This window comes from Amblyomma maculatum, chromosome 1, assembly GCF_055883805.1.
Source record: "Amblyomma maculatum isolate TAMU_Amacu chromosome 1, ASM5588380v1, whole genome shotgun sequence".
Lineage (NCBI taxonomy): Eukaryota > Metazoa > Arthropoda > Arachnida > Ixodida > Ixodidae > Amblyomma > Amblyomma maculatum.
In genome coordinates, this window is record NC_139344.1 from 154,712,767 (window position 1) to 155,001,124 (window position 288,358).

Sequence of the window (288,358 nt, forward strand, 5' to 3'; positions counted from 1 at the left end):
ATACCACACTTCGACTGATTGTGCACTCAGTCACAAGACATCGCCGCTATCGAAGCGATACGAGACATACATTTTCTTTATTTGGAACTCAAGTGATTCCGTTTGGCATATGTGTGGTAATGCTGCCTCCGCTGCAACATTAGACAGCCTTAGCATACGCCCTATACAGAAGAAAAACGTTTGGTGAAAAGATGTATGATGTCTTCATCAGCCGGTCACAGACGCCCCCACTTCCGCAATGTTGGTTTCTTCGTGCTAGAGCGACATATTAGTGACGGGCCATGTAGCCATTCAGGGTGCAGTTTGCACACCGATATTAGTACATGAGAACGGAAGGAAGGGTTTACTTTTTATTGCGTTTGAAAATGGCAGGATAACCGAGCAGTCTTTTGTCATCGTCGTGGTTGAATCCATACTCCGAGGGAACCTGTGTGAGAGAAATACGAGAGAAAAATGAGATGTGGAGGGAATAGACACATTGACAATGTATACACATGCAAGCGATGGAAACACCTCGGCGACTAAACTGCGGCGGCGCGGCAAAAAAAAAAAAAAAAAAAAAAAATTGAAGCGTGTTGGAACCGCGTCGCGGCTGCAGATACAGCAAGCGCTTTCTCTTGAATGGAGAACTTTTTTTCCAGCACCGCACCCTTCTTGTGGCCGCCAAGCGAGGAACATCTGACGGGGCGGCTTACCGAGGATCGCTCCTATTTTTTCTGCACAAATTATTTCGCAGTAGTGGTGTCGGCCTGTTTTCCAAGCAGTATATATAAGTGCTGGACTACTTTCAGCTAGCATGTGTAGTGATATGCTTGAGGCATCTGTGGACACACCCTGATATACCTTCCCCCTGCACTTGACCTGCTTCATACATGACAGCCCTGCATTCAACTACAGCTCAGAAAATAAGCCCACTCAACTATTGTGAAAAAATGTTTGCTGGAAATATGCGAGGGAACCTCAGTAAGCCGTCCCATCAAGGGTACTTCACCTAGCGGTCACAAGAGGGGTGCGCAGCTGAGAAAAGGTCCATTATTGTGCAGCAGGCCAGGGCGTCGATAACTGAGGGGACGGTCGTGAAAAATCACGCTCTGAAAACTCCTCCATTTTCGCAAGCATGGTCATCAAAAATGGTAGATGAGGGGGCTTCGTGCAATCGCAGGAAGCTACTGCAAAAATGTCCATTATGAGACATGAAATTAAGCTGCGCGAACTGGCCTGAAGTTCAGAGCTGTGTGCATGATTCTGTTAAGCGGTTTTACTGTAGGAGAAAGGATATGAGACAGTAATCAACAACACAAGCTCTCAACGCCAGATAACTCTGAAGGACATGTCCCAAAACTAGACCAAACTTAGGTATGCTTAAATAAGAGTGCAAGGAACAACAAGGAAACACACAGAAGAATGGACGGACACAGGCGCTCCATAACAACTGAAATTTTATTTCGGAGCACAACATATATAAACATGCATAAAGGTGTGAAGCCAAGGTGATGCTGTGAGATCACCGAAAACAGTCTATAGTAATCGCCCTGGCTCCACCTCTTTATGCATGTTTATATATGTTTTGCTCGGTAATAAAATTTCAGTTGTTGTTCTTCGTCTCACAAGTTATCTGTAGCACTTCAAAAGGCAGAGGAGTCCTTGCAATTGTGCTCCGAAGTGCCTCTCGCCCCTGCACACTATAACAGAGAATTGTGCTTTTATACTGTTACCCCCGCCAATTTGGTGGCAAGAGCCGCGTAGGAGCACAATTGCCTATTGCAGTGCGCGCGCGTGTGTGTGTAAAACCTTTATTCGGAGGAAGCTTGAGGTAGCCGGAGCAACCTCACGCAAACACTAGGTGGGCTCCTCATTACAGGAGCCCATTGGCGACCGCTGCGGCTCGGGCTCGGTGAACCAGGGCCTTCTGGCTTGCCAGATCGGAGCAGCCGAGCAGGGCTGCCTCCCAGTCCTCCCGGGTGGGGTTGGGTTTGGGGTGAGGTTCGGGGTTGACTGACATGCCCACACCATATGGAAGATGTCCGAAGACTTCTCCGCACAGTGCGGGCACTTTCCTGTACAGGCAGGATCAAAGTGTTTTAAAACTGCCGGACACAGCAGCGTGTTGGTGTAAAGGCGGAGGAGTGTGCGTTCCTCCACCTTTGTAAGATCCTTACAAGGCTTAGGATAAATTGCATGGCCGGATTGGGTTCGAGATCCGTATCATAAGGGTCTGAAGGCGTTGCCCGGAGAGTGAGCGCGCGGGCGGCGGCGTCGGCCGTTTCATTGCCTTCGAGGCCCATGTGAGCTGGAGCCCATACAATCGTTCGAGACGCGGGGGCCCCGAGGTAGTCACTGTTTTGAAGGATGTGCATACTGTCGCCCTGCCTATTTAACCTATATGCAGAGTGCATCATGAGGAAGGCCGGTCTGGACGAGTCTTCAGCTGGAGTGAAGATTGCTGGAAAACGTATCAACAACCTTAGATATGCGGATGATACCACTTTAATGGCAGAAAGTGAAGTGGAACTCGAGAGACTTCTGATGCGCGTACAAGAAGAGAGTGAGAAGTTTGGGCTTAAACTGAACATTAAAAAGACGAAGATCATGGCGTCTTGCCCTATCAAGTCCTGGAGCATCAATGGACAAGAAGTGGAAGCTGTGACAGATTTTCTGTTCTTGGGCGCCAAGATTACCTCGGAAGGAGACTGCAGCCATGAAATTAGGAGACGCCTGCTTCTGGGAAAGAGAGCAATGGTTAGCCTTGACCGCCTAGTAAAGAGCAGAGACATTAGTCTGCCAACCAAGATCCGTATAACCCGTGCTATGGTCTTTCCAGTTGTGATGTATGGATGCGAGAGTTGGACTGTGAAAAAGGCTGACCGCCGAAGAATTGACGCGTTTGAATTGTGGTGCTGGCGAAGACTCTTAAGAGTTCCTTGGACTGCCAGAAGATCAAATCAGTCGATATTGTCGACCATAAACCCTGACTGGTCATTGGAGGGTCAAATTCTAAAGTTAAAGCTCAGCTACTTTGGTCATCTGATGAGAAGAGAGGAGTCGCTGGAGAAAGATTTGATGTTGGGAAAGGTTGAGGGTCGCCGGAGAAGGGGTAGGCAGCGAACGCGATGGTTAGATGGCATTCTCGAGGCATTGCAGATGAAGCTATGTGATGTTAAGAAGATAGTGAGAGACCGGAAAGCGTGGCGTGACATGGTCCATAGGGTCACGAAGAGTCGGACACGACTGAACGCCTGAACTGAACTGGTGCGCAAAGAGAGGAATGTACCCCTGTTTAATATTTCTGCAGGCCCCTCTCGAGTCGGTGATGATGACTCGTGAGTCCTTGTCTGCGGCGGCTAACGCGATGGCAACTTCTTCCGCATGTGTTATGTCTTGAGCTCGGAACGTTAGGCCATTCACCGTGATTTTTTGATGGACGACTGCGGCTGTGTACCACCCCCCATGGTGAGGGCCGGAGGCGTCCACGTAGAAAATTCCGTGTTTGTTCCCACAGTGACGGGCCAGTGCCTCCGCCCGCGCAAGGCGCCTGCCACTGTGGTCGTCACGTGTCATGTTGGCCGGAAGAGGGCGTACGTGCAGGGCGTATCTCCAGATTTCAGGAATGCGTACGCGCTCTTCCGTAAATGTTGGGTGGTGGATGTGTAGTCGGGCTAATAGGCGGCGTCCCGACGGCGTTTTTGAAAGTCTTGTGTATTGATTAGTCAAGTGCGCCTCTCGGAGCTCCGCGAATGTGTTTATCATCCCCAGACCCATAAGACGCTGGTTGGATGTGTTGATCGGGAGATCGAGGGCACGCTTGTACATCTTTCTGAGAATCACTTCGAGAGCGTTCTCATCAAATCTGCGCAGGTGGAGGTAAGGAGTCGAGTAGAGTACTCGACTGGTCACGAATGCATGCGCCAGCCGCAAAGCGTCTGTGCACCGTAACCCCCCGCGTTTGTTGGAAACCCGGCGCACCATCCGGCCCACCTGGTCCCCCACCTTGCGCAGTTTTGCTAGTGTTGTATCAGCCCGTCGATGTTTGTGGATAAGGAGACCAAGTACTCTAATCTCATCGTGTTCGGGTATTGGACCGCTGGCCAGGGATAGTTCCATTTTTGTGGTGCACTTAGGCGACGGGCGAATGTGCACAAATTCGGATTTGGACGGTGAGCATTGAAGGCCGCAGCGGCGGGCGTAAGCGTCTACGATCTGCGCCGCATGCTGCAGGCTAGCCTCAATGTCTCCAACCGATCCGTGTTTGGCCCAGATGGTTATGTCGTCGGCGTACAGCGCGTGCTGGATGCCTTCGACCGTCGCCAACTGAGCCGGGAGTTTCATCATGGCCAGATTGAAAAGTAATGGCGAGAGGACCGCGCCCTGTGGGGTGCCTCTCGTTCCCAGTTTATATGGGCCGTGTTCTTCGTCTTGCATTCGGATGAAAGATTGCCGATCTGAGAGAAATTGCTTGATGCACTGAAATGTGTTATGTCCACAGTTCGTCTGGGAGAGATGTTGCAGTATGATTTCGTGTGTGACATTGTCGAAAGCCCCCTTCAAGTCAAGGGCGAGTACTGCCTTATCGTTGAAGGGATATTCGACAGGGTTGAGAATTTCTCGGTCGAGTTGAAGCAGAACATCCTGAGCGGACCTTTGCGGGCGGAAACCGAACATGGTGTCTGCGAATGTATTTTTATTTTCCAGAAACCCAGACAGCCTGTCCCGCACCATGGTCTCCATCAGCTTTCCCACACAAGACGTGAGGGAGATGGGGCGGAGGTTGTCTGTGTTTATGGCTTTGCCGGCTTTCGGAATGAAAGTTACCAGGGCGGTCTTCCATTCAATTGGTAGAGGTGCCTCACCAAGCCAGATCGAGTTGATGAAAGCGAGGAGGGTTTCGTAGGCGGGGTCGGGAAGATTGGCAAGCAGTTTCACAGTTATCTTGTCCCGGCCCGGTGCCGTTCCTCGTTTCATTTTAGCCAGGGCCGCCTTCAGATCATGCAACTGGAACGGTTGATCCAGATCCGCGTTCTCTGAACCTGCATACGAGTACGCGGGTCCTCCGGGGTCCTGCTTAGTGCAAAGATACTAAGCATCGAAGATTTCCATCGAAGCTATGAATAGCTCGTTGGAGATGTTTTTGTGTCTCGGCGCGGGTTTGAGTCGGGTCAATTAGGGCACTGAAAAGGCGCCACGTGCTCCGGCTCGACATTTGTCTGGCCGCCGTGTTGCAGCGGTCTACCCAGTTTGAATCGGCGAGTTGGGCCGCGTACTCTGCCGCTCGCTGAGTGAGCTCGGCGATACGAATTTTGTGCTTTCTGTTATGTTTTTGGCGGCGCCATCTGCGGACGAGGCTGTGCCGCGCTTCCCAAAGGTGCAGAAGGTGGTTGTCCACCTCTGGAGTGGCCTCCGAGAGCTGAATTTGTGTTTCCACCGAACGAAGATGTGTAACCAATCCTTGTGCCCACGCGTGGTATCCTTGTTCGTGGATAGAGGCCGAATTGATGTAGCTTTGCCGAAACTTATTCCAGTCGGGTAGCCGAGCTTGTGCGTGGGGTCTTGCCAATGGTTTAGTTCTTACAATGGTATTGATAAGGCAGTGGTCACTACCGAGGGTTTCCTCGGTGTTGATCCATTCTGCGTGGACAATGTTTTTGGTAAAGGTGAGATCCGGGCATGTATCCCGGGTCACTGAATTACCCATCCGCGTTGGATATGCAGGGTCAGTGTGAAGAGTCAGGCCCAGCGTGGACGCGAGTTCCGCTAGCTTGCGTCCCCGCTTCTCTTCCCGCACGTATCCCCAGAGTGTACTGTGGGCGTTGAAATCACCCACAATCACCAAGGAGTCCCTGCCCGCAGCCTTTAGAGCGCGGCTAAAGAGTGCTGCGAACGTTACATTTTTGAGTCTGGGGGAGCAGTAGATGTTGAGTACGTGGAGTGGCGCATCTTGTTTCTTGAGCGGAAGAAGTGTCACCATCACGTAGGAATATTCAGTGTCAAGTTCTAAGTCAACTAGAGTAGCCGTATAATTTTTATGCACGCAGACGCAGGAAGAGGGGTCCTGCTGAAAGGTGATGTAATTTGTGAGGGTGACGCCACTCCCTGGCTCCTGGAGGGCAACCACCGCGGGAAGAGAGTTGAAAGTTGAAAGGTAAAGTCGGAGATCCGCCCTCTTTGCGCGGGAACGGATGCCCCGACAGTTCCATTGGACAATTTGGACGGGGGTGGCCGAATTGGTTCTTGGGGAGCGCCTGATCTTAGGGCTGCTCGCCATGGTCATTTAGGCTGAGGGGGGTTGTATTGACGCTGCTCCGGAGCCAACACTCGCGGGAAGGGGGGCATCCTCCATACCGGAGAGCGAGCAGTTGTCGTCATCGTCTACCTCAGGGGTGCGTCTAGAAGTTTTGTTAGGACGGCCGGGTAAGGGACCGCCGGGCCTGCGCGAGGAGCGTAAGGAATGCGCAATTTGTTTGGCAATCATCGCGGGGATTGTCTCTTGCAACTTGGAGATGGCGTTGACCATCATTGAAATTTGATTTTCTATGGCAATGAATCGTGCCTCCGTGGCCCCGAATCGGGCCTCGAATGCTGCCTCCAAGCTTGTTACCGCCTTTGGCACCACGAGCTCACTCTCCATTACCTCAGCCGCGGGAGGCGAGGGCGGAGAAGACTGGTTAATTTTGGATTCCAATTCGTTAATTTTCTTAAGCAGCATCTCGTTTTGGGCCCTGAGTGCTGCTATTTGATCTTGCTCGGCGCTACGCGCCCTTGGGAAGGGAGTGGAAAGGGGGGACAGAGAAGCAGCCCCACCCGAACCGCTCACCTGGTGTCCGTTTTTGACTGCGTTGACCCAGGTCCTGGTATCACCGCGCGTTTCCGTCGTTTGTTTCGCCAGTCCGCCGTGTGGTGGCGACACCTTCGATGGTCGTTTTTCAGCACCTCCTGTAGGTGGGTTCTCGATGTTGGTGATTTCCTGGCGAGGCTGATCGCCGGGAGGCCCAACATGGCGGCGTTTCTTCTTGGGCGCCATTTTTTTCTTTTTTTATCTTGGGTGTGCGGAATTTTGCCGCACAGTCGCGAGAGTTGGTGACATGGGAGCCACCGCACACAGAACACCGCGGAACACAGTTGTGAGGAGCCCGCACCCCCTCCACTAGCGGAGCTTGGAATCCGCAGAGTCCACAGGTGTCAGACTGCAAGTTTGGACATGCGTCCGCGCGATGCCCGACGGCCCCACACTGGCCGCACGCAGAAATAGTTTTGTAATAGTTTCGCACAGAGACGACCATGTTGTCATAGTACACGTAACGGGGCTTCTCTTTATCCGCGAAAGCGATGCGTGCCTTGTTGGATGTTCCGAATTTCCAGGATGGTGCCGGCGCGCCAGCACACTCGGTCTTGGAGAGTTTCTGTGGTGTCCGAGTTACGGACCACGATCACGCCGTGGCATATGTTGCCGCCGTCTTGTCTCAGGTAACCCCGAAGCGGGATCGACCCCTTCTCGGTGTTTACTGCGAAGTCCCCGATGAGCAGGTCGGCCGCCTCGATGTCCGGGGTATGCACAATGATGATGTTTTGTTCTCGTGAGGGTAGAACGGAGACGGCGCTGGCCCGTTTCAGCCCGAGGTACGCCGAAATGGCAGTGCCGTAGCCAGTTTCCGTGAACGCCTCGTGAAGAGAAACACTTTCTCTGGGCTTTATGACTATAACGTAGTCTTCGGGAGCCGGTTTGGGCATTGGACGCGGCTTCCACTTCGAGAACGCCTTGTCCTTGCTTCCCGTGGCGCGCGTCGCGGGAGCGTTCATGTTTCCGACCGACGAAATGGCGGCCGGGGCGGTGCCGAACGCCGCCATCTGGGCTTTGTCTTGGGAGCGGCGTGCAGCCGCTTGAAGTAAAGCTTGACTCCGAATTTTCGGAATAGTCGTCGAATTTGTATCTCCGGTGGCGGGTACCGAGGTCCACAACATTGCCTCAGGGTCGTAACCGCGTATTTGATCCGCGGAAGTCGCCATTTTTTCCTCGGAGGGCCGATTCCGCCAGGCCAGGCGTCGGCGACGCCGTTAGGCTTAACGACGGCGCCAACGTGGTCGGTCGAAAAATGGCCGTAGATTTGAAGAAAATCGGCCTACCTGGACGACTTTTGTATCCAGTTGTTCCGCTTGATTTTTCGGATCGATCGATGCCAGTTTTGCCGGGGTAGGATGATTTGGGACGCGGCTCCAGCCGCAAATTGGCGGAGCCGAAACACACGCGTCTGCTCTCGTCCCGCGCTCGCAGCGCCCCCCACAACTGGCATGAGACAGTCCTGCAGTGCGCGTGATCCTGATTACACTGGGGTGCCTCTGCCTTTCGCAGTGCTGCAAGCATCTTGTGAGACGAAGTATAGTCAGCGGCAGTGTCCATCCATTCTTTGTGTTTCCGTGTTGTTCCTTGCGCTATTCTTTAAGAATGCAGTACCCACTAGCCCGGCATCTCGCACTTGCAAACTTGGGTAACCACGAATATTGATTACGTAAGTGCCATAAGAAGTCAATTGTTACGAGTTTAGTTCACCACCAAATTAGCTTGATTAAACTGTATCCTGATGCAAACAATTGCAATTTGAAACCACCTCAATATCACAAAAAGCAGTTTTAAAACTTCTGGTTCACCTTCAATGAAACACGTGCTATACGTATGGGTGGTCACTCAAATGCAGTCACGTCTGCTGATCATAGATACTGGGACCACTCGAACCTCGGACTCAACACTGTGCTCACTATTGCGACGCATGCTGATTAAACGAGTACCGGCTTAAACCCACAATAAGGGCAGCAAAAAGTTTGAAAAATGGAACTTACAAGCACCATGCGCCGATTTACGTTGACCGCTGCCGCCGCACCTGCTGCTGTCGCCCATCATTGACATGCGTAATGGAGTCCGAAGCTGGTACACGGCGCCACCGCAGCAGCAGCAGCCTTTCAAGTCCATACTTGTTCTCAACGCTGGCCCAGCGAATCTGCTAACGTGATCTCTCCTCCGCTGCTGCTTTTGAGCAGCCCAAGACTGTTGCAGCACTAGAAGTTGCGTACCTCTTGCTTTATCCAAGCTCCACGTCGTCGCTGATTGCTGAGTCGTCGTGAATTCTGCCGCGTCAGTTAATTTAAGATTACGTCTTTACAGGGGGTAGTTCCCTGCAGTGACAACGAAGGACTTTGCTTGCACATATCTATTTGCATGTTGAGTATGATACAAACATTTACAACTCAAGGGCAGTGTATGCAGCCCATAGGCGTAAGACTGAGACCGCTCGATGCTTCCGCGTCCGAACAGGACATCGCTTCTGCTGGAATGATTCGTGACCCCACGGAGCCTTGAGAAGAGTATGTGTTCAGAGCCACCATGTGCTCGCCGTTGAAAAGAGGCACGCATTTTGGGCTCTCTGGGACCTGTCATATTGTTCACAATGAAGTCTTGTGTACCCCGCCTAGGCACTGTGGAAGCTACAGCCAAAATGACTTCATGCAGTGAAGAAAAGAGTTCCGGGGAGCAGCAGGTTCTTCTGATTGTTCCTTACCCCACCTCCTTTATTGGCGCTTGAGATTCAGTGTCCAAAATTCTGATGTTCGCTGGAGGGGCAAGCTTATCAGGACAAAAGAGCGTGCGTCACCTTTGCGCTGTGTCATACGGCGAGCGAAGGAGTCAATGCCCAGTTTCCTGAATTCTCGGAACTAGAAAGGATAAGTGACCACGTGCAAGTATCACAGGCTGTACGTAGCTCCGCAGACAGCTAGCTGGTCTTTTGTAAGTTTTCCACTCAACTTATGCTCGAAGGCAACCTGTCGCACAATGCTGCTGCAAACACTTGTGTGCTGCATTGAAAAACGCGAAGTGCCTGGTGTGCGGCGTGGCGCAAAACATGCATGCGTCGTGTTTCATCACAAAAGCGCTCGAGAAGCGGCGATTGGAACCAGCCGACAGCCTGGTGCAGCAAGTGCGAAACACGCCGAAGCACTGCGAAAAAAAGGAGCCCTGGTAAACTAAGAACAATAGAGCTAGCTCTTGGGGCAGTTTGTACACCTTAAAATTAAAAGAACCTGCTGAATCCGGAACGAATAAAAAAATTATGAATGATGACATGCCAAAATAACGTCTCCTGCAATATTAATACAGAGCACGTCGATACGGTGTACGCAATCTGTTTTCTTCACTTTCCAAACTGATTAGCCTATTTTTGAAAATTAAAAAAAAAAGGAATGAAGAAGGGAGTATGTGTGTAGAACAGTAAGATCAAGCAAATGAAAACCTTGGTCAAGGCAAGACGAGTTATTTACCGCATTCCGACGGCCCGTGGAAAAGTGCATTTATAGGACAGACAGGCAGGTAGGTCGTTTGCAGAAACATAAAAAACTCTCTAAAAGAGGAGGCCCAGGAATATACGTACAGGGCGTTGCACAATTACCAGCGCGCTGTAGAATGCTCCTCCAATCTAAACTACAAAATCGTCGCAGCTCAAATTTCGCACAGAAATGGCATTTTGCCGTTAGTATTTTTAATATTAAAGTTGTTTGGCGTACTTGCCTTATTCGATCAGAAGTCGAATGTTCCCATAATGTGCGGCGGCGGCGATGCAAGGCAAGCACCGGCATCGCCGCAGCGTATGCGATGGGAACATCCGACTTCTGATCGAATCAGGCAAGAACCATACCATCGACAAAATGCCATTTCTGCCCAAAATTTGAGCTATATATATATATATATATATATATATATATATATATATATATATATATATATATATCGACCATATTACGCCACGCTTTCCGGTCTCCCATTATCTTCCTAACATCACATAACTTCATCTGCAGCGCCTCGAGGATGCCATCCAACCATCGCGTTCACTGCCTACCCCTTCTCCGGTGACCCTCAACCTTTCCCAACATCAAATTATTCTCTAGCAACTTCTCTCTTCTCATCAGATGACCAAAGTAGCTGAGCTTTAACTTTAGAATTTGACCCTCCAATGAGCAGTCAGGGTTTATGGTCGACAATATCGACTGATTTGCTCTTCTGGCCGTCCAAGGAACTCTCAAGAGTCTCCACCAGCACCACAATCAAACGCGTCAATTCTTCGGCGGTCAGCCTTCTTCACAGTCCAACTCTCGCATCCATACATCCCAACTGGAAAGACCATAGCACGAGTTATACGGATCTTGGTTGGCAGTGTAATGTCTCTGCTCTTTACTAGGCGGTCAAGGCTATAGTCGTGGCTCTCTTGCCCAGAAGCAGACGTCTCCTAATTTCATGGCTGCAGTCTCCTTCAGGGGTAATCTTGGAGCCCAAGAAGAGAAAATCTGTCACAGCTTCCACTTCTTGTCCCTTGATGCTCCAGGACTTGATAGGGGAAGACGCCATGATCTTTGTATTTTTAATGTTCAGGTTAAGCCTATATATATATATATATATATATATATATATATATATATATATATATATATATATATATATATATTAATACATACGTGTGTGTGTGTCCATTTGTAAACTAAGAATGTCCGACTGACATACTTTCCGCGGTACAGTAAATGAGGGTGAAGAAATCCTTATTTTCAGTGTAGCTGGTCGCATTCAACAAAAAACGAGTAGAAAGAAACAATTTTTGATGAAATTTGTCCTCAAGTGTCACAGCTTTCAGCTGCCCACCAGCCTGCCTCTAGTTAACGCTATAAAATTAATTAATTTCAAGCCAGCATGACACCACAGCTGTATCGACGCGATAGCGCCTTTAACACGGTGTTTTCATTCCGCGAATTCTTGCCGTTAAGAGACGCAGAGTTTGGCAATGTGATTAACGCCTTTAGTTTGCTTTGTTTAGAGGAACGGAAGGTGCTGTATCTGCCTCACTTCTTGGTGAACGGCGAAATTTAAAATGAAAGGCATAAATCCGGAGGTAGAGCCGCCCAAATCTTTAACTGGCGTGCGCATAACGACCTCCTTTTCTATGCTCCTGCGCCTTAATAAGGACAATACTTGCCAGATGATCAAGATTACGCAAGAGCTTGGTGGGCCATTTCTCATACTTGACTTTTCGCAGGTTAGCTGCTCTGTAACGCTCAGAATCACAGAAAGTACTGCCGTCACGAACGTCAGTTAAGATTTCGGCAGCTGTACATATGTCGTTGGTTCCAATCTCTGTCGCAAACTAACCTTCAACATGACTAGCAGATGGATGCTAAATGTGACGCGAAAAGGGTATGACACCACCCTGAAAGCTGTATAAGGAATCGATTTTATCAAGATTTTAATATAAATCAGAGCATATATTTTTCCACGAGTTGCGAGTTTCGGCGACGACCATGGCAATGGCGATGCCTTTTCGGCGGAACGAGCTGTATGCGCTTCAGGTAAAATCAAATATGTGCATAATTTTGTGGCTGAACACAACCAGCACCTCTTTCTCTCATTTCTTTTAATCCACCTTCCTTCCAAGCTTCCCTTTACGGTGTGGTTCAGGATTCTACCAAGAAGTGTGACAGATACTGTGCCTTTTCTTTCCTTTAAGCAGCTTAAGAAATACGTTTGCAGAATGGCCCGTGACAGTTCGCAATGCAGTCGGAGTGGCTCCACTATAAGCCTGAAACAGGCTGTGCACTGCCACAAGCAAAACAAAAGTATCTGCTGTTTCCTTACAATTTAGAAGCAGTACTGCAGTCTGACGTCACCCCATAGAAACCACGACACACCTGCAGCTTGCAGTTCCTGACTGGGGAGAGTAAACATGGAGAGGGACCCAAACGCCACCAGAGAAAAACAGTGGCGAAGGTGGCACAAAAGGCGTCCCCTCTCTGAAAGCGACGGTGCAGGAACGAGACATGATGGGACAGAATGCTGCACGAGCGCCCCATCGTGTCATGTGCCCAAACTAATCACACCGCTGTCTAAGGGGCACGAACACACACACAAACACACAAACGCTGGTAGAGAGGGTAAGTAGGGTTACAGTAGGGTGCAAGTTTTCTAAGAGGGGGTAAGCGAATAGGGACCTGTTTTTTAGCGGGTGCAAAGTTACCCCCAAGGCCTTCTAAAGGGGGTAAATGACCATGCTATGCCCTTTTTACCCCTTTCGCACACCCTTTTTTCTTAGAGTGTAGAGTGGAGACGCGGGATTTTTCTCCCCGGTCACCGTGGAACGCCTGATATCCCGATAATTTTGGTAGACCTTTTCCTGTTTCCTGAAGGGCTATAGCTAAAGGTTTTTCTGCGCTCTGCTCTAAGTGCTGTTGCAAGAGCGCTCGCTTTCGTTGGAAGCCGCGGCAGTTCCACTGCCACACCAGAGAGTCTTCATTTTTACTGCGCCTGTCCATTTTGTTGAATTGGGGTCACAGTCTTTTCTAATGTAGTTAGCCTCTCGGTGAAGGCGTTCTGCATCGCGGTGAATTGCGTCTGCATTTGATTTACCGCACCCATTAATTGGGTGAGGAGGGTCTCGATTCTTTCAAATCTTGCTTCGTATTTAGCGTCCAGTCTCCTTTCTAATGCCACCAGCGGATCCGTCTCGTCCCCTTTACGTTTTTGCGGGGGTGGCCTGATTGTTTCAGTAATCATTTTCTCCTCTTCATTATCCCTCTGCTCAGGGCGCGCGACTACGACCTTTGTAGGCGGGGAAGAGGGCATCTGTTTCTGTACCTGTTTTTGGGGTACCAGTTGGTTCCTCGGTGGAGGAGGGGGGGTACTCTTTTCCATTCTTAAATTTTGAATCTCTGTAGTGAGCGTGCTGAGCATGCTCTTGAGCTCTCGATTCTCTTTTTCTAGTTTTTTAGTTCTCTCGTCTGCCTCCCTATTTACCTGGGAACTGCTAACCGTGAAGCTTACCGTTTTTCGATCTTCGCTCGGACTGCGTCTGCGTGCAGGTGGTCCCCACGACGTCTTGGGGTCCCGTGTAAAGCACCCGGAGCTGCTGGCAGTGGATGAGTCGGCCAAGGTCCTCGAACTGGAGCGCCTTCGTCCAGAGCTGGAACGGTCCCTGGTACCGGAGCTCGAGCGGCGTCGCGTAGAGTTGGCGGTGGCTCCTTCCTCCAGCCTTGGGAAGTCCCCCTTTTTGGCTGTGAAGTGGTGGCAGTCCTTGCTGTTTGATCTCGATCTCCTTCTTAGTAGCCGGGGGTCCTCTTCACCATTTCTGGTTCTTGAGCGTCCCTCTCGCTCGCAGTTTTGCGTTGCATCAGCCATTTTCAGTTATTCCTGCTGACCCAGTTTTTTCTCCCAACGTCTTTTTTTGGTGATGTATGGGGTTCTATATATCTCCCGGCATCGCTTGTCGCCGAGGAGGTGATTCTTTCCGCATAGCTGGCACCTCGGTTCGCACAGATGACCTTCTTTCGGGTTTTCCATGCCGCATCCGCGGCACTTTTTATTCGTCGGATCCGGACAGACGTCGTCTCGGTGTCCCATGCGCCCGCACGCGTGGCAAACTTCATATTTCTTCTTGTACAAGACGCATCTTTGCGCGAAAGGAGATAGGTACACCCAGCGCGGTACCTTCTGATCTTCGAAGAGGATTAGTATTGTCTTGGAGGTTGCGCTCCCAGTCTGCGAACACCGAGCACTGAAGGGTTCTCCTTTCTCCTGCGTATTCGCTCCAATAGCTCTTCGTTGGAATAGCATAGGGGGACGTCGTGCACGACTCCCTTGCCGCAATCTTCAGGCATAGCGGGATAGGCCTTTACTTCTATATTTTCGCTGCCGCAAAGAACTGCGCGCAAAGCCGCGTACCTTCTTCCACGCTCTTCGCTAGTAGTGGCGATTAGTATGGACTGTTGCTTTATATTTGCCGAGAAGATGTCGTTCTCGGCGTCCTTGAGCTCGATGCCGGCGGCGCGGGCGATCGATTCAGCCAGTTCAATCATTCCACCTTATTAGACGGCTGACTCCGCCCCGGGGGCGTATTATTATTTTTTCGGCGTCCTTCGGTATCCGCACAGACTGCTTCTCTACCGATTTTGCCGCTAGCTTTCTTCCGATGGCGGCCTTGTGACCTCCCGCCGCCGAGAGTGTCTTTCTTCTGCTAGGCCTACGGGTAGGCCTAGCGGTCCCGCGTGGGCCGCCGAAAAATAGGCAAATTAGTGTGCCTACCTCCGAACTTGCGGTCTCCTCGGACTCCACTTCACGTGTGTAGTCGAATCCAGCGGAATAATGCACGCCGTAGGTCGAGACCGGCCGTTGCGGGAGGTATCTACTTCCAGTCGCCACCGCCGCGGCACGTTCGGGGACAGCCGCGCGCGGAGAGCTGCGCCATGGTTGCGCTTTGAGAGAGGCGTCGGCGTGGTAGAAGCCTTTTATTTTAAGGATATAAGAGCTCCGCTTCACGCAATTTGGCAACACGAATTAGTATATACTGTCATGTCTAGTGTGACCATGTCAGCACTTCGCTTGCTCGGCAAGTATGTATACTGGAGTGTACCCCGAAAAGCAGTGAAGGTGGTTCAAGGCCAATCGATTAGAGAGCTCGCATTATCGTGATGTTGCATTCGGATCCAATTGTTTGTCACATGAAAATGTGACCCGACTGTGAACAATTCGAAACTGTTCAGCTGCCATGGTAGCCTAATGCATAACCACTTAATTAACTATGTCGCGAATTACGTGTGTCATTTTCATACCGTTTACTAATTCCTGCATACAGCTTTTATACACAAATTGATGTCGACCTGTTCTAAGCTGTCAGCGCTATCCAATAAAAAAAATGACCTACTATGAGCAACCTCTGTGAAAATACGACATCTAACCAACCTTTCATTCTCATTATGACAAATGTTACGGTGGAAATATGAAGATATTTATTAGGTTAAATCTAGATGATAACCTGGGATCTTCGACTCAGTTGGAGACCTTAAAATTTGTACGCCAGAACGCTATCCGTCATGGCTTCCCGTATTTTGCATGACAGGACAAAGTAAGCGCGCTTGATAGAGCCAGTATGCCTCAAGGTGCTACGTACCTCAAGGTGCATCGAGTGTTCCTGTTGTGAAACTCTTAGCTGCGATCACAACAATGTTCACGCTTCAGAGCGCAACTGCAGCTGAGATTTAGCCAACAGCCGAGTACGCTTATTTAATGGCCACAAAAAAAAAAATGAAGAAAATTACCAATCGCAGACGGAAAACCTTTCCTGAGAGAGGTTTATGCCAGAGCCATAAACGTCGTTCCACTGTTGAGTTGATTTTTTCCAGCCCAGCTCGCTATCAGTGGGTGCAGCAACTTATAACGATATCTTGCATAGCGCCTTAGCATGGGCACGATCATTGCTTTTATAGATTAGCTGCAGGTACTGTGTACAGTGAGAAAACAATGATGAAATCAAAAGTTTACACGGCTTGCTACTTCGCCGGACCTCTTTAGACTTCATCATCCTGTTAATGAAGGTGCTCGTAAGCTGACAAAGCTTGATTACTTCCTTTGCGGGGTACATCAAGCCTCCATTGTCCTTGGTTTTCATTAACCTGTAACTGGTCCAGTTGACTTACATTTCCTGCAACAGGCTCTTGCACGACTGACATGTCGCCTCAAAACCATTACCAAATATCGCATAAATTAAGCAACAACCTGGTAGTGATAAACAAAACTTGGGTTTCTTAAGTCTCCTTGAGGAGCCTCGTTAGAGTGCCCGCGCTTTGTTACCTGCCGTATCCCGTAATTGCTGACTCTGTCGAATATCATTAGAATGCAGCCTTAAGGCACCACATTTTATGAAATAGCACCCTACACATAGCTACATAAAGCTCCTCTTTACCGAAACCGTACGAACGTGCCCTATAGGAGTATAGTGTGCTTGACTTGGGATCGGAGGGTCCCGCTTTAAATAATTCCCATTTCACCCTTACAGCTTATTGACTCTCTCTGGTTTGGCAGCTCCTGCCACATTGAACATGTCATGTGTTCTCATTGCGCCAAAGGTATCTGGCCACATCACCAACTAAAGTGCCTCTTATCAGAGAGGTTTTTTTCCGACTTTCCGCCGACAGAGCGGGCGCCGGAGTTTCTGTGGAACGTGGCTGGCTTTTCATTTTATCGCATCGGCTCAAACAGACTCGAGTATAAACAAATATTGTATGCACAGGCTCCTTTACTTGCAAGGTCAGTCATACTAGCGCGGCAAAATTTAGAACAAATTGCATGCTTATATAAAAAAAACAACAACCTTCGTAGCTTTTTCTGATATGTCCTCGCAACATAACCATGCGAGAAAAGCTTCTGGTGCTACCTCATCGTGTTCATCTGCTTCACAACACATCATTAAAAATCCTAGTTCACTGGCCAGCTCCCTGGTAACTAAATAGGTTAAACAACGTGACGGGAAGACAGGAAAAGAGACCGACACAACTAGCGCTGTTGTGCCGTCTTCTTCTCCTGTGTTCCCGTCACGTTGTTTGCATGGTTAACCTGTAATTAATCACCAACAAGTCCAATCTGCTGTCCCTTGTAGCAAATTCAATGGCAGCTGATAGGGTATTAGGCTTCAGCATCTGGACTTTTAACCTCAGCGCCGCTTTCATTTCAGAGGAAGCGAGTGCATTTCCACTCCTCGCTGCTGTCTTTGCCTGAAGCGAGCTCAGCAGATAAAATTACAGGGTCTCTTAGATGTCTCTTAAGCGGAGGACGGCGAAAGCCTACCCTTCTCCTATCATTTGCCTCTCATCGTTTGACACAGTTCGTCGTTTCAAGTCGTTGTTTGATATATTGGTCGTTTCCCAGTCATGATGAGTCTGCCTGCGTAGTCATTGTAGCCCTTATCGCTCATAACTAAGCAGGTTACTCATTTAGAATCAGCAGTGGTCATTACATGTCGTCGTTTCACATATTGGTCATTTCGTAGTCATTAACAGTAATGATGAGTCATGCCTAGCTATTATAGTCATTACCACACATCGCTAAGCACTTTTACTCATTTCTAATCAATTGCGGTCATTACATGTCGTAGTTTGAGATACTGGTCATTACAAATCATTTTAGTCACTATTAACCATTATTAGTCATTAGCATTAATCATTACCTCTATCAGTGTCTATTTATAACTTTTATTGATTACCTATCACCATCCATCATCCTCCTTGCACGTCCGCTTTTGTGATTAACACACCAGTGCACAGATGCGACGCACAGATTACAGGCACAGCTTTTGCGCACATATTTTAGCTCCATGAGCCTAGAACGGCTTTCGTCTTAAAAAACAAACACATCCCGTCTCAATATTAACGTGCTTGCACACGCGCACATAAAAAAGTTTGCTTTTACCACGCAGACGCGAGGCGAACGCGCCCAGAAAGGAAGCAAACCGCGCGCTCAGAGCCGGCTCAGAACCTCTCTGGTAAGAGGCACTTTAGTTGGTGATGTGGCCAGATACCTTTGGCGCAATGAGAACACATGACATGTTCAATGTGGCAGGAGCTGCCAAACCAGAGAGAGTCAATAAGATGTAAGGGTGAAATGGGAATTATTTAAAGCGGGACCCTCCGATCCCAAGTCAAGCACACTATACTCCTATAGGGCGGCGACGGATGGATGGATAGAATATAGGAGCGTCCCCTTTGAAACGGGGTGGTAGCAGTAGCTATCATGCTCATTTTTCTCCCTATATCTTAATTATTGTTTTATATTGGTTAACTATACCATCATTCTATTTAATAAATTTTGTTCCTACATTACTAACATTATGTCACTTCTCTGCTTTTACTCGGTCTCCAAAAGAAGGCAATTAGACTGATCGCTGGTGCATGCTACACTGCCCATACAGAAACATTATTTCCGAAATATAGGATTCATCGTGTGCATGCCATGTTTGAGTATCGTCTACTTCACTGCCTTAAATTGTCACCTCAATGCTTAACTGACTTCTTGAAGAATATATCTGGACTTAAGCCTTATGAGAAACCCTTTCACACCAGAAGTAAACAGGACGTTATACGGTAACCAGAGCCTTTGTTTTACTTTACCATGCATATTAAATCATTATAGCATACACAACCCAAACATCTTTACCGCATCAATTAAGGACTTTAAGCTATATTTTATCAATTCCGCACTGTCTCTCTGTACTTTCCGTTCCTTGCCTTAAACATTATTATAAGAATAGTAACTTCATTTTCATTATGTTTTGTCATATTTCGTGCATACTATTACACTATTGTGCGTCGTTAATTTACTGTGCTGTTTTTTAACTTGCTGTTTTATTTGTATATATGTGCTCTTTCTGTGCTTCATAATTTTCATGTTATATATGTATGTCTTCGCCTTAACGTCACACGTCCTGTTGCTCTGCCATTACTGGGCCTCGGGCATCTCTCAAGCTATTACTGTAGCTTTTTGCCCGAGGCCCATTTCCTGTATATTACTGGAAATAATTTTTTTTAAATGTTTTTCAATGTTTTAAGCCACCAACCTTCCAGTCGTTTTTTGCTAGTTTCCACCGCCGGTTTATTCACCCGGCCACTGTTATCTCTAAACCCCAGAGCTTCAGGAACAGTGATTGCGCCTGCACCAACTTCCGGATGGATACCATTACATTCGAGTATAATATGGGCAATTGTTTCACTGGAGTTTCCACATACAGCACATGCGTCATCTCCATTGTTAAATTTCTTTTTGTAGCTGCGTGTTCTAAGGCACCCTGATCTAGCTTCAAAAAGTAGGGCACTGCCTCTTGAGTTATCAAATAAATCTTCCTTCCTGATCTGCATTTTCCACTTTCGGTATAATTCCCCACTCTGCTTCCTTTCCATCGAATTTATCCGATTTTTACCTTCCGTGTTTTTCACCTGTTGCCTAATGCTCTTTATTTCTCCGTCCTTGTTACTAGCATACTTACTAGTTAGTTTCGTAGTTCTTTTCCTCCATTGTGAGTCAACGCTTTTTAGGTACAGGTATTTAAATACTTTAGCTGCCCATCTGTTACTGTCCAATTTCCTCAGGCGTTCCTCATATAATATTTTACTCTGAGCTTCCCGCACTTTGAAAGATGCCCAGCCCATATCTCCCTGTACCGCCTCATTTGTAGTTTTGCCGTGGGCACCTAGTGCTAATCGTCCAACTGATCTCTGTCCCCGAACAGTGGCGCCCTCAGCAGAAATAGCGGGCGCAACTGTAAACTCCCCAAGGACGCGCTTGCCCATTGACGGCGGGGCGGCGCAGCAGGCCGCACCCAGTGCGCTTTCATCAAGCGGCCGTGGTGTAGGCCAGACGGTACTCAAAAGGGTAGCAAACAAACACGTGGGAATGAAGGCGACGAACCTCTTGAGACTAATCAGTGTCTTGCTTAGTGTCTTCCAGTGGTGGCAGTAGTTTTCTGTTTAATCTATAATTCTTAACGATTTCACAATATGTTCGCACGTTCATCTGGGTTCTGGCAATCCGGCGGTTCTACGGTTACCCAGTAGTAGATAGATAGCTCGGGCTAACTCGTGTGCATTGCTAGTAACCGAAGCTTGCGCTGGGGTCCGACTTTGCGGGTCAACTGTTTGCCGGCCAGGATCCTCGCAGCTTCCGGCGAGATTCTGCCTTTTTGCTTCCGTTCCAACGCAAGCGAGCGCTATACAGCAACTTCTTCGGCCGTCTCTATATTGTGGCTGCGAATAGTGGCTGCCGACTGAGGCAACCGCCGCGCCATACCTCCCACTAGCTGCGTATACGTAGGCAACCTCTTCGGGATCCATTTTTCCGAAGCGTTTTCTTAGAGCTTCGGCTCTCTTATTCCTCCTCTAGGTATTATGCCAGATTATGCTCCGGGTGCATATTCCTAGGGAGTGGGGGTATCACTCCCCAGGAAATTGCATATGCAATATTCACTTACTCTTTCATCTTCGGTCTAATTTCCTCTTTTCATCCGCTCTAAGATTTAGGGATGGTGTAGCGTAGCACAGTCGGCTAAAGAGCTTGTAGACTAGCCCCTAAGAACCAGTCCTTTTTTATTGGAATGCTCCGTCGCTTCTGCGCATGCGCCAGTTGAAAGAGGAGAAATAACCTGCCGGACGTGACGTAATACTTGTTTTATGTTTTGTTTGTAGAATATCTGCCGCTTCATGTCGCTAAAGTGAGCTAGAATGGGGTAGTGGGCTCATGGGGGCTCCTTCCCTGACGCAGTGTATGTTACATGCACTAGGTGGCGCCACCGGAGACTTCTGGTTGAGGGGTTGCGTTCGTGTGACCGCGGCCTTCTCGCTTTAGAAAAATGCACCGTCTTCATCCACACTTTTTAGACTTGCATGTGACAGCTATGCAGAGGTTGGATATATTAGCAAGTTGTGCTACTACTAGTTCTATACGATGAACTAAGAGGTTCTAACTGCAAAGGCGTGTCCGATTTCTCTCCGGCGTCCTTGGCGAAAAGTGAATTAAGGCGCTTGTATAAAAATGACTGCGGCGTTCGATAGCCCCATTTTCTGAGGTTCGTGATTCACGGCCACGATGATAAAGAGTACAGAGACACGTAGGTTTGCGCGGGTAAAGTGTAAAGCTGTATCCGTATTCCTAATAGCCCGCAGCTGTCAGTACCTTTTTGTCGCGTCTGCCTTCTGGATCGTGAATTTACTATCGATGCTGTTTATGGAAGAAAGGTGTATAAAAATTGCCACAATGCCACAAGTCATTATTGAACACATCTTAAAAGCTTGCAGTTGCGCATCCTCCGTCCATTATCAGCAGTTTAATCTGAAAATTTTCAGATAACTGCACAATTGCGAATTAGCTGTATTCGTGTAGACAGTTTTCTGATCGATAGGGATAGGACCTGACAGGAGCTCTAGGAGTGTGAAAACAAGCATTTAGTAGGCATCTCGGCTTGATGAACGGCGGCTCCACTGCTTCCTTGACAAAAAGTACGCACCCGTGTTAATCTTAGAGGCGAGGCGTATATGTTGCAAGCATCCGATTTCTCGCTGGCGCGTGTCTTTTACGACTCCAAGTGCATCAATTAATTTGCTGCCCGAATGCAGTTCATGGCACGAAAAAAAAAATCTCAGTGAACATGTAAACCACTGTATACGGTGCAAATTACGACACAATAAAGAAAAGGACAGCACATGCTCACATGGTGTCTTTTTTATTTCTCAATTGTGTTGTCTTAATTCTTTGCGCCGTATACAGTGTTCGTCGAAAATGTGCTCACGGAGTGTTTTTCTTTCGTGCCATATAAATGCATTACGAACGCAAAAAAGAAAAGGACGCAACATGTATCGTGCCCCCTTTTTTTTTTTCTTGTTGTTGTCTTTGCGCCGTGTACAGTGGTTTTCAAGTCATGAATGATCGCCCCACAGGCCGTCATATTTTCGAGCTTGCTCAAGAAGCAGTAAAGCTGAGCTGAGTCCCCATTGTCGCGGAAGTTTGTGCCGAGTAATTAGGTGTTTGTTCCCGGCGACGCCGCGGTTAGCAGGCTTTACAAGATTCGCAATTTAATTTCATTAGACTCTATTTAGCAAGATACCCAGTACTGTGAAATATTAATCTATAATCACTTCAGCTATAATATGCTGGCTGTGATAAACAGATATACCAGCGCGTTCTTGACGCTATAGTAATGCGTTGAATAGTTATTTAAACTGGTCCTCCTTTTTGTTCACATTCGTGTCTGGCTTCGTGCTTACTTGATGCAGCATGTCGACAATCCGGCTAGATGGCCTTGCTTGCACTTCCCCCGGCTTATTGTTTCCACAAGACCATATAATGAAATACAACTAAAAAACTAGGCTGGTGTACGTGTCATTGATGTAATCAGGTCATCGCGTATTTATATCCATTAGGGAGGATTTATATTCGCTCCCATTATTTTCCAAGAGCCGCATATATCTTTCGATTCGTGGCGCCTTTCCCGTAAGCGTGTCCGGCAGCCTAGCACAATGGTTTTGTCATCGGGGTGGCATCTTCGTATCAGAAGTCACAATTCGTTGGGTCACATCGCCCACCGCAAAACAAAACCTCCGCAATGGCGAGAATACAGCAGCGAAGGGAAGGCAGGCAAAGGCAAACGGCGCGCAGCGCGCGCTGCCGCGCGCTGCTACATTGAAGGCGGTGGTTGCGGCCCCCTGCGGAGGCGCGCAGAACTAGAATCTGCTGACCATGGCCTCCGAGATTACCTCCGCGCGCGTGTGCGCGCGAGGTGATCTCGGAGGAATTTTACCTTTTACCTTTTATTATTCCTCTCCAAGAGGAAAATATACAACAGTTGCATCTTGCCTGTACTCACCTATGGGGCTGAAACGTGGAGGCTAACCAAGAGAGTTCTACTTAAGTTGAGGACAACCCAGAGTTCTATGGAACGAAAAATGGTAGGGGTAACATTAAGAGATAGAAAGCGTGCAGAGTGGGTCAGAGAAATAACTCAAGTTACCGACATTCTAGTAGAAATTAAGAAGAAGAAATGAACATGGGCAGGACATGTAGTGCGAAGAGAGGATAACCGATGGTCGCTGAGGGTAACAAACTGGATTCCAAGGGAAGGAAAGCATAGCAGGGGGCGGCAGAAAGTTAGGTGGGCGGATGAGATTAAGAAGTTCGCAGGGGTCAAGTGGATGCAGCTAGCACAGAACTGGGTTAAGTGGAGAAATATGGGAGAGGCCTTTGCCCTGCAATGGGTATAATCAGGCTGATGATGATGATGATTCCTCTCAGAATATGACGAAAAAAATGTAAAAGAAAGAGAGAGGGAGCCCGGACCAGCAAAGCTTTGCCAGGCTTAATCCAATTTAAGATAAAAGAAAAGGAGCTAAACGCCCAAAATAAAAAAAAATAATTTAGATGAAAAAAAAACATGGACATAAAAATGTAAAAAAAATGTACATTAAAGATGCAAAAGGAAGCAAAGATCACAACCGCCTAGTTACAATAGATAGATATATGAAATGGAAAAAGGATAAAGAAAGAAAGAAAAAGCGAAAGAAAAGCACAAAAAGATAAAGAAGTTCAGGAAAGAAGGAAGCAGAGAAAAAAATGTCCGTGGGTAGCCAGAAACTGCAAAAGAAGAGAGAACAGAAATATAAAAATTGTGCATTAAGGATTAGCCAATTCGCAAAAAATATAACTTTAAAGTGAATATGCGAAACACACTTCAGCCTAGAAAAAATAAATATATGTATATAAAGCGGTTACCAAAGTCTGCAATGAAATGAGAAAAAATAGTATTGAAAAACGTTGCGAATACGAAACTGATGGAGGCACAAAGAAACACAAAACATGACGCATAAAATCCTTGACAGCTTGAGAAGACGTCCATTACTATGAAATTATAGAATAAAATTCTGTCCGAATCGGTTGGGAGAAAGCTGTACATTACATACACACAAAAAAAGAAAAAACTGAATTCTGAAATCTGAAAATATAATATACCGGTCTATGGAAAATAATTAAGGAAACATGAAAATGGAAAATGCGGGTAAATGTATACATAAAAATTGGCCACAAAGAGGTGAACAGAGAAAAGAAAAGTAATAGTAATTACATTAGTAAATACCAAATGACAGATTTAAAGGATTTAAAAAGGATCTCGGAGGCCACATGCTGACATGATAGGCGGCGTCATCACAATGTATGGCGCAGGCTGAGGAGTGAGCCTACTATCCAATTCTAGCTCACTTTACTGTCGCCAATAAGACAATCAAAGATATCAAAGGAAGCTTCTGTGCTAAGCTGGGCGTGATAAAGGACAAACGTGGCAAGGACCTCATGAAGCCTCAGAGATAAAGAAGAGGTGGCAGGAATACACAGAAGAACTGTACAAGAAGGACCCGGATGTGCAAAGCCAACATAAGACTGTTGTGATTACCGGGCATCCTGAAGAGTGAAGTTGAATGGGCCTTAGCCAGCCTTGCTAAACACAAAGCTAGCGGAATTGATGGTATTCTAGCTGAATTGCTTCAAAACCTCAACCATGACGCTGTTAACATTCTGCATACATTATGTAAGAAGATTTGGACAACCCTGCAGTGGCCACAGGATTGGAGGAGGTCAGTTTACATCCCCATTCCAAAGAAACGCAGTGCCAAAGATTGTTCCAACTACCGCACGATCGCGCTTATATATATTTCGCATGCTAGCAAGGTGATGTTGAAAATCCTCCAAGGTAGGCTGCAGCAGTATGTGGATCGGGAACTTCCGGACGTGCAAGCTGGGTTTCGCAAGGGCAGAGGAACTAGAGACCAAATTGCCAACCTTCGCTGGATCATGGAAAAAGCAAGAGAGTTCCAAATCCATCTACTTCTGCTTTATTGATTATGCGGAAGCGTTTGACTGCGTAGATCACAGCAGATTGTGGCAAGCTCTCCAAGAGATGGGAGTTCCAATTCACCTCATCTGTCTCCTCAGGAACCTGTATGAAGGGCAAGAGGCCACAGTCAGAACTGGGCATGGTCTTACTGATTGGTTTCCGATTGAGAAAGGAGTGAGGCAAGGCTGCATACTGTCGCCCTGCCTATTTAACCTATATGCAGAGTGCATCATGAGGAAGGCCGGTCTGGACGAGTATTCAGCTGGAGTGAAGATTGCTGGAAAACGTATCAACAACCTTAGATATGCGGACTTTAATGGCAGAAAGTGAAGTGGAACTCAAGAAACTTCTGATGCGCGTACAAGAAGAGAGTGAGAAGTTTGGGCTTAAACTGAACATTAAAAAGACAAAGATCATGGCGTCTTGCCCTATCAAGTCCTGGAGCATCAAGGGACAAGAGTGGAAGCTGTGACAGATTTTCTCTTCTTGGGCTCCAAGATTACGTCAGAAGGAGACTGCAGCCATGAAATTAGGAGACGCCTGCTTCTGGGAAAGAGAGTAATGGTTAGCCTTGACCGCCTAGTATAAGAGCAGAGACATTAGTCTGCCAACTAAGATCCGTATAACTCGTGCTATGGTCTTTCCAGTTGTGATGTATGGATGCGAGAGTTGAACTGTGAAAAAGGCTGACCGCCGAAGAATTGACGCGTTTGAATTGGGGTGCTGGCGAAGACTCTTGAGAGTTCCTTGGACTGCCAGAAGATCAAATCAGTCGATATTTTGGACCATAAACCCTGAATGCTCATTGGAGGGTCAAATTCTAAAGTTAAAGCTCAGCTACTTTGGTCATCTGATGAGAAGAGAGGAGTCGCTGGAGAAAGATTTGATGTTGGGAAAGGTTGAAGGTCGCCGGAGAAGGGGTAGGCGGCGAACGCGATGGTTAGATGGCATCCTCGATGCACTGCAGATGAAGTTATGTGATGTTAGGAAGATAGTGAGAGACCAGAAAGCGTGGCGTGACATGGTCCATAGGGTCACGAAGAGTCGGACACGACTGAACGACTGAACTGATTACTGTCGCCGTTTATAGCACGGTGGAATAAAGAGAAAGGTGCTCCGACGGCGCCGCGAGGAGCGGCCGCTTAGTGTGACTGTTACGCATGACGCTGCCGCCAGGGGCAGCACCGGTACTGGGGGCCTACTTCGTCGCTCGTTTTGCTGGCGCTCCTATATGGGCGCGCCTGACACAGGCGCTTGATTTAACCGCATATATAATGTTCATCTGCTTGAAATTATTCTTATTGCTTGGAGGGATGTTCTTACATATTTATGCCCGCATTCCGGGTTCGACTAGAAGCCTTATGAACGACCACTTTATTGATATGCAGCTTTGCGATTTACCACAAACACGAGTAATACAATATTTCCTTAAAACACTCCTCTAAGCGGTGCGTAAAAAGCATCCAAAGGACTGCGAGATGACTGTGTGAGCTTTCACAGCTGCAAACATGTAAAATTTTAGGTACTGTCGAGCTGAAAAAAAAAAAGAAAAGAAAACGCAGTCACGTTCGTGCACTCCGCTGTTTGAATTTCTTCTCGCGTTCTTTTTTTCGATTGATAACAAAAACATGCTAATCTTCTAATTTATTGCACCACGGAGAATTGTAGAAGGCTTTTGCTGCAACCCAAATGTAAGCATGACGCAAGAAATTTAAGGAGCGGAACCCGTAGACGCGCCTTTGCTCGCATTTCTTTTTATTACCATGTACACGCGCGTGTAGTGCATTACAGCACAATTTGAAGGTAGGATGCTAAAAGGCGATTCCGTTTATTTTATTTTTAATCGTTTATTACAGTCATTCGACGACGAACATCCCTTTCATTCCTGTACAGTTTCTTTGTTTATTTAATACTGTCCAGGCTATGCGTGCCGGCATGAAGTGCGAACCGCAGATCGAACGCGCAGCAAAAGACCCAGTCTGGCCATGTGACTGCCGTCATCTGAGATAGGCACGCGCAGCCGGCTACAGATAGCTTTCCTTTTTTTTTTTTCTTTTTTGGCCTTCGATACTTCGCTTTGCCACTGTAGCGCCACGTTCATTCTGATACCGTCTGGCGTAGCGCAGTTTCTCATGTGGCAGGCAAGGCTGTCGCGCCCGCGAGGATTCAGCGGGCGCTCAAACCTCGCCGACAGAGCTTTGATCTAGCTTCTTTCACCGCCGTGTTATCGGCGTCTGGTTGCGGTGTGAACAAGGGGCGGATAGAATAGCGAAGCTCACACACGTCGAACAACTACCCAAGAGGATCCGAGGACGCGAAAACGAGATCTCACGTCTGCGGTGCGCATGCCGCCCGCGCTCATGGTCGCTCAGGTGACCACATCGTCTCGAATTTAACGTCCTAAGTCCAGCCGACATCATTTCTGTACTTCTTAGTTGTTTTTTTTTTTAAGCACCTGAAATCCAACCCTGCGTGCATTTAATACATTAGCGGGTAAGAAGTCGGATCGACAAGAATTGCCAATCCTTGCGTAAGGGCCTTAATCGGCTGGCTATAACTACTAGTGCATCAATATTGTGAAATATGTTTTAATAATTTTGTAAGCTTATGTAGAGGAAAATAGATGGACAAAGTTTAAGGCATAACAATAATATATTTTTCTTTGCCTTCAGAAATTTTCATTGCTCGTTGTTATCTTGAAATTAACGCGATCAAATCTCTGCATTGAAACGTTATATATAAATAACAGTTATATCAGTTTAATTGACAGACAAGTATGCTGAGAACATAGTGTGGAATTATTGCCGCTCTACCAGAAACTTTCTTTGAGATAAAGGCCTGCAAAGAAGGTAACATTGTTTCATGGGAGGATTTTGAGAAGTTTTATAAGATCTACCAGAAAAGTCAAAATGACAATACAAATAAAGACACGCATATATTCAGTGAGACAATTTTCAGCTAACTAACTTTACTATATTTTGTTTAATTCATAACCAAAGTTAGCCAAGACAGCTGAAAAGATAAGCGTGGCACTCCAGATTTTTGTCATTATTAATTCTATCTACCTCGAAAAAAACATTTCGGCAGCAAAACCAATCGTAGATATCGTCTTTCCAGTCATCATGCAACAATACATAAAATTTGGAAATAAATATAGAAGGTCGACTGACCATTCTTTGTTTGATCTTACGGGGAAACACCCTGCAATCGATTGTTTTACTTGTATAGGTGATTTACCAGAGAAAGATTTGTGGTCCTTTTCGTAATTTTTCTTGTAAAACTGAAAGAAACAACAAGCAGTATAAAGCATGTCTCTGATATCAATTAATGCAAGTGGCATCATTGTACTTGAACGCTTAAACAAAACTGAAAATACACAGAAAAACAATTATCAAAACAGAAAAACGAGCAGCACCACACGCCAATTTTCACTTCGGTAGACGCACGTACACTGTCATACAAGTTATCACCTCGCACACTCCGTCGATTCCGTCAAGTTGCTCCACAGATGTTTGGCATCGCGTTACCGCGCACCGCTGGACACATGGACCCTTGTAGAAGACACAGGAGATGTGCTCGAAGACCAGGTGTTTGTACCAGGCTCTCGATCCCTAGCTGCCAGATCCGCGTACGCGGCTTACCCGGCTTACACAAGCTTCCTCAAGTTGCGCGACTTGCTGTTGTCCGATTTTTTCTGTCGGTTGAACTGCCGCATCCCCATTGCAACGTAGTAATTTAGAAGCTGTGCTGCCATATCTACTTTGTGCTCAGCACATGGAAATGCAAAGTGATGCTTATCAAGCATTTCGTCGATGGTGAGTTTATAAGCATCGGGTTTCGCAGCGTATTTTCGGAAAACTGTTTCCGCTCTCTCCAGCATTTGAAAAATATGAGATGCCGCGTGCAGCAGTCGTCCTTTTGGCTTGAGATTTACAAGAGCAGCCTCCGGCTGTTCAGAAATTTAGACCGGCTTTACCAGCCCACTTCGACATTCTTCACATGATGTCGATTTGAGAAGTTTGCGGCAGAGGTATCCTGTCACATAATAAATTTTCAGTCTGCTTCATCTGGCTTTGTGTAGTCGTGGTCGAGCACATTTTCGCGCTCAATTTCACTTTCTACAAATCCGTCAAGCTTCTTTTTAAGCTCATCCAGCTTGTTCTCTTTAATCTGATTAGAGCTGAAAAAGGACTTCAGGTCAGAAAGCGAAAAAACTCGTTGCTCCTTGCCATCATCTCCAACTTTACAGTTTCCGAATTTTGGGGGCTTTACGAGACTATAGATTGTCAACATGTTGTACAGCTGTATGAATGTCGGCATGGACGGGTGATCGTTCTGTCCACATACCTGCCGGATGGTACCAAAGAAACGCTCTAATACGTCCTGACTGAATTTTGATGTCAGCACGTATTTGTACCCACACTTTTCTAACAAATATGTTGTGAGTTCCAGCGTTGACTGCACTGTGACACGGAGGCCTTCAGATGTTGACTCCGTAAGAAAAGCGCTTTTCGAAATTCGCCCGCCGGATACTTCCTTCTCCCATGCGTCTAACCACGTCAATGTCACGGCTGCCTGATTTTATCCCTTCGGCAGGGAAACTTCGGTTGAGTGCGTCAAAGAGGTCGTTGAAGATGAGTGTGAACTTTATTGTCCCTTTCACATTCTGTAGTCCATGGACGCCGCGCTTGGAATAATATTCAAGTCCATCTGCGACACTGCTGCTGAAGAGCTGCGTTGCGAGCTTTACTCTCATCTTCTAGGAAGTAGTCGGATTCAGGTGAGAGAACGAAAGCTTGGGGCATACTCTTAGGCACGCTGGGTCCTTGGTGCCTGCCATATAAAGCCTATCGTAGTGGGCCCAGAGGATTAGCTCACCGTTGATCTTGAGTGCTTTTTGGGCTAAAAGTCGATTTCGAACGCATTTTATTAAATGCGGAGCGTCCGAGAAAACGAACACTTTCCTACTGTTGTCAAGGGGGTGTACGAATGAGTTGCAGGCGTTTTCAAGGCTGCCGCTAATCCCGAACTCTTTCCACATACGGCGGTTCGTCGCAGCGCCGTCGCATACAACAGCATCCACAAACACGCCTGAATCCTCCAGACAGACTATTGCCTTCGCTACAAGCTGGGCAAGGACTGTTCCTCGTGTTGGGCCTTTACTTGCGAAAACGGCGATTGGTTGTGAGTTTTTTTCTCCGAACAAGCGGAACATAAGCACAAGCCCATGGTCAGCCAATTATTCTCTTGGTTGTGCTTCCTCACCAAAGTCAGCAAAACCTGCATATGTCATCGTTTTCGACTGAACCGCCATCTCTTTTCGTACCTGTATCTCGTCAAATACAAGTATTCCGTGTCACTGAAAAGCATCCTTTGTGGCCATCTTTTTTTTTAATGCAGCAAAGAAATTTTGATCAAATCCACATTTTGTCCTTACCATGCTCAAGTACCTTCTCACAGTCGACAAGCATGGAAGCGGGAGAATTTCATTATCCCTCAGGAACTTGTACGATGAAGGGCTACGAATATGGAGCAGAAGGCATAAGGGCAACCACGACTCTGTGTAACGCCGGTTTTTCTTAGTTTTGGCTTTCGCAGCTGACAGGCACTCTGTAATGAGAGTTCGTTGAGCTTCTGGCAAGTTGAGGTGGTCCAGCCTCTCACTTATACCCCCCTCAGTGAGGGCTCCGAACTCTTGCTGTTCCTTTTTTACTTGTTTTTCTAGCTTCTGTACGCGTTTAATCAGACGGTTCCTCGATTTTCTGAGGGCGGCCCTTGCACTCCTCATGGCGGCTATTTTTTCTGGGCTTGCTGAAACCCGGACTCGCTGGTAAGGTCTGCGCTCTTGTTTCCTTACAAGGAGCTTTTTACGTGAATTTGAAGCCGCAAACGTACCCACCGGCTACATGTCACTTCGTTGCCTTCAACACGTACAAGACATTCTTTGTGACGCCACTCCGCATCAGCATCAACGAATGCGTTATGCGGGCGCACGTGAGGGTACGCCTTCACTTCAGGGCCTCCAGCACAGACACTTAAGTTGTCAATAAAACCCTTGATACTTTGAAAGTTACGCCAACGATTGAACTTTGCCGCCACCGCGCTACCTCCTCGCCTCCTCCTCGCCCCTTGCGCGCCACTTCGCTGAAGGCCGGCTCTCCGCCCGATTTCCTGAGTGACGATTGGTCTCCCTGCCGTTGCCCTTAGAAACCAACGCGCGTCCTGCATTTTCCTTGTGTTTTTCTATTTCCTTGGCGCCATTTTTCTCCTAGACTCGGCGAGCGCGCTGTGCTTTTATTGCAGCGTGGAAGCTCTATGCCGTGCTGTTGCGCGTACAACTGCAGCAAGCGGCCAGAAGATGGTTATGCGTATTCATGATACCCCAAGGCAAGCTTGACGGCTTGCGCAAGAGTCAATGGATTCACAAGATTAGTCGAAAGAAGTTTATTCCTAGAAAGAACAGAGTTGTTTACGACGTAAGGCGCCTTTCTCACTCCCCGTAATAACGCGTCGCCTGACGCTGCGTTTTCTATTCCTGCTTGCTCCTCAATATTTTTGCGGCGGCAACATGTTCATTGTATAAAAATAAGGTTGTCCTCTGCAACATGCTGAATATTCTGCGAGGCTCCAAGGCTCCATCATTTCACACGCTGTCGACTTCTGTGCAGTCAGAAATACGACACTATAATCAGCTTTTTGCTGTCAGTGGTAACTGGAAAAGTACAGTCTCTCGATTGCATTTGTCGCGATTATGCTAGGATCCGTGGCCTCCTTCACTAAAAATCAAAATCGGGGCTTGTAGAGGAGCTAGTCTTTCCAGCTTGTACTTGTAGTGTGCGTCGGTTACTCAGGAGCAATGAATGCTGGCCCTGAAAAACTCTTTGGCGAGTAAACCCGAGGTATTGTGGGTAATCTGCACTAGTTAGGTCGTACAGCATTTTTTTTTTAAATTCTTAAATGTCTCTTGCCATGCTTCGACGCACGTGTTTGTTAAAAAGTATGCCTTCGTTTTATCAGGGATACCACCAATGTGCAGGGGGTGTTCACATGATCACACACGCTTCACTTTGACCATGACTACTAGGCGTTGGCAGGTTACCTTCGCTTTCAAAGCTGGAGCTCTAAAACCGCGATTCCGCGTATCCATTTACTGTGAGAAACGTTTTCCCATCGATGTCAAATGAGCCAGAATCATTGCATCAATTTTCTGTATTTACTAAACTTAAACAATCAATAATGATTATAGTTATGATGTAAACATAGGGGAACATTTTGCGAGCAACAATTCGTAACACTGTAACATATTACTAATTTCAATTGTATGCAAGAAGATTTTTTTTTCACCTAGCCTGAGTGATTAACTCATCGCTCTACGTTCTAGCTACATTTCACTGAAGACCCGTTTGAGCCGCCAATATTACACGAACTCGAAAAAAAAAAAGCTCAGGCCCAATGCAGTTTCATTAATTTTCTCTCACCGACCTGTCCTGAAGCAAAGGAAGCCTCCTCGACAGAGACATGAACCTCGCGCTGATAGTAGTCAGTTATTTCTGTGGCTTGCTCTTTTCCCACCTCTATTTATGAGAAAACAAGAAAGTATAAGAATTAAAAGTCAATGTATAGTTGTCTCGTCAGATATTATGAGATAATAAAAATATGACTGACAAAGTAAGTCAATGAAAATTGAGGTATATCAATAGGTCATGGGACGGCATCAGATTAAATAATGATGGATATGAATAGTGATAGCTAATGATGGTGACTGTTACGGATATTAATAGTAAATGATAGTAATAGGCCCGGATAGTGAGGTGATATTGTTCGGCGGATAGTGACATAGGTCACTTGACGGCATTAGTAGATATTGTCACGTAGTGGTGACGAAGTCGACGACACAAATGAAGGGGGTCGATGATTGCACTAAAGAAACTCTTTATTTGGGCTGACTTGCGCCCGCAAAAGAACTAAGCAACTCGGCGGCGGCGATAGAAACAAACGTGCTCATCGATCGTCGAACAAAGAATGCCCGTCAAACTCTGATACGCGGTCCAGAATCAGAGTGATAAGCCTGTATGCCGGCGGCTGTTAAAAAACAACAAATACTGTTTTGAACGTTTCGCGGCATTACTCCCCCCCCCTTAAAAAAACATCGCCTCGATGTTCCAAAACAAAGAAACCCAAACATAAACACCACAAAGTTTAAACACCACAGATTCTTTAACGCGCGTAATATGGCTCCAGTCGTAAAACATGTACAATTTCTGGGCGTGCGCGTCGCAGTTGTGATGCTGACGTTCCGTCGGGAATGACTTCATAGTCCAGTGGTCCGACGCGGCGAAGGATTTTGTATGGCCCAAAGTATCGACGCAACAACTTTTCACTTAATCCGCGACGGCGAATTGGTGTCCAAACCCACACTTGGTCTCCTGGATTGTACTCTGCGTGGCGTAATCGTAAATTGTATCGTCGGCTGTCGGTGCGCTGTTGGTATTTAATACGCAGTCGTGCGAGTCGTCGGCTTCCTCTGCACGCTGCAGGTAGGCGGCGACGTCAAGGTTGTCTTCGCTGGTTACGTGCGGCAGCACTGCGTCGGCGTCGTCGTGGGCTCCCTGCCGTACACAAGCTGAAACGGGGTCGCACTGGTCGTCTCCTGGACTGCCGTGTTATACGCGAAGATCACGTACGGTAAGATGGCGTCCCACGTCTTGTGTTCAGCGTCGACGCGTACATAGCGATCATGTCCGCGATCGTTTTGTTCAGGCGCTCCGTAAGGCCATTGGTCTGGGGATGGTACGCAGTTGTTCGTCGACGGCTTGTGTGACTGTATTCCGGGATGGTTTGCGTCAACTCTGCCGTAAATGCCGTTCCCCTGTCCGTGATGAGCACTTCTGGGGCGCCGTGTCGCAAGAGAATTTGTTTGACAAAAAATTTGGCGACTTCCGCCGCGGTACCATTTGGTAGTGCTCTTGCTTCGGCGTAACGGGTAAGGTAGTCAGTGGCCACGATGATTCATTTGTTACCCATAGACGAAGATGGAAAGGGGCCAAGGAGATCCATCCCAATTTGTTGAAAGGGCAGGATTGGGGGCGGAATCGGGTTTAGTAGTCCTGCTGGTCTGATCGGCGGCGTCTTGCATCGTTGGCATTCACGACACGTCTTCACGTAGTGGGCAACGTCGCGGCCAGTAATACTTCTCCTGGATTCGACGCAACGTACGTTCGCGCAAATCCGAGGTGGCCTGCTGTGGGCTCATCGTGCAACGCCTGCCGAATTTCTTGCTGAAGGGTTTTAGGCACTACGAGAAGCTGCGCGGTCTTGTTGGGTGCAAAGTTCTTCTTCACGAGGAGGCCATTGCTTAACGTGAAGGATGATAAATGTCGCCTGAACACACCGGGAGGGGAAGCGGTCTTTCCTTCCAGTAATCGGCGAGCGCTTTCAGCTCAGCGTCTGATCGCTGTTCTATCTGCGAAACTGCTGGCGCTTACCGGTCCCAAAAAGGCGTCGTCGTCATCGTCCTTCGGGGGAGCATCGACGGGACCGCGGGATAAGCAGTCTGCATCGGAATGCTTCCGGCCCGACTTATAGACTACAGTCATGTCAAATTCTTGAAGTCGTAGGCTCCATCTGGCAAGGCGGCCGGAAGGATCTTTCAAATTAGCCAGCCAGCAGAGCGCGTGATGGTCGCTTACCACCTTGAATGGTCGGCCGTATAGGTATGGACGAAACTTAGAAGTGGCCCAGATGATTGCAAGGCACTCCTCGGTCGTCGAGTAATTTCGAGTAATTGACTTCGGCTTTTGTGAGGGACCTGCTAGCGTAGGCGATTACTTTCTCATGTCCGGCACTCTTCTGGACGAGAACGGCTCCTATAGGCACACACTGCTCGCGTCGGTGTGAATTTCGGTCTCGGCGTTGCCATCAAAGTGGCCAAGTACAGGAGGGCATTGCAGGCGGCGCTTAAGTTCGTCGAAGGCTTCTCCTTGCGGCGCTTCCCAATTAAAAGGTACGTCAGCCTTTGTAAGCTGCGTCAACGGTTCGGCGATCCGCGAAAAGTTTCCGACAAATCGTCGATAATAAGCGCACAGCCCAAGGAATCGGCGCACAGCTTTCTTGTCGGCAGGCGGTGGGAATTGTGCGATTGCAGCTGTTTTCTCCGGGTCTGGGCGAATACCGTCCTTGCTAACGATGTGAGTTAGGAACCGGAGTTCTTCGTAGGCGAAGTGACACTTCTCTGCTTTTAGCGTTAGTCCCGATGACTTGATGGCTTCCAGCACTGTCTGTAGTCGTTTTAGGCGGTCTTCAAAGTTTGACGAGAAGACAACAACGTCGTCCAAATATACCAAACAAATTTGCCACTTCAAGCCTGCCAGGACTGTGTCCATTACTCGTTGAAACGTGGCTGGTGCGGAGCAGAGGCCAAATGGCACCACCTTGAACTCATAAAGGCCGTCCGGTGTGATGAATGCGGTCTTCTCGCGATCTCTTTCGTCGACCTCAATTTGCCAATATCCGCTCTTCAGGTCCATCGATGAGAAGTACCTTGCATTGCAGAGCCGGTCGAGAGTGTCGTCGATGCGGGGAAGCGGGTAGACATCCTTCTTCGTTATGCTATTCAAGCGGCGGTAATCAACGCAGAAGCGAAGTGTGCTGTCTTTCTTCTTGACCAAAACGACTGGTGCCGCCCAGGGGCTGTTCGATGGCTGGATTACGTCATCACGCAGCATTTTCTCAACTTGATCGCGAATGGCCTGCCGTTCTCGCGGCGATACACGATAAGGGCTTTGGCGTAGAGGTCGGTCGTGTTCGTCCGTTATAATGCGGTGCTTGGCCAGTGGTGTTTGTCGTACCTTCGATGATGACGAGAAGCACTCCCTGTAGTTTCGAAGAAGACTGCGAATGTGGTTTTTCCTGCTGTGGGTAAATACTGGGTTGATGTCAAATGTGGGCTGACGGAATTGGTCCGGTGCGTCTTCCAGTGGTTGGTCGTGGAGGGCGAATACGCCTTTGAGGTCCGCTAATTCGTCGAGAAAAGCGATGGTCGTGCCCGTGTTGAGATACCGGTATTCTTCAGTGAAGTTTGTTACCAGCATCTGAGCTTGTCCTCTCCGGAATTTCGCGATGCCTCTTGCGATGCCGATACCTCGTTCCAAGAGCAATTGGATATTTCCTTAGACGATGCCTTCAGCGGTTTCGATGTCTGTGCTACCTACGCTGACGGCGACGCTTGATCGGGGCGGCACGGTCAATTCTCCGTCGAGGACGTTTAGAGCGACGTGTTGCGTCGAAGTCGTCGTAGCAGGTATGACTTTGTCTGCAGAGAGCTTGATGAGCTTGGATCGGAGGTCGATGATAGCCCTATTTTCATTTATGAAGTCCATGCCTAAAATCACGTCGTGGGAGCACTGCTGCAAGACCACAAAGCTGGTGGGGTAAGTACGCCCATTTACGGTCATTCTTGCAGTACATCGTCCCTATGGAGTAATCAGGTTGCCACCTGCGGTGCGAATCAGCGGGCCATCCCAAGCGGTTGTAACTTTCCTGAGATGGGAGGTTAACGGTCCACTGATGACTGAATAGTCAGCTTCGGTGTCTACAAGGGCAGTGACTCTGCGACCGTCGATATCAACTTCAAGGTCACTTGTTCGCGTCCTCGCATTGCACGTGGGCCTTAGTGTCCGATCTCGGCTCCGTCGTTTCTTCTGGTCATGGTCGGGGCATACCGTTGTTACTTCGCTGGGCGGCGGTGTCTGCTTGCACTCTGGTCGTGTTGTCGTCGATGTCGTCGTGTGCAGCGGCGATGAAATGGTTGCGTCGTCGTTAGTGGTCGTCGGCGGCGGAGGATCTTCGTCTTTTCGCCGTTGAGCAACCTCACCTCCAAAGGTTGCTGCCTTTAGTTTCCCCTACGGGGGCTAGGAGACCGTCCTTGGACGTAACCGCGGCCCGGCGACGCAAATTGGGCATTGTACGGTGATGGGGAGCGTGACAGACGCCTTGGCGACGAGTGCTCTCCGCTGCGCAGGAAGTCGTTGATTTCCTGTGGTCGATCGCCAGGACGGGGTCGTGGGGCGTCGACAGCGAAACCACGGAGGCCGATCCGCCTGTACGGGCAGTGACGGAGGATGTGTCCTGCCTCACCACAATGGAAGCAGAGCGGTCGGTTGTTTGCTGTCCTCCAGGCGTCGCACTTTCTGGGGCTTGGGGGTCGTTGGTAGGCTTGGCGGATGGGGACCAAGGGGCGGCTTTCGGAAGCAGGATGGTAGCGACGAGGGCTTGGGAGGTCGCGTCGGCTTGGGAGGTCGCGTCGGGGTGCAGGACGACATAATGCAGCTGCATAGTCCATCACTGCTGATTCATGCTCTGGAGCCGTCGAAGTCGTCGCTTTAGGAACGCCCAGCGCCTGCTGAACTTCTTCGCGGACGACGTCCGTGAGCGTCGCCACCTTGGGTTGTTGCGATGATGGTAACATTCGGCGGAGCTCGCACGATCTCCCGGATGAGGTCCCGAAGGTTCTCTCCGCTTGCAGATGCGTTGGGGTAGTGGGTTGTGCAGTCCGGCTGAAGTGGTCGCTCGTAGTGGCGCATCCGGGTGGCCAACGTCTTCTCGATAGTAGACGCCTCCGTTTCAAATTCCTCCACGGTTTTTGGCGGATTTCGGACAAGACTTGCAAAAAGCGATTCTTTGACGCCTCGCATTAAAAATTTGACTCTCTCACCTTCGCTCATGTTAGGGTCGGCGCGGCGAAAGAGGCGCTTCATCTCCAAAACGTATGCCAGGACAGGCTCGTCAGTAAGTTGAAGTCCTGACTGAAGGAGGGCCTGGGCTCTTTCCTTTCGGACGATGCTTGAAAAGGCAGTCAAAAACGCTTACTTGAAAATTTCCCAATCCTTCATAGCTACCTCATGATTTTCGAACCAAACTCTGGCATGTCCTTGAAGAGCAAAGTAGACCTGCCTGAGTTTCGCAGCGTCGTTCCAGCCGTTGAATTCTGCCACACGGTCGAAAAGGTCCATCCAGTCTCCAGCATCTTCATCCGGTCGTCCGTGGAAGCAGGGGGGCTCACGGGGTTGGACGAAAACAACTGGTGCTGTAGGCTGGGCCATTGTCAGCGTCGATGCCTTCCGAGATCGAATGGGATCAGACAGCAGACCGTGTTCGGGTTGTAGGCCTTGAAGTCGACGGCTGGCTCGGTGACCTGTAGGCTGGTCTTCCAGGGCGCTTAGGTCTTCGCTTGAAGGATCAAAGGCAGCACCTCCACCAGATGTCACGTAGTGGTGACGAGGTCGACGACACAAATGAAGCGGGTCGATGATTGCACTAAAGAAACTTTATTTGTGCTGACTTGCGCCCGCAAAAGAACTAAGCAACTCGGCGGCGGCGATAGAAACAAACGTGCTCGTCGATCGTCGAACAAAGAATGCCCGTCACACTCGGCAACACTCAATTTAAAGGCTGCACAGAACAATCTAGATAACGTCGCAAACAGCTACCAGCACGGGCTGGAACATTGTGGAAAGACACCCGAGTGGCCGGAACCTTCGAGACAGATCTCGGTGCATCTTGCGCTACAACAAAACTGATAAAGGTGTGACTCGCGACATCGAGCATTAGCAAACGAAGATTACGGAACTGATACGCGGTCCAGAATCAGAGTGATAAGCCTGTATGCCGGCGGCTGTTAAAAAACAACAAATACTGTTTTGAACGTTTCGCGGCAATATAGTGATAGATAGGATAGCGATAGTTAATGAATGTGCAGTTATATGCTTTCTCATTTCCGCACGTTGAAGACTTATGTACACTCTGTAATTTTTTTTTATTTGATTGTTGCGTTCAATGAAATCAAGCTCTTGTACATAGCGCATGAGACCACAGCATGCTTGCCCCAGAACTTCAGTGTGTCGGCAATAGGGCCCACCACTTCTCCCAGTGTACCCTGCTGTCTTTTAACCACACGCGAAGTCTGAGTGGCCGCGTACTCGTAAAATTAGCTAATTCCTCCATCAGCATCATATCAAGATTGCCGTGGCAAACCTGTTCCTTGCCCAGAAGCGGCAAGGAACCGCTCAAAGTTTGGTTTTATACAAAATTAACTAATTAACGCAAATCATTGCGGATCGCTAACTAGCACAGTGTCATTACACTTGGCCTAAGCTTTCCAACGGTATACGGTTTGATACTGCAGATAAAATGTAGATTTTAATTGCAATTTACTAAATATAAAATAATTTAGCCCACTAATTGATCAAAATACATGTACAATTAACCAATAATCCAATATCATGGTTGATCACGTGACATATACTATGCTTAGACAGAGAGCTTGACAGTAGCGAAATAGACTAAGCCCTGCTTTGACCTTCCCTGATCTTGAAGTTCAAAGCACCAGCCTGGATCGTTTTCTTAAGTTTTACCGCGGTGACAGATTTCACGCTCTAAAAAACAAACAGTACTAGATTAGGTGCACAAAGTAAAACACCTTATCATGTGACTGCAGCACAGAACTCGCCAGAAAGCCTTGTTTATCAGTATTCCCCATTCAAACAGTTCTAAGAAGAAACCAATCAATTCATGAACGTTACTTTCGGCATTCTGAATGCTTTTCTCGCAATTTTTCAAAAATTTTGTGCACTCCTGGAGCGCAGACCTGGTCCAAAAGCTCGCGCTTCACTCACTGCTGCGTTCGGCCGGTGGGCGCCAAGGAGAAAAAGCGTGTCGTGCGCAGCGCTCGCCGCCGCCGCGCGAGGAGAATTGAGGAGGAAAGCGCGGCGCGAAGGAGAGTGTCGCTACTTTCAAATTATCAAGGGATTTTAGCTGTCAAGTGTCTGCAGTGCCTCCTGCAAATCTTTTAGCGAGCTGACGCGCGATGCCAAGGTTTTCCAAGCAAATCATTTTTCCCATTACAACCGCTTTTGAATTAAAGTTCTCGTCTATTTCAAGGCTTTTCTTGATGAACAAATCTATAGGCTGGTCAGGCGGAGTTGATTTCGCTTTCATGTGATGAAAAACAAGTGTCCTATTTCCTTCAAGGTCAACTCTGCACCAAGACCAATATATGGACGATAGCCGGGCACGGCACGGATTTTGGAAAAGGCGCGCAAAACGTTCGCATGCACTGTCGCTTGGAATGGATACAGCGTCCTCAGTGTCGTGAACACTGGCATGCATCGAGCCCGTGTCCCCGTGCTCACCATGGCTACGGCTGCACGAAGGGCCGGGTATGGCGAGCCAGGAGTTTCAATGTCCTTATCACAAACGATAGCAGGCGCTGAGTCCGTTTCCATGCGTTCCTCACACGTTGTCGTCTGGAAGCCTTCACCATCAGACACCACCTTTTTCGCAGAGGTACGCTTTGATTCCCTGCTGGCGGGGCTTTTCCTCCTCTTCACAGATTTTGATAGGTAGGTGGGACAGTTGGGAAAGATGGTTGGAACTGCTTCTGATGAAAGAACCGCTCGACGAGTTATGGTGGCCAACACAACACCACCGTGCTCTGCAGACCGCGTCTTGCAAACGTAACTACTGTCAAATTGCTTTTCGCACACGTGATCAGTGCACTGGAGAGGACGGTCGCTGCGGGGGATGACTTTCCGCCACGCTTCCAGACGAACCTCATCTTTTGGAGCGCTGAAGAGGGATACCTGCTCCTTGCACGATACGTAGCCGCTATTGCAGCCTGGCACAAAGCACTTCTTGCCCATATTAGCGCAAAGTTATGGATTTCATGCTGCAGCAAAATGCACGAGAGATAGACATCGGATAAGAGCGCGTACGTCTCTGCAATCGCAGTCGGAGCACGGTCGGAGAGAATGCGCAAGACGGTTCTGCACGCCGTCGCCGTCGTACACTCAACTGAGGTGTTCATCACCCATCAGGCATTGCTCCGGCGGAATGATGTCATGAAGCTGCTCTTTAATTGGCCAGACGAGGCAACAATGCGGTAGAAGCGCGCCCGGTGCGCGCTCCGGAGCGGCGAGCGCAGCGTGTCGTCTGCTCGAGCAGACGACGCATCTCTGGTTGCTCGGAAATTGAGTTATTTGGCTAGTCAGCGCTACGAAAGTTTTTACCCGCTCAGAAGTCGGGGTGTAAATATCTAAAAATTGGGGCCTTTTAATGCTGATTTAAGTGGGAAATTATCACCGCGCGTGGCGGTGCTCCATAGCATAGAGTGAACTCTATGGAGCGAAGCGTGCGAAACCGCAACCGAAACCAGCTACCGAAATCCGCTTGCCGTATCACGTGATGGCTAATTTCCCATGATTCTTTCCATTATATTTTTTATGACTAGGCTTCACTTTTCCGCCGGTGCGCTCCCTCCTAGTTTTTTTCTTCCTACATGCAAAAACATTCTCCCCAAAAATATACCTGCAAAAATAGCCACTGCCAAAACAAAAAAAAATCGAATTTTTTCGATTAGTGTTGCGAGATGGCGCTAGTGAACTTTGAAGCCACCAGCGTTCGCAAATATGGAGGACGAGCAACTTGTGCGTTGGAGAGAAATTAGAAGAAAGAAGATATTGGAAAACTCTGACGCTCGGTGGATGAAAATTATAGGCCAAGAGAAGCGCCGTAGTGAAGGTTATTATCTAATTTGTAGTGCTCTTTGACGCGTTGCAATTTGATGGATTGATTCTGTCTGGGCGTTCATGTAAGCCTAAGAGGGGTTGCAATGAATTGTCGACAGCTAAGCGGAACATGCAAGTCTTGTCTTTGTGGTCCTGATCTCATTCAGCCCTGTTAATGCGTACATTTCGGTTGGTGCGGATGTTTGCACGCGTGCTGTAACTGTTGTCTTTGCGCAGAAGCTGTTTTGATATATGAACGATTACTGGACATGAACATTGCCTGATCGTTAATAATTGGTTCACAGTAAGGAAAAGGCGCAGTATCTGTCACACTTGTGTCTGTGGACACCTGAACCGCGCCGTAAGGAAAGGGAAGTGGGAGTTAAAGTGGAAAGAGAGAGTGGAGCCGTAGTGCGAGGGCTGCGGAGTAATTTCGACCACCTGGGGATCTTTGCGCTGACATCGTACAGCACACGGACGCCTCTTCGTTTCGCCTCCATCGAAACGCAGCCGCTGAGGTCGGGCTCGAACCCGGGAATTCCGGACAGTAGTCGGGCGTCTTACCACTGTACCACCCCTGCGGGGCTTGCCTGATCGTTTACCGCATTTATTTTGACGTTGTGAGCCTTTCATTTCAGCGCCATCGTACAGTCAAAGTGTATTGCGAGGCTTGCTTCCTTTTCACCTGTACTCTTCCAGTAGTTCTGAAGTATGTATGTTTTCGTTGATCATTTTTCATGCAAAAAATAACGCGATGTGCAGTGTATATCATAGCAATATTATGTTACGTTACCTTACGAGGACACATAGTATTTGGCTTGTCTAGTGCGCTTGTATTGCAATGTATAGTATTGGAGATATTGGTAAATGCTTTGTTTTTATTATTTTTACATTTTCATGCCAGGCTGCTCTCAAAGGCACTTGAAATTTCACTAATCCACTCATCATTTGCGAACTTACCAATTAATTGGACTTGTTGAGTTTAGCAGTCATTGAAAACTGCTGAGTGGCATTTGCTTAGTTCGATGTCCGTTGACTTAAGTTCCCATTGAGTTCCATGAACAAATGTGTAGAGTTTTGCTCTAATGTGGCTGCATACCGAGGGCTCTGAAGAAGGCCACCGCTACAGTGGCGCTGGGCAAGACAACTCGATGCAGGAACAGTGTTTTTCCAGTTTCATTATGATGACTTATTGTGGACTGGGCACATTTGTAATGAATGTTGAATTTCTTGCAATTTTGGTTCTAATTTTTGTCACGACATTTGTTTTGTTGTTTTATCAGACCATTCTGCAGTTGTACTCACTCTGACAGCTTTTTGTAAGGTTCAAACTATGATCGAGTGAACTTCTATTCGAAAGTTGATGTTATGACTCTCTGAACAGTCAGTGGCGTTCAGCTGCTGAGCATTGCAACCATTTTTCAATTCAGCCAGAATGCATAGCACATCTGTCTAATGTGCAATTTTAGTGAATGTTAAATGACTACAGGAGTCAGACTACAGTGGTGGAGGTGAAAATGTTTCACAGTTTGGGAGGGGAATGATGTGTGGAAGGCGTCCCATGCTCCACTAGCTGTCCCTGTTGCCCGGGTTTTTCAAGGAGTTTCTTGAGCTGGATAGAGCTCCCTACCTCTTACCCCTCTATCGTTGGCGGAGTTTAATATTAGTCTGATTTCCGAATTTGTTTGGCAAGCATATGTTAGAGGTATACCTTTTTCCCCCAGAACTGGCACTCTTTATAGTAAGGTATGTGAGTGGTGCAGGAGAGGTCTTTAGACCTCGCTCTATATTCTGTAAGATGCTGGGTTTATGGTGCGTAATTTTAATATAGATTGGTAATTAAATGCCTGTGATTTCACTTGCCTAAGGTGAACTTCCTTTTTTCTTCTTTTCTTTTTTTTTTTTTTGCTGAGCCTCTTAGCCAGAGGGGGGAGGGGGGGCCCTCCCATGTGATGAATTTTCATGGTATTGTATGCGTGCATATGCAAGGAACATGTTTGAGTTTTTTAGCTCACTGAGAGGAAAATGAATAAGTGAAAATGCTTAGTCAGCAATGTGCACAAGCTCATTCTCCACCTCCCTGTGATCAAATGGGTGTTTGATTTCTGGTATGTGTTTGGCATTTTTGAGGATGTACATTTTGAAGTGCTTCTAAATCAGAGCCCAGCTCTTATTGGTCGACACTGTATAGGAGGGCTTTGAGCAGAAATGGGCAATCTCATGAGGTTGCACACCTCTGTTCACTGCTATATTGTGGTTCCTGATACTGCATACCTATAAATGTTACTAAGAATCCTGTCTTTATTTCATTGAAGGCTACTTTTGCACAGCAGATTGGACTAACGTCCAATGTCGTTCTGTTACTGCAGGGATGAAATGGCTGGTTTGATTTGTGGCCAACCACGTGAGGTTAGGTTGAAACTGCATGAGTTTGCCCATGTCTGGCTTTGAGACTGTTTTGAGATTGCAAGCATTCTGTAATCTGGCCCCATAGAAAATTATTTCAGGCACCTCCACTCCAATGTTTCTTTTTTCTCATTCCCTCCTTCAAGGCATACTGGAGTTATTCAGCAAGGGAGAGACAGTTGCTGCGCTTCTCTTTTCCTTGTAACTAGATTTTATTTTTCAAGTTGCAGATAGCTGAACTGACTAGTTTTAATATAGGATGTGGCAGCTTGCTTTCCTGTGTGTACTGCGGGAGTGGTAGTGGTGCTCATACAACTTATTAGCCTTCCTGAGAGAAGTTTTGTGAGATGATTTATTGATCATATAGCCTAAACTACGATGATCACCTTCACATCAATTCAGTCTGCACAGCATTGTTCAACACACTATTTAGTTTTGCATTTTGTAATCCTCTTGCACACTGTTATTTGCTTGAGCCCCACTGTGACGGCGCAGTGACTAGGGTGCTCGGCTGCTGATCCCAAGAATGTGGGTTCGATCCTGGCTTAAGCTGCCAAGTTGCGATGAAGGTGAAACGCATGGTACTCATGTACTGTACAGCATCAGCGCATATTAATAAACCCTGGGTTGTCAAAATTTCTGGAGTTCTCCACTGCAGTGTCCCTCACTGTTCTTTGAATGGATAAGCATTGGAACTCATTGCTTTGGTGCTACTTAATTACATGTGAAGTTAGGGAAGCTTTACTTGGTGGGCTTTCATTTGTCATTGAGTTTACCATGCAGCATAAATGTTTTGGCATGAAGCTGCTTCTTGAGCATTGAACTGACCTGCATCCTATTAGTGCTTGGTTCTCAAAATCTAGCATTTTATGTCAGCATACAACAAAGAAACTGGGTGTTCTAAATTGAGCTGGAGCCCTCGACTATGTTGTCCTTTTTAACTGCTGTGTCTCTTTAGGGGATTTTGCTCAATTTTGACTATTTAGAAGTAACCTGTATTGAGTAATGAACCTGCTTTGTTTCTAGGGCAGTATGCACAGGTGTACCATGATCTTTTAAACTGATTTGCTTGCCGCTCATTGCAGCCCCTATGGATTCCTTTGTAGACTGTCATTGAAAATCCAACTTGTTACCAAATTTTGGCTTCACATTTCCGGTGTAGTGGTTAGCTGTGGTAGTCATGTTTAAAGAATGTAAATTTTATGCTTATTTGCCATTGTACTGTTTTCATTTCATGTTGAAAGACCTGGAATGAGTGAAATAACCTATAGTCATCTATTGTCCAGTCTCTCTCAGTCCGTGTATGCAAAATTTGAATTCATTTTACTTCCTGGTTAAAAATTTTAACATGTGGATATATATGAGCGTATAGTGTTTAAGAGTTTGGGTTCAGCACATTTGGTTTATTCACATGTATTTGTTGGGTAGAGGAGCTTGAACTGTCGCAGGACCAGAATGTTTAAACTTGCAGCGTAATTTGAATGTAGTTTATAATGTCTAAATGCTACTTACCTGCTTACTATAGCAGTCATGGAATACTTACTGCAGAAAATAAGACAGTCATGCCCCATTAATGCAACCCCCATTAATATGAATGACTTGTAATAAGGACAGTTCTTCCGCAATCCGAACTTTCAGAGTTTATGCTGAGTTAATATGAAAACTAGCTATCTGGTCAGCGGACATTGTTGAAATGCATGTAGCCCTTTCGTGTTCATGTATTCCTGTTGTTTTAACATGAACAGAGGGGGAAAAAAAGCTTTTATTGTGCGTGCCAGATGTTTCCTTTCCTGTATTTTGATATCTTGAGCACAGGATGCCAGCGAAATGCACCATACACAAACACCTCAGTAATGACCTTTCTTTGTGTGTATGTGTGTGTGTGGTTTTATGTTTTACCGTGCCTGGTTAAAGGGCCACTGTCCAGGGTATGACCTTCTAAGCAAAGGAGCCCAGTGCTTCGATCAGGTACCAGATATAGTCTGTGCAAAATGCTTCAGCAATATGTGCGCCGTAGAGCAGCAAAAATGCAGATCAAAGCTCTCATCCTTTCCTTCGGGAAACCAGCTTCTCCATTCTCTACGCTGGCCCGTCGAGCCGCTAAGCTGACGTCGGACTAGCAACGACATCTATTGGTCTGTCTCGCTGACTTACGGGTGAAGGATGGGCGTACAACCACTAATTGTGTCCACCGCTCGCTGCGCACTTTTTTCTTGCCTCGCCTCAGCCGGACTGACTGCAGCGGCGCGCGCTCCCTCGCCCATTTTTCTCGCGCACGCAGAGTATCACGCCAAACCTCCCGCCAAACGCAAAGGAGGAAGGGGAATTTGGCTTGCGGAGGCTAGATGACTGGGCAGGAGAGTGAAAAACCATTTCGAGGGAACGGGAGGAGAGAAACATGACAGAATCGGGTGATTGCGCTGGCTGTAACTGCGCTATCAATTACTCTTTTCAAAAACATTTTGTGGCCTTGAGTTCTGGGGGCGAAGTCTCACAGTCACCGGGGAAGAAAATATTTTCGACCGGAGGGTGGACAGTGGCTCTTTAACACTTCCTACTATTTGTCATTTTGCATGAATGGCTATGAAAAATTCTTTCCCTGCAGCACTTAATGCATAGAAAACTGTATTGAGCAGCTGTCAGCCAACTGAGTCGAGATATATAGTAGTGGTTGGTAGTACGTGAAAAGTTGCTGTAGAAGTTGTGTCATGTCATGAGGCCTCCTTATTTGACTGGGAGCTTAAAGGCCCACTGTCCACCCTCCGGTCGAAAATATTTTTTTCCCCGGTGACTGTGAGACTTCGCCCCTAGAACGCAAGGCCGCAAAATGTTTTTGAAAAGAGTAACTAATAACGCAGTTACAGCCACCGCAATCACCCGATTCTGTCATGCCTCTCTCCTTCCGTTCCCTCGCAAAGGTTTTTCACCCTCCTGCCCGAGGTCGTCTAGCCTCCGCAATACAAATTCCCCTTCCTCCTCCGCGTTTGGCGGGAGGTGGGGCGTGGCTCTCTGCGAGCGCGAAAAAAAAAAACGGTCGAGGGAGCGCGCGCCGCTGGATTCAGTCTGGCCGTGGCGAGGGAAAAGCGCGCTGCGAGCGGTAGACATCCATCCTTCTCCCGTCAGTCAGCGAGACGGACCAATGGACGTCGTTCGCAGTATGTACGTCATTACTGTAGCCCGTCGGGCCAGCGCAGGAAACAGGGAAGCTGGCTTCCCAAAGGAGAGCATGAGAGAGCCTTGAATTGTATTTTCGATGCTTTGCGGCGCGCGTGTCACTGTAGCATTTTGCACAGACTATCTCCGTCGAAACACTGGGCTCCTTTGCTTAAAAGGGCCTTCCCTGGACAGTGGCCCTTTAAACAGCGACGTTCAGAATACTGCACCAGGAGCTCCCAAAGTTTCATTTAATTTTGGGGGCTCCTTCCCCTTCATTCCACTTCAAATTTTCTCAATTCGATCTTTGTACAAACATTTCAATAGCAGCTTTTTTTTTTCCTGAGTAATTTTTCTTGGGAATTTTTTACTATGTGTCTAAACTGAAGTTTAGGTTTTTAAAACTGGTTAGCCATGATATGCTATGAACTGTATTTACAACTTCAAGGATTTTTAAAAACCCTCTTGGCTGATTCAGGATAACACTTCAGCAGCAGTTTCATTGGAACATTGGCTTTGATAAAGGAGTTAGATTAGAGGTGTAGAGTTAGATGACCTATATCAGGACAATTTATTGTGTTGTCATTTTACTTGTAAAATCATATTCACTAGGCTTTGGATGTGAAAAATTTATATACTATGAGAAAAGCTTGTCTAATGAGGCAATTAGCATTTGTAGCACTTTCAGTGTGGGCATTGACTTCATTTGTGGTATTGTTGTAAACGACTTGTGCAAATTTTGTGTAGTATTGATTATGGTAGAAATTGTCTGCTTGGCTTGGCATGACATGATGGATTAACCATCTTCTCATATTTATGATTAAATCTCTGCTGCTACGGCCGTTTTTGATGGAGGCTGAAAGAATGGCGCCCATGTGCTGTGCGATGTCCGTTCATGAACCCCAACTGGTCGAAATTTGTGAAGCTCTCTCCACTACGGCATCCCTCATAGCCTAAGTCGCTTCGGGACTATAAACTAGAAATCTATAAGTGTATTAGGATAAATCAAATTCATCGTTTAAAACATTTATAACAGGCACGGAATTTACCATTTAAGATGGTTACTGAAATCTACTTTTCGAATGGTGCTTTTCCTCCAGCCTTTAGTAGATGTGTGCCACTTGTGGGACCAATTTTAGGTTCAGCAGTGTTTTGACTGATAGTACAAGTAAACATAAATTGATAGTTTTCTTTACTGTTCTCGTGAGTACAATGCAGACTTCCGCTTCATTTACCGTGTGTATCAGTGCGGGGGGAGGAGGGGGGGGGGGGGAAACATCCTGAAAGTCACAGCTGAAGATATTTGCTTGCAGACATGAATTTTATCTTCTAAATCTGGCAGCTTTTAGCTGAATTTTAAACTTCTGTTAGGTCTAGCACTTGATTGACTCAGCTTATTTCAGTGCTATGAGGCTTCAATAATGCATGGATTGAATCAACTTTATTAGCTTTGGGCAGCATCATGAAGCCTGTGAGAAAACTGAGCAGTGTTGCATTCAAAGCTCTTATTTCATTCAAAGTATTCAAAGCTCTTTCTGCTTGCAGCTTATAATATTGGTCCTATTGCAGAGTGAGTCTGCATTCATGTAAAATTTGATCAAGCTACATACTGTCTGCTGCAAGCAGAGTAACAGTGATATCTCTCCCCCCCCCCCCCCCCCCTTCTTTATTTTTGTCAGTGTCTGCAGTTGTTGCTGAATGTGTCATATCATGTTTTATTGTTTGTTGTTTGTAGATGGGTCAAAAGAGGTTTGCAACTGCACACAGCCACTAACTACTACAAAGCAAGAACTGCCACTGACTGCGGTGACACCTGAAACTAGGTGCCCAAGTCTTGGAGTGTCCTACTCCTTGGGGGATGTAAGTGTTGTCATATGAAATGGCAAACTTTTGTGCAGATATTTTATTATGCTATAATAAGGGCTATGGATAACCATGATAACATTACAGCGATATCATCATCAACCTGACTAGACCCACTGCAGGGCGAAGGCCTCTCCCATATTTCTCCAATTAACCCGGTTCTGTGCTAGCTGCATCCACTTGACCCCTGCGAACTTCTTAACCTCATTCGCCCACCTAACCTTCTGCCGTTACAGCCCTGCTACGCTTTCCTTCCCTTGGAATCCAGTTTGTTACCCTAAGCGACCATCGGTTATCCTTTCTTCTCACTACATGTCCTGCCCATGCCCATTTCTTCTTCTTGATTTCCACTAGAATGTCAGTAACTTGAGTTATTTCTCTGACCCACTCTGCACGCTTCCTATCTCTTAATGCTACCCCTACCATCTTTCGTTCCATAGCCCTCTGAGTTGTCCTCAACTTAAGTAGAACCATCCTCTTGGTTAACCTCCACGTTTCAGCCCCATAGGTGAGTACGGGTAAGATGCAACTGTTGTATACTTTCCTCTTGAGTGATACTGGTAAGCTGCTAGTCATATATATACAGCGATATATATGCATTCAAACCTTTATGCAACAAATTATGACTTGACAAAAATTTCATTGTAGAACTTTTTGTGTGTCCTTTATCCCATCACTTGCTTCTCACTGCCAGTTATTTTGGCTTTTAAAACCCTGTATTGCTTTGTACCTTCTGCCAAATGCAGTATAGTTGGCTGTCCTTAAGACACTTGAAGGGATTGTGTAAATTCATTCATCTTGTCAGAAGTTCACTGCTCCTACCGTGTTTAGCACAATGTAGTTACATGAAAACAGCAAATGAAATGGCTCTACAGTGAGAGAGGATAATTTCAAATTTAGCACATTTATTGTACTGTGTATGAAGTGAGCTCATGAACAGTGAAGGCATAAACTTAAGAAGGGTCATGCAAAGCGTGAATTGCAGGTTTCCCATGGTCTATACAATCAAACCCGGATATATCGAACTCGAAGGGGATTGCGAAATAGTTCGATATATCGATAATTCGATATACAGAAATCGGCTTGTGACGGCACTTACGATGCGAAAAAACGATACCGTATTTGTCGCGTAATCAACCCACTCGCATAATGAACCCACCCTCCACTTTTGCACTTAAAATTTGAAAAAAAAAAAAAAAAAAAAAATGCGTTAAGGTCAGCTCGCTCACATGCTAGCGATTGAGCGATCTCAGCGATGAGCGGCAGCGACAGAGCGAAAAATTTCAAACTTGTTTGAACTGCGTCCCTCTCGCTGCTCGAGCCACCACGGCAGCTCAAAACAAGGTTTGTGTCACTGTGGCAGAAATCGCGAGCGTTTTTGCTTGCATATCGATGGCGCGCGTCACTCCGTTTCGGTTGTCTCATCCGCAGCTCATTTCTTGGCAGCGATAACGCCAGGGTGCGTTAATCTTTTGATAGCTCTTGCGGTGGCGGGGAGCGAACTTGGCAGCGTGCCCGTGATGACTTGATTGCACAAGCCTGGTTCGATTTATCATGCCGCGCTTGAGACAGGCGTCATGATCGCAGCAGCTGACCGCATGCTTTCGTTGATTCGTACATGCAAGGATAAACGACTCCCGCCAAAAAAAAAAAAAAAAAATCCTGCCGCTTCTTAACGTCTGAACAGCACAACGATAAGAAAGGATTACTCGCAAAAAAAAAGAGAGAGAGCGAGAGCTACCGCTTCTTAACGTCCGTCAGCCGCCGCCCGCGCGCAGAGGGTTCGCAACACACGCTGGAGAAAGCGTCCTACGTCTGTCTGAAAACTGGCTGAGCTGGCTTGGCACATGCGTAGCGCGTGCTGAAGAAGAGAGATAGCTCGGCAAAAGGATGGGCACACCCACGCACATGGCTTGCAAACGTCATGTGTTGACGCGCGGGAAACGATAACTGCAGATGCGCGCCTTTGGGGGAGTGGGCGCGGCGCTGCCCAGACCAACCGTCGCCGAACTGTCCCCTCTCATTCCTTCCGCGTGTGGCTTGAAAACGTCACGCGGCAAACGGCCGAGGGTGATGCGATCGTCTTTGGGGAAGGCACACTTTCCAGTGCGAGGTGCGGAGTTCGATATATCGAACGACCGGGGAAATTAAGTTCGACATATGATGCGGCTTTCCTATACTTTTACATGGGATTTTTAAGGGGATATTCCGTGAGTTCGATATATCCAAAATTCGATATATCCGGGTTCGATATAACCGGGTTCAACTGTAGTTGATGTACTATTTTCCGAAAGCCATCTTCTCGCTGATTCTCAGCTTTACCTAACCCGAGCAATTCTCTGTGTATTTAAGCTAACCGGTCACAAAATTGCATTGGTGTAGTTTTCGTTTTTGAGTGTCACCTTTTCTTGCCGTCTTCTGCAGAGAATAAAATTTGCATTTTCTTTTCTTAGTTCTGCTTTCACTTCTTGCTTCAAGCACTCTGAAGGTACAGTTAGGTAGTCATCTGTTTACTCTTATCTCGCTTCTTCTATGGCAGCTGGTAGTTATTCGTCAAGCAGGTTGTACTGTTTGCCTTGCCATCTGCCGCAAGCGATGCACTAGCTGCACTGATATGTGGCCATCTTTGCGCCGTGACAGCGGGTGTTGTGATTCTATGTCAGTAGAGAATTCAGATTCCGACCTTAGCCAAATTCAATGGCCAGATGCACTCTGCGTCTAAGTACCTTTTAATTTGCAGGAGTCATGCACACAGTGATGAGTTTCAGCCGTTTTTGATCAGTGCACTGCGTGCACGCAGGAGCGAAGGTGTCCTGCCTTACCTACATAAATTAGAAAACTTTCCACTTAGAATGCGTTTTTTCTTTTCTTGGCAGTGCCGTGCAGGGGTTTTATGAGTTCCATTGCACGTGGCCACCGTTCATGGGTACTGAAAATGTTCTGAATGGAAGGTTCACATGAAAGAATTTGTCAAGTTAACGCCTTTTGCATAGAATTTAATGGGAAACCATTAAAATTTTCTAACATTGTTCATTTTATTAGGGTTCATCACAACGCAAGTTAGCTGTGTTCTGGCATTATTCACACACACATCAAGGCCACAGCTTGTACAGTCGTGAGCAAAAGTGATATACAACACTCAGCCGGTGGCGGTGCTCGAGAAAACTGCATCCCAACTTTATCTAGCACCAGCTATCTAAGATGAGACAATAGTTGTGGTGCCCCAATTTGTCGACGTGCATATGTTGATGTCGCTGTCCCTTACGCTGTAGCTAGATGGCATTTCTGTGCAATTTTACCGAGCTCTGTCAATGGCTAAGTGTTGTATACCACTTTTGCTCACGACTGTGCTTGCTGTATATGCCTTTTTTTACTCATGCTTGTTTATGTCCAGTCTCTTGTATGCTGCAAAGTCCTATCGTAGCTATTGCTAAGTCCCTGGGCTTATTCATTTACACTCGGTACTGAAGGAAGCAAGACATTGAAATGTCAAGCTTAATGCATTGTTACACCACCTCTGCCTGGCACTTTTTTCAGGGGTGGGACAACTGTATCAGTTGCATCATATTGATACAAATGCAATTTTCTATGCTCTGCTATGACAAAGGTCATGCAAGCAGTACACAGTTTTTCATCACTCAGTACACTGTACTGCAGCTTTCTGGCTTTTGTAGGAGTGAGCAAACATTTGGGATTTAATACAATTTGTGAATAATGCTTGCTATTCGATTTGCACTGTTCAAAGTATTCGCCTCTTCTGGAATTTTTTAATTTGAACTTGCGTCCAGGGATCTGGAATTCCGGATAGTCTTCTTCAGTTGCATCTTCTCATTTGTCACATCAGTTGACTTGCTGTTCCCTGTGGAATGCACAGTCAGCACATGCAGTAATGCTAGGCCTTGCATGGAAGCAACATGCTTATAGCAATGTAGATCCAGTGTGGCTGGTGTAGCTTATAGGCATAGCGGTCCTGAAAATGAGGTGCAGCACCACAGGCACGTCATAGCATCAGGCCGCTGTTTAGTCAATGAGCGGCGATGAATGCGCCGCTGAAGAAGGCACACGGCTGCCAATGCTGCAATAATTTTCAGTTAGTGAACCTTTGGAAATGTGGCTCACGTCTGTCATAGTTCTCAAGAACATATTTTGAAGATTTTGGAACAAGCAAGGCTGCGACATGTGTGTGCTGTTGTGGTTGGTTTGCGTCAACTGCTTTCATCGTGCATAGTTATCGTATGTTTGAACTTAAGGGGAGACGTGGGTCTTGAAATGGTCGAAAATGGTCAAAAAATAGATTTTGAGAAAAACTCATTTCTGGAACGTTTACCCTTTTGAGCACCTAAACTCTAGTTTTCAATGCTGAATTTGGTCAGGAAATGTAATAATATTGGCTTTCAAGACATCATGGCAGCCACAAAATTCCCCATGAAAAGTGGACATTTGTTTGATATTCCCACTGGCATTGCAGCCGGCTGATCAGCGTCTTCTGTTTTGAAGCTGTTTTCTTTGTGCACAATCTGCCTTTTTCACAAGGCAGGGGTGGAAGCGCTGCTTCAATTGCTCCATTCTGTTCCAAACTGCTTTTCCTGCTCCATCCTGCTCCAAAATGCAATATTGCTCCAAAACTGCTCCAAACTGACTGACTTGATATTCTGCCATCAAATTTAGCAGAACATGGGAACAATGTTGCAGCACCGGGGGCAAAAATATAACGCACCTTGCACTGCACTTAATACAAATGAAATTTTTGTAAGGGAAGGGAGCATGGAGCATAATAAATATTGTTTGCAAATAAATTTATTGTGAGCCACGGGTAATTAGAGATAGTTAATTGCAAAAAAAAATGTACTGTGCATGTGGCGTAGCGCTTCCTCCCAGCTTTTTGAATCGCTAGTGGAGAGAGTAGTGAGAGCTGCAAATGAAGCAGATAGCGTAAACTACCGCAAACTGTTAGGAAACTTGTCTGGCTGCAAAAAAATACACGTCTTTGTAATGCTTTTACTACGAAAACAAGCCAGTACTTCAACATCGAGCCCGTTTGTCCATGACAAGCACGTCAGGCCTACTTCAGACAAAACTATACTTGAAGTGTTATGGGTTGTATATGCCAAAGCTGTTAATTACTAAGAAGCTTCTCAAGAGTGTTGGAAAAAGGCATATGGCCAGTCGCAATGCTAATAAAAATGAGCCCAAGTATTGCTCAAGCAAAGAATGATGAACTATTGGCAGGAGGCAGTGAAGTAAAGCTGAATGATGGTGTACCCTTCAATGCCAGCTCTCTGTATCCCAAAGATTCTCCAAAATTCTCGAGCCAGCTTCCACCCCTGTTGACCTCCTCAATGTTTACAAACAAACAAGGCAATCGAGGTTGCGCTACAGTCATCTACGATCCCACAGTAGGCAAAAAGCACGGGAGCGGCACTGGCGCCAAGCTTGTCAAGGCGCGTTATTGTGGTCTGAAGGAGCTTTTTTGGCAGACAAAATAACCAGTGTTCAGAAATTCATCAGCCCAGGCATAGGATCATGTAATACCTCATATCAGGGGGTTTTGAGGTGTATTCTAAATAAATAAATAGATATGCAAAAGATACGGAGCTGAAATATCGTGCCCATTATCCTGAACTACAAATTAGTATCGCTGCTTGAAGGCATCGAAGTGGTAGACTCGACATTTGAATTTATCAAGTCAAAATAGAAAAACGCAGATTAAGTGTTCAGTTATGCAGTGCACCAGCAAGCGTTTGTTTGCTGCTAGTCTGTTCTTTACATGCTTTGGCCATTTGTCTTGTCAGAGATGAGTGCGAAGTTGGAAAGGCATTGAACTTGCATAAAAAGGAATCAGATTGGATCAGATTGGAGATTTGTATTTCATAAAAAGGAAACGGCAATTATCAAAGGCGTTTGACTTTAGAAACGGGCTCCAAAACATAATTCAAATGCTTCAAAACTTTCGTTTCGTTGCTCCAAAGCTGCTCTAAAATTCTCGAGCCTGCTTCCACCCCTGACAAGGTCGCTATGCGCATGCGCAGGCGCGCCTCTTGGGGGGCCATGCACAGTTCATATTGTTGAAAGGTGTATGCAACAGATGGTGGTAGCTCTGAAGTGTAGCGTTATCTCGAAATGACGTCGCTCAAGCGGAGTGGCTGCCTGCGCTGGTTTTCCGAAGGCCATTTATGGTCTCTGATTAGCTATTGCGCAGCGCCGTTCTGCGCCTCCCATTGGCTGGTGCGATCGGCGCGTCGTCCTTTTTTTTTTTTTTTTTCTGTTTGCATTCATCACCGTGGCTGCCACTTCGTGTGGATCTGCGCTTGCGCTCGTGTTTCTGGACGCACCGCTTTGTGCCGAGTTTTTCCTTGCGATCGAGATGTCGGAAAAGATTAGATTGCAACGCACACAACGAACCTTTGAAAGCCATAAGAAACTGGCATGGAACAAAAGCCAGAAGGTGTCGGCCACAACAAGCGTGCCGTTGGGACCTGTGTTACAGCCAGTAACAGACTTGTTGGAGGTGCGGGGAACATAAACCACGCTGCCTGATGACGTTAACGCGGGTTCAAATTTCAGCACGAATAGCATTCTGGATCGCGGTACACTTTGTGTTGATGCTGCCGCCGCATAATGCTCTACGGCGGAGCCGGCGCATTGAGCTTAGCGATCGGCGCAAAGTCCATTCTGTTGGGAAAGTCAGCGACCCAATGCGAGTTTCACCTGCTTGGCGTTAGTGCGGAATGCGATGCTGGCCGTTAGTGCGGAATGCGATGCTGGCACCAAGTTCGTGATTGTGGACATGAAACTGTTAACTATCAGGCATGCAAAGCGCGGAATCTGTGGCGAGATTGCAAAGACGTGAGCACAACCGCACGAGCGTCACACCCAATGGACTTTTTCAGGGCCCCCAAACTGCCATTGTGGGACACGGCCTTCCTTGACCCCGGAGCGCTAGTTCCCCAAAAAAACTGTTTTAGGGCTCAAAATACTGTCCTTAGAGCTGGACATGCTAGCTCTGCACTCTCGTCATCTTAAAAAAAAAAAAAAAAAATGTCATCCCATAGCTTCATGAATATATTTTTTACGATTTCATCATGCACACATCTTCAACATCTTTTTTTGTAATGTTTCCTTGGATGGAATAAGACTGTTTTGCAGCGGGACAGATAGGGAACATTAAAATAAAATTTGTTGTTGAAGATTCCTTCCAAAATTTTCTGCAGTCAGTGTCAAAACTTCAAATGTGATTTTCTCAACTTCATATTTTTTTGCCAACATGACTAGCCTTACGGAACTTTTCAGTATGTTTTCTCGGTAAAATTTTAATGTCTTATACCGTTAAATTTAGGAAGAATTGAACTGTGGAGCTATGCTATTTCTTTTTTTTATACTGTTAGGTTGAACATGTCAAATTTTGGGGACAATAATGTCAGCTAATTATATATTAACATTATGGGGCATCGTCATCATTTTTATATGATGATGTACCTCAATGACAATAAAAATAGCATAGCTCCACATGGCAGGTCTTTGGCTACGGCTACATTTCAATCGGAACCAAATAATATTTAGAGAAAGTGTCTTAACGACCCGTAGGAAATCACCTAATTAGGCTTCAGGTATTTCTCCACAGCATGAGAACTGAAATATAGTGAAAAAAATTATATTTTTGAAAACAGCAGGAAGAAATACATATACACACTGAATTTTGTTACAATATCTATAATAATAAAAATTCTTGTTTTAAGACCAGTGTCTCCCCTTAAGGAGGTAATGCTGTCTGTATTTGAATGTGTCACCTGTGAAGGCATCCTAACAGTATGCCATGTATGCAGGCAGCATCCCAGTTTTTATCTGAAGACATCTCTGGCACTGTAGCTGGCAGCACTGTGAGTGGCTCCCGGCTGTCAGAGGCACGTACACGGTCGTTGGATGAGACTGCAGCTGCAAATGGAGCACCCCGGTTAGCGTGCTCACAACGTTCAGCCTCCTACTCATTCCCCAAGAAAGTGTCGGATGCTGAGTCACGGTCCTATGCCCGTTGCCGTTCGGATACACGTGGTACAGATGAAGGGACACTGAGTTGGTTGCTAGATCTGCTGGGCCCCTGTGGCCCCAGTCTGGTGCGGGCTTGGCTGCTTGGCCTGGTGGCCACATGCACACGGATTTGGCTGGCTGTAGGTGCTGCTGCCTTGGGTGGCTTGCAGGTGAGCCTTTTGAGGGCTACTGTACTTCCTATTTGAATGTGGGTTCAAAACTAGCTTTGTCTTGCTTGTGGGGTGAGGTGTAGTTTCACTGATGTGCTGGGATAAATCATTTTACTTGCAAAGCAAAATAACGGGCCAAATTACAGACTGCTCTATAACCTCTCTACAATTGAAAGCGCTCTAAAAAGCCGCTCCTATTCGTTGCCACTGCCATCATGAGAAGTTGTGTCGCGGGAAGCTGTTATTGTGTCAAGGAGGCGAACAATATGGATGGTGTTGCACACCTAATTATGTTTGCGGTTTCAGACTGCTTTATAGAACATTATGAGTTGCTCTTCAACGTTTTTGAGTGAAAATGGTGGCGAAGAATGATGTATGAGAGTGCATTCTACTCGTCTGGCGAGCTGTTCCAATGCTTAGTGCGACTTGACAAGGAGAAAGCGGAATGGTAGTGCAACAAACTCGCCGATGAACTGTGAGGCGTTCGAATGCGTGCTTTGTCAGTGTGGTAGAAAGGGCTGTACGCACTCCGATATAAAGGGTGTCCGAGCTAACTTTAGCTAAGGGTTACAAAATAAAATATTTGAGGTAGGACAAGGAAACCAGTTGCATAGATCTTCCAGCCATCTTGCGCACCACAGGCAATTTTTTTGTTTTCCAGTTAATGAGTAATTAAGACGATTTTTCTAAATGAGTAAATATTGACTTTAGAAAATAAATGGGATTTGCAAAGTTGGAGAGCACCTTCAGAAACCCCATTCCATTTATTTGCGGTAAAGAAAGCACGCCACGGCGCGCCACGATTGTGCTGCCTCAGCTGTGGTTTGAATGAACGAAATCGGCTCTGGCGTGGCTTCATGGCACCGTTGAAGCGGCAGGCCGATATCCGTTATGTCTGCGATGGCTACTTTGCCCACATCAGCCAGTCGGTGCACATGATGGTGCAAGTTGCAGCAAGCTCGCCGCACTGGCTGCAACCATCGCCAACATAGTTGCCTACCACAGGAACTGGGCTGTTAAGTAACGGCTGTACCTATATTCGTTCACTCAAACCACGATTGGGAGCATCACAAACGAGGCGTGTGGATGCGTTAGTCACGTGATAGTTCTTGTATGCCGCGGGCTTTCTTTGCAGCTTGGAAAAAAGATACTTTTGAGGGTATCTTTATAGAGAATAAATGGAATGGGGATTTCAGAAAGTACTTTTCAATTTTTCTAATCACATATATAGCCTAAAAGCAATATTTATTAAATTAGAAAAATTATCATAATTACTAATTACTTAATTGCAAAATAAAAAATTGCCTGTGGTGTGCCAGACAACTGGCAGCTGTATTCAAGTGGTTTTTCTGGCTTACCTCAAATTTATTATTTGAAAGTTAGCTTGGACACCCTGTGTGTGTGTGTGTGGGAGAGAGAGAGAGAAATAGATAGAATATATATATACCGAGTGTCCTAGCTAACTTGTACCAAGGTTTTAAAAAGTAGAGTTTGCCCTAGCACAGTGAAACGAATTCATAGATATTCAGAGTTGCCTATGCTAACCTCCAGTATTTTTTTGTTCATTACAGTTGAATAATTAGTAAAGACGAATTCATAGATATTCAGAGTTGCCTATGCTAACCTCCAGTATTTTTTTGTTCATTACAGTTGAATAATTAGTAAAGACTAATTAGCTATTTTTTTTTTAAATTATTGGCTTAAGAGAAAAAGTGTAAATGCAAAAGTTGTTGAGCTGCTCGAAAAACAGATAGCGACATTGTTTCCATTACGCTACGACTTACGCCGCCCTATCTATAGGCCTTCAAAAACATGCTCTCACGTGACCAGCTGTTACTTTAAATCATTCGTCAAGTGCATACAACCAGCTTCATTGTAGAGAGCATGGCCCAGAAAAGCAGGTCTTGTTATCTCGAACGCGTCTCGAGGCTTGAAAGTGACGCCGCAGTCACAAGGAAGTTTCTTTTATTGTGCCATACGTCGTTTTCGGCTGGTAAAATATTACTTTACGTAAATGCTAGTTTGATGAAACAACATAGCTAGCTGCTTTTCGAGAAGATCTACAACTTTTGCAGTGACACTTTTTCTCTCAAGCCAATAAAAAAAATGAGCTAATTAGTCTTTACTTATTAATCAACTGTAGTGAACGAAAAAATACCAAAGATTTTCATAGGCGACTCTGAACATCTCTGAATTTATTTAACTGTGCTAAGGCATACCGTATCTTGTTAATATATATATATATATATAGAGAGAGAGAGAGAGAGGCTCACACCCACCTCACACCTACGAAGGATTTCAAGATGTGTAGGCAACGAGCAGATCGGCGGCCTAGTGTGCTAGGCTGAGGCCATCTGCAAAGTTGGTGTACTGAAGGGGTGGGTGTACTTCGCAGTGTACTCAAAGGAAAAGGCAGCAGCGAAGGCGACTCGCATAAAACATACCAGCGAGGTTGGTTATGTACACTCAACCGCCTTGCTTGCCCCTTTTTGTCTTTCTAATTGAACCACTTGTGTGTCAAGTTCATGTGCCCACAAAAGTTACTGTGCTTCGTGGTTGTCTAGTATTTCATTAAGAAGAAACAGAACCACAGTTACAATGGCTTTGATTGGATTTCCCTGCATGTTAACACTTTCCTGTCCATGCCTGTTCCCATCGATAGCCCGCCATCTATGGCTTCACAATTCGATTTTTCCCACTTTTGAAGGGTTCCTTGACAAGTGGCATCATCCAGTGGGAAGTATAGGAACCTTTCTTTCAATTTTGTGTTTGGTTTTATTTTTTTTTCGTCGTATTGGCGCCCGTCCAGATGGTCTCCGGAGTCAGGCGATCGGCGCTTCTTATTTACATCATGGCGTTGATGTTGCGCGCTCCTGCTGCACGGAAATGGCGCATTTCCGCAGAGGTTGATGCATCGGAGAGTTCGTTGGATGCGAACAGCAGCAGTGATGATTTGGAAGACGGATTCAGTGCTTCAGACTTAGCACTGGCAGCGAAACTATGTCAAACCGACCTGGAACGTCGACAGCCATGCCCCGATAAGTTTCGCTTTCGCCCCTGAAAAGTTCCGCTTTTGCTGAGCGCTGATCGGAAGAGATCACTGTTCCGAAGGTCGCAACTGTAATCTGCTGGATGACAAAGTTTTTTGGTCAGTGTTACTTGCCGCCGGCAGCGCAGGAAGTCGTGTTTTCCGCTAGAGGACAGCCAGGGGTCAACCTCGACTGCTGTTTTCTTTCTTTACTTAGCGAATACTGTACACAGAAAGCTAGATTTTGCTGAAGTGTTGCACTGGTCCCTGTTGTAAAATACATATATTTTGAAAAAAAAAATATTTTTTTTGTGTCAAGATATTTTGATGCTTTTGTGTGTTTGCTTTGTTCTTTGACTACAATTTTGTGCTGATAGTTTTTTTTCATCACTTGCTCAATAAATATGTTGATTGTGAGGAGGCGTTCCTCCTCTACTAGACACTCCTGTACCAAGCAAGTTTTGTTAGAGGAAAAAAATATTAATGACGCCACCCAAAAACCACCCCTTTTCCCATGGACAGGAAAGGGTTAACGACCACCACGTGTACCTTGATTTCAGATGGTGCATTAAAAGCCAGAACTAGCTGTGGAATCAATTCATTTTACTGTAGGCCACCATGTTTGCTGTTTTTTTGCCTCTGCTAGCGTGCCCTCGTGGCGACAAAAGTTACACGTGAGACAATTCAATTGCAAAACTAGCTGCTTCTTGTAGTACTTGAAACTTGAAGTAGAGTTTCTTGAAAAATTAATGCATTATTTATTTTATTCACTGCATATACCTATAAAAAGTTAGCAAACAGCTTCTTGACATGCGAATAAACCTCTTGCCGGGCAAATAAAATGGTCCAGGGCAGCACCCTGCTGGTCACTGGTTGATTCTGCGTTGTGGATGGCTCACCTAGCTATTATGTTGCTGTTATTTTGATGTCACATCTATAATTTTAGACCAAGTCCCGTAATTTGGCCCCAGATATATATTTTGTCTGTATGCACGGATATTCATAATTTTGTTTTTCTCCTTTTAAAGGCAGCTTGTCATGAAAGGTTCATGCATGGTGCACTTACCAATTTGCCTTCCTTCTCCTGTATCTGTATAAGCCTCTAATTTTATTGATTTTGTCATTCTTTATGTTTGCAGACGATACTGCTTCCTTTCTGCCTTTTGGAAACAGCGATGTATAGCTATCACAAATTCAGCTCAAAAGTAAGTCTATCCCTTCTAATTATTGGGAAATTGTTAATGCATGAGAATCTCTGAAAGTGCAGTTGAGGCAGCATACACGTACGGGTCAGTTATAGTAAGCACTCATTTTCTTTCGGTGCTCTCATGACCATGGCCGCACAATATGCAGTTGTGGACAGAATATGAAACATGCTTCAGCAGTCAAACTTTTCTGATGCTTTACCTAATGGAAATGAATGGTTTTGGAATACTTGTGCAAATAAATGCCACTTGTGTGCGTAGGCATAAAGGTAGTACAGTCGAACCCGGATATATCAAACAAGGATAATTCGAATTTTGGTTATATCGAACTCACGGGATATCCCCTTGAAAATCCTATGTAAATATATAGGAAAGCTGCGTCGTATATCGGACTCTAATTTCACCTGTTGTTCGATATATCGAACTTTGCACCAGACAATGGAAGGTGCGCCTTCTCCAAAGATTATTCCATCACCTAAAGCCATGTGCGCAGAAGGGATGAGAGAGAACAGTTCAGCGATGGCTGGTCTCGCGCCCCTTCTCCAAAGGCATCTGCGGTGATCGTTTGCCGCGTGTGAGCACGTGACGTTTGCAAGCCATGTGCATGTAGGAATGGGAAATAACCGGTTTGGCAACGGCCGGTGCGGAGCAGATGGAGCCACAGAAGCTGTCGTGCTCGAGAGAGGGGAAACAATGCAATAAGGCGAAGTGCAAGGATGTGCCCATTCTTATGCCGAGCTTTGCCTCTCTGCCCTTCTTCTCTCTTTTCCGGTCTTTGTTTGCAGCAGCACACACTACGCATCCGCCAAGCCAGCTTAGCCCACGGTAGACAGACCGCATGCTTTCTTTTGTTGTTGTGCTGAACATGCGGCATAGCGCAAGCTATGGTGGCTGCAGACGTTAAGAAGCAGCAGATTTGTTTCTTTTTTGGGGGGACAGAGTCATCCATCCTTGTCGTCGGGCTGAACATACGGCGTAGCGTGAGCTATAGCTGTTGCAGACGTTAAGAATCGGCAGATTTTTTTTTTTCTTTTTTTGCGAGAGTTGTTCATCCTTGCATCTATGATCAACAAAAGCTGCGATATTAGGCCTTTAGCATTGCTTGCTTCAGATGGCATTTGCAGCTATCATGCTTTCCAATGATTTCGGGGCAGGGGTTTCCGCCCGCCCCAAGCTTGGTGTGATAAATCGAACCAGGCTTGTGCAGTCAAGCCATCACGTGCACGGGCACTTTGCCAAGTTAACTCCCCGCCACCGCAGAAGCTAACATCAAAAGTATAGTAAAAAAATAAACACGGTATGACGGTATCGCTGCGGAGCATCTTGGCGCGCTGCCAATAAATGAGCTGTGGATGCAACGGCCGAAACGGAGGGACGTGCCACCGACTTTTTTTTTTTTTTTTTAATTCTCAGCGGCAGAAGTGGAAGATGGGTTCATTATGCGAGTGGGTTGATTACCTAACAAATACGGTATCATTATTCGCGATCGCAAGCGGCGTCTCAAGCCGGTTTTTGTATATCGAATTACCGATATGTCGAACTATTTCGCGATCCCCTTTGAGTTCGATATATCCGGATTCAACTGTAGTACCTTTCTAGTTATGCAGTGTGTGGGAAGAGCTTGAACAGCAAAGTATGGTCCATAGTATTCTGTCCACAACTGTAAATAAGACTGGCACTGAGGTTCACATGTGCTTTTCTTACGGCAAGCACTCAAGGACATGAGTGTGCTTGCATAGTTGTGGGTGAGCAACCCTACGAGGCCTTTTTCACTTATCATAGCTCAGACCGTTGCAGCTTATATCTTCTATGCAAGAAGTGGGAGGAGGGGGTGGCTGGCATAAACACGTGGAAGGGACAAAGTAATGCAGTAGAATATGGGTGATATGAACGGTCTTCAATTGGTGGCAAGGCAGTAGCACGTTCAAGTACCGGTACATTGGTGTGATGATTTGTTGTGATGAGCCCAGTGATGATTTGTTGTGTAGACCTATGAAGCTGTTTGAGATTCTTGCATGTCGGTGAATGAGAACGTATATATGGGAGCGCTATATAAGATTTTTTTTCATGGCAACAACCATAGCTAGGGCTCGACAAGCATGTTGTCTTGCTCCTCCAAACTTGTCAGAGAGGCCACATACTTTGTGTAGCATGGGTCCATGTCTGTTGTAATTTGCACACTCACTTTTGGAGGCTGTTGCGGATGGCGATAGGCAAACCGAATACTGTAATCTGTCCATTCTGGGATATTTTGGTGTGTGGCTTCCTCAATACAAAGCGAGATGCGCATGTTTAGGTATGGTCCAATACTTACTATCTATGCAGATAAGATTCGTTTTCTGAGGGGAAAATTGCAAGTCTATTTCAGTAAGGGTAGTATCCAGACCTAAAGAAGCTGCCTGAAATTCAACCTGCATGTTTTTTTTACCAGTGTAGTCTGCTGCTTCGGTCCAGATGCTGATGTCATCAGCATAGATCGTGAATCGAGCTGCTGTTACATAGGAGGTTCTTTAGTACTCTGCACAAGGCCAGATTTAGCAGTGTGGGTGGAAAAGAAATAAAAAATAAGGCATCCCGGCTTGGACATAGGTGTATGGTGGGCTCCTCGTTGACGAGTGGAATTGCTTGAGTCACTTCTTTGTTTAACACAACCATTGTCTGCTTTATGGTGGCTGCAGCTGGACCATTTGGGTACTGCCTCCAGAGGAAGTGCAGAGTTTTCCTAAACATTCCCAGAACTGGGCTGGCCTGTGTAACATCTGCTCGTTTTTTGAAATGGTGTTGTGCAGAGGATGACATATTAGACATCCCTGGAGCGAATAGCGAAGTGCAGCAGCCATGAGGATCACAGTGGTGGAAGTGCTGCTCTATTTGCTCCATTCTGCTCCAAACTGCTTTCTTTGCTCCACCCTGCTCCAAAATGCAATATTTCTCCAAAACTGCTCCAAACAGGCTGCCTCGATGTTCTGCCATCAAATGTAGCAGAACACAGGAACAATGTCACAGCACCAGAGGTACAGATATAATGCATCTTGCACTGGACCTAATACAAATAAAACTTTGTAAGGGAAGGAAGCATGGAGCATAATAAATATTTGTTCGCAAGTAAGTTTAGCATGAGCCACAGGTGTTTGGAGGGAATTATTTGCAAAGAAGAAATGCTCTGTGCATGTGATATAGCACACCCTCCCAGCCTTTTGAATCTTTGGTGGAGAGAGAAGCTAGAGCAACAAACGAAGCGGGTAGCGCAAACTACTGTGAGCCATTAGAAAACTTGTCTGACTGCAAAAGCTCTAGGAGTTAATCTAATCGTTCTGCTGTGAAAAGACTTCACCATCAAGCCTATTTTTTTCAGGGACAGGCTTGTCAGGCCTACGGCAGACAAAATCATATTTGAAGCATTATGGGGTGGTACGCCAAAGGTGTCAATCGCTAGGAAACTTCTCAAGAGTGTTGGGAAGCCATACAGGCCCTATGCCAAGAGGTGAAAAATGAGCCCCAGCATTGCTGATGCAAAGAATGATTAATTCTTGGCCGGCATCAGTGAAGTAAGAAACCTAAAGGTTGAAAAGGCTAGTCCTAAGTGCCATCTATCTTTCTTGAAGGCACTACTGACCAGCGCTTAGGAATTTATTAGCACAGACATAAAATCGAAAAGGATATGCACAAAATAGAGAGTGCAAATGTTGCGCCGATTAATCTGAACTCTAAATTAGGGGCACCGCTTGAGCGCATTGAAGTTGTAGACTTGACATTTTAATCTATCCAGTGAAAATAAGCAAACGCTTTAGGTCCGATGAGGTGCCAGCAAGCGTTCTGTTTGCTGCTAGTCTATTTCAAGTTGTTGCTAAAGTCAGTCTGTGTTATATCTTTACATGCTTTGGCTGTTTGTCTTGTCAGTGATAAGTGCAAAGTTGCAAGGGCATTAAACTTGCATAAAAGGGTATTAGGTTGGAGATTTTGTATTTCGGAAAAAGAAAACTGCAATTGTCAAAGGCGTTTGATCTTAGAAACTTGCTCCAAAACATAATTAAAATGCTCCAAAATTCTAATTACGCTTCTTCAAAGCTGCTCCAAAATGGCTTTATTATTGCTTCCAAAGCTGCTTCAAATGCTCGAGCTTGCTTACACTCCTGGGATCAGGTCCTGTAGTGCAGGTGGATCACACAGTCTTGCTGCATATTATTACCGAGCAGCATTCGCTGACTGAATGCTGACTGCTGAGAGCAATGGCGTGTGGAGAAAAAAAAAAAAAAAAAAAACGTCTTCCTTTTTAAACTTTTGTGTAAATTCTAACCAGAAACCAATGAAGTACAGCAGAACCTCGATGATACGAATCTCTTGGAGTCGCAAAAATATTCGTATCATTCGAATTTTCGTATCGTCAAAACGAACTGAAATAAGTATGCAGAAGCATAGGAAAGGTAGTCGCACAGATCTGTTTACATCCGAGAAGGTTTATTATGGTCGTGCGGTCACAGCTCGCCACTCGCAACGCACACAGCAAGACAGGCGATCGCGACTTGTGGGCCACATGCCTCCGCTGACTTCTCGCGGTGCTTACAGCGCAACAAGAGATGGTGACGTGCCGGCTGTGCTGTGCTGTAGACTGTTCGCGATGCGTTCAGCGCGACTAGTGGTTGCGAAGCCTACGATATAAGCCCTGGGCGCGCCCGCTGCTGACTGCTACTCATGGCCGCACGCCGCTGCAGACTTTTCGCAGCGTTGAAAAGGATCGCGATGCTTGTGATGTGCGTCCGCCCACCTCTGCGTACTTCTCTTGGCGCATACAGTACGACAGGAGATGGCAACATGCGGGCTGCGCGGCGCTGCAAACTGCTTACGGAGCCAGCGGTGTGCATTCCGTACGCACCTGCCACACCCAGCTGCTGCGATTGCGACTCTGCGGTTTGTGGGCCATGCGCTGCTGAAAGCTTTTCTTGGCGTGAGCCTGACAGACAATCGCTTAGTCGACGCTGTGCTGACCATGCGCCACAACAAACTGCTCATGAAGCATAGGTACATACAATGTGGCTGGTGATCGCAGAGTCAACGATGTGCAGGCAATGCGTAATGCTCAAGGTTGCGGTCGCAGTTTGCGCGTTCGTATCATCCGTAGTGGCACTGGAGGTTGTTCGGAACATTAGAATTTTCCACGTTGTACACAATTTACTCCAGCTGGGGAATTTCGCTAATTTGTATCAACCGGATTCATGTCACCGAGGTTTTACTGTAGTACAGTAAATGCTCATTAATTCAATTCATTCAAAATTCACGGGACCAGGAAAAAAGTTTGAATTATCCAATGTTCAAATTATCAATCCACCTCGAAAAAACTGACAAGAACTATTTGCATTACAGTAATTTAACCGCCTTTACTCATGTAACGAACTGACTCTATTATGAACCCACCCACCCCTGATTTTTGCCTAGGAATTTGAAAAAGAAAAAAAGCAAGTGTCAGTTAATAGTGCGTCCCTACGTTTCACTCCGTCACGTTCCACAACGCATTTTGGCAGTGCGCCAAGATGCTGTGCAGCAATAACATCACCATGCGTTTACCTTGTGACATTAGCTCTAGCAAGAGGGGGAAGCGAACTTAGCTGATTGCCAGCGCTTGTCCGGTTGTTCAAGCCTCCTTTTCAGTATGTTCGCTCTATCATGCCATGGGCGATTGGGGCGGGTGCCGTCTACTGCCACTCAATTATTTGAACGCTTGACAGCAGCAAAAGCCTTTGGAAGCGAACGATGCTAATAGTCGACGTTATGATCACGGCTGACCGCGTACTGTCATTGACGACTGGTAGGTGGAAGAAGGGACTACTCGGGAAAAAAAAAATTTTTTCCGTGGTACCCATAGCGTCCGTTCGAAGTCATAGCCTTTCATGGACGTTGGCTGGGACCACACCGACAGTGCTTATCCATATTTCAGAATTAACAGCGCTGGAATTAATGAGTATTTAGTTTCACGTTTCGGAGTTCGCGCGGGAGAGGGGGCCGCCAACCACCCTCCGGCGCCACCGTGTCAGTCATGGCGCCATTTAGGCCTTCCCTACTTGTCTATGGTTTTACCTGGTTGCATCTTCTGTCCCCGTTTTGTATGTGTGCAGCCTCTAACTATGCGCCTCTTTCGCAGGTTTTTTTTTTTTTTTTTTGGCCACTTGCTCTGCGCCAAGCTGCCCAGATGCGGCGGCAGCGTGTAGTTCGAATTATCCGTAGCAGAACCGACTCACGTTCGAATTGACGTTTTTTTTTTTTTTTGACACAGCCAGGGCTGGGCAAGATACTTCAAAAAAGTATATTTGATACTGATACTCGGTACCCTGACAAATTGTATTTCTGATACCGATAGAAGGTACAGAATAGAATTCGATTTTCGATGCAGATACTCGGTACTGTATCGACGATACTTCTATACATCACTGAAATCTCAACATAATAAAAGTGGTAACATGATAGTGAAGTTAGGAAATTTTACCATGCTTTCTGCAATCTTTAGTGCATTCCTATAACATAGTTTTTCAGAAAGGGTTGAAAAGAATCTTACAGCATGACGTTGTTGAAGCTCCTCTGTCTGGGCAGCTGGCCTTGTAAGAACTTCACATTGGATTGAAGCCATTGTTGCAATGAAGTGACCGCTTACGCAAAGCCTAGCGAAAAATTCTTTAAAAATGCGCTTCATACGAACGAATCTCTGGGTACCTGGCTGTATACAAAAATACATGTGAAACTTTTTCTGTTGCTTTTAATTTCATAAGACACGTTACTTACCTGGTGGCTCCTGCGTTAATTCCCTGTGCTAAAGTTGCAAACATGTGCGTTTGGAGAACTCAACAGTTATTTTGTCATTAGTGCGGTGACAAATTTTTCAAGCTTGTACATATTGTTCAAAGGTAAAAGGAAAAAAACAAAAATAAAATGGCTGAACGTTTTTATTAGCCTGGAAAGAGTCCGACGTCGGCATGTTAAAATGGGGCAAATAAGAAAGCCCCTCTACATACGCACATGAGCACGCCGCATTGTTATATTGGATGAGGATGCCTTTTATCAGCCGGTAAGAGTCTAAGCGTGGCCTTGTGGTAGAGCATCCGCCTCATGTTCGGGAGGTACCAGGTCCGATCCCTGGTGCCGCCGGGTACCCACTGGTTTTTCAATGGGTGCGAGCTTTCCCCCGGCCTGGTGCTTGGCTCTTTGGGGTGAAATGTTTGGGAAAGGGGTCGTAGGTCTCAAATAGTTGCTCTGATGTGGTAGTGATCAGTTCCGCCATCGGACAACAATAAGTCTGCCTTGTGCGGTAGAAGCCCATTATGTGGCCCTTTTTTTTCTGTCAACCCGACCTTTGCAGGTCATTAGTTTGTTCGAAACTTTAAGCCCTCGAAGAAGCACAGCAGGGTTAGCAGAGCCTCTTCCAAACGCACACCCCTGAGAGATCCGGGCGCTGGGCCGAGGGACGCTTGTACCCATTTTACCGCTGGGGGTTCGGTGGCGGGTTTCGAACTGACCACCTCCCGCAGCCGAGACGAGTGCATGGTGGGCTCGGTAGCTGTGCGACAGCGCAGTCTACTAATCCTCTGCTTTTCACAATGCAGCTATTTACCCTTGCACTTTACCTGCTTCTCGCCGCTGTGCCGTCTGCCGCCTGCACATCCGTCCCTCCCGTGACCCTGAAGCGCCATGAAGATGAAGTTTTTTTGTCAACCTGCGCAATCACCATTGTTGCACCTGCCTTCACCTCCGTTAAAGTACGTCATCGAGGATCTTCATTGGCCAGTCCCATCACCAGGAACATCAACACATCTGATCTTTATAAAGAGCATGCTGTAATCACCGCCGCTCTGTGGGCTCGGTAGCTGTGCGACAGCGCAGACTACTAATCCTCTGCTTTTCACAATGCAGGTATTTACCCTCGCACTTCACCTGCTTCTCGCCGCTGTCCCGTCTGCTGCCTGCACATCTGTCCCTCCCATGACCATGAGGCGCCATGAAGATGAAATGTTTTGTCAACCTGCGCGATCACCATTGTTGCACCTGCCTTCACCGCCGTCAGAGTATGTCATCGAGGATCTTCATTGGCCAGTCCCATCACCAGGAACATCAACACATCTGATCTTTATAAAGAGCATGCTGTCATCGCCGCCGCTCTGTGGGCTCGGTAGCTGTGCGACAGCGCAGTCTACTAATCTTCTGCTTTTCACAATGCCCCCGCAGGGGGCGCCTGTTAAAGGTGTTTGTGTGTTTTGTGCGACACCACGGACCCCGAGCATGCACGCTTAGCCGTGCGTGCCATTGTCATGTCTGGGGAAAAGGGGATCCTGGTGGTTAAGCTGATGTTGAGGTTTTGGACCTTTAAGGCCCCTCGGCGGAGGCAACACACCACTTTGGCCCACGCTTCCCATAGACGGCACCTCCGGCCTGACTCGACCGGGGGAAATCGGCAGTCGCCTTTTCCTGTCCTCCCCTCAATCTTTCACTTTTCTATCTTCTATCTGAAACCTGTCCTGTCCTCTCTTCTCTTCGGTTTTTCTGCTCTCCTGGCGGCTAGGGTTAACCTTGTGTGGTGCAGCTACCCTGAGTTGCCCCATATTTGGTTATAGTGGCGATGTACAGCTGGCACGGGCAGGACGTCTTGGATGTTCCTGTCCCGTCCCTTTGTTGGGCTCGGTGGTGGGTGGCTGGCACCGCTGCCGAAAAACAAACATTTTTCATGGCTTCTTTGACCGAATGCACTGCCCAGTTCTTCCCGAAAACGAAAGAAATATTTCCCAAATATCATGTCCTACATAGTGATGAAACAGAGAACACTGCCCGAACAATCTCTCCATTTCTTGTGTCAAAGTGCCTAACTGATGCCTTGGGGCCTCACTACAAGGTATTGAAAATGCCCTGTGGTGACCTGCTAGAAGTCAAAGACAATGTCCAGTATTCAAAACTGTCCAACATAGTGTCGATCAGAGAGATCCCTATTTCAATCATAGCTCATAGATCCCTAAACACCGTCTGTGGTGTGATCTCTGAAAATGATTGCTTAAATCTGACTGAAGAAGAAATGCTTGAAGGCCTTGCCGGTCAGAATGTCATTTCAGTACACAGAATAAAATCAGAAAGGACAACAAAGAAATTCCTACAAAGCACTTAGTCCTCACTTTTGCATCCAGTGCCCTCCCTGAATCTATTGAAGTGGGCTACCTGAAAATAGATGTGAGACATTATATACCCAACCGCGGACGCTGCTTCAATTGCCAAAAATTCGGCCATGGCTCACAGAGTTGTCGTGGCTGTCAAACTTGTGCCAAGTGTGCATCTCAAGGACATCAATCAGACAACTGCAGTGCTGTACCACGCTGTGCAAACTGCCAAGGGGAACATGCAGCATACTCACGGTCGTGTCCTTCATGGAAAAGAGAAAAAGAAATCATAACTGTCAAAACAAAAGGGAACTTAACATATCCAGAGGCACGAAAATGAGTCATAAAGACTGCTTTTTTATTCACAGCGAGAACAGACTTTTCCTACTTCTCCGATGTGGTGCGCAGGGGCGGCACACCACATGATGATGAGGCTACTATTCAGGCAGGGCCATCACCGCCTCAGGCAGACGCAGCGCGAGCTGTCCTGCCATCTATGAAAAAGGGCTCGCAGGCCTTTGAATCAGCACACCGCAAGGCTTCCCCACACTGGGAGAGGCCTCAAACACACACACCCGTGGCTTCGCGGACCTCCAGCGCCTCTAGCCAGGCGATGGACACCAGTCCACCTCCGCTGGAGGGGCAGCAAGCTTCCCTTGAACAAAAAAAAAAGAAAAAAGAAAACCCCAATAACGTGTCCAAGAGACCCACTGCACTAGGCTTTTACCTTACTCCTTGAAGCTTATAATCATGGCGTTTTTAGTTCATTGGAACTGCCGAGGACTTTTAAAAAATTACACAGACGTAAAAGACATTTTAAATTCAATTGCTCCTGTAGCACTGTGCCTACAGAAGACAAACTTAGGACCACAACAAACAAACATTCTAAAAAACTATGAAGTCTTCCAGTGTGACAGGGAACATTCTAGTAAGCTCTCTGGCGGGGCTGCTATCGTGGTTCAGAGTAATATTGCAACACAAAAGATTGAATTAAAAACCACGTACGAAACTGTTGCAGTCACTGTAATTGACTTTAAAACAATAACATTATGTTCCATATACCTTGCGCCACAACTAACGGTCACACTATATGATTTAGAAGAACTTTTAGAACAATTACCAGAACCATATATTTTAGTGGGGGATTTTAATGCTCATTCCACTTTATGGGGAAGCGAGCAGACAGATACCAAAGGCAAAATTTTAGAAGATTTTATTTTATGCAATAATATCTGCCTGCTAAACACAGGCAAGTTTGCATACTGCTCCCCAAGCACGGGAAAAATGATCTGCTTGGATTTGTCATTTAGCTCACCATCAGTTTTTACGGATTTTACATGGGACGTCCTGGACTACACCCACGGAAGTGATCATCTGCCTGTTTTAATTAGCCTAACATCTTCACCATCTGTGACCCTAAACAAGCCAGGCAGGTGGAAAATTCACCTTGCTGACTGGGAACTAACTATTGAAATCGAAAGCCAACCTTGAAAAAGTTTTTTTCAATGACCTCACCATAGATGATCTGAATGAAAGGTTTACGGCTTGCATTATTACAGCAGCACGCATAGCTGTCCCACAGTCCTCGGGAGTTATTAAAAAAAAAATCAGAAGGTTTGGTATTCGCGCAAATGCAAGGTAGCTTAAAGAAAACAAAACAAAGCCTAGGGGGTTTTCTGCAGATACCCAACAAATGAAAACCTTAAAAAGTTCAAACAGGCTAGAGCCAAGCTCGATATGTCCGCTGAACAGCAGAGAAGAGTTCCTGGCAAGCCTATGTTTCGTCTATAAACAGTTCAATCACATCGAAAAAAATGTGGGAACAAGTTCGAAAACTAAATGGCAGCTTCTCCCCTTTCACAATTCCATTTCTAACAGACCCTAGCACAAAAACAAGCATAGAGGAGCAAGCAAATATGAGCAAGCAAATATTTTAGATGAACGTTTTTCCACAATTTCAAGCTCCTCGCATTATACAGAATCCTTTAAAAAGTTCAAATGCATGGCCGAAAAACTAAAACTTCCAACAAGTGGAAGCATAGATGAACCATATAATGCTCTATTTACAGTCCAAGAAATAAATAGGGTGCTGTCTTCTGGGAAAAGGACAGCACCTGGGCCAGACGAAATACATTATGAAATGCTTGCTTTTCTGTCCACACCTGCAATAGAAGCACTTATGAAATTTTTTAATGAATAATGGGTAACCGGAAATATCCCTGATGCCTGGAAGAAAGCTATTATCGTGTTGTTCCTGAAACCGGGGAAGCCACCAACCTACCCTGGTAGCTATAGACCCATAGCTCTCACAAGCTGCCTTGCAAAGTCCTTCCAAAGTGTTTTAAACATCAGGCTAGCATTTGTCCTTCAGTCCCGGGAACTTCTAGACATTCACCAATGTGGCTTTAGGAAAGCATGTTCTACAACTGACCATTTAGTCCGCCTTGAAAATACTGTCCGTGAAGCATTTATACACAAACAACACTGCTTTGCTGTCTTCTTTGATGTGGAAAAGGCATATGACACAGCCTGGAGGTTCGGTATTCTCCGTGACTTATCAGATTTGGGCATCCGAGGCAGGATGTTAAACTGCCTAAAAAACTTCCTGTCGAACCATTTATACCATGTGCGACTAGGCTCAACGTTTTCGAGAAGCTTTGTCCAAGAGAATGGAGTACCTCAAGGGTGCATCCTAAGTACAACTCTTTTCATTGTGAAAATGAACTCTATAAGCAAAATAATACCAAAATGTGTAATGTATTCAGTTTATGTGGATGACCTGCAGATAGCATACACATCCTCGAATATATCATCATGTGAAAGGCAACTGCAGTTGACTATAAATAGGCTTGCATCATGGGCAGAAAAAAATTTCAGTTTTCTCCACAAAAAACTGGCCGTTTTATTCTCGCTCAAACGAGGCTTACAAACTGAACCAAACTTACGCCTAAATGACACCATATTACCTTTAAAGAATGAGTGCAAATTTCTGGGAGTAACCTTTGACAGGAAATTGACATTCCTAGAACGCATCAATAATCTAAAGAAGGAGGCTTCTCAAGCTCTAAACATACTGGAGCTCTGACAGAACCTGCCTTATGCGCATCTATCACTCTGTAGTATGCTCTTCTTTAAATTACGGGTGCGTGGTGTACGGGTCAGCAAGACTGTCCTACCTAAAACGTCTTGACCCAGTGCAAAACCTTGGCCTGTGACTCTCGACAGGGGTATACAGAACATCTCCTATAAATAGCCTCCATGTCAAAACCAATAAAACACCTCTCGAAGACAGAAGGACAATGCTTATGTGAACTTACGTGCTAAAAATTAGATCCCTACCAGAACATCTGCGTTACCCGATTGTCACAAAATGCCCATCTAGAACACTGTTTAACAACAAGCTCCATGCAATAAAGCCACTAATCCTCCGTTACGAACAGAAATGCCAAGAAATGAATATATTTAATGTACTTCCAAATATTGCCTGCAGCCCGGAACCATTACCCCCTTGGTACAGTTTGCCTTCTGTATGTGACCTTGCACTAACAACAATTTCTTAAAAAGCAGACTCCACCTGAGCACATAATACAAGAGTCCCTGGCCTTGGATGAAAGTATGAAAACTATAAAACATTCTATACAGACAGATCTAATACAGCTTTCTATGTCGGTAGTAATGTAGCAGAAGACAAACACGAAAAAACAGGTTACCTCAGTGTGCATCAATTTTTACCGCCGAAAGTTACACAGTTTTGCTAGCTGTGGAAAAAATAGTAAGGTGCAAATTCAAAAAGAGCATAATCTACACTGACTCACTAAGCTTAATACAGCACTACACTCCAGAAATGCAACGCAACCCTTGATAGGAAAAATAATACATTGCATAAAAACAGTAACAACACAAGGACGTGAAGTGAAGATCTGCTAGGTGCCCAGTCATGTAGGGATCAGTGGTAATGAGCGAGCTGATGTATGCACCTCAGCTGCTCGGAACGCTAACATAGAAAAAGTAAGTATACCGCATAAAAATGTTCTAAAACTCGTACAACGAAAACTGAAAGAGAAATGGCAGGATTCATGGGACAAGGAAGTAAGCAACAAATTACACTTAGTGGAGCCAGTGATAGAGGAATGGAAACCATGTACTCACCAAGAGCGGTTCATCGAAGTAGTTTTATGTCGCCTCCGAATCGGTCACACTCATTTAACACACAACTTGATATTCACAAAACGAGATGTACCTACATGCGAACTCTGCGGAGAAGTTGTCACCACTAACCACATTTTAATTACATGTACAAAACTTGGAACAACTAAGGCAGGAACACTTCCCACTAATTTATGAAGAACACAGCTCACTGCACCCAAGCTTACTAATAGGAGAAAAGTCACTCATTGATATTTCCCACGTTTTTTCATTCCTTAAAGAAGCAAAGCTTTTAAACCAACTGTAAAATCTCTGTTTAATTTCAAACCTTGCTCTTGGCGCATGATGGCCTGAGTCGCCTGTGTGCCATAAAACTCAACACAACGTAATGCTTTTCACAATGCAGGTTATTAATTTTTTTCCTATTTCCTAAAAAAAAACTAACTACTACTTAATGCAGCTGCCGAGCCTTCAGTGCTGCTGTGGTATTGTTGCCGAATGTTTGCGTGTTATCTGTCTTCTCTTGCTATTGTCAGGGGATGTTGAAACTAACCCCGGCTCCGACCATACTGACAGCGTACTTTCCCAGCTCCAGAAACTAACTGCTGGCCAAGCTACAGTAATCTCCAATCTACAGGACATTAAAATACAACTGAAGACTACTGAAACAACCTTAACAGACCTAAACAAACGCATGGACGCTGTGGAATCCACACTTCGCTTCACTTACCACTCTCCATTCCGATATAGACACCCTGAAAACTCCTGCAAGGTTGACAAGCTGGAAGCACGTATGGACGATGCTGAAAATTGCTGTCGTCGCAACAACCTCATATTTTACAATATTCCCGACACTAACCCCACTGAAACGTATGCAGACTCTGAAGAAACAGTCATTCGCCACTGCTCCATCCAGCTAGATTTTGCCATCGAACCTAATCTAATCGAGCATGCTCACCGCCTTGGACGCCACTCAACTGATCGTAAAAGGCCGATTATTGTGAAGTTCACCTCATCCAAAACCAAAGAAAGCATGCTTTGCTTAGGCACCAAACTAAAAGGCACTAACTACAGTATTGGTGAAGATTTTTCCCTTCCTGTACGTAACGCTCGCAACCATCTTGTAGTCTTTGCCAGATCGGTAACCGATAAGTTCTCCTTGCGCTTCAAAACTTCACACATTGGTCCCAAACCATTCACATTCGATGAATCCTCACACACCGTAAAAGAAGTGAAATAGCAACCACCTCATCACCAATCGACAGGCTGTTCTAAACATGCACAACAAGCACTTTCATTGTCAACAATATTTACTAACATCCACAGTTTTATTTCAAAGCACGATATTCTTTCCAATATTGTCACATCATCCTCCAGCAACCTACTAATCTTGACGGAAACGTAGCTAAGTAGTGACGTTTCCAATAGTGAAGTCCTTGCCGACCTGCCCTAATTCCGTGCTTTGCGTAAAGATCATCCAGATAGAAGGGGAGGGGGGGTACTCATTGCAAATGCACTGGAGCTATCGTGCACGGCCATTCACCTTTCATCGGATATTGAAATATTATGGGTCTTGTGCCATGCCTCACCAAAGTCAGTTGTGATAGGCGTTTGCTACAGGCCTCCTAGCAGCCCAGATTTTCCTCAAAAACTTAACGCATTAAATGAAATTAAAACCAAGCACCCTAACACGTGCACTATCCTATTCGGAGATTTTAATTTTCCCAGTATCGACTGGCATAATCTAACCACTACAGGTAACACGGATGCTAATGATTTTCTTGACATTTGCCTTAATTTTAATTTCGTTCAACTAATATCCAAACCAACCCGTGTAACGGATGACTGCGCTAACATTCTCGACCTAGTATTAACGGATAGCCCTGAATACGTTCATTCTATCACCTATCTACCAGGTACCAGTGATCACCAAGTCATACATGCTGGCTTCACGATTAAACCATCTTCACGCGCAACATGTAAGCGAACGATCCGACTTTACGATAAAGGGAACTATATTGCTATAAATAATGAACTTTATGCATTTTTACCCAGTTTTCAATTTAACTTTCATCAAAGATTCGTCCTCGAAAATTGGTTCATGTTTAAGAGGAAAATTGAAGATTTGGTCGACAGGTTTATTCCTAACAAATATATGAACTAACCCTGTACAAGGGTTTTCCCTTGGTACACAAACACACTCAAACGTCTTGAAAATAAAAAGAAGCGTCTTTTCCGCACGGCTAAGCTACGCCTTAATCAAAGCGCTTGGAACAAATATTACGCAGCTGAAAAAACGTGCTTACTAAATATTCGAGAAGCCAGATGCACTTTTTTCCATACCGATTTGCCTAAAATGTTGACTACTAACACCCGCAGGTTCTGGAAAGTCATTAACCCCCAGCACACGCGCACTATTTCCCTCACCGACGCATCGGGTGCTACCATCTGTGAAACTGAATGCGCCAACATGTTTAACACAGCCTTTTCATTCGTATTTACCAATGAAACAGATCCGATATTTCCTCCAAGCCTGGCTATTATCCAGGATACCATGCCTGCTCTTACATTTTCTTCAACAAAAATTTTTTCCCTAATAGAAAACATTAAACTTTCATCCTCGGCTGGAATTGACAGTATTAGTGCCAAAATACTGTTTACATCAAAGATATATGTTCATCCCTGTTGTGCTTGTTATTCACTCAGTCGCGCCTCACAGGTCAACTGCCCAAAGAATGGAAACATGGGAAGGTTGTTCCTGTCTACAAACCAGGTAACAAGAACTCACCACTAAATTACCGTCCCATCTCGCTAACTAGTATCCCCTGCAAAATCATGGAACATGTCATCTATACCCACATCATGGCATTTCTTGATTTCAACAATTTTTTTTCATCCTGCTCAGCACGGGATTAGCCAAGGTTACTCCTACGAGACCCGTTCATGACCTGCATGCTAACCTTGATGATAGCCTACAGACTGATGTCAATAATAATAATAATAATAATAATAATAATAATAATAATAATAATAATAATAATAATAATAATAGTTGGTTCACAGGAAGGGAAAGGTGCAGTATCTGTCACACTTGTTTCTGTGGACACCTGAACCGCACCGTAAGGGTAGGGAGGAAGGTGGGAGTGAAAGTGAAAAGAGAGAAATAGGAGCCGTAGTGGAGGGCTACGGAGTAATTTCGACCACCTGGGGTTCTTTAACGTGCGCTGACATCGCACAGCGCACGGACGCATCTTCGTTTCGCCTTCATCGAAACGCAGCCGCCGAGGTCGGGAGGCGAAACGAAGAGGCGTCCGTGTGCTGATTTTTAAATTTCGCTAAAGCTTTTGATAAAGTACCTCATAAATGTCTGCTGATAAAACTTTCTCGATTTTAATTTACACCCCGATATATTGAAGTAGATTGAAGAGTTCTTGATTAATCGCTCTCAGTTTGTCTCCAATAACAATGTGAACTCTAACTCACTCTTAGTAACGTCAGGCGTCCCCCAGGGGTCTGTGCTTGGCCCGCTATTCTTTCTCATATACATTAATGATTTGCCCTCAAACTTAACATCTAACATACATATGTTTGCTGACGACTGTGTACTGTATCGTGCTGTTCTCACCACCGCTGACCAATCTTCTTTTTAAAATGATCTTAATGCTGTTCAGCACTAGTGTAACCAGTGGCTAATGGAACTTAACCCACGTAAGTGTAATCTTTTGTCCCTTAACCGTCTCCGTAATCCTCTTGTTTTTTCTTGCGTAATCTCTGAAATTCCCGTACAACTAGTTCCATCATATAAGTATTTAGGCATAACAATTTGTAGCAATCTTTCTTGGAGTATGCATGTTACTAATATAATATTGTCAGCAAACAGGACGTTGGGTTTCTTAAAGCGCCATCTTCATCATGCTCCTGAACACGTAAAGTTGCTAGCCTACAAATCATTCGTCAGGTCCAAACTAGAATTTGCATCGCCCATTTGGAATCCTCATCAAGCTTGCCTCATTAGTGCCCTCGAATCTATTCAAAATTGCGGCGCTCGTTTTATTCATTCATCGTGTTCTTATGACATCAGTGTTTCCTCCTTAAAAACAGCATCCAGATTATTCACCTTATCGCTTCGTCGTCACATTGCCAGCCTATCTTTATTTCACAAACTTTTTCACAGCCATATGCGCATCGCACCTTATATTCTTCCCCCCGCACTCATATCTCAGCGCAACAGTCATCAGCTACAAGTTGCTCGTCCACGTTCACGTACCGTCAAGTTATTAAATTCCTTTTTTCCTCAACTGCTGCAGACGGGAACGGCCTTCCGGACAACATTGCTATCATCACTTGCACACCGCAGTTCATCGAAAATGTCAAAACTTTCCTGTTACTGTGATTATGTATTTTTACTCTTGCCACCCCTTATGTAACACCCCTTTTTAGGGGCCTTTAAGGTAATAAAATAAAATGAAATGAATAGTCGCGTCGACTCAGAATACTGAAGGTAGTTAACTCATGTTTCAATAGCGTCGTTTGAACTATGGCTGTTTGTAGATAAAAGAGAGAAGTCTTCTTATTTTTTTTACAAACAAATAGATCCTTACATGTTTTGTTTGCTAAAAAGGTTTTGGCAAAAAGAAATTTTTGACAACGCATACTTTTTATTCTCAAGTTATTCTCAACTGATGTGCTGGAAAATTGCTTTCATAACTTTCATGTTGGGTATTGTGTAAAATTTTAGACATAATAGTTATTCAAGAAACAAAGTTTATAGTGGAAGTCTAGTGTGCAGTTACAAAGAATGGATTTGTTTTCAATCAAACGCTGTAAACCTACAAGAACAGTGGTTAACAGACTGCATCGTGGCCGACTGAGGTCTTAGAAGTTCGTGTTCTTGCCGCCAAGCAGAGTCGATGTGCAGAGCCCAGGGGTTTTGAGAAGGGTCGGGCATAATTTACTGCATTCAACAGTACACTGACCACGCTGCTTGATGAGAATCGGATGCTGCAGAGATGGACGGAGTTGGGGGGGGGGGGGGGGGGGGAATGGCAAAGGGTGGGAGAGCGGCTAGGGTTACAGCAGTGTGCACAGTCCTTACTCTCTGTACTACCGCCTGAGCTAGCGTCGTCAACCCAAAGACTCACTGCGGCTTCAATATTTGCAGTTAGTTTTTTTTTTTAGTATCGAGTATCGTTACAATACACAATACAATAAAAACATATTTTCGATACCGATACTCCGATACTTTCATTTTCAGCATACGATACCTAATACAGATACACAAAATATATCTAAAGATAGTATCGACGATACATGTATCTTTGATACTGCCCATGACTGTACACAGTCCTCTATGGAGCTGGGCCGGACCAAGTAGTGTAGTTTAAATTATCCGAAAATTCGAAATATCAAAGTTTCAATTATGACCTTTCAGTGTATATTTTCAGAATCAGGATTGAAGTAAAAAATGCTTACTACATAAAAAAAAAGGCATTTTTGGTACTTATTCAGGAATTAATTTGGAAATTAAGGAGTTAATTCACGGATGCCATACACATATGTTACAACTACCATAGCAGATTTTTCACTACTTCATTCTTTGATCAATCAATGAGCGCTTTGAGTACCTCGAGGGACTAGTAGAATATGGTTGCTGATGTCTGTGTTTAGCACTTTCATTTTATTTTCTTTCTCCTAGCATCTTGTATGGCCAAGGGAATATTACTTGTTGAAGTAATGTTTTTGATAAATGGGTAGAAATGGCTTAGTATTTTCTGGCGCAGTATTTTCTGTGTGAAGTAATTGTAGATTTCTTCAGTTGATTCAGTGGTGGAACAATTGTCGAACCTGGATATACCGTATTTACTCGCACTTTTTTTCGCGGAAAATTGATGCTAAGTTGGAGGGTGTGATAATTATGCGAGGAAAATTTTTGAACCATACAGTTCTAATCTTGATCAGAGACTTGATCCGAGTCCGTGTCGACACTGCAATCGCTGTCTCCGTACTACGCAGAACTCTATGCCGAAGTGCCTGCTGGCTGCACGGTTGCCATGCTGTAGCCTGTACTCGAAAGCCTTTCAGCTTAAAAGTAGCTGTATTACTTGCGTACTGCTCCACCGCAATGCGGCATCAAGAACATGGTATACGGTGCAATAAAGCAGGCAACACGGATGGAACGAAGGAACAATGACAACGAGACGCGGAGACAACTCACAAAATGGCGACAACTACAAGTATCATGGAGGTAAACAAAAATGACAAAATACGAGCATAACCGATGATGATGATGATGATCTACCTGAGCATGCTATCCGCCTTTTGCGCGAGGATGTGGTGCCATCGTGCGGGAGCGGGCGGGAAACACATTGCGCGGCAGTGTAGCAGACGACGCGAAAGCGCACCATACGAAATGGCCACGCCAACGCTGGTAAAAAGCGAAAGCTTCCCCCCTTTTTTGGCCTCGGAGCGGAACGTAGTGACAGTGATTGCAGCATATCATGTTCACGCAGTATGGGGGAAGGTAGAGCATTTTCACAATCCACTCATAACGCACGTACGCATATACTATCTTCGTATTGTAAGAGCGTGTAGCACGGGCCGTGTTCGACGTGACAGAATGAGACGCTCTCAGCGTGCAGGTTTTCGGCAGACAGGAGAGCGTGGGGGCAGAGAGAGAGAGAGGGATCTCAAAGGGCAAAGCAGCCAGGGGTTTGTTGATGCTGCAGAGCTAGGTGGAATCGTCTCCTGTGACTTTGAGCGGCGCATATGCGCGGGGTGTCTTGAGTTACCGAGCACAATGCGGTCACCGCGGCGCCGGCATGGTGCAATGGGCGTCGCTTCCTCCTCGCGTTATCTACAACCGTGCAGCTATAGGATTTCATCCACGAAGATCGGCAGAGAGTCACATATACACACCCCGTGAAAAGGGCATTGTCCCGGCCGGAATGCACACCTGCAGGAAACGCGCTGCATTTTTCTGGCAATGGATGATTCAGAGCTGTAGCCGGTTTCTGGCCTCAGGAGTCAGAACGGATGTGGTCGCAGTGGTGAAAAGGCTCTCGGTGCGCAGAGAATGGTCATTCTGTTGTGAAAGGATCTCCAACGTTCATTTCTGCCTCCGCCACGATTTCTGCGGAATCAACAACTTGGTGACACATGTGAATCTCCTACATATCGGATGCGCATCTCGGTCAGGAACCAACCCTGTTCTACGTCCAGAGCGATCCACTCTGCAAGTGAACGAGCATGAACCCTCCAGGAGACTCATTTATTGTGCCGGGCGGTTTCCTTGCCGTTGCAAACGGTTGGATGAAGACGATTATCAAGCTCCCTAACGAAGTGCATCTGATTGCGTACATTAAAGGAACAAAGTCCGGATGCTTTGGCGTGCACGAAGGCGAGCCTTTAATTAAAAAAAAATACTGTGCGTCGTGCAAGTGTCAAGTGCGTCATATGCTCCGAGCGGCAAAAACACAGATACTACAGGTATGTATGCATCTAAGCGAAATAGGCATGATGAAAAGTACCTACTGGAGTTTTCACCCAGGCTGTAGCGCACCAGTGATAGCTGCAATGAGGATTTCTTCGGTGCGTGATTGCTTCAGTTGCACCGGGGCCTGAAGGCGATGTATTTTGTCCCTTCTTATCTTTATGTGCGAAAGGGCTAGGTAGCTTAGATATCACAGGCGGCTGTGTGCGCTAGGCCGTAATATTTAGCATGTTTTATCGTGACTGCCACCTTACTAACAAGAAAAAAAAAAATACGGCGTTTTAATGCACTGCCGTTCGCGAGCCTCATGACCAGCTCAACCACTCGGCTTGCTAACGGCGGTGCATCACAACAAACACCCTTTTTTTCTTCTTTTTAGTCAGGCGGCAGTCGCGATAAAACATGCTAAATATTACGGTCTAGCGCACACAGCCACCTGTGATATTTGCGCTACCCGGCCCCTTCGCACATAAATAAAACAAACGACAAAATACATCGCCATCAGACGCGCCGAACAAATGCTCATTGCGGCTATCACTGGTGGGTTATAGGCTTGGTGCAAACTCTGGTAGATACTTTTCATCATGCACATTTCCTTTAGATGCATACATACCTGTAACGAAGTGTTTTTCGCACAGTCGAGAGCACGCAGTCGGCTGCCAAGGTCGCCCATTCACGTCTTGACGCTTGGTTGCCCTAATCCAAGCTTCACGCCGTTGCAGGTCGCGGCTCGCCGAAGGAAACCTAACAAAACGCGTCTTGCATCCCGGCACGCCTCGAGAGTGGCAGCCGTAAGCGGTACAGGTGGTTGGCATCGTTTTACCGAGGCTGTGAACGTACCGCGCCTCCAGCCCCTGTGCGTTGGCTATGAGTGCGGCGACGAGAAGCGCCGTTGACGCCGCTCAGTGTGTTTTCATCAGTCGCCGCTGGGGCTTCGCGCATGCGCAGAAAACTCGCGCAAAAGGCGGATTGCCACCTGGTAGCGCGTGCACACAACAATGCTAGCTAGGTTCAGTAGCGCTCCAAAGATGGCGCTTGTTACTGCTAGCAGATGACTCTTGCGGCGATAAAATTGGTGGTGCGATGATTATGCGAGGAAAAAAAAAATCCAATTTTTGACGCCCAATGCGGGGGGTGCGAGCTTTATGCGAGTAAATACGATATCGAACTCGAAGGGGATCATGAAATAGTTCGTGAGGCAGCATAGCGTCAAGCATGGTGGTGACTTGCCTTCCATGCACCAGCTGAAAGGCGACATACGGGTGGACTCCTGGACTGCGGTATTATAGGAGAACGTGACATAGGGCAGTACCTCGTCCCAGTTCCGATAGTCGACGTCCACGTACATGGTGATCATATCGGCTATAGTTCTGTTGAGCCTCTCCGTCAGTCCATTAGATTGCGGATGATAAGCTGTGGTTCGGCGGTGGCTGGTGCAGCTTAGGCGAAAGATCTCCTGAGTGAGTTGCGCCACAAACGCAGCGCCACGGTTAGTAATCAGTACTGCTGGGGCACCGTGCCGGAGGACAATGCTCTCGATGAAAAATTTGACTGCCTCAGCAGCCGTTCCTGACGGAAGTGCACGGGACTCCGTGTAGCATGTTAGATAGTCTGTTGCTATGATAATGTACTTGTTGCCTGATTGCGACATCGGAAATGGGCCCAAAAAACCCATTCCGATCGTATGAACGGAGCGCTCGGTGACTCGATTGGCTGGAGAAGACCCGCCAGTCGCGTAGGAGGTGTTTTTCGTCTTTGGCACTCGCGACAGGTTCTTGTATATTGATGCACATACTTTGCGAGTTTTGGCCAGTAATATTTTTCTCGAATACGTGAAAGCGTTCGGGTGTATCCTAGATGACCAGCGGTAGGAACGTCGTGGCACGCTTCAGTGACCTCACTGCGCAGCTCTTCCGGCGCGACAAGGAGCCACGATCTTTGGCTGTTGTCGAAATTCTTCTTGTACAAGATACCATTCCGTATCTTAAATGCAGGAAGAATACGCAGGAAATTTCGAGGTACTGCATCTTCGTCTCCTGCGAGATGCGCCATCAGTTGACGAAGCTGTGGATCATGTCGTTGCCGATCTGCCATATCGTCAGGATTCAAGGCCCCAAGGAAGCTGTCTTCCTCATCATCTGCGCCTCCTGGAGATGGTCCCACGGGTGCCCGAGACAAGCAGTCTGTGCCATAATGTTTTCTTCCGGATTTATGCACGATCGTGACTTCCTACTCCTGTAGCCGAAGGCTCCACCTTGCAAGCCGGCCCGCGGAACCCTTAAGATTGGCCAGCCAGCAGAGCGAATGGTGGTCGGTGACCACACGAAACGGGCGGCCGTACAGATAAGGCCGAAACTTGGTTATGGCCCAGATGATGGCGAGGCACTCTTTTTCTATTGTCGAGTAATTGCCTTTCGCCTTGGAAAGAGTTCGGCTTGCGTACGCAATAACCCGCTCAGTGCCATCCTGGAATTGTACAAGCACTGCCCCTAGTCCTTTGTTGCTGGCGTCCGTGTGGAGTTCAGTGTCGGCATTTTGATCAAAGTGGCCTAATATAGGGGGTGACAAAAGGGCTTGCTTTAGTTCAGCCTCATCATCATCAGAAATGTCGCAGGTGCTGTACATAAGCAAAACAGCATTACCTTGAACTCATAAAGGCCATCTGGTGTTATAAACGCGCTCTTCTCTCGGTCTCACTCATCCACTTCGATCTGCCAGTATCCACTTTTTGAATCAATAGACGAAAAATAGTGGGTGTGACGGAGCCGAACGAGTGTGTCTTCAATTCGGGGCAGTGGATATACATCTTTCTTTGTCACCTTGTTGAGCCGCCTGTAGTCCACACAGAACTGAAGCGTCCCATCTTTTTTCTTTACCAACACAACAGGTGTGGCCCACGGACTGTTTGAAGGCTGGATGACATCGACATTTAGCATTTCCCGCACTTGTTCCTGTATTGCTTCTCTTTCCTTCTGGGAAACTTGATACGGTGGTTGGCGAATTGGGTGGGCGCCATCGACAATAATTATGTTTCGCGACGGTGTCTGGAGAACTCTGGATGTCGTTGAAAAACACCCCAGGTAACAATACAAAAGTTCGAGTAATTCGCTTGCCTGGGACGACTCAAGGTTTTTCTTGATGTCCAGTTGCAAGGGTTTTTCCTCGTGCTGTACGGGGGAAATATCCCTCTCAGGCAACACAACAGTCTCACGAGCATTGCTTAACTCTTCTATATGGGCTATAACTGCTCCTTTTGTCACGTGCTGCGGCTCGTTCCTGAAGTTCGTCACGAAGATGCTGGCACGTCCTCCCTGAACATCGGCTATTCCTCTCGCAACACCAATTCCCATCGATAGCAACATTTGTACATTTCTTTCCAGGAGGCCTTCGCCACATGCGGAGGTCTCGGCTCGAACAGGTAGAAATACTGTCGAGAGCGGTGGCAGGTTCACATGCTTGGCATCAACTTTAAGCGCAACTGGTGTGGCTCTCCGAAGTCTCGGCGATGGAGAATGTGCTCGGAGGGTCAACTTATTCTGCCCTACATCAATGACTGCACCATAATCACGGAGAAGGTCCATTCCGAGAATAACATTCTTGGAGCAATTCTCTAAGATCAAAAATTTGGCAGGGGACGTCTCGCCGTGAATTTCGATGCGGGCGGTGCATTTTCCATTAGGCATTATGAGGTGACCTCCTGCAGTTTGTATCGGAGGCAGGTGGTCACCTTGCGAAGTCGGCGACATAACTTTCTGCTGAATACCGAGTAATCGGCGCTAGTGTCAACGAGTGCAGTGACCGCGTGACCGTCGATTATAACGCTTACATTACTAGAGGCCGCAAAACCATTTTCGTTTCCGTGTGTGCCGTTGTCCGTGGTGTCAGACGTTAATATACGTGGAGGCTCTTTCTTTCGGCCGAATTCGGCAGTGCCACTTCCAGGCGTCGTCATACTGAGTTTTCCCGACGAGGAAGAGGAGACAAGCTCTCACGACGAGACCCATGAGGAGGCGTGGGAGGGCGGCGGGGCGAGTGCGAGCGGGATACACAGTTATGAGTGTGCATCGGCAATGAAGAGCGTGGCAGATATTCACTGTCACCAGTTAACATCGGCGATGAAGTGCATCGAAGATACTCCTGGATGTCTCAAGGTTGTTCACCGTAACGAGGTAGCCGGTTGCTCCGGCTGAATCGTCGCAGGCCGAGATCTCGGTATGGGCAGCGGCGGTACATGTGGTCACCACAGTGGAAACACAACGGTCGACTGTCCGCAGTTTTCCAGATGTCAGCTTTTCGTTGTCTCCGCGGCTCCGAGTATGTATCATGCTGCGCCAGGAATTCACGGCGTCGAGGCTCAGAATCCGTAACCCATTGGTGCTGGTGAGGTACGGGCGGAGGCCGACAGAGAAGGCCGCATAACTTTCAGTCGGCTGTTGTTCTGCAGCAGCAATCATTGGGCCAGTAGAGATGGCTTTTGGTGTGAGCGCCTGTTGCACTTCCTCACGAACGGCCGTAGCGATGAATGCTGGGGAAGGCTGCTCAGGAGCTGGGAAAAACCTCCTGAGCTCTTCGCGCACTACTTCGCGAATGTCGGTGAGGCCAGTACCACTAGGTCCAGACGAGGCAAAGCTCGAGATGTTGGGGTAGGTTCCCAGTCGCTAGTAGTGGTTCGTTCGCATGGCCAATGCGCGCTCAACATTAGTCACTTTGGGCACAAAACTGGCTACTGTAATAGGCGGATCGTATATAAGTCCGCCAAAGATCTCATTTCAGACGCCCCGCATCAAGGCACGCACTTTTTTTCCCTCCGTAGCCTGTGGGCCTGCGCGAGCACTGAAGGCACTGATCAACAGTCCACCCGTTGTGGCGCGCAACCCGCTTGTAATGTTGAACCCAATCTTCAACATCGTCCAGGCCATCGCCACGAAATGGGGTGACAGTCCTTGGGGTCACCGGCACGTAGATGATCTGCGCAGCAGCTGCACTGTCGGTTTGCTACGGCTGGAAGGCCATGGTGACGTTAGTCCTGGCAGTCTTCCCCTCGGGCAAGAGTCCGAATTCTGGAGCTTGGCCTTGTTGACATTGACTGGCGCGGCTTTCAGGTGCTGTAGCAGACTAAGAAAATTCGGCGGCCTGGACTTAAGACCGGGCTTGAATTACAAGCAGAGCTACGCTGCATGGGATTCGTACCCAGCACCTCCACCAAATGTCACGTCCTAGCCAAAGGACGGGACGATGACAGCGACCGCAGGTCAGCAGGGCGGCAGTAGGAACCAGTTCGACGGCGGGGATACCCAGAACACTGAAAAGATTGCCCGCATCAGCGTCTTCTTTTTTCACGGAATGCTCGCACCTCCTCTTCTTCGGCTACAATATATCGATAATTCAATATACAGAAATCTGCTTAAGACACCACTTGTGATTGTGAAAAATGATAGCATATTTGTCGCGTAATCAACCCACTTGCATAATATACAGAAATCTGCTTAAGACACCACTTGTGATTGTGAAAAATGATAGCATATTTGTCGCGTAATCAACCCACTTGCATAATAAATCCACCCTCCACTTTTGCCAGCAAGAATCCGAAAAAAAAAGAAAGTGTTATTCGGTACTGCGTCCCTCCGTTTAGGCCGCCGCATCCACAGCTCATTTATAGCAGCGCGCCATGATGCTGCTGCACAGCAATAACATCACAACGTGTTTATCTTTTGACTATACTTTTGATGATAACTCCTGCAGTGGCAGGGGGCGAACATGGTAGAGTGCCCGTGATGGCTTGATAGCAGAAGTGTAGTTCGATTTATCACACTGCACTTGGGTCAGGCGTAGTCCACTGCCACAAAATCATTGGAAAGCGTGATAGCTGCAAATGCAGTTTGAAGTGAACAATGCTACAAATCGGTGCCATGATCTCAGCTGATCGCATACTTTCGCTGATTCATAGATGCAAGGATGGACGACTCTTGCAAAAAAAAAATCTGCCGCTTAAAAAACAGATCGGCCATTTCGTAATGTCCGCAGCCGCCATAGCTTATGCACATTCAGCACGACAACACGAGACACGCATTGCCCGTCAGCCGCTGCTCGCAGAGGGTTCGCAGCACATGCTGGCGAGACCGTCCGACATTCTGTCTGCCACAGGCTGAGCTGGCTTGGTGCATGCGTAGCGCGTGCTGCTGCGAACGAAGACCGGGAAAGAGAGAAAGCTCGGCATAAGAATGGGTACACCCTTGCGCTTCACTCTATTGCGTTTTTTGCCTCTCCCAAACACTGCGGCTGCATTAGCTGCGTCCCCTCCATACCGGCCGTTGCCAAGCCAGTTCCCTCTCGTTCCTTCATGGCTTGCAAACTTCACGTGCTGGCGCTCGGCAAATCATCACCGCAGATGCGCGCGCCTTTGGGGAAAGGGCGCGGCGCTGCCCTAGACCAGCCGTCACCAACCTGTTTCCTCTCATTCCTTCCGCGCGACAAACGGCCACGAAAACGTCACGCGACAAACGGCCGAGGGTGATGCGATCTTGTTTGGGGTAAGTGCACTTCCAGTGCGTGGTGCAGAGTTCTAGATATCGAACGACCGTTGAAATTGAGTTCAATATACGAGGCAGCTTTTCTTTACTTTTACATGGGATTTTCAAGGGGATATTCCATAAGTTTGATATAGACAACCAGGTTCAATATATCCGGGTTCGACTGTAGCTGACCGGCATGTCAAAATGCATTGGTGCTTGAATAGCGTTGCCTATTCGTCCCAGGCTGTAGCCGTGTTGGTGTCACAGTCCGATGACGTAACGCTTAAATGAAACTTTACTTCTCTTCAAAGTCTTCCGGAAGCCTTTGACAATCGAAGTCTGGCGGCGGAGCGACAATCCCGCACGGTTCATAAAACGCTTCATCCAGCCTTTGCTTGCTTTGAAAATTGTGACTTATCCCACGCTGATGGGCCAGTTCCCTGACTCATTTGTATCATCTCGATGGTGACGGGGACACATCAGTTCCTGAGCTCATTCACATACTAAGCCAAGTCTTCTTTGAGCCCTGCTTGGTGCCCGCATTGTGGTCCCTAAAGGCTTTCTGCGAACTTGAACATGCTGCCAAACTGCTGGTGTTTCGCAGCCACCTGCGCATGTTCACCTCTGAAACACCGATGCGCCTGGCTGCTTCTAAGTTGTTCCCAATCTCTTTCGCAACAGCTATAACTTTTCCCTTGAACTGTGCTATATAATGGCGCCTAGTTTCACTCATTACGAAGCACGCAGAAACCGCACCGCTCATATCCGCAAAGAAGGCGCAAACGAAGCAATGGATTTGCCACGGAGTCTCCCGAATAGAGAAAGAGATGGATCACACGCTAGCGCCGATTTCGCGGCGACATCATTTTGGACCAATCACTTCGGGCCGCTCCGCTTCTTTCCTCGCCTCTTTGTTCTCTCTCCTTTCTTTACAACCTGAGCTGAGGGAGCACATGGGCAGAAGAAAAGTACAAGAGAACGGCAGAACAGCAGACGCTACCCAGTCGGGCCCTAGGCTAGGGGCGGCTAGGAGCATGGTGGCTAGGGTATGCGGGCGACCCGGTTTTCAGATGGTCCCAAACCTAGGACGACCCCCCCCGGACCGTGCACCATATTTCTGAAAAAACGTTTCGACTTAAGTTCGAGCGAATGCCGTACTTGCTGATAGGTCCTACTTCCACTTTGACAGCAAGTATCGTTATGATCACATGGCCATGCAAGCTCTGTTTGCGTTCAGCAGACAGTGCCAACCATCATTCACTGTGATGCAGTTTTTTCGCAGTGACGCCACTTGCACTTTTATCTTTGGCATGCATCTAATACCATATAAACGCGGGTAAGGGCCGCACATTTTTTTTCCCAAAATCTAGGGCTAATTTTCAGGCTGTGACCCATACATGTGACATACGATTTTTTTTTTTCATGTAAATGTGGATTAATCAGTGAATGTGCGGCATTTATTTACCATTCAATTGTCACTCATGGAGCCCATTTCACTTCACTTCACTTTATTCACCTTAAAGGCCCCCTTCCGGGGGTATTACATAAGGGGTGGGTTAATATATACAACAATAATAAATACATGTCATTGCCTTACGATAAAAGTAGTTATAGCATGTAAAAAAGAAGATGGGCACATGATAGTGGCGACGTTGGTGGGGAGGGCATTCCAGTCCACAGCAGTGCGGGGGAAAAAGGAACCTGAAAAAGTTGCAGTACGAGATAGGGGCCGGGCAATCTGAAACGGATGTGCAGTGCGGTGAGATATGCGGGTCGGATGAGTAATGTAAGGTGTTTGATTCAGAGTGCTGTGGTACAACTTATGGAGTAAACAAAGGCTCGCGATGCGGCGGCGAGCTTCGAGGCTTTCGAGACCGGAAGTATTCTTCAGAGATGAAACGCTGATGGTATACGAATATGCAGAATGAACGAAGCGGATGGCGCGGTTTTGGACTGATTCAAGTGCATTTGTTAGGTACATTTGGTGGGGTTCCAGATGGGACTAGCGTACTCAAGTTTAGGTCTGATAAGTGTTTTATAAGCCAGAAGTTTAACGTGCTGCGGTGCATGACGAAGATGACGTTTTAGGAAACCTAGAGATCTGTTGGCAGAGGATATGATTATGGTGATGTGTGTTCGCCAAGAAAGATCGCTAGACAGGGTTACACCGAGGTACTTGAAGGATTGAATGCTTTCTATGGGTGAATTAGCAACTGTATAGGAAAACATAAGGGGGTTGTGATGACGTTGGAATGAGACGAGTTTGCATTTTTTGGCATTTAGCGTCATTAACCAGTTGTTACACCATTCATGGACACAGGTAAGGTCATTCTGAAGGGCCATTTGATCACAAATGTTAGTAACGGTACGATAAATTACACAGTCATCGGCGAAAATGCGAATATTACATGATACTTGTAGTGCCAAATCATTAATGTAAATTAAAAACAAAAGCGGGCCGAGCACAGATCCCTGCGGAACGCCGGATGTTACAGGCAGGGTGCCTGAGCTGTGATTGTTAATAGAAACGAACTGAGATCGGTTAGCAAGGAATTCTTTAATCCACTCTAGAACATTGGGGTTTAAATTTAAAAGGGCAAGCTTTAGTAATAGGCATTGGTGTGGTACCTTGTCAAATGCCTTTGCGAAATCTAAGAATAATGCATCGGTCTGCAGGTTGCGGTCAAGGTTACTATGCAAGTCAAAAGTGAAAATTGCCAATTGGGTTTCGCAGGAGAGACCCTTGCGAAACCCATGTTGAGCCGGATGAAGGAAGTTGTGGCAATCTAGAAAATTTATTACATGAGAATAGATGACATGTTCCATGATTTTACAAGGTACGCTTGTTAAGGAGATGGGGCGATAATTTAGTGGAGAGTTCTTTGTACCTGACTTGTAGGCCGGAATGACCCTCCCCACCTTCCAGTCGGCCGGTAGGGTTCCTGTTGAAAGCGATTGAGAAAACAACAATGAAAGATAAATGGCTGAGGTGTGTTTCGTGTTTTTAAGCACTTTAGAGTTTATTGCGTCCACTCCTGCGGCTGATGAAAGTTTAATTCTGTCAATATGGTTTATGATGCCTTGCACAGTAATTTCGATGGGTGACATTGCTGGTAATGATACGCTAGGCGGGGTAGGCAATGAGGAATCAGTTTCATCTGTGAAGACGGAAACAAACGCACGGTTAAATATGTCAGCACATTCGTCATCAGTGGCTTCCTCGCCCGCGGCACTTGTAAGAGCGGTGGGGCACGTTGCTTGCGGGTTTATTATTTCCCAAAACCTCCTGGGGTTGTTTTTTAGGATATTTGGTAGGTCATTGTGAAAAAAAGCACGTTTGGCAGAGCAAACTGCAGCATAATAAGAGTCCTCAGCTGCGTGGTACCGTTCCCATGCTTCAGCACTTGAGTTCCGTTTTGCTGTACTATAAAGTCGTTTTTTTCTTCTTTCTAATCTTTTCAGATTGTGTGAGAACCACGGCTTCTGGCGGTTTGCGCGAAAGCTGATAACACACACTGTTTGAAAACTGTTTGAAATCCCGGTCACCTTGAAACTGTGGGATACAATACCTGTAGACACGGAGTTCCACGCAGACAAAATCCTTCCAAGCACAGTCGCTAGCATTGCTCTCTTCAGCCGCGCGGTCGGTGTCTTGTCGTGATTGCTGTTTGCCATCCATTCTGAGTACTGCCTTCAGAATTCAACTTTAAAAGACCGATTGATGCTGATGGGGTTGTAGCATGCCGGTGAGGCTGCCTGGAATGACACTCATGTCTGTGCGGATACAGCGCAGGTGTTCTTTAACCCTATCCCTCAAATGACTGCGGAAGCTGTCCATGTCGAGGAGCGATCGTTTCGCCAATATGGCACCTGGGATATTCTGCCAAATGCTTTTTATCCAGTCGAGCACTAGCTTATCATCTGTCCAGCCCACTTCTTGGGGTTGAACTACAACTCCCTCTGGGAAAACGTTGTCAAGAATCCTTTACCTTTTTCAGGATGACATGGTTTGTGATGACGGACAGCATAACGATGCAGCGTTGGCGCTGCATGGAAACACTTCTTCCCTTTTGTTTTGACTGTGCAGTTCTCAGGGCATTCGAACCACACAGGGGTTTGGTCAGCGCCCGCTATCTGAAACAGTATATTGTTGTGCTCATGGCGCAGACCGATGACGTACTTTTGAAAGCTGAGTGCCTTGTCGGTGTAGTCAGGGGGTAGTCGTTGGCACAGCATGGTCCTTCGCCAAAATAACCCCTTTTGTTTTAGAAATCTTCTTAACCAGCCGACACTAGCTTTGAAGTCCTTGTGTGGTATGCTTCTTGCATGCGCTAAGGCTTGTGTCTTCATTCGCAGCATGTCCATTGTCAACCGCCGAGCCATTGTTCCGCACTTCCATTGCATAGCGGAACAGCTCTTCTTCCAGCTCTGGATACTTGCACGGCTTGTCTTGAAAAGCAGGCCTTTTGTAGCTGGTGTCTTCAACTCATCCTTGTGGTTGCACCATCTTTGGGCGCACTTCTCATGCACGCCAAATTTTCTGCTCGCCACACGCTTGCCATGTTCAAGGGCAAACTCCACTATTTTCAATTTACAGCCCGCAATGTAGCTACCAATATTGCCCATCGTGCTAGAATGGCAACCCTCGATGGCAATTCATGAAAAATAAAGCAGAGAGCACACAAGAGCCGCAACTATGGCGTGTGACCACACCAACCACAGTACCACTACTTACGTGCCTTTGACAGTCGCAAAACAAAGCCGGGGTGGCCGGGACTACCGATACTGACGCCGGTATGGATTGCACAAGCTCGCAGCTGAGGGAGAATATGATGATGATGATGAGCCGCGACTTCGGGTGTCATTCGTGGGCGGCATCTGGAAGCTCCTGTGCGCATGTATTTTGAAGGCTATTCTCACATGGGTCGTGGAATGTTTGGGTGCAGCCCTTAATTGGATTTAAGAAAAATATTGTGAGCCTTCTGTGGACCTTCTTACATTTGTACATGCCATCATCATCTTCTTTCATTTGTACAAACCATCATCATCGTCCCGCGGCGCCGGCTCCGGCGCGTGCCTGGGTTCGTGATCGGATTAAAACGCTAGACAAGGCTTCGCTGTCCTTGCCGTCACAACCTCACCATCTCGACCTAGCCTTCTTTTACAAGTGGTGGAGGTGAAATTTGATCCCCTTGCTGCCTTGGGCCCTGCCTCTCGCTGGAGCTACGTTTCGGTCGCCGTTTGGCAACTGCCACCATCGCTATGTCTACTGACAGTACCCACGAACAGGCCGGACCCTCTACCTCGGCTGCACCACCCCCTCCGACTGTGCCCACACAACAGCGCGACCCGCCGCTGTTCACTGGTCGTCGCGATGAAGACGTCGATGACTGGCTTGACACCTATGAACGCTGCAGTGCCTACAACCGATGGGACGATGCTCTGAAATTTCTCAACGTCTCTTTCTACCTTATTGAGGTCGCCAGGAATTGGTTCATCAACCGCGAGCCCCACACAACTAACTGGCCCACCTTCAAACAGCAATTCCGACAGTACTTCGCCGCCCCGCTGTTCGGACTGAGATCGCGAAGACCAAACTCGCTTCACGCCTTCAAGGTCCTGATGAGTCATATGTGTCTTACATAGAGGCCATACTTGTACTCTGCCGGCGTATTAGTCCCACCATGGCGGAACCTGAACGAGTACACCACGTCCTGAAAGGAATCAATTCTATGGCGTATAACATCCTAGTTGCTCAGAATCCTTCAACTATTGATTCCATTATTACGACCTGCCAACGCATCGACCAAGTCCTCCCGATTGCAGCCTGCCAACGCTACTGGCCCAACCTATGCTGATCTCTCGGGCACTTATTCGAGCCATCATCCGCGAGGAGCTCCAGGCTCAAGCCTGTCTGTCGACACGGGTGCGATCATTCTTTCGTAACTTCTAATGACGCCGGTCTCCGCAGCATCATCAAAGAAGAGCTGGCAACAATCACCCAACCTATGGCATCTGACCCTCCGGCACCCCGCCCAATACCGACTTACGCGCACGTCGCAGCATCCCCCCCTCCTTTGGTTCCCCCGCCCCGACCGGCTCCAACCTACAATCACGTCAATGCAATAGCGCCGACTCAACCTGCACAACCCTATTACGCACCTTGGCGCCCCTCCCGACCAATTTGCTATTACTGTGGCATTAGAGGACATATATCCCGCTTCTGTCGTCGTCGCCTCCAGAACGAGCGCCGTGGTTACGATACCTTCGAAAGTGACATGCCTTCAAAGTCATATTATCAACGCGGGTTTATTCCAAGCCCACCTAGAAGATCATCCTCACCTCCAGAATCCTCGTCTGAGCCTCGTGGAACCCATGCATCCCGACGTTGGTCCCTATCCCCATACCGCGGCTCAATTTCCCCTCTCCGACCCTGAACAACTCTCCCTGTCCGCCATCCGGAAAACTAAGCGTTGCAGTTTCTGGAGGTCAAACTAAACTCCTCCAGATCGCCCGTATAATGTGATTTCTGTTTTCGCTGAAGGATTACCGGTCGAAGCATTGATTGATACAGGGGCTGCAATTTCTGTCATTCACGCTGATTTGTGCTACCGTTTGCGAAAAGTGACGACACCATATGATGGGCCTGAACTCCGTCGAGCCACCTTTGCGCCCTTTAGCAAAGTGCACCGTACGAGTTGTTATTGACGGTGTCCACCATCATGTGTAGTTTGCTGTGCTCTCACCATGTGCGCATCTGATGATTTTTGGATGGGATTTTTTGTCAACCGCTTCGGCGTTAATTTCTTGTGGCGACCGTGTTATCCATATGACAGACAGCGATTTTTTATCTGAAGTTTCTGAACGACATCATCCCCTCGTTGCCGCCGCTGATACTGTTCTGCCTCCTCAGTGCGAAAAACTGCTTACCGTTGTTTCTGACCACATCACTGATGGGGACGTACTCATCGCACCATCTTATCGTCATCTTGCACGCGGTATCGCCTTCCCGTCTAGTGTTGTGAGGTTCTGCAATGGCTCAGCGACAGTAGCGGCCACTAACACTTCACGTGAATCCCTCGTGCTCCGAAAAGGAACTTCTCTCCCCTGCATGGTGGATGTTCAACCTTTGTCCTTGATGGTGCTCACCGCCCCTCTGCCTCAGCACTGTGTTTCGCCAGACGTCTCTCTTTCTGTTCTCACAAAGACTATTAATCCTAACCTCACGCCAAACCAACGCCAAGAACTGCTGACATTGCTTCGACAACACCAAGCCATTTTTGATGCCACTTCCCCACCACTGGGACGGACTAGTGTTGTGCACCAGCGCATCATTACTGAAGGTAACTCTATCGTTCGCCGACGGCCTTATCGGGTTTCCCTCTCTGAACGAAAAGTAATTGAAGAAAATGTAAATGACAATGCTCCATCGCAATATTATTCGTCCCTCGACAAGCCCATGGTCCTCCCCAGTAGTGTTAGTTAAAAAAAAAAGGACGGCTCGGTACGCTTTTGTGTTGATTACCGCGCACTCAACAAAATTACCTGCAAAGATGTATACCCAATGCCAAGAATTGATGACGCCCTTGACTCTCTCCAAGGCGCCGAATATTTCTCGACTTTGGACCTCCGCTCAGGTTATTGGCAAATACCTATGCACGAGGACGATAAAGAAAAAACCACTTTCGCAACCCCGATGGCCTTTACGAATTTAATGTTATGCCTTTCGGACTTTGTAATGCACCAGCGACATTTGAAAGGCTGATCAATACTGTGCTTCGTGGCCTAAAATGGAGAACCTGTTTATGTTACTTGGATGACATTGTCATCTTTTCGTCAACTTTTAACGACCATCTCACGCGCCTGAATGAGGTCCTCACATGTCTCGCTTCAGCGGGCCTTCAGCTCAACACCAAGAAGTGTCACTTTGCACAGAAGGAAATTAAAATATTGGGACATCTAGTCGGCCATGACGGCATTCGTCCAGACCCTGAAAAAATCATCGCGGTCTTGAACTTTGCTCGTCCACAACGGACTACAGAATTGCGCAGTTTTCTTGGCCTGGCGTCTTATTTCTGGCGTTTTATAAAGCATTTTGCAAGTATTGCTGCTCCACTTCATCAACTACTTAAAGCACGCAGCCCGTTCGTGTGGACTGAACAGTGCGAAGCTGCTTTTAATAATGTGAAGCACGCCCTCACATCAGACCCTGTTCTTGGCCACTTCAGTGACAGCGCTCGAACCATCCTGCACACTGATGCCAGTGGTCTCGGTCTTGGCGCTGTACTTCTGCAGCGCGATGCAACTTCGCGTGAGAAAGTGATTGCCTTCGCTAGTCGGACTATGACTCCAGCTGAGAAAAACTACACCATTACCGAGCAGGAGTGCCTTGCCGTCGTCTGGTCTGTCCAAAAGTTTTGCCTTTACCTGTACGGTCGGCACTTCACAGTTGTGACCGATCACCATGCTCTTTGCTGGTTGTCTTTGCTCAAAAATTTGACAGGCCGACTTGGCCGTTGGATTCTACGCCTGCAAGAATACAATTTCGACGTCATTTATAAATCGGGTCGCCAACACCAAGACGCCGACGCTCTTTCTCGCTGTCCACTTTCGGAATCGGCTTGCTGTTTTTCTTCCCAATGCATTTCCACCTATGACCACAGCTGACCACCTCTTTCCCCGACGTATATATCAACAGTTTCATTTGACGACTCTGAGAACAAACACGCTCTCCGCTCACAGCAATTAGCTGACGCCTACTGCCGTCCCATCATCGACCGCCTTATTGGCGCTTCGGACCCACCCAATGCTCGGCTTTGCCGACAACTTCGCAATTTCAAGCTCGAAGATGGCATCCTACTCCACTTCGTGTATTGCCCTGATAAAACTCGCTGGATCCCAGTCGTGCCGCGTGTGCTTCGCCCACGTATACTGGCGGCTCTCCACGATGACGCTACCGCAGGTCACCTTGGTGTTGACAAAACCTACGACCGCGTGAAAAAACGATTCTTTTGGCCTGGCCTATCTTTTAGCGTTGCCAAATACGTCACATCCTGCCCTCTGTGCCAACGTCGCAAACGGCCGACTTCTTCACCCGCTGGCCTTCTACAACCTGTTCCCTGTCCCGCCACGCCATTCGACGTAGTCGGCATCGACTTATATGTTCCCCTACCTCTCTCTGATGCGGGTAACCATTGGATTATCACAGCTGTCGACCACCTTACACGCTACGCTGAGACAGCACCACACGCTACGCTGAGACAGCACCTGTACCGACCGGTTCTGCTCAAGAAGTAGCAAATTTCTTTTTGCGATCAATTGTGATATATATATCTATATATATATATCAATATATATATGTATATCTGCTTCGGGAAATAAAGGGTGCGGCCCATACACGGGTGTTGTTCTTACACATGTTTATACGGTAATAAAGAAAGGTAGCACAGGTGCGAATCAGTTGGGTGTTTTTCATGGACAGAGTGCAACATGCCTAAATGCGAAGCGTTTTACAGAACTCATTTTTGCAGCGTTTGCTTGCAGTTGCTGCTCGCAAAGTACTTCCAAGGGCCCATGTCACTGCGCTCGAAAAAGCAGACGAAATCGTTTGCAAGAGCACTTAGGACATAACTTTAGCTGCTCTAGCATACGGTGGTTCGCTTGCAACGCTTTCAGCCCTACGTGCTGAAAAGATCACGAAACGGGTGAAGAACTTCTGGACAGCATGAACATAAAATCCATACTCAGTGCTGTGTACACTTCTATGTGTAGTGGAATTAAAGACTAGAAAGTGAAGATGCAAGATTCAAACGTCTTGCAGCAGCTTAGAGAGATTCTGTTATTAGCACACGATATCATCTGCAGGAACACGAAAAGTACTCAGAACATGCACGAAGTCTAACTCAATATGGCCGTTGGCACGCTACTTTCCCGGGAGCTGTACTGGTGGGTGGAGCTTCTGGGCTGCCCGAAGAAAATGGAATGTTGGACTCCTGTCGGCAAGCAGTTCAGTACTGCCCAGGGCTGAGAATTAAACATGCCTACTGTAAACTGGTACCTTGTGAGCACAACACTGCAGCACTTTTATTGTTTATTGTTTATATCCTTACACGTGGTGGCATGCCAAGCGTTGAAACACGGTGACACAACAGAAACAGAATGACGTGATGACATGATGAGATATGCTTTAATGGCCAGTGGGCTTGGCACGAGCGCCCCGCCCCGCACCACTGCATGCTTCGTCGGATTCATGGCAATATGTACAGTTATTAGAGGCATTTAGTTTACTGTGGCTGCCTACCAATATCGTGCACTGCCAGCATAGCACGTGCTGATTGGTCCCTGCGTGCCGAGTTCGCCGGCATTTGACGGGAACGTGGTGCCATCTGTCATCATCGGGGTGATCGGCGCATGTGTACTGACACTCACGTGGTAGTGGTAAGCGGTAGCGGTAAGGGGTAGCACTAAACTAAGTGTCTCTATTGCTCACCAAGCTTTTCCATGGACCAAGTTTTTTCTTCACATCACGGCTTGGGTAAGCTTTGTAAGACTAAAACACTTGCCTGTCAGCGGATGCAGCAGTGAGATCCTCTTTTATTGCCTTTGTGCACTCCAGGAACCTTTAATGCACCCGTCACACAAGATTCTTATGCAGATTGTGCAGTTAAAAACTGGTAAAAGAAAAGCAAACAGAAGTTATGCTTTAACTTGCACATCACATGGTTGGCTAGGATGCTTGTGTGCCTGTGTAACACTGTATGTATCGTATGTTTAAATCAAATGGGTTCACATTTTGCGATGTACTTATTTTGTGACGACTTGTTCTTTTTATGTATGCAGCCCAGCCTTTCCCAGCGGCCTCTGCGGTCCACATCTGCTCCTTTAGCTTTCCTGGCCACAGCTTTGGTGCTCTGTGGTATCTCCCCCAAAGTTTCATCTAGAACCACAGCTTGCCTACAACTTGTCACTGATGTGATGGTGGACTTGGCTGTGTATACATTTTCCTTTGTTGTTTTTCATGTAATTTGGGACGATTGGGTTGGCTGAGCTACTGCAGCTGGGAGGTGCCAAGAAATCAAGAACTGCATGTAAACTGTACAGCTCATTGGGGAGGCCAAGGAACAAACTGCAGCAATGTGATTGCCGGAGATCTGCTAGGTGGTTATCTGCCACAGGCCGTAGGGAAAGACCCTTAAAATGTCACTGGGGCAGCCATGAGTGTTTGTGCATGTCTCAGTGTGTGTTATGATTGCCAGTCTCTATGCACCTGCCGGAAGGAATAGAAACTGGTCATTTATACTGCTGTTCTATGAGGAATGCTCTTCAGTGGAGTGTCGAAAAAAAAACCTACATTGTGCATCTGGACAAAGGCAGTGGCTACTGGTGATTGCTCTTGTGTATGCATATATGTGTGTTATAGTGTCCAGTGTGATCTAAAAATTTCCTTGCTTTCTTCTGTTTGTTCTTCCTGCATTGTCCAAAGATTTGTAGCTTGAGTGTTGGGTTGCTTGGAGGAAATCGCAAAACATTTCTCACGGCTTTAGCAGCTCACTCATGCGGTCAGATTTCACACAGAGATGGCATCTGCTGGCAGTTTTGTTTTATACTACATTTGGATTGCATACTCGCCTGCATTGCTGAGAATTGAAAGTATGACCCATATGAGGCGATGCTGGACCGAAACCAGCTGCGCTGCAACACCATCTCTTGCCAGCTAAAGGCTGAGGAGCTCTCTTTGTTTTGAGTTGTCCATTCATCAACTTTTGTCATTCTGCCACCAACAGCAGCTGGTGTTGCCAGTACAGTTTTTATGTAACTGTTTTTTTGTTTTTTGTCATGCAGATTTCAGATAAATTTAAAGAGCGTTAGCTCTTACTTTTTATGCTTCTTAATTGGTGTCCGTGCGCATAGCAAGTCGATCTGCGTGAAAATCTCTAAGTTCAAGAAATTAAAGGTGGCGGCCCAATTCGAGTGCCGATGATGATATCATAGTCTAATATGGCGATTGGGAAAGGAACCACGTGGCTATGACGTCATGGACTGCAATGGCAGCATAGTTTTGGAATCCCAAATCCAAGATGGCAGCCTCTAAAATGAGTTGTGCCTATACACCCCACCTTACCCCCCTTACAGATTTCGTAATGGGGCAATAAAACCGTCCTGTTAAGAAGCCACTACATATATACAGGGTGTTTCACGTAACTTGAACTGAGGATTTTACAAAAGTAGAAATCCGCAGCCCGTTGAAACCAACGATACATTGTTTGCCATCAAGTGGTGCTCCTCAGAATATTTTTATATCCCACTTAATTAGTTATTGAACTAAGATGAATTGTGCAACCAATGTAGTTTATTGGGGCATTGTACCTCCTACCGTGCTCTGTAATCTGGAAGACCAGTCGATCACCAAAATTATGGCATACTTTAACCAGTGCTAGGTGGAGGGTGTCCTCCCGCAGTCCTGGCGTCGTGCGAAGGTTATATTTATACCCACCTTCGCCTGATTTTGCTAACCTCTTGCCTCGGGAAGCTCTTTGAACATGTTGTGTTAGCGAGACTTACAACACATATGGCAGACAGCAATCTATATCTGCACAGCATGGTGGGATTCTGACCCCATCTATCTGCACAAGACGCCATGTTGCAACTCACTCGCGACATTTTTGACCCACTTTTTCTTGCCACACCAAGGCTGTCTTAGCTTTGGATCTTTCCAAAACTTTTGATCGCATCGACCATCAGATTATCATGACTGTCCTATCCACATTAAATGTAGGTGCACGAACGTACACTTATATTCGAGCATTCCTCACTGATCGCACAGCTGAGGTACACTTCTGCCCTCTTTCTTCGTCCTCCTATACGCTTCAGAGTGTTGGCACCTCGCAAGGGTCCGTCCTCTCCCCCTTTTTTGTTTAACATCAACCTAATCCCACTCGCCAGAAAACTGTCGGACATCCCCCATCTGAAACGCATCCTCTATACCGACAACATCACGCAGTGGACCACTCACGGCAGTGATGGCGGTATAGAAGACACCTTACAGAAAGCAGCCACCCATACCGAAAATTACACAAGGAGCATCGGACTGTCCTGCTCCCCAGATAAGTCTGAACTGTTGCTCATCCGCCCCAAAACTGCCATTACCCCCGCTCCCCTATTACTATTGAACTGAATGGGAGCCCAGTACTGGAGGTTGAAACCCTCCGCATATTGGGCCTACACATCCGGAACAATGGTAAAAACACCGCTACCCTAAAGAAACTCGGACAGGTTGCAGGTGCAATATCGCACCTCATCCGCAGAGTTTTGGGCCACCATAGGGGCATGAAGGAGAGAGTTGTTGTTTTTGTGGCTGTAGGAAGAAAGAAACGAAAATGCATGGGCCTGCTACTTGCTCTGTAGCTGAGCCACAAGAAAAAAGAAGAGGGAGAGAAAGACGCACGACGCAACAACAGCCCACATCCACCATCACCGAAGCGGGGGCAGGTGCAGTGACGGCCTACAACAGATAAAAATTCAGTGGCAGGCTAGCCCGTGCCGCAAGCGGGGTTGACCTACCTGTCCTAGCCCCATCAGGACCAGGATCAGCCGCGCTTCACCACCTTTTCTCTCCTCCTCCCGAGCGAGACCTTTGTCGCCTCATCCATGCCTTCGTCCTCAGCCGTGTGCGTTACACTACTCCGTACCTACAACTGTCCAAACGTCACATAAACGCCTTGGATGCCTTGATCTGCAAGGCATACAAGGTCACACTTCACCTTCCCCTCAACACACCCACAGACAGATTGCTAGGCCTGGGTCTACACAACACGATTGGAGAGCTCGTGGAGGCCCACCGGCTAGCCCAATACATCTGACTCACGCAAACATTCAGTGGACGGTATATCCTAGACTCCCTTGGAATCAGGATACTGGCTAAAAATCCAACCCGTCTCTCCATCCCTCGATACATCATCATCATCAGCCTGACTATACCCACTGCAGAGCGAAGGCCTCTCCTATATTTCTCCAATTATCCCGGTTCTGTGCTAGCTGCATCCACTTGACCTCTGCGAACTTCTCAGCCTCGTCCACCCACCTTACTTTCTGCCGCCCCCTGCTACGCTTTCCTTCCCTTGGAATCCAGTTTGTTACCCTAAGCGATCATCGGTTATCCTCTCTTCACACTACACGTCCTGCCCATGCCCATTTCTTCTTCTTTATTTCCACTAGAATGTCGGTAACTTGAGTTACTTCTCTGACCCACTCTGCATGCTTCCTATCTTTTAATGTTACCCCTACCATTTTTTGTTCCATAGTCCTCTGCGTTGTCCTCAACTTTAGTAGAACCCTCTTGGTTAGCTTCCATGTTTCAGCCCCATAGGTGAGCACAGGTAGGATGCAACTGTTATATGCTTTCCGCTTGAGCGATACCGGTAAGCTGCTAGTCATAATCTGCGAGTGCTTGCCAAGTGCGCTTCATCCCAATCTTGTTCTTTTTTCCTTTTCATGGTCCGAATCTGCGGTTACTACCTGTCCTAAGTAGACATATTCTCCTACTGCTTCGCTAACTGACGTAAACTGCTGTTCCTTCCCGAGGCTGTTGAATATTACCTTAGTCTTCTGCATATTGATTTTCAATCCTACTTTTCTACTTTTCCTGTTTAGGTCACCAATCATTCTTTGCAGTTCATCCTCTGAGCTACTTAGCAAGGCAGTGTCAGCAAATCGCAGATTACTGAGGTATTCTCTATCTACCCTTATCCCTAACTGCTCCCATTCCAAATCTCTGAATACTCCCTCTATGCAAGCTGTCTCCTTGCCTAATACCTTTCTTTATGGGAATTTTGTTACTTTCTTTATGCAGAACTATAGTTGCTACTTATCAAGCCACTTCTGAAAAATATGCATCCATCCTACCATGATCAACGCTGCAGAGCCCGTGCAAAGGCGCTCCACCGATATTATGGTGGTGAGTCGGACGCCGTATAGGTGGACGCTGCATGCACAAGTGATGAAGCGACCGCAGCCGTGGTGGATTACCTCTCCCCACAAGCACCTCCCCAGAAGCTGCAGAGGAAGCTGCCATTGCATTAGGCATAACCCGCACGGAAGCCCGGTACATTTTAACAAATTCAAAAACAGCAATTCTAAATTTTGCATGAGGCTGAGTTCATGTCCCTGATTTTACCATACTGGGCTCGCCTGATGTACCTCCGCCCTGCCATGTGGAGCTGATATGGGTGCCTTTGCACTCTGGGAGTCCCGGAAATGAGGCTGCCAACCTTTTAGCTCGAGGTTCTTCAACCGAGCTCAGGTGGCCTCTAATCTGATATTTACGAAGGAGCGCATGCACTTAATCAGCGAGCTGACGCAGGTCTACAAAGCCTCGCGCCACTCTACCCCCCACCCCACCCCTCCCTGGAAAATAAACACGCAACACTATGGCACAGACTGCAAACACACATTCTTCCTTCACCCCTTACCCTTTCCCACTACCATCCCTCCTTCCACACTCCTGCTTGTACCCTTTGCCTCTTTCCTCCACATCCTCTCCCTCTGCCCAGCAGACCCTTCCCCGCAAGGCCTAGAGCACTTGAAAACTTGGGAGGACTGGGAGATCCTGCTGCGTTCGGAGGACCCGGCCGTGCAGGCCATCGCCACCGGCCGGGCTGCCAGTGTTATGATCCTGAGGAACATAAACACTTGAATTTCAGTGGGGTCGTGCGGGGACCCAGGAGCCTGCGCGTCCTGAATTCCTATGTCTAATGGTTTTTTTTTCTCTTTCTCTCTGGGTTCCATCATAAATTCTATGCCACATGTTAAACGACCACTGGTACTGGTTGTCGGACCCAGTAAGCCATTGGGGGTTTGCATCGCTCCAATAGTGCGCATTTTGAAGGCTTACCTGCGCATTCCTGGAGAAAGTTTCCTTGTCAGTCCAAATAACCTTATTCAGAAAATTCGTTAAGTCTCCCTTAATGAGCATCCAGTTTAAAAAGTCCAGACGGTTTTGCAATTCTTGGCTTTCAAACCGTTGATGCAGATGGACGTTGTACGGCCGGAGGCCTGCGGTGTTCAGTGTCCTCTATGTCGTCGATGCTGACACTCCAGTCTCTGCTCTTAAATTGCGCACGCTTGCGTGAGGACGGGAAGCAGTGATAGAAAGGATATCCGCGTGGACAGCTTGACTTCTAGAGCTCTAGCTATGGTGCTTCATGGTGAATTTTTCAGTCTACCCGATGGTCTCGTAGTATGGTTAATAAGCTTGGTTTTGTTCCGAGATACCAGCTGTGAAATATCTGAGCTGCAAGTCTCCGGTTGCCGCCCGCTGGCTCCAAGGTTAACACCATGTCTGCTTTTTCTTCATTCGAGAAACGCATTCTCGCTCCGAGCTGTGAGAATACTCTCTTGGCACTCGAGAACTTGGATGAAGACTACATTTTCTACTTGGCCCCAATTTGATTGAAGGAAAATAATGCGGAGGCTGCCTTAAAGAACCACACAAACTCTTTCCTTTTCTTGGAGGCTTATGAAACTACCGAGTTACGGTGCCATTGCGGTTGCCTGTCCATGGCTTGTCTGTCGCTTATCAGAGGTGACGGCGCGTCCTTTCTGCACGTCCCCGTGGGAAGTGCTGATACACTGTCAAACCGGTGCTCAGAGTGGTGGCTGTTCACTTCGTCACAGTAGCACATTTCGTGTGTTCGAGGCATTGTTGAGAGAACTGAAATAGGTAGCGCACGTACGCAAGTCACGTGGTAGTTTTTCATGTTTCACGGGCTTTCTTTAGATACTGGAAAAAAGTACACCATAGGAGATACGATGCCACAGTAAACTAGATAGGTTGTTTCTAAACCTCCTGTGCAACAAAATGTAAAAGCTCTTGGCACTAGAATGAATATTTAAAAATTTGCATAATTCGTCTTAAATAATTATCAAATTAAGTGGGATATAAAGATATTCTGAGGAGCACCACATGATGGCACACAATATATTGTTGGTTTGAGCGGGCTGCGGATTACCGCTTTTTAAATATCCTCAGTTCACATTATGTGAAACACCCTTTATACATTCATTCCGCTATGTATCCCCACACCACATAAGCTACATTACTTGTGACAGTTGTAGACCAAACATGGTTTGAAAATATAACTGTATGGGTGGTGGTATATAAATAAAACCACATTTAAATAAAAGGTAAACATTGAATACTTTGAATTACTTGTTCAAACGTAAATATATCTGATTAGTGACCCAGAATCCTGGACCATCATTCCGATTTGGGATGTTTCTTTTGGGGAAGGGGGGGTGTGGCATAACTCGTGTAACGGGTACTCATAGACAAATGGGAATGGTGCCAAACGATTTTTCATGATGCGATCTATCGGAAATGATGTCATGTATATCAGTCACGTGATCGTAATTTCTCCCCTAGACGGCGTATGCGTGAGTATATAGAGCCGTGTCCTCTTAATTTAATTCGCTTAAATTCTTATGAAACCAATGAACTAACTCTCGTTACTTCATCCTCCAGACGGTTGTGGCATTTCCTTTTAAAAATTCTCAGTATTCTATAACGAAACTTGCCACCAATGCCACCTCTGCAAAACAAGTGCAAACAAGTCAGTGGTTCGGCCGGGATAGTTTCTCGATTTTCTCCAAGTCACACAGTGCTCAATATATGGATTTTTCAAGGAGTGGCCTTGCATCCCGGAGCATTGTTATTAATGTGACATTGTGAACAGGGTTGTTGCCATACTTTTTGCTGACTATTGAAATCGGCTTGTTGAAATGAGAGTTGGCAGTGGTCAATGTTGTGGTTCAGTACTTGATCATTTTTATTTGCTGTGCAGTGCAGATATGATCATTGTTCACTGGAAGAGGAGCTCAAAGCAGTCTTACCTTGCCTCTGTTGCTTTACTGCTAATTGATTGTTGCAATTCCCTAAATCAACTCGGAAGCTTGCTTTTCTTTATGGGCAGCTCGCCATGTGCTTTTCTGTTTGGGCAGCAGTCAAAGCAGGCATGTCATTCACCTTTCTCCACAGGCATCCTTTTTTATATATATATATGTTGTAAGGAAGATGGCTGACCTGTGAAAAAGCAGAAAGAAGAGGTAAAGACGTCGCGCACCGAAGAGGATGAAATTGTAAACACGACAAAGCGGACGACGCTCCAGCTGTCGCTATGAACGCCCGCCTTCGTAGCAGCTACAAATATATTGCTGTGCGAACCATCTAAACCGCTTCATTACACTTGGTGGAGGTGTCGCCTGTTCCCAACCTGGAGCTTCGGTGTTGCACCTTACCTGGCTCTAGCATCATGACAGATGCCACAACCCAGTCTGGCCCACTTGTTCCCAGCGCTATCATCTGTTCGGGGCCAGTGCGGCAGCTGGACTCACCTATATTCACCGGCACGGACGACACCGACATAGAGGACTGGCCAACTTCATACGAGCGTGTGAGTGCTTACAATAAGTGGGATGACCACGTTAAGCTCACCAACATCATCACCAGCTTGTAGAAACCATGAAGCTCATATTTTAACCTGGGCAGCACTCAAAACTAGTCTCACGGAGGTGTTCGGCCGCCCCGTTGTTCGGAAACTTCACGCCGAACAATGGTTGAGTTCTCGTGTCCAGCAGAAAGGTGAAAATTTCACAAGCTACGTTGAGGATATTGTTGACCTGTGTAAACGTCTTGATCCATCTATGACTGAAGCACAGAAGATCAAGCACGTCCTCAAAGGAATTGATGCGGACGCATTCCACATGCTCGTTGCCAAAACCCTGCAAACTGTTTCTGACGTCATTTCTTTGTGCCAGGGTTATGACGGGCTCAGCAAACAGCGTCTCATGACGCATCGTACCATTTCATTGGATGAAGCACTATCGACACTGAATCTTCCCAGTGCCCCTCAGGATCACCCAGCGCTTCTCCAGCAAATAAAACAGTATGCGGGAAGAGGTGGCTTGACAGTTGTCCTCGGTTACCTGCCGGCCCAATTCTTCATCTCTGTTGCCTCCTCTACAGCGTGTTATTCTGGAGCAGGTTGCTGAGATCCTGCCAAGTACCAATCCACCCCCTATGATGGCCGCTCCGCTGACGTATGCCGAAATCGCAAGCCACCCACCGCTTTCACCTAAAACGCCAATGTACGCGCCCCCAAACCACGTCTTCAATCGCCCGCTGCCCGGGCGTCCAGTGCCACCTACGCAACCTGCTCGGCCTAGCACCGGTCCCCGCAATCCAAATCCGTGGCGCACCTAAGATAACCGGCCGATATGCTATGTCTGCGATGTAGCTGGCCATGTGGCACGGTGGTACCGCCCACGTGGGTGCTGCACACGTGGGTCTTGTTTTTACCACTGCGGGCGCGCTCCAGCCTACGACGTACCTTTTTCCGAACCTGAGTCCGATCTTCCGCCTTTGCATCACTCTCTGAAACGTTCCGCTTCATATACCCACCGGTCGCCATCTCCCCGCCGTCGGTCTTGTTCTCCTATGACCCGCTGATCGCCACCCCTTCAGCTGGAAAACTAGGCACCGCAGTTCCGGGGGCAAGAACTGCGCCCTCAGTAACTGTGTCAAGCCCTGTAAACATTATTGAGGTTTTCGTCAAAGGCGTTGCTGTTGATGCGCTTGTTGACACTGGTGCTGTGGTGTCCATGATTAGTTGCAACCTGTGCTGCAAACTTAAAAAAGTGACGACGCCGATCCCTGATATTTTATTGCAAACCACGAGCGCCGAAAAGATTCTACTAGTTGCTGCATGCACCGCATGGCTCATCATACAAGGCCTCTCCTACGTTATTGAATTCATCGTTCTCGTTCACTCTTCTCATGAAATCATCCTCGGATGGGACTTTTTGTCCAAGCATCATGCCATCATCGACTGCGCACGTGTTCATATTGATTTCTTGCCGCTTTGTGACACTCTCGTAGACACAACCCCTGCTCCAGCTGCGCCCATCTTTGCTGCCGACGACATCGCTGTTCCTGCTTCCTCTTCTGTTCTTGTGCCTGTGAAATGTGACTCCATCAGTGGCGCTACGGTGATGTACACACCGTACGTCAGTTGTGCTCATCGCAAATATGTGCTGCTCTCGCATGCCGTGCTAAACATTTCTGGTGGTATTAGCGTTCTGTATGTCGACAACCCGTTGCCTTTTCCAACGACGCTACTTTGAGAAGAATTGCTTGGCACTGTCAATATCATCGATCCCGCCCACGCCTCTAGTGTTATTGCAGACCCTACAGTGCATCACATTACTGCCCTCACTCCTTCCACTGGAGTCACCGACTCGACCATATCTGACATTTTCGAGCATTCTGTTGACGCATCTTTGCCGCCTACCCAGATCGACGAGCTCGTTGCCTTGCTTCAACGATTCAGCACCTCTTTCGACTCTCACCAAACTTGTTGGGACGTACAACCGTGGTTCGCCATCATATCTACACCGGCCTCTACGCACCACCCACTGCGTCAGCGCCCCTACCGAGTCTCAGCCGCTGAACGCCGCGTCATTGATGACCAAGTGAGTGACATGCTCGAGTGTGGAGTGATCCAGCCTTCTTACAGCCCGTGGGCTTCACCCGTCGTGCTAGTAAAGAAAAAGGATAGCTCCATTTGGTTCTGCGTCTACTACCGTCGGCTCAACAAGATTACTCGGAAGAATGTTTATCCCCTCCCACGTATCGATGACGTCCTGGGAGCTGAATACTTTTCTTCGCAGGACCTCCACTCTGGCTAATGGCAGGTGCCAATGGCTGAAGCTGACCGCCAGAAAACAGCGTTCATAATACCAGACGGTCTGTATGAATTTTATGTCATGCCTTATGGTTTGTGCAACGCTCCAGCCACATTTGAGCACATGATATGTCTCAGATATGTCTCCGCTACCTAGATGATGTCATCTTCTCGAAGGACTTTCTATATCATCTTCTTCGCCTCGAGAGTGTTCTTCGATGTCTGAGGGATGCAGGCTTGCATCTAAAGAAGTGTCGATTTGGTGCTCGACAGCTGGTGATACTCGGGCACGTCGTGTCCAAGGATGGAGTCCTGCCGGACCCTGCCAAACTTCGTGCAGTGGCAGAATTTCCCAGGCCCACCTCACTGAAAGAACTGCGCAGCTTTATAGGGCTTTGCTCATATTTCCGCCACTTTGTCAGAAATTTTGCCCAAATTATTGCCCCTTGAACAAGCTTCTTGCTGGAAGCCCCTGTCGGCCTGGTCACCTGAATGTGATGAAGTTTTTACTACGCTCCGCCGACATCTGACACCCTCACCGATACTACATCACTTTGACCCGTGCGCTCCTGCCGAGCTCCACATGGATGCCAGCGGCATCGGTGCCATTCTTGCTCATTGCAAACCTGGTTTCCCTGAGTACGTCGTAGCCTACGCCAGTCATTCCCTGACCAAAGCAGAGACCAGCTATACAGTAACAGAAAACGAATGTCTGGCGATTGTTTGGGCCATCACGAAGTTTCATCCTTACTTATATGGTCGGCCATTCAATGTCATTACCGATCACCATGCTCTATGCTGGCTGTCGTCCCTCAAAGATCCTTCCAGCTGCCTCGCCCGCTGGGCTCTCCGTTTACAAGACTATGGCATTCGTGTCATTTATCGCTTTGGTCGCAAGCACTTTGATGCATACATCCTTTCACGCTCCCCTGTGACCTCTGACCCTGAACCACACGCTGTCGCCGGTCTCATTCCTTTCTCCCTTGAAACCATGGATATGGCATCTGAGAAGCGCAAAGATATTGTTTCACTCATGAACGTTCTGGCCAACCAATCACAGTGCCACCCTTCTCGAGCTCTTCGACGTCAAGCCCATCACTTTACTATTCCTGACAACCTCCTTTACCGCAGAAACTACCTCCCTGATGGCTGAAAATGGCTGCTCGTTATTCCCCGACATCTCCGATCAGTCATTTGCGCGAGCTATCGCGATGATCCACAGTGAGCCCATGCTGGATTCCTGAAAACATGCCTACGTCATCACTACTACTGGCAGGGCATGTATCGTTTCGTTCGCCAGTATGTCTGCTCTTGTATCGACTGTCAGTGTCGCAAGAACCCACCACGCCCTCTAGCTTCCCTGCAGCCTCTACCGTGTCCACTTCGGCCATTTTCACGTGTTGGAATCTACATTTACGGGCCTTTTCCCTGCTCTTCTGCTGGCAACAGATGGATCATTGTTGCCATCGACCACCTCACCAGATATGCTGAAACTGCCGCTTTACCAGCTGCAACTGCTCGTGATGTCGCTGGTTTCATCCTTGAGAACCTTATCCTACGTCACAGTGCTCTGCAGGAATTACTTAGTGACAGTGGTTGCGTATTTTTGTCTGATGTCGTAGAAGCTCTTCTTTAGGCCTGCAGTGTTGTTCAACGTCTTCCTACCATCCCCAGACTAATGGAATGGTCGAGCGATTTAATCGGACCCTTGGAGACATAATGGCTATGTATGTTTCATCCACCCACTCAATTGGGACCGTGTGTTACCATTCATAACCTATGCCTACAATTCTGCTACGCAAGCGACTACCGGTTTCTCGCCTTATTTTCTTCTATACGGCTGCGAACCTTCTTGCACAATGGACACGATCCTACCCTACCGTCCCGACATCTCCGTATTGAAACCCATTTTTCAAGCCGCTGCCTATGCCGAAGAGTGCCGTCAGATCGCACATCAAATCACAGCTCGAAACCAGTACCACCAGAAAAACAACCGCGCCGGATCCTCATGTCTGCCGCCTGCTTATCGTCTAGACTAGTTGGTGTGGCTATGGGTGCCCTCTTCTACTTCAGGCCAGTCGCCCAAGTTTCTGAGTGGATACCAGGGACCCTCAACACATCAACACGCCATCAACAGATCACCGCCGACGAGGATGTGAAATTGTCCACCTTGACTGCCTCAAACCGTACCATGACCCTGCCATCGTGACTTCCGCTTAATCTGCCATGATGGCGTCTTTTCATAGAGGGAGTATTGTAAGAGAGATGCCTAACCTGTGAAAAAGCAGAAAGAAGAGGAAGATAGAGACGTCGCGCGCCGAACAGGATGAAATTGTGAAGACGACAAAGCGAACGACGTTCGAGCTGTCGCTATGAACGCTGGCCTTCGCAGCAGCTACGATAAGATAAATATATTGCTGTGCGAACTATCTAAACCGCTTCATTACAATATATATGTATATATATATGTGTGTATGTGACATCTTTAGTGAGCGGACAAACCATTATGACTAGGCTTGGCAGAATTAATTTATGAGTGGATCCAATTGCTTACTCATGCTCACAACTCTGCTGTGATCTCAATCTGGAGTGAATTCATGAGTGGGTGCAAATGCTTGTCAATGAGTATGATTGTAGGCAGGCAAGCTTGTGGGCATAAATAACTCATTAATTAGGCTTTGGCAAAAGTAGACATAGCAAATAAATGGGTCCTTAGCTTTGCTCTTTTGAAAGCCAGTGATCTTCTGGCATGCTTCAGTGTTACCTTTGTTGTATCCAAGATTGCTCTGTTACTTGTGGTCCGACATCAAGCAAAGCTAACTAGAGTCTTGTGGTGTATAGCTTTGTGCCACTAACATTACCATGTGCCAATTGGCACCATGGTCAACATTGACATGGGACCAAATGTAGTGAGGGATGCCAGGCTAAAATTGTGTTGTGACAGAAACTTGAACATGAATTCAGAGGTAATTTTACTTTGTGTTGGAAAATACACAATAGAATGCATGGGTGCGTGCATGGAACACACACCTATGAGAGTTTAAGCTAATGCTAAACTTTTGGGCTGGGTGAGGACTTTGTGACTGAGTGACCTATAAGTACACAGGAGATGAAACACGTGTGAACGAGCTACTGTAATCTTTGCCTATCTGCAAATGATTATTGAGTGCACCGATAATAACCTGGCCAGTCAGTTGCCTTGAAAGTTCATGGAATAATTGCAGTAGAAGAAATTCCATCAATTTTTACTTCAGCACATGACCAGCGTGTACAGCAGATGAAAATTCTAAAGCTGTGGACATGCCGATGTGGGTTCAAAATGGCTATGCTTCTCGACAGATAAGATGCTTTTCATAACCTCAAAGCAAACACTCGTGTTTGGAATTTCTAGTTCATTTCGGGGTACAAATTACGTTTGCTCATAAGGAAGTTTTTTCAGTTTTCTTTTACATGTTTAGCTAGCTTTGTGCACTAAATAAAGAAATGACCCATTCTTTTTGAGCTCAAGAAGGTAGCTATTTGAGTCTGCAAAAACATTTCTAACAAGCCGTACGGGCATGCACCTTGCTCCAGGCAGAAAGCATAATTTGAGCCATTGTCACATCAGTCTGAAATTTGCCTTGGCAGGCTGAATGTTGTGGGAAGATATTTGCAGTTGGTGTAAGTAGCATAGCATGTAAACCTATATGTGAATGCACATGTTGCTGCATTTCTGTCCTTTGTCCCTTTTCTGTTGCCAGTTACAGTGCATTTTGTTTTTAAATGAATAGTTTCCCCAAATGTTTACCTGGATTTTAAAAAAAGGTTTGTAATTTTTAGCACTGAATTTTGCCTTGTCACATACTGTGAGGTAAAAGTCGGGAACAATGATTCTGAGTGTTGGACATTTTCTGCATATCACTGACAGAGAGGAAAGTTGTAATGAATGGTGTTGATATTTATTGCAGTACTGAACCTAAATATGTTGCTTTGACTGCACATTTTTTCTTTTTGTTTTTTTGTTTTTTAAATATGCCAGGCATACCGTCTGTGGAGGTGAGGCAAAATGTGACCGGTGTTTATTTTTCAGCACAGTGGAGAAAAAAGTGCTCTGTTTTGGATACTGTGGGCCATGTGTAGGCATAAGATTAATGTATTTCATAGGTTTTTCGTGTAAGCCTCAGTTTAGTGATGTTTTTCCTGTACACCTATAATTGAAATACTGAGTTGCATACATCTTTGTAAGAAGTTGAGTTCTGGTTATTAGTTTAACATCAGTTTTCTTGTCAGCCTGTGCACTTGTGTTATGTTGCAGTGATTTTTTATGGACTGATATCTAATTGTGGTGTAATAAAGTCAATTTCGTTTGCATGTGCTCCAGACGACAGGAAACAACACACAGAAGTCTTCTCCTTTGCTTCATATTGCCCCCACAGTAGTGTTGCAGTTTGCATATATTACTTAGGATACAAGTGCATTACAAAATGGATTATGATTGCAGTGTTGATGACCGTAGCATCAATTTTTAATCCTAAAGCATTAGAAGTGCTGTTAAAGCAAAAACTGCCCAGCATGTGTCTGAAGCCGCCTGCCAGAGTTGGCACACAGAAAAGTTGTCATGATTGACGGGTGATAAAATGAAGAGGGGGAAATCCCCCTTTTTACTTTTAGGGGAGAATTAGGAGAGATAATTAAAGTCTGTATAACATGTTGCTAATTACTAGATATGTGGAGTGAAACAAGCATATGTGTTTGCATTTTGGGTGCATCAATCAAAGTGATGGTTCAATTTTTTTTATTTTTTTTGTCACGCTGAAGGTGGAGAAGTCCAGCCTTCTTTAGACTTGCTGGAATCTTGTATTGAGCTTATAGTACTTGGATCTTCATAAAATTCTGATAAATGCAACATGTTAGCACCATTTTATTGATGCTTTTTTTCCCCGTAGATTGCTCTTTATGTAAAAAAAATGGCTTGAAATTGGCACAGAAACTTCTGTCGAGTTATTTTGCAATACCAAACGAGCAACTACACCTCTCCACTGTTTATGTAATAATGCTTACAATTTTGTACTGTTTCAAATGGCCAAAATTAATCTTCTTGTCTCTCCCTGCCTTCCGGTACCCAAGCACAATAGTATGCAACAAGTTTTTTGCACAATTTAAATGTTTGTTTATTGATTGTACTCGTGTGCTCGTAACTTGATGCAGAGGTGCAGTGAAGCAATCTACTCTCCGAAAACATCAACTGAAAATTGTGGAGGTTTATCCCAGCTAAACCTAGTTATCGGAGTGTAAGCTCAGTTAAGCATAGCTACACATCAGCTCGCACCAAAGCGTTCACGCACTCAGACCAGTACGCACCTTATCCTTGGAGAGCAACCAAGCGCCAACAAAAAAGTTGTTAAACCTCCTGCTCAGTCACGTGGTCAGTGCATGCTAAAGAATGCGGGGTGATTGAAATTTCAAGAGCTGTCCACTATGGAGTCTCTCGGCTTAAAGTTGGACATGCAAATGAATGACCTTAGGAGTTGCAGTGCGAACAGGTTGGAAATTTTGAGAGCCCTCCATATGAGAGTAAGCTCAAGGTCAAATTTGCAGCATCACGACTTTGGGAGTTGCAGTGCGTAGAACTCATGCTCGAAAAAGCTATTACTGCTCCAGTAGTGGTTGAAGTGCTGCATTTTCATGCATCACTTTGTTTTAATACGAAGTATTTCTTACCTCATGAGTGGCATCATGATAGCATGTCACCAAAGCGAGTCCTCCTTAATCAGAAGAAAAAAAAAAACTGCATCCACGCCGCGGCTTGAACCAGCATCCTTCTGTGCCCCAAACGAGCACGCTAACCACTACACAAATTTCCTGTGAAAGTGTACATAATTCTCCTTGTCTAGTGGAAGTATGCTGGAGGGCATTGCAATAAAAACAAATCAAAAATAAAACGAAAAAGTTTTGTTACAAGTCTAGTGTCTTAGCAGCGGCAGCAACGCTCGGTTTTCATATTTATAGGTTTTTTTTTTTCTTTTTTGCTTGCTCATATGACTTCACTGGCGTAGAGTGGTGGAAACTGAAAGGGTTGAACTTTTCTTCTCATGAAGGAATGTGACTAGCTTCAAAGTGCTGTTTAATAAAAATGCAACTGTTTGCACAAAAGTAACTTATTCATATATAAGAAGCAAACTTGAAGCAATAACAAATATTTTGGATTAATAAGCCATGAATTAGCTATTTTTGTAAAGGACACATTTTATTAATCAATGGCTCTAGTCTGACGAAGAATGGAAAGAATTTAAAGTTGTGAGCCCATCCTTAGCATAAAGTTTAGCAGTCAACTTGCCAAGACAGGGTGAGAAAATTTAAGCCAGTGAGTTGCCAGCACTAAAACAGTAAATTGCAGAGTCAATAGCAGATCACTTTATATTTACTTAATGCATTGGTCCCATGTACAGCTTCCCACCTAGCACTCTGTAGGCAGTGACCTTTTGGTTTAGTTCATTTTGTAGGGCTTGATGTCTCAAAGCAAGGAGAAGAAAGAAACTTCATAAGTCCCAAAGTGGCGTTGGCTCCATCGAAACATAGCTTCTGCAGCTAGGATTGAATGCGCATACTTGGGATGGACGTTTCAGCGTCTTGACCACTGAGCCATGGAGCAGAATAGGTGAACTAATTCTAATTGCTTTTATGCACCATAACACCCGACACTGTTTCAACCATGTCAGGTGCAGAAAGTTACCCGGAGTATAAATAAAACTTTGCAGAACTGGCCCATGTGGAATTTATTGATTTTTATGGTCAGTTTTCATGTCGCCCAGATTAGGCTGCCAAGTGCAAAAGCCAGCATATTTAAATTGGCTAACTACGCAGTTCTGCCTCCTTTATCAAAATGGCTCGTTGAGTATGCAGCCACAGCATGCTAGTTGCATGATGTGCGACAGCCTGGCCACTAGAAAGGTAGTTGTAAATACAGTGTGTTTTACAGGGTGTCTGGCAGAAAAAAATTTAGGGGTGGGCAAATGCTAACATTATCCAACAAGATGAACTGTTCTTTATTAGACATTTTCTTCAACTCAAGTTCAAGCATTCGACCGTATCAAATTATTTGACATGCCTGAACCCTGCAAGGCCTCGGGTCGAGTGATGCAGAGCTGTTTCTTGGGCCAGTTGGGGGAGTTCGTTCATTTTGGCGAAGACGGATGTGAGAGTTGTCGAGAGTTGTCCAGTATCTCTCTTGCATCTCTGTCTTTTGTATACTTCAGGCTTCGTCAAAATGAGAAAGTCATGCAAAGGCAATGCAAGTCTGTATTCACCCATCCACAATAACCTTAAAACGCAGTTGCCATTACTGCCATTGAATTCAATGGATGTTTTTGTCAAATTCAATGATAGCACAAAGTGGGAAGAGCTGTACACAAGCTTTGTGCACGACCAAAGCAGCAGAGCTTGAACAAACACTCAAAGACCAGGACCAAGCACAGTTCACTAGTACATGTCCAGAGCAGAATGCAGCTGGTACGGTGTAGGACCTTTTCTCTAATCTTAATCTATTGGATGCCTTGAGATCGTGCATCAAGATGCTGTCAGACCATGTGGTCAGTTCCACGTTTTCTATCGAATCATTCAAAGAACAAACAGGTTGATGGAAGCTCAGTGGTTGCTACCTGCATCCTGCGTTAGTAGTCTACAAACAGGTTGATGGAAGCTCAGTGGTTGCCACCTGCATCCTGCATCAGTAGTCTTCATGAGTGTTGTTACGCTCACTGGGAGACTGAGACCTGTTCCACACTTCCAATCTTGTGCCAGTTGCAGGCACCTTTTTCCTACACGCTTTTCAATCGTGTCCACCTGCTGCACTTGCCTGCTCTTGGAATCCAGTCCTATACAATTAATAACAAATAGTTATGTTACCTTTGTATTACACAAAACCGATGCCCATTTGTCCTTGATTTTAAGTAGAATGTCATTAGGTCATATTTGCTACTAGCTCCACTCTCTTCCATTCTCATTAAATCTATCAGTTTTCTTTCCACTATTAGCTGCAATATCCTAAATTTAAGTTCTACCCTTTTAGTTTGCCTTCACAATTCACACAGCATTTCTTTGCATAGCAATTGTTATAGCACTTTCAATCCCGAATTAATTTTTTTTTTAATTTCCTACCATTATACTTACCTACCATTCCTGCATTCAATGCGTCCACCTCAAGAATGACATTAAAATGCTTGGCTATGTGAAAATTTATTTCATTGATTTTGCTTCTTCACCTAAGGTATTGGCCACTTTGCCAGTTTCATAGCATGCTTATCACATACTGTAAAACAATAAAGGCTTGCAGACATTTGCTTTCCGCCCTAATACTGTGAAAGTGAATGCAAATGCAGTTTGAAAAAGCAGGATATTGAGATGTGATTTAACCCCTCGACAACTAGTACTTAATTGTTACCAAAAATGGTGCCAGAACAGTCCTAAATGTTTAGCCCCCAAAGCTCACTGCTTCCTCTGGACAGCGTGAAGTTGGAACCTCCACTGCCACTGCTGCACCCAGTTGTAACTACGAAATTGTTCTATGTGCTCATTTGTAAAAATACTGCTCAACACCTCCACAATACACTCAAGAAGGCATGGTAAGCAGAAAGCCAGAGCAATGTTGACCTGTAATGGTAATGGCTCATTGGGCCAAAAATCGCGAAAAAAAGTGAGTTTTGAAAATGACATTTTTGAAGCCTACAGCCCTTCTTGTACATACCAACTAATTTATTCACATCCTGGGCTATTAATTCAACTTTATAAGGTGCCAACAAGCTAAATCTCTTCTCTGTTCATTTTTGCTCAACATACATTTTTCACGGTCTGCTAGTTTACAAGAAGGATATCTTCGTACATAGGGCGAAAAGGAATAATTTTTATTTCAGCATGCTCCCAAGTAGTTAAACTGTACAATGTTGGAAACCACAGTACATTTTATACCGATGGTTCTAAAACGACCTCATATGTTGGTAGTGGTGTTGTAGAAAACAATCGCCAGAAAACAGTTAGGTTGCCCAATTGTGCATCAGTGTTCACTGCAGAAAGTTAAGCCATATCCATAGCTGTGGAATAAATAATAAAATGCAATATTGAAAAGAGTATAATCTACACTGACTCCCTCAGCTTAATCACAGCATTACACTCTAAAAATGCAACAGAACCTTTAGTGGGAAAAATAATACATTGTATATCATCAGCCGAAACACGAGGTTACAAAATTAAATTCTGCTGGGTACCTAGCCATGTCGGAATCGTAGGTAACGAGACAGCTGACGAATGTGCAGCAGCTGCCCGAAAAGCAAAAATAGAAAAAGTAAATGTACCACGCAAAGATGTTTTGAAATTCATACAAAAAAAGCTCAGGGAAAAATGGCAAGCCTCATGGAAAAATGAAATAAACAACAAACTACACGTCCTGAAACCAGTTGTCGAAAAATGGAAGTCATGCAGTCACCAGAAACGCTTCATGGAGGTAATATTATGTCGCCTTCGAATAGGACACATGCATCTTACTCATAGTTTCATTCTCAAAAAAGATGAACCCATATGTGAAGACTGTGGACACGGACTGACGATAAACCACATTTCAATTTCATGTAAAAAACTCGAAAAGCTACGGAAAAAGCATTTCACTCAATTTTACACCGAACAGATACCATTCCATCCATCACTTCTCCTAGGAGAGAATGCAATTGTAGACATTTCATGTGTTTTTAGTTTCTTAGAAGAAACATCTTTCCTGAACAAGCTATGATATCTTAACACTTCATTCCTTCTAAAAAAAAAACAAAAACATAATATACCTTGTGCTTGGCGCATGATAGCCTGAGTTGCTTATGCGCCATAAAACACAACACAATACAATTCTCAAATGGCTCATTTTTTACAACATCAAAATTCCACAAGTTGTAAAATGACAAATATTAATTAATCCAAAAATTAGCTGCTACATTGCATTCCTTATATTGTACCATGGCCTCCGAGTTCACCTCCGCACGCACGTTTCTCTCCGGGGAGAGAGCGTAAGTTGAAAAGTTGGAAAAGGGGCATGGCAGAGTCTTTCGCCGCACCGCGGCGCTCGCCATCTATGCATCAAGTGTTCCGCCGCAGCTTGGCGCAAACTATAAAACATGAGTTTCCTCAGCTTGCGCTCGCATCACAATCGAGCTGCCAGCTTTAAAATGCCACGGGCAAGATGGTAGCAAACAATTTCGCGATTGTTAAAGTCCTAATAATATGAGGCCCACATGCGTAAAGTTAGGCAGCGACTACCCGAAGTTACATGCCTGGCCGAAGCATGAATGCCTGCTCTAGCGCTGTCTGCTGCGGTTGAGCGTTTTTTTTTTGTCTGTGTGTGTGTCAATGTGTATATACATGCCATGCATTTGCCAGTTCATTCACTCGCTAAACATAGTATTTAAGAGTGTGGAGACTTACATAAACATCCATCGCCTGAATGCAATTCTATAAATGGTTCCGCCACTAGCTACAAGATTATTGATGACTTGGATGCATGTCACGATAGCTTTTTTTTTCTCGCACGGTTTTAAAGCAGCCTTGGAAGATCGTAAGTACGCAAGTTCGATAGAGGTGAAGGGTAATCGTGGCAAATTTCAGGCACCTCTGCTGTCATATGAGTATATGCGAGCTTGTACGATAGAAAGTGAGGAGAAAATTCTCATTTGTAAACTATGTGGTCCGCCATAGCATAAATGTGCGCAAATATCATGCGAGTTGCAGCTTACTTTTTGTTTTCACTTGTTTGTATATGCTACAGACTGGGTGCAGTGTTTTTATTTTTACTCCTATGCCTATATACACGCAGAGGGCCAAGCCGAGCAAGTGGGTTAATTCAAACGAATTATGATTAGACTATAGAATAATGGCACTATCATACATGCCTGCCACACTAGTTAGCAATTTTTCATTAACTTTCAATGATACGCGAAACTTATCAGAACATTTTTGGCACTAAACCTCCGCCGGTTGTAATACTAGCCACTTTCTGAACAAAATTACGAAACAAACACTGTGAGCAATTTAAAAAAGTCATGTTTCTTTATTTACAAAACTCATGAGGTGGACAAAGAGAAAAAATATGGGCAAGCACAATCAGGAAGTACACACAAACATTTCGTTATTTACAAAGTTCAATCACCACATGATGACGACTTGCATAGTTTTCCATTCGCAAAGATAAAACTCGCAAGACTAAACAAGCAGCTACTATCTTGCTCAGCAGTTTTTTTTTCGGTAAGCTGCTTGATCAATTACTATTTTTCCTGCGTTGATAAGCTGTGGCCTAAGCAACTTTTTTATGATTATCTTCGTTGTTTCAGTGGCGTGGTCCTTCCTTGCTGCACAAAGCTGGAAGAGAGCACCTCTTGAAGTAAGCAACATAGGCTAGCGATATGTACGCTACACATGGAATGTAGCGATGTACGCTCCACTGGAATTTGTTATATTTGCAAGCAAGCGCAAAAGTCTTAGGATTAAAAATGGGGAGGAAAACAAATGTCTCATCAGTTCACCAAACTGCAACAAGACCTTGCAGCTGAGAAACATGCATACCTTTGACCACCTGAGCATACGCTCGTAACGTTGACTGACTGCTAGCTTCACGAGTGACCGTTAGGCACTCAAAGACTACCACCTTCACGAGGTAGTCTTGACGAGTAACTGTTTCACAAGCAAAGAAAACTACACGAGCACAATGCGGAAATTCTAAGTAGAGCGGAACGCATTATGTGAACGCAGCAAGAACATCAACACTCCGCTTCGGTAGTAAACACAACACCTAAATTGTGAAACATTTCGGACACACCTTGAGGTCAGTCCTTGCTGGAAAACCAGCTAAAAATGAAATGCTACGTTACACGCTCGTAACAAATTTTTCGTCAATGTACACGCGCAAAAAACGAGAGAACCGCCAGCGGAGATGCGCCGCGAGCGGTCTGGACGATGCATCTACGCCTAGGCGCGCACTGCCGCCTGGAGGAACTGACAAACTTGCAACGTTGGGCTGGGGCGCGCGCCGATTGGAACGGCCGGAGAGAAACGCGCGCGATGGTGATCTCGGAGGCCATGATTATACACAATCTAGCCACATGTTAATAATAGTTTTCTGATTAGTGATTTTTCTCTACTGTTTTTGTAAACAAAGGAGTGAAAATGCCAAATATTATTTTTAAAACTAATTGAAATATTGGAAAAGTGATTACATATTTGAAATTAGCATAAAAAACTGACTGCATTTTCATTGCATTTAGTCTAAAAGTAAACAAAAATGTTATAAATTGAATCTGACCAGTATTGAGAAGGTACCACATTATAATCCCCCCAAAAAAAAGAACCATCGCCAAAAATGACCCCTTTATAAGCTATAAATGACCAAAAAAAGGAAATACAGGTGTCATGACTACTGGTCAATTTTGCATGTAAATGCATATCAATAAAAATTTAGATGCATGTCCCAGAGCCATGCTACGCCATCAGTCACTTCAACATGGTGGCAACCGATCCGTCTTGGCATAGACATTGCAAGTTGGAATCAAGTGGCAGTAAAATTTAAGTAAACTTTCTGAACCATAAATGCATCTTTTAGTGCTGAAAAAAACGTTCAACATACCCGAAAAGAGGCAAAGATCAACTTTTGCAAAAAATAATAGTTGCATTGGAGTTGTTCTCAGTGTCTCTATAGCTGGTGCAACACTGTGGTAAACTGACAGAGCTGGGAGAAGCCGATCGTTAGCAGTGGACTAAACTGGTATCTCTGCAAGCTCATTAGAGTGCTTGAAATTTTTAACACGTAAGTGTTAGTACCCCCTTGTTGAAAAAGATTGTTCAGTGGCATTGGTAACCAACTGGTCAGCAGGTTCTGTGACATCACAAGATTAAACGGCATGGGTAAGTTGAGTTGAAAAGAGCTGCCAAGTTGGGAAGTTGGGAGACTCCTTTCGTATGGAAGGGAGAGATGGAAATTAACTCCACCTGGATCCTTGGATCCTGAGTCACACATGCTACTCCTAGGCCACACAGGCACGTTCCAAGACTTTGTTAAAAGGGGCCTTTCACATAAAGTAGCAGGAGGCACAGGACGCTGTGGCCATGTTGGTGCACTGATCAGCAATAGTGCCATAGCACAATAAAAGGCTCAGAAATGAGCATTCGTATCTCCGTCACTTCTTTACAAAGGTGATAACATAATCGTGTAGCATAGCACAGAAACTAATGCGTACACGCTGCTTGAATCTCGCTGATTGTCTGCAAATATTTTTAATTGTGTTCTATATAACCACTTGGAATCAAGGAAAACCGTCCCCTTTCATTACCACGTTGTCCCCCTACCCAGTTTTGTAATGCAGTGTGATTAATGTCCTCTTGAACAGATAAATTCATGTTCCACATAGCAGAAGACTAGAAGCTCAAGTGTACCAGTATGATGGTGCACTGGCTACAGCTTTCCGTTGCACAACATAAGCCAGTACTCGCACCTGCTGCAGATGTGAAAGCATTCATGTACCAAGCTCGCTCTAAATCTGCGTTGATAGTGCGGCTATGCTAAGTTATTGACAAACTACTCAATTACTGGTCACGTCTATAGGACTTACCATCCCAAAGTGACATTGGCTACGACGGACACCATAGTGGAAAGCTTTGGAAATTTTACCACCTGGGGTTCCTCAACGTGCATTCACACTGCATAGTACTCAGGTTCGTGTTTCACCACCTCTATAAAAATGCTGCAACCATAGGCAGGATTGAAACAGTGTCCTCGGAACCAGCAGGTGTGTGCCATAACCACCGAGCCTTTGCGGTGTTGCTCTATCACTGAACATTCTCTTACCACATGGCATCTTCCTTGAAAGCATAGATGATTGCTTACAAGGCATAAAGTTGTCATGTTAATGCGGCAACTATTCAAAGCAGGCATTATAGCCTTAATCGCAAACGCTGTCAATGCACAGCAAAAGGTTCTATAGCTGATACTACATCCTGCCATACAATGTTTTTTTGTATATCCTCTTAGTTTTCCTATAGAACGCTTTGCAAGCATTCCATTTTTCCAAAGGTTGAATGTAATGCAGCATATGTAAAAGCACCTTCATCACGCTGCCTTTACCATAACCTTTCTGTGATCACTTACTAAAATTTGACAAGCCAACTGTTTCCACAGAAATGGCATTAATTTGATTTGGTTTGTGGGGCTTAACGTCCATTAATTTGTTGGCATTAATTTGTTCATTGGTTAAAAAAAGGGGTGAAATACAAAGTCAGCCATGAAGATTGCAAAAGGTTATTACTATTTTTCCTCATAAAGCCATTTTTCCAGGTTTTACTGATCAAATCAAATTCAGTTATGTCAATTCACTGGTACTAAAATTTAAATACAAACCATAAGGTTTAATATCCCAGAGAGACTAATGGTCTATCTAGTATGCCATAGATTAATTTAGACCGCCCGGGGATCTTGCACTCTGGAACATGCATAGACATCACACAGCACACAGGCAGTTTTTCAGTTTCACGTCCACCAAAACGCAGTTGCCATGGCTGGGAGTGAACCTAAATCTTCCAGATCACTAGTCAATCACCCTAACCACTGAACCACCACAGCATTTATACACTGCTACTTGTAGCAGCGTGTGCACCACATGCATTTGATGAAAAGATGTATGGTGTAAAGATTAATGAAGCGAAATAGTTATAAACCTGCAGCTGTATTTACTTTTTATTGCCAGTTATACAGTGAATATCTTCAGTACAAATTCCTAAAAGCTACTCTTTTACCCTCCCAAGCACTCTTCACACTTCGTCAGTTGCTTGGCCAGGTTCTTTTTTGTTACATCAACATTGCTGTTTTCAAAATATTCCTGGAGGATTTCCGAATTCCCCGAATGTTGCATGCACATTTCCCAGTTGATCATGGCATCATGGTAGCGCCTCTTATCCTCTTCAGCTCTCTGCTTATACACCTAAGAGACAGGCAGAGAATTTACAGTGCTGACCTTGCACATAAAGGTATAGAGCAAAATTCCATGAAGTAATACCAGGGCAACAGTTTATAACTTGCACTATAATTTCCAAACTACCACCAAAATATTATTATCTTTACAGCAGTGAGCAAGATGGTCGCACGAGGGCTGAAAAAATAACTGGACTTTATGGCTCAGTAGTACTCGTACAGAAGCACTTTCTAAAACAGTGCCACTCAAATTTCTGAAATGGTAGAAGAATTTTACATGGGTAAATCATGCCGAACCACAGTTCACTGAAGCAAAAAAAGCGAGAGAAAAATTTAGGATGATGCTTAAGCTTCGTCTTCAGAGTAGATGCAATAGCACCTTTTCAGTTCATGAATTTTTGGCACTGTGAGACTGGCAATGAGTTTGGCAGTCATTAACGGCATAAAAACAGCATACATGTCATTTCAAATTCCTACCACAATCTAGTCTCCAACTTGACTAGCAGGTGGATGCTAAATGCAAAGAGAAATGGTATGAAGCCACCCTGAATGCTGCATAAAGGATGGTGGCATCACAATTTTGACACAAATCAAATGCCAATTTCTTCTGGCACTGCAAAAACTTTTTTAACTGAAGGAGTTGCTACGTAATATGTGGTTCAAATGGGAATGCCCCCTCCGAAACTGTCCCATAAATCCACCCCTGTTGGTACACGCTAAGAAATGGCTTGCAGTGCTGATGGGACATGGATATAGAAAGGAAGTGCACAGTGATGTCTTTACCTTTCTTGTGTCATTGTCTCATCATTAGTGTAAGTTATTTTTATATTTTTGTATACGTGTGGGTTGAGTTGGTTATTTAAAAGAAACAGAGTTTTACTAGTCTTCTACTCTCTTCCTAGATGTTTTTACACTCTCCTTCTAAAAAGGGGGACACGAATCGACTTTTGTAGAGTACATCTAAACATAATGTGGCAGTTGCCCCTATTACAGCGGCAGAAAAATAAAATCTACATGTAAAAGCAAAACTGCAATTCGTTTTCATCCAGCGCAAATGTCAAGAAACAAGTTATGTGCACTACATTCACACACTAGAATATTGCATTTTGGACAACCAAGGGGATTTGCCTGTAACATAACACCATGCCATCTATGATGCAATGCAGCCAAGCAAAACATATATTCGCTACAGCACTTGTAACACTGCCATACCTGCCTCTCAGAGTCCGACAGCGCTCTCCACTTATCGGCAAGCACTTTGGCCTCGTCCTGCAGTAGGAGGGCAGAAGGTTAAATGAAGCTGCCTGGAGTACATTTTTTGCTCATCAAGACAGCTCACTTACAGTCACTTTTATGTTGGGCTTTCTTGCTTCGATGCAGAAAAATGCATATGCTGACCGCGGAGACCGTGGCTTCTTTAGTCGACGTAACTTCTATGTCATGGAGAAATGAGGTCATTATATGTCATTACTTGCTGTGAAATTCAAAGTGCGAATGGTTAGGCAAATTTAAACAGGTTTCTTTAAACAATTTTAAGCGATGAGAAGCGTGTTGTAGTAGCGATTACCATTCGGTTGCATGCATGCGAGTTTGCAAACGACCTCACCGTTTCCAGGCGAGTGCTCTTGGTCTTCAGGTGCGCTTTAGTCGTTCCATCAGTGGCCACAATATGTTCCAAATCCAGACTGGACATGTATTCAGTGTACTCCTTTTCGTATCGTGCTGAAATATCCCGCGCTTCGTCTTCGTAAAACTGAAAGCAAGAATGGTTTAAGTGTAAGGTGTGCACTGCTAAATGCTGCTGAATTAACTGCTGAATGCGTGCATAACGTAGGTGCTGCTTTTGCCTGTCTTGTCTTGGCGCCTGCTGCCTTCCACTTTTTAGCCGCAATGAAGGCCAGTTGTGTAAAATTTTCTCCTGCAATGACAAACCGCACCACAGCGGCGTCACACCTTGCCCGGGTTACGAATAACATAACGAGCTATCGTCAGGAAGCAACATGAACATGATTATCTCGGTTATCAAAACTTGCCTGGATGTTGTTGACTCAGTGAAGGCCAGATGGTCTTAATAAATAGGTTATAACCGGACAGCCGTTTCGGAGGAGGATCGGGAAAACTGCGGGGACAAACTTTGGAGGAGAGCTTACGAAAGGAAAACCACACCCTGAACATTAGCAGTGAAAATGCTCGGAGGCTCGGTCAACTAAAGCGAACGTGCGGCCTACGTGCTGGCACGATCAAAGCGGCTGACAGCTGATTCATGGAGGAAGCAAATTTTTCTTCCCCCTCAACCAAGGCGCCTCAACTCGAACGACTGTAGCTCGAGCCAGAGCCGCTAGAACCTCGGGGCCACGGTTACAGTGGCTAGAACCACGGTACTCGAGCAGCCCGACTCGGGGCAATGAAGAAAAAAAAAAAAAAAAGGGATATGGCGGGCATTGGATATGGCTTGGACTGATGCTGACGGGCTGACGGCGCGCCCGGCAAGTGGTCGCGTAACTTGGAAGAAAACGCGTGCAGCTGCCTATTGCCAGCAGCATCAACTCGATGATGAGGGCCCCTGCGAACTGTGAGGCAAATTACTAAAGCACAGAGGTGGTGCAGTGGTAAGACGCCCGACTACTGTGCCGAGCTCCCGTGTTCGAACCCGACCGCGGCGGCTGCGTTTCTATGGAGGCGAAACGAAGTGGCGTCCGTGTGCTGTGCCATATGTCAGCGCACGTTAAAAATCCCCAGGTGGTCGAAATTACTCCGTAGCCCTCCACTACGGCTCCCCTTTCTCTCTTTCTACTTTCATTCCCACCTTTCTCCCTTCCCCTACGGCCCTGTTAGGTGTCCACAGAGCAAGTGTGACAGATACTGCGCCTTTCTCTTCCCGTGAACCAATTATTATTGCCAGCAGCATCAACTCGATGATGAGGGCCCCTGCGAACTGTGAGGCAAATCACTAAAGCACAGAAATTAAGATCTGCCAGAACGCCAAAGAACTAGACAGTAAGCATAAAAATTGTTTCATGCGTAAGAAAAAGCGTGTCACATTTATAATAATATTTTAACTTCTTTCTAACGGCCTCTCTCGACCATTTGGTATCCGCTGCATAGTAGAGGCGCCTGTACACATGGACTTCACCGGACGGTCTGTACAGGAATCAGATCGATTATATTCTTTGAGAAGTGCTATACAAGCAGTAAAAACAAAGCCTGGGGCCGATTGTGGCACGGATCATCAGCTTCTTGTTGCCAAAATTAAGCTTCGATTGAGGAAAACGCAGAAAGCTAGAAGGCCTTTCAGGTATGATCTGGATCAAATTCCATTAGAATATGCTGTGGAAGTGAGGAATCGATTTCAAGAATTAGATCTAGAAGACAGAGAGCCCGAAGAGCTGTGGACTGATGTTCATGATATAATACAAGAAGTTGCTACTAAGCTTGTAGTTCCAAAGCAAAAGAAATGCAAGAAAGTAAACATGGTTATCTTAAGAGGCTTTGCAAATAGCTGAGGAAAGGAGGATATGGCAAAAGTTATGGGGGAAAGAGAAAGATACAAGGTTCAATGTGGATTTTCAGAAAATAACAAAGGGAGATAAGAATGTATTTCTGAACATACAGTGCCAAGCAGTTGAGGACAACAGCCAATTAAGGAACACAAGAGCTCTGTATAAGACAATCAGATATCAAAGGAAGCCTCTGTGCTAAGCTGGGCGTGATAAAGGACAAACGAGGCAAGGACCTCACTGAAGCCTCAGAGATAAAGAAGAGGTGGCAGGAATACACAGAAGAACTGTACAAGAAGGACCCGGATGTGCAAAGCCAACATAAGACTGTTGTGATTACCGGGCATCCTGAAGAGTGAAGTTGAATGGGCCTTAGCCAGCCTTGCTAAACACAAAGCTAGCGGAATTGATGGTATTCTAGCTGAGTTGCTTCAAAACCTCAACCATGACGCTGTTAACATTCTGCATACATTATGTCAGAAGATTTGGACAACCCTGCAGTGGCCACAGGATTGGAGGAGGTCAGTTTACATCCCCATTCCAAAGAAAGGCAGTGCCAAAGATTGTTCCAACTACCGCACGATCGCGCTTATATATATTTCGCATGCTAGCAAGGTGATGTTGAAAATCCTCCAAGGTAGGCTGTAGGCTGCAGCAGTATGTGGATCGGGAGCTTCCGGACGTGCAAGCTGGGTTTCGCAAGGGTAGATGAACTAGAGATCAAATTGCCAACCTTCGCTAGATCATGGAAAAAGCAAGTTCCAGAAACCCATCTACTTCTGCTTTATTGATTATGCGAAAGCGTTTGACTGCGTAGATCACAGCAGATTGTGGCAAGCTCTCCAAGAGATGGGAGTTCCAATTCACCTCATCTGTCTCCTCAGGAACCTGTATGAAGGGCAAGAGGCCACAGTGAGAACTGGGCATGGTCTTACTGATTGGTTTCCGATTGAGAAAGGAGTGAGGCAAGGCTGCATACTGTCGCCCTGCCTATTTAACCTATAGACAAGCGTCATGTTTGTAAACAAAGGTGGCGCTGCGATCGGCAGCGACATGGTGTGTAGGCAAAAGCGCAGCGTGCCTACCTACACTGCGCAAAGCGACGCTGCCTTCGAAACCAGTCCGCGCGTGCGAATATAATGAGATGTAAGCTTATGCGTAGAAATAGCTTGGTTTATGCCTGTAGAGTATTTCCGCACATTATCAGCCGATTACAGCTAGAATTACTTGGCGACGAGCGCTACATTGGCTTCCTTCTCCGTGGCCTCGTAGGTACGTAGGCGACGGCCGTGAGTGATTAAGTTAAATAAAAACGAGAAAGCGCAATGTATAAGAAAGACTAATAGTCAACCCTGTTCAACTCCCAGGCCTATTCCTAGCTCATGCAAGGAGGACGACAATATGAATGACTGGAAGTGTGTTTTTCATATGACGAATCTATTGAGCTGCCTTTCTGTTGCTTCAAGCACTCACTCTAAAGAACAATATTATCGGCAATCACATTCCTAGCTCACTTTACCGGCAACTTAAGTCATAGAATTTCGTATCTAATAAGAAGAACTCAATCTTTTAGATCTTTTTAACATGTTGGCAAAGTGCACTGCCAACTTGTTTTCGCCTGCCCGATAAAAAAGACGTTGACGTCTAATCTTACAGATGTAGCAAGGTCATTCACAGGTTATTATGTTCATGACGGCCAGTACGAAAGCGCTCATTTTGTTCTCTATGATCTATGAGAGACGCATGAGTGCAGATGAAACGTTCTCCACGATCGCTTGCAGCGAAATGTGCGTGATCTGCTGAGCTTTTTTAATTATACTTGGAAATTGTTTTTCAAATGCGCATCATCTTATTCTGCTTATTTTGCACCCCTCATAGTTGATTCCTCTTTGGGACATTGAACTCCATGTACCATATATATACTTAAATATATCCTGCTCGATCAGAGCTAGATTGTACGTGGATATTTAATTCGTTCGTCAGGATCTTATAATGACCTCCAAAAATAAAATTTAGAAATGAGAAATAATAATGCGGGACTGACCGGATCATAGCTATAGAACCGGTGATGAAGAGACTCGTTGAAACTCGTGAAAGTACAGAGAAAAGCTATACTTTACAGGTCCGGGCTTGTTATAGCCAGCAATATCGCACTGGAGTGACCGCGCTCAAAGTAATTGCAATTACCTTCACAGCAGTGTTTTTGTCCTTTCTGTGTGAACATATGCACGGGCAGCACTGCAAGTGAATAGAACTCACAGTGCAGCTTCCCTGCGGGCTGAACTTCTTACAACTTAATAGTAATATATCAAAATGGGCACGAGCTGCAGGCGTTTGTTCTTGCGCTATTCGTCGTACCGCCGAAAAGCAGTCATGATAATAAAGGGTTGCAGACGAACTGATCTAGTTTCGGTGAAGAACTGCAACGCATATATATGTTAGCCGCGAAGGTAATCCGTCACCGAGGAGTCTACTTGTCGCGCTCAATGCCGCTGCCCTTCGCTCTCATCTTTATTCTACCGCAAGAAACATGTTAAAACAAGCGCCATTTTGCTTTTTGTGCCTCGTGGCGCAATCAACCGCACCACAGTTCGTAGAAATATTGGGAATTATTCCCGAAAACACAGCAATCTCCGCGCATCCAATGCAGACGGCCCGTGCTTTTGCCTACACCACGAAAGTCACTGCTGTCGCCAGCGCCACCGCATCTCCGCTGACGTCACGGGCGGACGTGCAATCGATGGGCTTCATCGACCACGAACGCTTGCGCTCTATTTCGGCCACTGGATTTCGGAAATTTTCTGGGATTCGACTCTATTCAGGAAGCGCTCACCACGGATTATCAAGACTCCAAGGTGGGCCGATTCTTTCGCACATTTTTGAGGCTTTGAAGAACTTCGCAAGCCACGGGGGACGCTAGGCCTAGTTAGGCCTAGGCAAACAAAGGCACCCCCGTCCGTTTAGAATTTCGACGAAAATGATGGAAACCGTGGAGGGAACGAGCATAGACCCTGCGGAGCTGAAAGAACCTGGCCAGTGGTTCATTGCCAAGAAAAGAGGAAAAGCGGTGCCACTTGAGAACGAGGGACGCAGCGTCACCGATGATCAAGGGAGAGAGCGAGCCGCGTCCAAGCTCGCCGGAAAGAGATTGGCAGCAAAGTCGGTTGAACGGCAATCGATCAAGATACCCGACGGAACTGACAAAATAATTCTCCACCCACGGGGAGGAGTCAGCCGCCTACTTAAGTATGGCAACATTGAACTTGCGGAGTTCATCGCTCGCACCGCGAATATAAACATCAGAGAGGCCGCGGAAGACACCTTCTCGGTCAACACAAAACAGCAGTCTATCCTCATCGCAACAGACAGCGAAGAACGGAAAAGAAAATACGTCGCACTACGCGTCCTCGAATTCGAGGGCCAGAAAATTGAAATCACGGCGTACGTCGCTATGCCCGAAGACTGCGGCAAGGGGTGGTACACGACATTCCCCTTCGCATCACCGAGTAAGAAATAGTGCAACGGCTACGCACGATCAAAGGCAACCCCCCCGTGCTAGGAGCCAGGCGCCTGGGCAGGAGCTCAACCACCGTGCTCATATTGTTTGAAAAATCAGAGGTGCCGAGGTGGGTGAAACTCTCACTTACATGGCAAAGATGTGTCTTATATAGAAAGAAATACGAGGTTTGCAACGCATGCGGTCGCCTAGGGCACCGCGAAGATGTCTGCCCAGATCCGAATAACGCTAAGTGCAGAGGATGCGGAGAAGAGCGCCCAGATCAGGGACACACCTGCGAAATAAAATGTCAGCTGTACAGTAAAGACCATCCGGCCGCTTGGCGACAAGAAGTGCAGAGAACTCTACAGGACTCCCTACCAGACCAAAAAACGTCAATGGGAGCAGAAAACTGCCAAACAGCAGCAGCAACAGCAGCAGCAGCAGCAGCAGCAGCAGCAGCAGCAGCAGCAGCAGCAGCAGCAGCAGCAGCACAACGAGCAGCACCAATATCCCAACACCACACCTGAGAGCGGCCGCAGAGGACGCTCGAAATTCAGAAGAGACCACCGTGACCAACGCGGATATTCTCAAGACCGGGACGGAGGCTTCCGGGCGCAGAGCGGGGACTTCCCGCAGTTGGAGGACGCCAACCGACGTCACCGTTCAAGCTCCCGCAGCAGCAGGGACCGGTCCGGATCCAAGTCCAGGTCGGGGTCCAAATCCAGAGTCACGGCTAACTCCAGGGACCCAAGGAACCCGTCGGCCACCCAAAAGCGAAGCCCGAGCGGGGACAGTAAAACCGTGAGTTTCAGCAGTGGGGTTCCCCAGGCTAAAGATGAGGAAAACAAAGAAAAAGATAAAGAAATAGAAAAGTTAAAAAAGGAAGTTGAGGAACTGAGGGAGATAATTAAGAAACTCACCCAGGACCAATACCAATCTAAATCACAGCCAAATTCCGGGGCTCCCCCGCCTCCACAGGCTCTCCCCGCAAAACAAGTAGCCAAACCGCCACCTCCACCTGCGACGCCAAAGGTGCTAACACCACCCGCGGCGTCAGACACGGAGGAGGACGCAATGATCACTGAACAGTGCAGGCCACCTCCCCCGCAGAAACGAAGAGGCGGGTGAACGGATCCGCTGGCGGCAATAGAGCGTAGACTAGACGCCAAATACGGGGCGAGACTCGAGCGGCTCGAGACAGGCAAGACCAATATCATAGGCGCCCTTAACCGAATTCAGGAACAATCTAAACAAACAAACGCGGCTCTTGCTGCTATGGCAGAAAGGCAAACAGTGAGAGAAGGGATACTTGACCAATTCCAACATGGGCAAAACGCAACCAAAGGTTAATTCGACGGTATGGCAGTGGAACTGCCGAGGATTCCCGCGCAAGCGAGCGTTAGTGCAACAACATCTCGAGCAAATAGTTGAAAAACCTCTAGCCGTAGCCCTACAGGAAACTGGCAAAGGAGTAATTAAATTATCAGGATATCAAGCGTTTGCTAGTGGCCGGGGAGAAAAATCCCGGGTCACTACATTCGTCAAAAGGAACGTAGCGGTAATCGAACATGAAATTAGTTCTCGCGACATTGAGGCGGTTTTCGTTGAAATCATCACGGGCAGGAAGAAGGAACCCAGTATTTTCGTCCTAAACATATATAGCTCTCCTCAGCAGCGCAAGGTTAGGTTCAAGACATTATTTCGCAAAGCAATGAAGGCAGCCGGAGCTAACCCCCTGCTAATTGTAGGAGACTTCAACGCCTGCCACCAAGAGTGGGGATAATAGGCAAGATCCGAAGGGCAGGCAGTTATGGGAAGATTTTCACGAATTAAACCTCACCCTGCAGACAGACTCTGGCTGCCCGACGAGGGTGGGAAACAGTGTGAGCAAAGACACAACCCCAGACTTAACATTTACCAAAAACATAGAGGAGCTTAGGTGGGAGAACACAGAGCTCAACTTTGGAAGCGATCATTACGTCCTCGAAATAACGCTTAAACGGAGAGTCAAAGTAAGACGAGAAAAGATCATCAGCGCAATCGAATGGGAGAAATTCAGACAAATTAGGGAATCTGCAAACATAGACGAAAATATTGAAAATATCGACGATTGGGCAGAAACCCTCATGCACCACGTTAAATCCGCTACCATTACCCTAGAGGGGGACGATGCACCGAAAACAGTCGACTGGAAACTCCTACACATGTGGGAAGCAAAAAAAGGTATGGAAAGACGCCTCCGGTGTCAGAGATGGAACCGAAACCTAAGGCGAATAATAGCCAGGCACAATAAGGAAATTGAGGATTATGCAATTAAACTCTGCGAGCAAAACTGGTGTAACAGGTGCGATGAAATGGAGGGCAACATGAGCCTTTCAAAGACGTGGAGCATGCTACGATATCTTCTTAATCCCGACAGTTCGAAAACACAGTCAAACACAACAATAGCAAAGGCAAGACACGCGTTCGAGGGGACTGACGCGGAACTAATAACTAAACTCGTAGACACATATGTCGGCGATACAACATCCCTCCCTCTTAGGCAATACGCGGGCCCACCGAACGAGGCCCTCGACGCGCCCATCTCAGAAGCGGTAGTTAGAGCCGAAATCCTTACCTTAAAGACGCGATCAGCTCCCGGCCCCGATGGAATAACAAATAAAATGCTACGAAACCTAGACGACGCTTCCATAACGGCACTCACCAACTACATGCAAGAAGTATGGAGTAGCGGTCGTCTTCCCCAGCAGTGGAAAACTGCAAACGTTGTGCTAATTCCAAAACCTGGCAAGCTCCCGAAATTGGAAAACCTCAGACCTATTTCTCTAACCTCATGCATTGGAAAGCTTATGGAACGCGTAATCCAAACAAGGCTAAATAATTTCATGGAGAAAAACGACCTGTGGCCGCATGAGATGGTCGGGTTCCGACCGGGCCTGTGCACACAGGATGTAATGCTCCGATTACTACATGATATAATTGACTCGAAATCCAGAGACGCGAAGGTAATTCTAGCGCTAGATCTAACAAAAGCATTTGACAACGTAAAACACCAGGCAATTCTCGCGGGACTACAGGAATTAGGAGTCGGCGAGAGGACATATAATTACGTAATGGATTTCCTGACAAACAGGACGTTGAAACTAAAGTTTCGGGACCTAGAATCCCCCACTGTCCCCCTGGGAAGTAAAGGAACTCCGCAAGGCTCGGTGCTCTCCCCCTTCCTTTTTAACGTGGTGATGAGAGGCCTTCCTGCCGCTCTTAAAGTCATAAAAGACCTGAAGTTCAGCATTTACGCGGACGGCGTTAATCTCTGGATGAACAACGGCAGCGATGGCAGCATAGGGGAACGCCTACAGGCGGCGGCGGACACCATTGTGTCCTACGCGGCCGAAAAGGGTCTTTCGTGCTCTCCGCAAAAATCCGAACTTTTCATATATAATCCAAAATCAATGAGGTGCAAGGGCGACTTTAAAGTAGAAATAAAGGTCGACGGCAAAACCGTACCAAGAGTCCAGCAAATCAGAATCCTCGGACTTTTTATTCAAGAGGACGGGTATAATGACGGAACGATAAAAAAACTCACTACCTACGCGACGCAAGTAACAGGAATATTTAGGAGGATTGCATTCAAAGGCAGAGGCCTCAAAGAGAGAAGCCTCTTGAGACTGATGCAGGCGTACATAATAAGTCGAATATGCTATGCCACACCATTCCTCAACATCAGGACCAATGAAAAAGATAAGATAGACGCACTCATCCGGCGTTGCGTCAAAAGGGCGCTGGGTCTACCCATCTCCTCTTCTACGGAACGCCTGATAGAAATGGGAGTGCATAATAGCTGGACGGAACTTGCTGAAGCGGTGAGAATCGCCCAACATGAAAGAAAGTAGGTCGAGCACGGGTCGAGCCATCTTAGAATGGGTGGGTCGAAAAATAAATAGGGGCACAGCCGACAAGGTTGCCCTACCACCACAATGTCGCGAGAACATCATTGTCCGTCCTCTCCCTCGCAACATGCACCCAGAATACCACAAGGAGAGACGGGAGAAGAGAGCAGAAGCACTGGTTAAAAGTGCAAAAGAATTCAGAGTAAAATAAGTTGCCTACGTAGACGCTGCAAGCGGCCTATCAGGGGCGGCAGTCGCCGCGGTAGTCGATGGTAGCGGCGCACCAGTCGTCTCCGCCACCATCCGAAGTAGAAACATAGACACGGCTGAAGAGGTCGCAATAGCGCTCGCTTGCGTCGGAACGAAGGCTAGATTGATCTTTAGTGACAGTAAAATCTGGAATATCGGAAAAGGCAGGGTCTCACAAGAAGCCACCCGAATTCTAAAAGCTGCAACTAAAATCGATCGCAAAATCACCCTAATTTGGGTCCCAGCACACACGTCCGTCCCCGGCAACGAGGCGGCCCATGATTTAGCCCGAGATCTCTACTTGCGGGCAAACGCGGAGCCGCCCGACTGCCAGGCGATGAACGAACGTTTGCAAACCTATAAAGAAATAATCGAAAATTATAGATTAGGAAGACGTCTGATGCCGCCACCGGATCCTAGCTTAAATAATAAAGAGGCCATAGCCTGGCGGCGATTACAAGCCGGAAATTTCCCGAACCCTGTCTGGTTGTTTCACACCCAGATAGAGGAGAGAAAAAACGATAAATGTAAAGCCTGCGAAGCGAGGGGGACCCTCGACCATATAATTTGGGAATGCCCTAAGTCTCCGGGCGCTAGGGACAACATTAAAAGTAGAGAAGCCTGGGTAACCCTGCTGCGAAGCGACGTCCCCGCTGACCAGCGGAAAGCCGTCCGCCTGGCGGCTGAGGCCGCGAATAACCAATGTATATTCGCCAGTCCTTAGTCGCGGAGGTTCCAGCCCCCGTTCCTCAGGCCTGCGTGCCAGGAGCGGGGAGTAGGGGGCCTCCTAAATCGGTGGAAATTAAAGTTTTGATCATCATCATCTTGTCTATAGGAGGTATGCACGTGACGTCATCCGCTAGGGGCGCTAGCGGCCAGCGCAGAATTCACCATACGCGTTATACGCGTGGTCGTGTGTGTGGGCACCGCACCCAGCCGCAGTATTCAGAGGGGGTCCCTAGAAATATTGCTAGTCTGTCGTCCGCCGGCCGCGGCGGGGGCTGCCGCTGAATGATCGCTGCGGTGAAGCGGAGTGCCACTGCAGGCGGAGCAGACGACGCGCGCGCCCGTGCGCTTCGAAATGCATTCGCTGCATATGCTCATTGTCAGGTGCCTTGTACATGCGATGCCGCTCTTTAGTCTTTGATTTCAGTTTAGTCGTAATATTGAATTCGCAGCCGAGTTGTTGGCATAACCAAGGATACGATTTTTTTTTTTTTCGTGAGCGAAGTTTTGCGCGCATGCCCCTGAGCCGATGTAGAAACGAAGCTGCTTTTTATACCCTATTATCCTGCTGAAGCTACCTGTATTGTAATGAAGACTTCTGAGGATTTTGTGCAAACGATTGCGCTTGCATGGAGGACTGTACTAGACGCACATTCTAGGCTCCAAGGACCATGTGTGCAAGCAATAGAGCGCTGTCGCCGGCGTTTTCATTCACGCTATAGTTTCATCTTAACTTCTTCGGACGTTTAGCTAAGTTATAACACGTATGTAAAACTAGAAACTTTCGGATGCATGCACAATTAAAGCACGCAAGATGGGAACCCGAGCCCTTCAAATCGCACCGCGCTTCAGGCAAACTGCTGATAGGCATTCTTTGGTGCTTAGGAAGCCTAGTAGCCACTCATCAGAGTATGCCATCCCTTTTGTTGACTTGTGTTTTGCAACCTCTGAAACATATTTTAACAGTCAGCTGTTAGTTGAGAGGAAGGGCACAAACATTTCTTTCAAACTCTGTCCTTGAAAGGTGTTCCTTTTCATTTTTCATTTCACCTAGAGCTTTTACCAGCTTTGCCACCTTGTCCTTCGTACGACAAACTGCTCGAGACTTAGAAGTCTGTTTCTTAATTTTTTTCTTCTTCTTGACAGGGCGTTCTGAGTTAACTTTCGCAAGTATTTGCAGGCTATATGCAAGCTGCATTAAAAATATTGGTACAGTTCGTCGCAAATTAAGTAACGCCCATTGTAGGAGGGAAAGGTCTTGGTAATAGGCTTCAATCCGCTGCCAAGACACAAGCTGAGTTTCGCAATGTCCTGCAGAAAATTAATTACCTCTTCTGTCGACTTTACAGCTATCTCCATGACTTTGTTTCCTCGAATGCACACAGCAACATTCATGGCAGCTTCACCTGTATCACTGCGATGGAACAGAACTCGCCGATTTGCGTAGATTGCCTCCGGAGATTCGTCCTCGCTTGAGTGGCACTATGCGAATGTTAATTGCTCAACATCAGAAATATCGACATTTGTCCCCAGTGGCGGTGGCATGCAGCTTTCTGCATTCCTGGGGCAGGCTCGCGTCACACGATCCACCACCGCTGTATTCTTAAACTGGCTCCACTGATGCTTCAGGATCAGTGCGCTTTTTTTCTTTCTCCGCAGGTCTCCCTGCTGACTGTTTTTGCTCGTACAAGCGATCATTTCTCTTGAGAGGCAGGGGTTTCAACAAGTATTCTGGAGTGTCAGGAAACAGCATTGAGATGGTATCCTTCGTGAGTTGCGTAACATCCCGGGGAATCTCAATTACCTTTACCTGTCTTAAAACTTCGCTCAATAAAGCAGGGTTTGAGGTGTCGCTCACAAACGTCGACACTATAGCTTGTTCGTGTTACAGTAATGTGAGGGCAACCCCGATCCGGATCCTCCGATATTTATATATACCGATATGTATATCAACGTCCAGGATTTCCTGTCTGCAACTCACAAATAATGAGGAAGATATTCACCCCTTGTGGGTTTGCCCGCCACTGAAGCCGACAATATCGGCAGGGCCTTATCATCGTTCTCTCTTGAACTTTATTGGAACACAGCCAACCTATTTTCTTCCATTTATTACGCCTTTTAATTTTCGTTTTACATATTCCTTTATGCCCTAGCTGAGGCAATAAACAATGTTATTGGCTTTGCTGTCGCGCTTGATGTTGCGCTCCCACTCTTGCCTCTTCCCTGCGTCTTTCGGTGTCCTGAAGAGAGAGCATTTCACCTTGCACGAGCGCTCCGCTCTTGCACCCGGGCAAGAAACACGTGCTATCACGCTTACCCCGTTTTCTGGACATGACGCGATCACACATCCATAAAAAAGGCACACTTGCACACATGCTAGCTAATTTGCGCGCATTCCGGCTCGCGAGCGAAAAGAAGTGCACGTGGTGCACGAGCCCAATTGCCACGGCACCAACGGATCAGCGCGGCGCAGACTCGCAGTACGGCACAACCGCCACAGCACCACGTACACAATGCGACCACGCCAAGGTAGATTGACCACGCTCCGAATGCGTGCAGCGCCCCCTGCGCTTTCATCCGGGAAGCGGCCAACCGGTTCCATAGGGAACCCCGCTCGGACGGCAGACTAGCAAATACTTCTAGGGACTCTAGTATTCAACTCGTTGTGATCCGTGGGGTACGCTTTTCGCGTCTTTACAGAATTTCTGCGTGAGCCAGTCAAAAACCATGCGAGCGAGTGCATACACCCGTGGACTTCGTGGAACAAGAAAAACGACTGTCTCGACAAAATGTTTGACTTTGTAAAAACACCGGCTCGTACGACGGCGGTAACTTCGTCAAGGTGTGCCGTGTACTATAAGACCACTGCTTCGCGTTGAATTCCCTGACATCGGTGCCTGCCATGTGAAGTGCGGTCTTAAGTTTTGCGGCAAGGGAAGAAATTAAAACGTTCTAAGCCATGAATGTGTTTTAATTTTTGGCAAGAAAGCGAGGCCCAGAGCCACACGTGCGTGAGGGCGGTGTCGATGAACGGCGTGTCGTTTTTAGAGGTGAGCACATTGCGACGTGTCTTAGCTAACGCTGTCACCTCCTCCGACTTGCAAGTGACATGTTGCAACTGTATCAGGGTTATCGCTACACATCGCGTTGTTGCGAACTTAGGTTCCATGGGTTAATTTATGTGCATCTCAAGCAGAGCTACGCAGGCGATACTAAATTTGTAAAACATGCTCTCTGGGTGTGCCGTTTATCCTGCGAGTGCGTGACAGTACTCCTTTTCTCGACCTTCTGTCTCCCAAATTAAGTAACTGCATTCGCTTTACTGCTGGAATAGCGCCTGTGGAAGCTTCGGCAGTTTGCCGACTACCGCCACTAGAAGTGTACCTTTCGCGGCCATGCGAACTTTATGATTGGGGAATTTAATGCGCTAGCTGTCTTTTCAAGAAATGTTCGCCCCAGTGGCAGCTAACAATGGTTTTAACGAGCTGCAAGTCGTTTTTCGCGAAATGGGTAACCGGCCACTTCTGCTGTTGCACGGGTGATGCCTAGTTGCAACACTGAACAGCTAGTGGTATGTCCCGGAGCATCAAAATATCGCTGCAGACTCCATGCGCATAAAGAGTTCAACAAAGAAAAGTGGATGTGGGCGTATATACCAGCTTGATAAAACTTTACGGATCCCGTCCAATATACGGCGGTCACCTGACAGCGAACCTGAAACTGCGCGAGCCGACGCGCGCCGATGCCACCGGCGACCTCCGACATGGCGGAAGAGGCGGGACGATGCTCGCGCCATCTGGTAGTACGACCTCAGTGAATACCTCCTATATGCAGAGTGTATCATAAGGAAGGCCGGTCTGGACGAGTCTTCAGCTGGAGTGAAGATTGCTGGAAAACGTATCAACAACCTTAGATATGCGGATGATACCACTTTAATGGCAGAAAGTGAAGTGGAACTCAAGAGACTTCTGATGCACGTACAAGAAGAGAGTGAGAAGTTTGGGCTTAAACTGAACATTAAAAAGACAAAGATCATGGCGTCTTGTCCTATCAAGTCCTGGAGCATGAAGGGACAAGAAGTGGAAGCTGTGACAGATTTTCTCTTCTTGGGCTCCAAGATTACCTCGGAAGGAGACTGCAGCCATGAAATTAGGAGACGCCTGCTTCTGGGAAAGAGAGCAATGGTTAGCCTTGACCGCCTAGTAAAGAGCAGAGACATTGGTCTGCCAACCAAGATCCGTATAACTCGTGCTATGGTCTTTCCAGTTGTGATGTATGGATGCGAGAGTTGGACTGTGAAAAAGGCTGACCGCCGAAGAATTGACGCGTTTGAATTGCGGTGCTGGCGAAGACTCTTAAGAGTTCCATGGACTGCCAGAAGATCAAATCAGTCGATATTGTCGACCATAAACCCTGACTGCTCATTGGAGGGTCAAATTCTAAAGTTAAAGCTCAGCTACTTTGGTCATCTGATGAGAAGAGAGGGGTCGCTGGAGAAAGATTTGATGTTGGTGTCGCGAGTACGGGTACCCGCGGAGATGTCCGAGAGAAGTTCACGACTCGTAGACTGCGTTTTGTAGCGCAAGCTGCTCCCGATTCCGACAAAGCTACTCCATAGTTCTAACTTCGGACTGTGCTCCGGCGCATCTTCGACTTAGGACAGCGGGTGTTCGAGCTGTCGCTGGCGTCTACAACGGCCGGTCGATGTCGTGGCTAGGGCTACGAGACTTAGGACAGCGAGGAGCTGTCACTGGCGTCTGCAGCGGAGACTCCGACGACGAGACTTAGGACAGCGGGGAGCTGTCGCTGGCGTCTTCGCCGACGGCTCGTTCGGGCGCTTCGGGAGGAGGTCAGGGTCAACACCCTGACCTCCTGTAACCCTGTAACCCTGAACACCTGACCCGCGCTGTAAGGGAAGGGAGGAGGGTGGGAATTCGAGAGAGAGAGGAGCTGTAGTGGAGGGCTACGGAGGAATTTCGACCACCTGGCCGGGGATCTTTAACGTGCGCTGACATCGCACAGGACACGGACGCCTCTTCGCCGGGTACCATCGAAACGCAGCCGCCGAGGTCGGGTTCGAACCCGGGTATTCCGGACAGTGGTCGGGCGTCTTCCCACTGCACCACCCTGGCGGGGCAAGCCAGATATGGCTCATACCAAGCTTTTTTCAGCCGCGAAATGGGTGCATCATCGGCCCCGGTTCAACGTTCATCGTTGCGTGCTGCGTACAAAGTGGGTTATCTGTACCAAACAGTCAGTATTTCATTCTGCTGGCTGTGGTAAAGCTTTACAGCAAGGCGAAGACTGTGTGTGCTCGATGAGGAATTGATTGCCGCTGCATGTGTGCATTTCCGGACGATGGGACAATGCTGCGTCACAGCTCGGCGGCTCGGCTCGGCCTCCCAGGTACGTCGCAAAAGTGGTGGCTTGTTTTAAGGATACACGTCTGCATGAGTGGCGTATCGCTGCATGTTTTAATTGAACAGTGAAGGTGAGATTTTACTGCCCCCAATGACGCGTGTCGCATTGCGCAAAGCCTTCCGTTCCGCTCCCTTTGCTGCGCGTTTTGCTTACTGCGTCGTATTACCGCACCAACGTTCGCTGAATGTGCTTTAGCTGTTATCACGGGGATGTTCCTATTGTCAATGGGATCTTTCTTATGAACATGTTAAATGTTTGTTGTAAATTTGTAGCCTCACATTGACTACATCATCATCATCATCATCATCATCAGCCTGATTATACCCACTGCAGGGCGAAGGCCTCTCCCATATTTCTCCACTTAACCCGGATTCTGTGCTAGCTGCATCCGCTTGACCCCTGCGAACTTCTTAACCTCATCCGCCCACCTAACTTTCTGCCGCCCCCTGCTACGGTTTCCTTCCCTTGGAATCCAGTTTGTTACCCTCAGCGACCATCGGTTATCCTCTCTTCGCACTACATGTCCTGCCCATGTCCATTTCTTCTTCTTAATTTCCACTAGAATGTCGGTAACTTGAGTTATTTCTCTGACCCACTCTGCACGCTTTCTATCTCTTAATGTTACCCCTACCATTTTTCGTTCCATAGCCCTCTGGGCTGTCCTCAACTTAAGTAGAACTCTCTTGGTTAGCCTCCACGTTTCAGCCCCATAGGTGAGTACAGGCAAGATGCAACTGTTGTATACTTTCCTTTTGAGCGATACCGGTAAGCTGCTAGTCATAATCTGCGAGTGCTTGCCAAATGCGCTCCATCCCAATCTTATTCTTCTTGTTATTTCCTTTTCATGGTCCGGATCTGCGGTTACTACCTGTCCTAAGTAGACATATTCGCCTACTACTTCCAGTATTTCGCTATCTAATGTAAACTGCTGTTCCTTTCCGAGGCTGTTGAACATTACCTTAGTCTTCTGCATATTTATTTTCAAGCCTACCTTTCTACTTTTACTGTCTAGGTCATCAATCATTATTTGCAGTTCATCCCCCGAGTTGCTTAGCAAGGCAATTGACTACTCTCAGTGGCAAATGAAGCGCGAGTAAAATAATGGAATCTATGTGAACAAGGCGAGATTTATTGGAGCGAAGCTATATCGTAGATATTTTCACTTCTCAGACGCATTAACTTCTAAATACTAGCAATCCCAATTTGAATTGCTTACCTATAAGCTCTTACAGGTTGGTGTTCTAGCGCTAGCGTTAGTTATTCCGTTCGTTTGTTTTTTTGTTCTTTGACACTGTACTTTGTTAGCGAGATCTTTTACCCTTTTATAATCTCACCGCGTCTCGTTTGGAGACCTACCTCAGGTCATTTTGTTATCACGAGGATTTCATGAAGACCGTGACGAATGAGCGGTGGTCGCTTTCCTACACTTAAAGATTTGCATTGTCATGAAGGATCTATGTAAGTAATCGTGAATTAATAAAGCCTAGCTGGCTTTCTATGCAGCACAGCTTCACTCATTTATGCCCTTAGTGCAATCCCTCAACCCATGCGATTCTATCCATGTGCTTGCCGAATTCACTTGAAGGCCCTTGTTCACAAACGTGCCCGAAGAAATAAGCCCCAGAATGCCTTTACATCACGCGCGACGAAAGACTGGGCTAACGACGACGGAGGCGGAACGGTGCTATGATAAGATGGTTAAAGATGCCGTAACATTTCAGTTAACGTAAAACTTGACTAGAAATCCGTGTCAAGTAAAGTTGGCTGAACAGTTACGGTGTCCATTTTTCTGCCTTATCCGAGCATCGTTCTGCCTTCGTTGTTGTTGGCCTTGTTTTTCGTTCATAAATAAAAAGACAAATTCCCCGCCAAAAGTACGTCACTGTGACGTCACAAGTAGCGTCATGTGTTTGTTTTGCCTCACAGTTCGCAGGGGGCGCCGTGAAACTAAAGCCTCGCTCATGCCTCGCCCAGAGTCGACACGCAGGCTTCTATGGGAATTGCGCTACCATACCTATTAACTACCATGCGCCGGGCGCGCTCTGCTCGGATTTCGAACGTTTTCCTTGAGGCGCGTTAGCAGCATTAGAAATGAGCTGTACCGGAGAAGTTGGTAGCTTGTCAGCGTATGAAAAGTACTTTGCTTTTGAGTTGCTTTTCAAGTCGTGTAATGAAAGTTTTCAATCGAAACATGATGCTCTAGTTGTTATTGCCCACTACCTGCTAGTTAGAAGTGGTAAACGCTGCGCGGGGAGCGGCGAAGTGGTAAGTGTCACTGCATCTGTGATTGGCGCACATTGCGGTTTTTGCTGCATGATATATCGGGATCATTTTTTTAACCTACTACACTAGTGTAGCAAAACACCATTTGAGGTATTGGAGATTTTCTGCACTGGTGTAACTGGTGTAGGGTAAAAAAATTGTCCCAATAAGTCGTCATTTGCATACTTGGTTTGTGAGGAATCTATAAAGGCGCATCATGGTCCTGCGTGCTCAATTCACTGGATAGTAGTCGCGAGATTTCAGCAGACTTGAGAGGATAATGAAATCGACGTTAGGTCGTGCACTGAAATCTATCGCAGTAACGAAGCCAGCAAAGACAATAAAATTTGATCTAAAAGGTTGCCTAAACAGAGCATGAGTGTCGCAAGGCACGGAACGGACGCTAACAGCATTTATGTCAAGGTGTAAAGAAAGTGATGTTCACGTCTATTTCGCTTGGGATCTGCAGTGTGCATTCAGCTGCTCTTACACGCCGTGGGGTGGCGACGATGAGTTGTGCCTTTGGCTAAAAGTTGAGGCACGGGAGCTGGACACTCTTTGGCTGTGTTTGTTTGTGGATAGGAACAAATGCCAGAGAGAAAAACAGAAGTGGTAGAATGTATAGCAACGCACACATCCATATTCTCTATGTGCGCATTCATGTCCCCTTCTACATTCTTGTCCCCTGGCCCTCTTGTGCATTCAGTACTCGACAGTTCACATGCTACTGGATGTGTGGCATGACTTAATTGTCTGTAACAGTACTGAGAAGCGTGATGGGACCGTAATATGGGAGGCAGAGCGCGCACTCGACGATAGATTATGGACTAATGTCACGTAGGATGTATGGCTGGCTAGGGGCAGTGAACATAAATGAACATGGCTCATGCGTGTGAGACAAATCAATGTGCCTGCATATTTATGTCAAACCTCTTCTTATCACATTGTCACCCATCACGACCCTCTTTCTTCTCCTTTTCCCCTTACCTGGCGCAGAGTAACAGGCCAGATGCTCATCTTTCTGGCCGGCGCCTCTCTGCCTGTCCATTCAATAACCACATCTATCTATGGCTCTAGAAGTCTTGGTAGCGCTCACAGGCTTATCAAGCTGAGCTTTAGAACAAACTGCTTTTACTTGGAACAGCAATTCGAAATAGCAACAGAATAAATTGAGGAATTAGTTCAAAGTGAGCTAAACCTTGCTAAGGTGTGAGTCGTAACCAAAAAGGAAAAATAGACAGTAACCCAAGAGCTGGTGGGATGGGGATGTTAAAAAGGCCATAGAGAAATGTCAGGAAGCCTCCAGGGAACACAGATATTCTAAGGATAGAGGGATACCAGAAGCAGATATAGAGAGAAAAATGGGATAACTTCACAAAATGTAGAAGGAAATCATCTTATTTAATCAGTGAGGAATTTAGAAGAAAGTTTGCTAGCAGTGATTAGGAGTGAACAAAAAGGATAGAAAAGCAGCTAAGGAATGCTGGACAGATCTGGACTCCTTAAGTATAGTAAAAATAGCCTAAAGCATAGGTTTATTAATACAGCTTAAGGTACTCAGCAAGAAGAGGATGAGGCAATGGACATATGATGGCAAAAAAAAAAAAAATGAATGAAATGTCGCATGTGCTATATTGGAGGAGGATAGGCAGGTTAATACAGGGGTTTTCTTGAACCAAGGGAGTGGGAAGAGGGTTCGAAGTAGCACAGCGGCAGGTCCATACGGTATTCCAATTATGTTAATTGGAATACCGTCTAAAAAAAGTAAAAAAAAAACAAGAACACTGAGATAGGCATTTAAAGTGGCCATTAGAAGTCCTGCTAACAGTATGCAGTGGTAGAAACTGATGTACCATCTTGGTATGGTGACCCTAGTCTTGTAGAGATTGTGGTCATATGGCCATGAATGAGTGTTGCTGCTGGTGGGTGCTGTTGATACAGGTGGTCTTAGAAAATGAGACAGTAGGACTGATCTTTACACATGTGAACATGTACACGCTTACATGTGTAAGTGTGGCAGCTATAAAGCTCACGGGATGCTTATGCTTGAGAAAATTGTTGGTTTCTGGGGTTTAACGTCTCAAAGCAACTCGGGCTATGAGAGACACTGTAGTGGAAGGCTCCGGAAATTTCGACCACCTGAGGTTCTGTAATGTGCACTGACATTGCACAGCACATGAGTGCCTTGCTTTCCGGAAGCCTCCGCCAAAAAATTGGTGGTGGCTTAGCTTGGTTAAGCCTGGATATCAGAAGCGAAAAGCTTTGGGATGCCCTTAGCTTGTGGTTCCTTGGCGTAGTTGTGGCTTACCTTGTTCATGGTTGCACCTTATAGATATTCCATGGCTTATCATCACGGTGAAACATTGATTACAGCCGTACGTCACATAATATTAAACTTTATTTCGATTCCACATTATCATCACAGTTACACTTCTGTATAGACATAAACACAGCCCGGTGAAAGCGCACGGCACCGGCTAAAGGTCAACCGGCGGAGTCACGGCGGCTGCAGTGGCTCCGACTACCTGCGCCTCTCCAGTGACGTCACGTGGTTTGTGCATGCGCAGCTGTGGCTTTTTCTAACGACTGAGCACATGCGAGACTCTGAGTTGACTAGCCTAGTGAAGCTTTTCGCTTCAAAAGTAGCCGCCGCGGCTGGAATTCGATCTCGCATCTGTGGGCACAGAAGTCAAGCGCCCTAACCACTGCACCACCGCGGAGTACTTGAGAAAATACTTATTGTAGTGTTGTCTTGGTGACCAGGTTGCCTGGTGTTGATAGCAATAGATAAATGCACATCCCTCACTACTGTGGCTCAATGGTTAAAGCACTCAGCTACTGAGCCCAAGGTTACAGGTTTGACATCAGTCATGGCGGCCACATTTCGATGCAGGTGAAATGCAATGTATTGTGCGATGTTAGTGCACATTAGAGAAGGCTAAATAGTTGAAATTATATGGAGCCTTCCACTATGCTGTTCCTTATAGTGTCTATATCATTACATATACCATACCAAATGCACATTCCCTCATATTTGCACGCATTTCAGGCTACTGGCTCATTAGACTGTGCCAAAATGTTTCCCTGCTCACCTGCACCCTATAAACCTTTGGTACTTGCTGTACACCCGTTGTTAAAAGCTTGTGGAACATGACTTTTTAAGTTTCTTTGCATCCAGGGCTCATTGCTTGAGGTTTGATAGCGCACACCATAATTTGCAAACTTGGGATTAAGCCATTAAGCTGTATATATGGGGTGATTTTTTTTTTTTTTTACATTTACAGATTGGTATTTTAAGAACTATGCTAGATGCATCTGTCGAGTTTGTAGAGGTAGGTTGTACATCAAGGTGGACATTATGTACTTAATGGAGCTTAATGACTGGATGATCTAATCAAATTAAGCAATGAACTTTGTTATATTTTGAAAGGCAAAATTTCAGAATTTAAGCCCGTCAACATCTAAAGTGAGCCCCATTTTTAATATTTCTAAATTGGCATTGTGGTTTGAAATATCCTACATCAAAGATATGCATTTAAAGCTTGCCGAGCTGGCTTTTCAACATTGCAGTATCTTAAAATGTGTTGCTCACACATTTTTTGAAAGGACAGAACACTGGAATTTAGGTCTCAAATTTTTTTCGGCGCAGTGGGAAGATTGACGTCTAAAATGTTGAATTCCCTAACATATTTTTATCAGTGCATGCGCCCGTTTTTATGTAGTCCGATGCCGGAAACTGTGAGCAGTGACCGCGATGACGACTCGTGGTCGACAAAAACGTCGTATCGAAAACAATTATAAATTTCGCTCGCTAGACAGTAATTCGACATTTTTTACTTAGAGTAATGTCCTTTTCAGTTTCACACTCAATGCTGTTACAATACAATAATGTACGCCTCGTCGACGAAAGTATTACATGGGTGCTATCATCGCTTCATTCACGGAATTCCAAACACTGTGGCGTCATCTAGTGATAAAACCTGAAAGCATGCCTCTCGCGGTGCAAAAGGAGGGGTGGTTTTTATTTAAGGATTCAGTGGAGAGAGAGTGCAAAATATAATGAATCACTACAAGCACTCCTAGAAGAAAAAAGAACAGTGTGCACTTGCGAAAATCAGCTTTATTTTGCTGACATGTATTCACGTGGGGTACTATACCGAACGTAATAGGGTTTTCTGTGCTAGATAGTGCCCCAGTTGTTTTTATGTGATTTTTCAATGGCAAATTAAAATTGTAAAGCCTCTTTTCTTTGATGTTGTAGTGCTCGATCTGTACTATATGAGGCAAGGTCTTCATCTCCACCATAATCTCACGACATATTTTGGCTAGTGTTCTGTCCCTTTAAGCATCAAATACAGATGGCATTTGTATAGCTAATGATGTAACCAACGTTAGAATGATTTTGGTGACAATATATACGTAGCAATGCCATTTTATAAATATGAAACAGCTTCCAAGCATGCATTTTTGGCATTTAGTATTTCAAATTACATTTGCAATTTTGAAATTGTAAAATTTGGGCCCGCCTTCAATTTTGACAGCCTGAAATTTTGTAGTATTATATTGCCCTTTAAGATAAAAAGTAGCAAAGTTGATTAGTGAGTTTTTGTTAATTGTCTAACCATTATTCTCTGTCATGGACAGGTCCTCGCTGCTGTACAATCCATCTGCACAGAATGCACAGTTGTCTCTTGAAGATTTTGAAATAAAAAGTCAGTTATTCTAGGCCACATGCAAAAACAGTAGTTAAATGCTTTTTTTTTCCTTCTATCATTGCATTGCATAGACCTTTGCATGTGGGTGTATATATAGATATATATATATATATCGTTCATACGGCAGCAATGTAGAACTGTCAGTGTATGCAAACCGAACCCATTTATCAATTATTTCAGCAGGTTTAGTGGGCCAATGTTCCCATCATTCTGCTGGCTTGAATAGTGTCTTTAAAAGGAGTGACTCATCTTGCCAGAATGAAACTAAGGTATATTTTTCACTCATCTAATGCACTTATGAAATTATATATATATATATATATATATATAGCCCCACCGGGGTGCCGCAGTGGTTACGGCGCTTGACTACTGTTCCCAAAGATGCGGGATCGAATCCCGGCCTTGGCGGCTGCTTTTCGATGGAGGCGGAAAGAAAGGCGCCCGTGTGCTGTGCAATGTCAGTGCACGTTAAAGAACCCCAGGTGGTCGAAATTTCCGGAGTCCTCCACTACGGCGTCTCTCATAGCCTGAGTTGCTTTGGGACGTTAAACCCTACAAACCAACCAACCAAACAACAAACCATATATATATATATATATATATATATATATATATATATATATATATATATATTTTATTAAACAGTTCATAAAAATAGCTTTATAACTACTAGAGATATTTGAAAATTTTCAGTTGTACAGTTGTTAAATGTCACAAGAACTATTTTTAGATTTTCAGGAATTGAGAAGAAACTCACTTATATGAACAAATAGGCTGTAAAATATCTGTTTCAGCTGTTCCCTTGGATCTGTTGTTTTCCAGTGATAATTTTGGTTGGGTTAAGTGTTGCTAGCATTCTTTTAAGTCTTGTAGGAAACATTTTTTTCTGCCTCTTTTGGGTGATTCCTCTGCCCACGAGAGACACAGACAGGCCAAGGCGAGACATAAAAACAGCAGGCGTGTTTTGACAGTTCAAGAAGTTTATAGGTTTGGGCACATCGGTAATCCATCGTTACATAAGAAACATACCGTAGTAACAAGGGTGAATGAGGGCTAGATGAACAAGCCGTTGACCTGTCTCGATATTGTCTTCGCCCTCTCTTGTTACAGCATTACGCTTTTCGTCTTTTAATAGTGGAGCATCACCAACCTTCACACAAAGGTGAACTTATTCTATTCAAATTCTTTAAAATGTTGAGTGCCGAGCACTGAACATGTAGCCATTGCACCGTTTACTAGCTGACATTGATGTTCTTTGTGCCTTTAAAAAAAAAAAATCCCTTTGTGTTGTGTTGGAAAAGCTCCAGGCGGATTGCGCTACCTGTTCTGCAAGAGAAGCAAAAAATGCGGTCAAAGCACCGTTAGTGATGAAATTGTGGAAGCGCATAACTATCCATTTTCGACATCTTGGAGTTAAAAGGTTAAAGCTTGGTGGGTGTTGCCCAACTAATGACTGCAGAGGTTTAAAAGTTTTTTCTTATTATTACATATGGCAAAAATGCAGATTTGAAAATTATGCTGCTAATAATGTGCATGCATATCTTCAGGAGCCCACCTTTGTTTCAATTTTAGTTACTGTTAGTAGTTGTTAGCTGCTTTGTTGTTGCTCCTCATACTGCTGGAGTGTGCATTTAAAAGCTGCCTCCTCGCTGTTGCTAGCAGTATTTTATTCTGGTTAAAAATTTTTTCTTTCAGTGGGCAGACCCTCAACGGAGCACCACAGAGCTGCTACCTGTTGGCTGGAATGAAAATCAGGATTTGTACACTATTCGGTACATTTCTGCACAAAATAACGAGCAGTACTTACTTACAGCAGTTCGAGCAGACAATTCTCTTCTGATCTGCCTCTTGGTAAGTACCTGGCTAAGCTTAAAGCAGCTGTTTCAGGTGGCTTTTCTTTCCAGATATTTCGTGTGCTCGTTTGAAGACATAGTATTAGGTAATTAATTTCTTTAAACAGTTCCTATGTTGATTTCATCAACATTTCTTTTTTTTTTTTTCAATGTAAAACACAGTCAAGTGATTGGTGTAATATAATATTTTTATGTTATCAGACTAAAAATATTCATCATACAAATAACTCAGCAGAGCATAGAGTTTGTTTAGTTTTAGGAGCCAGCCTCCCTGTCCAAAAAGCGAGACTTAACCACATATAGAGAAATTCTAGAACACTGTAGAATGGCCAGGAGAATCCTACTCCCCCCCCATAGATCTCTCACAAAAAAGGAAGGAGTAATCTGGTGAAAACTGCAGACGGGCATCTTCCCAAACCCGTATATCCTACACAAATGGCATCCTGAGGTGCACTCTTCGAAATGTAAAAACTGTGAAGGCACAGCTACCCTAAATCACATGCTCTGGGCTTGCCCAGTGCTAAACGGGATACATGGAAATAAAGATTCATGGAAACCTCCCTTCACAGCCAGAAAGAACAAATACAAAAACAAGTCATCCGTCAAGCCCAGGCCGCTGCCGGAAGCCAACTGATTCCGGCCGACGTCTAGGGGGAGATGGTGAAAGGGGGAGCTGTGTCTCACCCGATCATCCATACTCTCTGACGGGTGCAAATAAAGTGCTTTCTCTCTCGGCAGTAACTGGCACAGGGGCATAGACTAATTTAAGGGATATTTCGTGCAGTTGAGTCGTTAATGAGCACTGCCAGTTATGCATGGGCATATGTTTTGGTCAGTAGCATTCAGGATAAGTTTTCATGTAAGTTATGTGAGTCTTAGTGGTGTGATCTTAGTATTCGGTACAGCTGTGTCACAGATGTGAATAAATCAGTCTTTGTATACAGTTTCTGTGCAAGGTGGAGTGGAAGAGGGTGCATTACAACAGGGCGTAAAAGGGGTGTTTCTTTGGGGGCAGTTATTTTATAGCTTTTGCTAAAAGGGAAGCATTAGTACCTCTTTCTAATGTCAGGCACTCATATTGATGTAAATATTCCTCAGAACCATTAGAAGTTACATATTCATGCTTTTTGTTCCTAGCTGTTTAGTCTGTGCTAATCCTGCTTTCCTATCTATGAATATTTTCATAGTGTGTGGAACAGCGCGAAGACACGAAGCACGCAAGAAAAGTACAACAGACGTTTTTGAAGAAATTTTGAAGTTTTCAAACTGTTGAACCAAGTACACGTTTTTTTTTCTTTTTTTTCTTTTTTTTTTTTTTCAATTGTAAATTTCTGTGGGTCATAGCACTGCATACTCTGCAATGCCGTTGCATGTGCATATTCCTTTGCTTTGTGTGTTCAGTTCCTAGACATTGAAAATTTTGTATAGAAGTTGTGCTTCTAGGATTTTATCATTGTTGGTCCCTTGATGAGAGAAATGTAAATAACTGGCAGATTCATCCAAGAAAATATTACTTACACCCATGGTAACTGATGCAGATTTCTGACATCTCTTTAGTGTCTAAGGATCACAATACTCTTTACTAATGTGCAGGCACATGCAAGAAGTACAAGTGCAAAAATCAAAACAGCTCATCTGTGAATGCAGCGTTACGACTGCATATATTTCAGGCCATTTTGTCATTAGGGTTAGCTTTTGCATGAGCTTTTCTTTTCGCGGGCCTCCTGAATCTCTGGCAGCTTACACTTTGGCCTTGCCTTGATAAATATGTTGGAGAAGACATACTTCAAGCATGCTAGCAGTTTATATAGTTATAACAGCAGAGGTGAAAATTGTTCATTTTTTACACTGAATCATATATGCAGTGTTCAGCATTACATGGTTAAACTAGAAGTTTAGTTTTTAGTATGGGCATACACTCAAACACATATTACCCTATAAGGGAGTAAATGGATCATATATGCAGTGTTCAGCATTACATGGTTAAACTAGAAGTTTAGTTTTTAGTATGGGCATACACTCACACATTACCCTATAAGGGAGTAAAAAGAGTACCATGTCTTCTAGCACACTCCCTTGTAAGGGCACGTTATTCTGTCCAGCCTTTATGGAAGATTTTCAGCAATAACGTATAGAATGCTATACTGTTGGCAGACAGAGGCATATTCCCTCCTCAAATCATATTTATTTTACGTAATTGGCAATGACAGGATACTTTTAACCGTTACACCAGATGTTTTGAGATTAGAAACCACAAGGCACGGTTAAAATTTTGGTAATAGCTTGAGCTTTGCCTCTTTTGAAGTGAAAATCATCTTCCATTGCTACCATAGGTATCCTTTATTTCTAGCAAGGAAAATCTACCTTTGGGCTTGGGGCATACTGTGCCACTACAAGGGAGTGAGCTACAGGACATGCCACCCCTTTTTTATTTCCTTGTAGGGTTATTTGTTCTTAGAGTGTAGAAGCTGACAAGCTGTCTTTTTTTATTTTGTTTTTGCACTCAGTTTTGCTTGCCACAAGTAAGGGTGTATCATTTATGAAATTTACTCCCTTATGGTTAGAAATGTTGAAAAAAGCGTACACGCAGGTGTACATAGCTCTGCAGCTGCATGTGGCTTGTTGACGTGATACCTGCCGAAAACATGCAGCCCTAGTTTTTAATGCGAAAGGATTTCTTGCCTCATGATTGGCATGTACACAACCTGTGGACAGAACATGTCACCATGGCATGTCCTCACTAGCTGTCAATCATTAATAATAAATAAAAAAAACTCGTCCATGTCAGGATTTCAACCAGCATCCTTTCGTGTACCAGCTGAGCACGCTGTCCACTACTCTACGTCACCTTCTTGTGAATGTGTTTATAATTCTCTGCCTAGTGGACGACGTTAAAGAAAATAAACATGTACGCATGAAAAAAATCAATAAAAATAAAGCATGACGACACGGTGTCTCAACAGCAGCAGCAACACTTAGGCTTTCGCATTTTTCCAGTACGGTTTCTGCAGTGCTCTCAAAGTTTTTCTGGCTGTTCATTTGTGCTTTGATATGTAGAGCATCATCCTTTATCCAAGTACTCTGGAATCTGTGCAGTCAAAAACCTGCAGTACTTTTTTCTTAGGCACATACTTGTTTCCACTTCTACACTTTCCTTTTATTGCGAAAGCAATACTACTCTAGGTTTCGAGCTTTCAGCGTAGCGCGGCCGGTAGCGATGTCGTGACGCTGTGAACTGTTACCTATGTGACACTGTTACGTCACCCCACGTGGGCTGGCAGGAGCTGCCATCTTGGGTCTCTCGTTTAACATGGGACGGTTATGTCCGAATCAGCCTCATTACCCCTATAGGCCACTAAGGCACATTTATACGGCTTGGTTAAAGCAGGGCTTTATATGTGGGCTGAGGAAGAAGAAAAAGAGAAGAACGCTCGGTCACCCACGGCTAATGCTTTCGCTCAATATTTGGTTCAGCAGCGTTGAACCCTTGTAACTTTTTTTTTTCTTTTTTTCACAAATTATCTGGATGCAAGCTTTGCATTGTTGTTCGCAATCAGTGGTTACAAGTAGAGTCGTGGCATATTTAATTTCACCTTATTTATTTATTGCCCTTAAGGCCCAAATGGTCATTGCATTGAAAGGGAGAAAGAATTAAAACACTGTCAGAGCATTAACATAGTGTCATCATAAGTTGACAACACCATTTCCTTTAAACAGCCCCGCCAAGGTGGCACAGTAGTTATGGCGCTCTACTACTGTTCCCAAGGATGCGGGATCGAACCCCGGCCTCGGCGGCCACTTTTCGATGAAGGCGAAAAGCAAAGTGCCCGTGTGCTGTGCGATGTCAGTGCACGTTAAAGAACCCCAGGTGGTCGAAATTTTCATAGTCCTCCACTACGGCGTCTCTCATAGCCTGAGTCGCTTTGGGACATTAAACCCCACAACCCAAAGCCATTTCTTTTAAACAAATAAAACAACATAGAAGACAGGAAGTGTATTGTACACAAGTAAAATAAACAGTGGTATGCATGCGGGACAGTTCCATTAAAGACCTTTATAAAAATTGATTTTCTGATTCTTTCTTGGTACGTTAGCATTTATCCAGGAGGAAAGGATGCATTTTTCACTGAAGAAAGTGAATTTAATCATTTTTCTGCCATTTGATTCAAGCTCATGGCAACTTTACCGAAAGGAACGGGTTGCCATGGTTTTATAGAGAGTGGCGATATGGTGTATCTTTTGGGGTCTGCATAAAAAATTGGTATCAGCACATGCATTATACTTGTGAAAACGGCCAGTGATGCCATCATCTATATTTTGTTTTGTTTCAGCTTATAAAAGATATGTTCTCACTTAGAATGGTCTGTTTGTTGTAAAGTGCTGCAGTCTATAATTTGGTAGTTAGAATACTGTAGTTTATCAATGCAGGCCAGCTTCAGCTTATCCTTTAAGGAGCAGTCAGTAGCGGGGTTGATGCACAGCTATGCTAGCAGTGTTGATTTTGCAGTAATAAAGTTGCTTAGAGCAAATGAACAGTGGGGGGATTATTATACACTTCATTTTAGATGTTGCTACTGGAGTGTGGTATAGATGCAGGATTTGTAAAAAAGGCCACTTGCGATTTTTTCAGACAGTTTTCCTTCCCTTTGTGCTGCCAGGCTTCTGTCACATACTGCTTCCTGTTAAGGGTTTTAGGAAGTGAGCTGAAAAGCTTTGCTTACAGTGTAGGACATCAGGGTGTCAAGAGTACAGTAGAAATAAAACAAATTTAGCTGGGGTTTAGCTTTAGTTAAACCCGGTAGATTACGTGAGCAAAGCCGACGTAGCTTCTTCTTTTTGTTCTTCTTCTTCTTCTTCGGCGGGGCGTGGCTACTGACCGGGTTTACCCGACGGCTTGAAGAGGGGCCCCATCTGCGGTCGCTCTAAAGGTCAGACGTGGCTACTGGCCGGATTTACGCGACGGGCTGAAACCTGGCGTAGTATTGCTTACGCAGTAAAACATGGCCCATGGACTGTATAGGCAGGTTGCAAATTGGCCATGCATATTTTTAACAGTGAGGAGTGTACATAATATAACATGGCTGCTGTATGCTTCACTTCAGAATGTTCAGAAAGAAAGGACGGCATCAACCAATCTAAATGTTGACAAGTATGTGTCTGAGGAATACAAGGACTGTTCCAGGTAAGCACTGTCCCCAGCAAGAATGTGTGCAAACAGTATGTAGATTGCTTACCTTTGTTGCCATGCAGGGCATTCAAGGACTTGAATGCTGTCATTAACAAGCTGAACCGTGAGATGATTAGCGTCATGGAGCGCTGTGACAGTGGCAGTGAGATTACTGGAGTTTGTGATGCTTCACCCACTGCATCCCAAGAGAGTCTCTTGCACATGCCTAGCACACGGACTGGCATAGAATGGTGAGTGCATTTTGTTTTTGTGGTGACGCCAAAAAATTTACAAAGCAGGTTGTTAGTAAGCAGAGGAGCCATTAATTATGCATGTCTTCTTTTAATGCCTGCATCCTCTGAACTAAGCAACTTTTCCCAACAGATGTCTTTTTGTGTTTATGACCATTTTCAAGAGATATTCTACCATTAGCTGTGGTAAGCATGATGAGCAGCTGGACTTATGCATTTATTTGTTCTTGTTGCATTAGGCATTATTTATCTATTGCTTCACTCATAAACAGTTTTAAATTTAGAGGTAAAATTTTTGAAACCACCATTGTCTGGTTACAGATGAAGTGGTGATAAAGTGCAGAAAAAATTGAAGTTTATTCTAAATGTTGTAAAGGTTTGTTGCAGCATATCTATAGCACATCAGTAGCTCTGTAGCATTATGTCTACATTGATTTTATGAAACAATGTGTGGTAATGTGGCTGTGAGTGTCCATTGAAAGTCCTCAGTGCACATAGTTACATTAAAAAAAAAAAATATATATATATATATATATATAAACTACCTGCTTTTTTTTCCACTATCAGTTGTTATTTTCTGGTTCCAATTCAAATAGAGATGAGACATAAATGCAATGAATTATATATATATATATATATATATATATATATATATATATATATATATATATATATATATATATATATATAATTCATTGCATTTATGTATATATTATGTATGTATTATATGAATGTATTTATGTATCCATTGCATTTATATATATATATATATATATAATTCATTGCATTTATGTCTCATCTCTATTTGAATTGGAACCAGAAAATAACAACTGATAGTGGAAAAAAAGCAGGTAGTTTTTGCCAACTAGCAATTGTTCGCTGTAGCTGGGTTGCATTTGTGGAAACAAAAAAAGAAGAAGCACACAGCTGGTTATCGTTTCTTGGAGTCTAAGAAAGGGCCTTGATGCTATGAAAGATTCTAGTATTCAGGAGCCTACTGCAAGCCATATATACATTTGCACATTTGTGTTAAGTTTTATAAGGCCTGGAATACCTTTTCTCAGGTTAAAGTTGCACATATTAGGTTTTTAAGACAAGCTTATCGTCTGAATTGTTTATAGCTACCCTCGTTATGACCTGTAGTCCAGTGGCTGCAGTTGGAGTAGGGCGTAACTAAATTACTTAACTATTAATGTTTCGTGGTGGGCAGTATTAGAAAGGCAGGGCTACAGTCCCTCCTGCAGAGGCATCTGTGATATGCACACGATGATGAGTTGCAGCACCACAGTTTCCCGCCCGAGGACACGTGGGCTTGACCTACGCATGTCCAGCCGTGTGTGCCATTTGACTGTGGTCATAGAAAATGGGCTCGTGGTGGTTCATTCGGCACCAGGTGTTTGGACCTTAAGGTCCAGTTGGTGGAAACAACAGATCACTTGGCCTCCGCTTCTCAACCAGGGAAAATTGACAGCCATTTCCTGTTCTTCCCTACATCTTTCACTTTCCTATCCTGTTTCTTACGGTTTCCCTATCCTCTTTTCCCTCCTGGTTTTTCATTTTCTCCTGGTGGCTAAGATTAACCTTGTATGGATCAACTACCCGCAGTTGCCCCAAATTTGGATATAGTTGGGATGTACAGCCAGCGTGGGCACGACATCTTGCAAGTCCCTGTCCCATCTCTTTGGCAGAACAACATATGCATTTCATGGGACCCCTTTTTTCCCACAAAATGTTGCCTTTACAGAAGTGAGCAGAATGAGGGAGCGGGATATATATATATATTTCTTTTTTTTTTTTTTTTTTTCAGGGAAAGAAGGACACATTTTTAAATTTTGTATTGTCCATGGTGAGGTAGAGGAAAAAAATAGCGAAAATGTTATCTCCGTTTATAGTATCAAAGAGGACAGATGCCTTGGCTTGGCTGTAAGGGTACCAAAATGATCGTGGCAACTTGCCGCTAGAGCTTTGAGAACATGTCTAGCATGCAAAGCCAACAAATATTGTATTCATTGGGAAAATCTCAGATAAGTAATGTCGAAATTTAAGCTAGTTGGTAGCGATCCATCTAAAACAGCGCACATAAAACACGAAAAAATAGAGAAGAGCAGGACGGACGAGAGCGCACTAGCAACTGATGCGTGGTCGAAGGAACACCTCTCACTCGGTGAGCATGCGCCAGGAAATTCAGCACGTGTCTAAAACATAAAACCGAATCCTAAACATGATTTAGTTGTGCTAAGAACTTAAGGAAGAACCCCCCACCAGTAGATCAATAAACAAACAAACAAACAAACAAACAAACAAAAACCTACAACCATAGTGTGACCAGAGCAAACAATCTGTACATGAGAGAAGCGAGAACTGGATGAGTGTGCTACAAATTCGGCTATCAGCTACCCAGGAATCTGCGTTCTTTATCTAGCAATAATACCGGTGCAGAACTAACGCACAAGTTGTCACCTGCGGCGATTATGTTCCAGGCCTCCAATATCTCTGTCAATTCTTTGCCTTCCGCGCTATGTGCTGAATTTCCTGGCATGATCACCGAGTGAGAGGTGTTTGTTCGACTAGTGCGCTCTTGTCTGTCCTGCACTTCTCTGTGTTTTCATGTTTTATGTGCGCTGTTTTAGATGGAAAATCCCAGTCTCTATTACAGCTCACTGATTGCATATCGCAGTTTGTGGAGTATTCTCTGGAATTGATTTTGTAAAGTTTTACAAATAAATAATGCTTGAAGAGCTCAGTGATCAAAATGTCAAAACGTTCGCGAGATAAAAATTCGGTAGGTTAATGACAAACAAATGCACAGAAAATGCCTTGAGGTACCGAACTCGGGCTCCTTCTTTGAGATGGGAGAGAGAGAGAATGGACTTTAATTGGTTCACGGAATTGCATGGGTGGTTTTTCTTACCTGTTTGAGCCAGCTTGGCCTCCCACTCAGTTTGGCTCAGTGCTCGAGTTTTATGTTTGTCTAATTGCCTTTGTCATTCCATATCATGTGAAGGATGTCAGAGACTTCTTTGCATGCAGTGCATATTTTTTTGAATTTCTTGGGCCATATTTTGTGGTATTTTGCTAGGTTTGGGAAGGTCCTAGCCTGTATGTTTCTCCAGGCTACTGCCTCCTGTCTGCTGAGGTCTTTGTGTGGTTCTGTATATTATTTCCTTCCCGATTTGAAGTATTCCATTAGTTCCCCGTATCTGAGAGGGGTTGACAGCTCTGGGCAGCTGGTGCAGGTGCCCGGAAAGTACACTCTCGGGCTGTCCTGTCGGCCGTCTCGTTGCCATTGACATGAGAGGGTTGGGGGATCCAGAGTCAGGAACGCTACCGCTAGACGACACAGGCACATTCATATGGCTTGGCTAAGTCAAGGCTTTATATCTATGTAGGGTGTTTTTCAATAATGGTACACTAATGAGTATGTGTGACATGATAGAGGCACTAATTAAGTGACTAATGATTGAGTGAGTAGGCAAGTGCAAGGTATGTGAACGAGGATCCACAGATGGGAGCCATTAGTTCTGTCGCACAGTAACTTTGAATACTGAGCTTAAGCATCTTTCAAGCTTTTTTCAGACACCAGAGCTTTGGCCATGACTCGCAGATTTGTCATGACCGCCAAACTTGAGCAAAATGTGCTTCGAAAGATCATTGTTCCAAGGACTGTGATGCTGCATCATGCTGCACAAACTGAAGCACATTCTATATCAGTGTGCTAGAGACAAGTACCTATAAATAAACTGGCAGCATGGCTGGACCAAAATGGATTCCAATTTTCTGCACAGAAAATCGCGGCTGTTATTTTCTTGCACAAACGAGGCTTACAAACCAATCCTAGCGTACACCTACTAAATAAAACTGAATTACCAGTAAAAAAATAAATGCAGACGTCTAGGCATAACTTTTGACAGAATACTCGCATTCCTGCTTCGCATAAATACGCTCGGAAAAAGCCGTTTAATCTTTGAACATATTCAAAGGACTAGAACACTGGGGGTCTGATAGGACATGCATTTTACACATTTATCTCTATGTTGTAAGGTTTGGCATAGATTATGGTTGCATAATGTATTGTCCAGCAAGACCGTCATACTTTAAATGACTGGGCCAAGTACATAATTTGTCTGTCTTTCAACTGGTTCACACGGGACATCCATGAAATGTTTTTATGTAAAACCCAATTAACCATCACTTGAAGACAGAAGAGTCATGTTCACGTGCTTATATGTTCTAAAAACCCGTTCACTGCCGAAACGTCTTTGTTACCGCTTAGTTACTAAGTGCCTATCTGGAACACTGTTTAACAATAAACCCCAAGCAATGAGACCGCTCCTTCTCTGCTTTGAAGAAAAGTGTTATGAATTAGATACTATAATGAACACAGTACCTCATATCACCTGTAAGCCTGATCTGTTGCCACCTTGATATGATGTCTGTATGTGATGTCATGTGAACACAAAACACAAGAATATTTATCACTAAACGAAAATTACTAGGAATACATAGCATTTTATACAGATGGTTCAAAATAAGCACACTACTTCAGAAGTGCAGCAGTACAAAACAAATGGGAAAAGATAGTAAGGCAACCTGAGTACGTATCTATTTCACTGCCGAGTATTGCACAGTCTCCGTGGTTTTAGAAAAAATAATAAGAACAACAACACCGTCGCTTACAGTATGCTTTAAGAATACTCACTGCACTTCACCCTAGAATGCAATCATACCTTAATTGGCGATATCATACACAACACAATAAGAGCCACGACACAGCAACTTAATGTAAACTTAATGTGAACTTTTGCTGGGTTGGTTCCAAGCCGTGTTGGAATCAGTGGAATTGAGAAAGCAGATGTATAAGCTGCACAAGCTCCACACGAAGGTAACAAGAAAGTAAACATTCCCTACAAAGATGGCAAGTAAATATTAAGCTACATCTAGTAAAACCCATCGTAAAAGAATGGAAGTCATGCTCATATCAAGAACATTTCATCACAGTCATTTTGCATTGCCATCATATTGAACACGCGCACCTTACACACATCTTTATTCTTAAAAAACGAGAGATCAATGTGTGGTCTGTGTAAAGATGTACAGCTACCTGAATCTTTAACTGGCTTGCGTGGCGGCTGCCTTTTCTATCCTGCTTTGCCTTAGGACAAATAAAACTTGCCGGAAGGTTAAGATTGTGGACTTTTCGCCAGTTAGCTCCTCTGCAACGCTCAGAATCACAGAAAATGCAGCCGTCATGCACATCAGTTAAAGATTGGAGAGGCTGTACACACCTTAAACTACATTTTATGCTCATGTACAAAGCTTGAAAAGCAGGAATAACTCCTTCCACAATTTTTGATGAACATACCTCATTCCATCCTCTTACACAAAATCGCTTGCCAAAATTTTCTTTTTTGTTTTTAAACGAAGCCAGGCTTCTAAACCAGTTATAAGTATTTTAATATAACCGTTTAATTTCCTCCTGCTTGGCCAATATATTAAAAACTGTGCTTGGTGTCATAAAACTCGACATAACACAATGCAGGGCTCCTTGCTGGTCAGTTCCGATCTTGTGTATTTTTTGGTATTGCTAGGAGTGCACCTTATCATGAAGTGAAGTGTACCACACATAATGCATTGCAAGTCATAGAACTTAACTTATTGGCAGTGTAGAGGATGGACTGTAATTAATGAGAACACAAAAAAGACGATGCGACATTTAGCAAAGCATGACAGGGCACAAACAGTGCAACAAGGAGTAAGAAGCATTACGTTATGCCACAGCAGGCATAATGCCGTGTACAGAATTATGTGCGTTCATGTTTTTACTAAGTGTGGCCCACCCTGTACATTTCTGAAGATGCAGTGTGCGAAGCACTGACGTCCCCAATTCAGCATAGCGTTTCTAAATTCTCACTATTACCTAGAGGAAAGCTGGTGCAATTATATATGCAAGTTTCTTAAAGACCACTTCATCTACCATGGGAATGCCGGGGAGGTGATGTTTCGCATTTGGCTTGTCTAGTGTCCAGCCAAAAATGTAAATTCTGCCTCGGAATCAGTAGCTGCACTGTGAAGCTCTCCCCTGTGCAATTAAAATAATTTTAATACCGCATTTTTTACATCTTTAGTAAATTTAATGCAAGTGTTAGCCAGGTTGTAGAACTTGCACAACACTTCTTCGAGGATTGCCTCGAGAAGAGTGGTATTGCTATGGCTGGATCCACATTTATACTCAACAGTTGCTAAGCCAAGTACAAAACCTCATTTTCCCAGCATTCTTGTGCTACGATGGTGGATGAAGTGCAGCACCGCCAGCTTTCCCTCCAGGTAGCATTCAGAAACTATGAAATTTAGAAGCAAGGCCGACATTTTGTGTAAAAATGGTGGTATGATTTTTTTTTTTTCTTGCAATGCCAGGACCATCTTTTTCACTGTTTTCACTGCTTTACTACCATTTCTGCTGCTTATAGGCCACAAAATCCACAACACGACCTCCTGGGCCAGCGAGACCTGAATCCATCCTTTGGTCTTGGAGGTGGTATGATCATGGACCGAAGGCACTTGCCAAGGCCTCCAGGCTTTGATCCAAGGGCAATAGCTCCAGGGCTGCCAAGGTGTCCCCTCTTGCTTAAATAGAGCAGTTAATGAATTCTTACTTAACAATGTAAGCTATAGGGAATTCAGTAGAGGGTTTTCGTGTTATTTCAACCATATAGCCGTTTACTGCATTCTGTCTCCATTAAAGTGCAGATGCTGCATCTCTTGCTGCTTAAGAGCAACAACGCTGTCGCTTTTCAGATCAATGAGCTTTTTACAGTACCTCACAAAAAGTGCACACTGCTAGATTTTTCTCCCTGGCCCGTAGTGGATAACTGAGAGCTGAGGAACACCCTGGGCAAGATTTCACTGTTTTCACTGCTTTGCTACCATTTCTGCTGCTTACAGGCCACAAGATCCACAACACGGCCCCCTGGACCAGCGAGACCTGAATCCATTCTTTGGGTGTGGTCTTGGAGGTGGTATGATCATTGACCGAAGGCGCTTGCCAAGGCCTCCAGGCTTTGATCCAAGGGCAATAGCTCCAGGGCTGCCAAGGTGTCCCCTCTTGCTTAAATAGAGCAGTTACTGAATTTTTACTTAACAATGTAAGCTATAGGGAATTCAGTAGAGGATTTTCGTGTTATTTCAACCATACAGCCGTTTACTGCATTCCGTCTCCATTAAAGTGCAGATGCTGCAGCTGAGATTGAACCTGTGTGCTTTAGCTCAACAGCTACAAAACATTTAAAAATCACAGAGCCACCATAACAGGCACATTTAAATGTCTCACCTGTACTGAAGAAGCTCAAGGTAACCATACAAGTTGATACCACATAAAAGTTGGCAATTGCTGGCACGATACAAGTTGTTTGCTGTAGTTTGGTTGTATTCATGAAAATGAACTTGCTTAGCTACACTTGCAATACGTCTTGCTTGCACCCATGGTCAAGAAATATTATATAGCTAAGGGAGCCTGGTCAGGTTGATGCTGTTAGGGTTGCACTTTGAATGAAAGGATCTGCTAGTTGCTAGCTGTCCTTATCAGCAGCCAGAAATGTATTACCTTTACTTTATAGAGGCCACGACTTACAGAAGGCTGCTTTTCTGTAGGGGGGCAGTTCCTCCTGGTGCGAGGTTTGATCCATTTGGACCTGCACGTCCTGATCATCCTACTGGCTTTTTTTAGTAACTACATTTTTTTATACTGTTTTAGCAACGCTTGCGGAAATTGCATTTTAAAATTGCTTAAGCATCTGCTGGTCACGATGTCATATTAGTTGGAGTTGAGGTGCTAATGCAGTACTGTGCAATGAATCAGCATATTGTGCTGAGAATGCAGAATTTTAAGAACTGGTAATCCTTTGCTGTTCATCTATTCCCTGCTGCTCATATTCTGCAATTTTTTGCAGGCCCAACCCAGACCATCCCACCAAACTCCCAGACTATGACGACATGTTCAGTTGAAATAAAGCATTGTCAAAGTTTCCCCAGAAAATTTGTTTTTGTCAGTGTGCAAATATAAGTGTTTTCTTTGCATTAATCACTTCTACAGTGGCTTGAAAGGCAACTGAAAACGTGGTTAGCACCTTGCTTCTTGCATAAATCCATGGATGGTGTGTCATACGATGAAAAAAAACTTGAGATGAGACATGCAGCTTTTTAAAGGGCCATTAAAAGGCTATGTGAAAGCCATCTAGGTTGAGATTAGGGCCAAGGTTGTATGCTTTGCCAACCAAATTTGGGCTAATGCTTTCACGTGCTATGGCTATTGCAACAAAAGGTGCCAGTGGAACTGGAAAGCAGTGCGGCAAGGCTCACCGACTTGCTGTAAAGCTTCACACACTTCACATGCCACCAAGCATTATGGAGCATTAAAGGTGCATTAACATTCTAAGAAATGTTTTTGCTTACATTGCATTTTTGGGTTTCTGTGGATAAATAGGTTGTCACAGACAACATAACTGCAAATTAAATCCACGGAAATAACAATATGCTTGTGCACTGTTTGCTTCCATGATGCTCAACCTCATCACTCTCCGGTCGACAATGAAAATTTGGTGTCTGAGAAGACTTGAAGAGTAATATCTATGAATGTTTTTGGACAAGATGTAAATGTTTGATAAAACTGCTATCTGTAGACCAGAGAACATGTCACAGAAATAAGCCCGAAGCAGGCTATGTTCACAGGTCGCCTAGCTTGTATTCACCAATGGCAGAGCATCGAGCAGCCACACAATTGCCTGGATGGTACTACGCGCACCCATACTCTCTATGGCAAGCTAAAACAAAAAAGAAAAACGTGGGAGCTGAGACTTTTTACCTGATCTTAATAGAAAAATTGACCACAAGGGATATTAAAAATTTACAAGAATTCTTGGGGCGTGTTGATCGAGTTCCTGCACTAAAAAAATGCCTCAAATTTTTATAATTCACTTTTAAGAAAGCCACTTTGCCCAGAAGTTTGATAAGTGCATGCCACCCACAAGGTCTAGAAAGTAGGCTACGCTCTTCATAGCGAAGCCAGACTGGCTCTGGAAATTACAAGGCACTTGTGTGTGTCCTATTCATGTACAGTCTTTGTCAAAAGTATACGGCCCAAGAGATTCGCTTCTAAGCACTGTAACACTGCTGCTGGCCCCAGTACTGTAATATGAATGTAAGTTAAAGGAGAATGAGGGCGAGATTTGTCATCTACAAGATTTCGAACGCGAGTTGCTTTACGAGCCTCTTACTGGGCTTGGAATAAAAATCCTTGGGCCGTATACTTTTGACAAAGACTATACATTATGTGTGCCCAATTCAGGGTCGTCCACTCTTAGAATGCCACTGCGTGCTGCTGGTGCGCGCCGTAGGAATTTGCGCAGGAGTGCATTCTAGTAGATAACGTGCAAAGTCTCCGTTACAGCTCTCACTGCTCCGACGCAATAATTTAGCAACCGCCAGAAGCGTTCCACGGAGCGCCAGCAGCTTGCAGTGGCATTTTAACAAAGAGTGGACGACCCTGCATGTATCATTTCTTGCTGTCCCACTCTTTGAAAAGGCGTGTCTGACCAACTCTTAAAACGGCTCTGCTTCTCGGAAAACCGGGCATCATGGCAATGACAATATACATGTGCGACTCACTGTGTAACAGGTTGTCTAAGGTACAGTCTTGGCCAAAAGCCCTGAAGCCAAAAGATTTTCATCTTAGCCAGAAAACAGAGCCGTCATGCCATTAATGAAGTCTACATGGAATTTAAATTGCTAGGAAATTTCTTACCAAAGCAAGGAACTGTTGCATAGCATTTTACGGTCCTTTAGTCTTCAATAGAGCTGTAATGGCTTCATTTTGTGGCCGACACGAAAATCTTTCAGCCTCAGGCCTTTTGACCAAGACTAACTCTGGGTGATTGGTGGTGTAATTGGAGAGCTTATGGCATGATGTCCGCTCATCCCGGTTCATGATGGTGCTGCATCAAGCAGCAGCTAATGCTACTTGAATATGTGCCCTGAGTTTTGAGGAAAGGAAATTCGAAGCTTTTGCCGTTGGGCCACTTGCCAGAATTTTTCACCAAGAAATACACGAGATAGCAGCTTCTAAATGCTCTTGCTGCCAAGCCCCTAATTCATTTATACAGTTGCATTTATTCATTCCTACAAATGTAATGCGTGCTTATTCTACATGCGTGCAAAAAAATGCGTGAATGACGGGGGAAAAAAAGGCATCCCAGCAGCACAAGGAGATTGGAGATACTGGTGCCAGTTACATCACTGTGTGAGGCCACTTGTATATACATCTGTAATAAAAAGATTACTAAGGCCCTAACCTTGCAATACACAGATTACATCGTCCATACTTTAGTTGCAAATAGCCCTCTGTTGGCAAACATCCAGTGCTTTTCTGTACAGTATACAATTGAAAATAACCCTAATGGCTTCTGTACAATACTGTGCAGTGCATTACTGCTTAAAAAATGGGTGCACTTCATTTGTGGGGTACATGACTGCAGGTATGTTGGGATTACATCATCCTCTTGCTTTGGTGGCAATTGCAAGATTAGGCTTTAATTAAACCACCTGTATGGTGTTCAGTCTGTGGTTCTCGTGCTGTGCACATTCCATGACATGGAAATAGGCAACCTGCTTATTATCTTTTTTTTTTCTGGTAGTCAATTTCACTGTACAAACAGCGTGTTGATGTGCGAGTATTTTAATCCATTTTTTGATGGCAAGTCGACACCGGGATGAGTTTTTATTTCTTAGGTTTCCTCTTATTAAGCTGGTTTTTCTTTTCTGCTGTGCGTTTTGTTCTTTAACAATGCATGTAATCCCACTCCTGCCTAAGGCCTTCTGTGAAGGCTGGCAGTATTTCTGAAAATAAATAAATAAATTGACATTAACAATCATCCTTTGGATTCTACTGCTTGTGCGCATTTATAGTGTGTTATATAATAGCATACAAACATGGGCTACTTGAAAAACTTGAATGCAGCCTGCTGGTCACTCATATGTTCTACATTAGTAGCCATTTTTTTTACTGAGGTCACCTGTAGTCTGCATTGCTCTCTCGTTTACATGCTACATGAGTATCGTCTGCCATGAGGCAGAGCAACAGAAGGACCTGCTCAAGGTCACAATGTCAACATAGCTCCAATTAAAGTCACTGCCACTCTTGTCCATTGAGAGTGACTGTGTCAGTCAGTGCATTTCATGTGATAAGTGACCGGGTGGCAAGTCGATTACAGGATGTCAGTCATCGTTTGGCGCAGGTATGTTCCAACTGTTCTGGTCACTGCATTATGATGTATTTAACCTACCAGCTTCCAGTGAAAAGCTTGCATGCATATTTCTCACCAATATTTGCAGGCTGAAAGGCACGCTTCAATCATTGATATATCGCAGGAGTCACGAACATGGACGGAAACTGTCTACAACATCTGGCACATGCCTTGCAGCATTACTCGCACAATAGTAACAAAGTCGTAGAACAGAGTCTTGTTCAACAGCGTGCATGGAAAGTTCTTAAACAGCACTGTGGCTGTCGGCAGCTAGCTTAGTGAGCCTTTCCAAAGCAGTGCAAGAATATGGAAGAGCAGCGAAAACAAAACACAAAGTGCATTTTCTTCTCTCTGCAGTCTCTGACATATATGCATTGTAAAATGAAACTGTAATCTGAAATGGCACCCTCTTTTAAAAAGTTATGCCCAGTACTAAAATGGTAGTCACACCTTTGATAGACTGAAATTGGCGTCTAACTTATACCCTTGCTATGCATTGGTTGCAGTTTCCTGTATTTCTTTGTGCTGCCATCAAAGGCAAGGAATTAGGTGTGCCAGCAAAAGTGCTTGCTGATGTAAGTGCAAAGCCATCACCACCAGCATAAAAAAAGAAAAGAAAAAGCCAGTCTACAATCAAGGTAGTAACCAAGGTAGCAAAAACATCAACTTTTACACATGGAGCCTTGCAGCTGCATTTAGCTGATGAGCTTTTACTGGCACAGCGTAAAACCATGCCACGCAGGTTCGTTAGCACGTGGTGGCATCGCATCACTCCAAGGTGCCATGCTGAATAATTCAAACACAATGACATGCACATTCTGCCAGGGAAGGCATAACAAATAAATGACCTATATTTACCACCGCAAAACGATACACATTTGGTAACCATCCTGCGAGCCTTTCTTGAGACAGGTAACCTAATACCTTCTCTGCTTTTTCTGAAAATAGGTAGTCATCCGACAAAGCTTCCCGCAAACATTTTGATATTGAGTCCCCACATGAGGATCCACATTAAGCAGCAAGTCATCCGGCTAAAAAAAAAATAAAAGCACTGCACTGAAAGACAGCTGCCGATTTTAATTTTGTTTCTATCATTTCTCTCCTGATATGAATTGCCAAACCAATTTTTTTTTCTTGCATCCTATTTCTGGTATTTATGTCATGTCTCGCTAGAAGTGAATTCCAGTGCATAATATTCTGCTTTCTATTTTTTTTTTTTTTATAAAGCTACTCTGCCATAATGCAGAGTGATTAGAGCAAATAACGAAAACTCAAAGATGCAGGTAGTTGTGTCAAATGTACATTGTGTGCTTATTATATGAAAATGCAGTACCCTCCTAAGACAGAAAAAGCAGCACGGTGGAGTCAAAAGTGCACGCAATGAACGTTTAAATGTATACAGAGGTCTGTAGCTCAGCAGCGATTATACCTGCATGGTATAATCAGAAAGGAAAGAAAAAAAAGCACAAGCATAGAAAAGATAAGAGCAAACTTCTACTCAATGCTGAATACTGTGTCTTCAAGTCGAAAACTGCCTTTTTTTGTCATCTGTCAAGTTCAGGAGGGCAAAATCTACAGGATGCAGCAACTGCAACTTAAAATTGATAACTCTTGTTATAAATCAGTGGCATAGGCGTGCGCAGAGAGAAGGCAAGGGAGGCGGCCGCCCCCCTAATCCTCTAAGGGGGGCGTCAAGTTCGCCCCCATACCTTCACTAAGTCGGACCTGTGCCATCGTTTTTAAAAGTGCAGGGTTATGACCATGTAATTTTTTTACTATACTGGCGGACGGGGACTCGTGCTGTTGCGCTCAAAGTTGCCGGGGATTTAATTAAGGAACTGTCGAGAGAAGCGCGTCGTTGAGTAACTTTCAATTCTGCATTCACGGCAAAGCTTGTTTTGTTTATTAAGCGCAGATTATTTTATATGTATGTGTTGCTATTCCATCACATTAAAATAAATGTGTTATAACCATTTCTCATCTTCACGCTGTGTTTTGGCTGTAGGGGCCTTGGAGGGGGAGGGGGGGGGGGGAGGGGGCACTGCAGTGAAACTTCGCTCCCCCTAATGCAGAACCCTGCGCACGCCTATGGTTAGTGGTTCAAGACTTCATTTATGAAGCTGAAATGTTGACTCTCGTGTGATACAGCAATATTGCGATGCTGACAAACACGGCACCTATGCGCTCAAATTGCTTTTTGTCCGTCTTGCAAATACTTTCGTCCCCTACAGCAGATAAATGCAACTGCCACCACTGATGTTACTTGAAAACAGCACTGCAAATCGGAAAATGACCACTGGTGCATGGTGGCTGTGAAAACAATGATGAGTGAAGCAGCCTTACCTGATCAAATGTGCATTTCATGCTTGCAAACATTCATGAGCCTGAATGATATGCCAACACAAGACACAGGAGGAGGAGTGTGATGCTTTTTTATTGCAACTAGCTTTTTAAAGCATGAAATCTCTACCCTGCACAGTGCACTGTCTTTGGCAACTGTGCACATTACATATATAAAAAAAAAGTAAAAACCTCAGAATGTATTCAAACAGGAAAGTTTGTAAATTTGTTTAAACTGGAACTGTGCAAGTATGTAGAATGGCAATTCAAAGATGTTACTGCAATCACAGCACGTATGTCAACCAAGAACAAACAATTTCTTCAGTGTCAGTGCTGTATGAGTGTCCAGTGGAAGCCTAAGCATCATTCATGATTTCTGCAATAACTGGAAAGCACATGAGCATCCTTTCAGGCTGAACAAATAGTACACATAAAAACACACTTGTACACTGCTGTATCATGCACCACCAATACTCTCACTGCTGCCATGTGCTAACCATTCACTCCCCTTCCCTCCTTCATGCTTTGACATATGGCAGTAGCAGGTATTCTAAAAAGTTCTAATCTTGATCGAAACAAACTGGACTGAGAAAGCAAAATAAGAAAAAACAGAACACTGTGATATATGCTTTTACATTGCTGCTTTAAGTGATGCTTTTACGGGCAGAACCCTGCTTACTCTTACGAATTTCACGAATGCCCTGTTTGAGATCATTCAGCACATCACTTTGACCTTCCTTTTCCAAACGCTGAGACCAGGCTTTCATCTCTTGTTCATATCGAAGCTTGTCCTCGTCAGCCTGGCGCAAATATGGCTGAAAGATAAGACCGAGTTGTGAACGTCACATATCAGTGGGCCTGAAATGTGCAGGCTTTTAGTGTACCAGATAAAAGTAGCCAAAGTTTTATGAAACCAACTAAGTGCTGTTGAGAGTCGCATGACCTAGTCAGCAGTATTTTTATCATTCTGGAAACTTAATTACAAATAAGTAATTAGCTAACATTTTATTATTGGTCCCAGAAATAAACTATAAATGTGGAAGTTTTGGGCTACTTAAAAAAAAACAACAGTCATCTGATACGTCTGTAGCAAGGTGTCATTTATGTAGCTTTACTTACTGATCTCAAAAGAAAGCCCATAAAGCAAATGACTACCATGTGACAGCATTGCTAGTTCAGCATTCCCCAAGATATGTCTCAAAGAACAGAAACTGCTTTTCTCCATAACAGTGTCAGTGATGGGACTTCCCACATGCAGTGGGCAAGAGGTATGTCCCAGCAACTGTGATGTGGTACCTTTTATATTTCGCAGGCTTTCTTTTAAGACCAGAAAACAAAGCTGCATAAATGATACCTTGGTGCAAACCTTTAAATCAAGATTGGTCTACAACTTCTGACTTGACAGTTTATCCCTCCCAAACATATTTATATATATAAAAAAAAAAAGTAGTGCAGATTAGGTAGGCCCTGAGACTCTCATAACTACTCAGTTGGTTTCACTCGGCTATGACACTGTCTTACAGTTTTTGGTTGAAAAGTGAATATGAGCAATAAAAGTGGGTTGCAAATTGAATAAAACGTTTCCAAATAATTTTGAATGTGATTACTCATAGTTTAAATGGAAAATGACCACTTTCTGAAAAACCGCTGCTACGAAAGAGAACAAATAGTGAAAACAAATTTCACTTTCACCCATCATCATCACAATTTACTAGACGTGAAAGTAGCACCAGGCATTCAGTAAGTGATGGAAAATCTAGCAGCAGTGATACAAACAACTTTATTTGTAGACTAATAGTTTGGACGCAATTATTCGAGCAACATAACTGTGTTTGCTCAGAAGGTCTAACGTGACATTTTGACTTATTGTTTATATGACAAAGGAGCTTATTGAATGCTATGCAGAATTGTAACTGCCTGAATGCAATGCGCTGGCTGTAGAATGCTGCCCCAAACAAGACAAGCAGCCCACTTAGCCCTTATGTAGCAGTTTTGCCACAACTCCAAGCCAAAAACAAAACTATGACACCGGCTACAGTAGCTCCAGCCACCCCTGTTGTTTATTTAATGCCTTTGGGTGTTTAGGGAAACAATGTTTCAGGTCCTATAATATTGAAGCTGAGATAAGAAAACTTTACACTGCTGATGTAGCAGTAAAATTATTATTGGGCCATTCCACGCAAACTCCCCAACAGCTGGACTCGACCATTTCTGATTTGTGCAAAAAAAATTCTTGAGAACTTACTGTGCATAATGAAGGCCTGAAGTATTGTCGCCAAAAAAGATATTTTTCCTTAATCTAAGCACAAAGTGAACATTTTGAAAAGGTGAGAAACCAGGCAACGTCCAATAATTAATAAAGAGTTTAAATCTTTAGGAAACACACCACATATTTTTCAACAGCATTTGCACACTTTCTGCAGTTTTGTATGGCACAAACATTTTTGAACACTGAAAGAAAACGTGAAAATATACAATTTTTTCCAATTCCTTTTTTTTTAAATGTTAACTTGCTCTTGGGAATTTGAAAATAGCCATAGGCATCTAAAGATGCAAATCTTTAGATGCCTATTACCTTCTATGTTTAATTGGTTCCCTAGAGGCATTAAGAGACGACGCAACTTGCGGTGTGACAGCTCAATTTCAAAAATTATTTCCCTGCCTTAAGCAAAAATTACCTGAAAAATTTCAGAAAGAAAGGCATTAAACTACTCTACTAAACCCGCGATTGTCTGTACTTGTACTTGGAACACATCAGAGCGAACTTAATGGGTGTTTATGGCTCAGGCGCGCTTTTTTGCAATTTTAGTATGTTCTTTTACTTTCATGCAAATAGTTTGATCACCTGTAACAGAAGCTATAGGTAAGAGCTGTCTAGGGAAGCAGTTCGGTTATTTCCAAGCTCTCGAGAGCAAGTTAACACTAAAAAATCAGAAGACAAATCCGGTACATTTTCTTTCAATCATATCAAAAGTCAGAATCTGTGCACATGTCATTAAAAAGTTTGTGAAGTGTTTTCTGAAATTTTGTATTTTTTAAAATTATATTGAGCATGCCTGGCTTCACATCTTTTCTAGATTTTCAAACTGTGCTCACTTCATGAATAAATATTTTTTTTGGCAAAAATATTTTAGGCTTAGATTACGCAGATTGGATTAAGTTTTTAATGTTTTTTTTTGTTGTTTGGTTAACAAATCGAAGATGGTCGAGAGCAATGGCTGGTACATTAGGCTTCGAATCAACCTATTATTATTCAACAGGCATCCATCCTCAACTTTCCAACGCATTCCACATTCTGACACAGTGTAATTCTGCACAGCCTTTCTCAGACAAAGTTTCAGCCTTGGCCTCCATCCTCATTTGAATGGATGAATATCTGGGAAGACAGCTACAAATATACAATGGTCTGGACACAACTCTGAGAGAGAAAAATTGTATGAATGACTCCAGAATTCGAATATAAATTCCTTGAACATTGTTTAAAAAGTACTACATTAGGTATCAATACATTTATTAGAGTAATTAATGCATTTTCTTTACATTTTGAGAGTACTTAACTGCAGACATAGCTCTACTATGCTGGTTTTTTACAGGGTAAAAATTTGTAGTTTTCAGCACACCTTAGCAAAACAGAAGTACTAGTACATCGAAATTCAGTTGTTTGCAGAAACTTCCACTTTCAGATGCAGCAAATTATGTTTAAACTTGAAACACTTAAATGGGCACTAAGCCCATCCAAGGTCACATTAAGTTGCAGCAGTCTAAGACAGCGAAGAAGAGCGGTGTCAGCTGCACACTAAATCTAAGTAGCAGGCCTTTTGAGGGCAATAGTAAACAGCTAAGAGCACAATGCACGTGAAAGAATCATCATTTACACGCAAAAGAAACTTTTCAAAATGTCTGACCTCTTTCTTCTCTTCAGGCAGCTGCTTCCACATAGCACCGACTTGTGCCATAACTTCCTGAAGTTCAGACAAAAAAGATAGAGGTTTCGATGTAAGGTACTGCTAGTAGTACAGCATTTGCAATATTTTATATTGGTCTTATAAAACTGCCTCATAATGCTCTTTACACAACATTTTTTTATCACTGTTAAGGTATTGCCAGAAACACAACCAGTGAGCTTACCGTACGCATACAGCATGGTTCTAATCAATGTCACTAGATACTTTTCCAGTTCTCAAACTCCGGGGTGCCGCCTGACGCTTCTTCGTTGCGCTCCACGCGGGGCCGCGCGCGACGCAGTTTGACCGGACACGGCCGGACTGAATGCAACGGCGCGCGCTTTGAAAAAAGCGTGCATGCGTGCCTCCAGGCGGGCCGTGGCCCGGCAAATAGCGGCACAACACTGTTTTTGGCACAAACGTGCTACTAGGTGCAGCGAACAGCACGTTGTGGTGGGTGCTGGGCTTGTCCTGCGGCAGCATACACGTCTGGAAACGTTTGCTTTTGTATGCGCGGTTGTCGTGCAGCGTGTGACAGTGAATCATGCCACGCTGTTTTGTGCCGGGTTGTAAAAGCGGCTACGGTTCTGTGCAATCTGTTAGAGTGAAGAGAAATTTTTTCAGGCCGCACCACAACGCTGAACGCCTGCAGCTATGGCACGCAATACCAAGGCAGGACAAAAAGCTTTCGATCTCGTGTTCAATTTTCGACCTCCGTTTCTGCGACGAGGATATTTTGAAAGTGTTTGAGCACAAAATCTGTGGGAATTTGGTGACGATACCACGTGACAAATGCACACTGAAAGACGATGCCATACCTAGCCTCTTCCCAAACTGTCCGAAGTACCTTTCGAAACCTTTCGAACACGACTGAGAAAAACGCAGTCGAAAAGGGCACGAAGCTGTTTGCCTCGCAAATGACAACGGAGTCCATACGCGTCAGATTGTCATCGCCGCTAGACATTATCAGTTACCTATTCGACAAGGGCGCAATTTACATATTGACCGTCAAGCTTAACCACGGCCCGTTAGGGTAACAGAATGGCTTTGTTTCAGTTTGCCTTTAAAGTTACAGATGCGCACGTTTACTATATAATGCTTGTTTTCGTTTTCAGCAGCATTTTGGCCTGGCACGTTCACTTGAGGTGATGAATCCCATCCTACTGTCGTGAATATATCGCAGAAATTTCGCCTGCTGAGCTTGTACACACCTATAAAAACAGCACTGCGTGAAAGTGTTCAAGAGGAATTAAGTGCTGTACCATGTAGGTGTGGAAGAAATATTGAAGACCGCTGGAAAGGCATATCGCTCGAACAGAGCTTGCTTAAGCTAGCTCTGTTCGAGCGATATGCCTTTTCAGCGGGCTTTGTAATTGCAAAGTGAAATTGAGGCTAGGTTGTTAGAAATTACTTAGTTTCCAATTGTTCCTCCCTGAACAAACGAGTGATGAACACTACTACTACAGAGGTTCTGTAGAGGACAGTGTTGTATACTGCTTAACTCGATATGTAGTATATAAAGTTGGCAAGCGTGCAGATTGCCAGTTTTGGCAGCAGGACATAAGTTCAGAAGCTCCAGTAGTATGTACCGATGCATATTTCACCACATATCGGCGCTTCAAAGAAGGAAGCCTGAGGCAACCCAGCAGGAAGATGCTGCACTTTATAAGAGTTGCAAATGAGTCATTTTTGCTTTCACATGATGAAGAAGGTCTCTGTGGCGACCTATTTCGGAAGGTCCTGGATGACTGTAGTCATGGCTGGGTTGCGATCAGCACAAGTACACGTTCACGTGCCAACTCTTGTATTTTTTTTTTATCTTAATGCGCATTCACTTTTATGCGAGGGATGTGAACCACCGCCTAGAAACCATGCATGTGTAAAAGATCGCCATCACGAGTAAGAAAGCTCATCTGTTGTAAAGGGGTGTTGACTAAGTGAAGTATGTTTGTGGGTTCTTTGTGCCTCACAATAAGTGCGCTTACACCACTCAGAGAAGCTGTTTCCTTTGCTTATTTCTTGTTTTCAGCAATTACTGCACGCAAACAGCCGCAGTGAAAGTTTGTTCCAGGCAGCTTCGCGCTCATGCTTTCTTGAGTTCATTCCGCTCAATTATAGCCTCTCCCCAATGTCTAAATAGAGCCCTAATGAGTAGCAAAAATATGCACAACGTAATGCATGTCACAATGTTAAGGCAAACTACGTGATTTGCCAGGCAAGCCGTAAGCGTTTCGCGTTGCGCTGCTCGGGGCGTCGGGCTAACCGTGGCCGCCGCGCCATCTGGTGAGCGGAAACGCAAAGGGGCCACGCATCGGCGGCCGCCACGGAGGGAGTTTGAGAACTGGAAAGGATATAGTAACGTTGGGTTCTAATATTGCTTGTATTTGGAACGGTGTATTAACTGAAAACTAAGGCTTAACATGTGTAAAGGTACCATGAACTAAGCTGATGTGTTAAAAATATCAAAGAGAAACGGTGCAAAAGCATCTTCTTAAATTTTTTTTTGTTTGCTTCACTGTATTAGCAGGCCTGTGCAGACTGCTTGGTGATAATTTGATGACATTAAACAACCATCTGTAGTAACACAGACAGTTGCTGCAATAAAAGAAAGGCTGCAGGCTGCTAACTTAGACGTAAATGAGATTTCATAGCACTGATTATGACTTTATGACTGCACAGGGCTTTGTTACCATGTTGGTAATGTATGGCTCACGACAGCCATTGACACACAGTAACCAGCATGCAGGGTGACTGAGCAGCATAGAGATCCTGACTCTTATTGCTGCGACCATATGTTCACACTCCTCTAATCACACTATCTTCCTTTAGCTGAGCAGTCAGCTTTGAAGATAGCAACCTGTCCTGCCAGCAAGTCACATAACAGAGTGACAAACCATTGTTAGCCACTTCAAAATGTGGGAATAAGACTACTACAACTCACAACAGACACTCAATATAGTATATGCCTTTCTATTCTATTCTATACATCTTATATGTTTACCTATTCAATTTCTATATATTCCATTTAAGCTGCCTTTCTACTAAACCTTGATAAAATACCGACGCATAAGCATATCGACCTTATTTAAGGTTTGCTGTTTCTGACAGTCTATAGCGACCATACAGCTGGATGGGTGGCACTGCCTCTCAGCGCTTTGCTCGTTACAGGGATGCGCCGGCTGAAGCTGGTGCATTTGAGTGCACAGTCTGTCGTTGGTTTCTATGAAAATTGCTCCAGTACTTCTAAGTTTAGGTGATGTTGTGCATGAATATGTCCTTTGAGAGACAAAGTTGGGCTTGTTGTGTGAATATGTCTGCTGAAACGAACTCTGGGCAAATGTGTCATGTTCTTGGCTGTACTGTCAGCTCATGAACTTGTTGAAGGCTTTTAAGTCGATTCAGTCTATTGCAAAAGAGACAGATATAGCAGCACCTTTTTAATTTTTCATGAACTGCAGACAATTACAACTACCACTACTACGGTGTCATCGCTTCACGGGCCAGCGGTATTTGATTTTCTGGCAGGTTTCGACAAGAACAAAAATAAGATGAAAATAAGATGAACGTGCAGTGCAGGCACAGGTTGCCTGCACTGCGCAGCGTGTTGCCGAAGCCGTCTTCATAAGCACCTAACAAAGGCATTCCTCACGCACAATGAAATCGAGTGTGCGTGGTATTTATGAGTATATGACAGAAACATCATGCGCCGGGCAAAGCACGCATGCCCTGCCGAAAATGACACTTCTCTTTTTCAAGATTTCATGATCGGGAGGAGGGGGGGGGGGGGGGGGGGGAGAAAAGAAAAAGAAAAAAAACTGTGTGATTTAGCCACACCACAGAACGACGGGCAGAGACACGCTCGAGTATGCCTCGTTGAACAGAAGCGGCTGCGCCACTCAGCTACCTCAGCACTTTGCTGGCGAGTGCTTTGCTGCAAGTGGCACTGTTCCGCCGAGGCGACGGTGGCGCCATACAACGAGCGCCCGGTCCCTATTCGCAACTTTCACGGGCTATAGGCGGCGCCACTGAAAATCCACTATGGCTGCCCTTGAAGGGATCCGGCTGTCACGCTTCAAGTCCGTTGTGCTGGGCTACGTTTTCTGAAGCTGCATTGAAATACTCGCACGAGTTTTCTGTGGTGCGAAGGTATGCACGGTATTGTCAGTCAGCGTACAAGCCCTTTCAGCATGCGTTGCAGGGGTGCGATACAAAGGGCATGTGAAACATCCTGCTGTTGACTGTTTTGTGGCAAGCACGACAGGTTCCCAGGAGACTCTAATGCCACGGAGAAACGTTCGACGCAGACAGAATAAACATGAATATAGATAAAAGTTTCAACTTTTATCCAGGGATCACAGGCACTCACGAACTGCAGCATTTCAAGATGTTGCGCTGTGCATTCACGTGCATAGCATAGGCATGCCGAGCGGCCAACCCCGCATTCTATGTGGCCTAATTTTTTTCTTCACTTCAAAAATACGCCATCGCATCGAAGTACCTACTATACCTAGTTAGAGCACAAGAGAACATCACTACAAGGTAATAATGATGGGCTGCTGTGATCGCTTTAACCAACCTGTTTTTTTTTTTGTGCAGCGCATCTGATAGGGATTGACTTTCGCAAGTGATGACCCAGTGCTGACACAAACATTTTTTTGGTAACAGTTACTTGACAAGCAAGACAGTTAGAGTTCCGGCTTCGAGAACAAGTCGCATATGGACTGCGAGTGTATGCTCCGCAACGTTACATACAAGCTCCTAATGTAACGTTCATCTGACAGCTGCTGATTGAAAACACTGCATTCACTCAGCTGGGTAGGAAACAAACGTTCTTAATTTCTCAAACATTTGCGGGCCATGAATTGGTTGGCAGTAAAAAATGTTACCATCACGTATGGCTTACAACTTACGTTTGTCAAACATCAGAAATGTGCACTGAAAACCGTCATAGCTTTAGTCGCAGTATTTTTTTATTTTTTTTTGCAAACTTGGTTCGGCTCAGAGTTTAGAGCGGCAAGGAAAAACGAGACCCATGTATAACATCACAAATAAGACAGCTACGCCGCTCGTACTGTCTTCGTCGAGCAGGATTTATCACGATGCTTTTCACAGTATAGTAACCGCCTTGATCTTACCGAGATATTAATTACCTTAATTATCCTCTCCTTCCGGGGCATATAACCTGGAGGTAACATGCGCAAGTTTATCCCGCCTTTGACCGCACAGTCAGAACACATCGGTGTATAGAAGAGTCGACTGCTTTTATGCTTTCACATCGTACTGCGTGCACCACACACCGAAATAGAAGTTATATTATTAACCTATTGTAATGGCTGCGAGCCAAAGCTAACTCAAAAAGCAGTTACACACTACAAACGCTACACACTAAAAACGCTGCTCGATCGAGCTCCACGCAAAAAGTTCTGCGGGAGACCAAGCTGGAGAAGCACGAGCCGTTCTCCTAGTATCCCCCCAAGGGCGGTACCGAAAGCGGCCGCGTGGCGGCGGCACTGTACGTGAAAGTTGCGAATAGAGCGAGTATAGTGGAAGAACTGGCTAAGTACTTTTCCTGTACACTGCTACAATTTTCAGTCTGAAATGACACAGTATGTAATGCATACCAAGATACTTTGTTGGGCGAGTTGGTACTTATTCATCATTAATTTAAACAACACGAAGACAAAGGACAAGATAAGCGTTTGTACTGTGGTTTTCTTTTATCTTGTCCTTTGTCTTCGTGTTCGCGCTGTATAAATTAATAATGTAATGCATAACAACTCTCAGAGAGTTTAATGCAGTGAACTGTTAGCATGGATCAGTATGTGACTTAGTATAGTGTTGAGAACTTTCTAGTGAAGGCCTATCAGTGTGATCAATAAAAAATGCTGACAGCTCAATAAGTACAAGCAACAGTATAAAAGCAAACATGTCCGCCAAGTGCTACATGTACTCAGTCCATTATAAGATACAACCAACAATGTGACAGATGACAACATTGATATATGGTTTTATAGAAGGTTAATGGAGATAAGATTTGTAATGCTGCTGAAACGACAGTGAAAATTCAAGATAACATTGCATATGGGTAATGCATTTTTAAGAGAAACCATTGCAGATGCCCTAAAGCACCTTCAAAAACAATGCTGGTCATTGCGTCAAGTGAAATCTTAATGTTGAGTGGATTCAGGTTAAAAAGGAGCCGCAGAAATTGGTGTGAGTGAAAACTTTGCAATTAAACAAAGTTTTTCCCTCAATTTGATCTCCACAAGCTTCCAGTTCCCATTTCTCTTTCTCTGCTGAGCAGAGCAAATTAAAACAGCCTAATTGCATACACCACTGAAAATTGCCTGTTTGCAGGAATTTATTGTGTGAATGGACAGTGACATTTGCATGACTACAACCACTACATTATGACCACCATAAAGTTTTTCCATTATGCTAACAGTGCTACAACAGGAGCACATGATTTTCACATGATTTGCACATGCACATGAAATTCAAAGGTAGCACAGGCAGAAAGCAAGAAATACCACAAAGAAAATCAAGGCTGCACTATACATCAACATTAATTCTATCGGATTTACATCTTATTATTCTCGCAATGATGAAACCAATACCTAGTCGCTGTATCTGGCATGGACAGGTAAAAGAGTAGCTTGCTGGCACAATGCCAAATCAAAGCTGTTGTTACTTCCAGCTCCTGTGTGCCAAAGAAGAATATAATGTATTGGTAATTTCCAACACCCAGAGGGGCACCTCAACTGATCCTACATGGCAGTGTTACAGAGGACTCCTGGGGTCAGCCTAAACAGAACTATATTCACTTCCAAATTTCATGATAAACTTGTGCCTGTTCACCCTCGGTGGCAACCTTGTGTGAGCAAAGGAGTCTCGTTTCTTGAGGGAAGAAAGGGGCAAACAAATGAAGGAAAAAGTTGCTGTCTGACGTCTGAAAATGGCCACCGTGAAAGCAGAGCAGTAAATGGTTGAAGTGCACCTTGCAGAGAATTTAAAATAAATGTTATCGACAATGAAGACCTCTGTACAACGGGAAAACGACAATGCTAGAAGTGGCTAGAAGAGCAATTTTCAATTTTTAACATATAGCAGTACAAGTAATGTAATGCTGCTTGTGCAGAAAATAAGGTGGCAAATCTTGCAATGCTGTTGTTCGAGTTTTTAAATGATAAACTTGCACCCTTCTGCCTTTTTTTTTTGTTTTGCTCAAATTTTACCAAGCACTAGCAACTTTAAATGTGAATTTATATTTTCAAACTATGTGTGTAGGTGAAGAGCAAGAACAATGCTGTTCTGTTTTTATTGCGTAAGCAGTACTGCGTCAAGTTTCAGCCCGTCGCGTAAACTCGGCTGGTAGCCACGTTTGACCTTTAAAGTGACCGCAGATGAGGCCCCTCTTCAAGCCGTCAGTTAACCCAGTTGGTAGCCACGTCATGCCGCAGAAGCAGAAGAAAAAGAAGAAGAGAAAGAAGGAGAAGAAAAAGAAAAAGAAAGAACAGAAAGAGAAGCTACGTCGGCTTTGCTTACGCAACCTACAAGGGTTTAACTAAAGCTAAACCCCAGCTAATTTTTTAACATTCTTTCCTCACGACAATTAAATGCACCTCATGCTTTAGTTTATATTTTTAAATGCAAGGCTGTTACAAAAAACAGTCGAGCTCACTTAGAACGAACTTGATGGTCGCATGAAGTCTGTTTATTCTATCCGAAATTTGTAGTATGTAGACTTGCCCAAATTCAGCTCCCACCGAAAAAAATGCAATGTTTGACAAAAGTGGCGCACATCACTTTAAAAAGTCACTTGTGGATGTCTGTTTCTTCAAAGCAGACCCTATGAAGCCACCTTCTAAGCTATTCAGCATGACTGTATGTTCCTAGCCGGGACACTTTCTGGGGACCGGCTGCTTTACGAACGTGACAATAATGATCGCGATTGAGGCATTCGTGGCATCTCATGGCAGGTCGCCGCTCACCTCTTAGATTCTCAACAAGGAGGTGGTGGCAAAAATACCGCAGCGCATTGTGTGCACGATCTACAACATGTCTGCTGTCTGTGCGCTGCCTCCATATGGCAGCAACGGCAAAGGCACAGACCTGACTCAACTGGCAGCATGCGCTCCAGATCTGGTGAGGCCAGAAAGGCATACCCCACGACCATATTCAGACATCAAATCAGTGAAGGTGGTTGACCATCGGCCGTATGCACTAGTTTTCCTTTCAACCTCTTCCTCACGCTTACCACTCTTCTGCTTCCACATCATACACTTTACCCAAATGGGGTACACGCAAGCACTGACTGACTGAACTTGTAGCCTATTTTGTTTATTTAGTCAATATCAAAATATATGGGCTCAGTTTTTGTTGCAAGGCCCCTTTAAAAGATTCAGTACAAAGTAGTATGCATACACGCAGGTGCAACATTTCTCAATCCAGAAAGTGGTAGAGAGTACCTAGTACACTTTTGGCACAATACTATAGTCACTAATGGATCTTTTGAACTGAAGAGGATGCATAGTCACAGAGGCCTGGATTTCTGACAAAAGCTCAGTTTAGCAGAAAGAAAAAAAGAATATGCATTACTTGCAATTTGAAACGCAAGAGACTTAGAAATGGCAGCACCTAGCAGGCCATAGATCTTTAGAATTTTTATAACGACTACAGCAAACAAACAAACAAAAAAAAAAAAAAAAGCCACCAGGATGGAGTCTCAACAAAAAAGGTGCAGTGAATGATGGTCCAATGTGATCACTGAAGCAATCATCTTATTACAGAGTGCTCTGCTGAACCACGGAAGTTTTTGATGGTGATTTTACTTCCTCAGTACCTGCATAAATTTACGACCACAACAGTATATGAAAAACGCAATGGCACATCTGCAGAGTAAATTAGTCAAGGACGTCATTTCCTTCACATATCACACCATAATCTTGCATTCAGGGCTGAGCTTTGCAGTCTACTTTACTTACGAAACATATGCAAAACAATCAATTTTGCATTACTACCACTAGGCACATATAGAAGTATGGATAACTACGAGGTGCAGCCCCAGAAAAAAAAAATTCAAATCAGCAACACTTAGTGGTTGAAGAAGACTGCGAAAGTAACTCTTACACTAATCAGCTAGCTTGGCTTACTTTACTAGAGGTATTGAGTTCGGAGAAAATGTTGGCTTTGATTATTTCAAGCTCAGACAAATGCTGACACCAAGAAGACTGCAGCAAAATGAGCACTGTGAAACAGGCTAAAGTAAAACCTCGCTGACATGTTTAAAAGAAATGCGAAAAAAGTGCATTATCCACTAAAACAATAATGTGAAATGCATGATTTTGAAAAATATAACTGCTGAATAAGGTATGGAGGCATTTATTGAAACTTTCACTTTTTAAATGTAGATTAGTATTTTCCAGCATAAGATACAAAGAGCCTTTGTTTCAGTCCTTGCAGAATTCAGTCTGCACTTGCGTTGTCCTTAGTGTGGAAGAGATTTAGCGAGACATCCAGTATGTGTACAGCATTGGTGTAGCGAGAAATTTGTTTTTTCGCGGGGGTGCTATACGCCACTGATCAGAAAAAATAAACAAATAAATGGGTAAAATATATAAATGAATAAAGAAAATCGAAAGAACGACGGAAGGAAATGCAATGCTCAGAAAATTTCCGGGAGTGTTCCGACACTGAATCCCTCTCTCTAGCGTACCCTGGTATAAGGCAATGGCAAGCTGGGATTGCTTCATCATTGTTTCAAGGTGCTTCGCCCCCTTACACTAATGCACCATGGAAAAGCCATAGCAGTGTCTAATTGTTGCCACTTTCTTGCTCTTCACGCTGCAATTCTCAAACCTGACCCACTTGTATGTAAACACAGTTCTGAGATGCTTCGCTCCAGAAGCCGAGAAGTCACATTATCTTGAAAGCATATCAACTGGCAAAACTAGTGTTTGCCAGATTTTTACTGCCTACGATTTTGAATGTATGAACAGAAAAATCGTATGCAACTGGAGCATATCAACAAGGTTCTACTATGCGATTCCTATGTGAAATGGGCACCAAAAGGTCAAGAACGAAGTGAAATACTTAAGCAACTGCTCAACAGCACATTGATGATAAGAATACAAACCACCATTTCAGCATGAGGTTTAGGTGTGAACGAACCAGGACTTTAGAGAAAGCCTTTCTCTTTAATGGATCGTAGGGTCAGATATGCAAGCCTCTGTGTGTCACAAGGACCAGAAAAACTAATTGGTCACCACATTCTCCGCCACCATTCAGTCGATGAACTGAACTATTATAAATACAGTCGAACCTCATTATAATGAAGTAGTACAAGTCGCAAACATTTGTTCGTTATATCTGATATTCGTTATAAAAGTGTGCATCCAAATTCCTGTAAATGTTTGCTAATGAAACGAAACAAAATGCGCACTAATATGGACAACACAAAGGTTTGAAAACGCACAATTTTTCAATTAAAAGCTTGGCGTAAACATAAAATCTTGCTTTTCGTTCCGGGTTAGATGCAAAAATGAATACTAAGAAGGAATGTTGCCTCCGCGCAAATTGGAGTCTATGGTTTCGGGGAATGTAGCGAGTGCGCACGGGTCATCGCAGTGGCAGAGGCATGGCAGGGGCTCCAGCCATGTTGAGGCAATGGTGATGACATGCCAGTCACATGCCTGTCAGCTGTTGCATGGTCAGACTCGATCAGCAGCGGCAGCGATGCTCGAGTCCGGCCATGGCCATTCATGACCTCCGAGATCATCGCGCGCGGATGTGTGATCTCGGAGACCATAGGCCGTTGATGCTAGTTTTTGTTACTGCTGCTAAATGACGCCGAACGCAAACACCCAAGAGATTTAAACACACTTCAGCAGCGACTGATTCAACTGATTGAAAAATTTTGGTTCTTGATGTTTTTTTCGGCTTCTTTATGCATTTTTTGCCGTTTTAATGCAAAAGAACTGCTTCGTTATAATCGATCTAGCGACAAATTTTTAAACTTTTGTTTTATTATACAGAGAGAACTCCCATAAAAATAAGCCATAGACCAACCAAACTTTGATTTTAGTTCATTTTATCCGATAATTCGCCATATCCGTGTTCGTTATAGCAAGGTTCGACTTAAATAAGACATTTTAACCAACTACTCTTACTTTTCACTTGAAGCAAAACAGTCCATTTAGAAAGTCTTTTATTTTAAGATACTAGGCAGCTGTCAAGCAGCTCATTAACAATAAAATCCATCGAACCACATCTATTTTAGTAGAAAAAAACACCTTTAACTAATTGTTGACAAAATTGTGAAATGACATGTTGCCATGGAAGCCTAGCTGTTTGAAATGGCCTTAATTTTAAGTAGAATGGACGCCTACCTGAGGGGATGGTACCTCACTTTTACTATGCAGCTTCCCTAGGAACCACGAAGATACAATGCTGCCAGCTGCACTCTGGAGGAAAAATGGAGCAATGGTAGATACTCTAAGATTTCTTTGTATACAAAAAGATCTTTTCAACAGCTTACTCCATGAAAAATTCTGAACAGCAACGTCACTGCCAACTCACACAGTGTCCCATAGCGACAATGCATATTAAAAATTGAGAAAAACAGAGCTTGAAATTGTGAAGTGCACATGCTATCACCTTGCTTTGCAGTTAAACTGTCTCATAACTACCTATAAGATACAAAATGCTCCTTTCTTTTCCTTTTTTTCTCACATCAAGGTGATTAATTCAGTGCATGCATAGTTGGCCTCAGCACCAAGATTACATATCCCAAGTGCATAACAAATGCACTGACCCACGGACTCAACAATCCGTTCCAAGTTTAAAAGTAATGGTACTTGATAAGCATATATTCTGGACATAAAAGTAGTCAGGCTTGAAAGGATTACAATAATAAAAGTGTGTCTACAGGACGTCATTTAGGCATGACTATACAAAACACCCAATATATGCCTGCTATGAAAAAACAGCAGGAGGCATTGACCAAGGATGGCTAGGTACTGTCTTCGCCAAAAATAGCACTTATGGCATCAATTAAGCTCCAAATTTGTGTAAGGCAAGGAGAGCCCTTGTCCTCATCTTTTGACCCCTTCTGCTCTTTACAGGGGCCATAGGGGCTCCATGATATGGCTCAGAAGCCAGCCTTGTTGGTGGCTGCTTTTCGTAAGGACTTTTCATTTAGAAAACTAAGTATGATGGTAGAATATAACAGCCACGAGGCAAAACCTGCAAATTCGGGACCATTTCTTAGTATTAAAACACACATCACTAATATCCATTAAGCAGGCACAACACGAATTCAGTGTGTTAACTCTATGACTGCCAAGTTACACATGTAGAAAAATGACCTTTCCTCACTGACGACAAGAGAGAATAAACTAGAGCTACAGCTCAGGACATGAGACAGGCAACAGCTATGTCTGAGCCAAGACCTTCGAGATCAGGCATCAAGCAAGGTTTGCTCAACTAGCCTTATCCTTGCTGCATCGTTCAGTCTTAAGACTTAAGTCCAAGTATGAGCGCTGTGAGCGCTGCCACACAAATGAACCACCAAGTGGCATTAAACCCTCCATCCCGTGCATACTGATTGCTGCAGGACTGTACACGGCGTTGGTCTGAACCCTGTTTTTAGATCTGTCACCGAAGAAAAGTACTATGTCTGCCCTTATTTGAACCTCAAGCCACATATTTGAGGAGTGTTCATGAAGTTCAGGACATATTCAATTCAAATAATTTTCAACATACACAATTTGATTAATTCAAACAATCAAATAAGACAGTGGCATCGCTAGAGTCACTCGCACCCGGTGCCGAAGCGTGGCGCGGCACCTCTCCCCCAGCCCCCTCCCTGGTTGTGCGCGTTGAGACGATAAGTGGGAGAAGAGGATGGGAAGGAACACAGAGAAAGAAAGAGCAGCGAGCGCGGCTCGAGGTATCGACAAAAGCGTGGCCCGCATGGAGTGTTTTTCCGGGCAATCCGTCAGCGTCGACGGCAACGGAGTGTTTTTTTGCCGTCAGAGAAGATGATTTTGCCAAATCGTTGGGATCTGGCAGAACAGAAAAAAATATGCCGACAGCACGCCATCGCCGGGAGAAGGCAGCGGCAGAGGGCCAATGAGAGCCGGAGAAGCTGTCAAGTGATTCTGGTCGGAGCCATGCCGGCCGAGAGAGACTCACTCGCGAACATGTTGCGCGCGAGAGCATCAGTTCAGCGGCTTCAATTCAGGGATGCAAGAAGAGGGGGCTTGAGCTCGAGAGGCCCACAAAACGGCGTCGCGCTTCCCAGAAAGACGGGGGTTCGGCGCTTCGACTGTGCCGAGGCTTGGGTTTCGGGTTTCTTGGACGAAACAGCCGAGCAGCGTGTTGTTTTTCGGAGTCGCTCCGCACGACACACACTTGTCGCCAGTTTTTATAGGGTTGGTTCCCTATTTTCCCCAGATGAAAGGCAGGCCAGATTATGAGGGAGTGTCTCTGTCACCTCACTCTCCCGCACTCTCACACACGCACACCAACTCTGTCGCACTCATTGACACGCCCCTCTGACTGGTCCTGGCTTGAGGGTGAGGAGGTGGTCGTCTAGAGGGCGTAGATGATGTCAGCGGGTTGTCGCCGTGCGTGTTTACACCTGGGCTGCCTCATCAGTCCTGACGTCGCTGGGCGGCATTCAAAGAGGCAACTTAGCCGAAAGCTGTCCCCGTGGCCCACTATGGAAAGAAAGGGAAGAATGCATGCCCGCTCTCCGTAGTGGTGCACGACACTTGAAGGGAGCGGAAATTGTCATTTCCTCCCTTTTGTCCGGTCGTCGACTTGTTGGCGGAACCCCTGGTAATTACCGCCGGGTGGCGAACTGCTGTTCCCTTCGGCCGGCTGGTGTCAGGTGCAAGGGCGTCTCACCGGCACCGATTTTGGGCACTCATAGCCAGACAATCCCCCTGCTCTGGCTAGGGAGGGGTCAATGGCACCTACTCCCAGTCAAGATTGTTGTCGCCATTCTTAAGACCCGACGCGGTGGTCTCTGCAGCTCGTCTGATCATAATAGTGCATGAAACCTTGTCAACAGTGAACTTCAGCCATCTGCTCTCTTTAAAAGGCCAAGGAAGCATAAAGCACTGGCAAATAGCTTTTTCACATTATAAGAGTCAAATCACTGGATGTTCGAGATAAATTTTGTTTTTGGTTTGTATGCAACTGGATCATGTCATCGTTGCAAACTTCTCCATGGGCAGGGAATGATTAGGTATGTGGCAAGGCACACTGTATGGTGCGCACCATTCCCTGCAGAAGCTGTGCCAGATGGGCTCATGCACAGTGCATGCAGCCTCAAGATCTGTCTGTTACCACTGACGCTTCGTAAGCTTTGCTGTGTAGGTGGGCAAACTCTGGTTTTCTTTTTAACAGAACAAATACACCGGGAGGCCGTCCAAAACCCTCAGCATGGGATTTGCAAAAGTTTCGAAACACTGTGTTGCGACATCACCACCATGCCTTCAACTAGCTATCAGTTGCAAACAATGCCGCTCACTCATGTTGAAGCACTCAGACGCGCTCTTGTAAGGACAGATTTGGTGATGGTAGCGGTGGTTTATTGAAGAAAAGGAAAGAAACAATCAAAAGAAGGAAAAGAATGTTGCTAATACCTTAAGCATCCGAACTGTGGCCGGAAGAAATATGATGATGATGATGTATTGGTTTTAATGGTGCAAGGGCCAAAGAGCACCAAACACAAGGTAAAAGGTCAGCTCATGTCAAAATAACATGCTCAGTGTGACGTTGAATTACGTGATAAAAACAGTGGTGAATAGGGCCTAAAAGTTTATTGGCAGTGCACAATCTCTAAAAACAGTGGTGTATAGAGGCATAAAAATTGATTTGCGGTGCATAGGGGTCTGCACAATAAATTAAAAGGAGACTTGAAGATATTGAAAGGCTAAACCTGTCTCGGCAACACTTCTTCCGAAAGCAAGGCGCCTCATGTTGCATTAGAGAAAAAGCTTATCCATCTTAAGAAAAAGAAATGGACTGAAGCCCATGTCGGTAAGAGATCCCACGCAAAAAACCTACTTTTGATAAAAATTTAAGAACTCTTTCTAAGAAGAACATTGGACTGTCACCGAGAAATATGGATGGATGTGTGGGTATTTGGCTCTTGTGTAACTAAGAAAAATGACGTCTTCTTTGCTGTTCAAGCCTCGAACATTCAATTAAAACATGGATCACTGTAAGCTGGTCGCCACATCTAAAAAAATGTGGTGCAGGAGAGTTTGTTAAAAAGATATGAATGTGTTGTTTATGTGTGACCTATTCTCAACCTGCAGAGGGCTACCTCTTTGAATCTGTCGTTTTTCTGTAGTGTAGTGTAGTTTGCTTGTTTTCACTTGCTGTGTCCCATTCTTCTTGCCACTGTTGTTGAATCATGTTTTTATTGTGTGGATTGAGGTCGTGATATGGTGTCCAATCAATATCTCTGTTATTTCAAAGGGCAGCTGACATAGCAAGCCTATCCGCTGCCTCGTTGGCTGGTATACAATGGTGGCCTAGCACCCAATACAGTGTAATTTCCAAGTGGATAGGGAGGTTAAAACACTGAGGGAATCTGTTTAGATGAGAGATGTATATATTGTTAAGGTTTATTTGCAGAATGGTTCTGCACCTTAGCCTGATGTGCTAGCCAACAGATGGTGAGCTTCCTCTTCTTCCACTTCTATCCCGGAGAGCCTCTTTTTGCACTTTGTTCTCTTCTGTTCACAAGCCTGACATTTCCCCCTTCGCAGACGAAGCCCCTGGGCTGTAATTCAGAGTCCCGAGCGAGAGTGGCAGCGCTTCATTCTTGCGACATGAACTACCTGTGTTTTCCGAGAGGGGCGACCTTGGGAACATTGGCGAGACACGACGTAGTTCAAGTCATTGATGCGTTTGAGCACAATAAATGGGCCTGTGTAGTGCGACAACAGCTTTTGGGACAAACCACGCTTGCGGAGAGGTGTCCAGAGCCACACTAAGTCGCCGGGAAGATAGGAGACATCCTGATGCCGACGATCGTAGCGCTGCTTAGAGCGGTCCTGCGAGGCCAGAGTGCGTAATCGGGCGACCCGACAAGCCTCTTCAGCGCGGCAGAGGGTGCTCGAAACAAACGGCTCAGTGTCGAGCGAGAACGGCAAAATGGTGTCAAGAGAACGTCGAGGCGGACGGGCGTAGAGGAGGAAAAATGGACTATAGGAAGTTGTCTCATGCTTCGAGGTGTTATAGGCGTAAGTAATGAAAGGAAGCACGTCATCCCAGTTCTTGTGCCGCGAGTCAACATACATCGCAAGCATGTTCGTCAGTGTCCGGTTTGTACGTTCGACGAGGCCATTTGTCTGGGGATGGTACGGCGTAGAGTGACGCAACTGGCAAGTACAATAGCGCAGAAGCTGTTCCACAACATCTGCCGTAAACTGGCGCCCTCGGTCACTGATAATGACACGAGGAGGCCCATGACGGAGGACGACAGCGTGAAGAAGAAAGAACGAGATGTCAGCGGTTGTGGCGGAAGGGATGGCGGCAGTTTCACAGTAACGCGTGAGATGATCAACGCACACGATGACCCAGCGATTGCCTTTGGACGAGCGGGGAAACGGGCCTATGAGGTCAACACCCACTTGCTCATATGGTGTGGTTGGTGGTGTCACTGGATGTAAATGGCCCGGCGGAGAAGTGGTGGGAAGCTTGAACCGCTGGCACTGCACGCAGGAGTTCACGTAACGCTGAGTCGTTCGACGCATATTTGGCCAGTAGAAACGTTCCTTAATGCGCGTAAGAGTCCTGGCAAACCCCAAGTGCCCAGCTGTAACGTCATCGTGCATAGAGTGTAGAACAGAGGAGTGGAGGCTAGCCGGAACGACTAGCAGAAAGCGTGCACCGCCAGACGAGTAATTTTTTCGATACAGCAAACCATCGCGAATGCAGAAAGGGTTCGCAGATGCCGGATCATGAACTTTTTCAAAAAGTGATACCAAGTCTTGATCTTTTCGTTGTTCTCACTGGAAAGTGGCAAGATCCGGAAATTGTACGGAAACGGCGGCAAGATAGTCGTCAAAGTTGTCATCACAGAGGGTAGTTGCGAGAGGCAGCCGCGAGAGGCAGTCAGCATCAGCGTGTTGGCGGCCACTTTTGTAAGACACTGTAAAGTTGAACTCCTGAAGGCGTAATGCCCAGCGGGCCAGCCGACCGCAGGGGTCGCGTAGATTCACCAGCCAGCAAAGCGAATGATGATCGGTGATGACTGTAAATGAACGTCCATAAAGGTACGAGCGAAACCGCTGTACGCCAAAAACGACGGCAAGGCACTCTTGCTCCGTCACGGTATAGTTGCGTTCAGACTTGCTAAGGATGCGACTTGCGTAAGCGACAACGTGTTGGTTTCCATCATGCCGTTGTATGAGCACAGCACCCACGCCGATGCCACTTGCGTCAGTGTGGAGTTCAGTGGGAGCTGTCGGGCTGAAATGACGCAGTATGGGCCGCGAGGTAAGAAGAAACTTGAGCTGGCGAAACGCAGAATCACATTCAGGAGTCCATTTGAAAGGAATATCCTTCTGCAAGAGGCATGTGAGGGGGTAGGCTACTTCAGCAAACTTAGGGATGAAGCGTCGAAAGTAAGAGCAAAGTCCTAGGAAGCTCCTGAGTTCTTTCACAGACTTGGGCTCTTTGACACAACTGACGGCTTCAATCTTCTGTGGGTCAGGCCTAACACCGTCTTTGTCAACCAAATGCCCAAGCACAACGATCTGTCGTTCACCGAAGCGGCACTTCTTAGAGTTCAGCACAAGACCCGCTTCCTCCATGCAGTTAAGGACCACAGCTAAACGGCTGTTATGCTCGGCGAAGGTCCTCCCGAAGATCACTACGTCATCTAGGTAACACATGCAAATTTGCCACTTCAGTCCACGCAAAAGAGTGTCCATAAATCTTTCAAAGGTAGCCGGAGCGTTGCATAGGCCGAAAGGCATCACGTTAAATTCATACAACCCATCGGGAGTCACGAATGCCGTCTTCTCCTTGTCTTTCGGATGCATCGGTATCTGCCAATATCCGGACCGTAAATCAACAGATGAAAAGTAGGAAGCTGAATGGAGGCAGTCAATGGCATCATCAACACGCGGGAGCGGGTAAACATCCTTCTTGGTGACAGTATTGAGGCGGCGATAGTCGACACAAAATCGCCAGGTGCCATCTTTCTTTTTCACGAGAATCACAGGGGCGGCCCATGGGCTAGATGATTCCTGAATGATTCCTCTTTGCATCATATCACGGACCTGTTTGTCAATTATCTTACGTTCTGAAGGTGAAACACGGTATGGTGTCTGTCTAATCGGGTGTGCAGATCCAGTGTCGATCATGTGATGGGTGCGGGAAGGCGGAATCGGTGGTGGCTGATCTCGAGCAAAGTCGAACACGTCCGCATGTTTCATAAGAACCTCCATCAATATTCGGCGATCGTTGGTGGGTAGGGATTGATTTATCATGGACTGAAACTGGGAATCAGCATGATCTGGACGTCTAGTTGAACGAGCAACGCCGTCACTGAACGCGGCGATATGCATAGAAAGGCGTTCTTCAAAGTCGGCGAGTTTCAAACCACGCGGCAATACGGCAGGTTCATTGGTATGGTTGACAGTCCAAAGCGTGGCACGGCCCTCGTTCACTCGAACAACGCTGCGGGGCACCAACACACTCTTTTTAGCACCGGAAAGGGAAGCGGGTTCCACCAGAGCGTCGAAGGCATTGGGAACCGCGCCCGAAGACACAACTGGGACGAAGATGGCGGACATCGCCGGAACGACGGTATCCTCGAAGACAGAAAACACTTGGACAGCCCGCGGCGAGTCTTCTATGAGGGCCGATCGAAGGCTGGGGCTTATTGATATCTCGCCACTGTTGAAGTCAAGAGTTGCGCCACACTGCTGTAAAAAGTCAACTCCTAGAATAACGTTGTGCGTAGAGCGAGGGAGCACCGTAAATTCAGTTCTAAACTCGTGTCCAGCCATCGCTACATTTACATAACAAATACCAAGTGGAACCAACGATTCTCCCCCTACACCTCGAAATATGACAGTTCTATCCCAACCAAACATAATTTTGCGGCCGAGACGGTTCTTAAAATCTAAGCTCATCACGAAAACTGCAGCACCCGTATCCACTAAGGTCATAACACAAACACCATCCACTAACACTTCCAAGCGGTTCTTCAACATAACGACCGGTAGAGGAATTGGCAATATCGATGACCTGGCGACCGCACCTCCATCGGCCGCACACGCTAGTTTCCCGGTGGCGGAGAAGAACGGCGGGGAGAAGGCGATTGTCGGGAGCGGCGGGCAGGAGGAGTCAGGCTGCGATCAGAAACCGGTGAGTCGTTGCGTGGTGGTACGTAACGGTAGGAGCCCGAAGGAGGGGGATAGGTCGGGTCACGGACTTCTGGACTCACGGTAGAATGGCGATTCCACCATTGGCGCTGGTAGCGTGGTGGCGGGTTCCGGCGGCGGCAGAATCTGGATATGTGGCCAAGCATACCACAGCGGTAACAGACGGGTGGTTCACGAGCACGGTCCAAATAATAGTCCTCGGTAACAGGATCGAAGCGATCAACAAAGTCCAGCCGCTGGGGTTGTTGCGGAGGAGGTGGCGCCCTGTAGTGGGTACGAGCTAGGGGAGCAGGGCCATATGAGTCGTTTGGGTGGTTACGGACGGGAGGAGGAGCGGTAGAAGGCCAAGAAGAGCGCTGGATGGGAGCTGCCTGCAGGGAGCAGCTATCACAGGGGATTGCACTGCGGTTCACATCTTGATGGCGGGAGAGCTCATCACGGACAATTTGGCGAATCATGTCGGCCAAATGCGGGGGCTCATGTGAATGCTCGTGAGAATCCACGCTTGCAACAGTGGTCACGTTAGGCAGACGGCCGAATTTCGGGGTTATGCGACGCAGCTTTAAAGTTTCGAACGTACGACAGTGCTTGATCACGGCCGTGGGAGAATCCAAGTTTTCTTTTGTAATTAAAAAGTTGTATACGTCCACCGCGATGCCCTTTAAGAGGTGGCCAACTCTGTCTTCGTCGGACATGCTCGGATCCACCGCTTTGCAGAGTTTTAGGACCTCTTCTATGTACATTGTGCATGTTTCACCAGGCCCTTGGGCTCGCTGGAATAACGTCTGCTCAGCGCATTTCCGTTTTGCCGTGGTATCCCCGAAACAATTCCGAATCTCCTCTTCAAAACGCTCCCAGCTCGTTAAGGACGCTTCATGGTTCTCAAACCATGTCAGGGCTGTGGAGTCCAAGAAAAAAACAACATTTGCCAGCATTACAGTGGCATCCCAGCGATTGTACTTGCTCACCCGCTGGTAATTGGTGAGCCAGTCGTCCACGTCTTCGCCAGCCTTGCCAGAAAAGGTCCGCGGCTCACAGTAATGCTGCCATGCGGGTGCCGCTGGACCTGGCTGCCGTGCATCGCCGTCTTGAATCATTGTGGGTGTCAAAGGGGGGAGCCCAGCGAGTCGTCGGCTCGAACGAGGTAGAGAGGTATCCGTGGTGATCTTTCAGCACCTTCCACCACACTGTTAAGGTTTATTTGCAGAATGGTTCTGCACCTTAGCCTGATGTGCTAGCCAACAGATGGTGAGCTTCCTCTTCTTCCACTTCTATCCCGGAGAGCCTCTTTTTGCACTTTGTTCTCTTCTGTTCACAAGCCTGACAATATTTTCTTTTCTACGATGTCTCTCACAGCTAACAGAATATCATGACATTCAGCAGTGAATATACTTGTATGTCTGTTCAATGTTTTCGATTGTGAAAACTGTGGTTCATGTGCTGCACAAGAGACGAGTAGATTTTGAAGTATCAGTATAGCCCTCATTGCACATGTACTTTGCCTGAAGTAACATGAAGTGCTGCGGTATTGTAATACAGGACACATGTTTCCCCATTTCAAGGAACGATAGGTCACAGTTAACAGCGCACACTTCCCAAGGAGGAATTAAGTCATTTATGAATATTGTATGAAGACTGGCAACAGGGATGTCCAGATGTTCAATATGCGTGGATACTCTGATCGGGTATAGCGGTGTTAGTGATGGTTTTCTCGAGAACAGTTGTGCGCTAGGTGTGTCAAGTAGAAGCCGACGGCAAGAATGCTCTAGTTGGCACAGCACCGTTGAGGTATAAGTTATACCGATAAATTCTCTTCTTCGATGCAGTGACTATCGGTCTGCCTCGACATAGAGGCTAGCATTTGGCTAGTTTGAAAAGCGCCTATGGCAAGACGAAGGCTGAGGTGGTGCACTGGGTCGAGCATTTTAAAAGCAGAGCTTGACGCTGACTCGTAGACTACCGAGCCATAATCAATATGTGACAGAAATGCACTTTTTAAAAGGCTCTTGAGGCAATTATGGTCCGCGCCCCATGACTGATGAGACAGGATTTTTAGCAGGTTCATTGCTTTCAGACATCTTAGTCGCAAATGTTTTATATGTGCAATGAAGGAGAGTTTTTCACCAATTACTATGCCAAGAAATTTGTGTTGCTTTTCAGCGGTAAAGCTCTGATCATTGAGTGTAATGTTGGGGTCAGGTCTGATGCCACGAAGCTTAGAGAAAAGTCTGCAGATACTCTTTTCGGAGTTCGATTTAAATCAGTTATCATCAGCCCAGCTAGACTGTTTGTTCACATCTAGTTGAACCTGTCGTTCACAGATGGCCAAACTGCAAGATTTCAAGCTAATCTGGACACCATAAACGTATACAAAGTAAGAAGTGGTTTTTGGCAACAAGCTTTTTATAGAGTTCATTCTGACCATGAAGAGTGTGCAACTGAGAACACCTTCTTGAGAAACACCTCAAGGTATGTTCTCCTGTATGTACTGCTTTGAGTATGAATTGCCAACACAAACTTTGAAAGTACGATCAGACAAACAGCTTTTGATAGTTTTCAGCATGTTCCCTGTAATGCTGAGAAAGAAAGAGAGAGAGGAGGTCACGGATAATACTAGCCTTTTCTAGGTTGAAAAAGACAGATTGTTTACAATGTTGCTTGTGTACAAAAGCATCCCTTGCATAAGACTCAAATGCAATGACCTGATCAGCTGTTGTCCACCAAGCCCTATTTCCAGGTTGGTGTTGGTCAAGAAGGCCATTGTATTCAAGGAAATGAAGCAGGCGACGATTTGTAATTTTTTCAAAAAGCTTGCATAGGCACCTGGTTAGGGAAATCAGGTGGCCGGTGGAAATAGAAGGGACAAGGACAGGCTGACGAGGAGAAGCATAAAGGGGAGCAATAGCAAGGAATGGCAGGGAGAGCTTCGGGCACAATTTCCAAAATACAAAATGCAAACAAAATCGCGTTGCTCGCAAGTTAGAAACCAGGGACTGCTTAAAAAAGTACTGTACGTGAGCAGAAACTGCAATCATTGACACAAGATAAATATAGGCTGTATATGGGCACCGTGCAGGAGTAACTCGCGGCGCAACCCACGCTCCCCTCGCGGCAGCAAGATTTTTGTACCCATGCGCCCGGCCGTGCAGCGAAGACGCGGTGGATCTGCTGTGCGTGGAGCGCGTTCGTCGTTCATTCCTTCCATTCACGGCATTCTATAGTCACAAATGAATTGCTAGGTTGCAGTCCCTGGGTTGCTGCTGCTGCACACATTTTCACTGGCCTGATAAAATATTTTACAAGTCCCCGAATAAGCTTTACGAAGCGAAGTGACGCTAAGTTTGGATTGCTGCCGTTCAACGAGCAGTGAGCTGGCAATCATGCCCGGGTTTGCCGCGCCCAGATTTTCCGTGAAGCATGTTTCCCGAAAGAGGACACACTACCTTCACCTGCATTAGTATCCTTTCTCAACCCGCAAAAAAAAATTAAAATAAGTATATATATATATACATGTATATATATATATACATGTATATATATATATATATATACATGTATATATATATATATATATATATATATATATATATATATATAAAAAGAAATTGGGCAAATCATAGGCATCAGCACTATCTGCATGGTGCCAATTGGCGTGCCCAACAAGTGGAACGCACGTCTACTGGGTCCGCCGTGCGCGCCCAGTGGGCAGCGCTCGTGGATGCAGTTGATCATTGCATAATTTTTATTTAAGCTGTCCTGTGGTCTATATTTCCCTGTCTACGATAGCTTACATAAACACCAGTACAATGCAGAGAGTAACCAATCAGAAAGGAGCATTTTAATTGCGCATTTACTATGTCTTGCACCCAGCTTCGTAAATTTGGCTTGGCAACGTTTTTTTTGCTTGCTTGCTTGCTTTCATTATTTTTTCCTCCACTCAGCTCGTTCCTTTTTTTTTTTTTTTCCCCCGCTTATGCCGCTACTTTCTTTCTCCTCTTGTGCGGTTTTCTTTGTCCGTCCGCTAGCTTTAAGCTTTTTTTTTTTTAACTTGCCATCCTTTCCTTTTTCACCCCCTCTACTAAAGTCTGCACTTTTAACTGTAAACTTTTACGTAGATGAGCACCTTGCCTTCCTGGAATGTAATGCAAGCCAAATGAAAATATGCAAAAAAAAAAAAGCTTCCCTATCTGATGTCGAAGTACCAGCTGTCCGCTTCACCCTCTGTAGATGTGATTCTGTCTGCCATTCCATATGTTTTATTCATTTTAGTTGTGTGTTGACGACATTTTGATTTCTACTGAGCTGTTGAACCTCGAATAATGAGCTGTATCTCATGCCATACTGCTTAATCGAGACTATATTAAAAAAGTAAGTAAAAAATGAATATATATATATTTTTTTACTTATTTATGGATGCTCTTAACAGATCTTGTATTCATTACATGCTATCCTGCTCTTGGGCTCCAAGATTACCCCGGAAGAAGACTGCAGCCATGAAATTAGGAGACGCCTGCTTCTGGGAAAGAGAGCAATGGTTAGCCTTGACCACCTAGTAAAGAGCAGAGACATTAGTCTGCCAACCAAGATCCGTATAACTCGTGCTATGGTCTTTCCAGTTGTGATGTATGGATGCGAGAGTTGGACTGTAAAGAAGGCTGACCGCCGAAAAATTGACGCCTTTGAATTGTGGTGCTGGCGGAGAATCTTGAGAGTTCCTTGGATGACCAGATCAAATCAGTCGATATTGTCGACCATAAACTCTGACTGCTCATTGGAGGGTCAAATTCTAAAGTTAAAGCTCAGCTACTTTGGTCATCTGATGAGACGAGAGGAGTCGCTGGAGAAAGATTTGATGTTGGGAAAGGTTGAGGGTTACTGGAGAAGGGGTAGGCAGCGAACGCGATGGTTGGATGGCATTCTCGAGGCGCTGCAGATCAAGTTTTGTGATGTTAGGAAGATAGTGAGAGACCGGAAAGCTTGGCGTGATATGGTCCATAGGGTCACGAAGAGTCGAACATGACTGAACGACTCAACTGAACTGAACTGAACTGATCCTGCTCCAAACAAGTGGTCGAGCGGCTGGCTGCCACCTGTTACCATTCCCTTGTCAAAACTGAATTTTGTGGCAGAGGACTTGAAAGTACCATTAAAGAGGCAAAAAGGATCGTTAAAAAAAAAATATATGAAAGAAAGAAAACTAGCATTCAAGTCGGGATTTGAGGCAGGACATTCTTTCAATGAATGAGAAAGTTAGGCATTCTACAATTCTGACATGTGATTGAGAGGAAGACATGCACGTGTATTAAAACCGTAGATCGCTTGCTGTGCTGTGCTGTAAGAGAGTTTACATTCTCATAGCTGTGTCGCTGTATCAGCGACCACGTGCCATCTGCCGTCATTTCCTTCATCGTCGAGAAAAGTGGCAACCACCTCACCAGAAAAACAGCTAAAGCTCTTCAAAAGCCGTCTGCATAATGTAAGTGCCTGTGGCATTTTCAGGCCCTGGTAATCGCGTTCTGGAGTTTTCAGGCTTGTCGCATTTTTTTTTTTTAAGGCTTTTTTCTCCTTTTTGGCTCCAGCTTCATTCATTCCTATCCTTCTCCTATACTCGTTCCATCCTTCTCGGCCGCTCGATTCCCCGAAGCTTTATTTCTTTTCTTTTTTTTCTCAGCCAGCTCAGCTTGGGGCATTCGAGGCTGGCCTTTGTGAAGCTGTACCACTTGGGAGGAGGGGTGCTCGCCACAAATGTTTTTTGTATTTTTAAACATTTTTATCGTGTTTTTTACGCCCCCTACCCCCCACTCCCTTCGTTTTTTTGCTCGGCCTTTTCCAACTGTGCGCGCTTCTCCTGTCTTCTGTTTCTCGTGTTTCCAGCCTAGAAATAAACGCTCAGCGGGCGGCCAGGGCTCGTCCCTGTTTCTCCATCTTGTGTCGTGTGGCACCTGCATTGTTTGTGCTTTGCTATGTCACTCCAGCTGGCTGAAACTGCCATCATTTTGCTGCGTAGACTGCCTTTTTCAAGCTGGGCAGGGCGCGCACTACGAAAATCCTCCGGTGCTCACTCGTGGCGCTGCCTGTTCGCCGCGAGTGCTGCCCCTGTGTTTCTGCACGGTGCCCATACATAGCCTCATGCACGTAGAACCCTGTCGCAGATTGAACATGCACGTGACACTACACAGGCAGCCGGGGTGGGGTGCCCGGCTGCATATCGTTCAAGGTAGCACATATGGTGCACTAACTGGCAAAAAATAAGCTGAACATCAAGCCCGGCTGCTCAGAGTGCAATTTTCACATCACTTTTACACGTTGGTGTGGTGCACTTCCACGTTTCCCATCTGTGCATTGTCACTAGGCAGGCAGAACACTGACACTTTTTCTTGACTACCCCTGTATTCGGAGTGACACCCATGCATGCAGCAGGCACATGACTTCTCCAGCTTCAGGCATACCACACCAGGTAGAATTTGAAGCCTGCCTCAGTGTGCGCACTAAATCGTCATGATACTTTGTACTGACAATGACAGCTGCCTTCACTGCCTTGTGCACAATGCCACCAGTGCGGCGCCACAGCTGCTGCTAGCAGCACACAAATCTACCCTATAAAGTTACAATGGGGCTTCATGACCAGTGAGTATAATAGAACTCTGGTGGAACTGACAACATGCTTCTTGTAGCAAGATTTGTAGCAGAAGAAATTGCAAGTTGTAGGAGCAAATCCAGTTTTTGCAGAAGAAATGGCGTATGGTTTCTAGGCATTTTTTCCAAAATTCTAGCTTCAGCAATGCCACTGGTGGAGTGATACCAGATTTTGTTATAAAAGGGGTGCAGACTGATGCACTACAGATGAAATAAAACAAAAGAGGTAAAAAAACAAATAAGCGGCAGCTTGGGCTGTAATGCAAATGGCGCCATAACTTCTACATTCCCATGCAGCACCTGGAGTGCAGAGCTAACAGAGGAATTATTTTCAAGTGCCATTCTCATCTCCCCTGCAGCACAAGCAACTTTAGGGGCCACATGTGTGCTCTAAATGACTTGCACTGCCGCGGAAATGGGAATGGCGCTTTTAAATTCTAAAAACTGATGTGGATACTGCTTACGGTAAGCTACAAGTTCCACTATAAAGAAGGAGTCTATCAGTTAATAGTTATAAAGTTGACTGCTTATCGGCATTTTGCAGCACTACACCGCTAACAATACCATGCAAAGAAAGAAGAAAGTGCTCTTCCAATTCAAAAAGCTAGTTTTAAAAAATTACTGACCACTTTAAACAAAACACCAATATTAACAAAAACTGGCAGCACTCTCCTATAGCAGCACTTTCACTATGACTTTTGATGAGAGGCATGACTAAACACTGCTACAATATCACAACAGAGCAAATTCCAGCCAAGCTACTTGCAAGTTCTTGCATTTTCACCAGTGTAATGAATAGCATTCAAGTACAGGGTCTTGAATATTTGGGGGCTGTGATTTTAAAAATTCCTATGCAAAATCTGCTACCCCATTCGAGCTGAAATAACGTTCACAAAGTAGCAAAATATCGTCTACGTTATCTGATAAGTGATTCAACATCGGTACTTGCCTAGATTTTTCGAAATCGAGAAAAAACTGCTCTCGGCGGCGTACACAATTTTTGCAGAAGAGAGTCGAAAAGCTATTTTGACATGGTGCGTAATCTGTCGGGCAGCGAGGCAAGCGCGCCAACGGCCGGGATGGAGCTTGTCTCAATGCTCGAGAGATGACGTATCATGTCAAAATAGCTTTTCGACTTTCTTCTGCGAAAATTGTGCATGCCACCGAGAGCAGGCTTTTCTCGATTTCGGGAAATCTAGGCAAGTACCGATGCTGAATCATTTATCAGATAACGTAGACTATATTTTGCTACTTTGTGAACGTTATTTCAGCTCGAATGGGGCAGCAGATTTTGCATAGGAGTTTTTTAAATCCCAGCCCCCAAATATTCAAGACCCTGTAGAACTTTGTTAGGCCTGTTGACACATGTTACCTAGAGTTGTGTGAATATTAGAAATTTCGAATTGAATATGTTTGTTATTCAATTCGCATTCGAAAAACCAGTATTCCAATTTTCCGAATATGTGAAAATTACCAAGTTCACCGCAGTTTCACCTCACTGCTATACTTTTACTGCATGAAACTGTGCAGTGAAGCATCTTCAAAACGATATTGGGGTCCTTTTGTGAAGAGGGCCTTCCCAACAGTGTGAAAAGCGAAGCCCTCGAGAAAACTGAGCAAAAAATTTCATTCTCGTTTCGATTTCATCTCAAATGTAGACAACCATCATGAAGATGTTGATCAGATAAAATTACTGAAATGCAGTTTTATACAATTTCTTCAGGCCCATTCGATAATGTGAGCTTTCGGTTCTTCAGACGTTTTTCCTGGTTCTTTAAAGGCCAAATTAATTAGTTTATTGTATTCAGCAGTGATATGACAGCTCCACCAGCTTTCATTCAGATCCTCTCAGTACAGAAACTGGTTAAATGGAATTCTGTATAAAATTCATGCTAAATTTTTCAGTAGGGTCTACATTTTTATGAAATTCGTTTAATTTTATTTGCAAATGCCACATATAATTTTGAAATGAACAAAATGAATAATGTTCGCAATTTTAAAAATTTTTCCTTTCCCCTTTTCACTGATTCGATATTTACAAGAATTTTTCTCCTATGCTCATAATCAATTCGTATTCAAAAATTTCCATGTTCACATTCCCCTAACGTTAACTGAAAGAGGAGGCATCAGAAAGCACTCCCTCTTTCATTAACGAGCAGCACTGCAACTATGGAGTCACAAAAGTCAGATCCCCTCATAAAGTTTAGGTGTCTTCTTTTCATAAGACAAAAATGATTTTTGCATGCACTCTCATTGCAGTAAAATTGCTTAGAAGCCAGCAATGGCACTGAGTGTATAAAGAACAAAAACACACCTTAGCAGGTTTATCTTGCAGCTTCTTCCTCATTTCGGTGGCGAACAGTACGTAAGCTGACCTGGCCCCTTTGGGTCTGTCCAGCTCTTTTAATTTCTAGAAAAAAATTAAATAAAAAATAAGTCCAAGACAGAGCTTTGCATCAGCCAACTGGTACAAAGTACTATATGTTGAAGCATTGCATAAAAAAATGACCAACAGCTTGACTTCATCAACCAACATAGTATTATGTGAAAGCGCCGAAATCTCGACTGTCTATCCATACTTAAAAATTTTTCTACCAAATTTTGGTGGTGGTCCACCTAAATATCAGGTGTGGGCCAAGTCAGTTTTGAACGTCCTCAATTTTCAAAATGTGCAGTCATTTCTGGGAGTTCGCCACCCAATTTTGAATGTTGGCCAAGTCCAATAATCAAACCATCTCTAACATTTAATGCACCTTGAGAAGGCAATGCGATTGTGGTGTGTTTGGATTCACTGTGCACACGTGGAAGCTGATGAAAATGCAATGCACAGCACGAGAGAGAGGCCATAAAACATGCAGCATGATCAGCTGTGGCGATAGCTATGAGGTTCCATATACTTTCCATGAGAAATGCCTAGGTTAGAGGGCGCTTCCACTGCATTTTTCTTCTTTTTTTTTCTTTCATTTCACAGTTATGTTAAGCTGACAAGGTCCCTTCGAAGTTGACACCCCACACTCGACTACTCGACTTTGGATGCAAAGAAGTGCTTTCGCATTAAAAGAAGCAAACGCTCAAGGTAATTTGGATAAGAGTGATAAGAATAGTCCTTGCTTACATCAAGCTTTTCTAGCAAAATTTCCTTTAGCTAAAGGCATAAACAAAGATCATACAGGGTGTTTCAGCAATGAACCAAATATTTAAAAATTTAAAAATCCAACACCACCTAGGATCTTTCTTCTACTGTAGTGTCTTATACCTCTCTGGCCTCCTTATCGTAAGCTCTACCTCTTAACCACTCACTATGCCACACACCTAAAAAATTTCTGTCTCAACAGGTGCATATACCCCTCACCCTACAAGCCTATCTGTGGCAAGTTCGGACCTTCCACCAAACACTAAATATATCTGCATCTCCTTGGTGTAGCAACACCCCTATTTTCATCTACCATACCACATGGACATGTCTACACAAACATAACCACAGTCTGATATGGACTTGGAGCAGTGGGAGATGAAGCAAGCTAGTCATTCCGGAAGACCAGGAGATGCTGCTCACTATTGCCAAAAAAGGTCTGCAGATGCCAGTGGGGCCCTAGATTATGGGTCCCACCTGCAACAGCTCCAACAACTACTTCAACTAATAAATGTTTTGCATTCATTCATTCATTCATTCATTCATTCATTCATTCTGCCTTAACTGTGTAGTGAACATTGGCGGTCACCACAATATTGTACATAGCACTAATTTCAAAATTAATTGAAATACTGAAAATAGCTTCTAAACCATTCAATTTTGCAGAACTGAAGCATGCCCTCCATATACCCCAACAGCACTGTTAATTAAGATGATAAAAAATAACAGCACCCAAAGCACGGTGCTGAATCTTTCGTGTATGCGTGACAGCATCATAAGAGGCAACTTGGATGGTGTCAGGCCAAACTGATGTTTTGGAGCAGTACCGCCAGACAATTGGTTCAGTGACTCACTACTGTTCTGTCCTACCACGAAGACACCGACACAGAAAGCCTGGCGACAATGCAACCTGAAAAGTGGCTTAACTGATTCTATAACAGCAGTTGGGTGGCTGTTTTTGAAAGACTAGGCCACTACAACTGCTCTTACTACTGATTAAAACATCTTGGTGTAGGGGCTTTATAAAGCAGACAATAGCACTTATGTGTGTGTCTCACATTTTTGTCTTTGCTTTGCACCATAAAAACCACTGCATCAAGATGCTCTTACTGAGGCTTCTGCTGTACCCATACCATTATGATATACCACAAGCCACACACACTACATTACTTATTTCTCACTCCTTTTTTTTTTTCTTTTTTTTTTTTTTTTTTTTTTTGCTATCACAAATCGACTTCTGCCTCTTCTCATCCCCATCTGCTCCGCAACTGCTCCTACGAAGATGAAGCACAATAATATGGAGGAATTAATTTTAAGAGACAAAAAGCTGGGGAAACAATACAAAAAGAAAACAAAAGGAATAATGTGCTACAAAAGGGCCACAACTGGGACAATTTGCCGTTAAATTAAATAAAACTGCCAAAAAATGAGTATATATTACACACCACCATCATCATCGGCCTGACTATACCTACTGTAGGGTGAAGGCCTCTCCCATATTTTTCCAATTAACCTGGTCCTGTGCTAGCTACATCCACTTGACCCCCGCAAACTTCTTAACCTCATCCGCCCACCTAACTTTCTGCCGCCCCCTGCTACGCTTTCCTTCCCTTGGAATTCAGTTTGTTACTCCCTAAGCGACCATCGGTTATCCTCTCTTTGCACTACATGTCCTGCCCATGCCCATTTCTTCCTCTTGATTTCCACTAGAATGTCAGTAACTTGAGTTATTTCTCTGACCCGCTCTGCACGCTTCTTATCTCTTAATGTTACCCCTACCATTTTTCATTCCATAGTACTCTGCGTTGTCCTAAACTTAAGTAGAACCCTCTTCTTTAGCCTCCATGTTTCAGCCCCATAGGTGAGTACAGGTAAGATGCAGCTGTTGTATACTTTTCTCTTGAGCGATATTGGTAAGCTGCTAGTGATAATCTGCGAGTGCTTGCCAAATGCGCTCCATCCCAGTCTTATTCTTCGTTATTTCCTTTTCATGGTCCAGATCTGCGGTTACTGCTTATCCTAAGTAGACATATTCGCCTACTACTTCCAGTGCTTCGCTACTTAATGTAAACTGCTGTTCCTTCCCGAGGCTGTTGAACATTACCTTAGTTTTCTGCATATTGATTTTCAATCCTACTTTTCTACTTTTCTTGTCTAGGTCACCAATCATTCTTTGCAGTTTATCTCCTGAGCTGCTTAGCAAGGCAACGTCAATAGCAAATCGCAGATTACTGAGGTATTCTCTATCTACCCTTATCTCTAACTGCTCCCGTTCTAAATCTCTGAATACTTCCTCTAAGCAAGCTGTGAATAGTACTGAAGAGATTGTGTCTCTGCCTAACACCTTTCTTTATAGGAATTTTGTTACTTTCTTTATGCAGAACTATGGTTGCTGTGCAGCCACTATATATACAGGGAGTTACAGGGAAGACTTTAGGTAAATTAAAAAAAAATAATCGATACACAATACAAAGGTAATATTTCCGGGAACACACTCCCTGCCCTGGCCCACATAATATTCTGCAAAACTTCTCTAATTATTCATGTAGTTAACAAGAACCACTAATTAACTTTTTAATTACCATAGTTGGGCTGTTAGTTTCAATGGGCAGTTTGATGCTGTGAATGAGACGATGCCAAATCTCATTTTCTAGAGCCCTGCAGCGCGAGGAAATCCGACGCTTTTTTCCGCACGCAACCGAAACTGAGCGCACGAGAAGTGCCGGAAGCGTGGCGGAAGCGCAACATCCGCTTATGACGTGTTGTAATCAATGCAGCGACCAATTCAAAATGCGTGTGCTAATTTCCCCGGCTAGGGAGCCTCGCAGCTTAGCTTAGACCGCGTCCAGCATTATCGTCTGCTTTGTTGCTCGATGTAAAAGAAAGGATAGCCATCGTCAGCTATAGGAACGCCGATTTTGAGAGCCTTGATAAACGTTGGCCTGGCGCTGTGCCAGTTAGATTACTTCCGGAGGGAGCTTTTTTTATCTTTTTGATTTTCTCGCTAGTTTTGTGAAAGGAACGCACCACACTTCTGTGACAGTGTGCAGATTGCTGTTGAACATGAAACGGTGCTGGTATATTGGCATGCATTGCGTTATTTCTGTCAAGTCTGAAAATTTTCTTCTTAACATATCCGCTGGGGAAGGCATTCAATGAGGCGAAATTGGGTGACCTAGAAGGTCAGGTTGTTTTTCTCCCATGCCTAATGCTTTGGTTGGGAAAGGTTCCGTCCGGGAATTGCAAGGTCGAAGGAAAAAAATGCAGCGGGGCTCTTTCATGCTGAAGCCTAAAACCAATGAGTAAATGAATGCATCATGACAACTCAAATCGAGCTCGCCGGGCAGCCATAACAGAAGTGGCGAATACAAAAATAAAACTGTGGCTCAGCCCATCGAGGCTCTCAGAACGGATGTCCTTGCGGCCTACAATGACTATCCTTTCCTCACGCCGAGCGGCGAAGTAGGCTATAACGCCGGATGCGATCTAAGCTCGAGCGCTTAGGCTCCCTAGCCAGAGAAATTAGCACACGCGTTTCGAATTGAGCGCTGCATTTATTACGACACATCACCAGCGGACATTGCGCTTGCGCCATACTTCCGGCGCTCCTCGTACACTAAATTTTGGTTGCACGTGGAAAAAAACGCCAGATTTCATCCAGCTGCATGGCTCCAGAAAATGAGTTTTTCTTTGTTTCAAAAACTAATTTGGCATCGCCTCATCTACGCCATCAAACTTCCCATTGGAATTAACCATCCAACTACGACAATTTAAAAGTAAATGAAATTTTGTTAATTACACTCACAATTACAGACATGTTGCAGCAAGTTATGCAGAGGGTGTGTTCCTGCAAATATTGTTTGTATGTTACTATTTTTTAAAATTAATTTTTCTTCCCTCTAACACCCTGCATATCTTCATGCACTTTCATGTATGGCTCGTCTAAACCCTGATTTCTCAATGCCTGCATCACCGCCGCGGTTTCTACTGAGTCAAATGCTTTTTCGTAATCGATGAATGCTATGTATAAGGGCTGGCTATATTCCGAGCACTTTTCTATCACCTGGTTGATGGTATGGATATGATCGATAGTAGAGCACCGTTTCCGAAAACCTGCTTGATCCTTTGCTTGATTGCAGTCTAAGGTTGTCCCGATTCTATTAGCGATTACCTTAGTAAATACCTTATACGTAACAAACAGTAAGCTAATTGGACTGTAATTTTTCAGGTCCTTAGCATCCCCTTTCCTAAGAATTAAGATAATGTTTGCATTCTTACATTGTTCCGGTATTATCGATGACACCAGGCACTGCGTATACAGGGTGGCCAGTTTTTCTAGCACGATATCCCCCCCGCCCTTCAACAAATCTATAGTTACCCGATCCTCTCCAGCTGCTTTCCCCCTTTTCATAGTTTCTATTGCTTTCTTAACCTCGTCCTTCACCACTGGCAGAACGTCTGTTTTTCCCTACTGCCAATCTCATTACTGTCCTGACTATTTTGCCTACTATAGAGATGAGTATAGAACTCCTCGGTTACTTTGACTATCTTGTCTATATTCGTGATGACGTTGCCTGCCTTGTCCCTTAGCGCATACATCTGATTTTTGCCTATGCCCAATTTCTTCTTCATCGCTTTAAAGCTTCGCCCGTTCTTTACAGCATGCTCAATTTTCTCCATGTTATACTTCCTTATATCGGCCACTTTGCGCTTAATGATTAGCTTTGATATCTCTGCCAATTTTATCTGGTCTGCTGGATTGGAAGCTTTCATACTCTGGTGTTTCTTAATCAAATCTTTTGTTTCCTTAGACAGCTTACCGGTATCCTCTCTACCTATCCTACTGCCTACTTCTACACCGTACTCAGTAATGATATCTCTGAAATTATTGTTTACTGCTTCTAGGCTAATGTCGTCATTCTAGGTTAGAGCTGAATATCCATTCCCTAGCGAGATCCTGAGCTCTTCTGCCCTCCCCCTCATTGCTAATTCACTGGACTTCTTTTTTACTAATCTGTTTCATTCCTTCTTCAGATTTAGACTAATTTGAGACCTTACCATCCTGTGTTGACTGCATTGCACTTTCCCAATTACCTCTACATCTTGCATAATGGCAGGGTTTGAACATAGTATGAAGTCTATTTAATTTTTAGTCGCCCCGTTAGGATTTTTCCATGTCCATTTCCGGTTCTTCCGTTTGCTGAAGAAGGTATTCATAATTCTTAAGTTATTGCGCTCTGCAAACTCAACTAGTAACTCCCCCCTGGTATTTTGAGAACCAATGCCATAGTCACCCACTGCTTGGTCTCCTGCCTGGGTTTTCCCTACCTTGGCATCGAAGTAACACATTAGTACAGTATACTGCGTCTTTACTTTCCACATTACCGATTCTACATCTTTGTAGAAGCTTTCAACTGCCTGGTCATCATGACTACATGTAGGTGCATAGACCTGTACAACCTTCAGTTCATAGTACTGCTTATTAAGCCTAATTACGATGCCTGCCACCCTCTCATTAATGCTATAGAATTAATTTATATTACCAGCTATATACTTATTGACAAGAAAACCTACTCCTAGTTCTCGCCTTTCCGGTAAACCTCGTTAACACATTACATGCCCATCCTTTAGTACAGTATATGCCTCATTCGGCCTTCTAACCTCACTAAGCCCTCTGACATCCCATTTCATACCCTCTAGTTCCTCTAACAGCACTGCTAAACTAGCTTCAATGGCTAGGGTTCTAGCGTTAAACGTTGCCAGGATCAGTTTCCGATGGCGGCCTGTCTAGAAGAGCCGGGAATTCTTGGCACCCTCTGCTGCGTCACAGGTCTGACCGCCACCGTGGTCAGTTCCTCGCAGCCGCTGGTGACTGAGGACCGGGAATTTATAGGACTAGTCATGGGAGGCTGCGGCCAACTACTGCACCACAGTGGCCAACTCCTGTTCTGGTGAGGGAGTGCATTGCCGGAGGTGTTTACTGGCAGAAGGTCGCACCCCAAACCTGTTTTAAATTCCATCGACACACGGATTTTTTTTTTCTTATCTGGTGGAGAATTGCGCAGCACCGGGATTTTTCGAGCCCCGGTCCTCTTGCATATGAGGCGGATGTTCTACCGCTACGTTATCGCTGCTGCACCTTACCTGAATTTACACACCTTAACTGAATTTTAAAGTAAAATTTACACACACACACACACACACACACACACACACACACACACACACACACACACACACACACACACACACACACACACACACACACACACACACACACACACACACACACACACACACACACACACACACACACACACACACACACACACAAAAGAAAGAAAAACAAGCAAACAGGCACTCCCATCTGTCATTTTTAAATACCAGGAACACAGCTTTTGGAGCCATATTTAAACGAGTCTGAGCAGTCGTCTGCCGTAAATCGTGCATGGTACTGCTTCTCCAGTGTATATTATTTTTGGTAATAAAAAGGTACACCAACGATTATGTTACTCAGTAATACGAAATTTGAGTGCAGCTCTTTAGGCCGCAGAAAACCTGGCGTTTTCACTGCCAGCGGCGTAAGCGGGCAGCACGCATCCATTCTATTAACAACACAGTCCCACTGTGCTTCCAGTGAATCAGTGAAAGCTAGCAGCAAATCAGTGAAATTTTATGAAAAAAAAGAAAAAGATTGCAATTAAACACACTGTTTCTTGCCAGTTCTGTGACACAATGTATAACACGAAAAGCAGTAGTTTGAATCCATTTGTTCTTTTTTTTTTCTCTCTTCTTTATGTGTTACTCTGCTGGATATTTACCTGAGCAAGGGGATTTGAGGAGACACCTAAGCTTCACTTTTAAAGGGCAACTCCACAGGTTTGTCAAGGTTGTGTGTGCCAAACAGCATAGTTGAGGACGCTTTAGTTTTCTCACAAAGTAATTTTATAGACAGTGTCCAGGGACTCGGCACCCGCACTGCCAAATAGAAAGTCTTTACGGCCAACACTGTGCTCGATGACGTCAGTCTAATAAGAGCGTCGCGCAGACGATGGTGACAATACAGTGGTTCTACTGCATGCGGCTTGTTCCTAGAAATATGTGTGCATTCACAGGTATAGCCTTTTGTTCGCAGCTTATCCTGACAGGGCAGGGGGACGGTGGTGCTACTCGGAAACAGCCTGGCACCACCCAGACACAGATGATAGCTTACTAGCAAGCAGCATCGATCGTGGAATCACTGTTTTGTAGTTTTAAGTCACACTTAAAGTATTCCTTGAAGCAATGGTGGTAGCTAGTGTTGTGTTGTTGGATGCACGAATTATTCAATGAAAAACAACACAGTGATTTACCACCGACTTGCCAAGGACTAACAGCTCCGTGACATAAGGATTTTTGCTATATTGTGCCCCAACTGGTCCTGTAGAGAACATTCATGTGGTACTGCTACCAACAAAGGATGCTTCTGATAGAGGAATTGGCCTCATGGGTAGCAGGCAGTGGTTGAAATCGGATGCTGTGCCGATGATCTTCCTGCACACACCACCTGCTAAACCGCCATTATAACAAGGGGCAGCAGTGAAGAGGAAGCGAGCAGAGGTAACTAAGTTAGTATGTGTTTTTCTGAAACTGCTGTAAGAAGTGAACCACTATAAAAATAACTGCTGCTGTGAAACATTAACGTCCTTTGTGACGAGGCAGCCTTTTGAGTCTATATTGGGGCAAGAATGGGAATGTAGACTACCAGTAACGTTCAGTCACCCTCACAACCGTGGCATCGTTGTTTCACGAAATATATGCCGGCCACTTGCATCAAGTGTGTGATTGCATATGTGGTTTAAATTCTCAAACAAATGATTTATACAACAGTATTTTAACCGCATTTCAGATCGCTCGCTCATTCTGCCCTCACTGGCCATGCATGCAGAGTACTGCAGGTTTTTTTTTCTTTTCCTTTTTTTTTTTTTTTTAGAAGAAACTCCAACAATAAATTTCTTGCTATCTTTACCTGTGTTGGCCCCTGCATTTTTAGAGTGCCAATAGTGATAGGGTGGCCCAGGGTAGCTGGCCACCTGTTATGCTAATGGCGGCACTGCTCAAGCCAGGAATGGGCACGTAATAACTATGCTCTAAAATAGATTTTTAATATGAAAGTATCACTTGTCCCACAATGACAAAAGCTGGCGGCCCTGTTCGTGCCTACTAGACGGTCATGGCAACCACTGCTAGACGAGTCATGGCGGCATGGCCCAGCAATGGCAAGAAAAATAGGGTGACATTATCATGATGCATACAGCAAACCCCCATCCTTGATGCATCACTGCATGCATCCACATCCACCTGCGACTGAAGCCACTATGGCCCGAGAAAATCCTATACATGTCTTTCATCGCATATACTTGCCAATGATTTACCTCTACGTGGGCCAGTGTTCATGACTTTTGTATCAAAATTAGGATGCAACCGTAAGTCGTAAAGCGTTTCGGGTGATTGCACATAGCATTCATTGATTACGAAAAAGCATTTGACTCAGTTGAAACCTCGGCGGTGATGCAGGCATTGCGAAATCAGGGGGTAGACGAGCCGTACGTGAAAGTGCTGGAAGATATATATATAGTGGCTACACAGTAACCATAGTTCTGCATAAAGAAAGTAACAAAATTTCCATAAAGAAAAGTGTTAGGCAAGGAGACACGATCTCCTCAGTACTATTCACAGCTTGCTTAGAGGAAGTATTCAGAGACTTGGAATGGGAGCAGTTAGGGATAAGGGTATATGGAGAATACCTCAGTAATCTGCGATTTGCTGATGACATTGCCTTGCTAAGTAAATCGGGGGATGAACTGCAAATAATGATTGATGACCTAGACAGGAAAAGTAGAAAGGTAGGCTTGAAAATCAATATGCAGAAGACTAAGGTAATGTTCAACAGCCTCGGGAAGGAACAGCAGTTTACGTTAGGTAGCAAAGCACTGGAAGTAGTAGGCGAATATGTCTACTTAGGACACGTAGTAACCGCAGATCCAGACCATGAAAAAGAAATAACAAGAAGAATAAGATTGGGATGGAGCGCACTTGGCAAGCACTCGCAGATTATGACTAGCAGCTTACCGGTATCGCTCAAGAGGAAAGTATACAACAGTTGCATCTTACCTGTGCTAACCTATGGGGCTGAAACGTGGAGGCTAACCAAGAGGGTTCTACTTAAGTTGAGGATAACTCAGAGGGCTATGGAACGAAAAATGGTAGGGGTAACAATAAGAGATAGGAAGCGTGCAGAGTGGGTCAGAGAAATAACTCAAGTTACTGACATTCTAGTGGAAATTAAGAAGAAGAAATGGGCATGGGCAGGACATGTAGTGCGAAGAGAGGATAACCGACGGTCGCTTAGGGTAACGAACTGGAATCCAAGAGAAGGAAAGCGTAGCAGGGGGCGGCAGAAAGTTAGGTGGGCGGATGAGGCTAAGAAGTTCGCAGGGGTCAAGTGGAGGCAGCTAGCACAGGACCGGGTTAAATGGAGAAATATGGGAGAGGCCTTCGCCCTGCAGTGGGTATAGTCAGGCTGATGATGATGATGATGATGAAGTCAGAGGCTAGTCTTAAACGGGGGTTCAAAACAATAACATATGTACCTCAAACTGTATGCTTTCAAACCAAAGTTTTGCCAAATACGGTTTCCAGATGCCACATGAACCGTGGCAGTCTACATAGAATATGTAGGCATGCATGTGCAGACACCAAATACAATACTAGCAGAACGACCTTTAATACATGTCGAAAACCTCGCTCGGAAACATTTCACCCTCGGGGCTGTAATGCTTTCGAATTCATTCACACCAGCAGTCTTATGCTTAAGTGTCTGTCACGTTTTTTGGTATGTTTACACAACCATACTTCATTAAAACTATATTTGTCTACCACAAAAATGTCTGGACACTTAACAAAACGCATTGCTGTTTGGTCATGACAATGTTAAACAGTGAAAATTCCATCAGATAGCTGCGGTGTTCATTCTTGAGATGAAATTAACCACAGAACATGCATATTCTTTCCCTTAACATTAAAAAAAAAGAAATGCTCTACCTTTTTCCTTCGGCTAAAATTGTCACCAGAAGGGATCAACACATCCATGACAAAAAGACATGCATATTCTTTCCTTTTAAACATTGCTCTACCTTTTTCCTTCGACTAAAATTGTCATCAGAAGGGATCAACACATCCATGACAAAAGGACTTTATGCATTAAAGTGTCCTTGCTTGTTCTATGCACCAAAGAATGCTGAGTGTATTTGAAGGCAAGTGTGACCATAGAGAGAAGTCACCATCATGAAACGTACATGCTAAAAAAAGAATTCAGTTATAGCACTGTGCAATTACAAAACACACTATTTTCTTCTTCAAAATGAACCTGCCAGTGGAACAGTTGCCACTCAGTTACATCTGTATACTCACATCATTCAACCTCCTTTTGCTGACTTTCAACTTCTTGTCAAGGCTGACTTCAGCAAGCGCCTCTTTCTGCTGCTCGGTCAGCATTGAAGTATAGGCAGCTTTTTTTTTCTCATATTGTTCGAAGCGTTCACGAGCCAAGGCAGCATATTTCTACAAAAATTGAAATATTAGTGTGGTTAGAAACAGAGCTCAGCCATCTCCACATAAACATCTGTGGTCTAAAATTACTCACATTCTTTGTAACTTCATCCGCTGTTTTCCATTTTCCTGCGACTGTTTTAATGACTTCAGTGGGTGTAAGTGCTGTAAAATGGAAAAAAAAAAAAAAACAATTAAATAAGGTAAAAACTCGATTTTAACAGCTTCATTAACATATACTGCATCATTTTTACAACTACGACATTAGCTTCCTTGAGGTAAACTGCCCTGGCACTAAGGTACTGCTGAAGAACATGTGCAAGATAAGCTGGAATGCCTGAGTCAAAAGACCAGAAGTGTCTACCAAATAAACATCGCCCTTCACATTTTACATTACTACTTCCTGTTGCAAGTGGCCTATGCCAGCTGCAGACAAGCCTGGCAGCCTGGCTATTCAGAGCCACTGACAGTTCCCCTAACAAAATAGGATCTTTGATTGCAAGTATCATATTGCCTGACATTAAAAAATAAGGTTTCAAGACACTGCAGAAAAGAAACTGAAGATTTCACAGAAAGTCCCATCATGCAGTCCAAGTTGCCCGATCTCAGACTTCCCTCAGGACTGAAAACCTGTGATGGCTGTTACATAAGTACTATGTTGGCAACTCTGTAATACAGCTATCTAAACTTAAAAGGAGTGACAAATGCTGCACAGATATTGTTCATTAGCTGTAATACACATATCACCTTGTCAGTAATAAACTCAAATCAGATATACAGGATTAAACACTGATTTTCTTAGATGTAAAAATATGATTTGTAAGATGTGCATTCCATTTCTACACACCAAATTTTACCCAAATTGATTAGTTACATAGACATACACCTCAGACAACCTTGTACCAGTGCAACTCACACGACAGATTAACATGGTAATATCAGCATGAAATGCGTTATCACGATGCCTGGCAGCTGTAAAATCTTTATGCTGATTAACTGAAAGAGGACTACAATATTAAATTCAGCCAAAAATTTAATTTCCAAACTTAAAATGGCCCTCATAGTACGGTTTCCCATTCAGTACAAAAATGAGTTCTCTGCCAACTTCAGGAACAGAAATCATTGAACATGTGCATACACATGCGTTACAAGGATCTTATGACAAGAGACTTGAGGATATACTTTTTTGAACTGTGCAATAAGATACGCTCTTAGAACGTCACGCCTTTGTTAGAACTGCCCTGGTACTCAAAATATTACAAGCCACACAGAAAGAACTTTTACTAGTTTTGACAAAATTTAAGCCTCCAGTTAAGGTTCCAAAGAGAGCCAAATTTTAACATTACAAAAAATTCTGTTAATTCACAAATTCTGGTCGACAGGGCACATGACTCTATCTTCAGCGTTATATGTTCTGCCCTCATAGCTACTGAAACAAAGAAAGCAAAAAAACAAAACTAGAAAAGTGAACAAGCTATACAAAATGCATTCAAGAGCACACACATCATTTACAAACAACAAAACGGGGTCCTGCAAGCAGCAGACATACATAAAGCCACCAAGTGGCTTTGATGTGTGTCCGCCGCTAGTTTGCCCAGCAGTCATGATACAGGTCTGAAAGAGGGACTTTTTGACAGGTTAGTTGGTACATGATCTTGATTTCTATAGCACTGAAGAAATACCACAGGAAGAAAGACACAAAAGGACAGAGGCGCAACTTCCAACTTTAATGAGCAGAAAAGCAACCCAGGCAGTCTTTTATAATCTTTGGCCTGCATGAATGTGCGATAACCACCACACTAAATCAGAAAACCAAAAAAGAAAAAAAAGAAAAAAAAAAGCGAAAAAACGAGGCGGGGTTGAACCAGTTGAATCATGGCAAATTACATGGGCGAAAGGCAGGTCGCATGGACAAAGACAAGATTATGATAAAAGTGGGCAACCACAAGAGCTTAAAAACCGAAGAAGACATGAGACAGAAGTCAAAGATAAAAGCATAAAATTCAAAAGGTGGAAGGTAGCGTGTAAAAGGCACCTAAAATCATTAAAAACTTAGCAAGAAGTAAATTGGAGATTGGGAGATATAAAAAATGCGTAGAAAAAAAAAAACGGTGAAAAGAACTACTATCCTTCCAAAAAGGAGAGTTCATCTCTAGAAAGGATTATAGAAAGCATGCTAAAGCACTTGTCTTTTCTTTGATGAATGTAAAAAGCCTCAATAACTTCTCTTTCTGTCTTGTCCTGTGCCTTGGCTAGAAACTTGGGACGGCAATTTTCACAACGGCTACAGTGTATATATGTTTCTACAGTGTACAGCGCCTACATGGATCAACATCTGCTTTTAATAAATCATTTTTTCCAACAGCAATACATAGAATGGAATGGATTGCCAGATCCTACTGTCATGGGAAGTGACCCTGTCAAATTCAAAGAATAGTTACTGTCTGGCTTTGAAGATTAAATTTGTCTAAAATTTATTTTCCCACCCATAGTTTGATTAATTCATTTGCTCTCCTTGATTGCAATTTTTGATTTTACCAATTGTATTCTTCGTACTCCTTACTCTCATTGTATGCTTATATATATATCTGTTTTAGAAGATTTTTTTTTAACATCTTTGACTTTCCTCATGTACTGTTTTATAATGTATGTCGCCTCCCCCTCCCTTATGTAATACCCTGTAAAGGGTCCTTATAGGTTCAATAAATGATGATGATGACGCTATAAAAATCAAGATTTCTGAAAGAGAGAAGGGTGCTTATTAATGAAATCTAGGGCTTCATGCTTTTTTTTTTGTCTTAATCACTGAGAATATAAACTTATATTTGTTGATACCATAGCCTTAAAGTTCATTCGAACAATCATATTCTAATGCAAAAATACTTCCCATCACAACTGCCATTTGGAAAGAGCAACTGCTAAAAAAAAAAAAAAAAAAAAAAGAGAAAATTGAACAGACGACTATTGCGAACAATGTGGCAGAACAGATTGGTGAGGTAACATGCATGCCACAGCCAGATCGTGCACCCTGGGCCCTAAACCCTCCAGACAATCAGCAGTACACAGAACCACTCCCAAATGCCAGCAGGGGGGACAGCGGCCGATATCGCTCAGTTGGAAGAGCACCGGACGCGATATTCGGAGGTCGTGGGTTCGGTCCCCACCATCGGCACGTTGTTTTTTCTTTTACTTTGTGTTTAATTATCCTTCCCATAGCAGATTACATTACTCATTTCTGTGATTATCTAAGTAAAAAAAAAAAGAAAAAAGAAAAAGACATAAAACATAATCCCCAATGCTTTCCTTGGCCTCGCCGACTGTTGGCTTGTTTCCTTCATGTATTATAACGAGCACCCTCATTTCCCCTTCATTTATCTGCTTGTAGCTTACGGGGGTCTCGGTTTTGGCAGTCTTGAAGCCATAGGTAGCGTAAGAGGGTTCTAGCACAGCTTTCGCCCTCGCTCTTGATCACGTTCTACGTGACGCTGGCGGTAACACAGGACGTTCCACGTCCGCCACTATGGTTGAAGGTGGCGCTGGTGAACACTCTCAAGCTTCGTATACAGACAACATTAATACCCAAGAAAGTAGCAGGGGGGACAGCGGCCGATGTAGCTCAGTTGGAAGAGCACCGGACGCGATATTCGGAGGTCGTGGGTTCGGTCCCCACCATCGGCACATTGTTTTTTCTTCTACTTTGTGTTTAATTATCTTTCCCCTAAGCAGATTACATTACTCATTTCTGTGATTATCGAAGTAAAAATTAAAAAAAAAGACATAAAACATAATCCCCAATGCTTTCCTTGGCCTCGCCGACTGTTGGCTTGTTTCCTTCAAAACCCCTTTGAGTATATGACACACACTTATTTCAATCAAGCTCTATGTGCAATTCATATGAGCAACATGCATGCTTAACTCAAAAGTGACTTACTGAAGCCTCTCATTAAACATTGTTACCAACAGTCACAATATGGTGGATTTATATTCACGCAGTCATCGCAGGTAACAAGGTGGCGTATTGCCTCACCAGCTAACTTTAACACTACGCACCTGGGACTCCCTTTTCTGGTTTTACATGTGGCACACAACTCTCCATAATAAGCATGAAATTAAATCTCCCCTGTGAGAACATTAGAGAAGCTTTGCACTCCCTTGATGCTCTTGACAAATCTCTCATCGCCACCCAACTATGACCTTTCCGATGTATCCACTTAACTAAGCTTCTCATCCCTGCCCATTCCTTCCCCTATAATTTCTGACCCTCCCGCTTAGCCAAATCGCTCTAAACCCCATCCTTAGCAGGAATATTCCCTGTTCTCCTGTCTTATTATCATTCAATCGCCACATTACACATATTCTCCCCAGCCATGATCGGCCTGGCCAACTTTGGACTAGCAGACGGACCAGTTAGCTTTGGTGACTCTGGCCCAGGATATTTTCGACACTTAATGTTGTGTCACAATAATATTTTTTTTTCTCTCTCGCTCTGCCCATGTGCACCTTACGAATGTTAAAATGTGCTAAGCCACATATCACTGTTTCAAAGAATTAGCCCTAGGGCTTCCACTCTGCCGAAGAGCCACTGTCTGCTTGTCTGTCCAACCCCTTCGCGACCTTGAAGAACAGCTGCATTGCTCCATGAAAATGAGACAAGGAGGAGATACGCCACTCACTTGAGGAGAATAACCCCCTACAGGCACCGATTCGCTAATACTTTGCACAGTGAAGCCAACCAGAGTGCGCATGTGACAATAGCTGCAGCCGATAGTAAACTGGACTTCCCGGATTGTACAAAGTGAGAGTGACGTGGAATACGGTTGCAGTCAGGTGGGGGAAGCACCATGTGCACATTTCCTCTCACGTAATATAGTTTAGCAGCGTGTCAGAACAAGTTGTGTTGCGTTCCTTGGGGGACACGTGCCATGTATAAGGTGGGTGTCTCTGGGCTGGTCGACGTGGAGTACAGGGCTTGATCGAACGAACAATGACGGTTCAAATGACAATGTGGGCGTGAGTCAAAGGTGGGGGAAGCACCATGTGCACATTTCCTCTCACGTAATATAGTTTAGCAGCGTGTCAGAACAAGTTGTGTTGCGTTCCTTGGGGACACGTGCCATGTATCAGGTGGGTCCCTCTGGGCTGGTCGACGTGGAGTACAGGGCTTGATCGAACGAACAATGACGGTTAAAATGACAATGTGGGCGTGAGTCAAGATAAACTAGGCAAAATCAGGGCTACACTTGCTAACGCACAATAATTCAAGATTAGCATAAGCTGAGCTGTCCACTATATTTACAGAAGGAAAAACCGAAAGAGCAAGAGCATCTGTAAAATTGTTTCTGATTTCAAATCTACAAAATATGGCAACTCAAGACGTGTACAGATGGACAATGTTGAAATCATCAAGTGAAAAGCCGTTCCATTGTTTTCACCTCACAAAAAACTGTAATAAAGCTACTCTATGAACTTCACATATGCTGAAAGTTCAAATTATTACGCATAGTGCAAATGACTTGCACGATGCTCTCAAGAAATAAGCTAGAATTCCATAATGCACACACCACACTGGTGATTGAAACATACTGAGCTCCACTAGGGGAAGAAACCTTCAAGTGTAATAATCACATTATGGCCGAATATTCCACTACAAATGAATATGTTCAATATCAGGTTTCCTAACTAAATATGAACTCGGTAACATATATTTGAAGCTGCCAATGTTTGCCCACTCCTACTTGTTATGTCTGAGAGATGCCTAGGACAGAATATGTGCTAAAGATTGTAGCACAAGCTTTCTAACGCTTGCCTGCATGTAATCAGGGCCAGCTTTTGAGTAGGATCTTCGTGCTTCACTGGGGCAGCTCAAGGCATCACATAAAATTCTAATCTATAGAATCGGTTTGGTTTGTTGGGTTTAACATCCCAAAGCGACTCGGGCTATGAGAGATGCTAACCTATAGAATCAAAAAAGAAAATGTGACCGATGTGATGTCTGCACATCTCCGAATGTTGGCCTAGAATCATGCACATTCTTGTTAGCTGGTATTAAATATAACTGTGATATCGTAAATTGTGGGGTCCACTATCCTGAAGTGACATTCGGGCTATGAAGAATGCTACAGTGGAGGGCACTGGATCTCTTTAGACCCTCTGGTGTCTTTAACATGCACTGACATTGCACAGCCCACAGATGACTTTTCCCTCTTGCCTCCATTGAAACATTGAGCCCACAGCACCGTAGAAAGACCATGAAGTGCCTATTATAGCAAGGTAACCTTACGTCTCGAAGGCCACAGCTGAGCTCAGCCTAGTTCTTTTTTCTTTTTACTTACTGTGAATATGCGTGCATTCTACGCAAGATACTTGTGCAAGCATGCACTAAATAGCGCCTTCCACACCTGGATTTTCCTTGAGGACGGCTTTCCTGGTGTCCACGACGAAGAGGATGAAACCAGAAGGGGGTCGTTTTGGTGCTGGCGGAAGGGTGCTAGCATCACTGTGCTTTTGTGTGGCCAATCCCCGTGCAGAATCCTGGAGTAGCCGGGTGTAGCTGCCGGCTGCACTAGTGTGCAAAAGGCAACATGCAAAAGTTTAGAATTTCAAAAGGCACAGCCCAAGCAAAAGCAGAATAACTAATATCTTGTCACACTGGCACTTCAGATTCTAATTGAACTCGGTCTGCATCAAGGATTTCATGCATGTTTGAAGCATCCAATGCTTTAAAACGTAGATGAGGCGCGCGCACGCATATACACACACACAAACACAGACAAGGAGGATGTGTGTGTGTGTGTGCCTCATGTTTTGTCATCTATTCAGCTGCGTGTTTCATCACGTCTGACCAACTAGCTCAACGTTGATCCAATGCTAGATGGCAATTGAGCATCGAGAACATATCCTCAGTTTGTATTAATGTGAAAGTTGAAATTCTTTTTTTTTTTCTTTTTTTCCGTTGGCATACTTTCGCCAGCTGTTTGAGATGACGCTTTTGAAACGGTCGCAGCGTTAGCTGACGGACTTGGCTGTGCCTTCTTTGTATGCACCGGCAGTAAAGCAGGTGCCGAGCTGTAAACAATTTTTCTTTGTATAAGCAGGCAGAGTTCACTGAAGATGATGTCATACATTAAAATCCAAGAACAATTTTTTATTTCATTAAATTCATTTATTTTTTAAAGCTCAGTAAGGAAGCGCACTTGGGGAATCGCAATTGAGCCAGTCAGGATCGGGCTCAATTGCGCTTGAAAGTAGCCGTGTAACAATGAAGATCTAAAAGGCCATGTGGGAAGGATAGTACATAGCGCGACCATCCTAAATCATAAACTGTAAAGTACGATTTTAAGAACTGCTCCACGAAGAAAATAATTAGTTGAACACCATGTAGCGGCACTTATTCCCGCATCGTTTACACTGCGTTTTTTACAGACATATTCAATGCGAAGTTCTATAGATTTCATGCATGGTCATACCATAAGTTGCGCCCAACAGCTGGCTTGTTCGCAAGAAATCCTCGCAAAGCGGCCGACATGGTTAGCGCCATTTTTGATACAACTGACGTCATTTTGTGTGTTTTAGAAAACAAGCTTAGAACGGTGCAATAGAAACACTTAATTTTAACAAACATTTTTTTTTAACTAACGCAAGAAAGCATTTTTATTTTTGTTTACAATCTAAACCGTTATAAGTGGTGTCCAAGCAGTCCAAGTTTTGGCGGACATGCGTCATTGCAAGGCTTTGTCGCTTTGTCACGTGAATTTTGTTTTCCGGGTCGTTTTTGTGGTTTGGTTTCTGCTGGCATTGCTTCCAGACGTCGGTTTCGACCTTTGTTATCTTGACATTTGTGCTTACTTTGCTGGAAATGTGATGTTGTGCTCGGCTTCCAACTACGGCAACTCAACTAGAATGCGAGTCAAGATGTTCCGAGTGCCGTCGAGTTGTGAACGGCGAAAACAGTTGGCCGTTGCGATCCGCTGGCTGACCATCGACGGCGAGTTGCACGTGGAACACGAAGCTTTATTTCGAGTGTTTTCTCAATGGCAAGTGTTGGATAGCGCTGTGAAAACTAGGAAATTTTGTGAAGTAGATTGTTTGCTCTCGTTCAGGAGCACCAATTCTCGCTCGGGCGGCTTTGGCTAGCTGTTTTCGAATGATGACGGTAGCTGCGGGCGGTCATTTCACGTCTTCAAAATGTTCGCAAATTGTGTTGTTTGGCCTCCGTCAGTACAGCTTGATATGATATTATAAGCACTGAACAATTTTGTCCCCGGCCATTTCTGCTAAATGCAAGTTTCTGAAACCACGGCCAGTGCTTACCAATCAGCTGTCTATGGTTGGTCTTGTTGCCTGACTAGGTCAGCGTGTCACCGTTAGCGGTTGTAAGATTTATACATTGTTGTGTAAGCAATTATGTGCTGATTTAACTCGAGATAAGAAAACATGCTTTCTTCAGCGAAGCAATCAGCGTGAGCACGCAGAGATTGCGGAAAATTACAAGCAAGATCAATAAAGTTTCCTACTTGTCCAGACCTCCTACTACTACATGGTGCTGTGATGTTTATTCTTGTCCTGTGTTGAAAGAGAGACAGTTAAAGACTGTTGCAGGGATAAAAATTAACAGCATTTTTCTATACCATGGATCAGAGTCATGAAAATCTTCACTTCAGGACAGCACTAATATATAATTTTCCAGCTATTTTTCATCTTTCATTGTATGGCACGTAGATAAGCTGACAGCTGAGATACATATGGTATAAAACCAAATTTTGCTGTTCAGCAAAGCAGTTTTATAATGGCCTAGGTGCTGCTGAACGTGCGCACGAAAATTAAATGAATGTTTAAAGCTACTTGTGATCCAATGCAAGGTGCTGCATACATGAAGTTTGTGTTATTTTCATTCGCTGCATGGGTTTCAGATAGAAAACAAGGCACATGGTGGCCATTGGCTATCTCAGGAAGTGCAAAATACTGCAAGGTAAGCAGAGGCTGGCCTAGCTAGCAGTTTTTATGTCTGTAAGGGTAAGAAGTATGAATCTTGCCGAGGCAAGATTTCTGTGCTCTGTGCATTTTCTTACAGCTTGCTATTACTCGGCCACATGTCTATTGCAGCTCATTTCTACAGCCTGTACTAGGCATTTTGCTGCAATATACTATTCCTCACTCTCAACCTTGCTTGGAGGTCATTAATCACATGCTGTAAAAAATGTGCTGCAAAAGTTCTGCCGGTGAAAGTAATATGAGGTGTAATTACAGTATGAGAACGGTTTCCTATTTCAAAAAATTTTTGCTCTTTCATATGGCTCTATAATAAAGAGTATAGTCACTTCTATCTTTGGCTATTTTCTAGTGCCCATAGCAAAGCTCTGCTAAGCGTTGATACCTTGCTTTCAATTGATGTTTTCATTATGAAGAAACGCAAGACAAGTTGACTTTATGCCTGGCTTTTCGTACTTGACTCATTTACCTTGAACACATTGCATATAGTGCAGAATTGTTATGCATTCCCACATTTATATATGCATTAACAGCTTATGTGCCGACTGGAAACATCTGAATGTACACTGTCTATAGTTTTCCTGTCCAACCAGAACCCAAGCACAAAGTACAGAACAGCAAAATAGTTACAGGCTCTTCCCAGCTTTGATTGGAAGAAATGATGGTTTCGTATTCTGAAGTTTCTGGAGGTTTCAAGAGCTGCCATTAAAACAAAGCTTTTGTTTTAGTACTTCCCTTTTTTGATTGACATAATGCAGCAATCCGTATTGGGCAATCAAGCATGGGAATTTCAAACATGGAGAGCTTCCACAGTTGTATGTGAATGGTGTAAAACGTCCCACATACTATGCTTGATTAATTTATTTTATGAGTGAGGTTTTCTCACATGCACTGCAGCCTCGGCAAGTGGATATGTCTGACTACCAGAATAGCTACATTACTAGCCGACCCAGGCCTTCAAGAAGCATTAGTAGAGGTTTTTGGCTGTATAGTTTTGGCTACATACATGTTGGGGCATGCAGAATGAATATAGCAGTGCTAAATATGGAACTCATGCATCATGCAGTTGCATCTTCGTAATTCAAGTAAAAATCAAATGCTAGAGAGATTTTTATTTATTTCGTGGTCCTCCTAATGTTTTCATTAATTGACAGTATGATGTTAACCCTTTACTGCACGATTTTTCATTTTATAATAATATTAATTCAGGACATGCAGCGAGCCATGCAAATCACTATATGCACATTGAAATTTGATTCACTGGTTATGTACATTTTTTATTGGCACAAAAATGGTATGTTGCATATTTGCAACAATGTGCACAATGACAGCACCTTACAAAGTTGAACACCGTGCTTGATGACAATGAAATACAAATAACGACTACTGAATCAAACACAATAAAACCGTCATTTTGACGTGTGGTACAAGAGAAAGCAATTGCTCTTGTTTGTAGAGCAGAGGTGGGTGCCACACTTGGCACAGTAGCTCATACAGATACCGGTGCACTTTGGAAATTTGCAGCGCTGCCTCTTTTGGCTCCAAAGAACCCAGTGACCCACCTGAAAGAATACAAGGAATTTTTACCATTGAAACAATGCAGGATTGTTTACAAATTATACCTCATCTAGCCGAACATCCTGCGTAGGAGTGGGTGTCGTTGGGCCCCTCTTCTTCTTTTCCTCAATGGCTTGTTCAATGGATTCGTTGCTTGGTCTTCCCCTTTTCTTCTGCTGTTTTTTCCCTGCCTTGCAGAGTGAAGTAGCCAGATCCATTTTGAATTCTGCCAAGGGACGAATCCTTGTTGCGGGCTCAGAAGGGTTATTTATGGAATTCCTCCTGTACAGTAGCCAAGCATTCACAGTAGTCAAATCGAGAATGTGGAGGAAGATGCGAAAATAATATCTTTTCGACCGCAAATAGGGACGGTAGAGCGAAATAAGGGAGTCCAAAAGATCAACCCCTCCCATGTGCTTGTTATACACCGATATCACAGAGGGGCATGGAATGTCAGTGCGCTCCTTTCTCTGTCGGTCATATCTTGATGCCTTTGAAACAGGCTGGGCTCCAACAAAAGAGGAAAGCAAGGTCACTGCTCTATTGTCTTGCCATCTGACACATGACAGTTCAACACCTCGAACGTCCGCAACCCGCTCCTCAATGTGGCCTCTACCTTTTTTCTTCATCTCCTGTTCCGAAGGCATGCTGACTCCGGGGACACGGTTGACTCGCACAGTGCCAATACAGTGTACACCCTCTTGTTCCAGATATACCTGCAAGCTTGGGCAGTTGAAGTAATTGTCAAAGTAAACCTTGTGATGAATGCCCCTTGGAATCATGCGGCACAATCACACAACAACATTTCCACTAGCCCCACAGTCAGGCTCTCCTGGAATCCTTGGTGCAGCGTTTTCCTTCCCAGTGTAGACTTCCAGTTTGTATGAGAAGCCACTCACACCCGAAAGTACAAATATTTTGTAGCCCCATTTTTTAGGCTTCTTTGGGCAGTACTGCTTGAGGGAGCTTCGGCCTTTGAAAGGTACGATCTGTTCGTCGATCGACAAATGTTCTTCAAGGGGTATCAATGACAGCTGTTTGTTGATAGCATCAACCAGCGGGCGAACTTTTGCTAGCCGATCTCGTCCTGGGTCATCTTTTGGGCCTAGTGTAGCATTGTCGACAAAGTGAATATGATGCTTCAGTTTTTCAAATCGAGCTAGAGGAAAGGTATCAGCTACCTGACTGACCCTGGTCGCTGCACTCCAGTATCATCTTGTGTTTTTCATCTGAATAATTGACATCCACATGGCGGTTCCGATAAACATTTCGATTTCGTCTGTATTTGTGCAAAGTGGCTGGTTCACGTCTTTCTGAAGCGCGAACAAATTACTTTGGTCCGCTATTAGGGACATCAATGAATTTGGGAAGAGAAACTTGAAATACTGCAGTGGTGTTGAAAGATCAGTAAGTTCTTCTGGAAGTTCACTTATTCCAGCGAATTTGACTTCCTGTGGATCTCTCATCAAGTTCGCTTTCCTCCAAATGACTCGATCATTAGCTCCACTAGACGGTTTTTGTGCCGTAGAGTTGTGCATCAAATTTGCCTCCTCATCAGAGTGCGCACTTGAATCACTGCCACTGTCAATGAGGCTTCCATGTGGTTGAATATCTGAAGCATGAAAAAATTGAGCCTTTTGTAACGAAATTCGCATGAAAACAGAGCAAATGAATACTTTAATGAATTAAAAAAATTGTATTCTACGAACAAAAATGTTCTCCAAGAAAAGGACTTACATTCAGGGTCATCATCGCTTCCAGAAAGGTCACTGTCTTCGCTTTCTGAAGGAACTGCTCGGCCATAGAAGGTTTTAGGATCCATCGCTTGTTCTGACACCAAAAACAACCAAGGTGCATGTTGTTGCATATATGCAACATACCAACTTCATTGCGTCAGAAACAAAATATTCTAATATACGAACATTTTTTGCCTTGTACAGATTAATAACTATACGTAGTAAAGCCTAAATAATTTCACAACACAGTATCCAGTTCAAAAACGCATATAAAATAGCAAAAACTTACCTTTGTTACTGCACGTGAGCTCGCGAAGCATCAACCGTGTTTGTTTTGCCAGTGATTCCTCTCAAGCATCACAGATGGCAGCACACGATGGCGCGTATTTCAAACCAATGTTGCAGAAATGCAACAACAAGCACAGGGAGATCCAACTCTGACCGCCTTTTGTTTTTAAAGCCATTTATGGACATGTTGCATATATGCAACAATGTGCAGTAAAGGGTTAACCATGATACAGTTCTTTGGTATCCTTCCTCCTACAGGTTTTAGAAAAAAAAAAAAAAACGCGCATATATGTAAACAAATAAGTTGAGCTGCCAAGAGCATGTAGCTTAAAATAGCATTGTGCACGCTTCTAAAGTTTTGAAGCAGTGGTAAGTAAATCTAGATCTTCTGGAAGAATAGCACAACGCACTGTTATAATCGCATGTCACAATTTTAGTTGAGCAACTAAAGCACGGTGTACCGGCCGTGCTTGCAGGCAGCTGCAGTACACCGCAATACAAGAAACCCTAGCTCCTCTGACTCTCTCCGCAGTGCAGCATAAACCGATACAGCTTTGTAAACGCTGCAAAAAAAAGTGCACAATATCCACCTGCTAATTCCTATTCGCAATTGCGCGACAGACCGCTCCTACGTATCGCTATACTGCGATTGTCGGCAGTCTAATTATCCGGCTTCTGCTAGCTAAATACTTCTAAGAATGTATACTCTAGTATATTTACTCTAGTAGCGACTGCATGATAGCATCAACGAAAAACGAACTTTTGTCGAATGAATGATGGATGCTAAGAGAGAGAGAAAAAACTTTATTTGTCAGCGATTGGTATTTGCCTTGGGCTAGCTGCATTCAGCTGCTCCAGGTGGCCGGCAGTCCAAGTCTGTCAGCGACCTCTTGCGCTCTTGCCAAGGCCCGGGACTGGACGTCTGGGTCCCGGCTGGTGAGAACAGCTTCCCAGTGTTCCAGCGAGGGAGATGGTACTAGATCTGCCGGAGGCGGATCCTCCGCGCAGTCCCAGATTATATGGTCCAAGGTGGCAGGCTCGCCGGACAGTTGGCAGTACGGATTTACTATATCGGGAAAGATCTTGGCATAAGTCCAAGGATTTGGCTGCGACCGCGTTTGCAGCCGCCGCCACGTGGTAGCCTGGTCTCGGCTGAGCGAAGCGTGCGGAGGAGGCAGCTGACGCCTTGAGCTCTTTGTAGTAAGTGGTAATGGCCTAGTAGGTATCCAGAGTCTCACTCCGTCTCCGTCGGGCACCCGCGTCAGAGGTCCCCTCACCAGCTCGAATGACAAAACCTCGAGCATATTGGTGAGCGGCCTCGTTCCCCGGGACGCCCGAGTGAGCCGGGACCCATACGAGATCCACTACGTTCCTATCTTTTGGCAACGCACTAAGAATTTTGAATGCAGTGGCGGAGATACGACCCCTGGCGATGTTACGACCACCGTAGCTGCTACCCTGCGGGAGATGCTCACCGCGCTCACAGCGAAAGCCTCCTTTCCTGTAATGTTGTATTTTGCCGCATCGACATACACGGAACTATATCATCCCCTTGATACTTTTTGCCTAACGTCTTCGCCCTGCCCTCCTCCGTCGTTCGTGGCAATCCGCTTGCATGTTCTTGGTGAGTGGTTTGACCCGAATGCGTTCACGCGCCTCTACCGGCAAGATCACCTGGCTTGAAGGGTCCTCGCCCCTTATGCCCAAGCTTCTCAGGATACACATCCCCGCCTCAGTTTGCCTGAACCGTTGCTCTTGCGATGTTAATTGTGTCTCAATTGAGCTCTTCGAGGGTGTTGTGGACCCCTAGTGATAGAAGTCTCGCGGTGTTTCTGGGGAGACCGAGAGCCACTTTGTATGCCTGCCTTATCAGGCAATTCAATTTTTCACTATCGGCCTTTTTGAGGTCCAGGTAGGGGGTTGCATACACGAGCCGACTGAGGACAAAAGCCTGAACGAGCCGACATGCATCGCGCTCTCCCATACCTTGTCGCCTAGTCGCCACGCGCTTAATTAGCCGTATGGTCTGTTGGATCGAGGTCGACAACCTTTCCAGCATTACCTTGTTGCACCTGTTAGATTGTGTAAACATTCCAAGCACCCGTAGCGTTTCTTCTGGTATTTTGATCGTTTCCCTGGATTTCTAGCTGTATCTTGTTCGGCTTTGTTTAGCAAACCCTTCCGTTGTTACGGATCACCAACAGCTCCGACTTCTGTGGGGAGCATTCCAGTCCTGCCCAACGGGCGTGGGCGTCTACGCGACGTCTGCCGCCTCTTGTAGGGCTTCCTCGATTTGCCCGTCTGATCCCTGACTCGTCCAAATCGTGATGTCATCAGCGTATAGGGTGTGTCTAATACCGTGTATAGCGTCAAGCTTTTTAGGGAGCGTGAGCAGCGCAGCGTTGAATAGAAAAGGGGATAACACTGACCCCTGCGGCGTGCCCCTGTTTTCCAACGGTATGCGTTCCGACTTGAGTTTCCCTATGGTAAGCTCCACAGTCCTGTTGGACAAAAAATCTCTTATATAGTCGTAGGTGCGTCGCCCTACGTTTAGTTCCGAGAGGTTGGACAGTATAGCCTCGTGAGAGACGCTATCAAACGCTTTCTTCAAATCCAACCCCAGGATGGCCCGCGTGTCGTGACCGTTTCCTGAGTCTATGATTTCTCTAGAGAGTTGAAGCATCACGTCCTGCGTGGAGAGATGCGGCATGAGGCGATAGGTTTCTACGTAGTTCTGCAAACGCGTGAGAAACACGTGCTCCGGCTTACCCAGGCACGACGTAAGGGAAATAGGTGGAAGGTTTTCGATGTTGAGCTTTTTATCGGGTTTCGGTATAAACGTGGCTCGATCTTGTATGTTTCCATGCCGGCGGAAGGTTCCCCCCTTCCAGCACTTGTTCATCATCATCATCATCATCATCAGCCTGACTATACCCACTGCAGGGCCAAGGCCTCTGCCATATTTCTCCACTTAACCCAGTTTTGTGCTAGCTGCATCCACTTGACCCCTGCGAACTTCTTAACCTCATCCGCCCACCTAACTTTCTGCCGCCCCCTGCTACGCTTTCCTTCCTTTGGAATCCAGTTTGTTACCCTAAGCGACCATCGGTTAACCTCTCTTCGCACTACATGTCCTGTCCATGCCCATTTCATCTTCTTAATTTCCAATGTCAGTAAACTTGAGTTATTTCTCTGACCCACTCTGCACGCTTCCTATCTCTTAATGTTACCCCTACCATTTTCGTTCCATAGCCCTCTGGGTTGTCCTCAACTTAAGTAGAACTCTCTTGGTTAGCCTCCACGTTTCAGCCCCATAGGTGAGTACAGGTAAGATGCAACTGTTATACACGTTCCTCTTTAGCGATACCGGTAAGCTGCTAGTCATAATCTGTGAGTGCTTGCCAAATGCGCTCCATCCCAATCTTATTCTTCTTGTTATTCCTTTTCATGGTCCGGATCTGCAGTTACTACCTGTCCTAAGTATACATATTCGCCTATTACTTCCAGTACTTCGCTACCTAATGTAAACTGCTGTTCTTTTCCGAGGCTGTTGAACAATACCTTAGTCCTCTGTATATTGATTTTCAAGCCTACCTTTCTACTTTTCCTGTCTAGGTCACCAATAATCATTTGCAGTTCATCCCCCGAGTTGCTTAGCAAGGCATCATCAGCAAATCGCAGACTGCTGAGGTATTCTCCATCTACCCTTATCCCTAACAGTGCTAACAGTTCCCATTCCAAGTCTCTGAATACTTCCTCTAAACAAGCTGTGAATAGTACTGGGGAGATTGTGTCTCCTTGCCTAACACCTTTCTTTACGGGAATTTTGTTACTTTCCTTGTGCAGAACTATGGTTGCTGTGCAGCCATTATATATATCTTCCAACACTTTCACGTACGGCTCGTCTACCCCCTGATTTCGCAATGCCTGCATCACCGCCGAGGTTTCAACTGAGTCAAATGCTTTTTCGTAATCAATGAATGCTATGTATAAGGGCTGGTTATATTCAGAGCATTTTTCTATCACCTGATTGATGGTATGGATATGATCGATTGTAGAGTACCGTTTCCGAAAACCTGCTTGATCGTTTGCATGACTGCAGTCTAAGGTTGTCCTGATTCTATTAGCGATTACCTTTGTAAATACCTTATACGTAACAGACAGTAAGCTGATTGGTCTGTAATTTTTAAAGTCATTAGAGTCCCCTTTCTTATCAATGAGGATAATGTTTGCATTCTTCCATTGTTCCGGTACCGTCGATGACACCAGGCACTGCGTATACAGGGTGGTCAGTTTTTCTAAAACTATTTCCCCCGCCCTTCAGCAAATCTGTAGTTATCTGATCCTCTCCAGCTGATTTCCCCCTTTTCATATTTTGCTAATGCTTTCTTGACCTCGTCCTTCGTCGCTGGTGGAACGTCTGACTGTTTTTCTGTACCGCCAATCTCGTTACGGTCCTGACTTCTTTGGCTACTGTAGAGATCTGTATAGATCTGCTCGGCTACTTTGACTATCTTGTCCATATTCGTGATGACGTTGCCCGCCTTTTCCCTTATCGCAGACATCTGGTTTTTGCCTATGCCCAATTTCTTCTTTACTGCTTTAAAGATCCCCAGGAAGGGGTTACCAAGAAGGGTAAACAACGCCATAACACTGATAGTTATTGAACCACCCGTTCTCCCGCAAAAATTTTCGATCTAGCTTCTGCAACACCAGAGATATCGGCGATTAAAAATGACCCTTCCAATTTTCCCCTCAACTCGTACGCCGAAGGGAGCCATAAAAAAACAAAGAATACAAGCAAGTTGAAAGCTCCGCCCAGACATACGTCACTTCGACGAACTTCCGGTTGCCGCGCGCTCGCTCGCTGACGTACTCGCGCCAACCCGTCCTCGCTCGCACACGCCTGAGGAGTTCGCCAGTTCGCGCAGCGACGGTTAGTGTAACCGCGAACCCGTGGTTATCCTATGTTACACGGCGGACCAAACCATGGTTGCATCACTAACCGCGGTTACCGCAAACCGAGCTTGACGACCTCGGTTTGCGTCGTTAACCGAGGTTATGACGGCGTCTGTTGACGGAAGCTACTCGTCGGCGCCCGAGTGCGCGAAACGTACGAGCGGGTCTGCTTCACAAAGTTATTCATTTGCCCACTGTATCACGTTTAAAGATCGATGTATAGATTATGGTGCCGCCCGACGTCTTCGATTACGGCCGACAGCGCAGCGACTGCGTACTGAAGCCTTGTCGTGCCTACAGTATCGTTTGAACGGCTTGTTGCTGAGCAGAACGACAAAAAATACGCGGCCTTAGCTATGAAAGTACACGAGTTTGCAACGCTTGCAGCACGGGATGCCGCGAGCAGGCTGAGGTACGTTACACAATTACCGCGGGGGTGGAACGTGCGAGCGCGGCGAACGCCGGCGCCGTGCGCGTGACCGTCCCTAGTCGTCGCTAGGCCTATTGTTTCGCTTCGAAGCCGCGGCGGTCGACTCTTGGAACATGATCAACGCTGTCGTAAATCGTCTACTTATGAAACTGCCTTATAGTGATTCCTATCCTGCCATAGTAAAATAATTATAGGATTAACTCTGCCGACGCATTAATCGCAGAGCTAGTACGAGCAGATCGGATCAGCCGAAATGCACCAGCGGCAGCTGGCTTGAGCAGAAACTAGCTTGTATCACGGCTATCGCTCTTACCAGCAATTTGCTGCTGGTCAGCGATCCTCACGAGGGCTTCATACTTGATATTCGGCTCAGTATTCCAGACGCCAACAAATTTTAGCACGCTTTATTTCGGACATCGGTGCTAACGATCCGCCGTGTGGTTCGCGAACGGTATGCGGGAGGAGGGGCCACAGCGACGATGTTTACAGCGGTCAAGGAGGTGCTGCCATCGTGCGGTGCTTGACCGTGCTGTTGACGCCTTGTCGGACGACACTCCGATACTCCTGAAACCACGTTATATAAATAAGATATTTGTAAATGCAGCTTCGTTCTGCCGATCCCTGCGTCGCTTCGGTTGTTGCACTTAATGGGCAATGGCCACCTAACCGATAAGGGCGGCGAGCTGTAACAGCCCGCACAGAGTTCGAGCAGCGCACGAGCAGACGACTTCCGCACCTACCGGAAGTGTGTTCGTGACGTCATGGTTGCAGTGACCGCAGCGAATGGCAGCTTCTAGCAAGCCTTGCCAGTCAACCGACCCGTGACGTCACGGGATTAGGGAATAGTTCCATGCGACACCGCCAAGCGACATTTCCTCTGCCCGCGAATTTCAAAAAACGCTGTTTTTAAAAATTAATAATAAATCGCTGGCTTTGTTACAAGGAGTTATACTTTGCGTTAATGCTCAAAAGGATGTGTTCTACACACTGGACACGTTTATCAGTGGTTTCTTGGGGGCCGTTGCCAAAGGAGTATAGACACGTACATTTTCTGTTCCGGTATTTTTGCTTTAATCGGTCCACAGTGGTCCAAAACAGAGGGACTGCGACCCAAAAAGCCCCAGCACAGATCAATTAATTTATTATCATTGCATTTATCAGGGCCAGTTTCGGTTTCGATCTCCCCGGACACGAGCGCGCGATGACGTCAAAGATACGAGAACGCCACACGAGCGCCCCCTACTGGCAAGGTTGGTGATAGCGTAAACACAAAATCTGATGACGCATTCGGGTCGCGTTTTTCGTCTGCTTGCTGTCGCACGTGCAAGAAAATATCGTCGTTGAGCAGCGCTTCAGTGTAGCATAATTAGTACTGCGACGTTGTTTCGCCCAATAGCATGGATGTTACTAACATTGCCGGGCACTTTAATCCCTACCCGCTCGCCTGCGACTCAAGCGACGAAGCAGGAATCAGCAGCAGCCACGAAAGCTTGGTGCGTTGACGCGCAGGAAATGTCAACTGGTAGGAATGTTGAAAAAAGGAACCGTGAAGATGCTGCTTTATCAGTCTGGTTGGCCAACGCTTTGAGCCAAGCTGTTCTAAAAAAAGGTTTTAGTAATGACGCGATCAGCCACCGTAACCCGTAAACTCTCCCGATGGCTCCCGTACTCACGCCTGTTCACGCGATTGGTCCCGACGCGGCAGGCCTGCGTGCCGCCGTCCAAGCCTGTGGCACCATCTGGCGCAGTCAAGGCAATCTGGGTGCGTAAAGCCGTGGCCGCCAACGTGGTGGCCGCCGCGATCGGCTCCCAAGTCATAGCTGCCTCATAGCATCCGCTATCGGTAATCTAGCTATCGCGGATCGCTGTTCATTCGCTTACATAACTATTTGCACAAAGGACTGTCAGTTATGATTAAATTGCGAGGATTATTCGGTCAATACGGAGGTCCTGGCAGAAATAATTACAGTGATACAAGCAAACTTTTTTTTTCCTACAGCTGCTGCCCGGTGCGACGCACCTGATGTCTGCTAGCTCCGCTGCTGAAGGTGTCACGCAAAGCAAGAAAATATTTTACGAAATGAGCTTGCCAGTAAAGCGGCGCTAATCTCCGACGTTTATTACAGCGTCAGCCCGTTCCGAAGCGCCTTTCACTGGCGCTTCGATGTGAAACCAACTAGGGCTAGCGGCGTCAAGGGTAGGCGGGGAGCGGTGCAGTATGTTCCCGGCGCGCCATCGAGAGGCACCGTTGCCGTAAGCCCTGCGCTTGTGCAGGCATGCTGTTGGGGCCTGAGTTTAGCAGGCATTCTCCATACGTACACCGGTGAGGTAATTGTAACATGCACCAACGAGGAAACCATCAAGTAAAGCGAGCAGAAGCATAGTTCTTTCTCAGGGCACGGCCGGAAGCGGCGGCGGCGCTGTTCGAGTCCGGCCATGTGTCGTCACTGCTCTTTGCTTTGCCGACTCCACGTCACAATTGTTTGATGACGTCATGTTGTTTACCTATGTACACGTTTTCGTCACAGAGATGTCGATGCCAATGGGTTTTGAAAAACGAAGTACTTGCCTGGCTTGTTTTTATAATCAAATTAAAATATCTTCGCGGAAACGTGCGAGGTTGGGATTGATTGGGAAGCATCTGTGATGTTATATATGGGCCCAGGTCCGTTCAGGAGCTCTGGGCAGGTAGCAGAGCAGGTTCACAGACACACGGACGCTTTTCTTTTCTTGACCAATTAACGTAACTGGCACAGACATGCATACAGCCTAGCTTATCCCAATAGGATATGTCCCAACACAAAACCGTCCTACTTCTGGTTTGAGACTTCCAGTCGCCCGAGGACTCGGTAGCGCGGCAGGCCACGCTCCGGCGTCTGTATCCGGCGTCTGCTTCACAGTCCGGGGTACTGCGGTGTACCGCGGGGTACCGCGTCACGCCCGGGTACTGCAAAGTGCGGCACCAGTGCGGCAGCACAAGTGCGGCGGCCAGGCACGCTGGAGCGGTTGAGCTGTCTCCGCAAGCTGTTCGCCGGATGGCGAAGCGCTGGGCAGTACCAGACCTCGGACCAGGTGCCCGACAGGTGCTGGCGAGCCGGCCTTGAACGCCAGGCCCAGGACGATGAACTCCGCCGCCAGCGACGCCCAGGAGCGTCCGACCCGTTCGCTTGCCGGAACAAACTCACGCGCACTGGCACGCCCCGCACGCGGCCACACTTCACTTCCTTTCGAGCCACCCGCACACTCGCCACAATCACCATCATCACAGCATTTATGTATAACCAGGAAAGGAATCGTACTCCTTCCGACGCTTCAAAAAATGGTGTCTATACTCCTTTAAAGGGAAGCTGCACCGGTTTTAGAATTTGATGCGCTTCAGAGGGTCGAATCTGCAGGGTTTGTATGTTAAGTATACGAAATATTTTGGCTTTAGCTTTTGAAATAGTGACGTAATCATCGAATAAAGTTGCTACCCCGTTCAGGCTTCTCCGCAGTGCACAGCGCTGGAGGGGGGATGCCAGTAGCAGACGACAGGAGTACGACAGACGGTAGTGACGTCAAGCACGGCGTCTACCTCTCTTCCGCTTCTATTGCCCGAGCAGGCCGTGCATCACCTGTCGCTTGCAGGCTACGTAGTGCAACCTTTTTCTTGTCTCGCGCTTGTTTTCTTCTTGCGAACGTTACCGCAAGCTTTTTCAGTGCATCTTGCACCGTTCTTCGCGAAAAGAACGACCATGCCGTGGTTCTGCGCAGCCTATGGTTGCACGAACACTGGCGGCCGAGAGGATGTCGCGTTTCATAAATTCCCAAAGGAGCGCAAGCTATCGGCGCTTTGGGTTGCCGCAGTCAAGAGGAAGGATTTCAAGCCAACAAAATCGTCGGTGATCTGCTCAGATCATTTTCGCGACAGTGACTATCACCAAAGCTTGTCGTTGATGCGATCTTTTGGGATACCGATCAAATCTGCGCGATTGAAAACCGGTGCTTTGCCTTCTGTCTTCGCACACAAGAGCACCTCTCCGCCGCCAAGAGCTGCTTTCGCAAAAAGAAGAAAACTCGAGGTAAGAGGTCCAATACATCATATCGCTCTTCTGTTCTGTTTACGTTTTTGTTTTGTGGGGCAGATGGGTGGCCGGGCAGATGAAGGCACAGGTGAAAGTAAAACTATTCAGCATTGGCGCCCGCTGACGCGGCTGGAAAACTGTGAGAGAGTAGGACTTTTTTTTTTTTCAGGATTAGGCTATCGGTGCGATGCGGAAAGAGTCATCACACTGCTGAATCGACGAATGGAAAGGCAGCCCTTATTTGCTCATGAAAAGTTTTGTTCAGGAAAACGAGCAGTTTTGGACCTCTATACGTTTTGCACTTGGCGATCCGATTCTGCTTGACATGCCAAGTATGAACTTTTTAAAATGGAAGTCAGAACTCAGAAACCTATGTCATAAAGGAGAACGCACATCCTAAACTCGCCTCTGCTTTGTTAAATTAAGTTTCTTATGTCATGTTTATATCTTATGGCCAATATCTTATTTCCAGGTTCTTGGAGAGCTCCTGGGAAATTCAACTACCCCAATTAAGAAAAAAAATCGGGGCAGCATGATGTCTGTGGTCGAAGTCGCGGTGTTAAGCGCAGCTAAATGAAGTGTGCTAAACTCGCGACATGGCAGTGCGTGACTGCCGATAGCTGTCCTAGCGTTTCGGTATTTTTACCGGTGTTCCAAATGGGATTACGCGCGCGCAGCAAGGTAGCGGCCTGGCTTCTCGTCGATACCGCGCTCCCGCGTTAATTTGCTAAATCCCGCCAGATTAAAATGTATACGTACTCGAGGTTGCGGGAGCTGAGAGCATGACTTTTGCTGCTCTTGCTGACATATAAATGACTAAATTCACGCAACAAAACTGGGGCGACGGCTCGTCTGGATGAGTTCATTTGTTTACTATCGTCACATCAAGCGCATTGACGTGACACTGCTTCGTTCGAGTCTGGCAGGAAATTTAGGGCACGAGTAATTCAGATATGTTCAATTGAGAGCGGATCACAGGCGCATACAGCAGTGCAGCGCAGCGGTACGTACCAGTGTGAATTTCCCATGCGGGAAAAGGTTAGCGCTGTCTCCTCTCTCGTCATGTCGCCGCTGCCGCCAGTGTCACCTTGTTCCAAAGCCGCCGCTGGTTCGAACAAGTACGGCTCAATATCATATTCCCCTGAACAGCGTGATCGTTGAATCTTCAGCAGCATACATCCACAGAAAAGCACGTGCGTGCATGTACAATCGCTTGGACCACCGCTACCACTGAATGGCACGCCGTCATTGACGTCACGGCGCGCTTGACCAATCACAGGCAAGAGCGCCACTTTCAAAACGCCCCACGGCGTTGGTGCACGTTTTTCTGATTAAAAAGTAGTTTGCGGTCACTTACGACTAAATTTAACGTCGTATTCGTGTTCAGGGGGTCGTAAACTGTATATCTCTATTCCGAACTCTTTCTTTTTAAAAAGTGATGCAGCTGCCCTTAAAGCGCAGCTAAATGAAGTGCGCTAAACTCGCGACATGGCAGCGCGTGACTGCCAATAGCTGTCCTAGCGTTTCGGTATTTTTACCGGTGTTCTAAATGGGATTACGCGCGCGCAGCAAGGTAGCGGCCTGGCTTCTCGTCGATACCGCGCTCCCGCGTTAATTTGCTAAATCCCGCCAGATTAAAATGTATACGTACTCGAGGTTGCGGGAGCTGAGAGCATGACTTTTGCTGCTCTTGCTGACATATAAATGACTAAATTCACGCAACAAAACTGGGGCGACGGCTCGTCTGGATGAGTTCATTTGTTTACTATCGTCACATCAAGCGCATTGACGTGACACTGCTTCGTTCGAGTCTGGCAGGAAATTTAGGGCACGAGTAATTCAGATATGTTCAATTGAGAGCGGATCACAGGCGCATACAGCAGTGCAGCGCAGCGGTACGTACCAGTGTGAATTTCCCATGCGGGAAAAGGTTAGCGCTGTCTCCTCTCTCGTCATGTCGCCGCTGCCGCCAGTGTCACCTTGTTCCAAAGCCGCCGCTGGTTCGAACAAGTACGGCTCAATATCATATTCCCCTGAACAGCGTGATCGTTGAATCTTCAGCAGCATACATCCACAGAAAAGCACGTGCGTGCATGTACAATCGCTTGGACCGCCGCTACCACTGAATGGCACGCCGTCATTGACGTCACGGCGCGCTTGACCAATCACAGGCAAGAGCGCCACTTTCAAAACGCCCCACGGCGTTGGTGCACGTTTTTCTGATTAAAAAGTAGTTTGCGGTCACTTACGACTAAATTTAACGTCGTATTCGTGTTCAGGGGGTCGTAAACTGTATATCTGTATTCCGAACTCTTTCTTTTTAAAAAGTGATGCAGCTGCCCTTAAAGCGCAGCTAAATGAAGTGCGCTAAACTCGCGACATGGCAGCGCGTGACTGCCAATAGCTGTCCTAGCGTTTCGGTATTTTTACCGGTGTTCTAAATGGGATTACGCGCGCGCAGCAAGGTAGCGGCCTGGCTTCTCGTCGATACCGCGCTCCCGCGTTAATTTGCTAAATCCCGCCAGAATAAAATGTATGCGTACTCGAGGTTGCGGGAGCTGAGACCATGACTTTTGCTGCTCTTGCTGACATACAAATGACTAAATTCACGCAACAAAACTGGGGCGACGGCTCGTCTGGATGAGCTCACTTGTTTACAATCGTCACATCAAGCGCACTGATGTGACACTGCTTCGTTCGAGTCAGGCAGGAGATTTAGGGCACGAGTAACGCAGATATGTTCAATTGAGAGCGGATCACAGGCGCATACAGCAGTGCAGCGCAGCGGTACGTACCAGTGTGAATTTCCCATGCGGGAAAAGGTTAGCGCAGTCTCCTCGCTCGTCATGTCGCCGCTGCCGCCTGTGTCACCTTGTTCCGAAGCCGCCGCTGGTTGAACAAGTACGGCTCAATATCATATTCCCCTGAGCAGCGTGATCGTTGCATGTTCAGCGGCATACATCCACGGAAAAGCACGTGCTTGCATGTACAATCGCTTGGACCGCCGCTACCACTCTATGGCACGCCGTCATTGACGTCACGGCGCGCTTGACCAATCAGAGGCAAGAGCGCCACTTTCAAAACGCTCCACGGCGTTGGTGCACGTTTTTCTGATTAAAAAGTAATTTTCGGTCACTTATGACTAAATTTAACGTCGTATTCGTGTTCAGGGGGTCGTAAACTATATATCTGTATTCCGAACTTTTTTTTTAAAAGAAGTGATGCAGCTGCCCTTTAAGGCTTCCGCCGTTCTTTACAGCATGCTCAATTTTCTCCATGTTATACTTCCTTATATCGGCCACCTAGCGCTTATTGATTATTTTTGATATCTCGGCCAACTCAATCTGGTCTGTTGGATTGGAAGCTTTCATACTCGGGCGTTTCTTAATCAAATCTTTCGTCTCCTTAGACAGCTTACCGGTATCCTCTCTAACTATCCTACTGCCTACTTCTAGCGCACATTCAGTAATGATATCTCTGAAATTATTGTTCATTCCCAGTCGAAAAAAAACTACAGAAAAATTTCTGTTGTTATGACAGAATGTCTGTGCGGTTTTTGACTGAAAACCTGTTGTGACAACAGAACTTTCTAAAGTAACATCGGAGCTTTCTTTAGTTACAACAGAAAAGTGCGACAGAACTACAGACAACAGAAAGCTACTACAGAAAAACTACAGAACTACAGAAAAGTACTACAAGTCTACAGGAAAATCTGACGTTTACGACAGAACTACAGAATATTCTGTCGTATTTTTGACATAGTTCTGTAGTTTCTTTCGACTGGGTTGCTTCTAGGGTAATGTCGCCATCCTCGTTTAGAGCTGAATATCTGTTCTGTAGCGAGATCCTAAACTCTTCCGCCCTCCCCCTCACCGCTAATTCGTTGACGGGTTTCTTTCTCACTAATCTGTTGCGTTCCTTCTTCAGATTTAGGCTAATTCGGGACCTCACCATCCTGGGGTCACTGCATCGCACTTTCCCGATTACCTCTACATCTTGCATATTGGGGGGGTTGAACACATTATGAAGTCAATTTGATTTTTAGTCTCCCCGTTAGGACTTTTCCATGTCCATTTCCGGTTCTTCCGTTTGCTCAAGAAGGTATTCATGATTCTTAAGTTATTGCGTTCTGCAAACTCAACTAGTAACTCCCCCCTGCTATTCCTAGAACCAATGTCATAGTGACCCACTGCCTGGTCTCCTGCCTGCTTTTTTCCTACCTTGGCATTAAAGTCGCCCATTAGCACAGTATACTGCGTCTTTACTTTTCGCATTGCCGATTCTACATCTTTGTAGAAGCTTTCAACTGCCTGGTCATCATAACTAGATGTGGGTGCATAGGCCTGTACAACCTTCAGTTCAGCTTATGCAGTCAGTAATGGAAGGTCATCGAACGAGATACAACAAGTTCCCAGAACTGTTCGAGAGGCTTAGGATGAGGAAGGGCGAATACACGATTAAACTGAAGTCAGGCGCAAGCTCGGTATCGGTCAATATATCCCGCAGAGTACCCTTGGCCCTCTTGAACAAGGTGAAAAAGCAGTTGAAAGAAATGGAGAAAGACGGTATCATGAGGAACGTTGAAGAGCCAAATCCCTGGTGTTCGGCCACAGTAGGTATCCCAAAATCAAGTGGCGAAGACAGGATGTATGCCGACCTGACATATATAAACGAGAACATCGAGAGAGAGAAGCTTGTCCTTCCCTCCGTGGAGGAGACTCGGGCGCCTTTCGGCTGCAAAGTTTTTCCCAAAGCTGGACGCGAAAGCCGGATTCTGGCAGGTGAAGCTGGCGGCTCGAAACTCTCAGCTGCTCACATTCATAACTTTTGGGAGATATTGCTGCCGTAGGCTACCTTTTGGCATTTCTTCGGCGCCACAACATTTTCAAAGACGTGTGAACCAAATACTGGAGGGGATACTATGATCTTTGGAGCAGATATCTCAGGACACGACAAGAGGCTAGAAGAGCTCGTGATGCTCAAGGCTGCAGGAATCACGCTTAACGACAATAGTGAGTTTCTGAAAACGTCAGTGAAGTTCTTAGGTCACATTCTGTGTGCGCATGACATTCAACCAGATGCAGATTGGGTGAAAGCAATCGTGCACTTCCGGGGCCCAGTCACAGTTACTGAAGTTTGCCAGTTTATCGGCAAGTCAAATCAAGTCCAACGGTTTATAGCAAACTTCTCAGAGAAGCTGATGCCATCATGAAACTTGGAACTGCTACATAAAGCAGACAAACACATTCAACCAAGGGAAACAAGAGATCAAAGAAGCGACAGTCCTTACACTGTATGACCCCAGAGAGCAGCTTGTCGTATGGCCTTGGTGCAGATTTGTTGCAAAAACGTTAAATAAAGTTGGGCTGAGGACTCCTCCCTGTGGAACTCCCCGACCGACCTGAAAGCGGGTAGTATTTCCTTCAGGCGTAGTCATGTAAACAGAGCGGCCATTGAGATAGCTCACAATCCACAAGTACAGCCGGCCACCAACTCCCACATCGTCAAGTCCATCAAGAATAGCATCATAAAAGACGTTGTCGTAAACTCCCTTTATATAAAAAAAGACAGCAGCTACTAGTCGGCGGTGACGCTTTTCGTGTTCTACGGTCGCCACAAGGTCGATGACGCTGTCAATGGAATAGCGTCCCCGGCGAAATCCAGTCATCATATTCGGATAAAGATCATTACTCTCTAGAAACCACTCAAGTCTTGCCAGCACCATTCGCTCCATAACGTTTCCAAAACAGCTTGCTAGGGCAACTGGCTGGTATGAGGTAAGTTCGAGAGGGGGCTTTCCAGGCTTCGAAAGAGCAACCAGGCGGCTAATCTTCCAGTGTTCAGGAACAGTACTGGAAGCCCATATATTATTGAAATAATTCAGCAGTGCAGTTCTTCAATCCTTGCCTAGGTTTGATAAGGTCGAATAAGTAATCTCGTCAGAACCAGGTGCAGATGAATGCCGACAAGAAGCAAGAGCGGCGTCTAATTCAGCTATTGTAAAGGGCACATCGTATTTATCATTCGGCGAAGGTGGCGCATAAACCTCTGAAATTGATAACTGTGCCTGGTTTTGTGCCCACAAACATTTTACAAAAATCTTCAGCTACGTCAACTTCATTGCGGTGCTGATAGAGGACCAGGGCACGAAAAGGGCGCCTTCCTTTCTTGCGGAGGTGTGCGCAAGCTTCTCGCAATGCCAGACACGCGACAGGGGCTTACGGGGATCTAGTGATGAGCAGAACTGCCTCCAACGTTGTCGTCCTAACTTCTCCAGGTGGCGCAAAACCTTTCGTTTAGCTCGGCGAGAAAGTGCGAGATCTTGCGCAGACTTCGTTCTTCTGTACTTCCTTTCAGCCCGCCGACGGATCGCGCGAAGCCGCTCGAATTCCACGTCGATGCTGGACACTGACGCCGGCACACAAACATAGCGAGTGTTCTCATTGAGAGAGGAAGTAATGAGATCCTCTAGTTGAGATGGTGACTGGAGGTTCATGCTGGAAGTCTCCACCGATGCCCTGAAGGCGGGCCAGTCTGTGTATTGCACACGAGGCGAAGTGGCAGGTGCGAACCACTTGATGCATACGTACGTTGGTATGTGATCACTCCCATGTGTTTCCACATCACTACACACTAATTGGCATGGTGAGTGAACTGCCAACTAACATACACATAAGTGCATATGCTGACGACATCTGCATCTGGGCCTCTGGTTCGACGCGCCCACAACTACGCGCGAGATTACAACGAGCTGTGTCATCGACATCGATGTACTTACGGCGTCAAGGTTTATTTTTAGCGGCAGAAAAGCGTGCAGTGATTGCATTTACGGGAAAATGTGTCAGCCGCTACCCGATTACTCTTCACGGAGTCGCAAAACCATACGTCTCCAGGCACAGATTCTTGGGAGTAATTATTGACCACTGACTATTTTGGTCGAAACATATTATTATGGTGAAGAAAAGGCTAATCAATTTTTACCATGTACTTCGTTTCATAGCTAGCATCAAATGGGGTCCAACTGAGCGCTCCTTACTACGGCTTTACGAGACTCTTTGTTGGCTACATCCGATACAGTCTCCCAGTACTCTCTAGTATGAGCATTTCCTGCTTGCGGACTTTAGAGAGCGTGCAAGCGCAGGCACTGAAAATATGCCTTGGGCTGCCTAGATGCACCTCTAACAAAGGAACAATTGAAGAGACACATGCTCGCCCAATATCCATATACTTGTCGTACGAACCACTTCGTGTATATTTGCGAGCACTTACAAGACACCGTTTTCACCCACTCAGCAAAATTCTGAATGAGCGGCCGGACTGCAGTTTTACAAGGGCACTCCGCTGCCATCAGTCGCAAGTACCGACAGGATATGCCCTCCCATATCGTCCCGCCCAACTACCATGGACGATGAATAAACCTTTGGTGCACCTTCGTCTTCCCGGAATACTAAAGAAATCAATGGTGCCAATTAGTGGACTCAAACAACTCACTCTGGCGCACATCTGGTCAGAATATCCTAATTATATTCAAGTGTACACCGATGGATCTCTGCCAGCACGGACATTCGCTGCAGCTGTGGTCATACCAACTCAGAAAACGACTCTACATTTCCTTTTGGGACATACTTCTATATCAACCGCTGCTGAACTTGTAGCCATTCGGGAATCTATTCGCTACATATGTGGGGAACCATCTCAAAAATGGTGTATATTCACGGACTCAAAGACAGCATTGCAAATTTTGGAAAACTTCTTACGCCACACTGCCTACCAGTCCCTGGCACTAAACATTATGGAGCTCCCAACATCTGCCCAGCTGCAAGGCCTCAGGATAATGTTTCAATGGATCCCTGCCCACTGCGGGCTCCATGGGAATGAACAAGCCGATGATGAAGCGAAAACCGCACTCATCAATGGCTTCCAAACAGACGGGCCTTTTTCAAGAGCGGATACAATTTGCCTTCTTACGAGCTGTATGAAGAGTGCTACAGCAGCTTACTGGGCCCAGCCAGATGCCCGACACATTCGTCTAAGAAGGCTAGATGGAACATTGAAATTTTATGTTCCGCGCGATACTCCGCGCCACCAGGCATGTTTGCTACATAGACATTGTACCCTCGGAGCTGACTAGCACCGATAAGCCACAGGGAGCGCAACTCCGCCACACGGCCGCGCACTTGCTCCGCCAGCCTTCGCAGCAGCCTGGTTACTTTTGGCAAAGACGGTACATCAAGCCTCCATTGTCCTTGGTTTTCATCAACCTGTAACTGGTTCAGCTGACTCATATTTCCTGCAACAGGCTTTTGCATGACTGACATGTCGCCTTAAAACCATTACCAAATATCACATAAATTAAGCAACAGAGCCTTGTTAGAGCACCCGCTCTTTGATACCTGCTTATTCACCGTAGAAAAAAAAAAAAAAAAACACAAAAGCAGCCCGCACATCTCACCGATTGCATAATCACCTCAGTTTCAAACGCCTTTCGGGAAGAACCACTGCATTCAACTCATCAGCCCTGCCCCGTGCCATCATTTATTGGAATACAACTTTGTTTATACAACTGACAACTTTGTTCACACTTCAGATTGTTATTTTCAAAAAAAAAAAAAAAATAATAAGCAACATTTTGTTCTGAAGTGTGCTGTTACTGAAGTGTGTTCTATAATGTGCTTTTCAAATTTTGTTATCTTTTCTTGTGTTTGCCATTGTATAACGTTAACGTTTTGAAAATAACGATGCTAAAATAACCATCTTCTACCTGCTTCTGTTTCGCACCCCAGTTATGTAACCCCCCTCACATAATACTCCAATCGGAGCCCGTGAGGTATTTGAATAAATAAATAAGTATCCCGTAATTGCTGCCTCTGTCACATATCATTAGAATGCAGCCTTAAGCCGCTGCATTATATGAAATAGCACCCTACACATAGCTATATAAAGCCCCTTTTTACTGAAGCCGTTCGAACGTGCCCTATAAGAGTATAGTGTGCCTGACTTGGGATCTAAGGGTCCCACTTTCAATAATTCCCATTTAACCCTTACATCTTATTGACTCTCTCTGATTTGGCAGCTCCTGCCACATTGAGCATGTCATGTGTTCTCATTGCGCCAAAGGTGTCTGGCCATATCACCAACGAACGTGCCTCTTACCAGAGAGATATTTTTCCGACTTTCCGCCGACAGAGCGGGCGCCGAATTTTCCGTGGAACGGGGCTTTTCAGTTTATCGCATCGACTCAAACAGTCTCAAGAGTATAAACAAATGTTGTATGCACAGGCTCCTTTACTTACAGGGCCACTCAGACTAGCGCGGCAAAATTTAGAACAAATTCTATGCTTATATAAAAAAACGCTTCGTACCGTTTTCTGATATGTCCTCGCAACATAACCCGCGAGAAAAGCTTCTGGTGCTACCTCATCGTGTTCGTCTGCTTCACAACACATCGTTAAAAATCTTAGTTCACTGGCCAGCTTCCTGGTAACTCAATAGGTTAAACAACGTGACGGGAACACAGGAAAAGAGGACGACACAGCTAGCGTGGTTGTGCCGTCCTCTTCTCCTGTGTTCCCATCACGTTGTTTGTACTGTTAACCTATAATTAATCACCAACAAGTCCAATCTGCTGTCCCTTGTAGCAAATTCAGTAGCAGCTGATAGGGCATTATGCTTCAGCATATGGACTTTTTAACCTCAGCGCCGCTTTCATTTCAGAGGAAGCGAGTGCATTTCCACTCCTCGCTACTGCCTTTGTCTGAAGCGAGCTCAGCAGATAACATTTGAGGGTCTCCTAGATGTCTCTTAAGCGGAGGACGGCGAAAGCCTACCCTTGTCCTATCATTTGCCACAGTTCGTCATTTCAAGTCGTCGATTGATATATTGATTGTTTCCCAGTCATGATGAGTCTACCTGTGTAGTCATTGTAGCCCTTACCACTCATAACTAAGCAGGTTACTCATTTAGAATCAGCAGTGCTCATTACATGTCATCCTTTCACATTTTGGTCATTTCGTAGTCATTAGCAATAATGATGAGTCATGCCTAGCTATTATAGTCATTACCACGCATTGCTAAGCACTTCTACTCCTTTCTAATCAATTGTGGTCATTACATGCCATAGTTTGATATACTGGTCATTACAAGTGATTATTATTACCCATTATTAGTCATTAACATTAGTCATTACCTCCAACAATGTCTATAACTTTTATTGATTACCTATCACCATCAATCATTTTCATTCTTAATCTCCCTCCTTGCACGTCCGCTTTTGCGACAGACAACCAGTGCACAGATGCGACGCACAAATTACAGTCACAGCTTCCGCGCACAGTACTTCGCTCCATGAGCCTAGAACGGCTTTCGCCTTAAAAAGCAAACGCATCCCGTCCCAACGTTAACGTGCTTGCACACGCGCACACAAAAAAGTTTGCGTTTACCACGCAGACACGAGGCGAACGCGTCCAGAAAGGAAGCAGACTGCGCGCTCAGAGCCGGCGACCCCGGCGGCGACGTGGATGGATGGATGGAATATAGGAGCGTCCCCTTTGAAACGGGGTGGTAGCAGTAGCTATCATGCTCATTTTTCTCCATATATCTTAATTATTGATTTAGAATGGTTAACTAAACCATCATTCTATGTATTAAATTTTGCTCCTACATTACTAACATTATGTCACTTCTCTGCTTTTAAGCCACCAATCTTCCAGCCGTTTTTTGCTAGTTTCCACCGCCGGTTTATTCACCCGGCCGCTGTTATCTCTAAACCCCAGAGCTTCAGGAACAGTGATCGCGCCTGCATCAACTTCCGGATGGATACCATTGCATTCGAGTATAATATGGTCAATTGTTTCACTGGAGTTTCCACATACAGCACATGCGTCATCTCCATTGTTAAACTTCTTTTTGTAGCTGTGTGTTCTAAGGCACCCTGATCTAGCTTCAAAAAGTAGGGCACTGCCTCTTGAGTTACCAAAGAAATCTTCCTTCCTGATCTGCATTTTCCACTTTCGGTATAATTCCACACTGTTTTTTTTTTCCATCGAATTTATCCAATTTTTACCTTCTGTGTTTTTCACCTGTTGCTTAATGCTCTTTATTTCTCTGTCCTTGTTACTAGCATACTTACTAGTTAGTTTCCTAGTTCTTTTCCTCCATTGTGAGTCAACGCTTTTTAGGTACAGGTATTTAAATACCTTAGCTGCCCATCTGTTACTGTCCAATTTCCTCAGGCGTTCCTATTATACTCTGAGCTTCCCGTACTTCGAAAGATGCCCAGCCCATATCTCCCTGTACCGCCTCATTTGTAGTTTTGCCGTGGGAACCTAGTGCTCATCGTCCAACGGATCTCTGATTTGTTTCTAATGTCGACTGTACCTCTGATTTTAGGCACAAAACCGCATTTCCGAAAGTAAGTCCGGGCACCATAATTCCTTTCCAAATACCCCTCAATACCTCACACCTATTGTATCCCCACAATGCCTTATGCTTCAGTATCCCGGCATTCCTTCGCCCTTTGGCCTTAAGTGATTGCTCATGCTTTCCAATGTATGCCAATCCTTCGTTTACCCATACCCCCAAATATTTATACTCTGCTACTCTAGGTATTTCAAGGCCTTGAATTTTAAGACCCTGATCAGTTGAGCCGTTGAAAATCATCAGACCCGACTTAACTGCGCTGAAACTGAAGCCTAGAGCGTCCCCTTCGTCTCCGCAATACTTAACTAGAGTTTGCAATTCTTCCAGACTCTCAGCTAGCAGCACAATATCGTCTGCATACATCAAACCGGGGAGGCGCTGCTCTACCGCCTTTCCACCTAATCTGTATGACAGGTTAAAACCTAGGTTACAGTCTTGTATCCTCCGTTCCAGGTTTATCATATAAAGCATGAACAGCACCGGTGATAAGAGGACAGCCTTGTCTTAATCCTTTGCATACTTTGACATCCTTCGTACTCATCCCTTCCCACGTAATTTCTACTTTGTTATCCCGGTATATTTCCTGTAGGAACTCTATTATCTCATAACCGCTACCTTCTTCTTTTAATATTTTCCACAGGAGTTCCCTGCTTCCGTTGTCGTACGCCCCGTTTATGTCCAGGAAGGCCAAATACAGAGGTCTATTTTCCACTCTAGATATTTCGATGCATTGGGTAAGCACGAACAGGCAATCATCTAAGCGCCTACCATTTCTAAACCCGTTCTGAAGTTCTCCGAGTATCTTGTTACTTTCAACCCATGCTTGCACCTTTAATTTCACCGCCTGCATGGCTAACCTGTACATTACAGATGTTATGGTAATCGGCCTGTAGGATTTTATGTGCATCCTTTCTCATTTCCCTTTATAAATCAAATTCAGTTTACTCTGCCGCCAGCTGTCGGGAATTTGCTTATTCGCTATGACTGTTTCCAAAGCTTTTAACGTTTCCTTACTTTTTGGACCGAGTTCATTAATCAGCTTGATCGGAATTCCATCTATTCCTGTAGATGTGTTTTTAGGAATATTTTTTTCTGCCTTTTTCTAGTTTAGATTGTTCAGTTCTAAGGTGTTTTGTATTCTGCTACCTTGTGTTGCTTCCTGATTTGCGAAGATTACCCTATCGTCGTTCTTAAATGACTCGGCTATAACTGATGTATTGTAGTTCACTGCGTTGTCTCCCTTTAAACAATTTCCCTCGTTATCTTGAATCCGATCTTGCTTTCTTTGATTCTTCTTCCCTAGCCAGCTTATATGGTTCCAGAATTTTCTTGCTCCGCCTCTAGAGGCATCGTGTATATCAGCCATCCAGCGATCGGTGGACTGTCTTATTTTACTTTGGACGAGGGCCTGCACTTGAAGTTTCTTTTGTCGATATGATTCCCATTTTTGGTCGATTTCCTCCTGAGAAGCCTGTGCTTTCTTTGCCATTCGGTGTTCCCTTGAAGCAGCCCGTCGTTGTTCAATAGCTTCCCTGATTTCCCTATTCCACCAGCTCCGTGGCTTCCTCTTTCCATTCCAGCGGTTTGCTACTTTAACCTCCTGAATTTTACTCCTTATGAGTAGTTCTACCTGTTCATAATCCCAGTCTTCCATGGGGCTTTTCTCTATTGCTTCCTCTATGTCTGCTGCTATCTGCGCTATTTGTTCGTCGTTTAATTTTGCGTTTACGTTTTGTCTAAGTTCCATTTCTCTTTTCATCAAGGGCCCCATCTGCAGACTAATACGTTTATGATCACTTCCCAGACTACACTCCCTTTCTTCGTCTATTTCCATTTTTGTGACCTTTCTATAAATTTCCTGCGACATTAGACAATAGTCAGTGGTCGTCTGCCTGTTGCGGAATTCCAACGTGATTTGGCCTTCACATTTTGTTTCTCTATTTACTATAACTAGATCGTGTCGCTCGCAGAAATCTAGCATTAGCTTCCCGTTACAATCCGTGTATCCATCCAGATCGTCGATGTGGCCGTTCATGTCCCCCAGCAGAATAATATTGGCCCCGTTTCCAAACTGGCTTATATCGTCACTGAGACATTCAACAAGATCCCTGTTTTCTTGCCTGCATTGATGTCCTGTTCCTAAATAAACTACCCCTAGCCATGTCCTTATGCCGGCAATGGTTCCTGAAACCCATATATGTTCTTTACAAGATGATTTAATTCTTTGCCAATTTGTTCCCTGGTGTATCAACATACCTACCCCTCCACCCTTTTTTTCCGTTCTCGTTCTGTTGCACCCTTCCCAGACTTCTATAAACGGCGGATCTTCTAGATCCCTGCGATGAGTCTCGCAAAGAGCGTACACACCTATTTTGTCATCCTTCAACTGCTGTTCTATCTCTAGCCATTTCGCTCTTTTTCTACCTCCTTGCATGTTTATGTAGCTGATCCTAGTGTTAAATTTCTTTTTTGTACTTTTCTTTCTCGACCTACTCTTTGCCATTTTTGGGGGCTCAGCCTCCATTGTTACACTTTCTTCTGCTTCACTTCTAACTACTTCTGTGCACGGAGTCCTCGCGGACCCCCTAAAAAAGCTACAGCCCTGCCTGCCAAGCGCCAGCCGATCTCTGCTCCGACCCTTCTGTTAAAATGAATGCCATCTCGCTGAAAAGCCCTACCAAAACCCGCTTTATGTACCTCCCTGTTTACCTTAACCACTTCGAAACGCTTCTCCAGGCTTAACTTTCTTATGTCCTGATTAACTGTCACCACGTCCTTTTCCATCTTTCCATTCAATCCTAGCACCTCTGGTACTGTGCATACAACTATCTGCGTCTGCTGTGCTATCTCCCTGATCTCGTCAATTCCCTTAGCTAAACTTTCCACCACTCCTGCAGCGTCACCATTTAGGACATCGTTTAGACCCGCGGCTACTATTACCATACTGAGCTCTGCGGAATCCTTTAACAGCCTATTTTTACTCTCTTTTAGTACAGCCTCCATTGTTCTCCCTGGGAAGGCTACAACCAACACTCTCTTATCACCCCTTACACGTTCCAAGATATCTCGCTTGCACCTGTTCATGTTAGAACAGGTGCAACAGGTGCACGTGTCCCCGAACAGTGGCGCCCTCAGCAGAAATAGCGGGCGCAACTGTAAACTCTCCAAGGACGCGCTTGCCCATTGACGGCGGCGCGACGCAGCAGGCCGCACCCAGTGCGCTTCCATCGAGCGGCAGTGGTAAGGGTAATTTGTATTGTTCAGGGAAGAGAGGAGTGCTGACGCTTGGGGGAAGGCCACACCGTTCACTCGTCGCATCTGCCGTGCTTCGGCTGCAGTCCGTGGGTCCATGCAATGCTGCTGGGAAAGGAATGAGCATCATGCAGAAGGTTGCAATGAACTGTAAGGCCACTGCACCGCTCACACATCTGTGCATGTGGGTGCGTACTGAAGACTTTGTGAGCAGCAGTTATGGTCCAGAACAGAAAAGCTGTCATTCTTAAAATTGATACAAAAGCTACTCTTGCAACGTAGCGGTCAGGAAATGCAGGCTAACCGAACCTATCTGAAAATGCATTTCTACAGTGAGTGAAATAACAGCCACTACACTAACAATATTCCTCAAAAGCACTTAACAGCTAGAGCAATAAAGCTTGCAGCATAATAAAAAACAACTCACTTTAACGTTGTCCCGTTAAATGCAATGCGACACAGCGCAAAACTAGCACTCCGGAAAACCGCGGCCGGCGAGCACACCATGTTGGCTCGCCCTTCATACGAGTCTTTGTGAAGCGCAGACCACCGTGCTGAGCTAAACTGCCTGAAATGCCTCGCAGTTTGACAAGAATGAAACATTTCTCACCTTGCGGTTACCCTGTTAAATGCGACACTACGGAAAACTAGCCGTTCGCAAAACCGCCTCACGCCATGTCACGTCACCGCGGCGGCCAGCAGGCCTTGTCATGCCTGTTAGCTTGCTCTTCACGCGCGACTTTGTGAAGCGCAGTCGCCGCCGTACTGAGCTAAACTGCTGGAAATTCTGCACAGTTTCACAAGAAAGTCAAGAAAGCAACATTTCTCCCCTTACCGTCGCCCTGTTAAACGCGACACTTAGGAAAACTAGTCGTTCGGCAAACCGTGTCAGGCCTGGCCGCACCGGCCGGCTACGCCATGTTGGCGCAACGGCGTGCCTTGGTGCTTCGCATGCCACTTTGTCCAGCGTGCTGAGATAAACTGTTCGAAATGCAGCTCAGTTTCGCAGGAACACAACATATTAATCCTCGCCGCGGTTGGAATCTGCCGGAGCGTCACGAACTGCGCCTGAACTTCCCTATGCCTGAACAGCCGGCGCGCTTGTTCACGAGCTGCGAAACTTAATTGGCAACGGCCGGCGTGGTCACGGAAACTGTTTCAAATGCAGCGTAAATCAGCAAAAAAACGTTGCTCACCTTGACGTCGTTCCAAACCGCAGTCGTTCCGCTTAGCAGCCCACGAGAGATAAAATATGCTGTCTGTGCCGCACAGGCGCGGCGAGGCACGAGCAGATAACAGCTCGCTCCCTCCGACAGCTTTTTGTCGTCTGCTCCGGCAGGCTACCGCTGCAGCGAGTGCCGTCGCGCACGCGTCCGCGCATGCGCACGTTGGTGCTGCCATCCATCAATCGGCGGCAGCGCAAAAAGTCGCGCGTCATTTCCTGGGGCCAGTTTTCGCCGAGTTACCGCTCTTTACCAATCTTTTTCTCTATGGCTGGAGTGCGCAGGCCTTGCCAAGATCTCGGTGGTGACGGCTCGGTCGGGCGCTGTTCATGTCAGCGTCTATGCGCGCGCGTCGGGTTTTTGTCTTTGGTTGCGTTTCAACAGATATATCTCCGTTGTCAACATTTAGCAATGACCGGGAAGAAATGCTGCGTAGTTGGTTTTTCGAACTCACATAAAGCCTTGCCAGGAACACGTTTGTATAAGTTTCCAGTTATGCTTCACGAGAACGACGGCGGCCGTGAAGCAAGCAATCCCACCGAATGATATTTGTTCAGGTTAATGTCATTTTCTCGACGCGCCGCTACACGACCAAAGCTAATGTCATTTCCAAATTATGGTAACTGCGATTGATATGCAAATGCTGGTGCGCCTTCAATATGTTGCGAAGATGATTGCGGTGTAAAAGAAGGCAGCCTTTAAATTGACATTCATGTCTTGTATGCCTTGTAACCAGCCTGTTGATTAGTTACGAAGTTAGCGGCAGTGTCGGCGGCGTTTGTTTACGAAAGGGCACGGAAGGTGCGTACGTCTGCGCTCGACTGCGAAGCGCGTAGGAGTTTCAACAACATAAACTTTGTGCACTAAAGCAAGTGTCAAGAGCAACACATAAAAGAGGCAGTATCTAGTGTACTGTCCGACCGTGCTTTGAAAAAAAAAAAGAAACTTCGAGTATCGCCCTACGGCGCAGCATATACATACAGCCCCGTTGACTCCCGTACGTTTTCGCTAGATCGTTCGCTCGGCGCATTAAGGCCCGTCGAAAAATGACCGAGCTTGGCCTCATCAAGAAGCATACGGCAAATTCGTAACGCTTGCCACATCGGATACCGCGAGCTTACCGTAACGACGCGCTGCACGCGAAAGAGGCTGACGACGGCGCTCTGGCCGTGTGCTATAGTACTATAGTCGTCGCTAGGCCTAAACGGTTTCGCATCAAAGCCGTAGCTGGAAGCGCTTTGGAAATAGTAAATTTCATATTCATGAAACTGCCTTAGTATCAGTTCAATTGTCTCACAAATTGTCTTACAGTAAAAGTAAGGTGGAACTTCGGCGACGCCATAGCAGCGGAGCTAGAGAACAAAATCGGATGAACTGCGTCTTGCGTTTATCACTTCTTCCAAAATCTCATTACATAACAGCGATCCTCAGTAAAGATCATTTTTTTTTAGATTCTTTCGTCGAATTAAGCGCGTATTACTTAAGATCAATGGACATGCTTTTCTCAAGGTGGCGAAAGAAATCCGCCGTGCCGGCGGCTCGGCGCTGATGGACCGCGGCAGACGGAGCGACCTGTTTCGCCCGCGCTGAGTGTGGTGGCTACGGGTTGGCCGGCATGGATGAGTGCCAGTTTTTTTTCTTTTTTTTTTTTACGATGCTATTTGCCATTTTTCACATAGACGACTAGGTGCAAAATTATAGGAGCACAGTAGTATTTAATGCAGGTACCACTTTTCTAGTTTATTTTAGCTGTATCTTCTCACCAATTCTCTGCTGTCGAGATAACACATTTCCTCGTTGATCGCATTCGTTAGAGTACCTCAAACTCATTCGATACCTAATGTCGTTTTTATCGAATGTAATTATATTTTCTCGTATAGCAGCAAACAAATATAATTTTGAACGAATGTCATTCGATGGAGAAGGCATTAAATTTGCCGTGTGGCAGGGCTGAGTGATAACTAGGCTTTCAGTGTTTTCTGCTTATCATTGCACCTTCGGTGAACACTTCTTGTTTAAACTTGGTCGCCTCCGCTTAGCGTGCATTGAAATCGCAGAGCACACGGTGGCATTTAGCGTTTCGCCTCCACCTAAACGCGGGGGGCGCGGTCAACTTCAGTCCCGATAACTCGATCCTCCTCAGTAGCCTGAGCCACTGCTGCGGGTTATTGAGCAGACATTTGCCAATATGCGTTTTTAAACTTGCCATGCAATTAGTTTGAAGACCAGAGCCAGTGTTCCTGTTGTCTGGCAAGATTACGAAAACATAACACGCCGCGGAACTTGCTATTCAGACTAGCTGGGGCTCTAGAGCTGGTTATAAAGGTTGGTTATGACTGTGATGTGATTTGATGTGACATGTCTGTGATGTGACTGTACTGCCTTCACCCATCCCTCTCTCACCCACAACTTTTATACCCACCTACCCCTCTCCCCCAGTGCAGGGTATCAAACCAGTTCCTTTACCGGTTAACCTCCCTGCCTTTCCTCCTCATCTTCCTCGTCCTATAAAGCGCGCTGTAATTCTGAAGGTTGGCGCGAGGGTGACACAAATGAAATAAAGATGATACTACAATAATAAAATAGGATATAAAATTTAAATCTAACATGCTCTTGGCTAACCTGTGATGCAGCTTTTCAGATATCGCCTCTGCTGATATCTCATTCCCCCATTAAATTAATTACCCACTCTGTCATTTTGACGACGGAATACGTCAAATCCATGCTGTACAGGCAGTGGTAACGCACAAGCATGAAAAATTTGAACTCTTGTTACAGGAGCCTAATATGCGCTATTTTTCTGATGCTTAGAATGCTGCTTTGGAATCTCGCTGGATTTTTCTACGGTCGCACCGGTACGAAACCGCTCGCAGTTTCTACGACGCTGCCTAGTTCACTGTAGCAATATATTGCATGTAAACGAAGCAAGCGTGTACCATTAAACAAAGAAAGAACATTGGTTCATAGGTTAAGGAGTGAACTAATTAGCGTGGCGTTGTAATGAAAGCGGGGCACTCAAAATGAACTCCACTTCGTACGCAACCTTGTTGGCGCTCGTCTGCAGCAAACACTTGATGCATATGGAGGCGATGTAGTTCCAGACGGCCGTGATATCCAACACATGTTCACTATGATACAGTACGATCCCCTTGCACACGCTGTAAACGCGGAAGTGCCCGTGAGACGCGCACCAACGGCAGATCGCACGCGCGCACCACGGCGACGCTTGCTGCATGAGGCCCGCCTCGGGTTCCGACGACCGCCGCTACGCGGCTTTCAGTGGCGCCCCTATAGGCGCTGCGCATGGCGTATAGAGCACGTGGCCGGCAAAGAGCTTAGAACGGCAGATGCCCACTCACGGTTCCCAGTAGAGCCTCCTAACAAGATGAAAGAGGAGCTAGAGGCCTGTGTTCACATACTGACCAGATCGAGACTTCAGAGACAATGACAGCCTCATAGTGCAAAGCGGTGCAAAGTGGACATTCGTTTGGTTATCTCGATCTCTCTAAGAGACAAGGTGCTGTCACAGCTACGTGGAGGACGCCAAGTAGTGTCCAAGTGCTGACAATGAGCCAAAATGTCAGTCTGATTTCACGGGCTGAGCAGTCAGATACAAGAAGTTGTTCTAACTGCTCAAAGTACACCTTGAAAGTGGAACCCATGATTGCATCAGAGCTTCAAGACTATCCGTGGCAACGAGTAGCAGCTGATTTGTTCGAGTTGAAGGGTAGGCCCAACTTTCTTGTGGTGGTCTATTACTCCTAGTACATCGAGGTTTGTCTGCTGCGCCAAACAACATCAGTAGCTGTTGTTGCTCACCTCAAGTCTCTGTTTGCCTGTCACCAACTTTCTCAGATAGAGACAGAAAGCTTAAAGAGTGCGAAGTGGGCCAAAACGATCGCCGATCTGGCGTGAGATGTTCGCAAAGCGACCGCAGCGCCCCTCTCCCCGCTGCGGTAGATGAGTGAGGCGATGAAGCTAATACCATGGCCTCCAAGATCACCTCCGCGCGCACGTTTAAACATGCGCGCGAGGGTGATCTCGGAGGCCATGCTAATACTGAGGCGGAAATTTTAAAATACGACCAACTCTCTTCTTTCAGCAATGCAGCAGAAAATAAAATTGCGTTTGCGTTTTTGAACATATCTTTGTACGAATGAAACACCACCGTGTTTGCAGACGCATCTCAAGCAGGCAGGTAGCAGACGACCCGCTTGAGCCGCATCTGCAATCTCCTTGCTTCAGACGCGTCTGTAGACGCAGTGGCTTCATATGCGCACAAAAGTGTGTTTTAAAGCACAAACGCAACTTTATTATTCGTTGCATTGCTAAAAGAAGAGTGTTAGTGGTATTTTAAAATGTTCCGCCTGTGTATTATTTTATGGCCTCACTCATCTACCGCAGTGGGCGAGAGGGGCGCTGCGGTCGTTTTGCGATCAACTCACGCCTGACCAGCGATTGTTTGGGCCCACATCGCAGCGTGGCGCACCAGCACAGTGTTCCACCTGTCTGTCTAAGAACATTGCCCGCCACGGAATAACAGAGGTATTCAGGTCAGAAAATGGGCCACAGTTTACATTCCAAAATATTGAAGAATTGACAACCAACTGCGGGATTCGCCACATCACAAGCAGTCCGCACTATCCGAAAAGTAATGGAGAGACAGAACAAATGGTGATAGTTGTAATGGACATCTTAAAGAAGGCGGAAAACCCTGGCTTCGCAATTATAAATTACAGGACTACTCCAGGACCGCGCGGATTCAGTCCAGCTCAACTGTAAATGGGACGCTAACGGCGCACTGCATCCTAAAATGTTACCTTCTCAGCTGATCCTAAAAATGCGCAACCACGGTTAGTTTCGTAGGAGAGGCAAAGAAGAACAACGAAAGCAGGAACAAAGATACAACCAACGGCATGAAGTTAGTAGCCACAGGGAGCTTCCCACTGGGACATCTGTCTCGGTTAGAGACTCCCGCACAACCAAACAGATTATTGACGAAACAGAAAACTCAGGGTCTTTTATGGTAGAGGCACTGTCCAGGCAACTTATCAGAAAACCAAATCACTTTCCAGACAACGCACCAACTCCCAGACATCCCGTTTAAATCTCTACCTAACACATCCTAACAGGGTAATCCACAGTACGACCCTGCAAGGTCCCTTCTGGCCTATGTTCGAACCTCCAAAGAAGGATCTCCGTGGGACGTTCCATTAACTTGTCCTCTATAAGACCATGTTAAATACATTCCGGGGCAGCAGTAAGGGATCATGCACCCTGTCGCACGAAAGCGAGTGTACAAGGGCCACACAATTCACTTGAAATGTCAAAAACAAAAGGAATACTGGTCGTCACTGTAACTAGAAATTGGCACCCTCCCTGCTACGATACTCAACAACTGCTAAATAAATTTCAGTCCTTTCGAAGAGTCTATGTTGAGGTGTTGCAACAGACTGTACATTGAAGTTTTTCAGAGCATATGAACAGCGAATTTAAGCTCATAACTGTATTAGCTGATGCATGGGAATCGGTTCCTTTGCAAACAATATAAAAGGTGGTCACGAAATATGCTGCATTGCATGGAGCCTACCATAATATGAGAGGTAAGGTTCAACTTGAATAATGTTCGTAAAAAGGGCATATGTCAACTGCAACAGTTAAACATGGCGCTCAACTATTGCGGCATAGAACTTCGTGGCGCCCAATTAGCTCGTGGCGCCGAACTTCTCCGAAGAAGACACACCAGCACTAACTAATCGCTTTTTATTTATTGTCGACAAAGAAATGAAGAGGCTCATTTAACAGAATGTTGCATGTGACCTTGATTAAATGTAGTGCTTAAAATATATAACTATTCAAGAGATTATTTTATATACCTTTGCTCATATGCAGTCTACTGCCTGATCACATCAGGGCACCCTTGTGGAGGAGTATATATAGAAGTGCTTGAGAAATGTGATCTCAATATTGTGACTCCTCTATGCTTTGCAAAATGTGATGCGTGTGTGTAAATTTTGTGTGTAATTTCTCAAGAACGGGAAAATCATAGCAGAAAATGTGTATAGTATAGGCTGCAGCATGCAGTGTTCAACGCCCCCAAATTTGCATTGCACATGGGCGTTCATCGAGTACGTAAGGTGTTTTTAGCCAAATATTATTATACATGCATTGAATCGTTAGTTCAATACAAAAAATTACAGAGCACTGCAGAATCTGCATTGGAGTAATGCGAAAGCACGGATGCTGCTGTTGGTTGCTTCTGATTGCTTCTAGTAGCTCAATTCAATTCTTATTTACCTATTTTTGTCTTTGGTACTTTCAAATTGCGCGCCAATTCCATCGTATGCCGCTTTTCGGCTATACTTCCGGTTGCGTGACGTCACATCCTTTACGTCACATTAGTTCACTTCTTGTTTATACATTTTAGTCTTTGGTACTTTCAAATTGAGCGCCAATCCCTTCTTATGTCCTTTTTCGGCTCTACTTCCGGTTGCCTGACGTCACAAACTTTACGTCACAATAATTCAAATATTGTTTATTCATTTTAGTCTTTAGTACTTTCAAATTGGGCGCTAATCCCTTCCTATGCCCTTTTTCGGCTCTACTTCCGGTTGTGTGATGTCACATCCTTGACGTCACATTAATTGACTGACTTAATTAACTATTTCAGTATTTTATGCATTCATATGTGGCGCCAAGCCATTCGCTAATAAGACCATTTTCGCCTTTACTTTTTCATTTTTGCCTCTAATTAATTACCTAATTAACTTATTGGACCGATTACTTTTTCGTACACATTATGCCACCCTCTACCGATCGACACTACTCATTAACCTCTACTACTTCTCAATTACTCACAACAACTTCTGCGGACAATTTTAAATTTTTTTGCCTGTAATTAATTACCTAACTGATTGGCCTAATTATTCTTTTTGCAGCAACATTACGTCAGCCTGTATTGATTGACACCACTCATTAACCTCTACCACTTCTCAATTACTCGGAACTGCTGCGGACACGATTTTGCGGAAGCGGCCTGCGGACATGATCTGCGGACAGAAACCTGTGAACATAGCGAAGTAACGCTTTCTCGTTAATAACTATAACTAGAAATGTTGAGAATGGGTAACTCCAACAGAATGGTTTTGGCCATTGAAATTGAATTCTGCCTCAAATTCTTCCCACATCATCACTGCCCTAATTGTCCCAATACAAATTAAAGATGGCATCTGGAGTCTGCTTATTGCACCAACCTGAGCTGAGATGTATTTTGAGAACTCGAAACAAATCATTTTTGGAAGACAACTTGTAATTTCATGATTCTTACGAGGCCTCGGCGAGACAGGGCCTAGAATAACAAGCCGAGGAAGCTCTGAACAATGTCCCCATAAGCTCCGAAAATACCCAAAACGTGTCCAACCTCGGTATTGTTTGGGACTTCCTGAGGAAGTCACTTGTTTCGTTTTGAATGTTTTTGAGATTTTTGAGACTTCTCCGGACTTCCCTAGAGCAACCGAATCTCTCTTAATTGAAATCCCTGGGATGTCCCTGGGACGTATGTGTGTTGTCTGCGTTGGTGAACACTGAACACTTCTTGCACGCGCCTCACGAAGGTGACATCGGGGATCATCACAATTATAGCTCCCGCATGAAGTCATCGATGATTGAACGACGCAAAAGTGCACTTACATTTCTTTGCAGCCGTGTTTCGACCACGCAGTGTAATATTCATGGGTAGCATTGGACACCTCTATATTAACCAGCTCATTTATTACCGCGACTAAGCTTTTGAACCGCATGCTAGTGCAGTGATTTGCAGAAACAGCGCTTCCTTTCTATCTAACACAATGTTCTTAGATCTAATCCAACTTAGTAACTTATTCTGGCGAGCCGCGTGCACGGGTTGGTCACATGACTGTCTATCGCCAACCTCACGAGCACGAGCACTCCTCACGCGCCCGTGAGCAATTTGTGTCTTTGCGACTCAGAGCGGAAGTAGCGCGGGGCGTGCATGTTCCGCTAAAAGAACTTGGTCATGGCCTGGAAGCAAGAAAAATATTTATTGAGTTCCCTCCACTTGCAGCGTACCCGCGAGAAATTTCGCAGATGTAACGATGTGAAGCTGACCACGGTGCATAAAGCGGCAGCGCAGGAGAGCTGCTTCAGCATGTCACTAGTACAAATTGCGATCGCCGTCCTTACTTCAAAGTGTACGTAGCATGCAGGGCGGAAGAATGAACTCAAGGTCTTTAAAAAGCACACAAAAGAAGAAAAGAAAGAAAAAAAAACATGCACTGAACGTTTTTTTTAGAGAGTCCTGAGGCTCCAGAAGCAAGAGAGTCCACGACTAACACTATACCAGGACTGTACCGAGGGGCAGCAATCCAGCAAGCACTTGGACACAAGGAACAACCTGGCGCCGGCGAAAGTCGTGGGTCGTTCCCCCGCCTATCCGGCGATCCCCAGTCGAGATGATGGAGAAAGGCCTGCGTCATCGGATGGCCCGGGGCCGCCTCACTCGCCGCGGTACGGTTCCTCCGAGTATGCCTCGCTCAGGTTTATAGCGATGATGATGCACGTACCAACCAGAATACTAAGAAGGCTGATGAAGAGGATCTTGGCGAAGAGACTGGATTCGTGTCTTTTGCTGATGGGCAGTTCCATCGTCTGCGAGGTTGGGGTCGGAGTTGGGTGGCAGGTGCAGCATCGGGAAGGGGCTAATTCGGCTCGCATCCTCTGCTCCCTGGATGCGGAAAGCCTACGGTGGCTGATCATGTGTCTGGATGGCCTCGCTGGATTGCTTGCTGCCCTTGGGCCTCCCATAGCTCTAGGGGTCGAAGCCGATGCTGACGCGAACGCTTGATCGTCGTCTCTCAGCCCAGTCCAATGGAACCCTAGCCACGACACTCGATCTTCGTTTTCCCCGAAACGAGCGGCTCGTGGCCGCGGGAAAGAGAAACACACAAACGGGGTGTAGATGCGAACCATCTCGGTCAGAGAGAAGACAAAGATGAGACATCAGGATTAAAAAGGAAACAAACATTTAGGAGACAAACCTGGCTGTGTATCCTAGCTTATTTTTTTTATTGCAGCGTAAACAGAGACTCTAAAAAAACAACTACACTTAGGATGTTGGTACGTAACTAGAAGCGCTTCAAGTTAGCTAACTCCTGTGACACTGAACACCGTGATGGTGAATCTTTTTGAGCCTTGAAAACCTGTTGCGCATATATATAAAGTCAACTCTCACAGATCGAATATAAGCATGAGCGTGGTGCACAGCCATACCCGTTTTCCAGATGGCATGCAAACTCCAGTCCATAAACATGTCATATGGCACACTCCTACCATCATCCACCGGCAGGGAGCGGATACTATATGGCGCTATGTGCAGTTCTTTCTTTTAAGTACGCTTTAGTGTGTCCCAGTGAAAAACGGCATTCCAACAATCGAGAAAATTATGATCCGCTGTTTCTGGGCTCCGACAAATTCATGCGTACCAATGCAGTCAGAGGAGATAAAAAAAGGAGTAGGAGCTAAGGTGTTATGAATTCATGATAGCGCATGTGTTCGCTTTTACTTGGTGGGCTTTTGGAATATTTGGTAGGTGACTGCCTGTTCGCATAAACGCGCCGAACTCATACTCATTCATACCTATGTCATCATCATCATCATCAGCCTGACTATACCCACTGCAGGGCGAAGGCCTCTCCCATAATTCTCCACTTAACCAGGTTCTGTGCTAGCTGCATCCACTTGACCCCTGCGAACTTCTTAACCTCATCCGCCCACCTAACTTTCTGCCGCCCCTGCTACGCTTTCCTTCCGTTGTAATCCAGTTTGTTACCCTAAGCGACTATCGGTTATCCTCTCCTCGCACTACATGTCCTGCCCATGCCCATTTCTTCTTCTTAATTTCAATAGAATCTAGGTAACTTGAGTTATTTCTCTGACCCACTCTGCACGCTTCCTATCTCTTAATGTTACTCCTACCATGTTTCGTTCCATACCCCTCTGGGTTGTCCTCAACGTAAGTAGAACTCTCTTGGTTAGCCTCCACGTTACAGCCCCATAGGTGAGTACAGGTAAGATGCAACAGTTGTATACTTTCCTCTTGAGCGATACCGGTAAGCTGCTAGTCATAATCTGCGAGTGCTTGCCAAGTGCGCTCCATCCCAATCTTATTCTTCTTGTTATTTCCTTTCCATGGTCCGGATCTGCTATTACTACCTCTCCTAAGTAGACATATTCGCCTACTACTTCCAGTACTTCGCTAGCTAAAGTAAACTGCTGTTCCTTCCCGAGGCTGTTGAACATTACCAAAGTCTTCTGCATATTGATTTTCAAGCCTGCCTTTCTTCTTTTCCTGTCTAGGTCATCAATCATTGTTTGCAGTTCATCCCCCGAGTTGCTTAGCAAGGCAATGTCATCAGCAAATCGCAGATTACTTAGGTATTCTCCATCTACCCTTATCCCTAACTGCTCCCATTCCAAGTCTCTGAATACTTCCTCTAAGCAAGCTGTGAATAGTACTGGGGAGATCGTGTATCCTTGCCTAACACCTTTCTTTATGGGAATTTTGTTACTTTCTTTGTGCAGAACTATGGTTGCTGTGCAGCCACTATATATATATCTTCCAGCAACTTCACGTACGGCTCCTATACTCCCTGATTTCGCAATGCCTGCATCGCCACCGAGGTTTCAACTGAGTCAAATGCTTTTTCGTAATCAATGAATGCTATGTATAAGAGCTGGTTTTATTCCGAGCATTTTTCTATCACCTGATTGATGGTATGGATATGATCGATAGTAGAGTATCATTTCCGGAAACCGGCTTGATCCTTTGCTTGATTGCAGTCTAAGATTGTCCTGATTCTATTAGCGATTACCTTTGTAAATACCTTATACGTAACAGACAGTAAGCTGATTGGTCTGTAATTTTTAAGGTCATTAGAGTCCCCTTTCTTATCAATGTTGATAATGTTTGCATTCTTCCATTGTTCCGGTACCGTCGCTGACACCAGGCACTGCGTATACACGGTGGCCAGGTTTTCTAGCACGATATCCCCCCCCCCCCCCGTCCTTCAGCAAATCTGTAGTTATCTGATCCTCTCGAGCTGATTTCTCCCTTTTCATAGTTTCTAATGCTTTCTTGACTTCGTCCTTCTTGACTGGTGGAAAGTCTGACTGTTTTTCCCTACCGCCAATCTCGTCACGGTCCTGACTACTTTGGCTACTGTAGAGATCTGTATAGAACTCCTCGGCTACTTGAATTATCTTGTCCATATTCGTGATGACGTTGCCTGCCTTGTCCCTTATCGCATACATCTGGTTTTTGCCTATGCCCAATTTCTTCTTTACCGCTTTAAGGCTTCCCCCGTTCTTTACAGCATGCTCAATTTTCTCCATGTTATACTTCCTTATATCGGCCACCTCGCGCGTATTGATTAGCTTTGATATCTCGGCCAATTCGATCCGGTCTGTTGGATTGGAAGCTTTTATACTCTGCCGTTTCTTATTCAAATCTTTCGTCTCCTTAGACAGCTTACCGGTATCCTAACTATCCTACCTCCTACTTCTACCGCGCACTCAGTAATGATATCTCTGAGATTATTGTTCATTGCATCTAGGGTGTGGGCGATTCCTCTGCACGAGGGATGCGCACGACAAATACACAGCGGGCCGTGTAACAAAACGTCTTTAGTCTCACAGCGGGTCGTCCAAGGCGGTGCGGGGTCGTCGTCCGGGTGGGCAGGGGGTCGTCTCCGTGGAGAAGCGCCAGGAGTGAAGAGAGGAGACGGCGGCGCGTGCCTTCCTTTATAGCCCCCTCGCGCGGGACCGGTTATCCCCGAACGAGCGGGGAGAGGGAAACAGGCAGCGCTCAGGGAGCATTGGGAAGTGGCGCGGCCTTCGAATGCACGGCGCGCCACAGGCCCTACAGATATGTGGCGCAGGGCCCCACATCTCCCCCCCCCCCTCAGCGTCCGACCCGGGCTCCGCCAACAGCCGGGCCATGTACATGCCCGAGCCCGGGTCGGCGTAAAATATGACGACTTGTCGCCTGGCTTTGGCGGGATGTCATCTCAGCTGGTCCGTGGGACGGGAGAAGCAGCAGGCATGGCGGGACTGTTCCGGCTGGTCCCTCTCCGGTAGCGGCCACACCCTCGAGGTCACAGCGCAGCTGGGCTCGGCCACAATACGCCTGACAGCGGCCCTGAGCTGCTACTCAACATCGTTGACCCCTTTCCACGTGGCGCCGTGCTGGATGCACTGGGACCCTTTTGCAGCAGGCGTTTCTGCCCCGGGCACACCTGGCTTCCTGAGGCCCGTACTCCAGGCCTGGGCAGCGGGCTCCAATCCAGACTCGTTGAAGACGGCCAGCATGGCCGCGCTGGTCACAATGTTGGGCCACAAACCACTACAAACTAGGGGGGTACCCCCTGTTTAAGTGGCCCCTCCTTGAACCATGCGCTGGGTGCGGTTTCCCGCCCCAGCGACGGTGATTCATCTGGCTGCTGCAAAATCTTATCAGAATGCATTCTGAAAGAAGCAAAGACGTTAGACAAAGTAGTGCACTACCTTAGCCTTAGATTATAGCGTCGGTTGCGAACCGGGTTGCTACCTGTACGCCTTACTTTGGGGGAGATCGCTGCATCGCTTTGAGCTTCCCCCGCTTCGCAGTTATCGTCCTTGCGAAGGTGGTAAGCTTTCAAGTCTGTGACGTGCACCGGAGCAGCGGTTTCACCGCTCGCCAACAACCGCAGCTTGTAGGTGAGTGGAGTAGTCCGTGCCGTAACTTCGAACGGTCCAACCCACTTGTGCACTAGCGACGCGGCGAAACCACGCGCTATGTTACTAAGCGGGTGCGTTCCTTTCAGTACCAAGTCGCCCGTGTTGAAAACGACGTGACCGCGACCTTTGTTGTACTGATTCGCTTGCTCCATGCGCCGAGCCGCATGGAGCAAGCGAATCGAGGTTTTCACGAGGTTTGACGAGGTTATCGAGGTTTTCACGAGCCGCGCGCTGCGCTGCCTCAAGGCGCTCGCGGAGCTTTGCCGCGTACTGCGTAAGCGGAGGGGGCGCGGGCCCCGCCGCGTCAAGTAGGGCGTTCTCTAACGGAAAAGCGATCTCTTTCCCAAAATTCAAGTAAGCAGGTGTCATACCCACCGACCTGTTCACGGTTGTTCTAGTGGCGAACGCCAGTTCGGACAGCCCTGCATCCCAGTCTCTGTGTTGCTCGGTCGTCGCGACCAGCATACTCTTAACATTCCGATTCACTCTCTCGGTTATGTTCCTCTTAGCGTGGTAGGGACTCATTTTCCTGTGGCGGATTTGAAGCGCCCGGCAGGAATCAACAAAGACTGCTTGTGAAGTACGAAGCATTGTCTGTAATCAGGTCGGAAGGGAAACCGAAGCGAGTGAATGTCTCCAACAGTTTCTCCCAAATCCGTTCTGACACAAGCTTCCTAAGGGGAAAAACCTCAACCCACTTGGAATAGTGGTCCGTTATTACCAGTATATACTGGTGTCCGCGCGCGGAGCGTGGGAGGGGCCCCATGATATCGCACGCGACCACTTGCCACGGATAGTTGCTAACTACCGGCTTCATCATGCCAGCGGGTTTCCCCGCCCGAGGCTTGGCTACCTGGCAAACAGGACATGTACGGGCGTAACCCAGCACATCCTTTCTCATATCTGGCCAGGTCGCGACACAGCATAACTTGTCATAAGTCTTACTGCCGCTGCCATGGCCTGCCAGCGCTGAGTCATGGAAGTACTGGAGGAATCGTTTCCGCAACTTCCTCGGGACCACGACTCGGAAAGGGGTGCAATCGCCTCTTCCTCGTCAAGTTGGGGGATGTAGCGGAGCAGTAAGCCAGCATCGCCCAGCAGATGCGCGTCGTACTTCCCCTCAGCGTTCCCGGTGCAAGCTGCACTATTCGCAAGCTCTGTCAGCACACGCTGGCATAGACCATCTGCTTTCTGGGCCTCAATTAGCTCTTCCCTACTGACCGCTACTCCCCAAGACGGATTACTATCTGCCTCGCTTCTTGGCAGGCGAGTAGTCACCTCCCACAGCTGCTGCGCCTTCTCTCTCTCGCAGCACAGCGCGGCAACTCTGTCCGCCTCCTTTCTCTCTTTAACTGCGCAGGGCGCGACACTCGCGTCACACCTCTCCTCCTCTCCAGTAGCTGCGACGCCGCTTTCAACAAGACTGGTCTGCGCCTCTTCTGCCAACCTTCAACGGTGCGCGCGATAAAGCATCGGCCACCCTATTCATGCTGCCCCGGCGGTACTCAATGACGTACGCGTAACGTTGCAACGTCAGCGCCCATCTCGCGAGTCTGCCTGCAGGGTTTTTCAGCCTCTTTAACCACGGAAGTGCCTGGTGATCTACCTGCACGGTGAAAACCGCTCCGTCTAGGTACATCAAACTTTGACAATGCGAACATTTTCGCCAGGCATTCCTTTTCGGTCACGGAGTAATTCCGCTCCGCCGATGTGAGCGTGCGGCTAGCGAACGCGACAGGGCGCAGCTTGCCCTCGTGTTCCTGCAATAAAACCGCTCCTACAGCGGCATTACTAGCATCTGTCTGCAAGACAAACGGCTTGTTCAGGTCGGGGAGGCGCAAACTAGCGGTGTTCGCTATCGCGCGAGCCAAGGCAACAAAAGCGTCGTTCTGTTCTTTGCCCCAGACCCACTTCGAGCCTTTCCGCAACAGCTGGTTCAACGGCCTAGCGAGCTCTGAACATCTAGGGATGAATTGTCTGTAGAAGGCAACCATTCCCAAAAACCTCTGCAAGCTTTTCACGTCCGTCGGGCAGGGGTAGTTCAGAATTGCATGCAGTTTGTCATCGTTCGGTCTCAAAGTGCCATCGTCAACCACAAATCCCAAGAGGTTCACTCTCTTTGATGCCAACTGCACTTTCTTTGGGTTCATCGTTATACCCGCACGTCTCATTCTTTCAAGAACGGAATTCAGGTGAATGAGATGCTCTTCGAACGACTGTGAGAATATCACGACGTCGTCGAGGTACGCCATCGCGGAGGTGAACCTTGCATCGCCCAGCACGATGTCCATCAATCGCATGAACGTGCTCGGTGCATTAGACAAACCAAACGGGAGTCGAGTAAATTCGAAGAGCCCGCGGTGACAGGTGAATGCGGTTTTATGAATGTCACCTTCCGCCACCTCAATCTGCAGGTACCATCTGCTTGCATCCAGGTCTGTGAAGAACCTTGCGTTCCCTAACGCGTACATCACAGCCTCGATCGACTGGAAAGGGCACGCAACCGTAGGCGTCAGTGAGTTGAGTTTTCGATAATCAACACACAGCCTGACCGAACAATCTTTCTTTGGCGCTAGAACCACTGGGGATGCCCATGGACTTTGTGAAGGTCTCACCGCGCCAGTATCAATCATCTCGTCAAGGGCGCTGTCGAGAAGCTGTCTTTTATGCGCGCTTAACGGCCGCGGGTTACATCTGAAAGGGCGCGCATCACCCGTTCCGATCTCGTGCTGAAGCAAGTCGGTTCTGCCTGGTTTCTCTGTGAAGCAATCCGAAAACGGGAGTAAAGTTTCCACGAGCATAGGGAACCAAAGCTGGAGTTTGCTCCGCGACGCCAGCGCTCGGTTTCCAGTGGAGCGGAGAGGAACTACAAAACCTACGCTCATCCACGCCCGCGCTGCGCGCGGCTGTCTGCGGAGTCTGCGCAGCCCGCTCGCTCGGGAGCGCGTGCTACAGGCAGTCGCACGTGCACGCGGAGCGGGAGAAGGAGAGTGAGGATGAGGGGGGATGGTCGTGCGTCTGTGCGCGCAAAGCCGGCGCTCTTTGCCAGTGGTGTTTCTTATTTTTGCTTTTTTCTGTGCCCCGGCTGACATAGAGGATGGCTGGAGGCACGCTTTTTATCAGTGCTTTCGGAAGTGAGAAATTATGATTAATTGATCGCCGCGGACATTATTTTCAAAAAGCGCTTGTTGGCAGTGTCAGACAAAAAAAAACATAAAAAAAAAACGAACGCGAATTCGGTACTCGAAGGCAGAGGCAAGCGACAGGTATTTCGAAGGACTTGAGGAGGCACCTCTTGATGTCTCTTCCATGTTGTTCAGAGAATGAAGGGTCCAGCCTTCTCGTTGAGAACTGATACGCGTGTACACAGCGACGAGTGCTCCGGGCGCTGGTTGGGGAGCTTCCTTTCCATTTGTAACTGCTCACTTGAAAGGGGCCTATTCAACTCTTTGGGGACAGACGTTTTAGGCGATACTGCCGGCGCCGTGGTGCCTGCTTCGGCGCGTTTTGGACGGGTTCCCTACAAAGGCACAAAGCATGCCGCTTTACCCTTTGGTTCCTGCTGACAGCGGTCAGGGGGAGTTCGCTGCTGTGGCGCTGCCATCCGAAATCAATGACTTATCTACCTTTAACGATGAGAGGTTTCTTAACGACCTGGATCACTGACGAGAAGCCGAGGCATGCCATTTTTTCGGCAGTTTCCTCTCTCCGCGAGACGAAGAGCGAGGAAATGCCTGACAACTTTTCATGCAGGCGGGGACATCTCTCCAAGTAAACCTTTGTCTTAATTCTACAGCTACGCTGTGCAATCCCTAGTTCAGTTATCTCCTCTAGCGAATGCGCAGTTTTGAGCTCCCGAAGCAGGATCGCGTATGAGGATAGAACGATTAACGTATGTGTTTTCCCTTTATAAGCGCCGAGCGATGGCATTAATGACATACATCTGTTTCTTGAGGCCGACTTGGTTCCGCGATGGCTGCTGCGGCACCGCCAGTTACAAACAGAGGTGCGAGATACGAACGGTACGAGATACCTAAAAAAAAAACCGACAACCATCGTTTCAACACGAAAGAGAGAAGTGAGAAAAACACTTTCACGAGTTTTGTGAAAAAGCGCTCCGTCACTTTTTCATTCGTGTTTTTTTCCTTGCCCCCTTTGTTCGAGCGCGACGGCGGCCAGAATGCGGCCGGAGGAGAAGAGAAACAACCGAGCGCGCGCGTGCAAACACGTGCTGGAAAGCAGCGCGGAACAGACGACAGCATGCTTTTCTATGCGGCGGGGAGCAGACGACGCGGCCGCACTGCGCGGAGGTTTTGACGGGGTCTCCATGGAGGGCGCTGACGCACAGAGTGGCGCAGCGCCCCTTGGCCCAGGTTTTCTCCCCTATAACCTCCTTTATAAACTCTGTGCCTGGCAACTCCGCGCTCCGCGGCCGTCGCCGCCGCTTCTCCTCCGTTGACAAGTTACGCCGCTGGGAGCCGAGAGATGGCGACAGCGACGTAGGGTCACCCTCGCCAGGCGAGTGCCGGGTGGTGCGCCGTGTTGCAAAGCGGTCCGGATAGCCACGCGCTGCCGCTATCTCGCTGTTTCGTGGACTGTTCTGCAGTGTGCAAGGTCATGCTTCTACTTTTCTCTGCCTTCGGGTGCTGGAGGAATACAGCATTCCACCATGCAGCTGCTTTGAGGCTTGTAAAAAATAGGGACAGCACCAAACACTGCTTCCCTGCCTAGCTCGTCTACGTAGAGTGTGAGACGTGCTCCTGCGTTTTTTTGCAGTATACGCTAATTGCGAATTGTTGTCATCAAACAGAAATACAAGATTTACCTATTGTCAAGATGAATACTTTAAAGTGAGTTAAACCAAATCTTGCAAAGCCTATATTAGTTTTCCTTGCCAACTGAATATCTGTCCCTTTCTAGCATCGGAAACCGCAAAACTCGCTTTCAACCCCATTAAGGCCTGTGAGAAATAATGACAGCACCAGAAGTGTGTTTATTACGCGTCAGTAAGGTAATAATAATGTTGTAACAGTATAGAAGAATTCTCGCTTCTCGAAGAATTTGCGAATTCTCGCTTCGCAAGAGCGTTCAACAGCTCGGTACGACAGCCGGCATAACCACGTGTCTTACGCCCCTGGAGATTTAGTGTGGCTTTGGCGACCTCTGCGAAAGCGTGATTTAGCCCAGAAAATGTCGGTGCATTACGCTGGCCCCTACGTTGTGCTTGAACGCGTCAGTGAAGTGAACTACCAAATAACACGTATGACAGCAAGTGGTCGTCGTTCAGCCAGAACCGAAGTTGCCCATGTCGCCCGGATGAGGCCGTGTCACTCGACTCGTGGAAACGAATAACTGCCTCGCCCCGGGGGGGGGGGGGGGGGGGCTTAGTCTGCCCAGGGGAAAATGTAACAGTATAGAAGATGATGTTTAGAACACAAGTGAAGGAGAAAGACGTTGAAAAAAAAAAGACTCGTGCCGGACGCGCTGCCGTTGACCAGCTGAGCTCCCTGCCCTATCGTCTTGTTCAGCGCTCCGACGTCTTACCCCCCGTCGTAAAAATATTAAATGTGCACGTGTATTTTCTGGACTGCGATGCTAACTTCCTCCCTGGTTAGCCCGTACGTGTGGTATGTTATATGTGCTCCAGAGCAGTATTTTTTGTTCCGCTAACTGCGCAATTCTGTGAAAAAATAAAAACACGAGCTTTGCCTTTTGTGACGATTATTTTGGAGTGATCGAAACAGAAAGATGAAAGATGCAACGCGTATATTTGTCTTTCCTTGCTTTTCAAGTTAAAAAAAAAAAAAAACGTTTGTACGACACACTGAATCATTGAAAGTAACAGCTGATACCAAAATTGTTCTTACAGATCCCAATGGGCATACTGCGATGCAGTTGTTCCAATCATCTGTAGATAAAGCTGGCTTTTGAAGTGCTATCAGTGACAACAGTCACCGGGAACATTTTTCCCTACTTGTGGCAGGTATTCATCACACCACTTCTACGTGGTACTCAATTGTACCACAATTGCTGTTGTGAAATGTGTAAATAAATGCTGGTGCCTTTCTTCGTAAATTTTGTTTTGTTGTAGCGTAGACTAGCATTGTAATTTTTCTATTACCATTGGTGCTAGCGGAGCAGTCATGCAGTTTTTCGAGCCATGCGCAATTTCTTGAAACTGCCTGACAAAATGTCATATAGCGTTGGTGTTATTGCCTAACAAGTATCATGATCACTTGTTATGCTTAGTGGATGTCGGCCTTACAAGTAAATATGCTGAATATGCACAACTCATGCTTAGGAACAGTTATCCCGCTAGCGAATAACAGCGCTCCCACCCCGCGCCGACGTTCGTACCCGTGCAACCCGTGCGCCTCGACCCCTACGTCAGTGGCGCACTCAGCGAGGGGAGCGGCAGCGCCGCGCAACTTTATTCGACGGCGCCGCTCTATTGTTCGCGCGGTGCGTTGACAGGCACAGAGTATAAAGGAGGCTATGCCACGAGCCTTCGGCGCTGATACCGGTTCCTGAGAAGGACGCGATAATTGCTTTTAATGGGCTACCATTCAGTGTCGCGGGGAAGCCGTCTGCCACAAAAGCGTGGACGCTTGCTCGCTGGGCGACGCATTCCTGTTTGGGTGCGCTAACAAAGGGAATGAGGGGGGTGAAGGGGCTGTAGCCACAGCCGTTCTCCCCCATGTCAAGCACAATGCCTTCGCTCGAAAGAAAATCTTTTCCCAGAATAACTGGTATGGCTAAGCCGGGCAGATAGACGAAGCGATGACTCCGCTTCCTGCCGTCGAAACGCAGGACCAGACGTACCGCTCCCTTCGCTTTTGCGGTCCCTACTGCTAAGCTCAAAGGGGTTTCGGCTGGCCTGACACGGATGTTACATCTATGGCAGGTCTCGAACACATCATCACCGACCAGTGACAGAGTTGAGTCCGTGCCAACCAGTGCCGAGTAGCTTTGACCAGCTAACCGCACTAGCATAAAAGGGCTCGAGCGCGACAACATTCCTTGCGCTCTGCAGGCGAGGGGGACAAAAGTCTCTGCGCCCCCGGGGCGGTCGCGCGGTGACGCGGCGTGGGAGTACATTTCCCATTTTCCGCCGTGGCTACCACGAAATTCTCCCGCCGACGGCGACAGGCTGGTGTTACCAATTATCGCCGCCGGCGTTCCGCGTTTCCCTGCATACACCTTGCTTGACACTCGCGTGCTACGTGGCCAATAGAGGGTTTACAAAAGTACGTCTGGCAACCGTGAGCGGCACCCTGATCCCGCGCTGGCCGCCATATTTTGTTCGCTCCATCCGTTCGCTTCGTGTCCGTCCATCAGCGCTCGCCGTTCTGTTCGCGCTTTTCACGTTTTAACCTAGTGTGCTGTGCTTGGACCTCTGTTCGGTCCCTGGCGGTTTCTGTTAGAGACGCCTAGGAGCGTATTTTGACAGCCGAGACGTGGCGGGGCCCACCGGCTGCGCTGCCGAGCGCAGTTACAAATTGCTCTACGAATCATGCATGCCCCCAACCCCCCCGCTCCTCCCTCGGAAATCCGCAGCGTCATCCCTATCCAGGTATAGTATCCAGAGTTCTGTAATGTGGATTTTTTTTTGTCTGTGCGCCTTTGCTGTTTACTTAAATGCCTATGAGAGATCATCGCGAGTTTGTTCGCTTGGTTTGCGCAATCACCGTCGCTCATCCCACTGGAAGATACTTGGTAGGTGAAATGAGCGAGGATGCATTTTATTTTATGATAAAAGGATCACACGTAATTTGACGTACGTTGGACTGGCGCTTAGCACTTTCCTTCCCATGCCTTCGCCGCAGTAGTTTGCATTAGTCTCGGAAATAATCGGGGGCTGCTTAAAAAAAGTGTCATGGTAATTTGTGCTTCCAGTGATTGAATATTGATTGGTGTGCGATGGGCGATGACGAGTTAATAAAATCTTTGTAACTAATTGATCAATTGATGAAATAAAAAAACCAAAAAAAAGGAAAAATGGGAAAGTAAGGGTTTAAAGGTGTCAATGAAAAACCAGTGCTTGGTGATGCTACGGAAGAAAATTTAGAATGTGCAATTGATTAATTGAAATAATTGAAGAATGTGTTCAAAAGTGTCAAATTGCTCAGAATGGAAAGCCGGTTGTTGCTGACGCATGCGTATTGGTGTATAAAAATATAAAACGTCTAATAAAATAAAAATAAATAAACAAATGATAGAAATATAACATAGCATACATAACATAGAAATATAACATATAACCTACTACACTTGTGTGTGGTATGTTACTTTTGATGAATTCATATTTCACTGCATTGTATTCTTTTCGCCCCTCCTGCTAGGGCCCAGTTAGGGCCTGCAGTATTTGGTGAATAAATAAATAAATAAATAAATAAATAAATAAATAAATAAATAAATAAATAAATAAATAAATAAATAAATAAATAAATAAATAAATAAATAAAAGAGCTAAAATATAACACGCGAAGAAAAAAAAACATCGTGCGTGTGTGTGTATGAGAGAGAGACACTGTCGCGTTATACCTTTAACGGCGGAGCTTAAGTGACCCCCTAATTTTTCTATAACGATATGATATAATATAAATCTAATTTTATGAACACAGCCAGTTGCACAAACACTTCGCAGTAATGCGAGTTGACTTTTCAAATTTCTTTTCGTTTCAGCCGAGTTCTTCCTCCCCCGAGTTCCTCGAAGCTTCCAATGTCAGCGCTTTCATATGAGATTACGGCTTCAAATGTTTACTTTCTGACAGAGGGAATAAACAAGAAATCGACATATTTAAAAATTCCAGTGAATTTCAGGTAACTGTGAATTAGCGATCCATCGGGTGACTCGAAAAAAAAAACACAAAAGTGAAGCGCACGCTTCGTTATTTTATCGGCCGCGCAGGCAGGTATAAAACCTGAGCTGCGCGCTCTGGACGTGGACCGGTCGAAACGGGCTGTACGTGAGCATGTTACAACACACTAGTGGGATGTCATCTTTTCCTGCTTTTCTAGACGCCGCGGGTTTGGCAGCCGCTTGCTTTTGCAGCGTGAAACAAGCACCTCGGGCGCACTAGACAACCGTATTGCTCTCTGCACCAAGCACTACCATTTCATACGACTGTAAAAAGTAGTTTCGGTAATCATGCCCGTGTCTTAAATCAAATACACAATGGTAAATGTAACCGACGTACAAAATGTTTCAAAGAACGTATTTGCACAATAGCATTCGTTACACATGCATTGCTCTTCTCCTGTGTCCTCCATCGCAGCATAAATTTATCCTTCAAGTTCACAAGGCTCCATAGCGCGCAAAACAATTAACCTTGCTGTTTTAGGTGGTAGCACATTCTGTGAGCTAGCTCCCAGTCAGAGGGACGTGCAGTAATGCTTTACATGATGCAAGTGACCCTTGTAAAGCCGATTAGGACTGCAAACGAACGGTCGCATACACGCGTATACCTTGATTCCGTGCGCGTCTATGACGGTGCGCTGGCTGCAGAAGGGCACGCAACAACATGCTGGCATCATTCCGAATAGAGCTTGGAGCTAACAGCGACTGCTGTGATGTTAAAAAATGAAGCAATCGCTTGTGAGCATGCTAATGCACCTTTCGGTGCATGCACGGGTTCTACGAAGGCGCACGTTGACAGCGTACTCGATGGGAGGCGCGGGCGGACTGAGCAAAACACGGCCGCCGCGCACAGTTTCTGTTTCTTTCACTAGATGGCGCTAACTTTTGTAAAGCCTCTATTCCAGCAAAGCCGATCGTTCACCTGCCACGCAGTCGGGGGATGCCGCGTTCCACGAAGCGGTTGGGGACGTCTTTCCCCTCTCTCCTCGCCTGTGCGGACGTCGCTGGCGAGCCCAGCTCGACGCCGCTGCTCGAACGCGTACGGGTCAAGAGCGCGAGGAATCGCGGAGCCTTCCGCTGGCCTTTCCTGCCCTACTGTCATTACGTCGGCGCCTCTGGCGCGCGGTGCGGAGTCTTGGCCTCCGGACCAAGCGCATCGCGGCTCTAGCGATTCGGCTGGCCTGGGGGGTGGCTGGTAGCGCAATTCAGCGAGTAAATCCGCCTGCACTACCTTCGCTTCCTGTGCTAGGGCCTCGAGGTTTGCAAAACCACGTCCCCGCAAATACGGCTTGCAGCGCGGATGGCATTGCCTGATCACGCGCGCGACCTGTTCAAGATCGGTTGCCGTGGGAATCTGCCCTCTTGTAGAGCTCCTGCATTGCGCGTACATACCCGAGGAGGCTCTCCTCTGGGTGCTGTGTGCGCAACGCTAGCTACTCAAGCATCCGGCGCTCGTAATCGGGCGGCAAGAACTCGGCGCGGAAGCGATCTGTGAAGTCTGCCATCGACTGGAAGGTCGGCTGGCAGCGTCTCCATCGCGCCGCGCTCTCAAAAAGTGCTACGGGAATTACCTTCGATAGCACCACGTCGTCTTGGGAACCCAGTGCCGTCTGATAATCCTCGAGTTCTTGCAAGAACTCGTGGACTGACTTCACGTCCGTGTAGCCGGAAAAGGAGGGAACCTCTACATTTATCTGCGGACGCGAGACTGTCGCCGCAGCTGTGGCTTGGTTGGCGCTAGCCACCGAACCGAGCTGACGGGTGAACACCGACATTTCGTTCATCTGCCTCATCAGGGCGGCCGCATCGGTAACCTGCAGAGACTCTACCGCGTCCCTCACCTCACTTCCGGACGCACTGTCGTCCGAAGCGGCGGCCCTATCTGGCCCGTCTTTTCTCGGAGGCATTGCACTCAACAACTAAGCCCTGCCGGGAGCCGCAGAACAACTGCACTCACACGACTACCACCTAGCCCGCATCAAGAGGCTAGTCACAAAGGCTAATCGCGGCGACAACCCTTCATAAAACTAACATATGCAAAAAAAAAAAAACACAAACCGCCCGACACTAAAAACACATACATAATCCAGAACAAAATTAAAACACTGTACAAACACTACTATACTACACTCCGCGTCATCTACACACACGATACCCCTAAACTCAAAATGGCGTCGCGCCTATCATACAAAGGACCGGCCCGTCGTGTTGCCGTGCGCTGCCACGTCGGCAGAGAAATCGTCCACGTGGGTGCTAATTCAGCCCCAGTTGGGTGCCAGTTGTGGGCGATTCCTCTGCCCGAGGGATGCGCACGACAAATACACAGCGGGCCGTGTAACAAAACATCTTTAATCTCACAGGGGGTCGTCCAAGGCGGTGCGGGGTCGTCGTCCGGGAGGGCAGGGGGTCGTCTCCGTGCAGAAGTTCCAGGAGGGAAGAAGCAGGAACGAAGAGCAGGGGCGAAGAGAGGAGACGGCGGCGCGTGCCTTCCTTTATAGCCCCCTCGCGCGGGACCGGTTATCCCCGAACGAGCGGGGAGAGGGAAACAGGCAGCGCGCAGGGAGCATTGGGAAGTGGCGCGGCCTTCGAATGCGCTGCGCGCCACAGGTCCTACAGATATGTGGCGCAGGGCCCCACACGGGTAATGTCGACATCCTCGGTTAGAGCTGAATATCTATTCTGTAGCGAGATCCTGAACCTTTCTGCCCTCCCCCTCGCCGCTAATTCCTTGATGGGTTTCTTTCTTACTAATCTGTTGCGTTCCTTCTTCAGATTTAGGCGAATTCAGGACCTCACCATCCTGTGGTCAGTTCATCGCACTTTCCCGATTACCTCTACATCTTGCATAATGGCGGGGTTTGAACACAGTATGAAGTCTATTTAATTTTTAGTCGCCCCGTTAGGATTTTTCCATGTCCATTTCCGGTTCTTCCGTTTGCTGAAGAAGGTATTCATAATTCTTAAGTTATTGCGCCCTGCAAACTCAACTGGTAACTCCCCCTCCCCTGCTATTCCTAGAACCAATGCCATAGTCACCTACTGCCTGGTCTCCTGCCTGCTTTTTCCCTACCTTCGCACTGAAGTCGCCCATTTGTACAGTATACTGCGTCTTTACTTTTCGCGTTGCCGATTCTACATCTTCGTAGAAGCTTTCAACTGTCTGGTTACCATAACTACATGTAGGTGCATAGGCCTGTACAACCTTCAGTTTGTAGCGCGTATTAAGCCTAAATACGATGCCTGCCACCCTCTCATTATTACTATAGAATTAATCTATGCTGTCCACTATATATTATTGACAAGAAAACTTACTCCTAGTTGTCGCCTCTCTGGTAAACCTCGATAACACAGTACATGCCCATCCTTCAGTACAGTATATGCCTCATTCGGCCTCCTAATCTCACTAAACCCTATGACATCCCATTTCATACACTCTAGTTCCTCTAATAGCACTGCTAAACTAGCTTCACTAGCTAGGGTTCTAGCGTTAAATGTTGCCAGGGTCAGTTCCCAATGGCGGCCTGTCCAGCGGAGCCAGGAATTCTTAGCACCCCCTGCTTCGTCACAGGTCTAACCGCCGCCGTGGTCAGTTGTTCCGCAGCCGCTGGTGACTGAGGGCCGGGGTTTTATGGAACTTATCATAAGAGGTTGCGGCCAATTACTGCACCAGGGTGGCGAACTCCTGTTCTGGTGAGGGAGTGCGTTGGCGGAGGTGTTTACCGCATCAGGCCGCACCCCAAACCTGTTTATGCAATTCCATCGACACGCGAATTGTTTTTAATCCGGTGGAGAATTTCGCGGCACCGGGATTTGAACCCCGGTCCTCTTGCATGCGAGGCGGATGTTCTGCCGCTACGCCACCGCTGCATACCCATGCACAGTAGTGAAAAAAAAAAAACTTTTTGTAAATTCAAGATATTATAAATGTGAGCCACCAAATAGCTATTCCTGAACGTGATATGTGCAATAGTCCTTTCTTTAGACAGGAGTTGTTTGAAACGCAATTAACTCATTTTAATTTTTTTTTTTGATATTTTGAAGCGATAGTTTCATTGCGCGAGGTAAATCCAAAGTCACCGTGTGCTTCCGATGACCTTCAAACAGCTTCGAGGTCAAGTTTTGGAACTTAAGCCACAGCTACTTTGGATACCTATGTTCCCACCAAAGGTCAAAGTCAAAGGTCGTAGGTGAACTGAAGTGGGAAGTAGTTTAACGCGTAAGCAGCTCTGAAGCGCGACCATGAGTCCATTGGAGGGATAAGCCATTTCGCGCGCAGGGCCGCGGTTTTTCCGCGCAAACTCATGCGCTTTCAAACGCTTATGCAACAAGCATGGTTGCAACCATGCTACCACGCGTGTTGCATCAGCGGAGTGGGCGCGGCAGCATTGCCAAGATGCAGAATTCAAATCCGTTCCTTTTTGTGATTAAGGTTTTGCTTGGATTGCTGCTGTCATCTTCCGGACCCTGTTCAGAGACGAATGCGACAACATCCTACGCTTCCACGGAATTATTCCTGCTACCTGAGATCTGGGAATATGACTGACCCTTCCATCGCGCATCAGACGGTGACAGCGTCAACTATGATCCCAGCAGCGCCAAGCTATCAGCAACGGTAGCATCACGGACGATGACTGTGACGTCAGTGGACTGCAATATAAGCGAGATCTTCGGCGGGGAACCCTTCAGTGGGCGTGGCAGCATTGTCAAGATGCGGAATTCAAATCCGTTCCTTTTTGGGATTGAGGTGAGAAAACGCTTCGGCAAAACTTTTCGTAGCAACAACCTCTGCCTGCTATTGCTGCCGTGCCCACTCCTGCAGGTTGAATGTTGGTTTCTTTACGATCCCTCTTGTTACTGGCGGGGGACGTCGAGACTAACCCTGGTCCCTTAACCGAAACGCTTGAAGAGCAACTGAAAGCGATTGCGAAAGACATCCAGGAGATAAAGCAAGAGAAAACAGTGACAACCAAAAACTAGGATCAATTGATAAAAAACTAGAAAAAATCGGCAAGATAGAAAAACAGGTCTTGGAATGCGTGGAGAGGGTGGACAAACTTGAGAAAATGGTTGTATCCTTGATTAAAACAGCTGATGAGCTAGACAATAGAAGCCGCAGGTCCAATCTCATTATTTATGGTGTTAAGGAGCAAGAGGATGAGACTCCCCAAGGCCTGCAAGATGCTGTGGAGAAACTTTTCCAAGAAAAATCAGAAATTGAAACTGCAGCCTTCGAAAGGATCCATCGTCTTGGTCGAAAAGAAGCCTCTGACGATTCAAAGCATCTGCCAGTTATCTTGAAATTATATGACTACAGAGAGAAAGCTAACATACTCGGAAACTGCACAAAGCTTAAACAAACTGGGTACTCAATCGGGGAAGACTTTTCCCGGGGTGTACGAGAAGTTAGAAAGAAGCCTTGGGAGCGAACGAAAGTAAACCGTGACCAAAAAGACAAGGTGTACCTGAATTACGATAAAATCAAGATAAATAAACGCTTGTACAGATGGGATGAGGAGAGCAACGACATTGTTGAAGTTAAAAAAATAACGAAAGCCTGGACGTTGCTCCAACTCGAGTAACTCGAAGCCACCGACGCCCTTGACTGTCATTAATGTTAATGCGCGTAGCATCGCGAACAAAGTTGAAGAGCTAGAATGCTGTAATGGCGCGGCTAGTTGGTTTTCCATCATCATGTAGGCGCGCTGAACTTTAACTCGAGTGAATGGCCTCTTGTCTTGTGTTAGAGAATTGTCTCGAGGTAAAGTTCAGCGCGCCTACATGATGATTTTGAAGAGCTAGAGGTAGTTTTGATTACGGAAACACGGCTGCGCGCTGACATCAAGAGCCATGAAATTGTTCCACCTGGCTACACCATGGTTCGGAAAGACAGACTAACTAGAGGCGGGGGCGTGGCTGTGCTGCTGAGGCATGGAGTATGCTATTCGTTAAAGCCAGACGTTCCAGGCGTAGAAGCAGTTTGGTGTAAGATTCAGCTATGTCAGAGCTCAGCTCTCTCTACGTTGGTGCAGTGTCATCACCATCATCATCATCAGCCTGATTATACCCACTGCAGGGCGAAGGCCTCTCCTATATTTCTCCACTTAACCCGGTTCTGTGATAGCTGCTTCCACTTGACCCCTGCGAACTTCTTAATCTCATCCGCCCACCTAACTTTCTGCCGCCCCCTGCTACGCTTTCCTTCCCTTGGAATGCAGTTTGTTACCCTCAGCGACCATCGGTTATCCTCTCTTCGCACTACATGTCCTGCCCATATCCATTTCTTCTTCTTAATTTCCACTAGAATGTCGGTAACTTGAGTTATTTCTCTGACCTACTCTGCACGCTTTCTATCTCTTAATGTTACCCCTACCATTTTTAGTTCCCTAGCCCTCTGGGTTGTCCTCAACTTAAGTAGAACTCTCTTGGTTAGCCTCCACGTTTCAGCCCCATAGGTGAGTACAGGTAAGGTGCAAGTGTTGTATGCTTTCCTCTTGAGCGATACCGGTAAGCTGCTAGTCATAATCGGAAGTATACAAATCCCCAAATGCAAAGGTCTCCTATCTTGAGCCGCTTCTTGGTACATGCAAGAATATATGCTTGGAAGCGCCATAATAAGGGCAGATGATTTTTACCTTCCAAACGTTCATTGGAACTTGTTAAGCCCATCCACGGTAAGAAACAACATTCTGATAAACTTCATGTTCATTTTAAATCGAACACAAATCATTTGCAAGGCTACTCGTGTGCAGGATGCTTCAAACTCTGTTTTAGACATTATTTTTGTAAGCGATTATTTTCTGAAGGAAAAGGCTAGTGTGAATATTCTTGATGGCTTATCTGATCATGACATGGTTTTTTGCACACTATCGTTTCCGGGAAGAATCCGCCAACGTGTGTCTGCAAAGAATGTATATGCCTTTAACAAAGCAGATGATGCCGCTATCATGACTTACCTTGCGCATGAGTACCCTGACTTTCATGAACTATGCACAGAAGGTTCCGCAGACGTCAATGAAATATGGCTACAGTTGAAGGTACATGCTATGCACTGCATGAGGCAGTTTGTCCCACAAATAAAAAAGAACACAAAAAGCCTCAATCCATGGATAACACGTGAACTGATTCACTTAAAACGCAAAATTAAAAGCTTGAGAAAATCTAACAAATCAAGCCCGGTCTCAGACTTCTGCCAAAAGATAATACTTTAAACAAAGAGCTGAAAGAAAAGACAAAAGAAGCAAAGCAGCGTTACTGCAGTACAACACTTAGTCGTTTTACAAAAGAATCGCCCCACAAATTCTGGCGCTATATTAGCGACAATGAAAATCGTCCATACCTTTTGCCTCCTCTTGAAGAGAAAAAGCAGGCAGAAGCGTTTAATGTATTTTTTCAATCGGTATTCACACCTGACAATGGTATTATCAATCCCTTTCAGCAAGAAAACAGAAACCAATATGGCGTGATAGGTGCCCCAGTCGTAACCGAAGAGGGAGTTGTTAAACCTAGACGACAAGAAGTGCAGCGGTCCTGACGGAATACCTAATGTCTTCTTGAAACGATATGCCGAACCTATGAGCAAGTACTTATGCCTTGTGTTCAATAAGTCTATACGCTAGCGCTGCCTCCCCATGGAACGGAAAGTTGCAAAAATAATACCAGTTCATAAATCCGGTGATAAGTCTTTCCAATCAAATTACAGACCCATTTCTCTTACTTGTACTTCCTGTGAACTGTTAGAACACATTATACTAAAATCAGTTACAGAGTTCATTGAGTCAAACATAATCCTTCATCCTCACCAACACGGCTTCAATCGCGGCTTGTCTACAGCCACATAACTTGTCGAGATTTTACACGATTTTGCTAAAGCAATAAATGACCAAATACAAATAGATGCAATCTTTCTAGACTTCTCCAAGGCCTTCAATCGAGTGTGCCATGCTAAACTGTTACAGAAACTAAATTATATATTAGGAGATAGGCCTATAGTACAATGGATCGCCAACTATTTAAATGACCGTCGCCAGTTTGCGCAACTCGGGGACCACATTTCAGATACTGTCCCGGTCCTTTCTGGTGTACTGCAGGGCTCTGTTCTAGCCACAATTCTGTTCTTTCTCTTTATTAATGACAGCTGTACGAGAGTGAAACTCCCTAGGCGGTACGGTGACTGCCCAACCAACAGTCGAGAAATTCTTAGAAATGGTTGGCAAAAGTGTGTTGTCGGAAAACAAGGCCTAATGTTCTTTTTTTTTTCCATTCCGGGAGCTTTCTGTATTTATGCAATGTCATGAACATGCACAATGTGAAAGGGTGATTGTGTTTGAAGCATTTTTGTATTCTTTGTATTCCTTTTTCCAGTGCATTGTCACATTGTCTGAATATTTCCTAGTGTTCTTATATTTTTTTCACAATGTTATGCCTTGTGGACTACATGTCTGCAACAAAAAAAAAACAAAAAAAAAACAAACTCACTCCTGTAAAAATCCCTGAATGGATTGGCAGTATTTCTAAATAAAAAATAAAAAAAAGTATTAGGGAGCTGTTGCATCAGATGTCAGTATGAGAGAGCTGCTCTTAGAAATTGGCGTGGGCCCCGTTTTAAACGACAACTTACACAGTTCAGTCGATAAGCACCGGCGTCTCAGTAGTTTTAGTAGTAGTAGTAGTAGTCGGCAGCACATGACAGAAGTATGCACCCTCTATTGCCTGTCCTGCAAAACAAAACAAACTTTGGATGCTACCTAAACGAAAAAATCGACCATAGCCCGACGCTGGCCCAACTTCGACATACATCATGGCCGACCATGGCCGAAGCTTGGCCAACAATTCAGGGTCGAGGTCGTGCTACGTTATATACCTCAGACAGGCCGACCTAGTATAGGCCCACGATGCCAATATATAGGCCCGACACTTAAGGTGCCTGGCCGACCTAGGCCCAAGTGTGGTTAAACCAAGGTTAGACCAAAGGTCGCAGGTCGACCTTTCAGACAATGCCTTGGCAAAAGCAAAACGTCGCCTGAATAGTTTCGAATAACAGTCCGTAACGTTGTCAGCAAAACACGCACGTTTCGTTTTGAAAAAAAAAAAAAAAAACATCGTAACCCTTCGCATTTTTTGGGAAGCTGAAACAAATCAGTGACTTTTTCAGACAACAGACTGCACGGAGCAGATGTCAGACAGTGAAAATAGCATGAGCACATCTATGGCGACCAGGTTCATTATGTCAGTTGTACAAGAAACGCCTTGTCTTGTTTCGTAGGCGCGCGCGCGCGCGCGCGCACGCACACACACACACACACACACACACACACACACACACACACACACACACACACACACACACACACACACACACACACACACACACACACACACACACACACACACACACACACACACACACACACACACACACACACACACACACACACACACACACACACACACACACACACACACACACACACACACACACACACACACACACACACACACACACACACACACACACACACACACACACACACACACACACACACACACACACACACACACACACACACACACACACACACACACACACACACACACACACACACACACACACACACACACACACACACACACACACACACACACACACACACACACACACACACACACACACACACACACACACACACACACACACACACACACACACACACACACACACACACACACACACACACACACACACACACACACACACACACACACACACACACACACACACACACACACACACACACACACACACACACACACACACACACACACACACACACACACACACACTCACACACACACACACACCTTAAATAATTTTAAGCTTGCAAAGGTAAAAATAGAAAAAAGGCAAGCTCGTGCGGCTGATACTTATTTAAAACATCGCTCTTCAACACTTGTACGAACATTGCTAAAGAACATGCATGCGATTTGGCCAACCTCGTGGGCAGCGAACTGCGACAATCCTGTAGGCCTTAATTGTTTGGCTGCCGGGCATTGGGTGCCGACTAATTGTCTACATTTGCCGATATGTGGCTACGTATTTGATCAACCTTGTGCGCAGCCAACTAAGCCCCTACTTTGGGGCACGTTTTACTACCGATTGTTGGATGCCTGCAACCATTCCCCTACCATTCCCTACCATTTACCGATAGTTACCTGAAAATCTTTTGCCAACTATTAATCAGCGTAGCTGGCAGCCAACCATGGGCACAGCATTGGGCCTACACTGTTGGCCGGCCGAGAATACCGGCTGCAGAGCTCTGCCCAGTCGTTTACGGAAGGTCGGCTATCGGCCAATTTCAGTTAGCTAGTGTACGCATCAAAACCAATTGATGAGCTGGTTGTCAAGTTCATGGACGCCATATTACGACATAACTGATTAAATTTTATGCGCTTACTATACTGAATTTTTTTCGTAAAAGCAATGAACGATTTAGGAGCGCAGTGCGCAGAGCGAGGAAAAAGAACCGTCTTAAAATGAGGCGGTGCAAGTAACCGAGCACATGTGGGATTAGGTATTTTTCAGCGCATGCCTACGTGAGTCTTCCTGCCATAAAGACATTCCAGCGTGCACTGCTGTGTTATTTAGAGCGTTAGCTCTACTGCTAGCATTCTTCTAGGTCACGTCGTTCGGAAAGTTGACCTTGAGCAAAATATAGATTGCATGCGGCAACAGGACGCGCCACGTGACCTAAAATTGTAAATTGGATTATATCAAGAAAAGGCGTTGCACCTACCGCAGTTTTTCGCGGACACCTGAACTACGCAGTGATAAGGAAGGGAGGAAGGTTATTTTTGGTTTGGTTCGCGGGGTTTAGCGCCCCGAAGCGACTCGTGCTATGAGCAACGCCGTAATGGAGGGCTCCGGAAATTTCGACCACCTGGGTTTAACGTGTACTGACATCGCACAGGAAATGGGCGCCTCGCTTTCCGCCTAAATCGAAAAGCGGCCGCCATGGCCAATTTTCGACCCAATGAAAACGGAAAGAGTTGCCGTACATTTAAATGGCTTAAGAGTATAATTTTAATCACACATTCAGGGACATATCCATCTCTCCGTTTCGCCTCCATCGAAACGCAGCCGCCGGCGGTCGGGTTCGATCCCGGGTACTCCGATCCAGTAGCCGGGCGTCTTAGCCACAGAGCCAACGTGGGGGCCCACGTTACCTTAGTAAATTTCAAATTGGTTTATTATCCACAGGTCGTCGAAATTGCTGCGTAGCGCTCCACTACGGCACCTCTTTCTATCTTTTCACTTTCACTCCCACCTTAATTTCTTCCGCTACGGTACGGTTCAGGTGTCACAGAGAAGTGTGACAGATGGTATGTCTTTAATTACCTATAAAGTAATTTACAGTTTACACGTGGCGTAGGTAAATCACAAATTGGTTTATCGGAAATTCGCAGTATTGGTCACTCTTCTCCGTGGATACCTGAACCGCGCGGTAGGGGAAGAGTGGAAGGTGGGAGTGAAAGTGGGAACATAGGAAGAAAAGTCGTAATGGATGGCTACTGAGAAGTTCGATCACTGGGGGATTTGTTGTTCAGGTTTGTCGCGCTTTTCTTTTCCTGCTGCTATTTCTTAACAATATTGAAATCAGAAGCGCGGTAAGTGACGAGCTGCTACTGCAACGACAACGAAAGAGAAAACGGAACGAAGAGTTGGAGATGAAGAGTGCATCGAATTCAACTGGACAAAGATGCGAAGATGGCGACAGAAGAACAACGACAACGGGCCAGCTTCGGTTTCGCGCCTCCGACCGCAGATCGACTTTCAACGTCGTCCAGAAGAGTGAACAGCCTGGTCACAATGCTTTTTGAGTTACAGGCGAGTCTTGCAGCTAAACAAAGACGGGGCAGCTTAGGTGGACGCCCTAATCTGCTGCCAGGGAGGAGACGCTGAGGACATTCTCGCAGCTTCTTCGTTGTCGGAAGCTGAGAATGCGGACTTTGGGAAGGCGATCGAATTGTTTCAGGGTCAATTTATCGGAAAAAGAAACGTAATCTACAAGCATGCGAAGTTCCACCAGCGCAAGCAAGAACCGGGTGAAACGGTGGAGGCGTTCGTGACGGCCCTCCATCGACTGGTAGCGAAATGTGAATACGGAGCTTTAAAGGAGGAGCTCGTGCAGGACATTGTAGTGGTTGGCCTGCTAAACGCAAAGTTGTCCGAAACTCTGCAGAATGCTCCAGAGCTCACCCTGGAGACAGCGGTACTGATAGCAAGGCAGCGGGAAGCTGTGCGGAGGCAACATGCCATTGTGCGTCCTGAAAATTAAGCGGTAGAGCTGTCCGTCGACGCCTTTGGGAAATCCTTCGAGAGAAGGACGCTACACCACCGACGAAGCGCCAGAGGAAGTAAAGGGACCGCAAAAGTCGACACCAAAACGTGGGAGGTGCGGCAGACTAGGATTCCATAAAAAAGGCAAGCATTTGCATCTAAGGGCCACTTGCATGGTCAGAGGCCATTGGAAGATATACCATCGGAAATGGTTGCGGGAAGTGACAGATCGTGATGAAGCGGTAGGCTAGCCATGAACACTCGGTGCTCTCAAGGTGGGCACAAAGGCACTATTAACACAAAGACGCTGAAAGTTAACGGAAATACTGGAGCAGATGTTAATGCTGTGCGACCAAAAGTTGCAGAACAGAAGAGGTATTAACAGCAGTTAAACCGTCAAAAGTGAAGCTGTACGGGGCAGGGGGATAGCCACTAAATGTGTTGGCAAAGCTAGAAACTTCACTTTGCTGTGGAAGGAATGTCATCAGAGACGAGGTGTATGCATGTGGCCAATGTTCTGGGAGAGCCCCTGCTTGATCTACGGCAAGTGTGGAACTTATACTAGTACAGCTTGTGCAGTCAGTAATGGAAGATCATCGAGCGAGGTATAAGGAGTTCCCTGAACTGTTCGAAGGGCTTGGGATGATGAAGGGCGAATACACGATTAAAGTGAAGTCAGGCGCAAGCTCGGTATCGGTCAATATATCCCGCAGAGTACCCTTGGCCCTCTTGAACAAGGTGAAAAAGCAGTTGAAAGAAATGGAGAAAGACGGTATCATAAGGAACTTTGAAGAGCCAAATCCCTGGTGTTCGGCCACAGTGGGTATCCCAAAACCAAGTGGGGAAGACAGGATTTGTGCCGGCCTGAGATGTACAAACGAGAACATCGAGAGAGAGAAGCTTGTCCTTCCCTCCGTGGAGGAGACTCGAGCGCATTTCGCCTGCAAAGTTTTTCCCAAAGCTGGACGCGTTAGCCGCATTCTGGCAGGTGAAGCTGGCTCGAAACTCTCAGCTGCTCACATTCAAAACTTTCTGGAGATATTGCTTCCAAAGGTTACCCTTTTGCATTTCTTCGGCGCCACAATATTTTCAAAGACGTATGCACCAAATACTGGAGGAGATACTGGGATCTTTGGAGCAGATATCTCAAAACACGACAAGAGGCAAGAAGAGCTCGTGAACCCCAAGGCTGCGGGAATCACGCTTAACGACAAGAGAGAGTTTCTGAGAATGTCAGTGAAGATCTTATGTCAAATTCTGTGTGCGGATGGCATTCAACGTGATGCAGAATGGCTGAAAGCAATTGTGCACTTCCGGGCACCAGTCACAGTTACTGATGTTTGCCAGTTTATCGGCATGTCAAATCAAGTCGGACGGTTTATAGCAAACTTTTCAGAGAAGCTGATGCCATCATGGAACTTCTTCGCAAGGACACGGAAAGGAACTGGTACATAAAGCAGGCCAACACATTCAACCAAGGGAAACAGGAGATCAAAGAAGCGACAGGTCTTACACTGTATGAACCCAGAGAGCAGCTTGTGGTTTCGGCCGATGCTTTGTCGTATGGCCTTGGTGCATTTTTGTTGCAAAAAAAATGGACATTGGAGGATGCACCCTGCGGCGTTTGCGTCGAAGGGACTGAGCGAGACAGGTCAAGTGCGCGCAAATAAAGATAGAGGGATATGAAGTGACGTGAGTCTTTGACCGTTTCAAAAAGCTCCACATAGGAACAAAGTTTCATGTGGATAATGGACCACCGACCCATTGTCTCGCTGTTGGAGGGACGTAAGTTGAACACCATTCCTGCGCGAATCCAGCGATTCAGATTTAAACTAATGCGCTTCACCTACACTATAGAGCTCGTGGTCGGCAAGGAGGTATGGATGGCAGATGCCCACTCACGGTTCCCAGTGGAGCCTTGTAACAAAATGGAATAAGAGTTGGCGGCCTGTGTTCACATAATTCCCAGATCGAGACTTCAGAAACAAGGACAGCCTCACAGTGCAAAGTGGTCTCCTGATGAAGGATAATCGTTTGGTAATCCCAACCTCTCTAAGAGAGAGCTACGTGGAGGACGCCAAGGAGTGTCCAAGTGCAGACAGCGGGCCAAAATGTCAGTCTGATGTTCCGGGCTGAGCAGTCAGATGCAAGAAATTGCTGCTAACTGCTCAAATTGCACCCCGAAAGTGGAATCGATCATTGCATCGGAGTTTCCAGACTATCCGTGGCAACGAGTAGCAGCCGATTTGTTCGAGTTGAAGGGTAGGCCCTACTTTGTTGTGGTGGACTATTACTCCAGGTACATCGAGGTTTGTCTGCTGCGCCAAACAACATCAGTAGCTGTTGTTGCTCACCTCAAGCCTGTTTGCCTGGCACCAACTTTCTTAGATGGAGACAGAAAACTTCGAGAGTGCGAAGTGGGCCAAAACGATCGCCGATGTGGTGTGAGATGATCGCAAAGCAACCACAGCGCGCCTCTCCTCGCTGCGGCAGATGGGTGAGGCCATGGAGCTAATACACAGGCGGAAATTTTAAAATACTACCAACTCTCTTCTTCCAGCAATGCAGCAGAAAATAAAATTGCGTTTCAATTTTTTTAAACATATCTTTGTACGAATAAAACACCACCGTGTTTGCAGACGCATCTCAAGCAGGCAGGTAGCAGACGACCCGCTTGAGCCGCATCTGCAACCTCCTTGCTTCAGACGCGTCTGTAGACGCGGTGGCTTCATATGTGCACAATTGTGTGTTTTAAAGCGCAAACGCAATTTTATTATCCGTTGCATGCTAAAAGAAGAGTGTTAGTAGTATTTTAAATTCTCCGGATGTGTATTATTTTATGGCCTCACTCATCTACCACAGCGGGCGAGAGGGGCGCTGCGGTCGTTTTGCGATCACTCTCGCCTGACCAGCGATTGTTTGGGCCCACTTCGCAGCGCGGCGCACCAGCACAGTGTTCCACCTGTCTATGTAA

At 45.8% G+C, this 288,358-nt stretch overlaps 4 protein-coding genes and 1 pseudogene across 6 annotated transcripts; 3 read left to right on the top strand and 2 right to left on the bottom strand.

Annotated features, from left to right (window-relative positions):
- The first annotated feature begins 41,640 nt into the window (after window positions 1–41,640).
- Window positions 41,641–114,010, top strand: LOC146204680 (uncharacterized). 2 transcript variants are annotated; one of them, XM_084589389.1, is made up of 5 exons: window positions 41,641–41,783; window positions 49,065–49,189; window positions 57,016–57,387; window positions 61,555–61,620; window positions 99,732–114,010. In XM_084589389.1, the coding sequence occupies exons 1-5, from the start codon at window positions 41,672–41,674 to the stop codon at window positions 99,936–99,938; spliced, it is 882 nt and encodes a 293-aa protein (XP_084445515.1). In that variant the 5' UTR covers window positions 41,641–41,671; the 3' UTR covers window positions 99,939–114,010. The 2 variants fall into 2 exon arrangements, with proteins under 2 accessions (XP_084445515.1, XP_084445514.1); XM_084589388.1 differs by lacking the exon at window positions 99,732–114,010 and adding an exon at window positions 69,517–72,283.
- A 10,324-nt stretch (window positions 114,011–124,334) lies between these two features.
- On the bottom strand, window positions 124,335–127,032 carry LOC146204681 (transcription factor A, mitochondrial-like). The gene is made up of 6 exons (XM_084589390.1): window positions 126,629–127,032; window positions 126,443–126,513; window positions 126,202–126,348; window positions 125,939–126,028; window positions 125,808–125,864; window positions 124,335–124,605 (listed from the first exon to the last, which is right to left on the bottom strand). The coding sequence occupies exons 1-6, from the start codon at window positions 126,768–126,770 to the stop codon at window positions 124,417–124,419; spliced, it is 696 nt and encodes a 231-aa protein (XP_084445516.1). The 5' UTR covers window positions 126,771–127,032; the 3' UTR covers window positions 124,335–124,416.
- Window positions 127,033–143,856: 16,824 nt separating this feature from the next.
- On the top strand, window positions 143,857–164,176 carry LOC146204682 (proteasome inhibitor PI31 subunit-like). The gene is made up of 7 exons (XM_084589391.1): window positions 143,857–144,142; window positions 150,550–150,705; window positions 155,810–155,889; window positions 155,958–156,125; window positions 162,593–162,736; window positions 163,068–163,217; window positions 164,072–164,176. Exons 1-7 carry the CDS (start codon window positions 143,969–143,971, stop codon window positions 164,124–164,126), a joined length of 927 nt encoding a protein of 308 aa, XP_084445517.1. The 5' UTR covers window positions 143,857–143,968; the 3' UTR covers window positions 164,127–164,176.
- A 5,658-nt stretch (window positions 164,177–169,834) lies between these two features.
- Window positions 169,835–221,056, bottom strand: LOC146204683 (transcription factor A, mitochondrial-like). 2 transcript variants are annotated; one of them, XM_084589392.1, is made up of 8 exons: window positions 220,950–221,056; window positions 219,882–220,045; window positions 213,578–213,648; window positions 213,346–213,495; window positions 202,075–202,170; window positions 185,091–185,165; window positions 173,665–173,721; window positions 169,835–170,574 (listed from the first exon to the last, which is right to left on the bottom strand). In XM_084589392.1, the coding sequence occupies exons 1-8, from the start codon at window positions 221,039–221,041 to the stop codon at window positions 170,404–170,406; spliced, it is 876 nt and encodes a 291-aa protein (XP_084445518.1). In that variant the 5' UTR covers window positions 221,042–221,056; the 3' UTR covers window positions 169,835–170,403. The 2 variants fall into 2 exon arrangements, with proteins under 2 accessions (XP_084445518.1, XP_084445519.1); XM_084589393.1 differs by lacking the exon at window positions 185,091–185,165.
- On the top strand, window positions 174,061–175,625 carry LOC146204684 (uncharacterized; annotated as a pseudogene).
- Window positions 221,057–288,358: the final 67,302 nt, after the last annotated feature.

Coding starts and splice junctions, on each gene's coding strand:
- LOC146204680 (XM_084589388.1), top strand. CDS start 41,672: ATGGAGGACGAGCAACTTGTGCGTTGGAGAGAAATTAGAAGAAAGAAG. Junction 41,784..49,064: donor AGAGAAGCGCCGTAGTGAAG/GTTATTATCTAA, acceptor TGTTGTTTGTAG/ATGGGTCAAAAGAGGTTTGC. Junction 57,388..61,554: donor CTGCCTTGGGTGGCTTGCAG/GTGAGCCTTTTG, acceptor TTATGTTTGCAG/ACGATACTGCTTCCTTTCTG.
- LOC146204681 (XM_084589390.1), bottom strand. CDS start 126,770: ATGTTCAGGGTGTGGTTTTCCTTTCGTAAGCTCTCCTCCAAAGTTTGT. Junction 126,514..126,628: donor ACTGAGTCAACAACATCCAG/GCAAGTTTTGAT, acceptor TTGTCATTGCAG/GAGAAAATTTTACACAACTG. Junction 126,349..126,442: donor CAGGCGCCAAGACAAGACAG/GCAAAAGCAGCA, acceptor TCTTGCTTTCAG/TTTTACGAAGACGAAGCGCG.
- LOC146204682 (XM_084589391.1), top strand. CDS start 143,969: ATGAGCTGTACCGGAGAAGTTGGTAGCTTGTCAGCGTATGAAAAGTAC. Junction 155,890..155,957: donor GAATACAAGGACTGTTCCAG/GTAAGCACTGTC, acceptor GTTGCCATGCAG/GGCATTCAAGGACTTGAATG. Junction 162,737..163,067: donor ATAGCTCCAGGGCTGCCAAG/GTGTCCCCTCTT, acceptor TGCTGCTTACAG/GCCACAAGATCCACAACACG.
- LOC146204683 (XM_084589392.1), bottom strand. CDS start 221,041: ATGACGTCAGTTGTATCAAAAATGGCGCTAACCATGTCGGCCGCTTTG. Junction 213,496..213,577: donor CGGATGAAGTTACAAAGAAT/GTGAGTAATTTT, acceptor CAATTTTTGTAG/AAATATGCTGCCTTGGCTCG. Junction 202,171..213,345: donor GCAAAAGGAGGTTGAATGAT/GTGAGTATACAG, acceptor ATTTTTTTCTAG/AAATTAAAAGAGCTGGACAG.